Here is a 216182-nt window from a genome sequence, read left to right on the forward strand (position 1 = left end):
AGTGATGACAGCGCGGTGCGGGCCACATTGCAAGGCCTGGCGGGACGGCCCGCGGGCCTTGTGTTTGACACATGTGCTTTAAACCACTTACTTATTCTCCCCAGGGTATTTTTTTCACTTCAGTGTGAAAGATTTTACAATTTGCAGGCCTTTTTGAAACAATTATGGGAGCTCTGGGGTAACTCTTCCAGCCAGACTGGTCTCAGAACATGAGGTTTTGGTTGGACTACTGTATGTCCCCAGGCAACTCACTGACTGTCCTGGCCTCCCTCCCCTTATTTGTGAAGCAAGGACAGCAATACCTAGCTCATGAGGTTGTTGAGAGGTGGCATGAGAGAATCAGAGTACCTGGCATAATGCTAGATTCACGTTTTACCTATTAATGTGAACTTCTGAGCTGCCACAAGGGAGAAGAAAAGTTTATAAAAACCTTCGGGCATTGGAGACACCAGAAAACCTTCAGGCTTTGGTTGAGCAGGGTGTCCGACCCCAGTGGACTTCTATGCAGATTCCTTACCTGCCCCAGGAACAGTGAGTGGATTACGGGTATAATTCTGGCCCCAGCACTTTGGGCCAGGCTGCCGAGCCTCCCCATCCAGGAAATAAAAGGGTGTGGGTTTGTTTTCCTCAGAATGCCTCTTTTCTTCTGAAGAGTTCATCTTCTAGGCTGAAAAACAAAAACAAAAACAGATGTTCGCATTTAGGAAAGGACAATGCTATGAAAGTAGAGAAGTCATCCTAGCCCTAACCCGTTTGGCTCAGTGGCTAGAGCTTCGGCCTGTGGACTCAAAGGTCCCAGGTTCGATTGCAGTCAAGGGCATGTACCGTGGTTGCAGGCACATACTGACTAGGGGATGTGCAGGAGGCAGCTGATCAGTGTTTCTCTCTCGTTGATGTTTCTCACTCTATCCCTCTCCCTTCCTCTCTGTAAAAAGTCAATTAAAAAAAAAAAAAAGTCATCCTAGTTCTCCTTCTTAATTCAGGGTTGCACTGCACTTGGGACCCCAGGTTGCGTCCAGAAAGCCTAGGTTCCCTGGGGGAGGAGGAGGCAGAGAACCCAGGGCCGGCCCAGAATGCAGAGGCTCAGGCCTGGCTTGCACTCTCCTTGTCTTCAGGCCCTTCCCACGTGCGCAGCCTCCCCGGGCCAGCCCTTCTTCAGTTTAGGGGTAAACCCCAGGGCTCAGCGTCTTCTTAGCCAGGGCTCCACTAACGCCAAAGACACAGACACCCCTTCCCTGCAAGCCAGTGCTTCCCCGCCCGCCTCACACCCTCCGCAAGGCCCCTGCTCAGGCCTCTGCACGCCTGTCCCACCGATCTGCTCTATTCTGAAGCCTGGGCGCCCGCCTCCCTCTGGCCTACCTTCCACTACCAGGAATGTGTGCTGTGTGTGTGGCGCCCTCCCCCGTCCTTATAAGCGCCACACGGAGGCACGTGCTGCGTGGTGCGCAGGCGCTGCCCTTCCCGGCGCATGCGCCCTGGGCAAGGACACCCCTCCCCCTGGTCCAGTGGCTCTGCCGGAAAAAAGGAACAGAGCAGCTCTGCACCAGCCCCAGGGGCCAGCTCAGCCCTTTCCTCTGGGCCCACCTTTTGGGTGTAGAGCCCTGGTGTTGGCTCCTTCCCAGAACCAGACAGTTCCTTGTCCCCCTCACAGTTCTTCTTCTTCTTTTTTTTTTTATAATATATTTTATTGATTTTTTACAGAGAGGAAGGGAGAGGGACAGAAAGCTAGAAACATCGATCAGCAGCCTCCTGCACACCCCCTACCAGGGATGTGCCCACAACCAATGTACATGCCCTTGACCGGAATTGAACCTGGGACCCTTCAGTCTGCAGACCGATGCTCTATCCACTGAGCCAAACCGGTTTCGGCCCCCTCACAGTTCTTAACTCTCCCTTCCATTTGTGCTTTGTGTTGTGTGTGTGGTTTTTTCCCATATATATATATATATAATTTATTTCAGAGAGGGAGAGGGAGGAGTCAGAAACAGCAATGGTGAGAGCGAATCATTGATCGGCTGCCTCCTACAGGCCCCCTATTGGGGATGAGCTCACAACCTAGATTCCCAGGGGGAAGACCTTGAACGTGGCTGATAAGTCAGACTAATGCAAGTAGCCCCAAGGAGCTACAAATGGGTCTTGACCCAGTTTCCATAGAACACTCAGTGGTTTCCAGGGGAGATTAGGTGTGAGGGTAAGGCAGGACAGAAAGAAGCTAAGGAGATGCCTTGACAAGTGGAATAAGGAAAACTGAGGCAATATGATTAGACAAGGCCAAACAATCTGAGCAATTTACAGCCAGCTAATGAATGACAAGGTTTTATCTTTCCTAACCATGGACACTAACCAGAGGGAGGTGTGCAGGAGGCAGCTGACAGATGTTTCTCTCTGATCGATGTTTCTAACTCTCTATCCCTCTCCCTTTCTCTCTGTAAAAAAAAATCAATCTATATATATATATATATATATATATATATATAGCTATCCCTCTCCCTTCCTCTCTGTAGGAATATATATATATATTTTAATTAGTATTTATTTATTTATTTATTTATTTATTTATTTTACAGAGAGGAAGGGAGAGGGATAGAGAGCTAGAAACGTTGATGAGAGAGAAACATCGACCAGCTGCCTCCTGCACATTTCCTACCGGGGATGTGCCCACAACCGATGTACATGCCCTTGACTGGAATTGAACCTGGGACCTTTCAGTCCGCAGACTGACACTCTATCCACTGAGCCAACCCAGTTTCGGCAATAAAATATATTTTTAAAAAATACAAAAAGGGCATTCGTGCATCAGTTAATGCCAGACTTGCTTTCTTACAGAAACATGGTCAGGTGGGCCTGTCCCACCTATCTAAGCACCCCCTTTCCATAAATTTTCCTCTCACTCACAGCGTTGGAGGGGTCGCCCCAAGGAACGTCCTGCATCCCCTCTGTCACCCCCAAAGATAAGAGAACTTCACATCAACCCCATGGGAGGGAGAAAACAGGTGAGAGGGAGTCCTGCGCTCACAGAGAGGACATGATGAAAAGGTGGCCATTGGGAGGCAGTAGCCACAGGAAGTGTCGGCAGCAGGGACACCTCCTCACTCCAGCCACCTGTGCCTTGTTGCCATAGCACTTTCGTAAACATTGTGATATAAAACACAGAAGGACAAAATTCACCACGCTAACCGTTTTTTTTTTTTAAATGTACTGTACAGCCAAATCCAGTTTAGCTTAGTGTATAGAGCAAAGGGTCCCGGGTTCAATTCCGGTCAAGGGCACGTGCCTTGGTTGTGGGCACATCCCCAGTGGGAGGTGTCCGGAGGTGGCTGATCAATGTTTCTCTCTCATCATTGTTTTTAACTCTCTATCTCCCTTCCTCTCTGTAAAAAATCAATAAAATATATTTTTAAAAAATAAAATAAAATAAATGTACTGTACAGTTAACCATACGCCCGTGGTTATGCAGCTGCCCTCTGGAACTTTTCACCTTGTGAAACTCAAACTCAGTATGTGGAGTTGAACAGCTCCGCCCTTCCCTCTCCCCAGGCCCTCAGCCACCAGGCTACTTTCTGTCTAGAGTAGTGTGACTGCCTCATGTAGGTGTAATAATGCGGGACATACTTGTCTTTTTGTGACTGGCTTATTATTCTTAGTAATGTCCTCAAGGTAGAACCTTGCAGAATATCCTCCTTTTTAAAGGCAGATGGTCTTCCTTTTGAATTGGGTGTCACGTATTCCTTATTCATCCACCTGAGCAGGGGCATCTGCTGTCCTGAATGGGCCGCAGTGGGCACAGGAGTGCTGGTAGCTGAGCACCCGGAGCTGGAATCGCTGGACCCATGGCAGCTCTACTTTTAATAATCGGAGGACCATCCAGTTTCCCACAGCGGCTGCACCAATTCACATTTTTACGAACGTGCATGAGGTCTCCCCACCAGCACATTAGCGCTTTCTTTTCTGTTATTGTTGCTTTTTCATAAAGGTCATCCTAACTGTGTGAAGTGACGTCTCCATGTGGTTTTGATTTGCATTTCCTGATGATGTTGAGCATGTTTCCAGAAGCTTGTTGGCCAATTGTTTAGCTGAGCCTTTGGCCTATTTTTTAATTGGGTTTGCTTAAACAGAAATGAAATTTGGAGATGAGATTTCATCGTTTTAATTTGTACTCCTGCCGTAAAGGTAAGGAACTGTGAAGAAAAAGAGCCACATGCTAACCTGACAAGCTCAGGGGAGGCCTATGTGGCAGTTTTGCACACTCAGAGACTTAAAATAACCACAAAAGGTGGTTTGAAAATTAAATATCTAACTACAGACAGGTCATAGTGGGTAGTCATGTCCAAGGCCGATATTTCACCTGACAAAGGTCAACTTAGATCTTCTTTACCGAGCCCATTTGTCTTCTGTGAGATGTCTGGGTAACTTGTAACTTCCCTTTTTCTGGAGCCCCTGAGACACAACCAAATGTGGTGGGCGCTAGGATAGATGCCTCAAATTCCTTCCTTACCATGTTAATTATTCCTGCACTCACCTAAGTACGAGTCCATCATTTTACTTTTTATCCAATCCCAGGGGTTTCCCAAAGCTTTGCTTTCTCCCTCCTCTCTACTCCATCACCAATGAATTTCATGTAACCCTATGTCCCTCCCTTGATTGCACACAAAAATTCTTTACAGGTTTCAATGGTTTTGTTTTTTTCGTTAACAGAACCCTTATCAGATGCGTGATTTGAAAATACTTCCTCACATACCCTTGGTCCCCTTTTTGCACTCAGCCGAACTGCGCGGTAGCGTTGGCGGTAACCGCGCGGCCTTCTGGGGATTGTAGTCCAGACCCAGGAGGCTGGACGTCGTGGAACTATTTTTTTTTTTAATTAATGGACCAAGGTTGGAATCGGATTCCTATTGGGTGGGGCTAGAATGAACCCCAGCCCAGCATGGCCCTCATTAGCAGAGACAGATAATTAATACAATTCTCTTTTCAGTGCTCGGAAACCACCCGGACCTTGGCTGGGATAGGCCCACCTTCCGCCTCGGCCTCCGACGCAGGCCACGCCCTCCCGCCTTTAGCCTGTCCCCTCCACTAGGCGTTAGCCCCGCCCCCGCCACAAAGCCACGCCCCCTCGGAGCTCGGGGGCGGGGCTTGCTGCGGGGGCGGGGCGTCCTGGCCTTTCCAGCCCGCGCCTCTAAGGCCGCCGGCGGCCCTGAGCCCGGTTCTTTTCCGTTCGGGAGGCGCGCAGGGACCTGTCATGGACCGGGCGGCCGTGGCGAGGATGGGCGCGGTGGCGAGCGCCAGCGTGTGCGCCCTGGTGGCGGGAGTGGTGCTGGCCCAGTACATATTCACCTTGAAGAGGAAGACGGGGCGGAAGACCAAGATCATCGAGATGGTGAGTGCGGGTGCCCGGCGCGCGGGAGAGCCGGGGAGGGGACCCGCGGGGCCCGCGGGCTGGAATGCCAGGGGCGCCCCGGGGACCCGTTCGGGACCCCCGATGGCGGCACTCGGGGGGCCTTGGTTGTCTCCCTTTGAAACAGAAAGGCAGCGAATAGGTGATAAGGAAACGAGCTCTACCTCCTGCTGCAAAGTCCGTTTCTATAGAGACAAACCGAACCTCTGCCCGGGTTTCTCCCTCCTTCCCGCACCCCCTGCAAACCCTGGCCGCCAACCCAGGTCTAGCAGAGGGGCTGTTTCTGCACCCTGGCTGGGATGGGTTCGATCCGGGATAGGTGTACCTGCTCCGTGGTTAAAAGAATGCCACTCATCCAGTTGGGAGTTCCGAGCTGTTTATTTTGTATTCGAATGTTATTTATTTCTTCTTGTCTCAAACCGCCAAGAAGTATCTTTGTGTTCATTGTAACCCCAAACCTTTTGCATAACATTTTAGAAGTTTATTTACAGTTTTATTGTAGTAGAATGTTTTGGGAATTCTATCTGAGGAACATTATAAGGAGTGTTTGCAACAAAGTCAGAGGGTTTTTTGTGTTGTTGTTTTTTAATTAGAGTTCATTAATCAAGACAGGTAACCCACTGAGTTGCATTCCAATGTACTTTCTGGAGTATATACTCCGGGTATATTCCAGGTGAACATCTGGAGTCAAATATTTGTGACAAATCAGTTGACAGCCTACGATTCGACTAAATACTAATCATTTTAGGTTCATGTGCTACTTAGAATATTTCAGCCTCAGTGATACAATCTGATGGGTCAGGTAAACTGTTTGGTTGCTTTTGGCCGCAGGTTGAGTACAGAAATACTTTCCATTACTAAGAGTAAAAAAAAAAATGTTTTTTAAATTAACTCCTTCATGTCTCATATGTCAATTATATTTCTAAGTTTTGTTTATTGTTAGCATTCAGTTATTCTTGGGTTATTCTCTTCTCCACGTGTATACCCACAGCAGAAAGTTTTTATCTTAGACATTTCATTTTGTTGACAGTGCTGTCCAGTGGAGAGAACTTTGGTGGTTTCCTTTTGTCCCAGGCCAAGAATGTATTCACGAGTATCTTTATGTGACCCATCAAACTAAATTTTATGTTAGGAAAATTTATAATACACATGTGCAAACTGATTGTCATACCTTCTGGTGTGAGGTTCTGTGTGTAGAACTGTGGGTTCATCTGTTACATCACTTCTCTGAACCAAAAGAGCTAACAATGAACGCCCTTGCACAATCCCACAGCGAAACCATCGTGAACAGTTTGCCACCGTTGTGAAGGGAGAGCCCAGACAATCTTCCCATATGCATCTGTAGACACACTATTACATTCACATTGTGATGTATGGGCTGACTGCTCATAGCTATTAAAAGGCCAGAAGTCAAAAGAACTTGGTGTGTTTAACTTGTAATTTTACTTCTTCCAATGGGATGAGCATTTGTTTGGGAATCGGAAGACCTAGATTCAAATCCTGGTTTTATCTCTTGGTAATAGATGTGTTTTAGGGGGCACGCTCGGCCCACCTCACCCTCAACAACGCCCACCTTAGAGAATCTGAACAGACCCACGGATGTCCAGGGGATGTAGTCGGAACTGGTCCCAGGTAATGGACCCAGCAGTAACTACCTGCCCACAGTGGGCCTGTCCACCGCTGACGAGGTGAACAAGTGACGTCTGGCACTGGGTTTGGCAGGATGTGCTGCTTGGAGGATTTTTACTAAGAGACACAGGGGGTTGCTAGTGGGCTGCACACTCACCCTGCTGCTGAAATGCTGTGTGAGGCACCACACAGAAGGGAAGTCAGCCACATGCCAGAGAGCTTCAGAGATAAGAGGGGCCCTTTCCTGATGTTGCTGTTTCTTTTCCTTCAAGCCTGTTTGTTTGTTTATAATATTTTATCATTTAAAGTGTTACAAATAGTCGTACATATGTCTCCTTTATCCCCCCATTGACTCCTCCCACTCCCCTACCCCCCATCACCGGCCTTTCCTACATGCCCCTGCACAATTACTCATCATTCTGTGTGTCCCTAAGGCCGTGTAGCAGCCAGCCTCACCTATGAATGGAGCTAGTTTGGGTAGATTTCTCTTCCTTGCAGCCCAAATCTATTTAAGATGACTAATTCACTTGCCGTGGTCAATACACTTTATTTATTTATTTTTAAAAAAATATATTTCATTAATTTTTTTACAGAGAGAAAGGGAGAAGGATAGAGTTAGAAACATTGATGAGAGAGAAACATCGATCAGCTGCCTCCTCCCCACTGGGGATGTGCCCATAACCAAGGTACATGCCCTTGACCGGAATTGAACGTGGGACCCTTGAGTCCTCAGGCCAATGCTCTATCCACTGAGCCAAACCAGTTAGGGCACACTTTATTTTTAAATAAACATTTTATTTTGGAAAAATTTTAAATTTATGGAATAATTGAGCAGGTAAGTAGAGTCTTCTTATACTGCACAGCCAGTGTCCCCTGTTACTAACATTAGTATGGGGCATTTGTTAAAATTAATTATTATTCTTTTTTTTTTTTAGGAATCCCCTCCCCCCTTATTTATACATTTTAAATATCCATGCTTTGTTCAGATTTTCTTTGATTTTTGCCTAATGTCCTCTGCCCCAAGATTCCATTCAGAATACCCCATTACATTCTGTCATCATTCTCCCTATCCCTTCCTGGCTGGGACAGCTTCTCAGATTTTCCTTGTGTGGTTTTCTGTTTGTTTGGTTTTTTATATATCCATGACACTATGAGAAATATGTATATATATTTGGAGTTTGTCCCACGTCCACGTTGCTGGCACACAGCCCATAAAACAGTCGGACTCTGGGCAAGTGTTAGGACTATCTCTTGTATGCTAATGAGATGGACTCTGCCATCTGGTGGCCCCAAGATGTGCGATGTGGGCTGGTGGTACCCAGAAAGATCGAGGCGTGATTCCAGGATGGAATTTGCAGTCCCCCCTCACCCCTGTGTAGAGGGGAAGGGACTGGGGTTTAATCTCTGGCCAGCGAATTAATCCATCTTGCCTGCACAACAGAGCCGCCATACAAACCCCTCAGGGAGAGCTGTCAGGTTGGCGGGTGCCTCCCGGTGCTGGGGGGCGGCGTGCTTGGAGGGCATGGAGCTCTCCACCCCTTCTCCCACAGCTGGCCCCGTGCTTCCCTCCCATGTGGCTCTGACTTGTATCCTTAGTAAACCCGTCACCATCAGTAAAGCACTCCCCCGAGTTCGGTGCCAATTGTGGGAGCCCTCGAATTTTTACCCAGTTAATCAGACCTACGGGTGGGCAACCTGGGGCTTGCCCCCGGGCATCTAAAGCCGGGGTCAGATTTGTGGGACTGAGCCCCTCACTCACTATAAATAGTGTTGGAATTGAATTGGTTGGTGTGAAGAAAACCCCCCCACATTTGGTGCCAGTGTTGTGTGTGAAAACAGCAATAACAGAATAAAATAAAATAAATAAAATAAAATAAAATAAATAAAATAAAATAAAATAAAATAAATAAAATAAAAAAATAATAAAATAAAATACAGCTCAGTGCCAAGCATGGTAACTTGACTAAATAGTAGCTGTAACTATTAGCACTGAGCATCAGCCCCTCCAAAATCATTTTTCCTTACGGACACTAGTGGGGCATAATTTTATCCACTGGTCTTATTTACTTTTACTTTTCTCTCTCCTACGCTTTCATTGTCAAAATTACTCTTTCCAGCCCAGCCAGTATGGCTCAATGGTTGAGCATCTATTATACTTAAGAACCCAGGAGGTCACGGTTCGATTCCCGGTCAGGGCACATGTCCGGGTTGTCGGCCTGATGCCTAGTAGGTGGCGTGCAGGAGGCATCCAATAGGTGATTCTTTCTCATCACTGATATTTCTATTTCTCCCTCTTCCTTCCTCTCTGAATTCAATAAAAATACTAGTGTAATTTAAAAACAAAATTAAATTAAAAAAACTACTCTTTATTGTAATTATCCCCAGTAAGGATGACTGCAGAGTTTGTAAACTGGACTAAAAAGGTTCAGGTTGCCAAACATGTGTACAGAAGTTTATACATATAGAGGTGAATTTTGCACAAACGTGACTGGTTTCGGGGATGAATTAGGATATAATGGTGAGCCTGGATTCCTTTCTCCCTCCGGTCTCTCTGGGAGTCGTGCAGCATTGAGGCCTCCCTCGTATCTGTTGACCATCACACCTCAGTTGTAACTCACCATTCCAGTCAAGCTTGCCTACTCAGATCCGACCAGTTCTCTCCCGGTCCCTCCCCCCCTCCCATCAGACCGGGCAGCCAGGTATGGCTAGTCTCCCCATAAAAACAAAGGTTCTGGAACAGCCGAAACCGGTTTGGCTCAGTGGATAGAGCGTTGGCCTGCGGACTGAAAGGTCCCAGGTTCGATTCCGGTCAAGGGCATGTACGTTGGTTGAGGCATATCCCCGGTAGGGGGTGTGCAAGAGGCAGCTGGTCGATGTTTCTCTCTCATCGACGTTTCTAGTTCTCTATCCCTCTCTCCTCCTCTCTGTAAAAAATCAATAAAATATATTTTTTAAAAAACAAAACACAAAGGTTCTGGAACAAAGGCAGAGTGCTGTCTGGAATTTCCTCCCGTCGGGCAGAGAAACCCACTTCCACACAGATCTTAGTCTGTGAAGGATGAGGCTCTGAGGCCGGGAACTGTAATCAACATTTCCATATTGAATGATGTGTGACAACTTTAGTGTTTATACTTGGTTGATTTTTTTTTATTGAAAGTAAAGCAATGGAAGCAATGTGGACAATGCTTCCATGTTTTATAGTCTACAGATAGCATTTATCTACTTTCGAATTAATTTAGCCCAAATATAAGAGCATTAACAATAATAACACTTTCAGGAAATAGTAATAACTGCAAGTTTTCTTCATGAAAGAAAGACCCTGTACTTGAAACGGAGTAAAAATAAGTGTTAGTGATTAAAGAGACTGGTGTACAAAATTAAGTACTAAGTGAGGCTTCTAGAGAAGACAGTTATGGGAGGATCTTTACACCATTAAAAATGTGTTTGGGTCCTGGCTGGTGTGGCTCAGTGGTAGTGTACCAGCCCTGGAAGTGAAGGGCCATGGGTTTGATTCTTGGTCAAGGGCACCAGCCTGGATTGCAGGTTCATTCCACAACTCCACAATCAATGTGTCTTTCTCTCTCACATAGATGTTTCTCTCTCTCTACCCTTCCCTCTATTTTCTAAGGATCAAAGGAGAAAATTACTCAGGTGAGGATTAAAAAAATAATAATAATAAAATAATGTTGAAGAAATTATTTTAAGATGGAAAACATTTATTTTTTAAATGTATGTGTATAAATATGTTTATGTACACATACGATGTTTGTATGAACTCTTTAGTCTTTTTGGATTATGGCAGTAGAAGTCTTGAAAGGGTTTTTACTAGTTATTTGTGATGAACAAATGATATCTTTCCTGTCCTACATTTATCATTTATCTCCACAGAGCTGGACTTTTGTACAGTTTCAAGAATCTCAGTTTCGGCCCTGGCTGGTTTAGTTCAGTGGATAGAGCACTGGCCTGTGGACCAAAGGGTCCCGGGTTCGATTCCTGTGAAGGGCATGTACCTAGGTTGCAGGCTCCTCCCTTGCCTGGGCCCTGGATATTCCTCTCTGTCTTTCCTTCTCTCTTCCACTCTCTCTAAAAATCAATGGGAAAATGTCCTCGGGTGAGGATTAAAGAAATTTAAAAAACAAAAAACTATACCTGTTTAAAAAAATAATAATTTTAGTTTTTACCACTTTCTTTAGTCATTATTCTTGTTAGATAGGTTATACAAAAGTGGATTTTATTAAATTTTGCACTAGACTATCCAAATGTACTTTGACCTCTCAGTAAAATAACTTAAAATTTGGTGTTCCATTGTATTTATTCCAGAGACTAATCTGGAAAATTTAGTGTCATATAGGACAGAAAATGTAATGCCCTTCAGATAGCAACAGCAAATTTACCAAGTTTCCTGTCATTTAAAATTCCATATACTTAATTTGTGCTTTTGAAGTTGTTTTAGAAAGCTGAGAATTTTTTCTATAATCCAAGATGTTAAAAGGATGCTCTAAAAGAAACTTTTAAATTTAAGGCCTATCTCTTACTTCTTGGCCTTTGACTAAGATCAAGCGTAAATATCTGTTCTTATCAGTTTAAAAATACATCCATATATATATATATATATATATATATATATATATATACACACACACACACAGTATTTACTGATTTGAGAGAGAGACATCAATTAGTTGTCCCACTTACTTATGCATTCATTGGTTGATTCTTGTATGTGCCCTGACCAGGCATCAAACCCACAACTTTACGTAACGAGGTAATGTTCTAATCATCTGAACTACCAGGCAGGACTGTTCTTATCAGTTTAATATCTGATATGTCCTCTGTCTAAGGACAACATATTAAATGGACTTCCAAAGCAGGGAGATGGAATAGGAGCTTGCTGTGTCTATTGCAAACATCCACCTGGTATTGCAGTACTCCGGGAATGGTGTACCACAAGAAAAAAGAAGAGAAAAATTAAGGTCCATCTCCATATGTCATTCTTCTGTTTGCTGTTAAAGTCAGCTGGATACAGACCTATAGGAGTTTAAAAGCTAAAGTAAATAAGGGATCACAAACCAAGTTACATTCATGGGAAATAATGGTTCCTTTGATAGACTATTCAGTAATCAGAAAGCTGGCTGATGAGAACAAATATTTCCAGCCTCTCATATTTACTAAGAGAAATGGGATTATAATCTTTTTTTTTTTTTTAATCCTCACCCAAGGATATTTTTCCATTGATTTTCAGTGAGAGTGGAAGAGTGAAGAAAAGACAGAGAGAAACACTGATGTAAGAGAAACACATTGATTGGTTATTGGTTATCTGCTGCTTGCCCCCGCCCCTCTCCCCCATGAGGACCAAAGCCAGGGAGGAGCCTGCAACATAGGTACATGCCCTTATCCAGAATCAAACCCAGTACCCTTTGGTCTGCAGGCTCTATCCACTGAGCAAACACAGCTGGGGCTGGAATTATAATCTTTAAAGTAGAGAGATTAAAGGTTTTCTTATTTTAAAAAAGTGGCATTAAATTAGATGATCTCTAAGATCTCTAAAGATGTGATTTGCATGTTGAATAGACATGATGCAAGGGATGTAATTAAATACAACTTGATTTTCTCTCTAGTGGTCTCTTTAAAATCTATTCAGTGTTTCTCCCTCTTGGTGGAAACGGATAGGTCATAACTTTTTGCTCACTCTCAGGTAAAAAAAAAAAATTATATATATTTAAAACATTTTTATTGATATTTATATATTTTATAGAGTGGAAGAGAGAGATATATAGAAACATCAATGATGAGAGAGAATCATCCGTTGGCTGCCTTCTGCATGTTTCTTCCGGGGGACCAAGCCTACAACCCAGGCATATATGCCCTGACTGGGAATTGAACCCATCCATGTTCGTGGATCGATGCTCAACCACTGAGTCACACCTGGCTGGGCATGACTATATTCTAAGATCACAAGAAATCAGTCTCATTTCTGCCAACAGATGTGTCCAGTCTTATCTATTGTTCACGACTTCAGTATTAATTTTCATGTGAGACTTCTAGGTGGGCATTATGAGTGTTCACCAATATTTTCAGTCCATCTGTCCTCCTTGCAGTTGGGCAAGTTTTCACTGTTTTGGCCAATGAATTGTGTCCAGAGATAATATGATCAGTTCTGAGCCACTGGTGATGAACCGGGTGCTCAGTTACCCATATTCTCTCCTTCTGCTGGGGCTAATCCTGAAGCAGCATGTTGAGATGGAGGTGACAGTTTCAAAGCAACCTGGAGTATCATGTCATTACATGGAGGACAGCTGCCCCGGAGAGCCATCTGGACCCGTGTGGGCCTGTGTGTGAATGAAAAATAAACTTTTTTGTTGTCAAGGAACTGAGATTTTTGTGTCGTTACTGCACCATAACCTATCCTAATACAGACTTTTCCATCAGCCCCAAGCAATGGCTTCTTGCAGGTGACTTCTCTCCTTCCTAGTTAATGGTGGCCCTTGATCTGGGATGGGAAAGGGGGTTGTAATCAGCATCTCTCTTTCCCTGCTGCTCCTGCTTCCTCCGCTAGTCTTTGCTTCAGACTTGTGAGCCAGTGGTTAGGAGGAATGGGGCAGCATTGAAGAAAGAAAGAAATACAGTGGACTGAGTAGGTTTTTGTTCCCTGGGCCTGCAGGATATTTGCAGTTTGACTTATCCTTTGCTTGTTGGTTTGTCCTTATTTTTTTAAATCCTCACTGGAGCATGTGTTTATTGGTTTCCAGTGGTCGCCAACCGGTGGTCCAAGGATCACCGGTGGTCCGAAAGGTTGGCAACTACTGGTTTAAGGAAACCTAAAATTTAGACAGAAGAAGGGAGAGAGGAACACTGATTGGTTGCCTCTCGTAGGTGCCCCAACCCAGGACTGACCGGAAACCTAGGCACATCCCTGGACTTGGAGGTGAACCTGTGACCTTTCGGTGCACAGGGCGATTCTCCAGCCAAGGGAGCCACACCCGCCCGGGCTTTCTCTTGTCCTTTGGCTGCAGCCTCTGCCATGTGGCAGGGAGTACTTTTTTGCACCTCACTCAGCCAGAGCTTTTCGAAGTGATCCACGTTTGCTTTTAAAGTCCCTACCTGGCCGAAACCGGTTTGGCTCAATGGATAGAGCGTCGGCTTGGGGACTGAGAGGACCCGGGTTCGATTCCTGTCAAGGGCATGTACCTTGGTTGCGGGCATATCCCCGGTAGGGGGTGTGCAAGAGGCAGCTGATCGATGACTCTCTCATCGATGTTTCTAGCTCTCTGTCTCTCTCCCTTCCTCTCTCTACAAAATCAATAAAAAAATATTTTTAAAAAAATAAATAAATAAAATAAAGTCCCTACCTGTCAGGTGCCTCTTTGGGGCTGGGCAGAAGTAGGCTCCTGGCTGGTTCTGTCCTGTGTGATCCCTGCCCGACCTGTGGGCAAACATTCACTCGCCCCTCGCTCTGACAGACCAGGGATGCAGGCCTGTTATGACAGAGCCCCTTTTTGTTTGTCTTTTTCAAATGTTAGCTTTATTGAAGTATGACACAAAGTTGTAAGGTTCTGGAATGCCCACCGTGGTGACTAGATAGATACACATTGAAAAAGGATTTCCTCCATCTATAATTGACACACCCATTACCTTACAGATTTATCTTGTGTGTGGTGTGTGTGTGTGTGTGAGAGAGAGAGAGAGAGAGAGAGATAACATTTAAATTCATAAAAGCATTTGCTCAATTCTCTTAGCAAATATCGGTTATGCAATATGGTGTTATCAACTATAGGAAATACAGAACTCTTCGCAGTGGTGTGCAGCAGAGCCCTTTCTGTCCCCACCCGTCTCTGTAGCATGGCTCAGGCAAACACAGTTTAAGGTCTCCAAGTGACCCCACAAAAGGCCCCAGCCTGGTGAAGGTCACCTGAATGGACCGCCCCCTGGAACAGCTCTTTATGAATGCCATCTTCCTTCACGTTTTTCACCCTTTTTTGTTCGTTAAGTGGGTGAGGGCCCTAGGGCAGTGGTCGGCAAACTCATTGGTTACAGAGCCAAATATCAACAGTACAGCGACTGAAATTTCTTTTGAGAGCCAAGCTTTTTAAACTTCTTCTGACGTCACTTCTTCAAATAGACTTTCCCAGGCCATGGTATTTTGTGGAAGAGCCACACTCAAGGGGCCAAAGAGCCGCATGTGGCTCGCAAGCCGCAGTTTGCCGACCACAGGCCTAGGGTCATGAACCCAGTTCTGTTTCCTTGTTAAATAGACTGCACTTGTCCAGCTCCCGTGGCTCAGGGGTTGAGTGGTGACCCAAAAATCAGGAGGTCAGTTTGATTCCTGGTCAGGGCATGTGCCTGGGTTGCAGGTACAATCCCCAGTGTGGGGCATGCAGGAGGCAGCTGGTCAATGATTTTCTCTCATCATTTAAAAAACATTTTTTTTACATTTTTATTGATGAGAGAGAATCATGACTTGGCTGCCTTCTACACACCCCATATTAGGATTGAGCCCAAAACCTAGGCACAAGCCCTTGACCAGAATCGAACCCAGGTCCACAGGTCGATGCTTTATCAACTGAGCCACATGGACTAGGGCTCGCTCATCATTGTTGTTCCTATCTCCTCTCCCTCTTTGAAATAAAAAAAAAAAAAATTAAAATTAATAGTCTTCACCTTAAGTATGATACCCATCATATTGGTTCCAGAATTGAGCCTAAACAGGAAGTTCCAGAATTTAACATCCTCCTAAGTCTAAGAAATTTTTTCTCCGGTGTCACTCTTTGTAAGGGTTCAAATTGTGTTCCACCTAAATTCAAAAATTATCGTGCCAATTCTCCCTGCCTCAGATAAAATCCCATTTGGAAATAAGGTGTTTAAAGAGATTATGAACTTTAATGAAGTTGGTAGGGAGGGGCCCTCACCCTATGGGCTCTTATAAGAAGAGGAGGAAAAACCTGGGGCGTTTGTGAACAGAAAGAGGCAGCAAGAAGGTGGCCATCTGCAAGCCCAGGAGAGAGTCCTCCAAGGAGACCATTCCCGCTCACATCTCATCTTGGACCTCCAGCTTCCAGCTTCCAAAGCCGCCCAATCTAGTATTTTGCTATGGCAGTTTTATTTTTATTGTTATTTTTTACCCAAACTGTAAGAGAACACTTATCGGGTGAATTAACAGAGATAGAAAAAGAAATTCCCAGAAGAAATGGGCTCTGCAGACACGTTCTAGAGGTAAAGAAAGGGGCCTTGGAGTTTGGGAGCCGGGAAGCTCATGGTAAAATGCCTGGGGAGGGATGAAATGGTTTGATTTTATTCAGTCATTCTTATATTCTTAAGTTCTTCCAAAGTACAAGTATGTACCAAAGGAAATAAAATGCAGGCACAAACCCAAAACAAACCAGTGTCACCCCAATAAATTTAATAAAAATTTTTTTTATATTAGAACGAATGTGTAGTCTTAACATTACCCCCTAAAGAGCAAAAATGAGGGTGGGCATTTTTAGACAGCAGGCTAGGGGACATGGAATTAACTGTCTCTAGAAGTTCCCCAGCCAGTTAAATTTGTCATTTCTAATTTAAACACATCTCAGCTATTTATGGCTTCCTTGTGAACTTGGAGTGTTACTCCTTAAATAGCTGGTGCTGTTTTTGAAATCTAGTATAGCGTGTTTCCTTCCAGGTGGTGAACTTCTAACAAACACTTCCTCCTTTCTTCTGTCTTAAGATAGTACTGTATCAGATGTCCTCTGGGCACTACAACTAAGAAAGTGGGAAGTATTGAGTCTGTACTTAGAAAGGGAAGGGAGGGTGGAGGGTGGGCCGAGACTTAACTGTTTTAGTGGATTAAGCTAGCACGATCACTTGGGCTTTTAAAATATCTCTGAGGCTCAATTTATGTAATTCATACCAGTACTCAGATTTATGACCTTGTAGGACCTGTGTTGAATCCCTGATTATTTTTACAATGCCTGTTTCCTCAACTCCTGTGGCATTTCCTGATGATTCCTCAAAATTTAGCAATCTATGCACTGTCTTGTATTGTTTGCTGTTGTGTGTGCTCTTTAAGAGTCCGAGTCGGTACATATTTCGTGGTCTTTCTGTTTTATTAATTGCAGCTAAGAGAAACAGAGGCCCCCAAACAGTGGCTCCAATACACAACTCATTGTATTTTTGTATCATAAGTTAATGAGAAGTTCAAAAAGTAGGCAGTTGTTGGTGTTAATTAGACAGTAGGAGGATATCAAGGCAGAAGTCTTTGGTGTTTTCTTAGCTTTTCTTAGGGTCATGCGATGGCTGTCACAGCCAACATATCTGTTTTCAGGCAGCAGGAAGGAAGGAGACCTATTTCAAGTAAAGCAGAACTTTCTCCCTACACGTCATTGGAGAGACGTCACATGGCCACCCCAGCTGAAAAGGAAGCTGAGATTTTGTTGTTGAGCAAATTGCCATCCTCTGACAAAACTGAGATCCTATCAGTAAGATAGCAGGCCAGAGTGTATGCTAATCCATATTCAGCAGTCTGCCACTCTACACTATAGTATCTGTTCTTTTTTATTTTATTTTATTTTTTATTTTGCTAGGGTTAGGGTTAGGGCTAGGGCTAGGGCTAGGGTTAGGGTTAGGGTTAAAGCTAGGGTTAGGGTTAGGGTTAGGGCTCTTGTTTGTTCTTATTGATTTAATATTTGATCAAGAGAAAACACATGTATATAATCTAATATTACTGGTGGTCAGTTGGCTGGCCAAAAATAGAGCATCCCAGCTCGTCCAAATACTTGGTACTACAGCAGAAAAGAGTGCAAATTCAGAATAGTTCTGCTCTTCTGGCCACCCCAGAAGAGGAAAGATTTATTCATTCCCACCTAAATTGTCTGGATCTTCCATAGTTCTTGAGACCTGGCCACTGCCTTCATACATGTGCATCAGATGTAGAGGCTGGTCTCCCAAGTAAATGTGACAACTAGCTTAGCAGATAGAGTCCTATCAGTACTTTAAAGGTATCAATAAAAGGCTGACATGAATTTCAAAGGAATAGTTAATGGCGTTGGGTAATATTTGATGGATATGGCGGTATTTGAAGGGTACCCTTTCTGATTGGCTCAGTTTTAATAAAAGGTTTTGTAAAATAAGGGAAATACATTAAAATCTTAACATTGGCAAAGACTATATCCAGGATCATCTTGAATCTCCAGATCTGCAAGTAAGGAAATGTTTAATCCAGTCATGTGACTTTGTCCTTTGAAGTCAAATCTGTCATGTTTCCTGTGTATTCCCCTCATACAGCAAGTTAACACCATGAAAAGTTTGGCTTCTTTTCCAGTAAGCCATTTTCAGGTTAGCTGGGACAGTTTTGGGAAGTTAACCTGAAATTAAAATGCCAAAACCAGAGTCAAGGAGCATTTAGTTGAGATTTAAAATAATACCTAATCGGGAAAGCAGAGCCCAGGATTGTTGGGGTCAGGAGGCAACGGCAAAGGTGTTTCTGAGAAAGGGAGCAGGATGGGTTATACCAATGGAAGAAAGGCATTTCCGTTTGTAGGTAAGAAAACATAGTGACACTGATTCTAAATAATGTTTTTAATTTTCAGTTCTGTAGTCATCAGGTAAGTCATAATAGCGGCTTTCTTGCCTTCGTTAACAGTTCTTTGGGGAATAATGGTGCTTTAGGCCCAGTCCAAAGGTTATTTCACTCATTTTCAATATTCCAGACGTTTGAGGAATAAGAACCCAAGGCAGTTCCTCTGAGATGGCAGCTCCAGTTCCATTTAAAGGGCCCTGTTTGCATACTTTCCCTACTGTTTTATGACTTGTTTTCTTTTGGTTGTGAATTCATTTACATAACAGATGGAGACATGCTTGAACCGGACACTATAATTTTTCTTCCTTTCTTTCTTTTTGGACACCAGGATATTTAAGTTGTCTAAAAATTCCCCTTTCTGGCTAAAAGCCTGCATAGCCTTAAATGCTTTTACATTTTTAATTTGCGTCGTTACCAATGGAAGCCATTGGTGCAAGGGGATAAACAGTATTTACACACACACACAGTAGGGCGATTTTTTACAATCTCGTAAGTGCTGACTTTATAAACCATGAAAAGATGGGCTACCCTTACATTTTGAAGCGTAAGATCCCACGTGCTAGTACTGAACTACACCAGTGATTCTCAATGCTCCTAGCCAGCATCAGCATTTTGTGGGGATTTGTAAGATACACAAATTCCCTAGCTCTACTCCAGATTTACCGAATCCAAAGCTGACCTGGGCCCCTAAAAGTGGGGCCCAGCTCTCTGCTTTAACCTGCCTCTGGGTGATTCTGATGCTCGCTAAAGCTGGAGAGCTATTGGAGTAAACAATTCAAATCCTTACCTCCAGCAAAATGACAAATTTTACAAGTTACACAACGTCAGGAAAATGGCTGACAAATAGTCAAAAATGGGTCAGCCAAACAATTACTGTGTAAAGAGAGAAAGCTGATACTGGCTTAGAAAAATGGGCACTTCCGTGTCCTCAGTTGGAGGTAGTATATGTTAGCTAAGTAAATTATAGTGATGCCTAAATGATGGAGCTTTTGAATAATAAGATACTGTACAGCCCAGCCAATGTGGTTCAGTAGTTGAGTGTCAACCTATGACAAGAGGTCACTAGTTTGACCAGTAGGGGGCATGCAGGAGGCAGCCAATCAATGATTCTGATCATTGATGTTTCCCAAACATCTCTCTCCCCACAAAAGTAAATCTTCATGAACTACCATTTTTAAAGGCTCAAAAGATAGTAACTAGAGGGAAAAAAACAAAGTGTAGAACAGTTATGGTCCCAAAAGAGACAACACCCAAAGAATGACATAGGGTTGTTATGTCATTGGAAATTTTTGGGAAACCACGTAAGAAGCTCTTTATAGTTTTTTCCTTTAACAACACAAGTTTATAAACTGTATATGTTGACATAAGAAGTGTCGAGGCCTATAAAGAATTTCCCTAAGACTTTTTTTGCAGCCGAAACTGAATTAAGGGAGGATTGTAAAGAAAATTACATGAGGGTGGGAGAAAGTGAGGCAAGGATGAGATTACAGGAGAGTAAACAAAATTATGTGCTCTCTCAGGGTGACTATGCTTCTTCCGAAGGTGCTTTAACTTAGATGCTTCAGGCAAATAGAAACCTCTTACTAGGGAAGCTATAGGCCTGGGGTGTGACTTCCCACCATGGCCTGCCCAGTTATTTTCCATAGAGCCCCCCTATTTTGTCTACATATGCATGGGGAGATACCTGTGGGGAAATGGCTAACTCTCCTAGGTGGCTTAGACGTAGACCATCTACAGTTAAGACAAAGGAGAGAAGGGTATGGGGGAGGCCTGTTATGGGGGAGGAGGGATAGAAAGTACGGTGAAGTGAGTACAGTCCATATGCAGATTCAAGTCAGCGCGTCCCCACTGATAATGTGGAATCATTTCCATATAGCCCTCGTTGGTTTGCTTTTAAAATAATTCAGGCATCACAATATGTAGAGTGATTGAGTTAAGAGGCATATAAATAACCTGGAATCCTGTCTTAAACCCTTATTTTCCTTTAAAGTAGAGGCTATACTTTATATCTTTGGTATAATAATTAATTTGAAATCTGATTGCCATGGTAGGCTTTCCCCCCCTGAAAGGGCAATCTGGGAAAGCTATGCAATGCGGTGTTTCTGTCAGCAGGTGGCAGAGTTCTCTCTCTGCTGTGAATGGCACAGCGAGGCATTTCTAAGTTAACTTTCTTGTTGACACACTCTTGTTTACTCTCTCGGTGTTGCTTCCACCCATCTAGCTGTACAATATGAACCACCTGGCAAGGAGACAGTTCTGAGATGTCCTAAATTAAACTGCCGCAGGCCAGAGCTAGCGAGAAAGAGACCAGGAAGGCCTTCTCCGTTCACACCTGCAGGGCCACACCAACAAGAGCCTGCCCGCACTCCTGAGTCTGGAAGGAATTTTGGATTGATTTCCAGGTGGCTCTTTCAGGAATGTCTAAAAGAGAAAAGAGCAGCCAGGTGCTGTCAAACACCAGGCGGCTCTGCTTCTTGAATTTTCCAATCTCCTGCCCACAGCTAATCCAGTGAAGCAACACTCCTTCCTTACGGATGTATGTGCCTATCTCAGAACTAGCCCGCACTATGCTTTATCTTCGTCCACCCCGTCTTGTCCATAGCTAATGCGGGTTGTTTCAGAACAGCTTACCTGTTGTATACAAACTCTTGCCAGCGCCAGGATGGAGGGCAGGTTTGCTTTCCTTGCCATGCTGCTGGCGGTTCCGAGCCATGCCCAGGGCCTGCCTTCTTTTTCTTGCTTCCAGTGGCCTAATACACCCTTTCTTTGAAAAAGACGTTCAGCCGCGGAAATTAAAATGTTTGGTTGAATGTCCTCCTTGCGAAGTCAGAGCTGTTTATTATTTCCTTACATGTTGTTTGCCTTCCTCATTTTCAAGGTCCTAGTCATGACAAGATTGCTTGGAGGATTGCTCAAATTGTTTGGCAAGTTCCTGCTGATGAGCACGGTAGATGGAAGTAGACATAGCCACCTGTGGGTTCCCGTCCTTCCTGCCCTGTTTTATCTGCCCTGCAGGCTTCTCCTCTCACACCGAGTGCCCCAGTTAGGGTCTGAGTTCAGAGTATTGTCATTAAAAAAAATCATCCTATTTTTATACAGTTTCCCCCCAGATTTCTCTGTCAAACCCTCAGAGCTCTAAGGGAACGAGAGCCTGGATTGATTCGGGTGGAGGGGGACAGGAAAGTTAGAGAACCTCAGCATTACAGAGTAACGAAGCGTTGGAAACTAGAAACCCACTGAGTTATCTTAAGACAAAACTGGGCCACACTGGGATTGGGACCAGAAAACCAGGAGAAGTGGGTTCCCATTGTAACTTGGCCATGCCCTGTCATCCAGTAACCAGGAAGCAGGAGCTGAAATTCTGGGCCAACTACACCCCAGGTGTGTACCTTAGTTAATCCATAAGACGCAGCCCAGCTGGCAGGTGTAACCTATGCATGTGCCCATTCTAGCTCTCCCAAGCCCCGGGCTCCCTGTTTTCCTGGGAACAGGCATCACTTGGTTCTCATCTTCCCTATTGAAAGTTACTTCTAAGAATTTCAGTTACTTTTGAGGTTGAACTTTTAAAAAGAATTGTCCATTTCTTTTCTTCTTTCCTGAACCATAGGCGTTCTTGTTGTTGATTTGCAAAGACTCTTTGTAAGGTGATTGTATCCACGGGTGTGGGTCGGGGACGTGTTTTTCCAGGTGTTTTCCATTGCCCTCCTGTTTTTGAGCAGTCTGACTGGGACCCTCCTTTTCAAGCCGTGACCGTGTGTGTGTGTGTGTGTGTGTGTGTGCGTGGTGTGTGTGGTGTGTGTGTGTGTGTGTGTGTGTGTGTGTGTGGTGTGTGTGTGTGTGTGTGTGTGTGTGTGGTGTGTGTGTGTGTGTGTGTGTCTGTGTGTGGTGTGTCGTGTGTCTTGGGAAGGTTGCGCAGAGCTTCATTGGCACGTGGCCCCTCGTTGACGCATCGTGACTTCAGTCTGTAGCCAGGCGGGAGGGGAGCTAGCACGTTGTTTGAATGGTTTGTGTAAGTTACTCATTGGTTTACCCTCCCAGATACAGAATGAGGAAGGCAACTACAGGGAGGGGAAAAAAAGAAGAAGAAAAAAGGGCAGGTATGATTTTGTAGATAATTTTGTTTTATGGTCATAAGCATGACTTAACATATGCCATGTTCATTTCTTCCCAAGTTGCAGTAGTGAAGTATGCGTTCACTTTCTTATATTTTGAGCCACGTAAGTTTCTTTTAAATTTTCCTTTTCTTTTCTTATTTTTTTTTAATATGTTTTTTGTTGATTTCAGAGAGGAAAGGAAAGGGAGAGAGAAAGATCAATGATGAGAGGGAATCATTGATTGGCTGCCTTCTGCACGCCCCCTACTGGGATTAAGCCTACAACTGGGGCATGTGCCCTTGGCCGGAATCGAACCTGGGACCCTTCAGACCGCAGGCTGACGCTCTATCCACTGAACCAAACCAGCTAGGGATAAAATTTGATTTTGGAGAGGGAGAGAGATGGAGAAACATCTATGTGTGAGAGAAACATTACAGTTGCCACCCATATATGCGGCCCATCCGGGACCGAACCAGCAGCCTGGGTATGTGCCATGACCAGGAATTGAACTGGGACCCTTCCATGCATGGAGAACGCACAACCAACTGAGCCACACCAGCCACAGTTTTAATTTAACAAATAATCTTTCTTTTCTTCTGGGTGTGTGATATAATCATTACAGAAAACACCAAGGAATAAGGAGAAAATGCAATCACCTGTGATCCTGTCCTACCTCTGTGATGTTTGTTGATCCTTAGAATATATTTGATATTAAAAAGTATATGCTTTAGGTTCTTATAAAACCTATGAGCATTTTCAAAACCCACTCCTCTTCCATATAATTCTTTGCTATATTTTCTTACATCATCATCAGCAGCAGCATTACTAGTTCATACTCACCCAAGGATATTTTTTCCATTTTCCATTGATTTTTAGAGAGGGGAGAAGGGAAGGGGGAGAGACACACACACACACACACACACACACACACACACATCTGATTGCCTTCGCATGTGCACAGAATGGAGCCCAGGGTAGAACCTGCAACCCAGTTACATGCCCTTGACAGCGAATTGAACTCAGGACCCTTTGGTGTGCAAGCCTGCGCTCTATCCATGAGCAACACTGGCCATGGCTTACCTTATTGGTTTTAAAATGAGTTCATCTAGCAAAAAGGGGGTAGTAAGTCTTATACTCTACATTTAAATGTATTGGATATACCATACCAATACTAAAAAAAAAAAAAAAAAAAAAAAGAAAGAACTTAAATAGAATAATCTTTTGGCATTTTTAACCCATATCAAAATAGCAATCTCAAACAATACTATTTTCAACAGAAGACCAACTGTGTGAAAGAGTCCAAAATGAAACAAAGTTTTTCTTCTTGTCCCATCCCAGGCACAAAGATTCAGATATAAAATGGAAACAATTTCAGTGCTAAGAACACAGGGCATTTGAGAAAGGGAGAGCTAAGAGAGACTCCCTGCATTTATGATACTGTCTTACACCCAGTGTTCTTGACCTTGGCCTACCTATTGCCACAGTGTCATTTACTTCTGGAGTTTAGGTTCCAGAATTTATTGCTTTTAAATAAGAAAATAAAAATTACATAGACTACCTTCAAGAACTTCATTTGCAAAAAAGTAATTTTACTTGAGTTTCTGAAAATTAAGTTAGTCTATCTTAGATTTCTGCATAGCGTTTTTAGGAAATGTATCGAGATTAGAACCGTAGGTTTCTCGCAGTTTGTCCATGTGCGTCAATTCACAAATGCAGCAACCAAGGTCACCAGTAGGCACCCAGACAGAAGACGTTTTGGGAATGATTTTCCATGAGAAAATCTTGCTTTGTTGTCTGTTTTCCAAAAATGTAATACTTTATTGTTTCATCTTTGTTTTTTGTTCCTTAAACATTTTAAACTACATTCAAATACGCATCTATAGCAGCTTGTTTTAATTTTGTTTTGAAGAGTCACAGTGTTGAAGGTAGTTGACTAGTCTCAGAAGAGTTCTAAGAAAGTCTAATACCTAGACTAGTGTTTTGCTTATTTAAAAAGAACCAAACATCTTCCTATTTACATCCTGCAGCAATTAGCAGGAGCAACTTTAGCCAGAGTCCATATAGCATCCATCTCACCTCCTACTGAATTGTCTTCCTTATGTGGCTCTATTGTTTTGTTTGAAATAACTTCCCAGGGTGTCAGTCAAGTTCACATTGAAGTTTAAAAGTACGTTGGATGTGATGGACATCATAAACTGATGAACAGAAATAGATACAGAGACAAAGAAGCATCCGACAGACTGTCAAACTACAGCGAGGAGGAAGGGAGGTTGGGGAAGAGTAAGAGATCAACCAAAGGACTTGTATACATGCATATAAGGATAACCAGCGAACACAGACCCTGGTGGGGCCGGGAGAGGGCATGTGCCGGGAGGTAGGGGAGGCTGTGGGGAGGTCAGTGGGGGAGAAAGGAGACTTATGTACTACTATTTGCAATACTTAAAACCATAAAAACAAACAAACAAACAAACAAACACAACACATTGGATGGTTGAATGATAACTGGATTATGGTAAACTGAATTATTAGTTAAACCTTAGATTGAATTATTGAGAAATAATACAGGTTTTACTCGGGATCAGGAAGTGATTTCTTTCACATATAACTTAATTAATGTAATAACTTTATTTCATTTACTTCGCTATCCCAAGATTAAAGGCAAAATGAATCAAGCAGCGAATAAGTAATGAAGGCTTAACTTGATAGATTTGGTTTTCTCTGGGCACTTTTGTTTTTTCCATATTTTCAAAAAACTGGAGAAAGGTTTTGCTGGCAGAATACGAAGTGATTGCTTACAGGTTTCTGAGTCGATGGGGTAGTTGTCGGTATCTAAAAGGTAACTAGTTTCTCAGCAGTGCAGATGTTTTCTCCATTGAAAACAGTGTCAGGGTCACGTGGGGAGAAACACCTCCCCAATCTTTGCGTCATGCAGAAGGTCCTTTGGCGGCTCAAGTTCAGGTGTAGAGTTTGCGTTAGGAGGGGCGCGTGAGTGGTGTCTGCTTTTATGACGGTGAGTAAAGAGACTCCACGGCAACAGGCCCAGGGATGAAAGTCCACTCTGCTTCCTCCTGGATCCTTTCTTTATATCCCTACTAAAAAATAAAAAAAGTAAAGGGACCTCCAGCTGTTTGAAGCCAGTGTCTTATCTGTGGCCCCGTTTCCAGACATTCTTGCTTGTAAGCATGTCTTGCCCTCCCGTGGAATTGTTATGTGTCTATTATTGCCTAGAAACTCATATCATGTAGGGGGACATGCCCCAGCTCTTGTACCTAAGCTACCTGAGTAATAAGTGACTTAACACCTCTCCAAGCCTTAGACTCCTCGTCTCTCACAAAGGGGGAATCATTACCTTTCTCTTCAGGCTACGCTCATTAAAATAAATGAGTTTGCATATAAAGGGCCAGGGCTGCTCCTGGGACCCTGGCCCCCAGGGAGAGAAAGTGCTAGAAGAATGTTAGTCCCCGCGGGGGACAGTCCAGCAGACGTGCACACTGACGGGTGGAATAGAAGGCAGCAGCCCCCCCCCCCCCCCCCCGTGGGCAGGCCCCTGTCCTCGCTCTCCTCGGACCCCAGGAAAGCCAGGGCCATGGCTACCCTCAGGGGCAGAATGGCCTCCTGATAAGAGAGCAGCCCTCTTCCCTGCCTGTCCTCGTCTCGTTTCAGAGTAAGCTGGCTGAATTCCTTGTTTCTGTCCCAGTTTTAGAAACATTGTGTTAAATCTGTAGATTTGATTTTCTCTGGGCTTTTTTGTTTTTCATATTTTCAAAAATTGGAGAATGCATAGGACGCTGGCTGTTTCTGCAGTGTGTGTGTATGTGTGTGTGTGTGTGTGTGTGTGTGTGTGTGTGTTTAACTTTCTTTTTTTATTATTATTATGGTTGGTGCTACTGCTGCAGCATTTTTAAGAAGCCATTTTGCATTTCCCAAGGAGCTCGTTTATTTCATAAAGTTCAGAACATAGAAATGGCCTCTTGGTCCCATCATGGTCTTACGTGTTCTGTTTTAGACTCCCTAAGCTCATATAAAGATTTATCCCCCAAATTGGACTCTTGCTGTAGGTACCTGTGGCGTTTTCAGTTGGTAGTAGATCAGGCACACCTCCGCACCTCTGACACGGCTGCCCTCACAGAGCAGCACTGCCCAGTGGTTACGGCACAGGGACTGCAGTCAGGGCGACCCAGTTTGAATCCAGTCCTGCCACCTGCCAGCTACAAGCCGTCATTAGTCACCTGTAAAATGGGGTAATAATAGCTCATACCTTCTAGGGTTCTCAGTGTTAGGAGAGATGAGGAATGCCAGGTGCTTAGGAAGTATCTGGCACATCATAAGTGTACAGTACATTTTATCTGTTTATAACAGTTGTTTTTAAGGATTGTATCACTTTACATTTTATGTGTATACCACAATTTATTCGGCTCTCCTGTATTAGTGGACATTTAGATATTGATCATTTAGGTATGTGGTTTTTAAATATGTTTTTGTTGATATTAGGGGGAGGAGAGAGAGAGAGAGAGGGAGAGAGAGAGAGAGAGACAACAATGATGTGAGAAAGTAACATCGATTGGTTGCCTTCAATAAGCCTGCAATTTAGGAATGGGCCCAGATAGGGAATCAAACCCTAGACCTTTCGGTGCCCGTACGACACTCCACCAGTGCGCCACACCGGCCAGGGCAGCCATTTAGGCTGGCTACGTTCCCCGGTATTATAAAACAACTCTGCAGTGTACACCTTCGCAAGTGGGTATTTGTGTATTCTGCCTTATTTCCACAGGACACAAAATTGGGGTGTCGGGGAATGCATATTTTGAAAGCTTTTCATGGTGTTTCTAAATGCTGGTGGAACTCACTCCAGCCCTCTTTGTTGTTGGACATGATTTATCTTGTCATCTTTCCAAGTGATAGCTTCAAAATTCTTATCATTGATAATTATGTTAGTGTAGGGGAGAGTTCAGTAACCATATTTACCCATTAATTCAGAAGTGTTTTCAAAACGAATCACCTCATTGCCCTTGCACCCCCGTTACTAGAGTGTAAGAGACTTCCTCTCACCTTAGTAAAATAAGACAGCAGTGCCAACTTTTTAACATTTGGCAGAGACCAAGTTTGGATAGTTTGTTAGTGGCCTTTTTTTTTTTTTTTAAAGCAGTAGTTAACTTTTTAGGGTTTTTAAAAAATTTACTTTTATCAGAGAGGAAGGGCGAGAGAGAGAAACATCAGTGATGAGAGAGAATCCTTGATCCGCTGCCTCCTGCAGGCCCCACACCGGGGACTGAGCCGGCAGCCCTGGCCTGTACCCTGACCAGGAATCAAACCATGATGTCCTGGCTCAGAGGTGGATGGACGCTCAGCCACTGAGCCACGCGGGTGATGGGGGAGGAGGTGTTTTTAACAGAGAATGCTAACTAACTTCACAGAGTTTGATTGCTGAACTGTTGCATGGTTTGATTTCTCTTGGGCCTGAGGAGGAGGCTGATATGAAAATGTATTTACAGCTGGCAGCTCAGCCCTGTCCCCGCTGATAAAGCCGAGTGGAGTCCGGGCATCGTAATCAGGCCCCGGCACATGGCGTTCCCACAGTGAGTCCACTGCTCGGGCCAAAAGCAAGCCCCGTTCTCTCTAAAAGCTAAAAATTTACTGGGGGAAACATTAATAAAACTTAACAAATGTTCCCTTCACAACAGTTTGCTTTTTTTTTTTTTTAATATATTTTTATTGATTTCAGAGAGGAAGGGAGAGGGAGAGAGAGAGATACAGACATCAACGATGAGAGAAAATCATTGATCAGCTGCCTCCTGCACACACCCCTACTGGGGATCAAGCCTGCAACCCAGGCCTGTGCCCTTGACCAGAATCGAACCTGGGACCCTTCAGTCCGCAGGCCGATGCTCTATCCACTGAGCCAAACCAGCCAGGGTGACAGTTTGCTTTTATTTCTTACAGGAAAGGAACTTTGTAAAATAGTTTTTAACCGTAATAATTAGTTTTCACTATTTGTATTCAGATATATATATATATATATATATATATATATATATATATATATATATATTTAGCAAATCCATGCATGGTCTTGTTCACATTTTCAAACAAGGTAGGAAAACGTAAAGAAAAACATAAGCGATCCCTTTGAACCCCCCTGCCCTGCAGTAAAGACTATTCATGTTCTATACATGCACCATAGCCTTTTTCCTGTGTGTCTTTAACGAGCTCATCTTTTAACGATGGTGAAGCACACGTAGCAGAAGCCTGCCGTCTCACCGGCTCTCATGCGGCCGCTGTAAGGAGTTTGCATTGTTGTGCAACCACAGCTCCATCCACCTCTGGAGGCCTCTCCCTCTCCAGGGGGGACTGTGCCCACTGAGCTACCCCCACCACCCCTTCCCTCCCTGTCCCCGCCCCTGCCCACCACGGCCTGATCTTTTTTAACATGTAATGAAACATAATATTCACTCCGAAAACCTCTCAGGCCACAGGCACACTGACAACCCCCAGAGAAAAACCACCAGGAGGAAGGAAGTATTTGTGCTCATAATCGAAGTTCCTTTTTTCTCTGCACACACAGCCAGCGGTGCCCGGATAGCCCACTTGCCGGCTCTGGACGGACACAGTATTCCAGGCCCGTGTCCTGGGCCGGTGACCAGCTCAGGGCCGCGGGCGGGCGGGCGGGCGGGCGGGCGGGCGGGCGGGCGGGCTGTCACCGGAGCGGTGGTGAGTCACAGGCCTGTTTTTGCATAGAGCCTGGCCGCCGGCGTGGGGCCCGCCCCTCCGCTGCACCTTGTGCTATATTAGGGCTGCTCACACAGGAAGACTTTTCTTTCGCCCGTGGATCTGGCCCGGTTCCCTTCGGGGTAAGTGTGTATGGTGTTTGTAGATACTGTGGTTGAACTTGATCCTAACTCTTAGTTGGTTTAGTGTCTGATTGAAACGTTAGGCATTTAAAAAGCATGAGTTAAAGAAACTGAAAATAGAAGGACCCAGTAGAGTGCACAGCTGTAACTTGCAAAGATCTGGATTTGTAAAACTTTGCATAGGTCTCAGAAGTGGATGGGGTCTCATTTTAAGAGCTTCCTGTATGACGTGCAGGTTGTTAAGAAAAAGCAAAGTGCCCTCAGAAATCTCTCTTTTTAAGGGAGTGGGGGACATTATAAGGTCCAATTTTGCTGTTCACACACACACACAAAAAATGACTGGATTTTGCTGATAGTTACATGCTTTGTGTGTCTGGAAGTGGGAACTGTTGATTACAGCTAGTAATGAAGATAATTAATTTTTATTTTGTGCTGCTGAGCTTTATCCAGGATATCATGGGACAGTATTATCCTGGTTTGTTTTATGAGTTGACAAAATCTGGATTGCTCCCTCTAAGGCTTATAACAAATTGTATGTTGTCAATTAAGATTCAAACATACATATTACCATAAAAGGGAGAGTATTATGTAAACAAGTTGGGTTTTTGTTGTAAAAAAAAAAGTGCAATGTAAACATTTTAATTTACCTCCTTTTTCGTAGTTTTATTTTTTCAACGAGGAAAATTAGACAAGGCAGCAGACCTGTTCTCACAGCAGATTACTTGGTTTTTATTGGCAGCTTATAGCCAAGCATCTCCGGTATTGCCTCCCACCTGTGCTGTGGGTCTAGGACAAATTCAAGGACAGAAGAACCCAGAGTGACAAATTACTTAATTTCTATGTGCCTTGGTTTCATTCTCTTGGGGGGGGAAAAATGCTATTAGATATCAGGGCAGAGTTGGTGGGGGGGATAGATGAGTCAATTCTAAACTCTGAAATCATGTGTTTTCCTAAGGATCCACTGAATTCTGACTGGGAAGACAAGCTTTACTGTTTAAGAAGACCGGTATCAATCGCCAATTTTTAAACAACTGGCCTTTGACAATGATTTTTCCTCTTTCCTTCTCTCTCCTTCTCTCCTCCCACCTGTGGCTCTTTAGTTTCATTTCTGTTTTATGTCTTTATCAAGAAAGTTTCACTTTCCAATTTATATATATTTTTTATTTTTTATTTTACTGCTGCCTTGAACATTTCATTAGGGAGAATTATTTAAATGCCTTAAGAAACTGATGTATAATGCTATGGAAATCATGACCTCACAGTTTTATGTTTTCCCATGTGCCAATTACCTAAGAAAGAGCTGTTATTAAAAGCTCAAGCTGAGAACAAGTAGTGCAGGCTGTTGGGAAGGGCAGTCACACATATTTACCAGGGATATGCAGTCCTACCAGGGGTGTGCACTTCGTGCCTTTCCTATGTAAGTAGTACAGTTTGCCACTCAGGATTTCATTACCTTACTGCCGTGTAGCGTAAATGACCCTTCAAGTATCAAAATTAAAGCAGAATCATAGCTTTTTCTGCTCATTATATGCAGGAGTCTCATCTTTTTCCCATCAGACTGAATCTCATGGGCCTTGAGAAGTATTCATTCCACTTTCATGCAGATACTGGTGTAAAGGCCGGTAGCTATGTTTCATGTAGACACAGAACTTCTCGGTCACTGATTTGTCCGTGTATGTTCCAGGTGGAGTTGATCCTCTCAGCAGTAAAGGCCAGGATACTCCTGGTTACCGAGTCTGTGCCCCTCACTTGCAGGTGGCCCTTCTGGCTACAGCCGTTGGCCTTGGCCTCCATGTTCCCGGTAACGCGCCCTGTGATAGCGGAGACCCGGCCTCCCTCACAGAGCACCCGGGCAGTTAGCAGCTCCCACATCGGCCGGCCCACGTTGAGAGATTCCAGAGGCTGAAAACTTCGGGAACTTCCTTTGAAGGGAGTTCAGAGTTCAAGGCTGGTGTTTTCTATTTTTGAAAGTGTCTTCCCCACCCGAGGTGTTTTTTCCAACGCCTCTCCTCCTGCAGCATCTGCGGCAGATGACTGCTGGCAGAGGGAGCCAGGACTTTATATACCAAGTATAGGTTTACAAGCCTATTGGTTTAAAAATACCCTGCCCTCCTTCTCTATGTCTTCTGCCGGATTGTGCCAGAACGCTGACATTTATGCCCCAGTCTTTACGGGTTTAGAATGATCGTGACCTGGGGCCGATGTTTGTGTTCAGACCGCAGGAGCACTCACTTCATGTGAGATTATTTTTGAGCAAAAGATAAACTTTGGTCCCATTGCCGGTGAGGGTTAGGAAAAAATGAAAGCTCTGCAGTGGAAATTTGCATATCAGATTATCAAAAGTAATGTCCTCGTTATCAACAATAGTGTCCTACTACAGTGGGAAATTTAGCAGTTGCCACTTTGTGATTACTCTTCGGTTTTGTGTGTTTTGTTAAATAAAATTTGAAGGACTAGGAGAAAGACAACTATTCTTTCACCTATTAACACTGCCTTTTTTTTTTTTTTTTTTTTTTTTTTTAATGAAGACTGAATGCTCTAGAAAGAGCCATACATGGGGGCGAGGGGAGGAGAGAAATTGGGCTGCTTGGCTATGTGTAACAAAGGGGCTTAGATTCCCAGATATTAAAATGTATCCTGCACTGCTTGAATTGTTTTCCTTGGGCTTTTCCAATGTTTCGCAGGGTGCGTGGTATTTTTGTAAACTCTATTGTACTTTTCCACATCCTCCTTCCTCTTTTTCAAGCTAATAAAATGGCTTTATTTAAATAGTGCCTTCTAGAAACTTAAACCCCTTTTCAGATATTAAACATCAAAGAATAACCATGGGCACTTATTAGTGTGTGCGTTTGTTTTTATAGATAAAAACAGACTTGTAGGCAGCTTCTAAGACATCTTTGTTTAAGCCAGGTCACTGACAGAAAGCAGATAGACCAAAGGTTACTTAAGTTTGACTCCATGTTTAACTATGCCTACAATCATTTTGACAACTGACCCCCCCCTCAAAAAATAAAAAAAAACTACTAACCCCAAACTACCATTGTAATTAAATTTTGGGGTGGTGATCAAATGTTTTATGAGTTATATAGAGTGCATGTCTATGCAGATGGATACTACCTTATTTTTCCACATGTGAAAAATTAGAGGTATCTTACTATTTGAATATACTTTTTACTCAACCCCAAAATGCCATCGATTATACGATCAATTTATTAATAGCCTTTCTGAGAAGGGAGGGAAAATACTTTTTTATAGGACATTTCCCAGTTATATGCAGTTAAAATGGAAGAGGGGAGGGGATAGGTTTCAGAATTTAAAGAATTTTTATAGATCTGCTACCACATATTCTAATTATCAAGAACACAGATCTAATGTCCAACTTCTATTACTAGAGTTTAAGGAAAAGTCTGACTTTTTACCTGACTGTGTATAATGGTTCTCCTTACATTTTTTTCTATATTCCTTCATTGGGTTAGTAATAGGAAAGCATCATTTTCCCACAAACTTCAACCTCATATGTAGAGAAAATGTTGATAACATGTTCTTGTAGTAAAGCATTTTCTTGCAAATATCTACTTCACTTTAACTCTGTTCAAATCTTCTTAACACCATAGTTCTTGTAAGAGGGTTGCGAATTCTCCATATAAAACTTTTAACCCTGGCCCTAGATGATTTGGCTCATTGGATAGAGCATCAGCCTGGAGACGCGAGGATCCTGGGTTTGATTCCAGTCAAAGGCACATGCCCAGGTTTCAGACTCCATCCCCAGGCAGGGCGTGCAGGAGTCAGTTGATCAATGATTCTCATCATTGATGTTTCTCTCTCTCTCTCCCTCTCCCTTCCTCTCCGAAATTAAAAAAGAAAAGAGCCGAAGCCAGTTTGGCTCAGTGGTGGACCATCGGTCTGCGGACTGAGGGGTCCCGGGTTCGATTCCAGTCAGGGGCATATACGTTGGTTGCGAGCACATCCCCGGTAGGGGATGTGCAAGAGGCAGCTGGTCGATATTTCTCTCTCATCAATGTTTCTAGCTCTCTGTCCCTCTCCCTTCCTCTCTGTGAAAAATCAATAAAGTATATAAAATAAAATAAAAAGAAAAGAAAAAAAAGAGTATCTATAAATCTTTTAACCCCGAATTTTAAGAGAAAGAGTGAAATCTTTACTGAGGTCCATAGGAAAGAAAAAGGACGCTTCAACAACTTGGTGTTTAAACCCAAAAGTACCATGTTAGTGTGTCGTTAACATATGGGAGGAACCTGAAATGTACGTGTGTCACGTGTGCCTTTTTTCTCTCTCTTTCACTGTGACCTCACCTGGGAAAATCCAGAAGATTGGATAACCAAGATATGACTAATCAAGATTCTGCTGTGCATGTGAAAATGGTGGGTATTTAAGTATTTCCAGCTCCATTTACTAATGGTGACTCTTCACCACCTTGACCTCTGCCTCTAACCCGGTCATTCTTTATGGGACCGTAACTGGATACAGATCTTTCTTCGCAATGTTTGACTTACAGTATTACCTCAAATATTTGTTGAATTGAATTCCAACTTACCTTTGACATATTTTTGGTTGAAATACAATGTGCGTTTGAGTGTTTCTAGGCATATGAGATGGCTCCTCCATTCCTTTTTGGGCTAGATTTTCCTTGTTCAACAACACATGTAAATCATACAGAGTGAGACATTTTATATTAGGCCTCTGAATTTAAAATGGCAAGCTTTTACATTAAAAATAAATTTCTTGCCCAGCCAGTGTGGCTCAGTGATTGAGCGTTGTCGACCTATGAAAGGTCACAGTTTGATTCCTGGTCAGGGTACAGGCCCAGGTTGCAGGCTCAATCCCCTGTGTAGGATGTGCAGGAGGTGGCTGATCAATGATTCTCTCTCATCATTGATGTTTATCTCTCTGTCTCCCTCTCCCTTCCTCTCTGAAATTAATAAAAATAAATAATGAAAAATAATCTTCTTGGCCCTAGCTGATTTGGCTTAGTGGATAGAACACTAGCCTGTGGACTGAGAGGTCCCGGGTTCAATTCTAGTCAAGAATGCCATACTTAGGTTGCAGGCTCAATCCCCAGCTTTCCTTGGGGCACTTGTGTCTCTCACATCAATGTTTCTCTCTCTCTCTCTCTCTGTCTCTGTCCCCCACTCACACTAAAAATCACTGGAAAAAATGTTGTTGGTGAGGATTAACAAAAAATAATAATAACAAACTCCTTGGACAATAATAGAGTTCATTGCATTATGGACATTAGGTTGAGGTAGGAAAAAGAGTCTTTGGGATCAGAACTGGCTTCAAATCTTACCTCTATCTTAAGAGCCGTGATACCCCCAAATGAGAGAAACAATCTCAGCTTTGAGAAACAGGAGTGAAACCACCCAACTCTTGTTCTTATTCACATTTCCCCCCATCTTTATTGAGGTATAATTGACAAATAAAAGTGTAAGATATTTTAAGTATACAATGTGTGATTTGACATATGTATGCATTGTGAAAGGATTCCTCTAATTAACACATCCATACTTTTCACATATTCACTGTTTTCTTTGTGTGTGTGTGTGTGTGTGTGTGTGTGTGTGTGAAAGAGAGAGAGAGAGAGAGAGAGAGAGAGAACATTGAAGTTCTACTCTTTCAGCAAATTTCACTTATACAGAAATATAATTTTCAACTATGAAATAGTTATAGTAATAAACTGTAGTCACCAGGTTTTACATTAGATCCTCAGACCAAGAAATACGTTTACAGATACATCTCTAGGGCAAAGGCAACTAAGAAAAAAAGTAAACAAATGGGACTACATCAAAATAAAAAGCTTCTGCACAGCAAAATAAAATATCAACAAAATGAAAAGGGAGCCCATTGTGTGGGAGAACATATTTGGCAATTATACATCTGATAAAGGGTTAATATTTCTTTGTTTCTTGAGTCTGACTAAAGGTACATCAATTTTGTTTTCTTTTCAAAGAACCAGCTCTTGGTTTTATTGATGTTTTGTTTTTTGTTTTTGTTTTTTTAGTCTCTATGTCATTTATTTCCACTCTTATCTTTATGATTTCCTTCCTTGTACTTACTCTGGGCTTTTCTTGTTGTTATCTTTCTAAATCTTTAAGTTTATGGTAGATTCTTAGTTTTTCTTGTTTTTTGATGTAGGCCTATAGTGCTATGAACTTCCCTCTCAGGACTTCTACAGTACCCCAAAGATTTTGGGTTGTTATGTGTTCATTTTCATGTTTCCAGGAAGTTTTTTTCATTTCTTTATCTCTTTGGTAACCCAGACATTGTTTAATAATATACTATTTAGCCTCCACGTGTTTGAATGTTTCTGAGTGTTTTTATTGAAGTTGATTTCTAATTTCATGCCATTATAATGAGAGAAGATGCTTGATATGATCTTGTAGAGACTTAGTTTGTATCCTAACATGTGGTCTAGCTTTGAAAATTTCCCATGTGCACTTGAAAAAGAATGTATATTCTGTAGTTTTGGGAATGAAATGTTCTGTAAATGCTAGTTAATTCCATCTGATCTAATGTATTGTTTAGGATCAGTGTTTCCTTGTTGATTTTTTTTTTTTGTCTAGGAGATTTTCCAATGATGTCAGTGTTTAAGTTCCCTACTATGAATGTATTGCTATCCATCTCTCCTTTAAAATCCTCTAGTATATTTGGATGTTTCTGTACTTGGTACATATATGTTTACCAGAGTTATATCCTCTTGTTGTATTGATCCCTTTAGTATAATAATGTGGCCTTCATTGTCTCTTATTATGGCCTTCATTTTTTTTTTAATACATTCTTTTTATTGATTTCAGAGAGTCAGGGAGAGGGAGAGAGAGAAACATCAATGATGAGAGAGAATAATTGATTGGCTGCCTCCTGCACACCCCCTGGGGAATCAAGCCCTCAACCTGGGCAGGTGCCCTGACCCAAAATGAAACTTTTGACTTCCTGGTTTATAGGTCGATGCTCAACCACTGAGCCACTCTGGCCAGGCATTATGGCCTTCACTTTGAAGTCTCTTTTTTCAGATATGAGTATTACTACCCCATTTCCCCCACCCCCCTACTCCATTTCCATTTGCCTGGAAATTTTTTTCCCTTTCCTTCACCTTCATTCTGTGTGAGTTTTTTGTTCTGAGATGAGTTTCTTGTAGACAACATGTAGTTGAGTCACATTTTCTTATCTATTCAGCTACTCTATGCCTTTTGATTGGCACATTAGGTTATTATTGATAGGTGCTTATTTGTTGCCATTCTTACTCTTTATGCCTGTGTTCTTCTCTTTCTATTTCTTCTTCTTATGCCAGTCCCTTTAGTATTTCTTACAGTATTGATTTGGTGGTAACAAGTTCTTTTAGACTTTTTTGTCTGCAAAGCTCTTTTCTTCTAAAACAAATATTTATTGATTTCATGGAGGGAGAGAGATTAGAAACATCAATGATGAGAGAGAATTATTGATCAGCTTCAAATCCCACTGGAGATTGAGCCCACAACACAGGCATGTGCCCTGACCAGGAATCAAACTGTGACCTCCTGGTTCTTAGGTTGACAATCAACCACTGAGCCATGCTGGTTGGGCAAACATGTGTCTCTTTTTGAAGCAAGTAACTTGTATGTAGCCAGCCCACAAAAAGACTATGGAAGGAAAAGAAGCCAAAGATTATGTATATTTATATATTTTTTCTATCAAGGTGATGTATACTTCTATGTCTTTTTGTTATCATTACATTAATTTATACACTTTTTGCCTTGGGTTTGTGTTTCTTAAAAATTGATTCAGCTTATAGGTTGAAAGCCCCTTAGGATGTCAGCCTGAACTTTCCTTGGCCTGCCTCTACATCTCTCCCTCCAGACTTCACACACAATTTCCATGTCCACTTAGGTTTTAGACAAACAGAGCTGTTTATCTTTCTCCCCCATTAGACCCAGTACTTTGATTCCTCCCCAATCTCAGCATATCCAAACCTTGCTTCTCTTTGAAAGCCTAGCTCAGCATAAATAATGTCTGTTCCATTTGTATTTTATCTGGATGTCTTGACAAGGCAGTAGCTATTATAATCCATATTATAGAATATGTATCTTAAGTGTAAGAAGTATATCTTATTAAAACTTTGTATCACTTACAGACCTATTTAACATAGTGCCTTAAGAAAATAAAAAGGAGCCGAAACCAGTTTGGCTCAGTGGATAGAGCATCAGCCTGCAGACTGAAAGGTCCTGGGTTTAATTCTGGTCAAGGGCATGTACCTTGGTTTTGGGCATATCCCCAGTTGGGGGTGTGCAAGAGGCAGCTGCTCGATGACTCTCTCATCGATGTTTCTAACTCTCTATCTCTCTCCCTTCGTCTTTGTACAAAATCAATAAAATATATATATTCAAAAAATAAATAAATAAAATTAAAAAAAAAAGTATTTTGAGTAAAATGCCGTGTCAGAAGTATGTTAGTGCCGTTGTATGTAGACCTCGGGGAGGTTGGAATAGTGTTACCGTCTAACCCAAGACATGTCATTATGATTCTTATGTTTCTCACACCTGTCACCTCCACCCGTTGTGTCCTCCTGAGAAAGCAGCTGCAGTCTCACCTGTTTTCATCGCAGTCGTTTCTCTGCAGTGGCCCTCAGCCATCCGCTGCGCCTGGGTCTGTCAGGGAATGGCTGTGTGTCGGGCAGAAGCAGGGACACCAGTGCCTCCGGCCACTGGTCCCTTCAGGCCCGGTGATTTTGCAAAGCCAGGCTACAAGCTGTTAGCCTTGCAGAGCCTGGGCTCCTCTGAGGCAGCCTGGGCCCTGTGCTCCCGTCCGTTCTCGGAATCCTGGGAATGTGATTGCTGGAGGCAGGATGTCTTCCTCAGCTCAGACACACTGAAGCAGATGTCTCATCTACTTGGAGAAAATACAGTCGGTGGCATATATCCTCTGTTGCTTTTCAAAGCAACGAGTTATTGAATCGAGCACATGCCACTTACGATGCACCTGTCACCAAAGGCCGCGGGAGGAGCAGAATGTCGTCGTTGGGAGATGAATTTACTAGCAGGGATGTTTGCGAGGACGCTTTGGAAGTGAGATTCCAAAACAGCAACAGTTCCTGAAACTCCGCAGGGAATCGGTGTGAGCAGTGCTCCCCGTCCTGTTCCTGGAGTCCAGTACGACTGTCTGGCACTGTGTGGGCACGTGGTCAGCCTTTGTTAAGCAAAGAATGGATTGATGAATTAAAAACAAAACAAAAAAAAGGAACCTAGCCTGCTCATTTCTCTCATCTATTAAAAGAATCACTATAAGTAGTGAGAGGACCTTCTTCAGTGGGTTGGATCCTGTGGAGTCCAGTTAATGAGAAGGCTCACTGTGTGAAGGCTGGTACATTGCAGGTGATATGTCCTACTCAGCACATATGGAAGTGTATTGTGAGGCCAGGGGTTTCGTTCATGGAGAAAATTTTAACGTCAGCATGTCTCTTTCCTGTTCACTTCTGCATCCATCTCACAGCCTTTGGAAAACAGTTTAGCTGTTTCCCGATTTTTCTAATCTTGTCCTTTATATAGAGATAGCATAGGACCTGATAGAGGTCAGGCTCTCTTGTCGCAAAGATTCTAAGACCTAGGGGATTTTTTCATAACCGTGTAATATGCAAATTGTCCCTTCAACCAGGAGTTCAACCAGGGTGTGGGGCCTGCCGGCCAACCACCATGGCCCCACCTTGGCCACCCCCACCACCGGATCAGGGGCAGGGCCTGCGTCCCCTCCCCCTATGGCTCTTATCAGGGCAGGCCTGTCAGACCCCACCTGTGCACAAATTTGTGCATCGATCCTCTAGTGTAATAATATTTTAAGAAAATCTAATACAAAAGTAAATTATGAGAATGAGATAAACTGCATATACATGCATGTTTGCAATCAGAGATATGAAAATAATGAAAAATAAAGTGGTGGTTTTATCTTTGGGTAGTAGAATTCCAAACAACTTCTTTTTCTGTAACTTCTGTAATAAGCATGCATGACTTTTATAATTAGAAAAATTCACACTTATAATGTGTTCATTACCAATGTCATTTTGTCTTAATCTTCTAGATGAAAACTACTGATGTGCTTTGAAAAATTTTGTGTATAAATGACAATTTGATACCATGGTTTGCTGTTTCTATGTAATGCCTTAGTATCTTAAAACCTTTAAATAATATAAACTGCTGCTTGGTATCAAAGGACCCTGAGGAAAGAGAAATTAAAAAGTCAGTTACTTGCCTTTTATTTTAGATGCCAGAATTCCAGAAGAGTTCGGTTCGCATCAAGAACCCCACAAGAGTAGAAGAAATCATTTGTGGTCTCATCAAGGGGGGAGCTGTCAAACTTCAGGTGAGGAGCCATCACGAGGCCTGTCTTTCTTATGGTCACGCAGACAGTCATCTCCTGCTTTGCTGAAATCTCAGCAAAGAAAGTTTAGATAGATGAGCTTTGCCCATCCTTTCCGAATGTAAAATCTAGCCCTTGTCAACAACGCATAGAATGTCTGTTGTAAATGAACAAAACCTAATAGTCTTGAAGTAAATTTAGCTTTTCTTTAATATTAAGTACTAATTTAACTACTACTGAGCCTAAGTACTCAACTATTTTAAGAATAATGTTCAATATGCACAGTTTCCAGTTGCCATCCCATCTTTTAATTAAATAAATCATAATACTTCAAATTAAGTTGTCACTACATGGGATAACTGATTTTTTAAAAGTTTTTTAAAGGGATGTTTTAAGTGTGAGCTAAATCAGCCGTCCTGGATAGTCAGTGAAATAAATCTTTTCCTTTTTTTTTTTTTTTTTTTAATATTTAACCCAATCTCCTAAATTGCAAGAACTGGCAAACTGTACCAGGTATGATTCATTGATTGGTATAGTTTATTTACCTATATAGACCAGTTACATCTAGAATGGAACAGTGTCAGTGACTAAGCTTCATATAGTTTAAACGCTTTTATTGCATTTTTGTACATTGACCCTGGGGGGTTGAAATTGTGCAGTGTCTTATCTCTGTGGCAATTGCAGATTCCTATACTGATTCATCCGATTTCATGTGGTAACGCTTGGGCATGTAAGGTATTGCCTTTGGTTAAGGTAATTCTCAGGGCTGTGTGTCTGAGCTGCATCAGGAAACTCAGTGCAGGGGGAATAGCTTGTAATGGGGGCGGGATGCGCTGGCCTTGCAGCTGTGTCTTCATAATGGTTTTCCCCCTTTTCTTACAGATAATAACAGACTTTGATATGACACTGAGTAGGTTTTCTTACAAAGGAAAAAGATGTCCAACATGTCATAGTAAGTGTGGCCCTATTAACAAATTCAGAAATACAATCATTATTTTAAGATCCTTTTCTACCGATCATATTATCTATGAGATTGGGGTTTTTTATCTTCCTTTTGGGCATTAAAAGCGAGAGGACCTGCTTTTTCTCTCCCCCCCACCCCCCACCCCGAGATCAGATGAGATTGGACAAGTTCAAGGTGATATGGCCGTAGACCAGCTTTTTCTTATTTAGGATTTATCCCACCCCCCGTGTTATATAAATGGCTATTTTCTGTATGGTTTAGGTTGCAAGAGGAATAAAGAAGTCTGAAATTTTTCTCTGCAAATGTGGTCTGTTCATTACTCAAGAAAAATTTAAATGAATTTTCAATTTTGGGTTAGAAACAGCATTTATTAATTAGTAACATGTTACTAAATGTTTGTGTTATTTATATGTAAATTAGTTAAAGAATACATTATGAAATAAATACTAAGTTAAAATGTGTTGCTAAGATAAGATGCCTATTTTGTATTCTAAATGAGACAATTCAGTTTTTAAAATAATAATTCTCTACTGGCCAGCGTGGCTCAGTGGTTGAGGTCAACCTATGAACCAGGAGGTCACCATTTGATTCCTGGTCAGGGCATATGCCCAGGTTGTAAGCTTGATTTCAGTAGGGAGTGTGCAGGAGACAGCCAATCAATAATTCACTCTCATTATTGATGTTTCTCTCTCTCTTTCCCTCTTCCTTCCTCTCTAAAATCAATAAAAATATATTTTTAAAAATAAATAGATAAATTAAATAAAAATACTTGCCCGGATGGTATGGTTCAGTGTTTGAGCATCAACCTATGAACCAGGAAGTCACAGTTTGATTCCCAGTCAGGCCACATGTCCAGGTTGTGGTCTTGATCTCCAGTTGGCAGCATGCAGGAGGCAGCCAATGAATGATTTTCTCTCATCATTGATGTTTCTCTCTCTCTCTCCTGCTCCCTTTCTCTCTGAAATCAATAAAAACATTAAAAAACAAAACAGAAAAACAAAACAAAAAAAACTGCACTGTGAAGTGAAAAAGCAAGCCAAATTCAAAAGTATACATCTGGTTTAATTGCTATATAATTGATAACGTATAGAACTTTAAGACTGAAAGGAAATATAATAAAATGTTAATTTATTATTAAGTGGTAAAATTGTAATTTTTGTTCTCGTTACAATCTGTATTTTTCAGATTTTCACATTAATTTTTTATTAAGTTACAATTGTATTTCCCAGATTTTCGCATTACAGTATTAATATTTTATGATGAAAGAAAGAATAGCCGAAACCGGTTTGGCTCAGTGGATAGATAGAGTGTCGGTCTGCGGACTGAAAGGTCCCTCCCAGGTTCGATTCCGGTCAAGAGCATGTACATTGGTTGCACATCCCCAGTAGGGTTGTGCAGGAGGCAGCTGGTCGATGATTCTCTGTCATCGATGTTTCTAGCTATCTATCCCTCTCCCTTCCTCTCTGTGAAAAATCAATAAAATATATTTTTAAAGAAAGAAAGAAAGAAGGAAGGAAGGAAGGAAGGAAGGAAGGAAGGAAGGAAGGAAGGAAGGAAGGAAGGAAGGAAGGAAGGAAGGAAGAAAGAAAGGTGTTCTCTTTAATGGTGTTAAAGGGACCAGTCACTATACAATTCACAGTGTTAGAAGACTTTGAATTATCTAGCTCAGTGGTGTAAATAGGCAATCACAAAAGCATGGGTTTTAAAATCATTAGCTTCTCTAGCAATGCCATGTGGAAAGCATTACTCTGACAGTTGTACGGAGTGTGCTAATTGACTTGTCATGTAAACTTACAAGAAAAGTAGTCAGTTATTGATTCACCTATGAGGGCACTTCTTTTCAGCCTCGTTTGCTTTTTCTTTAGATGTCATTGACAACTGTAAGCTGGTTTCCGATGAATGCCGGAAAAAGGTAAAAGCACCAACAATAACCCAGTTATGAAAGCCTTCATTACCATTTCTGCCTGAGAATTTCTTCAGGCTCATTCACACAAACGAGAATGAAGCCAGACCTGGCTCTTAGTAAACACTCAACAAATGTGAGGTTTATTCTTCAGATTATAGCACTCAGCTTATTTTAAAGAAAAATTTACCAGGAACATTTTGATAACAACAAAACTTACCCGAAAAAAAAACTTTTAAATGGTTACCCAAATATCCTGGTATCTTTACATTAACTGGAAAGTTAAACAAAACTACTTCGGTTTTAATGTAGGTTTTGCTCCTTTAAATTGGTCAGGAAATTGCCTCAGTTCTCTGCTTTTTTGAGTAGGTGTCTGTCTGCATCTCTTTTTAACAAAATAAGATTCCAAAGATGAATCAAATGTAATACTTTCGTATGAGAATGAAAGTGTTTTTGTGGTGATAGTTTAATTATTAGTTGGTTTCATTGAATTGCTGAACTGAAAATATTTTTAAAAAATAAAATAAAATAAAAAGGAAGGAAGAAAGAAAGAAAATCGGCCTTTCACAGGTCTGTTCAGTTACATGTAAACCAAAACCAACCAAGGTCTTTTCAGTTGCTATATGTAATAGGTACTCATGCTCCAGTCTTTACCATTTTAAGCAGTTCATGGAAAACACTTGTCTACGTCGTTTTGCTTCCTATAAAATTAAGCACTTAACAGCTCTGCAGCCTTCCTGATTTAGGTATTTGTTTCTTTCTAGTTACTGGAACTAAAGGAAAAATTTTATGCTATTGAAACTGACCCTCTTCTTACGGTAGAAGAGAAGTTCCCTTATATGGTAGAATGGTAAGTGTGTATTCCCAATGGGAGGGTTCAAATGTAATAACATGACCTAACAGTTACAACTACTGGTGTCTCTCCCCTCCTACCCTCCCCCAACATGTGCACATAGATTAATACGTTGTCCAATGAGTTAGAGTAAGTGATTAAATGTAACAAAACCAACCAATTCTCTAATCACTCTCATAGTCTAGAATCAGTTTTGTTTGGCTTTGTTTGCTTTTGAAGATGAAGATCAGTAGGAATGGATTTAAAATTCTGCACCTTAACCTGAAACTCAAAACAAGAATTTGTTTTCTCTGAAGTCTGTGGGCGAGATGTGGCTCAGTGTGTGAGGAAAATGACTTAGGATTTAGGTGGACTCTGTGTGAGCTGGAGCCAGTGGGGGGCAGTGCTGAGAACTAACCGGCCTCTGCTGCTGGTGGCATTCATGGAAGCGCCCTTTGCTCTGAGCAGGGCACGCTGCCAGCACGGTGCTGCCTCCTGGGAGGACACCGGAGAAATGCTGACACTCAGAGGGTCACTAAGATACTCCCAGACACTGGAGGAGCCACTCCATTTGAGGAACATCTCAAAGAATGGAACATTGAGTGGTTTCAGAATCTTAGGAGCCCAGAAATGGTGTTGTTTATATCCATTATCCCATCACCTAACCGCGGGCCTTGCACACTTAATCAGTGTATATGGTAGGAAGTGTTGGAAAGGGGTTCGACTCACTCAACATGCGGAACTGGAACCAGACGTGGAAGGCCTAGACCATGGATTTCAGCACGATGACAGGACGGTCTAGGAATTACTAGTAGAATGTTCTAGCAATGGTATAGCTTCCTGGGAGAATGAGCTCACTGGCAGGATGGGAGCCACCCAGAGAGTAGTTTCACTGAAGACTGATACAGGGGGGATTTGTGGGTGTCAGGTGGAGAGGGTCTAAAGGCCGGCTATACTCAGATAGTGTGATTACAGGTGCTTTTATGTGATTGCAAAGCACCTATATGTGGATAAAACTTCCCAGAGCAAGGATCTTCTCTTTGCTCACTAGGCAGCATCTTCAGTGCTTAGGCATTCCATGAAAATTCAGACTCCAGGCCGATGAAACATGGCTTTGCTCCAATTCTTCCTGGAATTGAAGAAATTATTAGCTTCCTAAGGTTGGAGCTCTTTTTTTTTTTTTTTTTAATATATTTTATTGATTTTTTTTTTTTACAGAGAGGGATAGAGAGTTAGAAACATCAATGAGAGAGAAACATCGATCAGCTGACTCTTGCACACCCCCTACTGGGGATGTGCCCCCAACTAAGGTACATGCCCTTGACCGGAATCGAACCTGGGACCTTTCAGTCCACAGGTGACGCTCTATCTACTGAGCCAAACTGGTTTTGGCAAGGTTGGAGCTCTTATCCATAGATCGAGGAAAGGTTTATAACTAGAATCCTTTCACTGTCTTGATAACACACTTAAAGTAAGCCAGCGTTTGGGGAGAACTGGGAAATGCAGTGAGAACATGTGTATCATTTTTGAGACATGCGAGGTATACGTTCATTAAGATCTAAAATTTAAATCCAAAATAGCATGAATGAAATACTGCATGTTCACATGCCGAAGAATGCTCTGTCACAAAGAGAATAGTATTAATTCGCTTTCATTGATTTTCTTTTTTCTTTGGGCATAAACTCCAGGTACACCAAGTCACATCGCCTGCTTGTTGAACAGGGTATACCAAGAGCTAAACTTAAAGAAATTGTGGCAGAATCGGACGTCATGCTCAAGTAAGTTTCTTGGTGGTTAATTGTCTACAGTTCGGACCTGTTACATGCCATATTCAAAGTGTGTATTTGTATTAAAATAATCTAAAAGAATATCCCATATAAAAACATATCCAGAACATGCCGCCTATCACATACTAAAAGTGTCGCGATAAGGAGTTGAGAATGACACGTCAGGTCATGGTGCAGGGAATGAAAGCCTGTGAGCTTGAAGCACTAATTTACATTTTCTTTCTCCAAATTTTAAATCTCAAGACTTACGTACGCCGAAACCAGTTTGGCTCAATGGATAGAGCATCGGCTTGGGGACTGAAAGGTCCCAGGTTCGATTCCGAACAAGGGCATGTATCTTGGTTGTGGGCATATCCCCGGTAGGGGGTATGCAAGAGGTAGCTGATTGATGACTCTCTCATCGATGTTTCTATCTCTCTCCCTTCTTCTCTGTACAAAATCAATAAAAAAATATATTAAAAAAAAAAAGAACAGAAACCATGCAGGCCAGAAGGGAATGGCAAGAAATATTCAAGGTGATGAATAGTAAGAACCTACAGCCAAAGATAATCTATCCAGCAAAGCTATCACTCAGAATCGAAGGTCAGATAAAGAGCTTCACTAATAAAAAAAAGCTAAAGGAGTTCATCACCACCAAACCAGAATTATATGAATTGCTGAAGGGGGTTCTTTCAGAAGAGAAAGTAAACAAAGATAAAAATTATGAACAAGAAATACGTAACTATCAACAAGTGAGTCTAAAAACCAAGGAAATTAAAAAAAAAATCTGATGAACAATAGTAACTGTTGAATATAATAGAATCAGAGGTATGGAAGGGGAGTGAACTGACGATTCTTGGGGAAAAGGGAAGAGGGGGGCGTGGGAAGAGACTGAACATAAACTGTGCACCTATGGATGAGGACAATGGGGAGTGGGGAAAGGGCAGAGGGTGGGTTGGGAACCTGGTGGAGGAGAGCATGGTGTGGGGGGGGGGGGGGGGGGGAAGGAACATTTGTAATAATATGAACAATAAAAACTTATTTTAAAAAAAAAGACTTACAAAGTTATGAAAACAAGACCATTTTGAAGTTGTTGCTTTTTTTTAAGCAAAAATACTTTTCAAAGATATGAAATATAAAAAAGAAAGTTTACATAGTCATATTGAAAAGTGTTTTTGCTAAGTACCGTTTTTATGATGTACCCTCTTTTAAAATTGACATAAGTCTACTTTCTGAATTCTCCAAGTCCCTTGAAAACAATCTCTAAGAAAGGTGCATATGTTTTAGCAAATAATACAAATATTTCTAATAGGTGAATTATTGGATATTAACATGTTAAAGCTTATTTTCAGTTGTTTACTACCTCTTAATTCTTCAACTCACTAGGCAAATATGATGCTTTTTCTTTTTCCCTTTCCTTTTTTTAAATTTTTTTAATGATGCTACATTAAAGGTGATTTATTTCTGAAGAAAGCATTCAATTGACAGAGTGTGAGGACTGCTGGTATTTTATTCCTTTGCTGGGCAGCTTATCTTAGAGCCAGGAGTGTGGAAAGGGAAGAGGAGATTTTAAGACGAAAACATTACCTGTAGCTGCCACAGCTGAGGCAGGAGAGAGGCCAGGGGTACCGGGAATCCGGCCCGGGCCCTGCCACTCCGAGTTCCCAGCAGAGAGCAGGAGATGAGCAGAATGACAGCAGCAGGTCTTGCAGCCTCAGCCCAAATGGGGCTTTCAAGCTAAGCTTTCATGATGTGCTGTCCACTAGTATCAATTCCCAGCTGTAGGCTTCTCCATAGCCGGTGCAAGTCTAACATCATCTCATTTTTACTACGAGAATTTACCAGAAGGCGGGTTAAAAGTTAACTGTTGTCTGGAAAACCTGTGCTGGTCTCAGACATCAGGAACAGTCCCCCTTGGCTTTGTTTTGAAGTGAGAACTCAGTGCATCATAGAAACACATGGCTTTTTAAACATCTCGGTGAAAAAGAGCTATGCCTTCGCTCCTAACGGTCATACTATACCTCGCCCTGCAGGGAAGGCTATGAGAATTTCTTCGATAAGCTCCAACAACACAGCATCCCCGTGTTCATCTTCTCGGCCGGCATCGGAGACGTCCTGGAGGAGGTGATCCGTCAGGCTGGGGTTTACTATTCCAACGTCACAGTGGTGTCCAACTTCATGGATTTTGATGACAATGTAAGAATATCAGGTCATTCATTCCCTGTCATTACTTTGAAAATGTGAAAATATTCTAATCATGTAGAAGCATTTGTTATTTATTATTTCATGTGTGCTCATTAAATTAGGCCAAGTTCATAGGCCCAGGACGGGCCTCATCATCTCTCGCAGTGTTGTATCCATACCCATGTTTCAAACATAATAACTCTGCTTAAACTTCTGTTTCCTGAGCTGTAGACTAACCTTACATTAGATATGTTACTAATTTTTAAAATATATATATATTTTTTATTGATTTCTTTACAGAGAGGAAGGGAGAGGGATAGAGAGTTAGAAACACTGATGAAAGAGAAACATCAATCAGCTGCCTCCTGCACACTCCCTACTGGGGATGTACCTGCAACCAAGATATATGCCCTTGACCAGAATCGAACCTGGGACCCTTCAGTCTGCAGGCCGATGCTCTATCCACTGAGCCAAATCGGTTAGGGCAGTGGTCCGCAAACTACGGCTCGAGAGCCACATGCAGCTCTTTGGTCCCTTGAGTGTGGCTCTTCCACAAAATACCACTGCCCAGGCAAGTCTATTTTGAAGAAGTGGCATTAGAAGTAGTTTAAGTTTTAAAACTGTGGCTCTCAAAAGAAATTTCAGCCGAAACCGGTTTGGCTCCGTGGATACAGCGTCAGCCTGAGGACTGAAAGATCTCAGGTTCAATTCCGGTCAAGGGCATGTACCTTGATTGTGGGTACATCCCCAGTAGGGGGTGTGCAAGAGGCAGCTAATCAATGATTCTCTCTCATCAATGTTTCTAACTCTATCCCTCTCTCTTCTGCTCTGTGAAAAATCAATAAATATATATATATATTTTTTAAATTTTCAATCGTTGTACTGTTGATATTTGGCTCTGTTGACTGAGTTTGCCGACCACTGAGTTAGGGCAATTTTACTAATTTTAATTCAACAACTCTAAAGAATTAACATTCATGGATGGGAAAAAAGAAGTGGCTTAAAACTAATGTAACTGGAACTAGTTCTTCTAGTCAAGACAATATAACATACATAAAATGGCACCCTTTGGTTAGGAACCAAATGCAAAGTAAAAATTAGGCTTTCAACTCATGTTTAACATTTAAAGCATCTCTAGAGAGTCACTTCTCAGTGTCCTTCTTATCTATCTGAATGTGAAACTACGACAAGTAAAATTTGTAAAGCCTGTTATTTCAAAGGATTTATGCCTTTTGAACAGGGAGTGCTCAAAGGATTTAAAGGAGATCTGATTCATGTATTTAACAAACACGATGGTGCCTTGAAGAACACAGAGTATTTCAGTCAACTGAAAGACAACAGCAACATCATTCTGCTGGGAGACTCCCAAGGAGACTTAAGAATGGCAGATGGAGTAGCTAATGTGGAATACATTCTGAAAATTGGATATCTAAATGATAAGGTAAGGATATAAATCTAATTTCCTTTTAAGAAAACACTAGGATTGTTGGGGCCAGTTTGGCTCAGTGGATGGTGCTTTGGCCTGCGGACTGAAAGGTCCCAAGTTCAATTCCGGTCAAGGGCATGTGCCTTGGTTGCGGGCACATCCCCAAGGAGGGTGTGCAAGAGGCAGCTGATCGATGATTCTCTCTCATTGATGTTTCTCTCTATCCCTCTATTTTCCTCTCTTTAAAAAAAATCAATAAAGTATATTTAAAAAAGAAAACACTAGGGTTGTCCTGGCTAGTGTGGCTCAGCTGGTTGGGTGTCATCCCTTGCACTGGAAGGCTGCTGGTTCGATTCCCAGTCAAGGGCACATGCCCAGGTTGTGGACTCAATCCTCAATAGGGAGAGTGCAGGAGGCAGCTGACCAATGTTTTGGTCTCACATCGATGTTTCTCGCTCCCTCCCTTTCTAAATATAAATCAATAAAAATGTTTTAAGAAGGAAAAACTAGGGTGAAACTTGGTAGGTAATTGCTATCCCAGGTTCCTGAGAAAGCCGTTCTTTTGGAGCCGACCTGGTTGTTCTTTACCCCTTTCCTTTGGTGCTGAGTAAAGGAGTTGGTGTCCACTGTAGTGCTGGGAAAGAAGGGTGTACATTATAAAAGGCCTCTCTGGCCTCTCTTCCTTTGATGTCAATAGCACTCCCCGTCCAGGAGCATCAAAACTTTAGCCATGGCCAAATGTTTCTTGGGCACCTTATCCCCATTTGAGAACCACTGGAATAGAGAGGATTCATTCGGGGAGTGGAACAAGTTCTGTCAATGAGCCTTAAGAATTGTTTTTAATTGATTCTAAAGAGAGAGGAAGGGAGAGAGAGAAACATCTACAGCATTCTGCTGCCTCCTGCACGTGCCTTCGCCCCCCCCCCCCCCAGCCCTGAATTGAACCTGTGACCTCTTGGTGCACGGACTGACACTCAACCACTGAGCCACAACAAACAGGCAAACCTTTAGAAATTGAATATTTCCTAAAAATAAATAAATAAAGTGAAAAATTAAGAAGTTAAGTAAAAAAAAACATTTTAAAAAGAACTTGAATATTTGAAAAGTACTGCTTCATTTCCAATGTTTTATGAAAGTTAATTTAGTTTTTTATTAAATTCACTTTCATGAAACATTTTTTTTTTCTTCTTAACAGATTTAACATAACAATGTGGTTCATACTGAAATTCTTGGCTTCTCCCTGAACATTAATCTTTATGGTTTTCTTGTTGTTGATCAGGTGGATGAGCTTTTAGACAAGTACATGGACTCTTATGATATTGTTCTAGTCAAAGAGGAATCCTTGGAGGTAGCCAACTCAATCTTACAGAAGATCCTGTATAAATGAGCCTTCTTCAAGGAGACGCCTGTCCTGTGGTGCAGCGGATGCAAGAACCACTCATGTGTTCGGCGTGTGAAAGACTTTTATTTATAACATATCCTTGCTCAGACATGCTGAATCCAAAGGCCAGAAGCTCCTTGTTTTCTGTCTCTCTCAACACACTCCTCACCATATTTTTTTTTTAATTAAAAAAAAATCTTAAAGTCAAAATTTGAAAACACTGCCTACATTTCCAGAGTGAATTTTGTAGTTTACTGTTAAGACGTTTTTGAGGAGTCTTTTTACATGTGTGTGATTTTAAGTATTGACATTTTTGTAATTTGAATGAATTATGCTGATGGTATCACCATCTCCTAAAATTGTGTTCCTTGTTTTTTTGGGGAAATTGAAACTTCCAAGAACATATCAGCACACGGTGTTGGAAAAACTTGGTATCCATATGTCACTAATCATTATAAAATGTTCTATATTGATGCACTGATAATAAACATGAAATGAAAAGTCTTTTTAATTCTGTTGGCAAGACTATCATTCATTCATTCAACAAGTACTTATTAAGCACCTGCCGGGTTTATCTTGTATGTGTTTGATAGCCTTGCAGTCAGGCCACTTCCTTGCCAAAATGAATTTTTTTTTTTTCTTTCTTCTGTCTTAAATGATCATTTTGAAAAGCTGGATAGCCCTGGCCAGTGTGGTTCAGCTGGTTGCCACACTCAGGTCGCTGGTTCAATTCCTGGGCAGGGCACATGTCCCGATGATGGGCTTGATCCCCAGTCAGGGGAGTGCAGGAGACAGCCGATGGATGGTTCTCTCTCATCAATGTTTCTCTCCCTTCCCCTTTCGCTCTCTCTAAAATCAATAAAAACACATTTTTTTAAAAAGAGAAAAGAAAAGCTATCTAAATTGCTATAAGTAATCAGAGATCAAATGCACTAGGTCTTAACAAAATAGTGCAGACTGCTTATGCTTGCCAAGTAGCCTCATGGTTGGTTGGTTCGTTTGGAGAAAAGGGGGAGAGAGAAACATCGATTTGTTGTTCCACTTCTTGATGCATTCACTGGTTGATTCTTGTGCCCTGGCCGGGGACAGCACCAACCAGCTGGGCTCCCCAACCAGGGTGCCTCGTGACGTTTCGAGCACACAGGTCACGTGCATGCTTAGATGTCAGATTCTCTAAGGCACTCTGACCCCCTCTAGCATCGATGACCTAGCTCATCTTTCAGGCACAAAGTTCAACGCCTGTGTCACAAGCCAGGTGGTCCGAAGGCGGAGACTGGCCATCTGTCCTCTCAGGAAGAGGTCCAGGCTGCCTCAAGAGGCCACACAGAAGCCGACTGTAAAATGTGATGAAGGAAAATGCTGCATGTGGCGCCTCCACCCTGTTTGGGCCTTACTTAGTACTCACGGCCTCGGCGGGCAGAGCCGTCCCCCACAATCTAACGTGAGCAAGTGTTGCTACAGCTTCACAGAGTGAGGCCAGCCAGGCACACGGAGCCCCTGAGGTTGCTTCTGCAAAAAGGAAGCCACGTTTGATTTTTAAAAACATGCATGTATTTCCCCCTATACATGTGCCCATTATTCTCCATTTGCTCCTTTCTCTGCATCCAGAGGCTGATTGCTAAGACCCCTACCACACCCCCACCCTCAGATCCCTTTCCTCTGTTTCGGACTGGGTTCAGCGACAGAGCCAGCGGCAGGGTAGACATGCCCTCTCCTGCCTCAGCACCAGCCCCAGCTCCAGCGTGGCTCAGGCCCAGGGAGGAGCAGCCGCCTGCTGTTGCTGGCCACCAGCCGTCCTGGGTACCTGACATTCTTGGTGGGTCCCAGAGTCCTGTCCACACCTCTACAAACAGCCCTGTCATTATCCTCCCTGCACGAGTCCCTAGGAGGGCGATTCCTGGCAGGACCCCGAGCCCACACCCTCCAAACTCTCCCAAGTCGCACAGCGCGGCCCCGTGAGTTCTTATCCAGGGGGTTCTGACTACATGGTGCATTCCCACGGGATCCTCTCTGCCTTTCAAGAAAAGACCACAAAGCTTGGTGAGAATTCAACGTTTTATATACGAAAAGATGGGTTTTCCAACATTCAATTGGATGAGTGCACGGCATTCTCATGGCCTGCCTCAGAGCCACATCAGTACAAAACAGTTTAAATTAGTAACCGCCGTTTCAGAAGGAAAAGCGTGGGTCACGGGGCAGGGGGTGCCATCACCGGTGGGGAACAGGATGTAAGGCAGCAAGGTGTTCACTGGGCCGCCAGGGGCAGCGGCCTGGTTACGCAGAGTGAGGCCCCGGGAGGCCGAGGAGCAGCCTGTCCCCTGTTTGTGCTCATCGGCTGGGAAGACACAGCCACCTGGGCCCCAGGGAGATGCCCTGCAGCTCGGCCTGGCCGCGGGCCCCGCACGCATCTCTGATCAAAGGACTTGAGGCCGAGGGGCCACGGGGCAGAGTGACGGGCTGACAGGGAAGCAGGTGGCCTCGAGTGGCAGACAGTCAGGTTCTCTCCCCGTGGGCCTCCGTGCCTTTTGTTTGGTCCCCGTTTTCCACCTCCAAGCTACCCAGCCGATCGGAGGACCACGGGGCATGGGGCGACTACCTAGAAAAGCGTGTGTGCGTGCGTGCGTGTGTGTGTGTGTGTGTGTGTGTGTGGAGGAGGAGGTGGAGGCTGGAGCTGTGTGTGTGTGTGTGTGTATGTGTAGACGGAGGTGGAGGCTGTGTGTGTGTGTGTGTGTGTGTGTAGGAGGAGGTGGAAGCTGGATGTGGGGGTGTGTGTGTGTGTGTGTGTGTAGGAGGAGGTGGAAGCTGGAGGTGGGTGTGTGTGTGTGTGTGTGTGTGGAGACAGAGGTGGAGGCTGTGTGTGTGTGTGTGTGTGTGTGTGTGTGTAGGAGGAGGTGGAAGCTGGGTGTGTGTGTGGAGGCGGAGGTGGAGTTGGAGGCTGGGCCGACCAGAAGGTGCTGTACAGGCCGCTGGGAAGTCTCTGCCATGCCCTTTGTTTTTCCTGCCTGTCTGGACAACGCTTATAAAACACCAGCAAGTTAAAAAAAAAAAAAAATTGTCTTAATCCTCCTTACCAGATATCCTGGATTTTCTCCCATTCCCTGCAGGATGGCCACAGCTTCTCTACGACACTATTTCCCTCGATAACACACCAGCCGGAAGGCCCAGAACAATGGCTGGCAGCCTCCCACCCCGTGCGGAGGCCCCTGGCCGATCTAGTCTAATCCCCGGCGCTGGGCCCCGGTCCTGTGTGTGCCCGCCCAGCCTGTGTGGCCGCGGCCCTTGCTGACAGTTCACCTTCCGCCAGGGCCTGGCGCCCTCCGCGCTCGGCCGCCACGGCACACCGGGGCGGGTCAGGCTCACAGCTCGTCGTGCTTGGCCTCCTGGTCTTTGAGCTTGAACTCCTCGGCCGTGACCTTGCCGTCCGCGTTGCGGTCCTGGTTGGTGAACATGTTCTTCACAATCATCTCGGCATCGAAGCCGGGGGCGAGCTTCCCTCTGCCGGACGCCACCTGGGCGTGGATGTACTCCGAGAACTGGACAGGAAGAGAGGGGCAGGTCAGACACACGCCCAGGCCCACACGGATGGGCCCTGCATCTGAGCTCGCACACGGGAAATCCTCTGAGCCACTCAATCTGGTTTCCCCTCCGGATGCAGGTGAGAAACTGCCCACGAAGTGATCCCAGCAGCCCCTTGGTTCCAGGCGGCCAACCCCAGCGGCTGCTGGAGCTCCCCGTCCCCCCAACCAGCCCTTCTTTCCGCACAAAGACGGGCCCCGGACCACCCAGCCCCTGAGGATGCCCCCACCCTCATCATTCATTCACACAAGAACAATGTCTCGTCCGCTTCGTCCTAGAGCCGCATCAATGCCCAAACTAGGCTTCCTGCACCTGTAACTAGCATGTCCTGGTAGGAAAGACGCACAATTAAACATGAACATACAAAATAAGCTCCATAGTAAGGAAGACAGGGGAATGCTCTAGAACAGTGTTTCCAAAACTTTTGACATATGTGTGCCCCTTCTATAATTTTCGTAACACTGAGTACCCCTCGTACTCATGAGAACGTAGAATTAGGTGCAGCCAAGCACGGTGCAGTGCATACCCCCACCAAACTCCGGTGCAACGCGTACCCCCACCAAACTCTTCCCGTACCCCTGGGGGTACGCGTACCGCACTTTGGGAAACACTGCTCTAGAAAAACAAACAAGTAGAGCCAAGTGAGGAAGATGCCAAGGGGGTGAAGTATGGATTCGGGATCAGGGTCCGACCCGGGGACACAGGGAGGCTTGAGCAGAGGCTGGAAGGGCACGAGGGAAGGTGCCCGCTGTCCCTGGCAAGAGCCTTCTGGGGCAGAGGGGAGAGCGGGTGCGAAGGCGGGTGGGTGCCTGCCCGGGGTTCACAGACCCGCCAGGGGAGAGGAGGAGAGGCTCCTGAGGAGCCACCGGGGAGGGTTCTGGAGGCCGGGGAGAGCAGGTGGCGTGAGCAGGTGCCAGCTGTGTCGCGGTAAGAGAGTGAGGACTGACCACTGGACTCAGCAATACGAAAGGCACCGGTCCCCTGACAAGACCAGGGTCAGGGCTACTGTGAGCAGGCCAGCAGCCGGGGAGATGCTGATGGCGTGAGAGAGAGGGGAGAGGGCGGGGAGGGCGGGCGTGGAGCTGGGGGGAGTGGACTTCAGCGGGGCTGTGACAGAGGACTCTACTGCCCAGCTCCACCAGGGTGTCTGGTTCCGGAGGCACAACAGGGATATGGATCCCGGCTCCACCGCTGGGAGCTGGGTGACCTTGGGCAGGTCAGCGACCTTCTCGGTGCACGGCTGCTCCCTCTGAAAGCCAGGGACGATTGCATGGCTGTCGTGAGGACCAAGCAAGCTGACAGATGGGCAAACAGCACGCCAGGCATGCAGGGAGCGCCCAGGAACTGGACCCCGCCCCAGAGCCGAGACCCTGCCATCCGTCCCTGCAGAGCGTGGATGAGAGAGCATGTGGGGAAGCGCTTGGTGCCCGGGTGTGCAGGTGCTCCCAGCACAGGACGTGAGCACAGGTGTCCTCCCCGCGCCAGGAAGGCCCCGGGCCCAGGACGGCTCCCTGAGCTCCCAGGTCCCGCCCGCCCGCCCGCCCGCCCGCCAAGGGCAGGTACCTCTTCCAGGAGGACTTCTCCGTTGCCGTCCTTGTCGATTTCTTCGAAGAGGTTGGAGGACACCTCGTCGTTCCATATGAACATGTACCCCTCGGGCAGGCCGGCCACCAGCTCCAGCAGCTCAATGTCAAACACCAGCACGGCACTGCCTGGCACTTCTCCATCTGCTCGCCCACAGGGATGGGGGGGGGAGTTGTTAGCACTGCAGGGCAGTGGACAGGCCCCTCAGCCGCCCTCCTGCCCCACCCTGGGCTCCACCTCATGGGGACAGGCAGTTCTTGGGACAGCAAACAAGTTCAGCATCAGCACGTGGCTTTCCCAACGGGAGGCAGTGACTGCTGGTGAGTCACCAAGTCAGCTTAGAGGGTGTGACCAGCATTTTATTTATATTTATGTTTATATTTATACATATATATATATATAGATAGATAGATATACACATACATATATATGATGTATTGATTTCAGCGAGGAAGGGAGAGAGAGAGAGAGAAACATCAATGAGAGAGAATCATGGATCAGCTGCCTCCTGCACGCCCCACACAGGATGCAACCACTGAGCCACACTGCCAGGCCAGCATTTATTTATTTATTTATTTATTTATTTTAAATAAAGGAACCGAATAAAACAATCAGGGTACCTTGCACATAAAAAGGATAAGTATTCCATGAAACTTGAGTTTCCTTGTTACAGATAAACCTAAATGTACGTGTCCATATGGATAAGCACAAACTGTCTATTTACTTGTAACCCAGGTTAGGAGCCAAAACACACTGCTTCCTGTGTGTCTGGGGGTTCACAGGCTCCAGCGGAGACCACAGGGAGAGCTGGGCACCCCCCGGTACTCAGAGCTGGGAGGACAGGAAGGGATGCCTCAGATCGTGGTCTGAGATGCCGGCCACCACAAACCCGGGAACTGCTCCCGCAGCCCGGCCGGCGTCCTCCAAGGACCTGGGGCGTTCGCCTGCGTCAACTCCGAATCCACGGGGTCGTCGCCCAAATAGGCCAAATGCTTTTTTGAAAAAAATCCAATCCTTGGCCGGGACTGATTTGGCTCAGTGGATAGAGCGTCGGCCTGCGGACTGAAGGGTCCTGGGTTCGATTCTGGTCAAGGGCATATATCTTGGTTGCAAGCACATCCCCAGTGGGGGGGGTGCAAGAGGCAGCTGGTCGATGTTTCTCTCTCATCGACGTTTCTAACTCTCTGTCCCTCTCAATTCCTCTGTGTAAAATCAATAAAATTAATATATATATATTTTTTAAATCCAATCTTTGGGTTCAACATGGAAGCAGCAGGGTTGGGGGGCAGGGTGACAAAGGGGAGGGGAGCCCCGGCCGGTGGGCCTCCGTTGGTTGAGTGTCACCCCATGCCCTGAAAGGCCCCAGTTCGACCCCCTGTCAGGGCACATATGCAGGTTGTGGGTTCAGTCCTTGGCTGGGGTGGGTACAGGAGGCAATCAATAGATATTTCTCTCTCTGAAACCAATAAAATTCTATTTTTTTAAAAAATTTAACCTGAAAAAAACAACAGCAAGGCACGGCCACTCACCCACGCCGGCCTCCCCGTAGCCCAGGTGCGGCGGGATGATCACCGTCCGCTTCTCGCCAACGCACATCTCGCGGAGCCCCATGTCCATGCCCAGCACCACCTGGCCGGACCCCAGCACGATGTTGTACGTTTTGCCCAGGTTCCACCTGGAAACGAGACAGAGGCATCCCTGGTGAGGTCGTCCCCCCACGGCGCCTGAGTGTCCTCGTGGGACGCTCCCTGGCACAGCTCGTCGCCCCAGCGGCACAGGCCCCGTGGAAACGGGCAACCCCGCAGGGAGGGGCACTTTGCAGACAGAAACAGACGGAAGTGAAAACACCTAAATCATCTCCAAAAGCGTCCGGATGGAAATCAGAGGAAGGCTGGGGATGTGTTCAGGGTGAGAACATCTTGGAACCGACTTTTATTTTATTTTTATTTTTATTGATTTCAGAGAGGAAGGGAGAGGGGGAGAGAGAGAGAGAGAAACGTTAATGGTGAGAGAGAATCATTTAGGGGAAGGACCTTAGGGGAACACTTAGGGAAACTTCAGTGGGGTCTGAGAGTGAAAAGGCGGTAATCTAGCAAGGCCACCTCCTGGCCTGGGTGTCTGTACTGAGCTCTGCAGGGGAAGGCGCGCGGTTTGTGGAAAAGCCTCCCCTGCAGGCTCCTTCCGCCTCCAGCTGGTTCCCAGGGCCCGGCTGGTTCTCTGGGGCCAGGAAACCAAAGCAGGGTTTGCATCCGCCCTACCTGGGGCGGAGCAGAAGCCCGCCAACTGGCACAGGCAGCCCTGGCCCAGGGCCCGGGGCCCGAGGGAGGGCGTCTGTCCGCCCCCACACAATCCCCCTTTGTGTGCAGCACAGAGGCGCCTTCTTACTGCTGTTCCTGGACCGGGGCCTCCCAGGGGCCCACGGGGCTGCGAGGCCTCAGGGATCACTCACACAGCGATCCCCAGTCCTCCTCCGGGGCCAGTGTGCACTCCAGAGAGGACCTCGGAGCAAGCACCGTGCTTTCCTGCACCTGCCTGAGAACACACCCACACACAGACACACACAAGTTCTGTCTCCTGGGTCATCCTCTTACTTATTTCCTTGTTTCCCTCCAGTGTCTCTGACATTCTCCTCATTCCTCTGGTGTATTCCCAGCTTCTGAAAGCTTCCTGCCTTCCTGTCGTCCGCTCCCCCTCCCCTCGCCACATTCCCCTCTGCCCCCCCCACAGCCTACTCCCTGCCTCCTGATTGCAGTGCTCCCAGGGCGAGGCGGGACCAGGCTCCGCCTTCCAGAAGCCTCCCACCCACCCCTCCATTCCACACACAGGTGGGCAGATGCCGCCCACTCCCCTTCATCTCTTTATTGTGAAACGTGCCCCCTGAGAGCCCAGCGAGGGCACCACCCTTTGTGTGGATTACACACGGCACAGAGGCCTGGCGGAGAGCGGGGCCTCTGCGCACAGGAGGGAGGCCGCATGGCTTCCGGATGCTCTGGGAGAAGCGTGAGCCCCCAAACACCCTCGGGCGGGTGGGGGGGCAGGGGGGGGCGGCTGACTCTCCCTCCCCACCGGAGAAGTTCGCCCTGAACCCACCAGGACCAATCCCTTTGCTCATTCCCTGTCCTCAGGTCCCCCTCCCAGGCCAGAGGAGCACCAGCAAAGTGTGAGCATTAGCAAGAGTGTGACAGTGACAGCCGCCACTGGCCCTGGATCGGGTCCTAACCTCACAGGCCTAAATGCACTCACCCCCAAACCACAAGCCACGCTCCCTCCCTCCCTCCCACCCTTCCCTCCCCTCCCCTGCCCTCCTCTCCCCTCCTCTCCGCAGGCTTCTAACTCTAGTGCAAGGAGGTGTGCTTATGTTGGTCCATCTCAGCCTCCGCCCTCGAGGCTAGTGCCTCTTTCATTGACTCCATAGCGCCCATTCCCCCACGTTTCAGCATCTCTGTGACCGGGACACATGCCACCACCGGCAGCAATCGGCACACGTGCCACCACGGGCAGCATCGGCACACATGCCACCACCGGCAGCAATCGGCACACGTGCCACCACCGGCAGCATCGGCACACGTCCCACCACCGGCAGCATCGGCACACGTGCCACCACGGGCAGCATCGGCACACGTGCCACCACCGGCAGCAATCGGTACACGTGCCACCACCGGCAGCATCGGCACACGTGCCTCCACGGGCAGCAATCGGCACACGTGCCACCACCGGCAGCATCGGCACACGTGCCACCACCGGCAGCATCGGCACACGTGCCACCACCGGCAGCATCGGCACACGTGCCACCACCGGCAGCAATCGGCACACGTGCCACCACGGGCAGCATCGGCACACGTGCCTCCACCGGCAGCATGTCGCTCTTTCGGGGAAGCGTTTTTACTTCCTCAGTGTTTACGTTTCCTCAAATGATGCTTCTCATCCACACATTCCGATGCAAACGAGCTCGCTGACTGCACCGGGACGCGGGCTCTCACGGCCGCAGAGAGAACGGTCTGGAGGTCTGCCCCTCGCGCTCCCCTCCTGGCCTGGCTCCCCCTCCACACCGCCCTCAGAAGCCAGAAGCAGAGGAGCGGGGGAAGTGCGGCACAAAGATTTATTCAAAGCCCTTCCTTCTCCCCAAGACCAAACGGGCCGCCAAGCCAGGCCCAGCGCCAACACGATGCGCTGAGGTACGTACGAAGCAGGGCTGCCCTGGCCGTGCGGCTCAGCGGGCTGAACATCGTCCTGTGCTGAGAGGTTTCGGGTTCGATTCCCAGTCAGGGCACATGCCCAGTTTCCGGCTGGAGCCCCAGTAGGGGGTGTAGGAGCCAGCAGATCTCTCTCTCTTTCTCTGTCTCTCTCTCTCCTTCCCTCCCTTCCTTCCTCTCCCTTGTTCTCTCTCTTAAGTCAATAAAAACATATTTTTTTTAAAAGGCTGAAAATGTCTTTCCCCAAAGAAGAGAATATTGTGTTAACTCACAGACGCATCTGAAGATTCAGTGCATCAGAAACACAGCTCCTCTAGGCTCCCTGACACCGGTTCATACGGCCGATTCCCTGGATGTGCTTCCAGAGTCACCTCAGCCCTGAACCTTTTCACAACGCCCCCTGCGCTCCGCTCCGGGCTCCGTGAGGAGCGCAAACACGGTAAACGCCTTGGTGTCCCTGGGTCCTCAGACCAGCCGCGGAGACAGAAAGGAAAATGAAAGGCAGGGAACGCATAACACCGGGAGGAGACTCCAGGGGGGAGCCGCTGATCCTTCCTAAGGAGAGAGGACGGTCTGAGAAAGGGCAGAAGCTGACAGAGGAAAGGGCATCAGGCGCCTCCGGCCCCACTGCCCAGGGCGCCCGGGAGGCGGGACCGGGCCCCAGCAGAAGACAAGACGGGTGAGGCCGACAGACGGACGGACAGAGACGGCCTGGCGTGCCAGGCTCTGGAGCCTGGCTCCCATCTGCGGGCTAATGTGTAAAGGCAGCGGTTAAGAGACTAAAAGAGGAGATGTGTTTTTCAGAAAGATGATGTCTCAGGGGTAGGGGAGGCCACGCAGAGGGAACTCTGAGAAGGACACATCCGGGCAGTGATGAGGGCTTGAGCTGTGCAGGGGGGGAGGGGACAGTCCTCGGCCAGGACCTGATGAGAAGGAAAGGAGGATCCTCTGCCCCCCACACACACCCCCCGCGTCCCCCAGGGCCCTCACGTGGAGTCCAGCAGGGTCCCGTCCAGCAGCGAGGCGTTGTAGTGATACTTGAGGTAATCCCCCTTCTTACTCAGCACCGAGCAGTCGGGGGGCCTGTAGTGGGAGGTGACGCTGATGGAGTCCGAAGGGTTGTGGAAGTCGATCACGTGGATGTCGAACACCAGCACGGCTGAGCCGGGGATCTTCCCTAAAGGACAGGCACGGGAATGAATGAGGGAGCCCCCCAACCGCCACTCCCCCCGCCCCACCACCTAGGATGTCCTCACCCCTCACCGTCCCATGAGGGGCACGGGGACTCAGCTATGAAGCCCTAGAGCAGTGTTTTTCAACCTTTTTTGGGCAAAGGCACACTTGTTTCATGAAAAAAATCACGAGGCACACCACCATTAGAAAATGTTAAAAAATTTAACTCTGCGCCTATATTGACTATATATAAAGTAATTCTCTTGAATAGGAATCAAATAAACACAAAGAAAGTATTTTATAATTACTTTATTATGAAATATTAAGTAAACAAAATAGTGAAAAATTATAAAATTCTTGTCTTGTCTGCACCTACGGCACACCAGGCAACATCTCGCGGCACACTGAAAAACGCTGCCCTAGAGAACCCTGGAAGAAGGAAGCTGGAAGGGCCTCACGTTATGGATGGGGAAACAGGCAGTTTCCCCATCCTCCTCCGGGTCGGGCAGCCAGTAGAGAGCACAGTTCGGACTCTCAGTTCCAGATGATGAGCTCCCGCCCCAGGGCATCCCTGCGCCTGGAAGATTCCTGGCTGAGCTCAGCACAGACCTCGGGGCTAAAGCTCGGCCCCTCCACCCAGAGGCCAGACGGGAGATGGGAAAATCAGCTGTGGGTGAGAGCCACTGCGCAGAGAAAGAAGACCAACGGCAAGCTCCTGGGGAAGCCGGGGCCCACCGGGGCCCACCCCGCCCGCACCCCGCTCCTGCTGCAGCACGGCCCCCGCCCCTGTTGGGAGCCAGCAGAGTTGAGGCAAGCAACTCAGTCTTAAGGAAATAGAATTAAGTTCCTTCTAGCAGAAGTTATGCAGTGCCCTGAGGGCTTGGCCAGAAGATAAGATTAACCTGGGGCTTAGCATCTCCTGTCTTCCTGCCTCTTCCCCTTCCTGATCCTCCCCCCTAGATAGCCCAGCCTTGGAATGTTGCACCTTGGAATGTTAACATCTTTGCAACTCCCCCTTCCTGATCCTCCCCCATGGACACTGCCAGGGACCCCTCTGCATGGGCGGCCCTGCCCCCCTTTGTCTCTGCTGTATAAATACAGCCATTTCAGAGAATAAAACTGAGGCTTGATCAGAACCTGGTCTTGCCTCCATTCTTTCGCGTTCCTTGTTTGTTTCATTCTCTTAGGTGGTTCCTGCGTGCCCCCGTTGTTGTCCCGCGGGTCGGGACACGCTCCCAGTGCCTTCACTGCGCCTCCTATTTGCTTCTTCTGCACAAAATCATCCCTACAGTTTTATCTCCCGTTATCTCCGCTTTGAAAACATTGCCTCTGAACAATGTTTTCGCTCACATTCTGCGCGTATGTGACCGCGTGCAGCCTGTGCAGCAGCCTGTGGGGAAATGGCTGCGAGGAACCGCGCTGCCAGGGGTGAGCCTGCGAACCCCACGGAGAGCCCAGCGTTCGTCCACAAGCAATGGCTGCGGCTGCTGCGTGCCCGCCCTGGGCACACGCTTCCTCTGTGTCCTCACACCCTCCGGGGTCAGTCCCTCAGGGATGAGCATCGGGTGCCAATCGAGAGAGAACAGAGGTGGACTCCGCACAGATGCACCTCGGGTGTCACAGGTCAGAGCGTCCCGCCCCCACAGCAACATGGGGTGCAGCAGCCTCAGGCCCAGAGAATTGACAAGCCTCCTTCCCTGCGTCCCAGAACCTCACATAATTCTCTGACAGAAAGCCAAGGGGAGAAAGATCATGTAAGCGAATGTCTTCCCATCAATACATTCTTTTTAGAGAGAGACAATACAATGGGCATCGAGACACTCGGCAAACAAGCGAGGCCTGTTCGATGTGGCTTGAGCTGTGACCTGTGGCGGCTGCGTTCATGGGGGATTTACGTCAGGAAGGAAGAAAATGCTTCTCCAGCCTAAGGAATACAACCGGCCTAAGGAAATTCCAAAGACATGTAGGCTCAGGGGTAGTCAGAAAAGGTAATATCATACATATAGACAGCCTGCCAAGCCAGCCATAATCCTATCAGACGAGGGGCAATGGCAGAGCACCCCCAGAAAGGACAGCTGCTTGGGCCTTCCAGTCTGGCTGCACTCGAGTCTCCACGCTGGCTGTGAAGGCCAGGGGCCTGGCTACTGCCTGCAGGCAGCCGGCACTCACCTCTCCCGTCCTCCCCGTACCCCAGGTGAGGGGGGACCACAATCCTCCGCTTCTCTCCGATGCACACGCCCAGCAGGCCTTCATCCATCCCAGGAATCACGTAGCCCTGCCCGATGTACGTGTCGAAGGTGCGGTTCCGAGAGTAGCTGGAAAAGAACAGAGAGTTCCTCGCGAGGGGACACCACAGCTGTGACGCACGTCAGCACGGGGAGGCCGCAGGAGGCAGAGGCCGCCAGTCCCCCAATACGGTGACCTTATCTTTTTTTTTTTTTTTTTTTTTTTTTTTTTTAATATATTTTATTGATTTTGTACAGAGAGGAAGGGAGAGAGATAGAGAGTTAGAAACATCGATGAGGGAGAGTCATCGATCAGCTGCCTCTTGCACACCCCCTACTGGGGATATGCCCGCAACCAGGGTACATGCCCTTGACCGGAATCGAACCCGGGACCCTTCAGTCCCCAAGCCGACGCTCTATCCACTGAGCCAAACCGGTTTCGGCACGGTGACCTTATCTTTAAAAATACGTACGGTTTTACTGATTTCAGAAAATGAAAGGGAGACAGAGATAGAAACATTGATGAGAGAGAAGCAGGGATGGCTGCCTTGTACATGCCTCCTTACTGGAGATCGAGCCCCCAAACCAGGCCTGTGCTGGACCGGGAATTGAACCAGCCACTTCCTGGTGCATGGGAGGGTGAGCTAACTTAGCTGGGAAGTACAGGGAACCTTCAAATCCGAGGACACAGCCAGGAAAGGCTCCTCTGTCCACATCCAGCGCCCAGGCTGCCCTGTGACAGGGGCGCCTCGGAACAAGCCCTCCAGCCTCTGGTCACCTTATGAATGGGACACGGCACCGAGGAGTAGCCACAGCAATGCAGCTAAAGTAACAGACAGCCGCCTGGCAGCCCGTCCGGCTGATGAAAAAAGCATCACGGGGAGCCCTTATCAGGAGCTCAGTGCATCCAAGGACAATGTCCAGTTTTGAACGAGGACACCTGCACAGATGGGACAGGAACCTGGGACGGCCAGAAAAGCAGCGTGTGCACCGAGAGCAACCGAACTCAGCAGTCCCCACCAACGCCCGTGCATCCTCCCTCTGTCCCCACCAACGCCCGGCGCATCCTCCCTGCTGTGTCTCCGTGCATCACGCTGTGTCTGGTGAAGACTTGGGTTTCCCAATGCCACTGGCAGGCAGCCCAAGCATTCCGCTCAGCGGTGAGCTGCCAACTGAGGTCAAGAATCATGAGTCTGATGAGAACAAGAAGTAATTTCTTAAAGCCTGACGATTCCAGAATAAAATCATAAAATTTCATCTGCCACGTCTACTACCCAGCTCTGAGCCACAGGGATCGGCAGCCGCCCTCCACCCTGCCTGGGGCAGAAAGCCTGTCCTGGAGGAGCCAGTCACTCCCCCGTCCCCTCACTGAGCACAGCCCCGGGTGACTGGCTCAGAGAAGGTGGGGAGAGCTGGGAGGGTCCTCCTTCTCAGCACCCTCAGAGACCACAAAGCCAAGGGGCGTGAAGAAATGGTAGTAACAGTCCTGGCTGGTGTGGCTCAGTGATTGAGCATTGTCCCATGCACCAAGAGTTCACTGGCTCAGTTCCTGGTCAGGGCATATGCCTGGGTTGTGAGCTCGATCCCCCTGGTCGAGGTGCGTGCATATGGGAGGCAGCTGATTGATGTTTCTCTCACACATCATGTTTCTCTCTCTCTGCCCCCCCCCCTCTTCTTTCTAAAAATCAATAAAAACATAGCCTGGAGTGAGGATTTAAAAAAAAAAAAAGAATGCTGTTTTGAAGGTGTAGGATATAGCAAGCTCTCATTCCTGTAAAAAATTAAAATAGGGGAATATGTATTTCAATGTACATGTATGGATGATCACTGAAATTCATAATACTGCTTCCCTTTGAAGAGGGGCACTGGGTGTCAAGGACAAGGACAGGAGGGCAATTCCGCATTGTACACACTTTTATACTTTGAAGATTTGGAACTATGTCAATGTATCACTTAGTAGAAAATAATATTGTTGAAAAAAAAAAGAAAAAGAATACCACCTATCATACAAATTAGAAAGCTGTAACAGTTTAAGGTGTGACACTGGCCCAGGAAGAATTAGACCAATGGAAAAGGATAAAAATTCTAGACAAAGACCCAAAAGCATATTTTGAGAATTTGGTACGTAATAAAAGCCAGATATTTGATGAGTGAGGAGAAAAACAGCTATTCAATAACGAGCATTGGAAGCACTAGCTCACCATCTGGAAAAACTAGTTCGATGCTTACTGTCACACTGAATACAACTGATTCCAGATGGATTGAATATTTAAGCATGAATGCATTCATAGGAGTGGAGAGGGACTGTGGAAGGTTATTAATATTTACCCTGGAAGTGAGAAAAGAAGGGGCTGATGGGAAATTATTATATTCTACTAATGGCCCGGTGCACGAAATTCATGAAAGGAGAGTGGGGAAGGTGTCCCTCAACCTGGCCTGCATCCTCTCCAATCTGGGACCCCTGTGGGATGGGGCCTAAACTGGCAGTCGGACAACACCCTCACAATGCAGCACTACTGGCTCCTAACCTCTCACCTGCCTGCCTGCTTGAGCTCCCCTAACCACTCTACCTGCTGGCCTGCTTGCCCCCAACTGCACTTCCCCACCAGCCTGATCACCCCAACTGCCCTCCCCTTCTGGCCTGATCACCCCAACTGCCCTCCCCTTCTGGCCTGATCACCCCGAACCACTTCTGCCTCAGCCCGCCACCATGGCTTCGTTCGGAAGGTCTCATTAGCATATTACCCTTTTATTAATATAGATTACATACCTTTGAATTGTTTCCCTTATATAATAAAGTAGAGACTGGGAGTACAACATTTCATAATGCATATGTGGTTTTCATTTTGAACCATGACTGTTACTTTTTCCCCAAAAAAAGAAAACCAAATGAAAAATTTAGAAGGGACCCAAGATGCAGAAAGAAAGGATTATGCAAATAAAATAATACCATATAACAATTCTGCTGAGTATTTCTGGTTGACTAGATAAGCTCAAAATCTCCTGCCTGGGACGGACTAGGAGTCTGCTGTCAGCATTGTTTGCTCTGCAGGAGTGGCTTCCAAACAGCACAGGCCATGGAGGGAGCAAGACACGCCTCACACAGGCATGCCCAGCCATCGCACACCTGGGCAGAGCCTTCAAAACCAAACAGGACTCTGCATCACAACAGAGGCTGGGCCATTAGGGTGGCAGCTGACACACCCAGCCAGTCCCTGCAGTGCAAGGAAAGCCTGTCACGTTTGGCCAGCTCTTTTATCTCCCTTGTGTATTTTTTTAAAAATATATTTTATTGATTTTTTACAGAGAGAAAGGAGAGGCATAGAGAGTTAGAAACAACGATGGAGAGAAACATCGACCACCTGCCTCCTGCACGCCCCCCACTGGGGATGTGCCCGAAACCAAGGTACATGCCCTTGACAGGAATCGAACCCGGGGACCCTCAGTCCGCAGGCCGACACTCTATCCACTGAGCCAAACTGGTTTTGGCTCCCTTGTGTCTCTAACCCTCTCCGTGAGAAAGGTGCTCATTGCAGGTAAAAACCTGAAGCTGAGGGAGGTCAGATGCTGTCCGCAGCTAGTGCACGGGAACTGGAACCCAGGCCTGTTCTCTTCCCAGCCGACTGCCTGGCCCTCCCTCTGGCCCCTCCCCGTCTTGGCCCCACCGCTGAGGGTGTAGTTGGAGAGCTAAGCACAGGAGAGGGGGTTAGTGGGCGTCGAAGGGGAGCCTCTCCTCTTTCTCTGCAGATTCTGGTCCCACAGGCCCCCGGGGGATAGATCCACCAGCCTCTACAGGACTTCGGTTCAGCAAACAGCATCCTGTGTCAGAGCTGAACTCACTGACTCCAAGTCAGCACGGACAGGGCGGCACTCGGACCCGGGTCCTCACCTGGAGTCAAAGAGGGTGCCGTCCAGGAGCGTGCCGTTGTAGTGGTAGCGGAGGAAGTCCCCGCTCTGGCTGCGGCGCTCACAGTGTTCGGGGACCACCTTATTCTCCACGGAAATGCCATCCTTGGGGTTGTGCAGGTCCAGCAAGGCAACGTCGAACACCAGCGATGCCTGCCCAGGGATGTCCTTCCCTGGAGCGGGAGGCAGGAAGGTCAGGAAATCAGGACGCAAGAACTACCCCCTCAACACCCCGTCTTCAAGCAGAGCAAACCAATGTTCTTCCTCGTCTTGGTTCCCCCTGGGTGGGGTCTCACAGTGGGCCGGCAGGCACAACCTGAAGCCAGACTCCCTCAGAAAAAGGAGCAAAGGGATATTAATGACATAAAAGACTGCTCCGACCATGCTGTCTCTCTGCTTGTGCTGGCAAATCAAGGCGCCACGTGGGTCCCCCCCCCCCCCATGCAAACTCCAGCACAAGCCTCTGTGGGTGTGTGTGTGTCGAAATCCAAGTGTCAGACATATAAAGGCACACATTCCAAAGCTGGGGTCTGCTTCTACCTAGACTTGTTCTCTGGAATTCACAGCCAGTTCGTTTGTTTTTTAAGAGACAATATGCATAATTAAATCCTCTAGGTCAGTGGTCGGCAAACCTCAGCTCGCGAGCCACATGCGGCTCTTTGGCCCCTTGAGTGAGGCTCTTCCACAAAATACCACGACCTGGGCGAGTCTATTTTGAAGAAGTGGTGTTAGAAGAAGTCTAAGTTTAAAAAAACGTGGCTCTCCAAAGAAATTTCAAGTGTTGTACTGTTGATATGAATGAGTTTCCCGACCACGGCTCGAGGTGACTCCAAAACAAGATCTAAATAAAAACTAAAGTTAGCTGAGGTCAGAGAAAAAGAGACACCCACAACCTAAAATATAAAGAGTCCTTCAGTCGTTTCTATGTCGCTTCTGGATGGCACTGCCTCCCTTGGTTCTTCCTGACAGTGAGGAGTCACTGAATATCACCCACATGGTGAGCTTCCTGAGCACCAGCTGGTCCCGCAAAGATCAGCAGCCACCGATCATGACCTCTACACCCAGCACTCTGGGATGAAAGCAGGTTCCCTGAGGAACCACCGACCTCAGCCCTCTCGCTTGCCACGGTTCCACCACACGAAGGAGGAGGCCTGGGCAAGTGAGCTGCCGGTTACACAAGCCAAGGCTGTGCTCCCTTCAGGGGCTCTGGGTCCATCCCTCAGGGGGGTGATGAAATCCGGCTGAAACAGGCTGCTGAGTCAGCCTCCGGAATGCAAGGTGTGGCCCAGCCTGAGGGTGTGTGTGTGTGTGTGTGTGTGTGTGTGTGTGTGTGTGTATGCAGGAGGATATGCATCTTTCTTCTTTTTTTATTGATTTCAGAGAGGAAGGGAAAGGGAGAGACAGAACATCATCAAGCTTGCAACCTGGGCATGTGCCCTTGTGACCAAAATTGAACCCGGGGCCCTTCAGTCCACAGGCTGATGCTCTATCCATTGAGCCAAGCTAGCCAGGGCAGGATATGCATCTCTTGTACTTTTTCAGAATCTTTTAATTTAAGAGAAAAAGAAGAAAACCTTAAAAGTCACCCCAGCATTTAAATTTTCCTAGCGTTATCACCTACTATTTGTTGTCTTTTTTTTAAACAACTTCATTGAGATATAATTCCCATACAATTCACCTATTCAAAGTAATACCTAGACAGCCGAGTACAGTATTAAAGTATAAAGTTTTTAAAGAGTTATTATTTTTCAAACCTTTTATCTTGAATATTTAAATTATTAATTCTTTAAAATAAATAAGTAATATTCCTCATATTTAGCTAGACATTTAATTTTATTATGTATGTCGGGTGCATGTGGATGATGTCAAAAGAATTTGGGAGCCAAGGCAAATGAATGTCCACGGGCAAGGATGAGACAACAGGCGCATTGATAAGATTAGACTGTCCAGCCCTGACCAGTTTGGCTCAGTGTATAGAGCACTGTCCTGCGGACTGAAGGGTCCCAGGTTTGATTCCGGTCAAGGGCATGTACCTTGGTTGTGGACACATCCCCAGTAGGGGGTGTGCAGGAGGCAGCTGATGGATGTTTCTCTCTCATCGATGTTTCTGACTCTCTATCCCTCTCCCTTCCTCTCTGTGAAAAAAATCAATAAAATATATTATTAAAAAAAAGATTAGACTGTTTAGTTTGAATCTCATTTCACTAGTGGGAAAAGCATAGGCTAGGGCAGTGGTCGACAAACTCATTAATCAACAGAGCCAAATATCAACAGTACAACGACTGAAATTTGAGAGCCAAATTTTTTAAACTTAAACTATATAAGTAGGTACATTGTTATTAACTTAATTAGGGTGCTCCTAAGCTGGCCTTTGCTAAAAACTCAAGGGGCCAAAGAGCTGCATGTGGCTCATGAGCTGCGGTTTGCCGACCACTGGGCGAGGGAGTGGTTGGCGCCCAAGGTCATAGCTTACAAGGCAGTGGCAGATGGCTTCCTTGTGAACGCTCATGACCGTGAACACACGAGGCTCCGGACTCTCAGTCATCAGAGAGCGGATGAGCTAGACCCGCACTGCCCCACATGACTCTGCGGGGGCAGAAATGCTGCGTCTGCACCATCCAGGACAGAAGCCCTCGGCCATGTACCAGCACAGAGTCACACGTAGCGAATGGCTACCTCCGTGGACAGTGCAAGTCCAGACCAACAGGTCTGGGGATTTCATGTAGCAAGTCGCATTAACCACTGCAGTGAAAATAAGGACAGCCCTGGCCAGTGCGCGCCTCAGTTGGCTGAGTGTTGTCTGTGCGCCAAAAGGCTGCCGGTTCAATCCCCAGTCAGGGCACACGCTCAGGTTTTGGGCTCCATCTCTGGTCGGGGAGCGTGCAGAAAGCAGCTGATGGATGTTTCTCTCCGCATCATTGTTTCTCTCTCTCCCTCCCTCCCTCCCTCCCTCCCTCTCTCTCTCTCTAAAAGAACAGGTGAGAGTGGCGTGAGAGAAGGGCTTACCGTCCCCGTCTTCTCCGTAGGCCAGGAAAGGGGGAATGGTGATGAGGCGCTTCTCCCCCACACACATCCCCAGCAGCCCTTTATCCATCCCAGGAATCAGCCAGCCGATGCCCACGTAGGTGTCATACGTTTTCATGCGATTATGGCTGCAAACCAACGAGAAAGGGGAGGAGTTCCACACCATAAGGACGTTTCTAGTTCACCCTCAGCAGGGTTTTGTTACCCACATCTCAGCGGAACAGCGAACCCATCCCCATCCCGGGAGACAAGCGGATCTGGATCTTTTCCCCTAGTCACAGAGCACACGTCCTAGAATTTATAAAAAGCATGTGACTGAGCCACCTCGATTCACAAAATTAGGCTTGTTCTTCTGTCCAGCCAAACACACCTACAAGGAGGGGACAGGCTCACTACTCCCAGCTAAGCTCTTTCTGCCTACACTTCTCCAAGTGTCACATCCATGCAGGCTTCCCTATGAAAATAGGCCAAAACATGCATGAACTCCTTGGTCATAGGGCCCTTCACTTAATGAGACCTGAAAACACTGTTAATTTAGGTAAACCCTGTTCGTTGGTTTTCCTAAGATATTTTACAGCATGGACTCTGGCACTAAGCAGTTAATGCTGGTGCATGCTGGGAAGAGTCCGTTGTCTGGTTCCTCCGTGGGTATGAAAAGCAGGTGAGATGGAGGAGCGCGGGGCAGCGCACGGATTCGAGCAGGAATGTGGGGCTTACCTGGAGTCGAACAGCGTCCCGTCCAGGAACGTGCCGTTGTAGTGATACCGAACGAAATCGGACACCTGGATGGTCCGAGGGCAGCTCGGGGGCTTGAAGTACGTGTGAACCTGAACCTGATCTTCCGAATTCCAAATATCCATGAGAAGCACGTCAAAATGCAGCACTGAGTCCGGGGGTATCACACCAGCTGGAAATCAAAGAGAATTCACACTAAGGAGCTGCAGTCCAGGGCTCAAGGGGCCTCCAATTCCAAACTGAGCCCCCATGTCCTCCAAATGAAATAGAAAGAAAACAGAAAAATAAAATGTTCCTCCCAGCAAGTGTAACATTCACGACACCTGTGTTAATAACACCTTCCTTCATAGCTAGAAGAAATTACCTTAAGAGAAAATTTAGCTCTGTGTGCGTGTGCGTGTGTGTGTGTGTGTGTGTGTGTGTTCGCTGCTTCCTAATTTCCTCCCCAATCTAAAGCTTCCGAGGATCCTTCCATCTGCCTGACTGAACAGCCTGCAAACGTCCGATTGTTTCTGCAGATGTGTGGACAGACACGAGACGAACACTTACAAACGCCTTCGCTCCCGTAAGCAAGCTTCGGGGGGATCTTCACAAAGCGCCTCTCGTTCACGCACATCCCGACCAGAGCTTGGTCCATCCCCGCGATCAGCTGTCCCTTCCCCACAAACACGTTGAAAGTGGAGTCTCTGTCATAGCTGGCGGCCCAAAGGTGGGGAGAGAAAGGACAGCATAAATAACGTTTCCCGCAGTGAAACCCACCTTAGTGAACGAGTACCCGCGGATGGAGTGAGGTCACTGCAAAGCAAAAAGCCTGCAGAGGAGTTACTGACATGGAAACTGTTCTTATGGCACTGGGATTTTTTTCAATTCCTGGGGATATTGCCGGCAAATCTAGTTAGATAGCATCAGTATAACTATATATATATATATATATAACTTCCAATTCTACTAAAATTAGTTTGCTCCATTCCTTTTTCTTTTCCTTCCTTCCTTCCTTTTTTTATTTTTCTGCAGTAAAAACACACTTAGGGCAGTGAAACTAGGGCAGGCATCAAAGGAGCAGCAGGAGAGCCTAGGCTGGGCTGCTTTGGCTCGCTGGGAAGTCAGAGACAAGGAGGCTTGGAGACAGGTTCAGGGGGTGGGTCCAGGATGAGCTGCCGCTGCTCACTGCTCCCCTGGTTGCTAGACTCATGGGGTCCCTTAGAGCTTGGGGAATACATGCCTGTGGGGGATAGAAAGGGAGGAGAGAATGGCATGGACATGCTCCCAGGAGGGAGAGCACCCAGTTTACTCCATTTCTGTGTGATTGGTACCCAAAAATATCATCCTAGCCCATCAGGTGTGGCTCAGTGGTTGAGCATCAACCTATAAACTAGGAAGGAAGTCACAGTTATATTCCCAGTCAGGGCACATGCCTGGGTTGCAGGTTCAATCTCCAGTAGGGGTGTGTAGGAGGCAGCCAACTGATGATGTTTCTATCTCTCTATCCATCTCCCTTCCTCTGTCTCTAAAAGTCAATAAAAACATTAAAAAAAGGTTGTATGGCCATTTTAAAATACCAGATTAAAAAAGAAATAAAGCCGAAACTGGCTTGGCTCAGTGGATGGAGTGTCAGCCTGGAGACTGAAGGGTTCCGGGTTCAATTCCGGTCAAGGGCATGTGCCTTGGTTGCGGGTACATCCACAGTGGGAGGTGTGCAAGATGCGGCTGATTGATGATTCTCTCTCTTTGTTGTTTTGAACTCTCTATCCCTCTCTCTTCCTCTCTGTAAAAAATCAATAAAATATATTTTAAAAATAAAATAAAAAGCAGATTTCTGTTATGGAAATGTAATGTACAGCATGGGTCTATAGTTAATAATTTGCATATTATATTTCATATTTGTAAGCTGCTAAGAGCATAAATCTTAAAATTTCCCATCAAAAGAAAAAAAGTCTTTGGAACTACATAGTATGGTGACAGATGTTAACTACACTGTGGTGATCATTTTGCAATACATACAAATATCTAATCATCATGCCGTACACCAGAAACTAATATGTCATATGTCAATTATACCTCAATTAAATTTTTGGAAAACAACAACAACAACAAACAGATTCCTATTCACTGGAAAAGAGGATACACTCATTAAGAGAAAAGTCCAGGTTACAGAGCCACAGTATAAAACAATCCATTATGGATTTACATAAATGCACACGAAAAAATCCACAAGGCGATACATGAAGATAATATCAATGATAATCTTTGGGTAGGAGATTACAAGTGATTTGTCATCCCTTTAATTCTCTCTGAATTCTCAAAATGATCATGTAACATTTGTGTGTAAAGCATTAAGAGCGGCTGGAATGTACCTCATAGGGTACACTGCCCTTCGTTTGGTAAGTCACTGCCACCTCTTCTTCCTTTTCTCTAAGAAAAGGCTGGGGCCACAGCACAGCCTCCTCCCACTGGCAGGGCAGCTTCCTCCCACCCCACCCCCACCTCCCTTTGTGCTCAGTTTGATGGCTCATTTAATAGCCTTCCGTTCTCCAAGGTCAGTGAATGGAACACAAAATTCCAAGTTCAGGCCAACAAGCCAGAGGACAAAAGAACAGGTCAGCTTTGGGCGCTGGGCGGCTTTACACCTAACCCTCAGCCTCCGGAGGGCCAACAGCCACTCCCTGGAATGCCAGCTCTGAACTCCACGTGGCCGTGGCCGTGGCCAGGCCAGAACCACCCTGCCCTGAACCACCATCTAACTGGTGGGTTTATGTTACTACTGACCAGAACTCGAGGCTTCAAAGACTCCTCAGGCTCAGAACATGCAAAAACAGCAACAATGCACAAGCTGAAAACTACTTTATAACTATGTGTTCCATCCACAGCACTTTAATATAGTTCCCACATTTTTTTTAAAGAATGCATTTATATATATATATATATATATATATATATACACACACACACACACATATACACACACACATATATACACACACATATGTGTGTGTGTGTGTATATATGTATGTGTATATATATATATATATATATATATATATATATATATAACATACACACACACATATATTTACACACACACATATACATACACTAGAGGCCCAGCGCATGAAATTCGTGCATGGGAGGGTCCCTTCAGCCCAGCCTGCGCCCTCTCCAATCTGGGACCCCTCACGGGATGTCTGACTATCGATTTAGGCCTGATCCTGAATTCTCACAATCTGGGACCGCTGGCTCCTAACTGCTCACTTGCCTGCCTACCTGATCGCCCATAACTGCCAGCCTGATTGCTCCTAACTGCTCCCCCCGCCCCCCACTGGCCTGGTCACCCCTTACTCTCCTCCTCTGCACCCCACGCAGTCTGCTGTTCGGGTCATTTGGTCATCCCTCACTAACCCCCCTGCTGGCCTGATCACCCCATACAGCCTGCTATTAAGTCGTTACTGTGAGGGTGTCCTGACCAATTTGCATATTACCCTTTTATTAGTATAGATATCTTTTTAAAGTTGATTTCAGAGAGGAAGGGAGAGGGAGAGATAGAAACATCAATGATGAGAGAGAGTCATTGATCAGTTGACTCCTGCATGCTCTCTACTAGGAATTGAGCCTGCAATAGTGGTACGTGCCCTGACCAGGAATCGAACCAGTGACCTCCTGGTTCATAGGTTGACACTCAACCACCAAGCCACACTGGCAGGACTATAATTCCCAAATTTAATGAAAATGTTTAATAATTACTTTTAAGAGAGTGTTTCCGATGTGAGGCACAGAGGGAAACTCAATTTTGCCTTAAACTCCTCATTGGGTCCTCATACAACCCTCGGAGCATTAATTTCTTCATTGAGGACCCCGTAAACGAAGTGCTTAAAACAGAAAACACCCTTCCAAAAGAAAACTGACATACTCAAGAAACGAACGGTGCAAGGCAGGCCAGCCTTATTTACTGCCGAAAACCCTGGCCATCTGGAAAAATAAAGTTGTGTCCTGAGCACATTTGTGCTGATCAGTACAACTGGCACACGCTCCGGTGCAGCACCCAGCCCAGCGCCGGGCATGGAAATGGAGCTCAGGAATGAGCTGTTACTCAACCGGGCCCAGCATCTGGCTGATGGACACCTTTTGCAGTCATCCCAGGCAAAGAGGTTGTGTGCAAAAGTGTGTGTGTGTGCAGGGTGCAGAGAAATGACAGGGAGATGCAGTACCCGAGGGGACCAGTAGGGAGCACTGTCGACAGAAGCTAAGCTGGGACCTTAGGTCTGGGGACACCGTCCACAGTGACTCTACAGACAGGGAGCCTGGGAAATAAATATTTCATCTTTATTCACCTCCTGCCCTCTGTCCTTTTGCTGATGCCCCATTGGCTGAACCCAACCAAAAGCCAAATGACAAGGAGGTCACTGATAACACCCCCTGTATCACTGGAACGGGGAAAGGGGACCTAGAAAGGCAAGTGGAAACCACCCAGCACCTCCAACACCCCCCTTTCCTCTCCACCAGCTTCTTTTCATCCCCTGCTCCTTCCCTGCTGAAGCCCCTTTCATTGCTGCCCCTGACACTTGTACCCGAGCAGGGGTTGGGGGATGGGGGTATGGGGAATGTGGAAGGGGTGGGGGGTGGGATGGGAGGTGCTTGCTGTACTCTCCCATGATGCTCTTCACAATTATCAGCCCCTACCCCACTGAGACTGGAGACATCATGTAAAACCATCATGTGCACCCCACTCAGCTGTACACCCACAAGCACACACCACCTCGCAGCATGTCCCTCAGGAGAAATGACCATCCCTGGCTGTACTCTTAAAGCACAAACACCGTGGCTCTACTGGTTAGTGTACAGGTTTCAATCTGCAATGAGGATGAATCTTGAGAAGAACACAAGGCAAACTGAACATATTCCCTCTCTCGGGTCCGCAAAGCCCATTTTTTCCCCAAGCTCCCAAACTCCTCTCTCTCTTTTTTAATCTTTGCATATATATTAAAATTTCAGAGAGAAAATGAGAGGGAGAGAGAGAGAAACATCAATGATGAGAGAATCATTGCTGGGCTGCCTCCTGCATGCCCCCTACTGGGGACTGAGCCTGAAACCTGGACATGTGCCCTTGACCTGATGGACATGTGCCCTTGACTGGAATCGAAGCTGGGACCCTTCAGTCCGCAGGCAGACACTCTAGCCACTGAGCCAAACTGGCTGGGGCTCAAGCTCCTCTTTTTAAACAAGGACTTAGAAAACCAGGAAGAAGTTCCCTAATGTCAAGAGATGCCATCAACCATCTCTTGGAAGGTGGAAAGGGACTGGGTGAGCAGGAACCGACCTAGAAATGAAGAAACAGAATCTCGATGCACAGGAAGGGGATGAGGCCAAGGGTGGAAGGCAGAGCCTGCAGGTGGAAGGCAGCAGGGCAGAAGGAAGCCAGGAGCTGGGTCAGAGCTCCCCACCCAACAGGGCACGTAGTAGGCGCACAATAATATTTACTGAACATCTGGACTCTAAGGCCTGCAGGCTGCGAGTGACATGACCGGACACTTGGTTTGCCTGCTAACGGGAACGGGAACTGGTAACCTTCAGTCCCCCCAGGAAATCCGAGCAAACAAAAGAAATCGTGCCGAAGCCGGTTTGGCTCAGTGGTGGACTGAAGGGTCCCAGGTTCGATTCCGGTAAAGGGCATGTACCTTGGCTGTGGGCACATCTCCGGTAGAGGGTGTGCAAGAGGCAGCTGGTCAATGTTTCTCTCTCATCGGCGTTTCTAGCTCTCTATCTCTCTCCCTTTCTCTCTGTTAAAAATCAATAAAATATATTTTTTTAAAAAAGGAATCGTGCCCCTCTAGGGGGACAAGAGTGCTCGGAATACTACAAAAGCCCTAAAAGCTGAGTCAGGACAGGCTGACCAGGTGCTCCAAGACCCGGAGAGTGAGAGCAGGAGTCCCAGGGACACCTGCAGGCGGGAAGCTGGTGTCCTCCCTGTGGGTCTGGAGCAGCAGCCACTGGGGCGTTAACAAGCCCACGGAGGCTCCGAACAAAACCAAACCAGGTCCAAGCCAGTGGCGAAGGGCCGAAGGGCTGGACCGCTTGGCAACTGCAAGTGCCCATAAGCTGAACCATCACCAACTGCTCCCAAGCGCCAGGCAGAGGTGCGGGAAGAGAGCTCTGTGGAAAGAAAGGCCCTTTCAGGTTTATGACTCTGGTTGGGGTGACAGCCATCATTTCCCTCTGGGCACCATCTCCAAACCAGCAGCCAAAGCCCGAAACACCTTAGATGTCTCCTCCCTCACCATCTCTGAGCAGGAACGCCAAACTCATCCCTAATACTTCATAAAATCCCAAAGGGAAGGGGGCCCTAGAGGAAATCCTCACATTAGTAAAGCCCCTACTGTGTGCCCTGCCCCTTCCACCCCTCTGTCCACACTGCAGCTACAGGGGCCTTTGTATAACACAAATTCGGTCCCTCGTTCCCCTGATTAAAACTCTCCAATAGGCCAAAACCGGTTTGGCTACGTGGATGGAGCTTCGGTCTGTGGACTGAGGGGTCTCAGGTTCGATTCCAGTCAAGGGCATGTACATTGGTTGCGGGCACATCCCTGGTGGGGAGTGTACAGGAGGCAGCTGGTTGATGTTTCTCTCTCATCGATGTTTCTAGCTCTCTGTCCCTCTCCCTTCCTCTCTGTGAAAAATCAATAAAATACATTTTAAGAAATAATAAATAAAACTCTCCAATAAAAAAAAGAAAGCAGACTCTCCAATGGCTTTCCATGGTCCTTAGTCCAAGTGTCCATACTCCATATCCCAGCAGGCAACATCCCTCTACAGCTGGCCCAGCCTACCCTCTGGCCTCCTCTCTCCTTTCTTTTTTTCTCCTCTCGGCCACTCCCACTGCCAGCTCAGGCCACAGTGAACAGACTGAATGTCCCCCAACACCCTGCTCCCACTCCCGACCTCAGCTATGCTCTTCCCTTTTCCAGCCACAGCCTCTCCTCCCTATCACCCTCACCCCTCAGCACCTCCCAGTAAATTGTCACCCTCCTCAGGTCTCAGCCCTGAAGTCCCAGGGCTCTGTCCTGACCCCACCCCAACATGGCATTCGGTTAAAGCCTTCCCCAGCTCCCGGCTTTTCTGTCAGCCTATATATGGTGGCCCCTAGGCTCTGGCACTAAGATGCCTTGGTTCAAAGCCCCACTCCACCACTTAGTAGCTAGCGACCTTCGGCAGTTTACTTGAACTTCCTGAGCTTCGGTTTCTTCATTCGTAATGAGGTATCTATCTCACTGTTTTGTAAGTTAAATGAATTCATCCGAGATTAAATGAATTAATGAATGTAAACACATGTGATAGCCCTAGCTGGTTTGGCTCAGGATGGAGTATCAGCCTGCAGACTGAGGGGTCCTGGGTTCAATTCTTTTTTTTTTTCTTCTTCTTTTTTTAAAAATATATCTTATTGATTTTTTACAGAGAGGAAGGGGAAGAATAGAAAGCTATTAGAAACATTGATGAGAGAGAAACATCAACCAGTTGCCTCCTACACTCCTCCCCCAATCACCAGGGTTGTGCATGCAACCAAGGTACATGCCCTTGACCGGAATCGAACCTGGGACCCCCCAGTCCGCAGGCTGACGCTCTATCCACTGAGCAAAACCGGTTTGGGCCTGGGTTCAATTCTGGTCAGGGCACATGCCCAGGTTTTGGGCTTGATCCCATTGTGGGGCATGCACAAGGCAGTTGATGGATGCTATTATTCTTTCTTTAAATAAATAAATATATATATATATCATTGAATTTTTACAGAGAGGAAGGGAGAGGGATAGAGAGGTAGAAACATAGATCAGCTGCCTCCTGCACATCCCGTATTGGGGATGTGCCCGCAACCAAGGTACATGCTCTTGACCGGAATCAAGCCTGGGACCCTGTCCCACACCGCCTTAGTCCACCGCCTCAGAGTGGTTGCCATGCCTACAGGGTAGAAAGTATCAGACAACTTGTCCTAGTGGGAATTATTAAATAACACCAGTGTAAGCAGGAAAGTTTTCCTATTCCTAACCGAAGACGCACACAAAAGAGGGCACACAAATGGTCAACAAACACGTGAGAAGATGCTCAGAATCGTTAGCCTGAGGGAACTACCACTTAAAACCACAATGAGATACTGCTTCACACCCACCAGCAATTAAGTGGCTACAATTAAAAACACAATTATAGGTGCTGGGAGAATGTGGAGCAGTTAGAACCCTCACGCACTGCTGGTGGGAATGTAAAACAGTGCAGTCAACTGCTGGAAAATGCAGTTCCTCAAAAGTTAGTTACCTTAGGGTCCAGCAATTACACTCCTGATGCTGTGTCCTTATTCCATATTTTGTCTTCCCATTATCAATAGATGGGCATATGAGTAGATAGTACTTTTTGGCTACTATGAATAATGATGTGTGAACATGCATGAACAAAGTTCTGTGCAGCTATGTTTCCATTTCCTTTTGTGGAGTGACAAAAATGTCCTGGAATGGGACAGTGGTGATGTTTGCACCGCTGCGACTATACTAGAAGCCACCGTTCTGTCCATTTTGAGTTAAGTGTTTGGTATGTGGATTCTAGCTCCAAAACAAAGGAAGGATTGAAACAATAGTAAGCCGAGCAATGTAAGCACTGGCTGTGGGCCTCACAGCATGCTCAACAGCTTTTGTAGAGTCACTCAATGTCTGCAATTTCAGAAGAAAGAAAAAAAAGCAAGAGAAGGTAAGAGTGTGCTTACAAAGACCAGTTCAGTGAGCAGCCTGCCCAGCCTGGGCCCGGAGCGGATGCTCAGCAAACAGTTCTCCCTGCCTCGTCCGGTGATTCACTCAGATGTGCCCAGACAGACAGACAGACCTGTTAGTAACAAAGCCTTGGAGGGAAGGCCTGGAGCCGGAGAGGCCTGTGACCTCTGGACTTGGATTGTCCGAGCCTTCAGCCTGACTCCACTTAGACAAGTGTCTTAGCCTCGATGGCCTCACGACTTCACCGCCCCGGGGAGGGTAGTAACAGCTCCACCCCCAGGGAATGGCTGTGGGAACTAAGTGAGCATTCTATGGAGAGCACTCAGCACTGCCCTGCACGCTGTGCCATCTCCACGCCCTCAGGCCCGCTATCCCGGCGAGGGGCCTGCGGGAAGGCTCAGGAAGGGGGGAGGGGGGGAAAGACGCACAGCCACAGGGACCCCGGGGGCGGGTCCACCCGCGGAGCGCCGCTCTCACAAGGGTTTCGCGCGTGTCAATGAGCTGGGCGAGGGCGGGGGGAATGGGGGAGGAGGCGTGACTAGTCCCCGCTCTGCAGCGCAAGGTCACGTCGAAGATTCCGGCCCGGACGAGAAGACCTGGGGAACCCGAGGGCCGGGGGAGCCAGGCGGGCCGAGGGTCGGGGAGCTTCGGGGCAGGAGGAGGGAGAGGGAGGAGCGCAGGGTGAGCGGGGCGGGGCTGGGGGAGGTCCGCCGGGAGCGAAAGGCCTGTCCGGAGAGAGGGAAGCGGGACCGCCCGCGGGGCGCGGGGCGCGGGCGCGGTACCTGGAGTCGAACTTGTGGCCGTCGGGGAAGGTGCCCACGTAGTGGTAGCGCACGAAGTCGCCGCTGCGCACGGTGCGCGGGCACTCGTCGGGCACGGAGCGCCGCTCGATCTGCAGCTCCGGGTCGGAGCCCAGGCCCAGGCCGGCCACGGGCGCCGCCTGCCCGGTCACCCAGAGCAGCAGCAGGAGCAGCGGCGGCGGCGGCGGGCGCCGGCCCCTGGCCCCGAGCGCCATCGGGGGCCGTGCGGGCAGGAGCGGGGGTCGGGCGCGGAGACGGCGGCGGGGGCGCGCGGAGCTCGGGCGGCGCGCGTGGCGGGCCTGGGAGCAGCGGCGTTTGCAAACGTGGAAATGAATGCCGGCCCTCCCTCCCGGGCCCGGCCCCCGCCCCCTGGCCCGGGTCCTCCCTCCCCGGCCCCGGCCCCCGCCCCCGGCCACATCCGAGCGCGGGGCGGAGCTGCGGCCACATGGGGCGGGCCCGCTGCTCCCTGTGCCGCCGCCCAGGCGGCCCGGCCCTGCCCTGCCCCGCCCCGCCCTGCAGCCAGCGGGCCGGGGAGAGGACCGTCCTGGGAAGAGGACCGTCCGGGGAAAGGACAGTCCCCGGGGAGAGGACCGTCCCGGGGGGAGGACCGTCCCGGGGGAAAGGACCGTCCTGGGAAGAGGACCGTCCGGGGAGAGGACAGTCCCCGGGGAGAGGACCGTCCCGGGGGGAGGACCGTCCCGGGGGGAGGAACGTCCCGGGGGGAGGACCGTCCCGGGGGGAAGGACCGTCCCGGGGGGAGGAACGTCCCGGGGGAAGGAACGTCCGGGGGGAGGACCGTCCCCGGGGGGAGGAATGTCCCGGGGGGAGGACCGTCCCGGGAAGAGGACCGTCCCCGGGGGGAGGACCGTCCCGGGGGGGAGGACCGTCCCGGGAGGAGGACCGTCCCCGGGGAGAGGACCGTCCCGGGGGGAGGAACGTCCCGGGGGGAGGACCGTCCCGAGGGGAGGACCGCCCCGGAGGGAGGACCGTCCCCGGGGGAGGACCGTCCCGGGGGGAGGACGGCGTGCTCCTCGGGACTGGGCTGCGGGCCAGAGCCAGAGAGAAGAGCATTTCATGCCCCAGCAGACCCGCTAGTCTCCGCCTGTCCCCGGAGACTCCGGATTTAGAACCACTGAGGCTCCTACGTGGCCGCGGGTCCAATTACTCCGTTCTGCCTTGGAGAAGGAAACAGATTAAATACACACACACATACACACACACACACACACACACACACACACACACACAAACAAACAAAAACAAAAACAAAAAAAACACCCTAGTTACAAGGATGGAGTCTCCCCTGAAAAAGACTGGACATCCCCCGTCTGCAGGATTAGAGAGAGGGGAGGCGTGCGTTGGCAGACCCCCCTGGACAGTTGCACAGGTGAAAGTGTTAAGGTGCCAATGGTGACTGTCCCGCAGGCCATCAAGGTGTGTGGCGAGCTGTCATAGCAATACCCAGACGTGGCGAGAAACTCATCGGCCCTAATCGGTTTGGCTCAGTGGATAGAGCGTCAGCCTGCGGACTGAAGGGTCCCAGGTTCAATTCCAGTCAAGGGCATGTACCGTACTTGGTTGCGGGCACATCCCCAGTAGGGGGTGTGCAGGAGGCAGCTGAGCGATGTTTCTCTCTCGTGGGTATTTCAAACGTTCTATCCCTCTCCCTTCCTCTCTGTAAAAAAATCCACAAACTATATTGGGGGGCGGAGGGGAGATTCATCGCAGTCGTTAAATGCATTGAACTTAGAGTCGATTGTCCTCATTAGAACCTGGCGCCAATGAGAGCAAATCACCAGTTTCCGATTCATCTTGGAAGTGTAAACCAGTGGTTGTGAGCACCAATTCAAAGCGAATAGCCATAGCCATTCCCAATGTGAAGCAAGTGCCGTGAAAAAGAAGAGACTTTACTCAGTGCAAACAGCTCAATTGGGTACAGAGTGGCCCTGGGCACAGCCCTCGGGTGTCACAGCTCAGTTATGAAGCAGCACAGCCGTGAGCCACGTCCCCTGGCCGGGTAGTCCTCCGGTAGGCCCCTCTCCATAGCCAGCCTGCCCTGCTCCGCCGGGTGGCCTGACTCAGATGGCAGGAACACAGAGCAGGCAAGCGGTTCCTTCCAGCTTCTCCCTCAAGTTCACTTTGCATGAGAGGCCTCTGGGGAAAAAAGGCCCCGTTTTTAAAAATGTGAGCTCAGTTAGCCAGTGGGAACCCTACTAGGAAGCTATTTTCTTTCTCAGGGTTCACAGAAGCAAGCGATTCTGATATCAAAATTTGGCAGAGAGAGAAAGAGAGAGAGAGAGAGAGAGAGAGAGAGAGAGAGAGAGAGAGAGAGAGAGAGAGAGAACGAGAGAGAGAAACTGGGCACCAATCTAATTTATACACACATATGCAAAAATACTAAATAAAATGTGAGCAAATGGAAATCAACACGTTATCAAAAGAATAATGCATGTAACATGTGGACTATCTAAGCGACCTTTAGCAAGTTCATAGTATCCTTTGCAAAATGAAGATAAAACATGATGATTACAAGATTATTAAGATTATTATCGATCTTATGAGATCCCAGGGTCTAAAGAGAAACTTCATGTGGCACAGTGAAATGTTCACTGTTCCACTTAGAGCTTAGTCAATGGAAATCGAAAACCTATTCCTATAATTCACCCTATGAGTACTGTTAGTGTGTGTGGCCTGGGTAAAGCTGATTTCACCCCTGGGAATTACGGTGGGCATGTGACACAGGCTAGGCCAGTCAGAGTACTGCTTCTCTCTGACCACAGAGATTGTTTCCATAGCAGCTACATGACCCTTGCTAAGCCCAGGCGCATACTACATGGAAGTCCTACTGGAACTGAGAACGGCTTCTCCCAGGGGCTGCTAAGCTGCTGGCCACCTTTGCCCCGACAGTGGGAGGACCTGTGTGAAAATCTAGCTGAGAGAAAGAGAAATGGCTGGCTCGTAACATTTCAGCACCTGGATCAGGCCATTCCTGAAGTTCTGCCCCATGACATCACATATATGTGAGAAAATAAATTCCTTAAAAACAAGCAGGTTTTTTTGGGTTTTGGTATGTTGTTTTCAAAAGAGTCGATTAATGCTTGCTAAAATGGAACTATCAATCCCTGAGTCTTCCTGAGAGATCAAATCATTGAGTTAAGCAAATATTTGCATCAATCAAGACTTTTTTTTTTAAAGTGTGATACTAGATTATTTTATTGATCAAAATTCTTTCAATTGCAAGTGTGAGAAGAACAGCTTCACGGGGTTTGCATAGAAGTATACGCTAAAGTTGACTGCTTGTTTGCTTGCTATAATGTTTGGTATCGCCTTTTTGTTTCCTGTACTTTAGGGGCACATCTTGACGGGCACCAAAGTCTTCCCAGGAGAGGAGGAACTATTGGCCCAGGATTGGTCCGTACACTGATTCTTCTCTCTCAAAGGGAAACCTGATTTCCAGGTTCTGGGACGCATCCGTGTAACACTGTATGTCTGTTCACAGTCTTTTGTGTGTTTACTTGGACTTCCTGTGATAACTGTGAAAGAGCTCCCTAGGTATTGATTATGTTAAATGCCATGTTTGAGGGAAATATCCTCTATACTATTTTTTTAAATATGGAATTCTTCACGAATTTGCCTGTCATCCTTTGTAGTTGATCTCATTACATGAAAGTCACTATAACTTCCTGTATCAGATAACACTTTTAAAAAATATATTTTATTGATTTTTTACAGAGAGGAAGGGAGAGGGATAGAGTCAGAAACATCGATGGGAGAGGAATATCAATCAGTTGCCTCCTGCACATACCCCACCGGGGATGTGCCTGCAACCAATGTACATGCCCTTGACCAGAATTAAACCTGGGACCTTTCAGTCCACAGGCTGATGCTCTATTCACTGAGCCAAACCGGTTTCAGCCAGATAACACCTTTAAAGTACAATCTAGGTAAGCACCTAACACTTTTGCGTTCTGGCTCCACCATTTACTAGTTCTGCATCCTTGCGCATGTCACTTGACTTCCTGGATCCCCTCCAGTCTACAAAATTAGTGTAATACACGAAGGTAATAACAGAAGTTAAGTTTGTAAAGATTAAATCATATCTTCTTAAGGGCTTGGCTCAATGACCAGTGCATAAAAGCACTTAATATGTACTAGGTTTTCATTTTCAGCTCCCAAAGCTTTGTCTAAAGTCAATATACACCCTTTTAACCAGGGATCGCACATTCTAAGAGGTGGGGGGAGGGTAAGGGGGGGAGAGGCAGGGAAGGGCTCCCAACCGCCGCCACCCTCAGCCTTCAGACGCCGCCAGGGGGCGCGCTCCGGCCTCCGGCACCCACCGGCCGGCTGCTGCGCTCCGAGTCGCAGGGAGGCGGGACGGGCGGCCTCGGCGGGGACACCGGGCTCAGCCGCGGCCTCGGGGCGGCGGCGGGAGGGGGCGCTGCGGGCCGGGCGGGCGGCGGGCGGCGGGCGGGCGCGGAGGAAGTGCCGCCTTCGCCGCCGCCGGAGCCGCGCGGGCTGCGATGTCGGGGTCCCGGATGTCGGGGTCCCGGCCGGGGCGCGGCGAGCCGGGGGCCGGGGGCGCGCGGCGGGCGCGGGAGCCGCCGGAGCAGGAGCTGCGGCGCCGCCGGGAGCAGAGGCGGCGGCGCCACGACGCGCAGCAGAGGCAGCAGCTCCAGCACCTGGAGTCCTTGTGAGTCCGCCGCCGCCGGGCGCGGGAGGGCGCCGGGGCCGGGGCGGGCGCTCGGAGGCCCGGCTGCCGCCCGTTCCCGTCCCGGGCGGGGGCGGGGGGGGTCGGTGCCGGCGCCCGGGCCGCTGGGCCGGAGGGAGCGCGCCCCGCCCGGCTCCGGGGGTGCGGGAAGGGAGGGCGGGGGCGGGGTGCCGCCGTGGGAGCTGGGCTGGGGCTCTGCGTGCGCGCACTCCGCACCTGGGGCTGAATGAATGAATGAATAATGAATGAATGAATGAATGAATGAATGAATGAATGAATGAATTTATACGCGGGCAGTGCGCTTGAGTTTCTTTTCTTTTGCGAGGTTCGGGTCAGAGGGCCACTAGGAACCTGGTCCCATCTTTCCGTGCGTCCGTCCGTCCGTTCGTTTGTTGTTTTTTTTTTACAGTTAAAGAGCTGTGTTTTTTTTGTAACAAGATTTCCAATACCTGCACTTATTTTAGGCTAATTTTCCCAGCCCCCAACTTTTGTGATACTGTCCTATTACCACATAATGCCAAAAATCAAATAACATTAGTACAATGTTTAGAGTCATTATTAGCAGTAATTGGCAGTTACACTGTGCTAGGATAGAATGAACCACCTCAGTAGCTTCTGAGGCTAATACATTCTATCACCACAGTTACTTCAGCAAACCTGTCCGCTGCTAACGGAAGGAAAGACACATCCTGGAGCCGGTGGGAGGAGAGTAACCATGGGCGGGGGCTTGTCCCCGATGAGAAGGGGCTGTCAGTGGGGGACAGTGCAGACCCGCTCTCCAGGCCTGAGGACTTTTACTGGGATTGGGGGTTGGGGTGGAGGTCAGAGAGGCCGCTTCCAGCTGCACAGAGGGAATTGGGACGAGACTCACATCCCTGCAGGTGAGGCTGGCCGCACGGAGGAGTGTTCCTGGGAGCCCAGGGAACCACCGGGAGGAGGGAGAGAGGGAAAGGAGAAACATCCGGTAGGAGGTTGGATGAATGATCTTCCAGCTCTTTCCTGCCATCCTGCCATTCTGTAATTAGTTTTCATTTAAAAAAAAAATTATTTATTTATTTATTTATTTATTTATTTTACAGAGAGGAAGGGAGAGGGACAGGGTGTCAGAAACATCAATGAGAGAGAAACATCGATCAGCTGCCTTCTGCACACCTCCCACTGGAGATGTGCCTGTAACCAAGGTACATGCCCTTGACCGGAATCGAACCTGGGACCCTTCAATCCATAGGCTGACACTCTCTCCACTGAGCCAAACCAGTTAGGGCTGCATAATATGTGTAACATGTCCTCAGAGTGGCCCTTGAGCTGAATGTCACCTCAGTAGGACGCTGGTTGCAGGATGGGGGCCTTGCTTTGCGGGCACCCACAGTCCTGGCCCCTCGGGGTGCTCTGTGTGGCACTCCATGTCTGTCAAATTAACGATTCCTCACCCCATGCACCATGGGGAAGATTCGTCTTCTGACTGCACAGAGCAAGTTGTTCCAGTCTGAATGAGTTCTCAGCTGGCTTCTCAGATGGCACAAAAGGTTGGGCCTCCACCAACTTCTTTTAATATTAAGAATTAACGGCAAAGACACATAGATTCTTGACTGTCTGAGGGCAGAAGCCAGCCATACGTTAACATGGTCCCATTTCCAAATCTGGTCTGTTTCGTAGTTAAATGTGACTTTAAAAACTTTTATTTTTTAGTGTTAAAATCACCGATTGTTTAGCCGTAAGGAAACACCATCCACGACCGTCCTTGAAACTGAGAAAACAGCCGGGAAGGGGACTTTTGAGGCCACGCCCTTGCTGGGGGCAGATTTCACCGTGTGCTTCCCTCACACTTCCTTTCCGTTTGGCAGCAACGGTTACAGACTTTTCCCGGGAGTTTGGATTTCAGTTTGATGGGCCATATGTTGTTGTTTGTGCAACTCCTGTGGCTCAAAGGACGTGCTGTCGGGTCTATAGTCTGCTACAGGCTCCCTCGGTGTCTATGCCCACGGCGAACCGTTCCTGGTTCTCGTGAATGGCTGCGGGTGAACTGTATCATCGCCCCAATGCAGGCATCTTCAAACTACGGCCCGCGGGCCACATGCGGCCCGCAGAGGAGTCTGATCCGGCCCGCCAGGTTTTTTGGGCAGTGAGCGCAGCCGAGGTGTTACAGTAGGAATTAGTAGTTCATACAGTCCGGCCCTCCAGCTCTCTGAGGGACCGTGATCTGGCCCCCACTTTAAAAAGTTTGAGGACCCCTGCCCCAATGTGTGCAGGTCCCAGTGCTGTTGCCGAGTAAGTTCCGGCTGGGACACGCCACCCCTTTGTGCTAGAAAAGAGTGTAAGCATTTGCTCTGGAAAGCACTGGACCACACCTCAGCCGCTCGGCCTAGTCACGCCCAGCGGCTGGCTGGGTAGTATCTTGGGGCAGGTCCTCTGTGCACCGGGAGAGCTCTGGCTTTGGGTGTGTGCCATCCAGCGGGCTGTTTGCTGTTTGGTGCGGATCGTGGCCTTGGCGATGCTAGTGATAAGTCTTGAGCTGCCTGTCGAGGCCGCTGAGAACATCCTCTTGTCTTCCACAGAAGCGGCGGACGCCAGCTTGGCGGCGTGGCTTTCACTGTGTGCTGTGACGGTTTACACAGGAGGAAACTGAGGCTCGGGGGATTAAGTAATTTGCCCAAAGTACAGAGCAGTGAGAAAGAATCGGAATTCAAAGCGGAAGTTTTTATGGCCAGCAGATCACTCGGCCCCCTCCTGGAGCCTCCTCGGCGTTGGGTTGTTGGGTAGGGGCAGTGATGCTGGGTGAGCAGCTGACGACGACAATGACAGTTTGGCACCCTAATTAACTCAGGAGCTTTCTTACCACACGTTTTCCCTGTAGTCTCTCGCGTTCCCTTCTTCCAAAAAGAAAGTCATTGTGCTAAGACGGCAGGTGAGTTAGTTTCGGTGAATTTGGTTCTGCCTCTCCGCAGGATGTGGGAGAACATCAGTGTGTGTATATGTGATCTCGAGCGCTGGGCATGTTCTATTAACTGCTTTAGACGTAACGTACTTCTAGTTTTTATTAAAAACGCCCTTTTAGTTTGGCCCACAGCTGCTTTTGGCTCGCTGTGTTCCGGTTAACGTGGTTGGTGACGGTCTTTTCTTTCTCTTTCCAGTTATGAGAAACCTCCTCCGGGGCTCATCAAGGTCAGTGTCCTCTCGGCTCTTCTCTCAGACAGGAGTCCCTCAGGGCTCAGCCTCCTCTGGGGTCACCTTCCTTCCCGCAGGTGCCAGGCAGACACCGGGCTGTGTCACAGCTGTGCTTCCTGGCCGTTTACTCAGCGGTGTCTGTGCCCCTGCCTGTCCCCCAGCCATCACGCCCCTTCTCTCTCTCCAAGCCCTGCTGCCTGGTGCTGACACTGGTTCCTCGAATGTCATCAGCTCAGAGAATGTGAGACTCCGGGGAGACCTGGAGCTCCCCCAGCCCCAGTCCCCTGCAGGAGCCCTCCTCCCGCCCCTGGCCAGTGTCTGTTTCTCTGGGGGAGTGAGGCTTAGAGGAGTGGTTAAAAGCCAAAGCAACCATTTCTGTTCAAAGACTTAAACTTCGAATTAAAAAAAAAAGATGTAAACCTGGCAGCATGGCTCAGCCTCTGAACCAGGAGGTCATGGGTTCGATTCCCAATCAGGGCACAGGCCCAGCTTGCGGGCTTGATCCCCAGTAGGGGTGTGCAGGAGGCAGCCAATCCATGATTCTCTCTCATCATTGGTGTTTCTATCTCTCTCTCCTTCTTCCTTCCTCTCTGAAATCAGAAAAAAATATATATATTTTAAAAATGGAGAGAAACAGGGGGTATCTGTACAATAAAAACAATAAAAATAAGTTTTAAAAATAGAAATAAAAAAGGATTTTGAGAAAATTTTACTATAAATTTAATATTCTTGGAAACAGGGTTGGAGGAAGCTTCTTAAGTATGACTGCAGTTATTCAGCAGTGAAATGCATATCAGAGATAGAACATGTGTGTGACTAGAGAACAAGGCAAGGTTAACAAGCAACATGCCATTTTATTATTCCAGGTAGCCCTGTTTAATTCTTATGCTGTGCTCATTCCACACAGTGTTTTCCCTTTAAAAAAAAATTGTTGATTTTAGAGGTGGGGAAAAGATACATCAATTTGTTGTTTCACCTATTCAGTGGTTGATTCTTGTATGTGCCTTGACTGGGGATTGAACCTGTAACTTTGGCATATCAGGACGACTCTCTAACAACTGAGCTACCCAGCCAGGGCGAGGTGAAACCTTTTTTTTTTTTTTTTAATCTTGGAATCTAACATACATTAGAATTTCGAGTTTGCAGATCACTGCTGTGGGAAGGACAGATTTCCATCCAAGAACAGCCACTTGGTTTCTGCGATGTGGTTCTTCGGCACATTCATCTCCACCTTTCCTGTCAGGTCGTTGTGTCTCTGACCTTGGGAGGTGACTCCTGATGACCTCGGAGCTCCCCGCTGAGAAAGCCAGGCCGTGCTGCGTTCTGAGGCAGGTGGGGCGGGCTCGGTGCTCTCTGGCCATATTGTTTACCCGCTGTTTCCCTTTTCAGGAAGATGAGACGAAGCCGGAGGACTGTATACCAGATGTGCCAGGCAACGAGCACGCCAGGGAATTCCTGGCTCATGCGCCAACCAGAGGGCTCTGGATGCCCCTGGGCAAGGAGGTCAAAGTGATGCAGTGTGAGTGCAAGCGCGTCCGGTGCTCCGAGTGCACCAGGGTGCACACCGCGGCTCACAGGCGTTCTCCTTCCATCTAACGTGCCCTCCTCAGCGCTGGCAGAGTCCCGGCGTGATCTCTGCCCTGTAGATGGGCTCACACGGTCAGTAAGTGGTCCTGGTACGAGGCGGAGCAGAGAGGTGCTCCAGGCTCTGACTCCACGTGCGGTGGCCTCCCACGGGAAGTGTGCCTCAGGAGGACACGCGCAGGTGTATTCCTGCAACAGGAAGCACCTTCCGTGGTGGAAACGCCGGGGGCAGGTCCCTCTGGGTCTTGGATCTGTTAGGCCCCTCCGTCCGTCGGTGGTAAGGCTGCTCCAGGTGGCCTGAGGAGCTACAGGCACAGAGGGTGGGGTGCACACCCCCCTCCCCACCAGGGCAGCAGCACCTTCATCCAGCGCAAGGCGGCATTTGAAGAAATGGTGGCACTGCCTTCTTATTTATTTTTAATATTCTGAAGTTTATTCATTCAGTATTATTGTTTTGCCATTTTGGATTATGTCCAGCAATTTGCTGTTTGGTTTTTTATATATATATTATTATTTTTTATTTTTTTTTAATTTAAAAATATATATATTTTTATTGATTTTAGAGAGAAAGGGAGAGGGCGAGAGATAGATAGAAACATCAATGATGAGAAAAAATCATTGATTGGCTGCCTCTTGTACGCCCCCTATTGGGGCGGGGGGGTTTTGAGCCCACAACAGGAGCATGTGCCCTTGACCAGAATTGAACCTGGGACTCTTCAGCCAAAGGTTTTTATATATATATATTAATTGATTTTAGAGAGAGAAGAAGGGAGAAGAAACATCAGTGGGCTGCCTCCCACACACTCCCTCCTGGGGGTCAATCCCACAACCCAGGTATGTGCCCGCATCAGGAATCGAACCAGTGACCTCTTGGTTCATGGGTCAGTAGTCAACGCCAGAGCTGGCCTTAGTTGCTTTTAAAAGAAGCAAAACCAGAGAGCTTGTTCTCCCTCCCCACTGCGTGAGGACACAGCTGCCTGCAGCCAGGAGAGCACACTCATCTAAAAATCAATGGAAAAATATCCTCAGGTGAGGATTAACAAAGTAAAACAAAACAGTTTAGAACAGTTCAGAGTAGTAAGTGGAACCCCATTATAGTCTGAACTACATAGGTCCACTTACAGATTTTTCCCCCCCATAAGTATTATAAATGTATTTTCTCTTATGATTTTCTTAACGTGTTTTTTTCTCTAGCTTACTTTATTGTAAGAATTCTGTACATAATACATATAGCATACAAAATTTGTATTATCAGTAAGGCTCCCAGTGAACAGTAGGTTTTTTTGTTTTTAATATATTTTTATTGGTTTCAGAGAGGAAGGGAGAGGAAGAGAGAGATAGAAACATCAATGATGAGAGGGAATCATTAATTGGCTGCCTTCTGCATGCCCCCTACTGGGGATTGAGCTGGCAACCCTGGGCATGTGCCCTTGGCTGGAATCAAACCTGAGACCCTTCAGTCTACCAGCTGATGCTCTATCCACTGAGCCAAACCAGCTAGGGCAACAGTAGGCAATTTTAAGTTTTGGGGGAATCAGAAGATACATGTGGATTTTCAACTGAGGTTAGGGCTTTATAAGAGTTTCAAAATCCCAGGCTTCCCACTTCAGTGTGTGCAAGGCTGCTGCTTGCTTCCAAGACTTACAGAAGTGGGGAGACAGTCCGGTTAAAATGCCAGAAATCCTGCTGTTCTTTGCCAAGGCCCATGCTCTTTGTTGAATTAGTGCTCCTCAGGTCTTGGCCGGCCTCTGGTTAATTCCCAGGGTTGCACAGGAATTGATTTGGGCAAATTTGCAACTCCTGTCAGTGCTTTTATGGAAGAACAAATGTATAGAGATTGTCAACTGGCCATTCCTGACATACTTCCTGGGTTCTCACTTCTGAAAAGAATTTCCTTCATTGTCATTTGGATGACTTTTTAGGAAGGGAATGAAAGCGGATGAATGTGTTCAGTCTGTCAGCTGTGCCCAGAAGTGTACGGTTTTTTGTGTTTTTTTTTTTTAATTGATTTGAGAGAGAGAAACATTGATTTTATTGTTCCACTTATTTACGCATTCATTGGTTGCTTCTTGTATGTGCTCTGACCAGATATTGAATCTGCAACCTGAGCGTCTTAGGACGGTTCTCTAACCGACTGAGCTATCCTGCCAGGGCCCAGAGTCTTTTCTTTTTTTGAATTTTAAAAAAAATATATTTTATTGATTTTTTACAGAGAGGAGGAGAGAGGGACAGAGAGCTAGAAACGTCGATGAGAGAGAAACATCAACCAGCTGCCTCTTGCACACCCCCTACCAGGGATGTGCCCGCAACCAATGTACATGCCCCTGACCGGAATCAAACCTGGGACCTTTCAGTTCGCAGACCGACGCTCTACCACTGAGCCAAACCGGTTTCGGCTTTTTTTGAATTTTTTTAAGTTTGAAAATTACTACTCTGTTTGATGAGGTTGTTAGTTGCATTTCACTTACCACTTTATAGTTATTTGCATTAAGTGTGTTTGGGTTGGGACCAGAGCCAGTTCTGCCAAGAAGTAATTGAAGTTTAAGCTTCAGGGAACCTCAGTTGTGCCTTTCAGGGGCCTGCAGGGATCCCATTGATATGCTGATATGGTCATAGGCTTTTGTAAAATTTGCCAAAGCATGATTTTTTTTTTCCTGAAGCACCCACTCCATCCAGACCCCACAGAACTTGAACTTGTTCCAGACATATACACTATACATACTTTCATTCTTTTCTTATTGGTTGTAGTGTTACCTAAAACAGTGGATTTTAAACTTTCATATGTCTACAAATCACCAATAAGTCCTTTGAAATTCAAGTATGTGTATTTTTGGAGTTGGCCGACTACTGTGCATTTCCAGCAATCTCACGTGTCGCCAATTTTCTAGACTCCTCATGATTCACCCACTGATTGCATATGCTTTTAGATTGGAGTCTAATGAAGAAAAACCTTAATGCGATCCACTGATCATCTTCATTAAGTGAAACTGTTATCTTACAGAAATATTTCCTTTTTTCTTTGCTTTCAGGTTGGCGCTGTAAACGGTACGGTCACCGAACGGGCGACAAGGAATGTCCTTTCTTTATCAAAGGCAACCAAAAGTTAGAGCAGTTCAGAGTAGTAAGTAGAACCCCAACATGTGAATTTACGTTTATTAGAAACTAGAGGCTCGGTGCATGAAAATATATCATCTCTTATAATTCACTTTAAAAAAAAAACACCCTATCTCTTAGTCGTCTATACACATAGACCAAAGAGAATTACCTCAATATTTCTACCTCATATAGTAGTTTGTGATTCTGCCAGAGTTTATTTATCAAATACTTATAAAAGATATTTAAATTATATCCTATATATATTTTTTCAATCCTATATTTTTTATTTTTCTTTTAAAAAAATTATTTTATTTTCAATCCTGTTTTTCTAAGTGGAAAATCCTTTTCACAGCATCAGTGAGTTAGCAGTCAGTGATGGTGACCCTCAGGAAGAATTAGAACATCTTAAAAAACTACCAAACTGGAAAAAAGTAACTGGTTTTAGTAGCATAGAGATTTAATATTTATTTAATGTTTTACGAAGTCTTACAACAACGTTAACCTTCTCTGACCCTCAAGGCACATGAAGATCCCATGTATGACATCATCCGAGAGAATAAAAGACATGAGAAGGATATAAGGTGAGGTTGTCCTGATGATAACAAGACCCTCTTTTTTTTTTTTTTTTTTTAATATATTTTATTGATTTTGTACAGAGAGGAAGGGAGAGAGATAGAGAGCTAGAAACATCGATGAAGGAGAGTCATCGATCAGCTGCCTCCTGCACATCCCCCATTGGGGATATGCCCGCAACCGGAATCGAACCCGGGACCCTTCAGTCCCCAAGCCGACGCTCTATCCATTGAGCCAAACCGGTCCCGGCGACAAGACCCTCTTAAAGTTTTACATTGTGTTGAGTTGGAAACAACTATTCCTGTTAGAGGAGTAGTGTAACAAAGGTGGTGCTTTAATTGCGCAGTGCTTGGAGGTCAGGAGCAGTCACTGAAAAGGCCCGGTTCCAGCAACGAGCAGGTAGCCTGCTCCGTTGGGTTAGCGTAATGCAGTGGGCGTGGCCCAGTCTGCTGAAACCATGAATGGTTGATGTAGTCCTCCTCGTGGTGTGTGGTTCTACTGTCTGATGGGTTCTCTTTCATAAGATTTAGTTTATCTTCTCCAGTGTCTTCAGGGATCTGAGCTATTGTTAAACGTGAATAATGACAGTGAATAAACAGGAGATTTTTATTTTTTTCAAATCTGTGGTCTTGAGTTCTAATTGCTGAGAGGGTAGATTAGCCAGTATGAACTTGAGCATTGGGGGGATGATTTAGGAAAGGCGGTATGTGTTAGGGTTGTAATAGGAGGAACTATAGAAATACGCAGGCACACCTCCTTGGGGGATGTGCACTCAAATCTCCTTTTTAAGTGAATTTTATTTCTCCTGAACTCTAAGGGACCCCTCAAGACTTGCGACCAGGGGAGCGGTGGGGAGTGACGGCGCATCCCTGGCTAACCCGATGAAGGGGTCCCCAAAGCCCCCTTTTCTGACTTCTTAGTGAGTGAAAGCAGCCCTGCTTAGGCTCTCCTGTTACTTCTATCCTAGGCCCTTCCTGTTTCACTGTCCCCAGCTTTAATAAACGTACTACCAAAAAATAATAATAAAAATTTAAAAGGAAAAATGGGGAAATGTTTAGGACAATGAAAAGGATACAGAGCGACTGTACACTGGCCAATAGGCGTGGATGTAAACAGCCCTGTAGAATAGGCGTGGATGTGGACAGGAATGGGAAACATGCAAAAATAAAAGTAAGTACTGTGCAGAAGGAGGTGATTATTGGTCACTTTTTTATCCTCACATCTAATCTTATATTTAAAACAATTCTTGGATGTTGTTATGGTTTCTGGTTCTTTGACTGGTCTTCTCTGGTTAGGATACAGCAGTTAAAGCAGCTGCTGGAGGATTCCACCTCAGATGACGATGGGAGCAGCTCCAGCTCCTCGGAATGTAGGGAGAGGCACAGGAAGAGGAAGAAGAAAGAAAAGCATAAGAAGAAGAAGAAAGAGAAGAAAAGAAAGAAGAAACGGAAGCATAAGTCTTCCAAGTCAAGTGAGAGCTCGGACTCAGACTGACAGCCGCCCGGCCTGTCCGTGTTCTCGGCTCAGAATCACACGCTGTGGCCGAGAACAGAGGGCTGGAGGCGGAGAGGGGACGCCCAGGACCACATCTGGTGTCACACACACGAGTGACCTCTCACCCACCTTCCCGGGAAGCTGTGACCCCCGAGAGAGACTCTTCCAGGTGCCCAGGCTGGACGGTGCTGACTTTGCAGGACAGGCCCTGCCAGTCCCCCTCCTGCCGGGCACTGTGGCCCGCGATGCCCAGAAAGCCGGGGTGTCCAGACGACAGCCTCTGAGGACACGCCTCCGGGGGCTGCACCTCCACACGAGGCTGCTGAGTTCCCACTTCAGGCTCCACTCTGGTCTGTTGTTGAAGATAATAAAAGCTCATTATTTATTTTTCAAATGTATTTATTAATATTTTATTTCTGAACAATTCTTGCATGTTTTTCAAATTTAAAAGGTACATAAGGTTAAATTATGAATCTTAAGTAAATTTTGTTGTTGTTGTTTGTTTTTTAACATAAATGCTAGTATACATCCACATTTTTTTTCCATTTTTTATTTTTTCATCCAACCGTGCAAAGTATGCTCACAGAAGCCTGTGCTCATAAACCCTGGCAGGATGGGTTGAGTTTTTTGGGGGGTGGTGAGGGGTAATCTGGGGTTCTGTAATAGTGAAAAAGCATGTACTTACTTAGGAAGAGTCAGGCATAGGTTTGGAAATCGAGTCCAACATGTAAGGTAACTCCTGACAACTGTTCATGGAGATGCCCTCATCTGTTTCTTCCATCCTCAACTCCACCATCATGTTCTCCTTATCTAAAGGTCCCTAGAGATTCTAAGACAGGATACATGGTAGAAGTATATGCCAGGGACCCAACCCTATTGGTGGTGTTATTAATGATGTGGCCACTTGGGGAAAGGGAGAAAAGTGTGTCAGGTTCACACAATCATATGCAATTCAGTTTATTGACTGTTTTACAACCTATTCCAAAGGCTTTATAATGTGACACTTCCTTAATGTGGTTGATGGTATCACAGCTTTATTAGTTCAAATCAAGAGAGATATCAATGGTCTAAGCTGAATATCATGCCCTTGCAATATTTAGCTGTTCTTTGTAGCTGGAACTCAGAAATTGGTTTCCTATGACATAACAACAGAATAGTACATTCCCTTAAACCAGTTGTATAACAGACTCAAGATACCTTACCCAGAGAATCATTATCAATATCTTTCTCATCTCTGGGCTAAAGCTGGAGGTGTTGACTTTGCTTCAGTTCCCATGGGGCTGCGCCATGTCTTCTGGCATGGCTTTACCATAAACCAGGTCACATGAACACAGTTATTTTTGCTTTGAAAGCTTCCCAGAACTGTATTACATGGGGTCCTTTGCCCTCTTCCGCTCGCATTTTCTCTTTCCCAAATGCATAGTTTCTTTGAGGTGCATTTCCACACACAACCTCCTTTCAAGAGCTCTTATCATGTAGCTCCCTCTTCTGGGCAACAGAAGATAAAGCTCTTGTTTCTGCAGGAATGTAGTCAGTTTCCATGTCAATATTAGCAGCAGAGATACTGGTCACTTATGTCATGGCTGTTGCCTTCTAAGTGTAAGTCTTGTTTTTTTTTCACTCAAGTTCTCAGCCTGTTTAGGTTCAGTTTGAGTCTCGTTTTCATTTTCCCCACAACCATTATAGTGCTGGAACTGTGCCTGATGATCACACAGAGGGAATATGGCTTTGTGGATTAGTGTAGTGGGCAATGGGGACTGAGATACGAAGAAGCCGGATATTCACTGAGCACCACGGAACACGGAAAATACCAACTTCCATTTCTGAAACCCAGAAAGAAAATGTGGTAGTCATCTTGTCCCCTCCAGCTAGTCACAACATTCAGGCAATATGCACCAGTATGGCACACCATGGAGTTGCTAAAGAATGGCCCCCAGTTCCTCCCTGGATATCCCAGGGTTCAGCAAATGAAGGGGCATGAGTGGAACAGTGGGGCTCCAAACCCTCAGCACTAGTTCTGACTGGCAGGACCCCACTCACATCAGCTGCAGCACATTATGAATGCCACCCCACTTCCTCATTAGCCCTAGGCGTTGTCAGACTTATCGCACCCCCCATGTGATAGTTATAAGTGGCATCTCATTGCAAAATATAGGCTCCCTAGGAATTATAATTTTGGTTTTCTTCCCTGACCCCTCAGAGCTACAGTTGTACTGGTCCCATTGTAGGGATTCAAATATCTGTGGAGTGAATGAATGAATGAATGAAGGACCGCCAGTGAGGCTGAGCATTCTTGGTGTGTTTATTACTTGACTGGCATGGTAAAGATGAGGCTCAAGGTGTGAAAACAGAGACTGTCTACACTTGGGTCTAACATTTCAATGTGACATAAGTGCGTGAACTGAGGGAAGTCAAAATCGGTCTTTAACGAGAGACACAGACCGTCAAATTGTCAAAACAAGGGTGAACTGATCACCGGAGCACTAGATAAGGCCCTGGGCCTGAGAATTTAAAGATCTCAGCCCACTCCCCTTCCAACCAGTAGGACTGGAACTTCATGTAGATGGGCAGATGGCTTAACCTCCCTGAACCTCAGGTCCTCATCTTAAAATAGAAATGATGGTGATAATACCCGTTTGGAATTCTGAGCAGAGAACACACAGTTCACTGACTGGGCCTTACCACCAAAATAGCAGCCTCCATCTAACCTCAGATACCCCCACACACTAACACAGCACAAAACCTCCTTACCTAAGAGGTCAGTTGGAGTCCTAGCCAGTTTGGCTCAGTAGATAGCGCGTGGGCCTGTGGATTGAAGGGTCCCGGATTCGATTTCTATCAAGGGCACATGCTTGGGTTTCTGGCTCACTTCCTAGTGTGTGTGTGTGTGTGTGTGTGTGTGTGCAGGAGGCAGCCAATCAATGGTTCTCTTTCACCACTGGTGTTTCTCTCTCTCTCTTCCTTCCTCTCTGAAATCAATTAAAAAATATTAAAAGAAAAAAAGAGGACAGTTGGAATCTACAGGGCAGACCATTCTGTTTTGCCCTTGACAGCTTTCAGCACTCCTGTTCCTGGTGATCTACTTACCAACCCTTTCAACCGTACCGCCTAGCAGCCCGGTTCGGCTACACGGGAGCCACTAGGTCCCTCACCCTATTCACTGAATAGTCCTTGAACCGGGCTCCCTCCTGAGGACTCTCCCAGGAGGGTCTTCATTCTCCCCCTCTCCATGCACTTCAGGGCTGGGGCATGGCCACTAGCTTGTGGCAGATTATATCTAACACTAGTTAAAATTAATTTTAAAAATATTTTTATTTTCCTGAAAAAACAAAAACAAAAACAGGTGCTGAAGCCATTCCTTTTTCCATCTTCCAGTGTGAACGCTAAAACTGCTACAACCATCTTGCAGCCATGAGGGAAATGTCAAGAGAATCATAGACATTGTGGCTCTGTTGTTCTTAAGCTGTTGAATCAAAAAGAGTAACTGCTTGCCTACGACTGGTTATATGACCAAATAGACCCTTATTTGTTTAAGCCTTTGCAATAGAGTTTTGTGAGTTTGTTTTTTCTTTTTACTTGCAGCCAAATGCATTTCTAACTGTAGTTATTAAGCCACCTTTGTAGTCCTCTCTTTCTCTTTAATCTTCACATTTAGCTTTACTGACCTTACTATGTAATCGCTCTATTTTCCCTCATCTTGTGTATTAGTTTCTGATCCTTCCTTCACAATCATCACTAAATGAGTTTAGGCTCTCTCATCCCCTGTCTGGACTATTTTTTTTTTAAATATGTTTTATTGATTTTTTTACAGAGAGGAAGAGAGAGGGATAGAGAGTTAGAAACATTGATGAGAGAGAATCATCGATCAGCTGCCTTTTGCACACCCCCTACTGGGGATGTGCCCGCAACCAAGGTACATGCCCTTGACCAGAATCAAACCTGGGACCTTTCAGTCTGCAGACCGACGCTCTATCCACTGACCCAAACTGGTTTCCGCTGTCTGGGCTATTTTAACAGTCGTCTAACTAGTATCCCAGCTTCCAGTCAGAAACCCACCATGCTTCAGAATTTCTAAAATCTTTTTTTAAAAAATATATTTTATTGATTTTGTACAGAGAGGGAGAGAGATACAGAGTTAGAAACATCAATGAGAGAGAGTCATTGATCAGTTGCCTCTTGCACACCCCTACTGGGGATGTTCCCACAACCAAGGTACATGCCCTTGACAGGAATCGAACCCGGGACCCTTCAGTCCCCAAGCCGACGCTCTATCCATTGAGCCAAACCGGTTTCAGCTAGAATTTCTAAAATCTTATCAACATATTCTTAAAAATCTTAAATGGCTCTTCTACAGGATGAAACACACTCTTACCATAGGCATTGTGGTTCCCCCCGCCCCCCTCCCCACCTTCCTTTATTTTAAAATATATTTGTATTGATTTCAGAAAGGAAGAGAGGAGGAGAGACTGAAACATCAATGATGTAAGAGAATCACTGATGGGAGCCTCTTGCACATCCCACACTGGGGATTGAGCCCGCAACCCTGGCATGTGCCTGGACCTGGAATCAAACCCTGACCTCCTGGTTCACAGGTCGAGGCTCAGCCACTGAAGGATGCTGGCCAGGCCCACCTTCCTACTTAGACTTTGCATCTCCAAGGTCCAGTCTGGCACAAAGCAGGTTCTCAAATATTTGTTAAATGGCTGAATATTTTGCATGGTTTCTTTGTTGTTTAATATTAAAAACACTGAAACATTTAATCAGACTAAGCAGAGTGACAGCATATTGGGCACTCAATGAAGATGTGTTGAAGGAATCTAGTTTCTAAATCCTATTGGAAAATCCTTCATCAGTAGTAGTCCCAAATGCTCACATCTTGGTGTGCACTCAGTTGTAAGGCATTACCCTTACCCAGAAGTTCTGACTTCAGGTTGAAGACATTAGTACATTATTAAAATTTTTTAAAGTGTTTTTCCCTAAGGCAGTAGTCGGCAAACTCATTCGTCAACAGAGCGGCAAACCGCAGCTCAGGAGCCCAAGTTTGCCCACCACTGATCTAGCCTAACCTGCAGGAAGAGGCTCTCCAAAAACATACCTGCATGCTTTCAGGGGATAATTAGTCGTGTAGGTTCTGCAGAGAGTGCTTGTGCCAGGAGGGAAGTTATGAAAGTAGGTGGCTGCTGTGTGGGCATTTCTGACAATTTCAGGTCCACAAATAACCCTCATCCAACGCGAGAACAAACTGTGCCAAGTTCATCACACCAGTGTGGGCCCCTGCCTTCGGCTGCTACCCTGTTTCCCCGAAAATAAGACAGTGTCTTATATTAATTATTGCTTCCAAAGATGCGCTAGGTCTTATTTTCAGGGGATGTCTTATTTTCCCATGAAGAAAACTACGGTATGCATTTATTAAGTGAAAATAAAGGAAATTTATTACCTGTATATGGTACGGTAGTACGGTAGTTGTCAACACAAGCCAGACAAACTGTGAATCCTACAGTATCAAGAATTTACTCATTTATTCAATGACAATCATGCCATCTTCTGGAACATTATCATAACAATCCAATTCCTGAATTTCCTGGTGACTTTGTGACTCCATTTCTTTCAGAATCAGTAGTCCAAATCTCTCATGTTTAGCCTGGGGGGGGGGGGGCTTAGTTTTTTGGGGGGATGCCTTATATTTCACTCAGAAGGAAACCTGTAAGTAGGTCTTATTTTCGGGGAAACACAGAAGGCTTGGCTTTGCAAAGCTGAAGGCGCTGCTTTGAACTTGCTGGGGTGGCAGTCCGCATTGCGGCACCAAACCATCTGGAAGCTTCTCACGCAGACAGCCTCCCCTCCGCACCCCGAGGGCTCCCTCCCAAACTGCTCAGCCTCGGGCCTGGGTCTGAGACCAGGACACGAAACCGTTGGGGATGGGATCGGGAAGACGAACGCGCTCCGGGGAGCGGAGGGCGTGTTTTGGAGGGAAGGGGCTGCGGACACAAAACCCACGGAGCAGCCGCCCAGCCGCCCCGCAGTCTCCCGGCCTGGTGGTGTCGGGTCCTCATGCCCCGACCCCATCCTGCAAATTTCTGTATTTCAAGGGGGTTGAAAACGGCCCCCAGCGTAAGCTCTGCGGCCTCGCTTCCCGGATTTCCCAGCAGCAAAGTCCCCAGGCCTCTCCTTCCCCCGGGTAACCTCGGGGCGCCCGCCGCCGGAACCCCAGGCGGACCCAGCCCCGCGCGCCCGGGGGGGCGGGAGCCGCGAGCCCCCGCCGCGCACGCGCCCTCTGCTGACCTTTCCCGGGAAACCCCTCCGCGGCGCTTCCCGCCGCCGCGCGCCGCCCCCGCCCTTCCTGCCATTTCCGCTTCCCCCTTCGCGCCTGCGCGGCCGGCTTGTTTTGGCTTTCCGGTAGGATCCGGCCCAGGAGCGGGAGGGGGAGCTGGGCCTGGCGGGGGCGGGGGGCTCGGAACCCGGGAAACTGCGAAACGGCCGCCCGAGCCGCCGGCGCGCGCGCTGCGAGGAGGAGAGCCTGGCGGGGCTGGCCCGCGGCGCGGCCCGCGCGTTCCCGGCGGCGAATGGGCCGCGGAGGGTGAGAGCCGCAGGGGCGGGGCGGGCCGGGCTGACGGGGCGGTGCGGCTCCCGGGGGAGGAGCCTGGCGGCGGTCGGGCCCCAAGAGCGCGCGGCGGCGGCGTCCGCAGAGGACGCGGGTTTCCGCGCAGCACGGGCCGGCCGGGCGGAGGAGGGCTCGGGAGGGAGCCGGAAGGCAGAGGCGGCGGCGGCCCCAGCCTTCCTGAGCGGGAGGCGAAGGCCAGACCCCGGCCCGCGCTCCGGCCGCCGGGGGACCACGCCCCCGCCCCGCCGCGCCCCAGGGGCCCGGGGACTTCGGAGCCGCCGGCCGCACCGGGACCCGCCGTCAGGACCGAGGAAGGCGGGTGAGCAGGCGGCGCCGGCGCCGGGGGCGGCCGCCGCGGCCTCCGGAGGAGCGGGGGGAGGAGGGCTGTGGCGGGACGGGGTCGGCCCTTTGTGGCTGGGCGGGCGGGGGGCGGCGGCGGCATCTTTCAAACCCGAGCCGTTTCCGCCGGGAGGGGGAGGGGCAGGGCGAGGGGCGGCGCCCGCCCTCCCGCCGCGGCGGCCCCTCAGCGGCGGCTCTGGCGGGGCGGGCGCGGGGCCGGGGGCGGGCGCGGCTGCGGGGGCGTTTCCGGCCGGGCCTCGCCAAAGTGAAGCCGTTTTTTCCCTGAACGGCGGGCGGCGGGCTCCCGGGGCCGGGGCCGGAGCAGGGCCAGCCTTCGGTGCGGGCTTCCCCGCTCGGTGCCTCCGCGGCCACCCGAAGAAGCCGTCTGGGCGAACAGAGGTCCCATTGTGACCCGCTCGTGATTTTTGAGGCAGAAAGCAGGAGCTGCTGCCCTTTGAAACGGAAAATTGTGGACGTTGTTTACTTTAGGCCGAAATCGGTCACTTATCTGAAACTCGACCACCGCCCTCTCCCTCTGGGTTGGGAAACCGCGGAGAGTGGTAGAAGACGACCCGCTGTTAGCGGACGAGTCGTTACGTTGGGTTTGTTTCTCTCTTATTTTCTGGGTTGGCTGGCCAAGAGAGCTTTTACAGCCAGCTCCAGCGGGGAGGAACCCACGCCCCGTGGACTGCGGATCTCGAGCGGTCCGCTGCCGCGATGGGCCCTCCAAGTGCAGGGAGGAAAAAACAATCCCAAAGGGAAAAGTTACTGTTACGAGGGAGGGTCTGTCTGGGTGAGACGTCTGCATCCCTTCGCCGCGTGAGGACGCAGGCTGCAGGGCTGGTCACGTGCTGCTGCTGTGTGAATCCGTGGGTCTGGCTCGCCGTGCCTTCTGCATTCGGAAACAAAACCCTATGGGCAGCGTGGTCTGGCCAAAATCGCATTTTCTTCTCATTAGCAGGGTGCTGGTTTGCTGTTGTTGTTTTTTTTTCTTTCCTCTGAGTTGTGATCTTATTTGAGTAATCTTTCGTAAAGGGCTTCTTCTATGACCTAAAAAGTAAATTGAGAAGTAAAACCGGGCCGTCGTTTTCCAGCCTCGATGATGTGGAATTCTGTTTTTCTTTCCACCTGGCTGCTCCCTGAGGTGAAGCTGGCTTCTTCGCTTTGACCTCTTGGCGGGTGGGGCTTGTTGAAGGCCTTTTCGGGGGGCCCCTGGGATCCCCCGGAGGCTGTCTCTGGTCGGTAAAGTCGCCAGCACCGGGCGGTGCTGTGGAGCAGGCGGCAGCGGCCACGCTGCCACACGCGGTGCTTTTTCTCCGCACGGTTTTGCAGGAAGAGTTTTGCGTGCTGTAACCCTTCTACCCTTTTTGCTCTCAAAAGAAGCAATACCATAAAATGTTAGCTTCCGTTATTTACGGGGGCTGTAAGGAGACGGTGGGAATAGAGGTGCCATCGTACTTAAGTCTACACTCTTCCATAGATTTTCTTTCTCTTGGTTAATGGGAATAATGAGGCATTTCATACCACCCAAACATTGTGGAACAACGAAATGTGTTTAAGGTGGGTGGTCAGCTCCTGGAAACTGGAATGCAACTTTATTTCACACCTTTAAACAAGAGTTTTCTCCTTGCCCACATTTCTAAGACTAGGAAAGAAAGATTGATCCTGCTGTCATAAAGTATAGGAGTGAAAATGCCAAAGTCTTCATTATATATCAGTCTTATCATTTTCAGTTTTGTGGCATTTGAATAGAGCAACTAATATTTGAATAAGACAATATTTGAAATGACAGATTGGTTTCAAATAACTTTTTAAAGTATATGAAGGTTACTCCTGGTTCCCTTGCCAGGTATTTGCAGTACCTAGATTCCTTTGGTGTTGGAAGAAGGGATTATTATAAGAGATTTGGAGAAAATATAATCATTTTATGAGAGGTGCCGAAATTTTTTCCCCCTTTCTCTATTCCCACACCTCTGACATGGTTGCATGCAGTAGCTTACATGATAGGCAGAACGTTCTAAGTATCCCTCAGTTTGCCCTTTATTTTTAAAAGAAATTGAGTAATATCAGTAGTTGTAATCATTAAGTGGCTTTGCCTATAATGACCTCATGAGTATGTTTGAATATCTGGGAAATAATTTCCTTTGCTGTTGTGACTGAAAAGATCATTGGTTTGAAATCCCAGTGAAAAAGTTAAGGGTTAGTTTCTCTTCAGGGAAATTTAGCTAAAGTTTTCTTAAGTCACAATGCAGAGCTGAGAGGAAAAAAGTAACATAAAAAAAAAGACACACATGATTATCCTGTCATAGATGGCAGTCTCCTTATGTTCTTGTTTAATTGTTTAAAAGTGCGGTAATTTAAAAAAAATAAATAAAAGTGCGGTAATTTATTCAATGTGACCTGAAATTACTTAAGGGTACTGAGCATAGTTTACTTGATGGAGCCATGTTCTTTTTCAGCGTGGTTAGAAAGGAGGAACATGGGACTAGACCTAAGCTCTGAATTTTATTAGAGTAGGGGACACTGCTGAAATTTATCAAACTTGATGAGTATTTGTTTTTTAATTGGTGTTTGTCACAATTCCAAAAAACTCTGTGAAGTGGTTGACAATTCAAAGACTAAGTCTTCCGAGCATTCTCAACTGTCAGAGTTGTTTTGATAACTTGAAAGCAAACTATTTCTGGCACCAGTCTTTTGTTCTCCCTAAAGAGAGGCCTGTCTCCCCATTGAAGTGAAGAAAGGCTGTTTTATGACTGGTGCCTTCCTGGCCCCCATTTCCTTTCTCTTTACTGGCACCAGCTTTCTTAGGATTAGTCTTTGTTGAATTAGGTTGTATCATGATTTGTACCATCAGAAAGACTCCCTAAACACTTTGAACGAACTTCTCTTATCTAAGATACTGTTCACCCAGGGTGAAATGAGAACTGTGTTTAAGTGCTGAGACCTTGTAATTGGGACCCCTAGACGTGGTACTGGTGTGGAGATTCAGGACTACAAAAAGCTTCATCAATGATGCATCAATAAAAACAATTGCATATATTTTATAGTAGTGCTGTGTGTCAGTCACTCCTCCAGCCTCTTTATAAAACTCATTTAATCCTTAATTGAGTAGAGTTTATTTTTATTCCTCATTTTACATCACAGAAAGTAAATATATTTTAAAAGGTCATACAACTAATTGCCAATTGGGCTTTCAATCCAAGTAATTTGGCTTCACAGTTCTTGTTCTTAATTTTTTGGCAATATTTAACATCCAGAAAGCCTTGGATTCTTTCCAATATAAGTTTTCAGTCTTCTGGATTGCCATTGGTAGCCATTGCAGCACCACCTAGGTTAGTAATACACAACTTGAAGGTGCTCGGTACAGGTGAGGACCTATAGCCCATTGCCCTTCTATCACTATTTGATCCCTGCCCTGTCATTCTGTGCAGTCCTTGTTTGTACCCTTCCAATTTTTTTTATCCTGCCTTTCTTTTAACATACACAGCTCAGTTAACTGCTGATCAGTCTCATTATTAAAGTTGCAATAATTTTCCGGAAGAGGTGCTTCAGGTTTTTAAGTAGAATTATATATATTACTATGGATTGCTGACTGATTTAATCCTAATGATCATTTAATAACAATGTTTGGTTTGAAATTATTTTGTGTAGTGGAACTCATTAGAACCTTGGAAGCTTGGGTAGTCTAGACAAAGTATATTAGAACCTAAATTTTATGTCAAAGTACATTATACTTTATTAGATCCTGAATTTCATTGTATTATGTTTGTATGACTTGTATTTCTTATTCTAGTTGACATTTTTCACTATGAAGTATGTTCTAATGAGACCTGCTCTGAAATGTTAGACTTTGCTAATCAGGAATTGTAGCCTGCAACAGTGATTTCCCAATCTCTGCCCCTTTCATTTAATTAATCCTAGTATCCACTGTCTTAATGCAAGCATTGTCTTATATACATCTTCTCTTTCAAATGTATGTAGACATTACATACATTTGCAGATATTGTAGTTGATAAAAATGGAAAGTTGGTCTGCTTACTGAAAGGTCCCAGGTTCAATTCCGGTCAAGGGCATGTACATTGGTTGTGGGCACATCCCCGCTAGGGGGTATGCAGGAGGCAGTTGGTCAATGTTTCTCTCTCATCGACGTTTCTAGCTCCCTATCCTTCTCCCTTCCTCTCTGTGGAAAATCAATAAAATATATATATTTTTTAAATGTTGAATTTTGTGCCAAAGAGCATTTGCAGGAAGTTATAATTCATTAGTTTATTTTGAAGAAAAGTAATGCTAAATACTTTGGGAAGCTTATGGTGAACATGATCCATCTGAAGATACTTGTGAATGCTGATTTAAGCACTTTAAAAGTGATGATTTCGATGTGAAAGACAAAGAACGTCCAGGTCAATCAAAAAATTTTGAAGATGAACAATTACAAGCATTATTGGATGAATATGCGTGTCAAACTCAAAAGCAACTTGCAGAAAGATTAAACGTTGCTCAACAAACAATTTTCTATCTTTTACAAGTAATGGGAAAGATTTTAAAGGAAGGAAAATGGTTGCCACATCAATTGAACAAAAGACAAATGGAAAACCGAAAAGTCGTCATAAAATGTTGCTTCAAAGGCATAAAAGAAAGTCATTTTTGCATCGAATTATGACTGGCGATGAAAAGTGGAATTATTTTGAGAATCCGAAACGCACAAAATCATGGATTAATCCAGGTCAATCATCAACATCGACTGCAAGACCAAATCGCTTCAGAAAGAAGACAATGCTCTGCGTTTGGTGGGATCAGGAAGGTGTGGTATATTATGAGCTTCTAAAACCAGGTGAAACCATTAATATTTATTGCTACCAACAACAAATAATCAATTTGAACCACACTTTGATCATGAAATGACCAGAATTCTGTTCCAGAAGACAGCAGAGTAATTTTGCTTCATGATGACGCACTATCACACACTTCAAAACCAGTTAGACACGTTAAAAAGTCTTGCCTGGGAAGTTTTAACCCACCTGCTGTATTCACCAAACCTTGCTCCTTCAGATTACCACTTGTTCTGATTGATGGCATATGCACTTTCTGAGCAGCACTTCAAAACATACAAACAAGTGGAAAATTGGGGCTCTGAATGGTTTGCCTAAGAAAAGTTCTATTGGGCCAGTTTCCACAAACTACCTGAAAGATGGGGGAAATGTGTAGCTAGCGATGGACATTACTTTGAATAAAGCACTTTTGATGTTTCTCTTGAAATTATTGTTTTCTTTGATTACAAAATCTGCATTATTAACCAATACATCTGGTATGTTTGATTATGGGGTGCTGCCCCATACTCTTTGAGAGAGCATTGTAATACATGATATGTGCACCACATTATAAAATCTGAAAATTCAAAATTCCAGAACATACCTAGTCCCAAGAGTTTTGAATAAGGTCTTGTAGGTAGTTATGTGCCAACTTAGTCCTCTGTAAGAAAGCTCATTTTCCACATTCTCACTAACACTAGGCTTTGCTGCATTATTAATATGGGGAAATAGCTAGTGATTTTAGGTATTAATTAGCCTTAGAGGTTGTGTAGTAAGTAGTAGAACTTAGATTTATAGTGCAGCTACCAGGTCTGGAATAGCAAAGTAATTTCTTAATTGACCCAAAGTCACATTCTACCTTTGCATCTGTTTCAGTTACTTCCATAGTTAACTTGGCTAGGAATTTGACAGTTTACACCAAGTTAATAGTTTCTGTAATAGTATAGTTGGACAAGGAAGTACAGTGTGATCTCTCTGATATATGAATGGTATTTCATGATTGTTAGTGGGCCCAATCATGCTCATATTTTAGGTGTTGTGTCAGCCACTTGACTTTCTGATTATGGAAACTAAGAGTCATCTAATTAGTTTTAAATTAGCTATTACTAGCTTTCTGTACGAGTTTCCTCTCTTCCTTATTTGTAATTTCTTTGTAATACTGCAATAATCAGTGTTATTTCAAAATAGAGGCCCGGTGCACGGATTTGTACATGTTGAAAGGAAATTAGAAGAAGTTTAGAAACGGGGGGAATGCAGGAGGTTGACTCCAGGGCATGTCCGGCCCATCTAGCCCAGTCCCAATCAGCCAGACCCCAGCAGCAAGCTAACCTACCTGTTGGAGCATCTTCCCCCTGGTGGTCAGTGCGTGTTATAGGGACTGGTCTAACAGTTGAACAAGCAGTCGGACACTTAGCATATTAGGCTTTTATTATATAGGATATACTGATTTACAAATAAAGTTAAACTTTAATTCAGTGGGAGTTTAATTTTTATGAATGGTGTACAATGTGGTTAAAATTGGGTTTTTGTGCATAGCCATTTGATTCCAACATTGTTGAAATAAGCCACTCTTCCTAATTTGAAATAAGTTAGGACAAAATTGCCCTCCTTTCTTGTGCATTCTTCTAGATGAATCCTCAAAAAATAGGATTTAGATAGGATTTGTATTAAATTTACACATAAGGGAGTCTTCCATGTAAGAAAACATCTATTTTATCTTGTTTTGTGTTTTTGGTTTTCCCCCCAGTAAAATTGTATGCTCTTATAAAAAAATTAAAGGAAGGAATAAAATTAATTTTAAAAAATAGGATTGAAACACTGTATGAAGATTAATATTACATAAACTTCCCTTGTAGAATTGAACTCCAGGCCTAAAAAATATGTAGTTTATGTCTTGCAAATAAGTTGAGTCTATCATATAGTTTAATAATGTAAATTAAATACAAAGCTTTTATGAATGCATTTAAAATATATCCCCAAAATGAGCCGAAACTGGTTTGGCTCAGTGGTAGAGCGTCGGTCTGCGGACTGAAAGGTTCCGGGTTCAATTCTGGTCAAGGCCATGTACCTTGATTGTGGGTACATGCCCAGTAGGGGGTGTGCAAGAGGCAGCTGATTGATGATTCTCATCGATGTTTCTATCTCTCTCCCTTCCTCTCTGTGAAAAATCAATAAAATATATTTAATAAATAAATAAATTGATCGTATAATTATGGCATTTTGGGGTTGAGTAAAAAGTATATTCCAATAGTAAGATACCTCTAATTTTTCACATGTGGAAAAATAAGGTAGTATCCATCTGCATAGACATGCACTCTATATATAATTTTAAATGTAATAGACTTTTAAAAAACATTCCTCAAGTTTCATTTTTATGGTAATATCTAGTGTACTGGCCTAGATACTCTAACTGAACTTTTTTTTCTTTTTAGTTACTCCAGAAGATCCGCAGACCATAGGATGTTTCCACGAAGCCTACCTCTGTCTTCTCACACAGCCTGTACAACCATTGCAAAGTTGAGCAAAATGTCTGCAGACTGTGTTGAAAACCTCTGAAGAACCAATTAACACAGGATGACCTAGGAGTGATTTTAAGTCTCAAACAAGAAACTATTCAATTAGTGAACGTGTCAGTCTTGGTTCTGAATGCTGCCGATAACAGCAAGCGGAATTTCTCCTTTCATTATTTCTGAAACATTCACTTGACCTTCCATCAGTAAGACTGATTTTTTAAATTTGCTCCGGGAGATATTAATGGAATACAGTCATGTCCACTCAAGACGAGAGGCAGATCAATACTGAGTATGCAGTGTCCTTGTTGGAACAGTTAAAACTGTTTTATGAACAGCAGTTGTTTACTGACATAGTGTTAATTGTTGAGGGCACCGAGTTCCCTTGTCATAAGATGGTCCTTGCCACATGTAGCTCTTATTTTAGGTAAGTACTTTAATCTTGATTCACATGCAGAATGATAGCTTTTATTAATAGGAATTCTTTAAGCATTATTTAAATTTTAAAATAATAGATTCTTAATGTTTTGTTTACTAGTCTCCTTTTTGTCCCTGTATATATTTGGACATTTCATGTACAGGGACTCATATACCATGTGGCCCTTCTTTTGATATCTGGCTCCTTTTGCTGAGTATAATGTTTTTGAGGTTCATCTGTGTTATGACATATATCGTTAATTTAGTTCCTTTTTATTGCCCATTAGTGTCCCATGACAGACTTCAGAGATATTGTGAATTCAGGTCCAGACCACCACAACAAAGCAAATATCATAATAAAGCGATATTTGATTTTTTTGTTTCCTAGTGCATATAAAAGTTTGTACTATAGTAGTGTGCCAATAGCATTATGTCTAAAAACAAAACAAAACATTTTAATTAAAAAATAGTCTTTCTGAAAAATACTGTTAGGTGAGCCTTCAGTGAACTGTAATCTTTTTGCTGAGTCTTACCTTCAATTTGTAAACAAACCCTCCACAATATCTACAAAGAGTGGTAGGGCAAAGTGAAAATAAACCAAGTTTTGCATGTAAAGGAATATTGGCGTTGTCACTCAGAATGCTGTGGTAGAATAGAAGTTTGGTATGACTTTGGCACTGGATTGTACTTTAGTGTTGTCTTACTCAAAAGTTTTCCCAAGAAGTTGTTCATCAGCAAATGCCCTAAATAAACATCTGATGTTATCTAGCTTCTCTTTTTAGCTCTACATTTGTTTTACACTGAAAACAAAGGTTTGTTTTTCTCTCTGCTGTAGGGCCATGTTCATGAGTGGGCTAAGTGAAAGCAAACAGACACACGTACACCTGAGGAATGTGGATGCAGCCACCTTACAGATCATAATTACGTACGCGTACACGGGTAATTTGGCAATAAATGACAACACTGTAGAACAGCTGTATGAAACAGCTTGCTTCCTGCAGGTAAGCAGTTTCTTCTGTTTACATTAACTGGTTTCTTTTTACTTTTTAAAAAATATTTTTATTGTTTTGAGAAACATTGATTTTGTTGTTCCATTTATTTGTGTATTCATTGGTTGGTTCTTTTATGTGCCATAATATGAGTTCGAACCCACAACCTTGGCATATCGGAATGATGCTCACCAATTGAATTGCCAAGCCAGGGCTTTGTGATTAATGTTTTTTTGTGCCAGGTACTGTACTATATGCTCTATTTTAGGTTCTAAACCTTAAAATAACCATTTTATACACTTGAGACTTAGAGAAGTAGCTACTTGTCTAATAGGGTAAAATGACTGATGGGCCAACCCGTTTTGAATCCAAGCAATCCAACTTCCCTCCATAAATTGCTTTTAGTTAACCACTTGATTTTTTTTTCTTTACTTTTTGACTTCTGTGATGTTGAAGTATAGTGGCTTAACACTTCTGATTCATCTGAGATCTACTTTTTCTTCTTAAAAAAAAACAAACCTAGAAAATTTAGAGTGGCCAGGTTAGGTAATCTAAATGTAGATAATTTACCTCTGCAAGTTTGGTTTGGTGGTGAGAGGGTAGGCCCCTGCACTGAAGGGTCTCGGATTTAATTCCCGGTCGAGAGCATGGACTTCAGTTGTCTGATTGGTCCTGAGGCAACAAATCGATGTGTCTCTGTCACATTAATGTTTCTCTCCTCATCTTTTCCTCTCTCCTTCCCTTCTTCCACCCTCCCTCCCCCTCCACTCTTCTCTTCCTTCCTCCCATGCTCTGTAAAAATAAGAAAATAAGTAAATAAAGATAATTTATAACTATACAGAAATGTATTTGTTATTCCTTTGATTGGTTGTCTTAGCTCTCTAGATAAGAAAGGCATATTTTAGTCATTATGTATGGTTTTCTGGTTTTATTTTGCTATCTTGTCCATATTGATAAAACCAGATTCCAGCTACTCAACAATGTTCATTTTCTGCACTATGATTTATTTACATCGTTTTCATTTGGTTCTATCAATGACATATTTTTAACTTATACATGAACTTCTAACCTTTCCCTTTTGTTTTTTAAGAGCCTGTTTAATGTCATTACTGGCTCCTAAATAGGGCAGTTAAGTAGGCCACTGGACAGGTGGAAAAAATGCAGAGCTATATGTATAGTCTTCTAATTTTATTATTACAGAAAACATCTCTTAGCCCCAAATAAGTATCTAAAAATAAAAACTACAGTACAGAAATTAATATACTGTTATCCACACAAAATAAAATATCTGTTCTGCCTTTATTAAACTTTTTTTTTCTTTTAGGTAGAAGATGTGTTGCATCGTTGTCGGGAATATTTAATTAAAAAAATAAATGCAGAGAATTGTGTGCGGTTGTTGAGCTTCGCTGATCTGTTCAGTTGTGAGGAATTGAAACAAAGTGCTAAAAGAATGGTGGAGCACAAGTTCACTGCTGTGTGTCACCAGGAAGCGTTCATGCAGCTGTCCCATGACCTCCTGATAGACATTCTCAGTAGTGACAACTTAAATGTGGAAAAGGAGGAGACGGTTCGCGAAGCTGCTATGCTGTGGCTAGAGTACAACACAGAATCACGATCCCAGTATTTGTCTTCAGTTCTTAGCCAAATCAGAATCGATGCACTTTCAGAAGTAACACAGAGAGCTTGGTTTCAAGGTCTGCCACCCAATGATAAGTCTGTAGTGGTTCAAGGTCTGTATAAATCCATGCCCAAGTTTTTCAAACCAAGACTTGGGATGACTAAAGAGGAGATGATGATTTTCATTGAAGCCTCTTCAGAAAATTCTTGTGGTCTTTACTCTTCTGTCTGTTACAGCCCCCAAGCAGAAAAAGTTTACAAGCTCTGCAGCCCACCAGCTGATTTGCATAAAGTTGGGACCGTTGTAACTCCTGATAATGACATCTACATAGCAGGTGGTCAGATTCCTTTGAAAAACACAAAAACAAATCACAGTAAGACAAGCAAACTTCAGACTGCCTTCAGAACTGTGAATTGCTTTTATTGGTTTGATGCACAGCAAAACACCTGGTTTCCAAAGACACCGATGCTTTTTGTCCGAGTGAAGCCATCCTTGGTTTGCTGTGAAGGCTACATCTATGCAATCGGAGGAGATAGTGTAGGTGGAGAGCTTAACCGGAGGACCGTAGAAAGATACGACACCGAAAAGGATGAGTGGACAATGGTGAGCCCTTTGCCTTGTGCTTGGCAGTGGAGCGCAGCAGTTGTGGTTCATGACTGTATCTACGTGATGACGCTGAACCTCATGTATTGTTATTTTCCAAGGTCTGACTCATGGGTAGAAATGGCCATGAGACAGACTAGCAGGTCTTTTGCTTCAGCTGCAGCTTTTGGTGATAAAATTTTCTATATTGGAGGGTTACACATTGCCACCAATTCTGGTTTAAGATTCCCTTCAGGCACTGTAGATGGGTCTTCAGTAACTGTGGAAATTTATGATGTGAATAAAAATGAGTGGAAAATGGCAGCTAACATTCCTGCTAAGAGGTACTCGGACCCTTGCGTTCGAGCTGTTGTGATCTCAAATTCTCTGTGTGTGTTTATGCGAGAAACTCACTTAAATGAAAGAGCTAAATATGTCATTTACCAGTATGATCTGGAACTTGACCGGTGGTCTCTGCGGCAGCATATATCTGAACGTGTGCTGTGGGACCTAGGGAGAGACTTTCGATGCACTGTGGGGAAACTTTATCCATCCTGCCTTGAAGAATCTCCATGGAAACCACCAACCTATCTTTTTTCACCAGATGGGATGGAGGAGTTTGAACTGGATTGAGAAATGGCTGCACTACCACCTGTACAGTTGGGGAGTTCAGGAGGTGCACGCCTGATTTACATGCTTTGTCATTTTCTTTGCTAAATAAGAAAGGCTATGAAAGGACTAATATGAATATATAAAAATCTATCTTTGATAAATTTTATTTTTATGCCCTACTTAATATTTGCATCAGTATAATATATATCAGTGAGTCTTGCAGAAAGATATGCTTCCATAATATGAAATAGATTATCCAATAATTGTAAAATTTTATGTGTATCATGAGAGCATAGAATCTAGATTATCTAACATTGTTAGCCCTGTGTATGTACAGTTCAAAAAGTTCACGTATTAAACTAGTTTCCTGTTCCTAGTGTGGTATATCACAAATTGTGCTGAGGTTATTTTAGCATATGTATTTTGTTCCTGTGCTTCTGTTCTGAAGTCCTGGAATACAGTTTTTCGGTGTAATTAGTTCAGCTGCACTTAACACTAACATCCATGTTGGAATCGCAATGTCTCAATCCTGTACTATAGTTGAGGAAGATCTTCCATTTTATGGTATTACACAGGGAGAGCTATGACTGCAGGACCAGTCTAACTATACTATTAGGTGCATGTACTCTCTTTTCACTAACTTATACTTGTCTCTAGAATACAGGTCTTCCAATCAGCTGGTCATTTACCAGGTAAAGACTTAAGTTGCTGGGCTTGCAATAAAATTTGCTAGTCCCTCATTGTGCGGGTTCGGGTGGAGCATTCATCACTAAATGCCTCCACTTTATGTATTACGTTAACATTGGCTCATGCGTATAACTACCTGCTGCTGTTGTATTTCTCCATCTTAAAAGATTTAGAGTGGGTCAACCAGGTCATTACATCTTAATTTAATAACAAGCATTACTGTAGAGTGATTGTGTATAGATACCCGTTAGCCGTCAGGGTGTGTTTTTTAACCTGTTGTGTGTGTGGGTAGGATTAGAGGGTGAACCGGTCAGGAATCCTCTGCACTGCCGGTGCGGACGAGCAGGTAACGAGTGCTGCTCTGGCATTCATCCCGGAACCACTAGCAGGAGCGGCGCCGCCCATCTAACATGAGCACAGGTGCTTCACGACAAACATTACTAGCATGTTCAACTGCATAATGTTCTGGCACTGTATTTTGAATGACATTAATTTATTAAATAAGTTGTATATATTCAATATTTGTTTTTCTTTTGTGGTGGGAATGGTTCAGTGGTGTGCTCTTGGTTTTAATTTTACTGGGTCATTTTACCTTGATGTGTTTTCTTCAGAATTTTGAGTATATATAAGAAATTGTGATATGAGCCTTACTGTATCAACATAAACTACAGATAAAAGCAATGACTTTCAACCCTCGTTGCATATTAGAGTCATCTGAGGTGGTGGTGGTGCCTGAGCCTCATCCCAAACAAAATGAACTCTAGTCTGGGGGTGGACCTAACACAGTGTCTAAGAGCACTGTCACATGGTGTTTCTTTTGTGGCATCCTTGAGAGGCATTGGTTTAGGCTTTAAATGCAGGCATGCCTTGGAGGTGCCACAGGCTCAGTTCCAGACCACCGCAATAAAGCCTTTTGCTGGTGGAGGGCTTACCTTCAATTTGTAAATTGCAACCCGTGAAAGGCAATACAACAAGGTGTGCCTGTATAAGGATTTGATTCTAGATTATCGGTCTTCCTAGAACACGTCCTTGGTCATGTTTCCAGACCTGAACTGCCTCCCTCTGCTGAATGAAGTCCAATTTCTTTTGCTTTTTTTCATTTTCCAAGACATTGTATTTTAAGAAATTTCAACCCATGATAACACAAAGCAACAATTCTTTGTTTTTTTAGATATTAGTGTGTAAAAGTGATTTTGATGTTGAAAGTTCCATTTAATAAGTAAACACATTATTTGAGGCAAATTATTTAGCAGAATTTCATCATAGATTATCAGAAATTGAGGTAGCTTCAGTCTAGACTAGCACCATAACCCACTGATTTATAAAAGAACTAGAGGCCCAGTGCATGGAAATTGTGCACCGGTAGGGTCCCTAGTGGCTGCCAGCCGGGGCACCTCCCTTCTAGCCACCTGCTGCTGCTGCCATAGCCGCCGCCTACCCCACTCCCTGGTTGAACTCCAGGTCGAGGGAACAATTTGCATATTACACTTATATAGGATGATCAAAGATAAGAGATGTACCTCTTTGATCCTAATGACTTTTCACATATCCTTCTATGGTTAACACCATGGAAGGAAGCAGGGAAATTGATAGAGAAATGGGATCTTTGCCCTAAAAAATTATAAAGGAAACTGGAGAGAAATATTGGGAATAAGTTTCCAGCAAACTCATTCAACAGAAGAATCCTTGGATCATAACAGCATCCTTCCATGGACAGATGCCATTTGTGTTCTTACATGTGAGAGTATTACAAGCAGCTCTGGAGGCTAGAAGTTGGAAATCGAGGTGCTGGCAGGATTGGTGTTCTCTGAGAGCTGTGAGAGAAAGCTGTTCCAGGCCGCTTTCCGGGCTTGTAGAAGGCCATCTGCAAGTTCACATGGTGTTCTTTGGATGCTTCATCTGGCCACGAAGCAAAGCTGCCAGCATCTTGATCTTGGACTTCCCAGCCTCTAGAAACTTCTTGAAGCTACAAGTTCCAAACCAAAGTCCAAAAGGATTGGTTTCTGGCGAACACCTGCCGGCTTGCAGATGGCCACCTTCTCGTGTCAAGTTCAAATTCTTTCACACATTTAAAGCTCAAGATTTGGCTTTCAGTTACCTTTACAGCAAAATCTTACATTGTTTATCCATAAACCTTAGCTTGAATTAGGTTTTTGCTATAGTTTCCTGCCTTTGCTTCTTGCTCTGCTCACAGTGGTTTTTCCACATTCTAAACATGCCTGTGACTTATCTGTACTACCCAAGATCTGTTTAAGGTAGTTTTAATTTCCCCCATTAAGTAGTTTTTAAACGAATGCTTCCCTGTGCTGAAGAGCCCCTAGTACCTTGTGCCTTGGTTGATTAATTTACCAATCATTTATTGAGTATTCTGACTGGTCTGAATGCTTTTCTACAAAGTGATCGTTGTGTTTGAGAGTAAGGACTTATATAGGGCTGCTTCCCCCTATAGCAATGGTCGGCAAACTGCAGGCTCTCAAGCCGAGGTTTGGGGCTCTGTTGACTAATGAGTTTGCCAACCACTGGGATAGGGGCTTAATCACAAGGAACAACAACAGCCTGTAATTATTGGACTCGAGAGTCTAGGTCAGTGGTCGGCAAACTCAGTCAACACAGTGGCAAACTGTGGCTCGTGAGCCTCAATGTGGCTTGCTGGCCTCAGTTTGCTGCTGACCACTACCCTATACTGTAGCGTACTTGGTGGTAAAAAGTCAAACCCAATCTAACAAATTCTTTATTCTCATTAGAAGTTTCATTAGTCACCTCCCACCACCATTTAACCCTCCATCTTAGATCTGTTATCTTAATATTTCGGCCACTCTTGGCAATATTCTAACTTCCTTTGCCTTATTTTATATTCAGTCAGAACCTGAGTCTTAGGTGAATATGGATGGTCTTGACCTGCTCATAACAGCTAACTAAGCTATTTTCCGGCGTATAAGACGACTTTTGAAATGAAAAAAAGTCAACCGAAAAATCGGGGGTCGTCTTATACACCGAGTATATCCCGAAAAACGTCTGGATATGCCGCTAAACGAATTTTCCAACTCGATCCCGCACCAATCACTGCAAGGCTGCTCGGACCGCCTCTCTAACTCAGCCAATCCAAGCAGGCTTTTTATGCACGCAAATTATACATGTTCTGTACCCGAAGCTACACTGTGTTCTAGTAAAAAGCCTGCTCAGATTGGCCAGAGTCAGAGAAGCGGTCTGTTAAAAAAAAGAACTGGTGTTGCCTCGGAAGTGGGGGGTAGTCTTATACAGCGAATATAGGCCTAAACCTATGTTTTAACTGTAAAATTAGGGGGTCGTCTTATACGCCCGGTCGTCTTATACGCTGGGAAATACGGTAGTTTCATTTCAAACGAATTCCTTCAAGTGCATTGCTCCTCACACAACTATTTGAAAGTTATTTCTATTGGAGGGATTTGATAATAGAAATCCTGTTGCAGGGCTTGGATGCTGGGGCTGCAGGGAGAACTGATTGAGGCTGGCTAAGATCATGGGAAAGGGCACATGAGCCTGGTTTCTCCCCGGGATCAGCGTCCTCTTGGAGGCCTGAGAACTGCTGTTTCCTCACATTTGCTTTCCCCTCGTCCCGGTGCGATGGCGCTCCCCTCTCTCCTAGCGGTTACATAATGATGCGGGTCAGCCTCACGGGCCATTCTGCCCTTGGACAGCGCTTTCTGAAACTGCCCGATTTCCACACGAGAACTGTTTATTCTGGATCGGACTTAATTTGGTCAGCTGAACTCTCCTGGGTATGGAGAGTTGTTCTTACCCTTGGCCTACTTTTTCTGGTACCAAACATCCCTTTACAGCGTCACCTCGCACTTTGTAAAACAAATAGCGGAAAGCACTGCTTTCTTTCGCTGTTGGACTACGTCATTCTCGCCGTGCTCCTTGGAAAGCCACAGGCACAGAGCCTTGTGTTGGAAAGGAAGGTTTTGTTCATGTCACAGGGTTAGTCAGTTACCTGCCAGGTGCCAGCCTCCCTGACCTCAGCTCAAAGCCAGACTGTTACCCCAGAACACAGGGTGGTGATGGAAATACATTCCAGGCCCACAGGGAGAAAAAAGCACTGGCCCAGCTCCGGGCCCAAGAGGCTCTTCCTCACATCAATGCCTGCTCTGCCTCTCTTTGGCTTTGATTTCGTCCCTTCCCCATCACAGCAATAGAAGCAGAAGGAAATCACCATAGTGCCCTTGGCCTCATAAACCAACTCCTTTTTCCATGTCCTCAAGCAACAGAGAGACTAAAAGAGGAAAAAGGAAGAAATGCAGGGGAAGCAAGCTGGACTCCTACACTACCTTTGTAGATGTTCTTCACTTCCCTCTTCCAACATGGCCCCCGTTCTCCCAATGATTGTTACAGTATCTGCCTAACATTGCAGCGAGCATCATACTTACGAGGATTGTGCCTGAGTCTCCAGACTAGCCCTTGTCTGTTGGTTGGCCCCACTTTCTCAGTATTTAGTATCATAAAAAATGCCTTGAGCTGAAACCGGTTTGGCTCAGTGGTAGAGCGTCGGTCTGCGGACTGAAAGGTCCCAGGTTCGATTCCGGTCAAGGGCATGTACATTGGTTGCGGGCACATCCCCAGTAGGGGGTGTGCAAGAGGCAGCTGGTCGATGTTTCTCTCTCATGGACATTTCTAGCTCTCTATCTCTTTCCCTTCCTCTCTGTAAAAAAATCAATAATATATATATATATATAAATGCCTTGACAGAGAACTCCATGCACAGAGTTTTCTCCTCCTTTTGGATGGAATCAGGATGCTCTCCTGGTTAAAGGTTAAGGGCCATAAAAATGTCCACTCCTGCTTTATTGACCATGCTTCTTAGAAATGCATCTCTCTCTTGAAGCAGTGAAACAGGTCTTAGTTAGCTCAACATTCAAACATTCAAAAAAGAACTCCCATCAGAATGTGGGAGTTGATACAGAACAGGTGAGCCCGTCCCAGAGGGTTAAACAAGGAAGTAGCCAACCAGTGGTCAGGTGTAGGACTTACTCATCAGGGAGAGGATGTGATTGAGCAGTTTCCCATCAAAGAGGGCCTTTGGGAACCTCTAATCTGCCTTCCTTATTTAATTCAGAACACGGGCTCAGAGTGTTCTGAATTAAATAAAACTCTGTGCATGGAGTTCTCTGTCAAGGCATTTATATATATATATATATTGTGTATGTGTGTGTGTGTATATATATAACTGATTTTTTTACAGAGAGGAAAGGAGAGAGAGAGCTAGAAACGTCAATGAGAGAGAAACATCGACCAGCTGCCTCTTGCACACCCCCTACTGGGGATGTGCCCACAACCAATGCACATGCCCTGTGTTCTGAATTAAATAAGGAAGGCAGATTAGAGGTTCCCAAAGGCCCTCTTTGATGGGAAACTTTTTTTATTTGATCTGCCCAAGGTCACACGGCAATCTAGGACTGACTATATTCTGCCCTCGCCTTTTGGGGTTCTCCGTACTGTAGAAATGTCCTAGTGACATTCCAAGGGGAACTGAGGTAGTGAGTGGACTAAGAGCCTGAGGAGGTGACTGAGGTGTGCTCTCTGCGTGTCTTGTCTCCTCTTCCTGTCCCTTGCATAACTCAGAGAATGAGAGGACCATCCTGAGTGGGTGGAAAGCGTTCATTGTATTGTGATCCTCCAAAGCTTGCACATCTGCTAGAAATTCATTTGATTTCGTGGTTAATATAAAGAATGAAAAATAGCCCTAGCTGGTTTTGCTCAGTGGATAGAACGTTGGCCTGCGGACTCAGTGGTTCCAGGTTTGATTCTGGTCAAGGGCATGTATCTTGGTTGCGGGCACATCCCCAGTAGCGGGTGTGCAAGAGGCAGCTGATCGATGTCTCTCTCTCATTGATATTTCTAACTCCCTATCCCTCTCTTCCTCTCTGTAAAAATCAACTAAAAAAAAAAAATAATAATTCCTGGTGATACCAAAGCTTTGGAGACCACGTGGAGCAATGGCTTTCTGAGGCCATGCTGGTGGGAGGGTGTTCATAGTCCCATGTGTATACCTGAGAAATGTGCACAGGGCACTGGGATCAGCCTCGGGTCCTCTGGGCCATTCCGTATGCTGCCTCCTCCGGAAGCTGGCGCTGCTGTCCAATGGGGAAGCAGGCCAGAGCCCCCCTCACCCACCACGGGAAGGGGACTTCTCGAAAGACAGGTCAGCACGACTGTATGCAAGACAAACTGGATCATTTTATTCTCATTTTTCTTTAAAATAAAGATACAGTAGGGAGTTTACAATTCCTTATGATTAGATATGATTTATAATTTTTAACATTTTTAAATAAATGACAATAGAAACAAAGAAGTGCTACAAATGATAAATCTCACTGGAGTGAAGAGAATAAGCTACCTTTTGGATCAAACACGTGCCACAGCTAAACCTCCTTGGAAAACTTTCTAAGATTTCTAAGCTAAACTTCCCTAGAAAGGGTTTGTGGGAAGCCTGGACTCTCAAATCTTGAAACTATTTTTGTGAGCATTTGACTCTTTACCAACTTGTTCATCAAAAGCTTCCTACATGTAGGAGCCCATGACTGAGTGCCCTGAAACAGGTAAGTCTTAATCCTATTTTTCCAGCTACAAGTCATTCATGTTTCAAGCAAACACAGTATGTTCTAAGCACAGAAGCTTTCTAAAAACTTCAATTACCTTCTCTGGCTCAGTACCTGACTGAAATGTTCAAATGTTCCTATTACACACACACACACACACACACACACACACACACACACACAAAGTTTGAGCAGCATACTGTGTGTGTGAGAAGCGGATGAAAAATAAGATTGGAAAACCCCCTAAATTGTGTCCCATTTATGTGATTTAAATATATAGTCTCTATATCTTTAATTAATAGAAGTAAAAAGGTAAACTGTAGAACAGCACAGAAATACAAATGCATTAGTTTTACAAAATATATTCAACCCCTTATACGTGCAAACCTTTTAAGTTTGGAGTTACAATACAAGGGACCTCGTTTTGTCTCCGTATGAAAGCGGGAAGTCACATGTACAGAGCTATTTACATGGAAAGAACAAAAATCTACATCCCTTTCCCTTGTCCTTGACAGCTATGCATGGAATGCTGGAAATGATGAAAAGACAGTTCAGGAAGTTCAGAGACTTGCGGTGAGAAACCTGCCAGCGGCACCTTGCACTCCAAGGCACGGCCACCGCCTTCCAGAAACCAGGCTGTGGTCTCTGTCCCACGGAAAGGGAAAGGCGGCCACAGAACTGGGGGAAAGGCCACGCACGCAGAGCCGCCTCCGGCCAAAGCAGCGGGGTATGGAAACATTCACATGTGGATGCCATTCCAAGTCCCGACCAAGCCCCCGATAAAATAGCAGGCACCATGTAGCAGCTATCGTCTGCACAGGCCGCTTTCCCACACTGCTGAAGTGATGCATGAGGTTGGGGATCATCCGCTGGCCTCGTACAGAGCTGAGGTTCCGCGCCCCCCCCCCCCCCCCCCCCCCATGCATCACCCCGCCAGGACGGAGCAGGACCACTGGCTGTAACTTCCACAAAACACAAAACCAACACACAACCTGCCTGCCAGGAAGATAACCTTACAGCTTCCTTTTAAACTCGTCACCAGCAGGTTAAGGTGTTAACTTCTCTATAAAAGAATTCTTATAACCTTTAAGGTAGGAAACATTGCTCTCAAAATACTTCCATTCAGATATTTTAGTTCCTTGCTCCTCAGCCTAGCAAAGACTTCTCACTTCTCCTTTCTCTTCCCAATTTGCTTTCCTCCTAGCCTTTCCACAAACTCAATTATTCTCCAAAAAAAAAAAAGTTCAATGCTTAATAGAGAACTCAGAAAGCAAGGGAAGGTGGTAGAAATCACGCCATACAGTCTGGTTTGCTGCCCAAAGATGTTGCTGCCATGTTTCTTTTTTAAAATATATTTTAATTGACTTCAGAGAGGGAGAGAAACATCAATGATGAGAGATTCACTGATTGGCTGCCTCCCGCACGCTCCCTATTGGGGATCTAGCTGGCAACCTGGGCATGTGCCCTGACTGGAATGCAACCGTGACCTCCTGGTTTACAGGTCTCCGCTCAACCACTGAGCCACACCAGCTTGACAGCTGCCATGCTTCTTAAAGCAAAAAAGGAGATGGGGATTGGTTTAAGGCATGTGGGCTGACAGATCACTAATGGATTTGGAAACAGACTATTCATACTCGTTATTAAGAACCGAATGCAAATGCCAAGTAATTCTAAGCCTTCCATGCAACGTTCCCTGCTCACCTAGTCCGAGACACAGTCGCTTTAACCTATTTTCCCTGCCTATGTCACTGCCATCACAGTGCCTCGCAGGAATCAAAGCATGCCAGGGACTTGCCCCGAACACCACTACGCAGTCACCTAGACGGACAGTGAGGCCACCACCAAGCTACAGATGTGGCCTGTGTGCTGGCACAGCTGGCAGCGGCCTGGCTGGCCGAGTTCCCTCGGGCCTCCTCACACACCCTCGGTTCTTAAGACACAAAAGGACCAGAGCAAGCGCGGCCAACCCAAACAAACCCAAACACACACCCTTCCCGGCGACAGGTCCGGAAGACGGCCTGGGGTCGGCCCCTATGGCTCACAGAGCCAGTGGCCGAAGGGAGGTCACTGCTTCTGGCCGGAGCCTGCAGCCCGAGCCCTAAGCACGGACGAGTGGCCAGGCTCCCTGCCGTCAGCTGTGCTGCCTGCCCCAGGCCCTGCCCACAGCGTACGGCCTCCCTGAAAACCCCCGTACCCCGAGAACCCGAAGAAAAGAGGACCGTCTTTTGACCGTTTCTACGACAACAGTTCTATCCTCTGCAAAACTCATTTTATGTCGGAAGCTCGTGAAATGGCCACTCTGAACTCTTAACTGGAAACACGAACAGAAAGTTCACTGAAGGTGGATGTTAAATGGGGAGCACGTGGTACTGGAGCAAAGGTAGACTCCATGTGGCTCTCTTTATTCCAGTGGGATCCCCAAGGTGGCTGGCCGCTTTTGAAGAGCAAGAGGTGGGAATTGAGCCCAGTCACACAAACCATACAGAGTGAGGATGAGTCTGCAGCTACGAGGCTCCTCCCGGTGAGTTTCCGGCCGTTGGGAGGGAAAAAGCCTCACTAATACCCTGTCTCTCCAACCAATGGTGCAGCCTTGTGAAACAAGATGTGACGTGAGGAGGGATTCTTCATAGCTGATTAAAGTACCTGTTAAGGGTTGGTTGGTTTTACTTCTCTTCAAGTGCTATTTCCTGAGAAGGTAAACTTTCCTAGCAGAAGTGGAATTAATGGAGTGTTCACAATAAGCCCTTTAAATTATCATCACTGAATTTTTTTTTTTTAATGAAACACTTTATTTTTAAAATTTGTATTGCATCTACTGGGGTGACATTGGTTAATAAAATCCTATAGGTTTCAAGTGTACAACTCTACAATACATCACCTGTATATTGCATTGTGTGTTCATCAGCCCACGTCAAATGGAAGAATGCTTTTAGACTTGCTGAACTTGTGTTGAAACACAAACTGGAAAGTTTAGGGACATTCGGATTATGTCCTTTGACCATTTCACATGCCCTAGGAGGACTTCCACGGCATAAACCTTTCCTAAGGGTTAAGTGCCATCCTTCATTAGGCCCCCTCCTTTTCCCACTACTCTTTATATTTGTATCATATGTAGGTTATGCTCACTACGTATTTTCCAAGTATCCTTTGTTATTGAAAAAGCAGTCTGTCCCCAGTACGTACTCCCTGAGAACACCCATCCCATGTCCCCACGGAAAGCAAACGAGAGCTGAGCATGGCAGACATGAAGTCCAGGTGTGTAAAACTCTGCAGCACGCGGCACACACGTGCACATATCTGAAATGAAACCAGGTGTCCTTGTATGAAGCAGGACTGATGTCACGGCCATGGTTTTCTTGTCCTGCTTCTTGCTTTCCTCAATGTGAGCTAAGTTGAGATTTCTATTTACTATTTACAGATCATCTTGCTTTCCCTTTAAAAATTCTCTTTCGATGGGCTCGATTCCAGGATTTTCCACCAGGGAAGTAGGAAAGCCAAGTAGGAAAGCTTCGAAAAGCTTACGAAGAATAAGACTAAGGAAAAAGCGTCAGGTCTGTAAACACTCAATGGAGAACTGTTCAAAAGACGAAATAGAAGGCACACACCTCAGGGTAAAAAATGCGTGAACGAGGTTACAACATGACTAGAGTCGGCAGAACAAACACCTAGGTTTTCCAAAGTCTTGCCCTAAATACGGATTTGTGTTCAGCTGCTCCAACCCCACGGGGCCCGTCCCGCGGCTGCTCCTCCTCCGCACAGCTGCCCGGACGATCGGGAGAGAAGGAAAGCACCCGGCACGCCTTGGGCCTCGGCGCCAGGGTTCGGGCTGGGCAAGAACACAGCACACAGGGAGCCAACAAGCATCCTCGGAACCCACTCCCATATTTTCACCTTTCCGGGAGGAAGAGGATTGATAGTTTGTTGGTAGAAAACTATCGTCATAGAACTCAGCAAAAAATAATAGGAACCAAGGACTGGGCAGTACAGGCCCTTAACTTTATAAGCATATTTTAGGGCCAACGTTAAGAGAAATTAAAATATTATTACAACAATTTTAACACTAATAAATTACAATGATCATCCAACTATTCAAATAGCCAAACAGAACAAAATGTACATACGTAAAAGCTTTCCTAAAGTAAACAAGTGTACGCGGTCAGAACGGGAGATGCCGTTAGCAGGGGCCCGGCGTGTTTGCATCAGGCTCAGACTGAAATGGAAGCAGCCGATTCAAACTCCAGCCTGGAGGGCCATCCCTGCTGTGGCTGTGGTTGCATCTTTCCGGCATCCTGTGACATTCACTCAGACAGAGGGCGACCGCGACCATCCATGTAAACAGTGTGACGTGTGGTCCCCGCCGTGGGCCTGTGGCTGATGGAGAACAGCCTGGGAGCAGCTCAGACAGGGGACCCTTCCAACTGGGGGAGCGCCAGCCGCCGCTGGGCCTGCTCAGGGCTTCCCGGGCGGCTCCGGGAGGCTCTGCGGGGTGGAGCCGGTGAAGGTGGAAAGCCAAGAGGACATGGCTGTCTTTGCGCTGGAAAGAGCTCCTCCCACCGACTGGCCTGGATGGGAAGGAGGGAGAAACAAAAGGAAAAGCGTCTTCACTTCTGTTAAGAGGCCCTAAAAGAAGGACCGATGCTGATGGATAAATGTCAATTCACAGTAAGGCATCAATATGGTAACGATGACTAGCATGCCATTTAGATTTCTAGTTTCAAAACAATCCCTTGCTGCCCTCGCTGGTTTGGCTCAGTGGATAGTGTGTTGGCCTGTGGACCAAAGGGTATTGCCTCATCCACCACTTTTCGAAAGGGTTTGTAGAAAGTCAATATAATTCCTCAAATGTTTGAGGAGACTTGTAGGTAAAGCCATGTGGGCCTGAATTAAATTAAAAACCTTGCAGCAAGTTTTTTAATATTAATTCCATTTATTTAAAAGGCAATAGGACTAGTCAGATTTTCTTTTTAAAATATATTTTTATTAATTTCAGAGAAGAAAGGAGAAGAAGAGACGGAAATATCAATGATGAGAGAGAATCATGGATGGAGCCCACAACCAGGACATGTGACCTTGATTGGAATCGAACCTGGGACTGTTCAGTCCCCAGGCCGATGCTCTATCCACTGAGCCAAACTGGTGAGGGCCAGATTTTCTATTTCTTATTTCACTGATCGATAAGACTATTTCAATTGAGTCTTCCAAAAGAATTTGTATATTTTATCTAAGTTGTCAAAAAATTGGCATAAAGTTATTCACAAAAGTCCTTTAATTTTTGTAATGTCTGTAGTGATGTCCCTCTCTACTCTTTATAAAGGACTATGGGCAGAGCTGGGGGGAAACTCCACTGACGCTTGCATCCTGGTAGCAGAAGAGTGAACTCATCAGAAAACCTGTCACTCCCCATCAGATGTGGCAAAATTTGCTTAACTCTGATATTATCTGGTGCCATGACATTTTTTTAAACAAATAAGACCAAAATTAAAAAACAAAAAACCCAACAACAAACAAACCCCTGTATTTGACTATGGGAATTATTTGTATTATTATGTGATACTCAGACCTCTACAACTTTATATTTTTATCAACAACATACTGAGAGCACAGCGGTGAGTTATCATCGCAGCCTATTCCTGGCCAAAGGGTGCCTTACCAACGGCTTTTCCTGTCTGGACCACATTCCGGCTGGTGGAGACCATGACGTTTCCAATTTTCTTGCCACGTTCACTGTTTTGAACAGAACTGAGAGAAGAAAAGACGTGTTACACACAACTTAAATCAACCTCCTCGCTCACACACACACATCACTCTATCACCATCCCCCAAATGAGTATTATTGAGAAAAGAAACTAAATCGTTGTTATCCATCAATTAATTTAATGAAGCATGTGCGTTTTCAGTAAAATACTAAAAAGAAACAGCATGCAGATGAATGACTAACTCTCCCGACAGGACTTGCCAGAGTTACTTCCGGATAAAAATGGCAAACCCGGCGCTTTGCTCACACCAGTCTCCGGGAGACAGCAGTGTTTTCGCTCTGAGACGCACCCGCTGCTGAGCTGCGGGCTGCCAGGCGTGTGTTTGGTTACTATTTGGAGCCCAAGTCTACCGAGTGCAGAAAACAACTCCCAATTAGCCACGGCACACATGGCACAGGCTCAGACGGCAGAGCCGTCCTGGTGTTCTGCTCGAAATACTCACTGTGAGAACCGAAGCCTCATGTCGGATACCGAGTACTGGCCCTGGAAAGGGTGGCTGTAAAACAAAGTTCCGGTTTGAACCTGAGGGGCCCGGCGGGAAAGACACAGAGCAGTCACCCCAGGAAGCATCAGGGAGCCTCACAGGGGAGACACTTTCAGTGTAACACCCGGGGGCTTGGACCCCAGCTCCCTGCCTGCAGTGAGGGGAGCCTCTGAGCCCATTCCCTCCACAGGAAATAGGTGTTTTTTCTAGGCTGGGAGTGGGAGGGTTGTGTTAGTGATGTTGATTTATTTGGTTGGTGTGGGGCCCAAGCATTAACATTTTTTAGAAAGCTCCCAGAACCCTAGCCGGTATGGCTCAGTGGATAGAGCATTGGCCTGAGGATTGAAGGGTCCTGTTTGATTCCAGTCAAGGGCATATGCCCGGGGTTACGGGCTCAATCCCCAAAGAGAATGTATAGGAAGCAGCCGTTCAATGATTCTCATCACTGATGTTTCTATCTCTTTCCCCCTCTCCCTTCCTCTCTGAAATCAATAAATATATATACACTAGAGGCCTAGTGCATGGATTTGTGCACCGGTGGAGTCCCTCGGCCTGCCCTGCACCCTCTTGCAATCCAAGACCCTTCGGGGGGATGTCGGATAGCTGGTTTTGGCCCAATCCCTGCAGGCCTGATCCAGACAGGAGGGAGCCCGATCCTGTATGCTGAGCATCTGTCCCCCATGGTCAGTGAGCTCATAGCAACTGACTGACTGACTGACTGTGAGAGAGAGACACATCGGTTGGTTGCCTCCTGCATGTGCACAGACTGGGGCCAGGGATGGAGCCTGCAACCAAGATACATACTTTGACCAAAACTGAACCCTTCAGAGCTTGGGCCAATGCTGTAACCAATGAGCAAACTGGCCAGGTGGGATAGGGTTTCCTTTGTACTGGGCAATGAAGGAACCGCTCTGTGCTCTACCTCTGAGTCTTGGAGGAGGTGCTTACTTCGGATTGATTTCCGCGAGTGCCGGGTGCCGGTTGCTGTTCCAGACCCTGTAGTTGTGAGTGTTCTTCCATGCCATCACGAAGGCTGTCCCGTAGTCCGCGAGCACCTTTTCGTTATCTGTCAAGTAAACGTGCAAAAGCTGAGCTGCCTGTAGCCAGCTGGTCAGGGGTGAGAAGATGAACAACCAAAAAGGGTAAAGGAATAGTTCCACCCCCTAACACCCCTCCCCCCCCCTGGCTCCCTGGGGATCTACTAGATGCCAGGAAGTTAGGTCTAGCTCCAAACATCCTGTGCAGGGGCTATGTGGTCTTTGGCAAGTCACTTAGTCCTGGAGGGAGAATGTCATTTCCCTAACTGGAAAAGGGGGCGGGCCCAGAGCTTGTCTGAGGCTCCTTACAATGCCAAGATGGTCCTGTTCTTCTACCCAAGGTCAGGAGGCACAGTGTTTATTAAACAAACGACAGGCCGGCCGGTGAGCCAATGTTCTGATGCTTACATAGGGAGGAGGCAAGCAGGGCATCTTTTATCTGGGCACAATGTCATGTCACTGTTCCTAAGAACACGAATTGGTTCTTTTAGGCATGATTTTCTCTTCTTTGGGTTCTGTCTCGCTATCTGGTGAAACTCACTCCAGAGTGTCCATGCATTTTGCACTCAGGATACTTAACACAACAAGGGCATTTGTGTATGTAATGTTTAAAACGATTAGGCTTTATCAGGATCGTGGGGGAGTTTCAGTGCAGGCATTTCTGCTGCCTGGAGGAATGGAAAAGGGCTGAAGAACGAACTCCAGCGGCCATTGCTTCATATTTAATTGCAAGCTGCCTGCTCTGAGGGTGAAAGGTGATGTTTGCTGCTGGGGAAGGAAGGGAAAGGTGCACACAGTTCCACGTGCGGCACGGGGAGTTCTTTTCAGAACATAGTCCCCAAACGGCACAGGGCTGCAGGCCCCTTACAGCGGGAGCTGAGCCGGGCGATGGGGCTGTAATACCAGCTCAGCCTCTTGCCAGGGGTGAGCGAGCTGCTGAAATCACCTTCCTGTGCCTCACCTGCTCCTCTGTAGAGTTGAGGATGACAAGGTATGTGCCCAGGACTGCTGTGAGGGTGATGTGGGGGTAGGTAGGTGTAAAGAGCTCAACACAGTTCCCTGCACATTATAATGTGCCCCCCCCCCCCCTTAAAAAAAGAAAGCTCGCTCCTACCAGTCCGTTCTTGCAGCTACCTGGGCAAATGTTATTTAAAGGTGAATGAATCACTCACGAAGCTACATGATTGGTGGGGACTGGGGTTTTCTTACTAGATTCCTGCATGATCCTGGGTTACAGGCCTGGATTTGGGAGTCTCAGGTGCTGAGTACTTGGGAATTCAATTAAGAAGAGGCAGACGTTTAAAAACATCCCACTAACAAATACAAACTTGCTGCGAAGCTTCCTTTCCAGTGAAGAGCACGCAGGAACCTGGGGGGAAACTCCACACACACACTCTGAGAGGAGGGAACTTAGGCGGCAGTGGTGGTGGTGGCCGGTGGCTGATTTAAACAGCCTGCTGACATGACGGTATGAATGTATGTCATGCCACGGAAGAACACCCTTAGACATGGCTGGGCTAGGACATTTTAGATTATGTGTATTTCACAATTAAGAACAAAAGCAGTGGATAGAGCGTTGGCCCGTGGACTCAAGGGTCCCAGGTTCGATTCTGGTCAAGGGCATGTACCTTGGTTGCAGGCACATCCCCAGGAGGGGGTGTGCAGGAAGCAGCGGACTGATGTTTCTCTCTCATCGATGTTTCTAACTCTCTATCCTTTTCCCTTCCTCTCTGTAAAAAAAAATCAATAAAATATATATATTTTAAAAGCAGAGGCAGAAATAAAGGTGGCGAGGGGAACAAAACAAAAGCTCAACGCTTTGAACAACAATGACAGCAAAATCTGTCGACCATGGCCTGGGTGTCCATGGTGCGAGAGCTCGTTCCCGGGCTCCACGAGGTCTTTCTGTACCTTTTTGTTCCTGTGGGGAATGAGGCAGGTTTCACAGAGGAGTGACTGTTTCCCTGCTCCCCTGGCTACAGTGAGATTGCACGGCGTACACCATTCAGGCCGTGACAGAATGGGGAAGTGGCTGCACGCCCCTCACCTGGCTGCAGCGTGGCGGCCAGCAGCGCGTGGATGTAGACCGCGAACTGCGCTCGGATCCACTCGTCGCCCCCCTCCCAGCCCGTGCCGTCCAGGAAGATGTCATCGCGGTTTTCGGTCACGTGCTTCACCAGGTAGTCGGCGAACCTGAGGTCGGCCGTGGTGGGGCTGAGCAGCTTCCTCAGCTCGGGGTCCTGGACCTGGATCAGCGCCTCTTCCACCTGCGGGGCACACAGGCACGAGTCAGTGCGGCTCTCACGTGGTCCCAAGGCAACCGCTGGCCTGGATGGGGTGGCTCAGTGGTTGAGCATCCATCTGTGCACCAGGAGGGCCCGGATGGATTCTGGTCCGGGCACATGCTGGGGCTGCAGGCTCCATCCCCACAGGTATCAAATAGGGACGGTAACAGTATGTACCACATAGGTTGTCATGCAAATTACATCAGTTAATATACCTGTGGCGCTCAGAATGCCTGGCTGGCGCAGGGAGCAGTTAGCACCGTTATTAGTTACTAGAGGCCCGATGCATGAAGATTCGTGCAAGAATGGGCCTGCCTTCCCCTGGCTGCTGGCAGCGCCTTTGCTCCGGCCATAGCTGCCTTTCCACCTTCCCAGGCTGCCCAGAGTGGCTGGGGTGGTGTGGACCGACTGCATCATCATCATGGCAATAACGTAAGTGTCCTGCCCCCACTGCTAGAGCCTGTGTATGCAAAGTAACCTTCCATCTTTGCTGGGTTAATTTGCATACCCACTCCTGATTGGCCGGTGGGCATCACGAAGGTACGGGCCAATTTGCATCTTTCTCTTTTATTAGTGTAGGTGACTCTGCCTTCCTCATTCCAAATCAGAAAGGATCCCAGGGCCCAGCAGCACCAAGGACACTCAGACATAAACCTACTTCCACGATGGCATCACTGAGGTGCTTCTGTTGCCGAAAAAGGATGTTAGTAGCTCCAGCAACAAATCCCCGAACGGTGACATCCGAGAGAAGGTGATGCTGCTGCAATGCCATGTAAGGCAAACACAGATATCCCTAGGAATCGCAAGAGTAACACAGAATATTAGAAAAGCAATGGAATAATCACCTCCCTCTTCATGCCCAGAGAGCTAAGGGTAAGGTCGACCTTGGCAAGGTCATCTAACATGAAGGCTGTCTTCCTCCACTTATTCTCGGTTCAACTTAAAAGCCTCCACAGTAACTATCAAGCTGGACTTTTTCACTTAGGAACTGAAATATGAAGCCCATTCACAAGCATGTTGTTTACCAGAAAGCTGTTAGCTCGTCTAGTAAGATTTTACACCTGCCTCTGCACAAAATCTCTGATGCATTAGTATGAGAAGCACACAGCACTCAATTTCCTGTTTTACTGTCTTTTTGTTAAAAATTATGCAAAAATATTTCAAGATATTTGCTCCTACATGCTGGAAGCAAAAATGATAGTTGGCAGTACTTGAGTATTTAGTTAACTTCCATTTGAATTGTATTTGAAAATTTCACTGCCCTAAAAATTACAACTGAACTGCCAAACCACAGCAGGCAGAAAGTGTACAAAAAGCAGCGTATCTCCTGACAATGAAGGGGTTGACACTGGACTGAAGCTGAGGAGGACAGGGAATCTCTGCCGAAAGATTCCACATGAGATGGACTGTCAACAGGTGACACGATTTGTGAATGAAGGCAGGAAGGCGGGCTTGCGGAAACCCTGGAGCTGTTTGCAATCTCAAGTTCTGTGACAGTTTTATTTGATTATTTTAAAACTTCTCATCCCTTTTCTAAAAACACCGAACCGTTCCCGGGAAGCTGTGTTGTTTACGTCACCAGACGAGACTGGGAGGGCAGGAGCTTCCTGTGCCTTTTGCTGCTGCGGGTTCTCCTCTGCAGCTAGGATGCGCCTTGGGCCTCCCAGGTGGATGCTGAATTGCCTGCTGTGGGAGAGGCTTCCAGAAGTCGGAATACGGGCCTAGTAACTTGGTTTTTCTTAGACTTGACAATCTCATCTTCTGCTTGATAAAATGCTAACTAACAGCAGCAAAAGGAAACCCACGTCTATGCATCAGAGATACTTAGCACAGTGTTTCTCAACCCAAGCACTCTCGTGACTGAAGGCGGAAAAGACCCCTGCTCCTCCTGCAGAAACAGACCAGAGAGCTGGCCAGTTTTGGCCTGATCCCCGCAGGCCAGGCTTTTATATATATACTTGAGGCCCAGTGCAGGAAATTCATGCACAGATAGGGCCCTAGGTCTGGGCAGCTATCAGGGCTGATCTGTGGGGCAACCAGCAGGGCAATCGGGGTGGGGGGTTGGGGGGGCTCCTGTTGGCACCCACCTTGACTGGCCTGGTGCTGCCCGCTTGCTAGCCCTATTTCCTGCCACTGGTCGCCTCCCTCAGTGGGGTGACTGGCAGGGTGATTGGCGGGGGGTGGGGTGGGATGGGGGGGTTGGGGGGGAGGCCCTGCTCGAACCTGCCTTGGCTGGTCTGGGGCCTGCAGGCTGGGGGCAGCTCCTGCATTGAGCATCTGCCCCCTGGTTATTTAAAAAATTGCAAAAAGAAATAATAAATAAAAATTTCAAATACATTTTGAATGGTTTTTCATACAAAGATTAAAACATAATTTTATGGGCAAGTTAACCAAAACACTAAATCTGTGAGGTGTACTGTTTAAGTTAGCCACTATGCAGTTTTTCCTTATAGGATTATAGCTTTTGGAATTGTAGTATTTGATATATATTCATTAAGTGTAATCAAGACTGTCTAGCCCTAGCTGGTTTAGTTTAATGGCTAGAGCACTGGCCTATAGACTGAAGGGTTCTGGTCAAGGGCACTTGCCTGGGTTATGGGCTGAATCCCTAGTAGGGGACATGCAGGAGGCAGCCGATCAATGATTCTCTCTCATCATTGATGTTTCTTTCTCTCTTACTCTCTCTCTCTCTCTCTCCTTCTCTAAAATCATTAAAAATATTTTAAAAGAACTCTGTCTAGAGTTTCTCAATTCATCTTTTTTTCGAAGATAAACCTGAATGATTACAAGCAGACCCCACTCAGTGATGGCTGACCTCATATTTACTAAGATTCCAAATTCTTCCCAATTGAAACCGCCTGAATGAATTCCTTATAGTCTTTCAAGTATAGTCACAGATGCCACCACAGTACACATTTGGTACGTGTTTTAGTTTTCAAGGAAAATTTTCCGATCTGAAAACGCGTGCAGCACAAAAAGCTAAGTTCCAAAAGGATGCGGTCAGCCTTTAAGGACTAAGGACGTTACACTTTACCTTTGTGAAGATGGCCAGGGGCATGCCATACTGGTCCTCTTCCAAACCGGAAATCAGCCCCGGGAGCAGGACCACCTGGCCCATGTTGGCTTGAGGTTGGACAGTAATCGGAGCGCTGTCTGAGGGCACCGACTCCCTGGGAAACGAGTTTGTCTGTTCTGACCCCACCTGGTCCCTTTCCTCTAAGATACTGGGATCCAAGGTCTCCCAGTCACTTTCTGAAGACTCTGGAGATGGACGAGAAGGAGGTTTCAAATACGGGCTGGTCTCGCTGGGTCCCAGCCCTTTGCTGCTGTTCTCTGCTGGGAACAAAGGTTCTTCCGTTGCGATGGCAGCATCTCCATCGTGGTTTCCCGTCAGGGTTTTCTTGGCAGTTTCTGAGTTGGTACAAGTGATGTTAGGAGCAGACACAGAAACAAAATCATCTGCAGGGGGGTTGTTTTCCTGAAGCCCAGCATCTTCAGACATACTCTTCCGAGGTTTGTACTGAGAACAGTCCCTGAGACCATGTTCGATCATGCCTGGAACAGGAAAGATGGGAGGACAACTTAGTTTATAATGAGGAGGAAGTGAGGAAGAGTTGTGTATGCTATTCTAAGCAGCAGGACTCTCCTATAAAAATGTTAAAAGCTATGCTTGCATACATTCCAATGAAAAATAATGAAAATGTCAGACAACACACATACACACACACACACACACACACACAAAAACTATTGCCAAAACAAAATGTCATATTAAACTAGGAATGTTAACCCTGATGAGTTTATCCTTGAACACCTTTACCACTGAAAGTTCCAGCACAAGCTAACCAACAGGAAGAGTAGATACTGTTACCTTCTTACCTGGAAAAAGGGATAACACGGTCATCAGGGCACCCACCAGTTTATTCACTGGAGAAATATAAAAGAGAACCTGAAATGGATTCAATGATAATCCAATTAGAAAATCAGAGTCCACAATGATATTAAAAAAAAAAAAAAAAAAAGAAAAGAAAAAAAAGAGGGGGAAAGAGAGAAGAAAGCTCTTCTTTACAAAAGAATAATAGTTAATTAATGACAGAATTAGAAAAACCACCAGATAAAAATTACCAGCGGACGTTAAAACTATTGTGAAGGGCCGAAGCTGGTTTGGCTCAGTGGTAGAGCATCGGTCTGCGGACTGAAGGGTCCCAGGTTCAATTCCGGTCAAGGGCATGTACATTGGTTGCGGGTACATCCCCGGTAGAGGGTGTGCATGAGGCAGCTGGTCGATGTTTCTCTCTCATCGACGTTTCTAGCTTTCTATCTCTCTCCCTTCCTCTCTGTAAAAAATCAATAAAATATACTTAAAAAAAAAAAAAAACTATTGTGAAGGGTTGCTGGGCAACAGGATATTCACATAGATTCAAACTTACCATCCCATAGATAACCTATTAATTGTAAAGGGAAAACCAAGTGCCTTACTATGAAGAAATCTGGCAACCACCATCTTAGTCAAACAATTCACATCATCAATAATCGTACAGGAGGTGGGTGGGAAGAGATCAACCAAAGGCCTGGTATGCACACATATGCATAACCCATGGACACAGACAATAGTGTGTGAAGGCCTGGGGAGGGAGTGAGGGTGGGCTAGAAGGGGTCAATGGGGGAAAAAGGGAACATATGTAATACTTTCAACAATCAAGATTTAAATAATAATAGTACAGCTATGGGCCCCTTGAAGTGGTACCCTGAAGACACACCACCACTTTGGTCCTCAGATTTTAAAAAACAACAACCAGCCCTGACTGGTTAGGCTCAGTGGATAGAGCGTCAGCCTGCAGACTGAAGGGTCCCAGGTTCGATTCCAGTCCAGGGCATGTACCTCAGTTTCGGGCACATCCGTAGTGGGGGCTGTGCAAGAGGCAGCTAATCAATGTTTCTCTCTCATAGATATTTCTAACTCTCTATCCCTCTCCCTTCCTCTCTGTGAAAAATCAATACAATATATTAAAAAAAAACAGTTTATAGGATATTATTATGACATGTGGAAATTTAAAAATGGACTTCAATATTAGGTATCATTGATTGTATTAATGTTACATTTCTTGAATCTGAAAATGGTATTTTGGTTATATATATATAACTGTCTCCTCAAAAAAGAGCACATAAACTTATGCTTCTATGGCAGTGGACAGGAATATGGGCTTCAAAAGAAAAAAGAAAGAAAGAGAGAAAGAGAAAAGAAAAGAATAAATAAATTAAAATGTGGGCTTTAGCTCATCATAATTTGATATGCAAAAAAATTATACTTTATCATTAGTTTTAATTGTATATAATATTTAAGAAATGTCAATAAATGTTAAATATTCCATCCCACCCAATCTCACCTTTTTTTCAAGAAGAATTAATTTAAACAGAATTAAGACCTAAACAAAAAAAGAAACACTGTATTAAAATAAGAAATGCAAGCCTATTATTTATTTGCCTCTTCCTGTCTGCAAAGATACCATATATCATCTCATCAATATTAAAATAATTACAGTGCTTTAAAAATTACATTGAAAATCATGAATTTATACTAAAAAATTAAATATTATCTGTGTCCTCTAAAAAGTGTGAAAAGCACTTAAATCTCTAACAAATTGTGTTTTTGGAAGGAGTTGTGCCATTTTTGCTTGAAATATTGCAAACTCCTTAAAGGCTGGGAACTACTCATTTATTTCGGAACTAGAAGCCTGATGCAAGAAAATCCATGCAAGAGTAGGCCTTCCTTCACCCAGTTACAGGCACCAGCTTCCCTCTGACACCCAAGGACCCAAAACCCAGGACCTGGGCATCCCTCCCCCAGCTGCCGGCAGGTACCTAGGACCCTGGTTGGCTTCCCTGGGGTCACCCACAGGCACCCAGGACCCCGGCTTTGTCAGGAAGGACATCCAGAATGATGTCCAGAAGACATCCAGGCTAATTAGCATATTACCCTTTTATTATTATAGGTTATTATAGATATGTCCAGAGCATTCACCCAACAGATACTCAGTAAATGCTTGTTAAGTGAATGATCAACGCCCCCTAGCCAACACATGCTTCTGTACTAAGATCAGAAGTAATACACATAGAAATTCTACTGGAAAATGTTTCACTCTTAAGGCAACAAATAAAATATTCTGCAAGATTGAAACATGTGTCTTCCCACTCTAACTTCATGGTAGCAGAAATTACAAAGACAATGGAAAAAAGTACTCTCTCCTATATCACAGACAGTATCTGTACATGTTCAGAAATTTCTCTCATACAAGCATTACCAGAACTTCCGGCTCATGTCATCACGAGAGATGTCTTAGATTAAGAACCGAAACGTGGCTGTGCCACAGTCTGCATTTGACCGCGCAGCACATGGAATCTGCCCAGTTAAATGAACACCTTTTAGGACAGCAGAGGTAAGTGCATACCTTGTGTCGAAAATGAAGCACAAGATCCCGAGGCGACAGACCTACACAGATAACAGAAAAGCGGATCTGTGACTACAGCCTGCTGTTTTTATCGGAAAAGTTTTTTCTCCTCAAAGGAAAGTCAGGTAAAAACAAAACTAGGAATATGCTATTATTGAAATATTATACAGTATTTGATCACATATACATGGACTCAGAATTCATCAGATTACTAACAGTCAAACACAGCACTGCAACGATGAAAAGGAAGAACTATCTGCAGTGATGGAAGTATCCTAAATCGGGGTTGCCCAATCCAGTGGCCACGGAGCCCTCGAAATGTGCCAAGTGGAATTGGCAAACTAACCTTTAAATTTTATTTAATTTGTATTAAGTCTAATATAATGTAAATAGTCATGCCCTGGCCGGATGCTCAGGTATGATCCTCAGGCAGAGCAAATACAAAAAAACCAACCAATGAATACATAAATAATTAGAACAACTAATTATTTATGCTCCTCTCTCCCAAAACAATTAAAAAATAAAAAAAGAAGTTAAATGTAAATAGTCACATCACTAGTGAACACTGCTATGGACAGCGTAGCTCTAACACTTTCCCCCATTCTACAAACAAACATCTTGGAAGTGACACAAGCTTAGAGATTATAAAGCTGGTACTAAGGTGGCAATCAATCATTTAAACATGCTTTTTAGGTCACTCCACTCCACAGGCTATTATTTCTGAGTCACAGTTTTCTCTGATTATTTGTCAGAGGAAAAGAAAATAATTTAGAAAGAAATATGTTTTCGGAATAGAAATTTTGTAACCAGCTTTTGTAGCACACAGGATTACAAAAGTGAAGACTTCATGCTGAAATAGGAATTGAGTGGGCATAAATCACTTTTGTTTTAATCATGAAAAGGATACTTACTGAGTGCCCACTGAGTACCATGGACACCAATGCAGATTCTGGGTTGTCAAATAGAGCAAATTAAAAAAACAACAACCCAACTTGGAAAACCTTAAAACAGAAAAGCACTAAGCAGATCTCTCTCTTGCCCTCCCTCTCTGTTATACCATGGAATTGACCAGTATTTGTAGTAATGTAAGAAAAAGAAAAAAACTTCCATTATTATTCTGAAAACCAGAAATGTCCTTAAACAGTAATAGTTGTGAATATTGGTATAGGTATGTTATACTAATGAGCAAAATAAACTGATGAATAAAACAGAAACAGAGGCACGGATCCATGGATCAGACTGACAGCTGTCAGAGGGGAGGGGGCGTGAGGGACTAGATGAAAGAGGGTGAAGGGATTAGCCAAAGAGCATGTATGCACAGCCCCTGGACACAGACAACAATGGTGATGACTGGAGGGAAGGGGAATAGGGGCTGGGTGGAGTGGGCAAAGGTGGGGAAAATAGGGACACCTGAAAGAGTGCCAAAAAAAAAGGTCTATTATACCTTTGCCAATATAAATACCGGCTAAGAAGATATGTAAGGAAGCAGCAGCATCAAACGTTGAAGAGTTTAGGTCCATATAGAAATGTAATTCTGATCATGAAGTTTCACATGCACCTAATTCTGTGCCCCAAACAAAGAGAAGTGAGGGCGTTTCTCCCCACCTGTCAGAAAGCCACTCACCGAGATACACTTGGGACCCCTCCAGTGGCGCTCCTCCCAAGGAACTGTTCATGTGTTCGTAGAGTTCCTACGAAGTACACATTCCGTTAGACACTCTGGGCACTGAATTGGAACCATGATGATCGGGAAGAAACTGCTTCGTTAGTTGGGGAAGTTTGTTTTGCCAGGCCCTAAACTTATTTTTATTTTTAAATATATTTTTATTGATTTCAGAGAGGAAGGGAGAGGGAGAGAGAGAGAGAAACATCAATGATGACAGAGAATCATTGATCAGCTGCCTCTGGCATGTCCCCTACTGAGGATTGAGCCTGCAACCCGGGTATGTGCCCTTGACCACAACTGAACCTGGACCCTTCAGTCCACAGGCGGATGCTCTACCCACAGAGATAAACTGGCTAGGACCAGGCCCTAAATTTACAATAGAAACAATCAGGGTCTCTCTGAAGACTTGCCTTGCCAGCACTTTTTCCATCTTTGCCTCTACACTTTAGACCTTGATTCATTCACATGGTGCGAAGGACTCCTGGATAAATTCCCCCTACTTCCTTGCTAAATACCTAACTGTCCTACTCTCACCAGAATCTCTGAGAGACCCATGTTCTACCTATTCACGGCAGCCTTGAGAAAAACATGCTCTTCATTTCAATAAAATAGTCACGTAGTTTTCCAGGGGTTTGCAATGGGGGTTAGGAGCCAGAAGCCTGATATATAGCATACTGAGCAGGATATTAATAAGACAAGCAGATTTGGAGAAACAATGCCATAGCAAAAGGGCTCTTACCCTTTTATTAATAGAAACATTTATGTTAGTTGCAGTCATTTGCATTATTTCCTAATAAAAGGCATTTTGGTTACATACAATAAGTATGAACTGTACGTTTTGGGCAGTTCCCTATCTTTTCAATGTTATTTTCAAAGAACGATAATGTCTTTCTTAAGGTAGTAAGTGATCATCTTTCACAATATTACTGACAGGATTTACTCGATTCATCAATGTGTCCGCGGCCAAACACATCTGTAGAGGGGTACAAATTTACCTTTAGAATGGAAATTTGGGAAAAATCCTTCTCTTCAAAATATGCATGTGTAATGAGCTGAAGTTTTGCTTGAAGCAAGCCATAGAGAGGCTTCAAGGAAAAAACAAAGAAAACTGCCATTAGTATGGTGAGAGTAAAAATACAAACACCCCACAGCCTCTCAACTGGAAGAGAACAGGAAGGAGGAAGTTAGTAACTCTCAGCGTCAGGGTCCTATTCACTGAGAGCCCTGACCTCCCTCCTCTAGCTCCCTGGCTGCAGCTGACGGTGCGGTGCCCACTCAGCGGGCAGTGGTTGAGTGTGGGCACCGACCTCCTGGTCCCCCATCACTCAGCTGTGTAACCGGGCACTTCCCCCTGCATCCCTGCTTGCTGCTGTGAGCCTGGGTGCCTGAAAAGACAGCATCTTCAGGAGTTGCTTTCAGAATTGAACAACCAGGGGGAAGCACTTAGTAGAGAATTGGGCACCCAGGAAGGACCGAGATGTTGGCTATTATTATCATAATTCAAACCATCGCCTAATACTGCACATGGTTCTGCTGGCTTGTGGAGACGTTTAACTGTCCTTGAAGCAGCCAGTGCTTATAGCTAGTTGAACATGCGTAATTCAATTTCCGTTTTCTGTCTTCTGTCGAGGCTTACAACTAGTCTGTGTCCTCTATCATAACATTTTTCTATATACTTGAACAAAGTTATTCCTTAGTTCTTAATTTTCCTATTTAAGACCCTCTCTTACCACTTCCATTCTTTTATTCGTAATGTTCTTTTCTAGATGTTTTCTGATATCTATTTTCTTTTTAGGATGCAGAGACCAATACTGCATATTTTTTTAATTAATTAAGGCAGGTAACACTAGAATAGTTCCCCCACTACTCCCAGTATTCCTGTTACTGTATCATTATTACCATCAGAGCATAAAGCCAGCATATTTGAATCCTTAGACTACAATGCACTGTGAACCACCGACCCCTTAGTGTGCGCTAGCTCTCCCCACGCCCCAAGCCTGGTTAGAGACGGGACGGATTTTCAGGCCCAGTTTTACCACTTAGTAGCTCTATGTCCACGAGGGACACCTTTTTCTCTGAAACATATCTTTACTTGTAAAATGAGAACAGTAAATACTTATAGCTCACAATTGTTATGAGGATTAAAATGACAATTATATCCAAAAAGTGTGTGGTATAGAATTAATACCTGACACATAGGTAATAGATAAATGACATTTATTTTCATTATATCTGTTCTCTGAAGAATGATTACTGAGTAAGCTTTTCAACACCTTGCATTTGCTTTAGTATCTAGTGCTCCTATGCTTTCTTTTCTTGGGTCATGTGACCCAATATAAAAAAAGTATTTCACAGATGTATATTTTTCAGGCCACCCTTCTAATATCTGTACACGGATCAGATTTGCAATCTACCAATTTCCTGATATGTACAATCATTCTTTTGACTATTCTTGCTCTATTCATAAAATTACTGTCTTGTGAGAAATATTCTGATCCTCAAAACCTTAATGTTAAGGCCAGTAAGTATTAAATTATTATTATTCAGATATTTTCTGAACTTAGTTTTTGAACTTAGTAATAAAAACCAAAATAAATTATCTCTTGCAAAACTCAACTTATCTTAAACAAACTACATTTAAATTGTCTGTGGGTATAAGAAATTGGATAATCGCAGACAAAATAATTAAACAAAATCTACATACATTTAATGACTAGACTAATAAAATATTCTCATCTTTGGTTTAGGTTAATGGCAGAAACATCCGTATTTAGTAATCATATAGAGCTAAGGTAATTAACACGATAGAGATCTGGATTTCCCCACAAAGGAGGTTTGGGTATTATATATTACATGTAGGCTTAGGTATCTGGTGTTATTGGTAAAGGTGTTATTATTAGTAATAAAAGTTGAACATTACACATGATTTAATGTAGAGAGATACAGAAAAATAAATGTTACATATTCCTTTTAAAAAATGTAGTTAAAATGATGATACACTTGCAACTGATCAACTTGTACACAGAAGAAGCAATTTAAAGCGCTGTCATAGTGCATTTCATTATGCACTTCCCTTCCTCAAACATTTTCAGTTTGTAAAGAGCAAGTTAAGGCTACGACTTCATCATAAAAGGGTCATGCACTTCTAGTATCATCAATAAAATCTGAATATGATTATAGTACTTTGAATTTTAGTAAAATGTTATTTATTCAAAGTCTTGGGAACAAAACAAAAATGTATAAATGAAATGCACATTTCGATCATGTGTCCCCACCTTCCCCACAACCTATCTGTTAGATCTCCTTCTCTGACCTCGCTTTGGGTGGAGGGCAAATGAGCATGAAGCTGCTGAAGGGCAAAGAGAACGAGGGGCTGCGAGAGCCTAGATACTGAGTCACTGGAGAATGTGAATATGTCTTCTGGATCTGTCCTTAGACTAATAATGCAGATCCCCGAGTGGGAATCTGTCAGGAGAGTTTAACAACCACGTTCACAGGGCGAGATCTGGTTTCTTACCAGCTTGCTTAGAACACAGACGCTTTTCTGCACGGTCTCTCTGGTGACATCTGCATGCCGGACTTTCAAAGCCTGTCACAAATAGTCACTGTTAGAAATACTTAAAAATAATTCCTCTTCAACATAAACATAGCAAGGAGATAGAAAACATTCCTTGCATTTGCTTAATTGCATGCAAGAAGTATTTATTGAGAATCTCAGAAAATATTCCTTGGACCCGTCGGCCGGGCACTGCGTGCTGGAATATGGGAGGCGAAGGGAACAGTGAGAGACAGTCTCTATTATCAGGAATTTAGTCTGACGGAGAATGCTTTATGTGCAAGTTGCCACGCTCAATGCCAATCAGCCATCCTTGTTCTGGTGGTAAAATGGGTTGCTCTTTCGGAGGCACCGTTTCTGGTGAGAAGGAGATAGTTTAAGAGACGACAAAACAGCTTGGTGAAGGTGGCTGTCCTAGGCTGGTATTGCAGCCAGCTCTGAGCAGTGTCACATGCCTCCATGATTCCGAGGGTTACGTGAGGGCTTTCTCCTGCTGTCCCCTAGCAGAAAACAGCCTGATCAGGTCAGCTGCAGGGGGGGCTAGGTGGGCAGTAAGAGTGACTCTCCCTCCCTAGTACGCCGCCTGACAGCCCCTGGCATCTGTCCTGAGGACCAAGGAGCTTCCTGCCCCCAGCGGGCTGCAGACTAGTGGCTGCATGAAGTCGGGTGGGGAGCCCTTCCTCCATGTTTCTCCCTCTCCACCTTGCTTGGATTCATTCATCAGGTCCCCCCTCATTCAGAGGGGATTCAAGTCCTTCTCTCAGGCTCTGGGCCCCTCTGCTATCTGGCTTATCTGTCTGGTTACCCGAAGAGGCTAGAAAAACGTGGAGAAAAGGGCAGCCCCAATATACTCTGGCGTGGGTCACACCGGGGGCGGGGGGAGTGAGGAGGGAGACAGGCAGTATGAAATGCCACCTAAAGGTTACGCAGAGCATGGGAACTGTTGATAAAACTGTAGGGGATAAGAGGGAGTAAAGGAACAGACTTCCCAGAAAGGACAGTAGCTCAATTCATCTCACAGGAAAGAGTGTAAGGGTAACAGTATATGAAGAAATCAAATGCACAAAGCTACCATACAGAATAGCCCTCCTGCAAAAAAAGCCAGTGCTGTTTCAGAAGCAAACCATAAAAGGGGAAGCTGCCCACCTTAGTGTATGTGAATTTATTAATTAGAGCTATTAAGCTGGCAAGTAGTTTAAGAATTATCAAAATCATAGTCATCGATAACTAAGATCTGGCAAGTAGTTTGGAGCTACTGTAAGAGCTTTCTACTACTTCTAAAATGCTGCTTCAAAAAACAAAAAACAAAAGACACTCATTACCACTCCATTTCTCTAAGCTATACACCAAACACTAGAATTGGAAAAAGTTCAAGGACACTGAAATTTAAACACAGTATTTTGCAGACAAAGGACTAAGTTTGGTATCACTATCTGAAAACAATGTGCAAAATATGACACAATACAATTATAATTATAATCACCGTATCAACTCACAAAGACATGTATGTGAATAAATTGTTACTGTTGGGCAAACAGTTACACACCGTTTATAAAAATGTAAAACAATATCACAGGTCCCACAGATGCACGTCCCCAAATATCAATATTACATTCTGGGTGGGCAATATTTAAGAAAGAATTTTCAAGGTTTTTTTTTGTTGTTGTTGTTGTTCACTGTAAGTGTCTCACCTTGGCTTCAATCTGCCGATAGCAAGAGATGCCATACACGGTGGCTCCGTTTCCATTTCGGGGTGGCAGGTGAAAAAACACAGTATCTAAGAGACACACAGAAAAAGGCAGATACTGAAGTGACTGCCCTTATGAGTGAATGATGACACTGAAGTTACTGTAATGCAGTCATTACAAACAAGACTGTACCAGGAACCCGCACGCACTAGCTTTCAGCATCATCACCACTGGCTGTGAGAACCCCTCTCTCGGCCTGCAGGCACACACCCATCACCAAAGCACGGGAAGCTGAATCAGAGCAGGTCTCACCGGGACTACGGTCACTTAGCTCAGAAAATACCTGATCTGTACAGGCTTCTTCCAGATCAAAACAAAACAGAGAACTGAAAAACTAAAAGCAATGCATGATTTTTTACCAGAAACGCCTGCACGCCTGGGGAAGCCTGAACACAGCCTGGGTATTAAGTGGCGTTATGGACTTACTGACAAATCTCTTGGCTGTGATACTGATATTGATTATCCTGGGAAGGACCTTATTCTTGGAGACGCATGCTAAAGTAACAAAGGCTAAGGTGTCATGATATTTACAACTGACTTTCAAGTGGTACAGGCAAAACTGGGCACCAACACAAATACAAAGGACACTGTGGGATATTCGCTACACTCGTCTTTCAACTTTTCTGCATGTTTAAAAGTATTTATAATACAAAAAATTGGGATAAAAACATCTGTAAGGCCCTAACCAGTTTGGCTCAGTGGATAGAGCGTCGCCCTGCAGACTGAAGGAACCCAGGTTTGATTCCTTGGTTGTGGAATGTACCTTGGTTGTGGGCACATCCCCAGTGGAGGGTGTGCAGGAGGCAGCTGATCCATGTTTCTCTCTCATTAATGTTTCTAACTCTCTATCCCTCTCCCTTCCTCTCTGTAAAAAATCAATAAAATATATTTTTTAAAAACATCTGCAAGGTTAAAATGTGATATTTGAAGTTTATGTACCTGCATAAGTAACATTTGCTCCATTTCATCAAAAATTAAGCAGTTAATCCAACTAAGTTCAACCTGGTCTTTTGGCAGAGCCTCTACCACATGAAAACATGTAGTTCTTCGTTAAGCCTGTCAGAGCACGCCTTATGGCGGTAGGAGGCAGCGCTGACCTCACAGCGGTGCTCTCCGGGGTGGTGCCTGGTCTGCACCCTGCAGGCAAGCTTTCAGGTGGAGCGCTGTGATGCCAGTGGCCGCGAGGATGGAGACTCAGTGCCGGCCGTTTCCAGGTGGGCACCAGGCACTGACAGTGTACGTCTGCAGGCAGAGCCCCAGGCGGTCTGCTGGTGCAGCTGAGGCCGTAGTCTGCTCAAGAGGAGTCTGAGGTTCAAAGGCAGGAAGTGCTACTAGCAGTGAACGTCCTCGTCTGGCTAATCACTCACTTTGGCCAGGTTCCTGGCGGGCGAAGCCAAGGTTCACCAACCGTTATAATGCAAGCCTGGCCCTCAGCTGGAGATCCTTAGATCCTAGAGCATGAGCAGTCAGCTCCAACCAGCTCTGAAACATTTTATAAATAAGCACCATCAACCGTCCTTTCTTTTTCCTCTTTTTCTTTTTACCAAACGACTGAACAGCAGGCTGAATGAGCGACTGGTCCTTTCATTCATTCATTTATTTGTTTGTTTGTTAATCCTCACATGAGGATATTTTTCATTGCTTTTTAGAGAGAGTGGAAGGGAGGAGAGAGACAGAGAGAGAGAAATATCAATGGGAGAGAGACACACAGACACATTGATTGGTTGCCTCCAAAATGTGACCTGACAAGTGTGACTGGGGCAGGCCAGGGATCAAGCCTGCAATGGTAGGTACGTGCTCTTGACTGGAATGGAACCCGAGATCCTTCCCTCCGGGGGTTGACACTCTATCCACTGAGTCCAACCGGCTAGGGCCAAAGGCATTTCATTTACAAAGAACTTGGCGTCTAAGATGTCTTGTCAAATTAAAAAAATGTCACCAACCGCCCCCCCGCCAGTGTGCGTACCTTCCTGGTAGTTGTGTGCGCCATCGGGCAGGGCCAGGAAGGGCAGGTACTTCCATTCCTCAGGGATGGTGGGGCTGTCGTGTCCATCTCCTGGAATCAGGGGCGGGTAAGAGAATTCCACCTGAAACGGAAAGGAATGTTCTTAGCCAAAGGCTGTTGATCAAAGGGAGAATTTTATCTTGGAAGGCAGAAATGCTTTTAGATGCTGGAGAACTGTAGTAAGGGTAAGCCACGCTTGTTGACGTATTTGACATTACCAGCAGACCTACGAGATAGTAAAAGAAGGACTTGTACCCCTCTCCCTCTTGCTGACTTAACAGGCTGCTGCATTCTCATGTGCACAGGAGGCGGTGGTGGCAGTGAGCGGGCTGAGATTCACATTTGGAACGTCATAGATAGATGGTAATTGATGCCACGGAGCCCCGACGAAACCCAACATCCCATTGAACAGAGTGGAGGGGGACGCCCAACAAAGGGGCCTGAGAAGTGAGCCAAGATCTAGGTTTGCTCCCCATCAATGGCTTCAATGCTCACATCTTCCAGTTCATGGTTTTGATGGGGGGTTGGTGGGGCGTGAGAAGGTGTTAAGCAACATTCTGGATTTATTATTATTTTTCAAGATGAAGAATTTATCAATGAAAGTTCAATGAAGTCTCTCCAACACTGTGTCTTATAGAAAGAACCAACACTGTGTCTTATAGAAAAAACCAAAGGTTTTTTAAAAATATATATTTTTATTGATTTCAGGGAGGGGGAGAGAGAGAGATAAAAACATCAATGATGAAAGAGAATCATTGATCAGCTGCCTCCTGCATGCCCCCCACTGGAAACCAAGCCAGCAACCCAGGCATGTACTCTTGACCGGAATCGAACCTGGGACCCTTCAGTCCACAGGTTGACACTCCATCCCCTGAGCCAAACCAGCTAGAGCAAGAACAACATTTTTAATATGTGCCCCCAGGTGCTGGCATCCCAGGCTTACTAGCATTTTCTCTGAGCTTCTAATTCTTTTTATTTCAATGAGACTTTTGGAGAGGAGGGCAGAATAAAGTGCTAGTTAGCGATTGTAAAATGTTATAATTCAGCCTGCCATTGTGGCTCAGTTGGGGTCACTGGTTCAATTCCCGGTCTTAAGTGCTAGTTTTATTTTTTTCTTCTCTATAGTTTCTCACTTTTCTACTACAGTGACTACATATTACTTATAATAAGAAATATTACTTTTTAAAAACAGCTGGAATGTGACTTAAAAATTGCCTAAAAATACCAATTTTAATAACAGCGGGAGCTGTATCGGTGTGTTGGGGTCAGTGGGTGTTTAGATTCTTTGGTAGAATGGGAGGAAGGAATGGAAGATCCTCCCCAATCTCTTGCCTGTCCATCTGTCTCCCTCCTGTGGTGTTCATCCCTAGTGGGCCAGGGCCTCCTGCAGGCCTCCCTTCTCTAGCAACGGCCAAGCAAGTGTGGGCACTTTCTAGCTACCGGGGAGGATTACAAGAGGACAAAAGCACCCTCCTGAAATTTCTAAACTTCCCTCATTCAGATTGACACGTACCCTGCTTAGCTGCGATGCCAAGGCCTAAATGACTATTCCACTCTCTGCATGTTAATATCGCAGCCCTCCAAAGCCAGGGTGTTCATCACATGACAAGCATGTGAGCATCAGGAAAAAACCTCCACCAAAATATTACAGTTCAAGAAATAAAAGTGCTGGGTAAGAGGGGAGAGAGGCAGTATTGTTTCACAAGTTTCTCTGAGAAGCTAAAACATCTCTGGACTTATACTTCCCTAACCTCTGACTCTCCAGAGTTTGTTCTTTCTGTTCCAAAGGCCTACTTATTCCAACAAGAACCACAAAGGACACCTCCTTAGTGTTTCATCATCGTCACCACAGGATTTCATCCACAGCGGGCGCCAAAACTCCCTGCGTCAGCCAGCCATCTGTCACCAAAACCAATGGGTCGGAGCTTGCCAATATCACCCTAACACAACCTCCCCCACCCATCTCCACAACCCATCCCGAGTTTGTAGCACAACATCCTGTTATCCAGGATGTTCCCGGGATGGGACCACTCAGACCACCAGGAAAATATGTTGTTCTCTCCCTCATTCTACTTGCTTTACTCACCGTTGGAAATGGTGTCAACAGGAGTTCCAGGACTTTCATAATTCTACTTTTTTAAGACATACCATCTGGTAAGACCAGCTTATTCAAGCATTAAAGTGTCTAGCCATGTACACAAAACCACGAACGGAACAAAATCAGAACAGTGGTCAAAAAATCAAGTAGTGCCGGGACCGGTTTGGCTCAGTGGATACAGCGTCGGCCTGCGGACTGAAAGGTTCCGGGTTCGATTCCGGTCAAGGGCATGTACCTTGGTTGCAGGCACATCCCCAGTGGGGGGTGTGCAAGAGGCAGCTGGTCGATGTTTCTCTCTCATCGACATTTCTAACACTCTGTCCCTCTCAATTCCTCTCTGTGTAAAATCAATAAATATATTAAAAAAAAAAATCAAGTAGTACTTCCAACTTTTTAGACATCATCACTTTGGAAAATAACTATTCCCTATTAATTTGAGTGTTTTTAAAAAAGGTCCAATCTATGAAAGAACCGAAAGGTTTAATTGATAAACATTTGATTATATTATTTTGCCAAAAAATAATCTGACACATACAGTTTATATTATTTAGTACCACAAAGCACACAAGGAACAAATGAAACTCTGAAACACACAATCTATAACAAGCAAGCTACTATAGAGGAAAAGCCCATCAATTATATCATGTCAAAGACTAATTTCAGATGAGTTTTTAAGGAAGAAGGGTCCGTAGCTAAATACTCAGTTTTTAAAAATTTCAGGGAAAGAATGGGAATAGATAAATACCTCAAAACTATTTTACATGTCTTGGTAGTACTTTCACTCACTTAAAAAAAAAAGTGTTCTAAATGTTAAGTCTAGCCATCAACTAGAATTATCACCACTAGAAATGAATATTATCTACGAAAGGATTCACTCCCACAAATTATCCCAATAAGCGTGAAAAAAAAAAAAATGGCCAAGTGATAAAATTAGTAGATGTTCACTTTCATTTAAATGGAGGAATTTTTCATTAAAATGTTTTTCACTTAAAAATATTTAAAGGCCTCAAAGATGAAAAAAAGTTGGGAGACAAGATAATGGCACATCTGTCCACATGCCTATTTTGGGGGTCTTTAGCACGGCTGGACTGGAAGAGAGCTTTAACCTTGTGGTCCATGTGAGTGGACCTCCCTCCTGTATCAGGGCAGAAGCTCTAGAGCAGCTTTTTAACAGGACAGCCTACGCAAAAGCATCATGCTTAATTAGCCCTGCAGACTGCTGCCAGCCACTTATTTACACAAAGGCTTCACTTTGGTTCCCCTTGATCTAAAAATGGCAAATGACACCCAAGTATGGGAATTTTCGCGATGAATAATCTCGGCGCACGGAAAGAACTGGTGATCAGCATGACCTGCAGCATCTGCACAGGGGAAGGCCAGCCTAACAGGGCATCCTCCCGCTGTCTGGAGTCAGAGTCACAGGCCAGTGACCACGCACGCTGGGCCCCGCACCTGAAAGGACAGTCGTCTTCAAACGAAGGAGGAGGTAGTGGAGGAGTACATCCCGAGGGAAGTCTTACACAACTGGCCGCTCTGAAACACCGGACAGGCTGATTCTTGTCTCTGCACTGTCTGATTTTAGCAAGAAGCCCGTTTGGTTCAGCCAGAAACCCGCCTCCACCGCTGATATAGTCAATTCCCATTCACCGACCCCCCATCTGCTCCTGGCCTATCAACTCCCAATGTTCCCTACTGCATTCAGGATGGAGCCTCGTTCTATAGTGAGATCTCTTTTTCCCCTCCTTCAACAGCTTTTCTGAATAAAATCTGGTTCTACTGCTTTTCACTAGGGTCCGGCTCTGGTTCTCCTGATAGCACCAAATTAGCTGTAAGTATGTGAGTCACTTAACCTTTCTGGGTTCCAGCTGACTCACCTGTAAGTGTAAGAGGGATGGAGTAGGTGATCTCTGAGGATCCCTGCCAGGTCTGAACTCCTCCAAAGGAAACAAGGTTCAGAAAAAAACCCAGCAGTTTGGACTCGCTGGAGGTCTGGGAGCTATGAGGCCAGCACATCCTGGCTCCCATGGTAAACCTCAGCGCTGACACCCCAAACCAGACACATCACAGAAATGCCAGGGCGAGACTTCGGCCCGAAGTGCCTCTCGCACCTCACAATCTGTCGTACGGTTGTCTTTAATCTCCCGGCAGCGAGCAGCACTGCGTTTGCTTTTCTAAAGTAAGGCAGTCCTGGCGGGTGGGGGTCAGTGCTTGAGCGGCGGCCTATGAACCAGGATGACCCCAGGTCAGGGCAATTGCCGGGGATGCGGGCTTAAGCCCTGTGTGGGTTATACAAGAGGTAGCCGATCAACGATTTCTCTCTCTTCCTCTCCCTTCCTCTCTGAAAACAACAAAAACACATTGAAAATGAAGTCATTTTTTTCTCTCTGAAAATAAAAATTATGTTACTTTTGCCCGTAAAACAGATCTACGACCTAATAATGAATCTCGACTTTAGAAGACAGCAAAAATGAAAAGATTTTATTGTATCTCCTACCAATAGTTCCTTCTTTTTTGTCTTGAAAACAAATCGGTTCTGAAGCGGGGCTGCCACTTCTTACTGTACCCCGAGAGACTCCCAAGTGCCACCTGGCTCCCCAGAACGCACTCAGGAGGTGCCAGAGCGATGGTACGTCCGCCTCCGGGGCTGTCCTGCAGTGTGACCTCAGCCAGGTCATCTCACTGCCTCCAAGCTTCAGTTTCCGCACCCACAGCCAAAGGAAGTCATAAAGTGATGAGATCAAAGCTGCGAAGTTTACAGACCTGATGATGATGAACACTTTTGCACGCCATGGTGCAGACTCAACTATCCATTCTCTCCACCTGTAAATATTGGGTCACATTTTACAACCTTATAATGTACGGCCGCTTGGAATGTTCCAGATACAGCACCGAATAACGCCCCTTCCTCCGGGGTCTCTCTCTAAGCCATTCCCACCGAGGGACAAGGAATGGCAAGCAATCTTTAAAACACAAACACAACCATCTCCTCCAACATTCCCCCCACCCCCATTATCATCCTTCTAACGAACTTCAATTGTGCCCACTGACGTCTTCTGAAATGACAATACAAGAAAGAAAATGCCACACTGCCCGGTGGCAGCTGCAATGAGCATGTTTGATAGTTTACACACATTTCCATTTCCTATTCGCCAGGACATTGTGACATCACTGCCTTCCAGGGTCTGCGCTCCTTCTCTAGCCCGGCTTCTATCTTGTTCCCTGGCCTTCAACGCAGCGACTGCAGACGTGCCATCGTCCCCTTTACCATTCCGCGAAGGAGCTTAAGAAAATGGCTTTGCAGAAATAATGAACAACATAAACCGATGAACAAAAACAGATCCAGAGAAAGAGAAGCACCTATCAGACTCTCAAACCTCAGAGGGAAAGTAGGGGAGGGTGGGGGTAAAAGGAAGAGATCAACCAAAGGACCTGTGTGCATGCATATGGGCCTAGCCAGTGGCCATGGACAAAAGGGGTGGGGACATATGTAGGGAGGGGTTTGGGATGGGAATGGGGGGATGAGGACAATTATGTGATACAATAAACAATAAAAAATAAAAATAAAAATAAATAAATAAAAAAGGCTTTGCATTGGCCCGTTTCCTGGCTCGGTGCGTACGCTCCTTTCATTGCACTTGAGCCGGGGAGGTCCGGCGCTCACCTGCCGGGAGGAGCTGGCCGCGATCACACAGCCGGACCGCGGCCCAATGGGGAGGCGGGGCGGGGCCGGGCACCTCCGGGCGCCGAGCCCAGGGCTTCCCAGATCAACAAAGGAAGTGGCTTTGTCCCCGCGGCAGGTGCCTCCAGCGACCCGAGGCGACACCTTCCCGACGCGGCCCAGGCGCTGGCTCCTCCGGCGGTTCCCGCCCTGGGCGGCACCCCGAAAGCCAACGGCGGCCGAGAGGGACGGGGGAGGAGAATGGGGGGGTGGGGAGCGGGGCGGACCTTCCCTTCCTTCCTCCCGCTCCACCAAAGAACCCAGACACCTCCCGACCCCAACACACCACCACACCGCTCCCCGCCGCCCAGTGCATGGCCCGGGGCAGGAGGAGGAAGCGGGGAGCGCGGGGCCGGCTCCAGGAGGGGACGAGCTCGGCGGCGAAGAAGGACCGAGGGCGCCGCAGGGAGGACGGGGCGGAGGGGATGGGCGCTGCCGGCGACCGGACGCCCGGCCGGCCGGGAAGGGGGTAAGGGTAGGGGTTAGGGGGGCGATCGGGCCCCTTCCTCACCTGGCAGCCCTTCTTGTGGTGGAAGCCGACCACCACGATGTGCAGAACGGGCCCCCGCGGGGCGCCATCGCAGCCCCGCGCGGCCTTCTCCATGGGCAGCCGCCGCGGGCCCGCTCCCCCAGGACTTCGACCGCCGCGGGCGGCGGTGCCCCGGGGCCGGGGATCGGGGGACTGCAGGTGTCAGCCCTGGCGCCGCATGAGGCCGCGCCGGGGGCCGGACAGGCTGAGGCTCCGCGGTCCGCCCCGCCCCCGGCCGCCGCCGCCGCGCTCGTCAGCCCCGCTGCTTCCGGGCGCTCGGCCGACGCAGCCGCCGCCGCCGGCGGGGGGCGGGGCCTGAGGGCGGGGCGGGGCAGGGGCGGGGCCTGCAGTGACCTCCCCGCACACCTGTGTGCGCCCCGGTCTCCAGTCCACCTGCTTCCTCCTCCTCCTCCTCCCTCCTTCACATCTCCGCCCCGCCCCACATCTTTTCTTCCTTTTTAACGTGTTTTCTGTGCATTCCTTCACTTCCTATCCTTGGGATCTGCCCTGGGGTCTCTACCCTTTATTCTTTTATTTTCTTTCTTTTTTTAAAAAAATATATTTTATTGATTTTTTACAGAGAGGAAGGGAGAAGGATAGAGAGTTAGAAACATCGATGAGAGAGTCATCGATCAGCTGCCTCTTGCACACCCCCTACCGGGGATGTGCCCGAAACCAAGGTACATACCCTTGACCAGAATCGAACCTGGGACCTTTCAGTCCGCAGGCTGATGCTCTATCCACTGAGCCACACCAGTTTCGGTTCTACCCTTTATTCTTAAATATTGGATGACATATCGGTGCTGTTCCGTCTGTGTATTCAATTTTTTAAATGCTTTCCCAGTATTTCTCTTTCGCTTCGTTCTATGTTTTTTTTTTTCTTCTTCCTATTTAAATATTGTCTATAGGAATTTGGAAGCGACTCAAGGCCTGAAGCAGAATATCCTTGACAAAAAGGAAGTTTACGGAGAGACCTATAAAACGATTATTTTAATCCTGCTATTAAAACAACAACATTAAAAAGAAAGAAAACAACATTATTTTCAGTCTAACTTGTTTCTGGGTTTAGTGCTCAGCACAAAATATATGGGAGCTGCTGTTACTAGAGTTTTTAATTTCCTTGTTGTTATACTACTTCAAGTTTTTTCAAAACAAGCATTGAATCTTATCCTATGCCATTAAAGTGCATAATGGAAATACTAACCGATTGAACAAGTTTTATCCAGGGCAGTTCGGGAGTAAACTAAAGATAGGTGCCTGCTTTGAATAGAATTTGAGATCACTACAATAATTGGCTGTAAAGCTTATCATTACAGTTGTACCTCCCTTAGTTTAAACAACCTTAGCAGTTAATGTTTTTCATGGTTGGCCTTGACATTTAAGGACCTGCATTCTAATCTAAGTATAGCTGAGAAAAAGAGTAAGCTTCTTGTGACCAAGTTTAGTTTCTATGATTCAGTAGGACTGTTTTGATGCTAATAAAAATACTGTAGAAAAATTTTAAGATATTGCTATTATTTCTATATTATACAAAATTCTTGGTGTTGGCTCAGAACTGTGTGAAACTATGTTATTCCCTGTATGTAGAATATGCTATCATTTTCTTCCATCTGACTTGATATTTTTCACAATTGGAATAGCTAAAATTAAAATGTAATTGAACATTTTTTTAAAAAGTAAGGGTAGGGTATTTTAGAACTCTGTATCTATGGTGAACCTCAATTATTTTATTCATTGTGCAGAGCTTTAAAAAACTCTGTATCACTTTGCATTCTAGGATTCCCAACTAAGATTAAATAATTTGTTCATAACTATTGTATTGTGTAAACGTTTAAAGAGTATATCATTTAAAATATGCTGTAAGAAAAGAAGCTACATTGAGGGAGATATCCGAAGTGAAAGTAAGCAAGGGAATTTCCAGAAATTTTTCATCTCTAAACATGCAGACTGGCCCACTTAACAGTGTAGAACAACTTTTATATTAACTTCTTGCATTGCATTAATATAATAAATTCATTAATAAGATGTCTATAGGGACAAATATGTATTGAGGGGAAAAAAACAGAAATTTATCCTCTATTAGAAAAAGTGTTGGAAGGAGATTATCAAGATTGGAAATAACAATTTGGGATAATGGAATGCTTTCTGAACGTTATTATGACAGGAAACTTGCTTGTATTTTGATGATATTTTTCTCCAGGGAGAAAGTTAGAAATGCTTTTCTGAACACATAATACATTGAAGAGCCTCTTCTAGTAATATATGTTTATGTTGGATATAAATTCTATTTTGTGGCTGCTCTGTGAGAGCTACAGGGAGAATAATCCTGGAGACATCGAGCTAGGACATATTTTCAAGTTCTTTCAAATCGGATGTTGGTTCTTTTTTATCTTGCCTCAGGAAACAACACGATAAAATAAAACCACTCCCCTCCTGCAACTTCCATGAACTCTACAATCTCTGTGAACTCTACAGTGTCAATGAACTCTACCTCCTTTCTCAGTTACAGCAGTCCCCCTTTTCCTTCTTGAAATCATTCACCTTTTCACTTAAAAGAAGCACTTGGCAACTTCTCTTTGGCATGTCTGAATTGCCAGCATGGACACTCCTGCACTCTTGGGCCATTATTAAGTAAAACCAGGATATGTGAGCACTGAGATTCCACAACAGCCAATCTGATCACCAGGGCGGCTACTAAGGGACAGTGGGTGGGAGTGTGCACAGCCTGGGGACGCTGGGCTGAATCACTTCCAGATCGGAGGAGAGGGATGAATCACTTCCAGATCGGAGGAGAGGGATGATGGGAGATTTCTCCACTGCTCCGGCGTGCAATTTCAAAGTTATGTATTGTTTATTTCTGAAATTTTCCATTTTATATTTTCAGACCATGCTTGACCAAGTGTAACTGAAACCATGGAAAGCAAAGCCACAGAAAAGCAAAGACTGTATAAAGATACTCTCCTCATTCTTAATCAATAGTATTGAAAATTGCTAATGGTCATTTTATTACTGTAAAGGAACACAAAGTATTAACTTTTCTTAAAGCATATTTTTCTGAATTTTAAACTCTGTCAAGTAATGACTTGAATTTGGTCTCTGCGCTCATTCCAATATGGAGGAAATAAAACAAGACTAGAGACAGGAAAGAGAAACCAGGAAAGAAAAGGGCTTCGCAAACAAATTTGGCATTATTTTGGCTTTGGAATCTTTTTTTTTTTAAGTATATTTTTATTGATTTCAGAGAGAGAAAAGGAGAGATAGAAACATCAATGATGAGAAAGAATCATTGATTGGCTGCCTCCTGCACGCATCACACCAGGAATGGAGCACACCTGACTAGGAATCCACTGTGACCTCCTGGTTCACAGGTCCAAGCTCAACCACTGAGCCACACCAACGGCTAGCTTGTCTTTAGAAGCTTATGAAGATCTAGGAGGATGCTGATGGGTGTGAATGAAATAGCGAGAATCAATTTAAAGAATATTCAGTAGACTGTAAAATATACCTGGAACTGTATGTAGTAAGTTTTGTGTATTTCCGAAAGAGAGAGAGAGAGAGAGAGAGAGTGAGGGAGAAATTGCTGCTCTAGATGGTTTGGCTCAGCTCAGTGAATAGAGCATTGGTCTGTGGACTGAAGGGTCCCAGGTTTGATTCCAGCCAAAGGCACATGCCCGGGTTGTGGGCTCAATCCCCAGAGGGGGGGCATGCAGGAGGCAGCTGATCAATGATTCTTATCATTGATGTTTTTATCTCTCTATCTCCCTTCCTCTCTGAAATCAATAAAGACATATATTAAAAAAAAAATTGCTGCCTTAAAGTGGCTTATCTCTAGCTATCAGATGAAAATGAAACCAGCTAGCAACACTAGCTATTATAGCACCCACTCTAAAGCCAAGCATCGTGTAAGTATTAGGAAACCCAGATAAGTAAGCAGTCATAGCTCAAATTTAATTAATAAGCACTAATATGCCAGTCCTTTGCTAACCACTTTTGATGGATCATCTCATTTAGTCTTCACAACAATTGTACAAGTAGGTTTTTCCAACGGGTAAATTAAGAGTTACAAAGGTTAAACTGGCCCAGGGTCAAATAACTTGAAGGAATTGTAGTGGAGACAAGATTTGAACCAAAGTAATTTAACTTTGAACCAACTGATGTAACCATTATACTGCTTCCGAAAATTCTTGACTCCAGAAGAACTCACGGTTTTTGTGGAGGTGGTAACCCATTGGATAGATAATTAGAAGAGAATAAATACACTGAGAGCACCCCAAGAACTATTAACATCGCTGCAGGATAGTGAGAGCCCACCAAGTCTGCAAGTCAGAGAAGCTTCCCAGAGAAAGTCACATTGGCCTTGAAGGATGAACAGAACTTCTCAGAATTGGGGGCAGATCATCCCAAGAGTAATAAAGTAAAATCACTAAGGACTGGAGTTATTAAGGTAAACATTTGGGAAAGAAAGGGTTTTATGCCAAACTTAGAGAAAATATGTAAGAGTAAAAGTAGAGTGCAATAGGAGATGTTTGGAGGTGGGCATATGCCAACTGCACATGGTATTCTCTCTGCTTGGAATGCTGTTCCTGCCCACTTCTGCCTATCCAGTTCTTATTCATCTTCCATGCCTAGACTCCTGTAAATTCCTCTGAAGCTTCCCAAGCTTCTCTGTATGGTCAGTGGGCAAATTATTCAATCTTTCTGAGTATGAGGAACTTCATCCTAACACCTGCTTCAAAGGCTAGTCATAAAGATTAGGAGTTAAGTGTATTTGTTAAGTTTCCTGGCCCACAGTAGATGCTTAATATTTATGGATGCAAAAAGCCAGGACTAGCTTGGGGTTTTGAAGGAGGTTGAATCCTATAGGGTTTTTAACTCAAGGGATCATCTGTGAGGGCTTCTGAACCTCCTCAGTGACATTTGCCTTAAATCATACCTACTTCTCTAGAAATCTTGAAGCGAAAAAAGGTCTTTTTGTTTAATATATTAACATTTCATGTGCCTTGCACATGTATGTTAGTTGTCTCTCTCTCCCATACATCCTCAAGCTCCTACAAGGGCAGACAACCCTGTAACTCTATTCTGTACACCGTTTTTACACTCAGCAACATGCTGGGCAAATTGTGTGCAGCTACTTACTTGTCCAATGAGTAAACGATGGTCGCTTTATTTGTTATATCGATAAATAATGTTCTCCTGGCCTCTCTTGGTTAGACTCTAGCTTTAAGTTTCTAGGATATAAATGTAAAATAGAGTAAGGCAGAGAATTTGTTTTCTATTAAAAAAAAAAAAAAGTGCAAAAGCTGTAAGGTGTCCTGAGAGTGATGACATTAGCAGGGAGCGCTATCAGGTGGTTGCCCGTTAGACAATGCCTTTTCGAATTAGTGAACACAAAAAGCCTAAAAAAAAATTAGACTCCTCGATATAACAAGGTTAAGAAAAGTGAACTAACTACAGCAGAACAATAAAAAGAAACAATTTACCCCCACCTTACAAAAAAAAAAAAAAAAAAAGTCAATTGTGGGATTCCTCAGTCTTCAGATGAATTTATTCACAAGGCGGGGTAGTTTTAACGTCCCTCAGAAACTTGGAGGGGAGCGAGGGTACCTGTCGAGACCGCAGAATGGCCAGTGGACGGAAATACGTCCCGGGATCTCACCGCCGGAGAAAGAAGGGCCCGGGTGGGATCCACGTGGACGGGCCCGATCGCACGCTCGGCCTTCGATTGGCCGAGCCTGCCCGGGCTGCGTGGGGGCGGGGGCGGGAGGCGGAAGCGCGCTCTTTCAAACAGGCAGTCCTGACGTCGATGCACTTCCGGCGTCGCGATGGCGGCTAACGCTACCACGAACCCGTCGCAGCTGCTGCCTCTAGGTAATGGTGGTCCTGCGGGGAACGGGGGCGAGGAGCTGAAGCTTAGGGTTGGGGGCCGCGGGGCCGCGGGCCGAGGGTTAGGAGAACGCGTTCCCCTCGCGGCTCGTCTCCAGGCTGCACGTCTCCGCGGTCCCAGGCCGCCCGCCCGCCTCCGCGGCGTGCAGGGTCTTCTAGGCCCGAACCACTGGGCCCCCGGGAAGGCCCGCACCGGGCAAAGGCGGCGCCGCCGGCCTTCTTCGTCGTGAGCAGCCCCACTCCTCAGCCTGGCGTTTAAAAGCTCCCCGGATAGACCCCGCCGCCTATGGAGCGAAGCACTGGGCTCTGCAAGGAGCCTAGACCAGGAGACTGGAAACTCGCCCTATTTGTCATTCATTCATTCATTCATTCATTCATTCATTCATTCATTCAGCAGTTCTGGAGCATCTGCGCACCACCCCGTGGCTGGGCACGACTCGAAACGTTTAAGTCACGGCCGTTGCTGCCTTTAGCACACAAACCAGTGGAGGGGAGATAATACGGGACAAATAAACATCCCAGACAGCGCCCGGCCGGCCGGAGAGATGTGCGAACTCCTGCTCAGAGGACAGGGCAGAGATAGGGTGAGAGGCAGTGGCCAGGCGTCTCTGGTGAAGGCAGTTGTGCCCTGCTCCCTAATGTTTACCAGCCGAGAGGGATTGAGTTAGTGGGTGTGGCTGGGACAAGTTTTTTCCTCCATTTGACAGGTTTTTAAAGAAATTACTTTTCAATAACTATTTTAAAAATTTGTCTTTGTTATTGAAAATATTACAGTTGTCCCTCTTCTCTCCTCCCATTGACTCCCCTCCACTCTTCGGCCCCCCCCCCCCCCCCCCAGCCTTCACCACACTATTGTCTGTGCCCAGGGGTTATGCATATATGCATATAAGTTCATTGGTTAATCACTCCCTCCACCCCAATCTTCTTTCTGAGATTCCCAGTCTCTTCCATTTTATGTCTCTGGATCTATTTTGTTCATCAGTGTATTTTGCTCATTAGATTCCACCTATGAATGAGATCATGTGGTACTTGTCTTTCTCTGACTGACTTTCTTGACTTAGCCTACTACTCCCCAGGTCCCTCCATGCATGGGAAATTGAATACTTAGCATATGCTAGGCATTGTCCCTTGAGGACCCAGTGATAAGGCAACGTGTTTCTGCTCTCATGGGCTGAGAGTCTAGAGAGGAGTTCCTATAATTGCTTTATCTAAAAGCCTCAGTGACCAGCAGACCATTGGGCCATCTGACCAGTAGCTGTGATAGGCACTGATCACCAGGGGGCAAATGCTGAACACAGGAGCTGCTAAGCTGCGGTGACTTGGCCGCTGGGGTTCAGTTCTCAGGTGATGCACCTGGAACCAGAGAGGAGGGAGCCCGATTACCGGGGGCATCACCTGAGAACCACCTTCTCGTAGTCCGGAACCCTCGGGGGATGTTGGAGAGCCAGTTTTGGCCCGATGCAGGCCAGGCCGAGGGACCCCACCAGTGTACGAATCCGTGCATCAGGCCTTTAGTCTAATATAAAACCACAACCACGATAAATGGCTACAAAATTGTGGTGAGCGGAGAGCAGGGGAAACTTTAATGTAATGTAGAATGAACAGAGATATATGGTATAAAATCTGAAGATTTAGAATGAATACTTTCCCTGGTTTATCTTTCACCATATGCAAGTAATAAGTGCCAATAGGCACCCAAATAATTATTGTTGTAATGAGTTGGTAAATAATCTTTTTCTTCTCCCTTAAAAAATACAGAGCTTGTGGACAAGTGTATAGGATCAAGAATTCACATCGTGATGAAGAGTGACAAGGAAATTGTTGGCACGCTTCTAGGATTTGATGACTTTGTCAGTATCCTTTTAAAAGACAGTGATGGTATGAGTTTCCCTTCAGTATTTTAAGAACAGAAGAACTATAGACAATTTACTTACTGACAATTATAAAAAAAAAAATCAATGCATTCTCAGGGAAGCTGAAATAATATTTTAAGTGGATGTGTAACTGAAAGAAGATAAAGTTCCTACCCATCACAAGCCTTTTGAATTCAGGCAGAAAGCCAGAGTAAATTTCACCTCGTATAGTATTTCCTTAACACAAATTTCAGATATGGTACTGGAAGATGTCACTGAGTTGTAAGTAGTGTTAAAAATTAAAGAATTGTTGGGGGTGGGGGAAATCCCTCTTTAAGGCACTTTTAGTACTGTGGAGTCAGAAAAATGATGTATGAGAAAACATTGCCTGTTGGAATTACTATTAGAAATTTTAGCCGGGACTGGTTTGGCTCAGTGGATAGAGTGTCGGCCTGTGGACTGAAAGGTTTCAGGTTCGATTCCGGGCAAGGGCATGTACCTTGGTTGTGGGCACATTCCCGGTAGGGGGTGTGCAAGAGGCAGCTGATCGATGATTCTCTCTCATCGATGTTTCCAATTCTCTATCCCTCTCTCTTCCTCTCTGTAAAAAATCAATAAGATATATTTTTAAAAAAGAAAAATTTTATCTACTGACACAATGCTACTAAATTTGGATCTGAGGGTTTTGCCTAATGAAATGTTACTAAATTGCTAGAAAGTTAATGGAGACTAATTTAGTGGAAATTATATTTAAGATAAAAGATACTAAAATAGAGCTCAAGTCAAATCAAGGAGTTGATAGAGCATTTAATGTAATGTATGTATAATATAAAATGTAATGATGACTCAATTAACATAAAGATCGTAACCAATATCTGTTTTCAAAATTGAAATGACTGTGGATTGGTTAAATGATAGGAATCAATACTAAGTAATAGTAAAAGAGTGAAGATAGTAAACCTTTTATTTCATATTTGATCATCTTTTTTTTTAAAAATATATTTTATTGATTTTATACAGAGAGGAAGAGAGAGAGAGATAGAGAGTTAGAAACATCGATGAGAGAGAATCATCGATCAGCTGCCTCTTGCACACCCCCTACTGGGATGTGACCGCAACCAAGGTACATGCCCTTGACCGGAATCGAACCCGGGACCTTTCAGTCCCCAAGCCGATGCTCTATCCACTGAGCCAAACCGGTTTCGGCATATTTGATCATCTTGGCAAGTTTCAGCCGCTTTTATGAAGATCAGCCCTAGTCGGTGTAGGCCTTGGGCCAGTCAGTCCCCGGTGTTGCCTTTGGGAAAGATAGCACACCCTCCGGGAGATAGCCTGTGTCTCTGAAAACAGTGGATACAGTTGTCTGACCTCTTGTTCATTTATATGCAATGGGGGTCAAACTGTTGGTTTTGATGATCTGATTTTCTTGACTTTTTTTTTTTTTTTTAATCCATTTGTTTAGTGAAATCACACCAGAAGGAAGAAGGATCACTAAATTAGACCAGATTTTGCTAAATGGAAATAATATAACAATGGTAAGACAGCTAAGCGGTTTTATTTCGATGTTAGACCATTTCTTGTGGGGAAGGGAGTACAGAGCTACTTTGCTTGACCAAGTGTTCACAGCCCAGCGGTGCTTTAGATGGGAGAGGGATGCTCTGGCGTCAGGGCTTGAAAGCTGAGCTATTGATGGTGACATTAGGCATGAAGATGAGTTTGCTTGTACTTTTTAATAATGTATGTTACTAAGGGTTGTTGTTGAGGCACTAAGTATTAATTGCTGATGGTGGAATTGTGCTGGGGCCATGGAGAAAATGGGGATGTGAGGGAGGGGCAGAGGCAAAGTGGCTTTGGTCAAGGAGAGCTCTCAGTAGGTGTTTTTAAATGATGGTAGTGGTGGCGTTATTCAACTTTTTCCTCCTTTGCAGCTGGTTCCTGGAGGAGAAGGACCTGAAGTATGAATGGATTTCCTTGACTTACATTAGATTCTGTTTTGTCTTATAATGACAACAAATTATAATTTTTTTTTTAACCTTTCACTGTTTGGATTCTGTGAAGCCAAGTTTCCCGTTAAAGGGGAAAGCTTTGAAGAGGCATTGTAAATGCCATTTTTTTAAGTTAATCTGCTTATCTTGGGGGGAAAGAACACTGAAGACTAAAATAAAGGTGGTTTTGGTTAATTGTCATTTATTTATTATACTGCAATAGCCATTGGAACAAAGTTTGTGGTTATTTTGTCAGTTGTCTCTTGTCATTTTACGTCTGTTTTCTTATTTACATGACCACTTGGTTCTCAAAAATTGTCCCAACAAAATGGTGAATTTTGAATTTTGAACAGATACATTTAACCTGAAATAATTCAATTTAGTTCAAACTGTGATGCTTTGAAATTAGGATTTTTCTACTGCACTCAAGTTTCAGTAACTTTTCTTAAAAACAAACAAGCAAAATAGATAGGTAATCTGTGCACATTTTAGAAATGCAGACAAATGAAAAGGAAAACATACTTTGCTATCCTCCTAGATTTTCTCAGTACACATTTTATATTTACAAAAACTGTTTGCCCTGATTACGCTGTTTTGTGGCCTCCATTGAAGAGTTTTTAAAAATTTAAGTGGTGAATGTCTTTCTGTGTCATATTTCAGCAACATTAATGTGTGCATAGTATTTCATTAAATGGGTTTACCATAGTTTATTTAGCCTATTCTTATTATTGGCCACAGTAATCTAACTAAATCTTTATACATTTTTATTTTTCTTAGAAGAAATTCCGAAGTGTGTACTGTCAAAAGGTATATGTTGTCATGTTGCTAACAGAATGTTTTTAGTTTATATTACATTGTATACCACCATTGTCTATATTCTCTTTGTCATTATGATAGGCAAAACTTGGTATGTTTAAAATTTTCTTTACTGATTTTGTATTTTGTGGATTATGTCTATGAGGCTTTTGCTATTGAGATGCTTATCTTGTTTCTTACTAATTTGTAAGAATTCTATGTCATGTATTTTGCAGGTAAATTCTCCAGTTTGTAGTTTGCCTGTTAGGGGTACATTTTTTGACAAATAAAAAAATATTTTATGTAGTCATATGTTGGTCTTGTTCTTTATAGTTTTTGTCTATGGTATACATCACATGTGTCAAACACAAGGCCCGCGGGCCAAATCCGTCCCGCCAGGCCTTGCAATGTGGCCCGCACCACGCTGTCATCACTGCACTCCGCTGCGTTTCCATCACAATGACAGTTTTTGACTGTTCAGTAAACCATTCAGCCCGCGATTTAGGCTGGATTTTAGATTTTGGCCACTTCTCTGATTGAGTTCGACACCCCTAGTATACATGATTAGAAAGACCTCCTTTGCTGAAATGTTTTCTTGGTACTTTATATTTTCTTTGTTTAAGTCTTGAGTCCATCTCCAGTTTTAATGCTTCCACATGAGAAAAGGACCAACTTTATTTTCTAAAAGCAAAGCACTGATTTGTAATATTTTAAAAAAATATATTTTACTGATTTTTTCACAGAGAGGAACAAAGAGGGATAGAGAGTTAGAAACATTGATGAGAGAGAAACATCGATCAGCTGCCTCCTGCACACCCCCTACTGGAGATGTGCCCACATGCCCTTGACCGAAATCGAACCTGAGACCTTTCAGTCCAAAGGCTGACACTCTATCCACTGAACCAAACCGGTTTCGGCTGATTTGTGGTATTTTTATTTTATTTTCATGGTGTAAATATTCCTGCCGTGGCTGATTTTATGCTGCCCAGGATTTAACAGCTGGCTTGCAAACTTTCCCAAAGTTTAACGGTTGTTCTCAGGAGCCACTGCTTCTGACCCTCGTTGGAGGAATCCTACACCCCCCCCCCCCCCCCCCCCCCCCCCCCCCGTTGCTTCTTTCCTTTTGGAGGGAGGTTAAGTGATGTAACGACATCCTCTCACCACCCTTTTACTCTGTCTGCGGTCATCATGCTCAGCTCTTTCTTCTTTCCTTCCGGGGGTTTGTTGCTTGCAGGCAGCACATGCTCTTGGTTCCAGCGTGCTCTGAGTGTTGGAGCAGCCTAACCTCACTTAGGGAGGCCTGCAGTTATCTTGTCTGTGGCAAGGTGGCCCAGTTGACTTCTGGGTTCAGTAATAGGAAGTTCACTTGCCTACAGATAAAACTGACTCTTAATCTAGTCTTTAAAAGTGATAAAGATGAGGGTATGGTTCTCCCATCTGCTTATACTTTTCCAAAATTCAAGTAGACACTGTGACTTATAGGGGTCTCCATGAAGATGTGAAGGCGGGGGGGTGGGGGGGGGGAGGTCCAGCAGGCCTGTGGTTTTGTGGTACATTTGAATAATTTGGGAGTTCCAGACAAGTTAACTCCAGCCCACAGATATAAGATATATCCTCTATCATCTGTCAATAAAAATGATATTTTGACCCCTGTCTTTACCATTTTGCCTTTTTTCTCAGTTGGTTTAGACCTCAATCTTGGAAGAGGGATGCTGATTATTGATCCACTCAAGTCTCTGCTGTACTAATACAACTTCCTTTGTCTTCCCCATGGCTTCCTGTCACCCCCGGGCATCTGTCCTCCATGCCGTTAGAGTATTTGAGTGATTTATTTAAAATGTAGAATAGTCAGGTGACACTGTCTTTCAAGCCTTTCAGTAACTTACCCTCTGTACAACAAAAGCCCAAGTTCCTTGAGACCATGAGGGAGGGATACCTGTTGACCTTGACAGCCACATCTAGATCTTGCCTTAGTAATAGAATTTGTAATGCTGACTGTTTGGACTTTTGGCTTTACTCATGTTGGGCCCTTTGGGAATGCCCTTGACTTTAAACATTATTTGATTTCTCTTCAAGTGTAACTTCTTCCAGGAAGTCCTACAAGACCCCCCCACCCTTCCACCACTTCTCAGTGCTTATACGTGGTAGTTGGTTGTGGAGACTTCAAAAGTGATGTTGCATTATACTGTCTTGAACAGTATCCTTAAACAGTTCATGCCATGCAAAGTCCTGTTTTCAGGGGAGACAGGTCCTGTTGCACCCTTGGAACAGAAACTGTAGAGTTTGGCTGCCACTTACACAACCAGAGCTGCTATCATCTGAGTATCTTTAATTTTTTTTCTTCTAATTTCATAAGGTGACAGGGATATTCAAGGATCTTGTTGAATTTTTGTGAACCATGTATTTTTAATTACAACCAATGAATTAATGATTTAATTGATACAAATGTAGAAATAAGCAAAGAAAGAGACCCAGATATGGACCAATGGTAAAGACTGGTGGTGAATGAGTCATAGATGAAAATACATATCTAAAACTGAGGTCCAGTGTGGAACTTCCTTAGTCTATTTCTTCTATTGAAGCTGTCTCTACAGGGAGATGCTAGGAATAAGCAGATCATTATCTTACTGACTTTATAAATGTAGATTTGTTATTAATGGGATAATGATAGAACTATTAAATAAATGTATAAAGGACAGAAGCATTGTTCAACTATGAGAATGTATGTGGTGAGGTAAACATATTGAAAACCCTATGCACATTAAGTAGTAAATGGATACAGGCTTCATCTCTAAGGTCGTAAAGATTCTGATTAGGAATTTTATTCTGATTCAGCCTCAAGATTGAGTTGTGTGTTTTTTTGTAAAGATGATAATTATGTATACTAAGGAAAAGACACTCCTAAATCCTGAATCAGTGACATGTGGAAAGGAAGGATTAATGGTGACTAGGTTAAGAGTTTGGCTGGCATGGCTGATTGACGGAATGGGAGGATCAGAGGCAGGACCTCAGAGCTCCAGCGGAGACCCACCTACTGACACTTGAGGAGTGTAGCTAGCACTTAATCTCAGCCCAGCCACCTCCCCTGGTCTGTGCTCTGTCTCCTTCAGTCGTGAGGAGTGTGAGGTCAGCAGGCATGAGGCTGGAGCAGAGAATGGTCGGAAAACACAGTCTACTTTATCCGAGGTGATGCTGGCTGAATCTTTGATTACTAGACATTCTATTCCTGAGTTTAATAAGAAAAATCTTGTATGACATTAGCTGGTCGCCAGAGGGCGCTGTGGAACAGGCAGCTAGTTGCTAAGCCAAGGCTTTTAGTATTCCTCAGAACTTGGTTGGAATTCCCTACGATGGTGACCTCTGGCTGACCAGAGAGCTGGACCCCAGCACTCAGGCTCCTCCCCTGTCCTTTATGTGTACGTCCCGCCCACCATAGGAACACAGTAGCAGCTGTTTCCAGGATGCAGCTTGAGAGTAAGGTGTTGAGACCATCCGGACAGAAGTTTCTGGACTCAGGTAAGGCCTCTCTATACGCATTTGAGTTTCAGGCAGTGGGTGTGGATCTGTTTGTTTTGAGGTTGCCCAAGACAAGCCTCGTAAGTTACTTCTCTGGTTTATTAAGCCTGCCACCTACTAATCTGGAGTGCTCTGCCTCTTTCTTCAGTCTCTCTGGCCCCCATATATGGGGCCAGTTTCAAATTTCACCCGGCAGGCCCCGAGGTTTAATTTTGAACCAACAATCCTGCATTTGAACTCAGATTTCTGATCCTTCCACTGTTATACTCACTATTGGATCACACCACAGAGCAAGTAAAGGGTTCAAAATTATTTTACACTGCTTATTTTTTGAAAAAAAAAAAATTAAAGTTATTGTTGAAAGTATTACATATTCCTGTTTTGTTTTTTTTCCCTCCATTGACCCCCTCCAGCCCATCCTGCTCCCACCCCGAGCCCTCACTGCCCATTGCCTGTGGCCATGGGCCATACATATATTCGCACAAGGTTCTTGGTTGATTACTTCCCACCTATACACTCTCCCCTGTCTTCCCTCCAAGATTCCCCACTCTGTCCCATGCTTCTGTCTCCGGATCTGCTCGGTTCATCGATTTATTTTGTTCATTAGATTCTACATGTGATACTTGTCCTTCATTTATTTCACTTAGCATGATACTCTCCAGGTCCCTCCATGCTGTCTCAAATGGTAAAGGATTCTTCTTTTTTACTGCTGCATAGTACTCCATGGTATAAATGTACCACAGCTTTTTTGTATTTTAGTTGTAATTCCAGTTTGTTCCTGGGAGCATGTCCATGCAGCATGTACTTACTCTGCCACCATTTTTAATCTCCTATGCTGCTTTTTGAAAAAGGAGCCCTTTCCATATTTTCAGTACAAGGTGCCTTTTCATTGTCTAAGTGTAATGTAAATGGAAACATGGGCTCTAGAATCATACTTACGTGGAGTCTAATCCCAATCAGTTATTTATTAGTTTTTGAGTGTAGGTGGCTACTTACTTAATATTTCCAGCCTTAATTCTCTCATATGTAAATTGGGAAAAATAACTACCTCCTGGATTGTAAAATTAACAGATAACACATATAGAGCATCCAGTATACTTTCAGTCATAGCAAGTGCTCAATAAATAAATGGTGATTATTACTATTATTTAAAGAGCCTCCAGATCAGCTTATTTTTATGTTTTTTCTAGGACAGCAATTCCATTTCAATAATTCAAGCTATCTGTCACTTAGTCCATAATATCCCCCCCCCCAAAAAAAAAAAAAAGAACTGAGCCCTTAGTCATCTTGGAATCTTTTGTCACAAAGCACATGCTAGGACACTGGGGCTCAAATGATATTTCTTGGATTAAGTGGAAGTTATCTCTTGTCCCATAATTGCCACCATTGAGACAAGGGCTGTATTAACACTTCCTCCTGGCAGCCCTGTTATTTGTCATTGGTTTTAGCCAGCTTCAAGGCCAATGTCTCATGAGGGTAGTAAGAACTGGGAAGCACCTTATTTTTCCCTCTACTGAGTCACCTGGAGAGCATATCTTGGTGATTGCAGCTGGAAGTGTGACATTTAATTAGCAGAGAGAGTCGAGTCAGGCTAGAGGCAGCATGTGCCAACAAGAGGGTGAGGAAAGGCTGGGGGAGAAGTGACAGGCTCGGTGGGCAATTTGGTCCCGGTTTTCACATCACCCCAGGAGGCGATTGCAGAAGCTTGAATGAGAACCACAGATGAATCCCACGGGCACTTAGTTTCTTCTGCCTGACATTTATTTAGGAAAATAGATCATGAGCTCCCAAGAGGTGAGGCCCTCATCCAACGAAGCCTGGCCTCCTGCTGGCTTGGTGGCAGGTGCTTGAGGATGACACAGGCTTGACTGAGATCTCTGGCCTCTCACATCACAGGACCAGGGGATGCTGAGTTGGAACAGAGCTTTATAGATGAGTGGTCTTGACTGAGGGACTCGGGAGCTGGGCAGAACCAGTGCTTAGATCACTGGGACCTGGTTCACAGCTCTGGATTTGTGTTTCATTAAATAACTGGGTACTATAGCCTAGCCAAGTTGACACATAAAACTAACCATTACACCCCTCTTATACAGACGAGGAAACTGAGGCAGAGGGTTAAGAATGCCCAAAGTGTGGGCTGGGATGTGACAGACTCAGATTCCAACCCACAGTGTCCTTCGCTACTGCCCTGCTCTACAGCCTGACCGGCTGCACTTCCCTCAGTACTGATGAGGCTAACGAGGCCTGCCTCTTTCTCCTTGGGATTGCTGTACTCAGCCACGTGCTTTCGTTATGTCCCACTGCACATTGAATCTGAGGAGGCTCTGGGAAATCAACCAGACAATTCCCACAGGAGCATTTGGAAGAATATGAAGGGAAAGAAGAGGAGACCCAGGGTGGCTGTATCCCTTTATGTGCCAGACACAGTGCTAGCCTCTGCACATCTGTGGTCTCACTGAACACTCAAAACAGCAAACCTTCCGTAACTTGAAGTTTGTTGCTCATATTAGTTTCCTTCATACTTTTTTTGTTCTTTTTATTGTCTAAAGTTTTACTTATGTCTCCTTTTTCTCCGATTGACCGCTCTCCTCCCCCCACCTTGATACTTTTCACAGAGCCCGGAGTAGTGTAGACATCCATTAAATGGCTGTGAATCAATGGAATTATTGCCCAGTGATGTAACAGGAAACCATGGTGATCACTGGTAAGAGCTTTCTGGGCAGGGCAAAGGATTTTATGTGGGACCCAGTACCTTTCAGGGAATGAAAGAATAATCCCAGCTCCTGTTTGTTGCCCTGGTGAGGGAGGAGGAGTCTTCCCCAGAGACTCATTGGGAAATCACCTGCAGGTGAGCTTGCTAAAATTACCCCGTCCTTTTGTGCAGCACTCTCCCCAGGCTGGAAAACAGCCTTTTACGTCATCTGGACTCTGAAACCTGCTCCTTCCGAAGGCAACATCTCTCTACTTCCTAGGCTGGGAGTTCCTGCCATCCCCGCCCTGGAAAGCATCCCCTAGAGGGAGGTACGCGCGTAGGTTTCTGCCCTGTGGCTCGTTCCACATCAATCCCTCTTACAAACTCCAAGCAGTAAACACAGCCACCGGCCTGCAAAGGGTTTCGGGATAAGTGTAGGCAGGGTTCAGAATCCAGTTAGTAAAAGATACCCTGGAAGACAATCCTCAGTCCATTTCTCCTTCCATGCTGGGAGGACTGGTGCTTTCGGAAGTTCCCTGGAATTCTTTAAAACTGGGTTTAAGGGACATGCTCTTCCTGAGAGGTGAAGAGGCACTGCTCTGTGTTAGGAGCAAAGGGCAGGAGGGTTTGGAGTTGGCTTCACCTGGTCTGAGTCCGGAAGGTGTCACTTCCTGGCTATTTGAGATGGAGCGAGCCTCCCTCTCCAGGTCGCAGTTCCCACGGGTCTGTGCATGTGACGTGCATACATGGAATTGTGAGGCTGTCACGCGCCTCATAGGGCTATGGTGAGCATTACCGGGAGACGGTATTTGTACAGAACCTGGCCTGAGTAAGGTGCTCAGCCCTTCCTTCCTTGAACCTGAAACCTTGATATATAGGAACAGTTTTCTAACCAACTGAGCCAACCGGCCAGGGCTGAATTGTATACTTTAAAATGGTCCATTGTATGCTACGTGAATTTTACTTCAATTAACTCCTCCCCCTCCTCAAACAGCTGGGAAGTTAAAATATCTGAGGCCCTACCTTTCTAGGCCCCACATTCTGCTTTGCCTCTTAAGCACATTCATGTGTCACAAGAGATGCGAGGTGACTACCTGTCTTCGGGTGACTCATCATCATTTATTAAGCTACCTGGAGGCTTGAGAGCAGTGCATTTCGGGCAATTTGCTGATTCCCTTAGGCAGTCTTAATGCCAAGCCTCGTGGGTAGCAGAAATAGCATATGATTAGAGCAGAGGCAATTACTCTTAGAAAAGCACCGTTTCAAAAGCTCTTGTTCTGAGCCATGTGGCTAAGTGGAGACACATTAGGATGCTGCCTAGAGAAGAGAAGTGAAGTTGTTTTCCCCTCTTGAGGGCGGAGAGGAAACCTAAACTCTGTTCCAGGCAGTTAATTCTTCGTCTGGGGGTGGGAGTGGTGGGTTTGGGAGAGGGCTGTTGGCAATGGGGTAGTCTTAGGAGGCCTAGTGTTTGTATTCCCCCGAAACCTGCTTCAATTCTTTGTTGCTGTCTCCCTGGTGATAAGAAGGAGCTGTTCACACTTCCCATTTGTCTCCATCATAGTCTTCTGGGCTCTAATTAGTGAGCGGGACAGGGCAGTGGCCCATTCTCAGGGGACCTGGTTTCTTTTTCTGTTCTAGGATCCCTTTCTGGGGCCTTGCTCTTCAGTAACATACATCAGAGCAGAGCAAAGCAAAGGGGGATCACCTCCCAGGTCCTTATTTGGAAGCAGATCCTGAAATGCACATTCTTACTAAGAAGGAATTCAGAGCATGTGGGTAGTGGGAACTTCTACTCTTCACTTTGAAACCCTCTCAGACAGGATGTCAAAACAACCCCCATCGTCTTCCACTTCCTACCCACCACCGTAAGCTCTAGTACAAGTCCTGGCTGCAGCATTGACTTAAAGGACAAGTCACTTCACATTTCTGTCACACTCTCCACATTGCTGGATAACTGTACCTAAATCCCATTGTTGTTGTGGAGACCAGAGGAATTGGAGACGCCCTGGTCTCAGCTGGCATTGCCGCTTCTGCTTCGACCTCCCGTTCCTGTTAGGTTGCCATTGGGCTCCCCGTTGATTGCTGGGATTCGGCCTTCTCTTCCTCACTCAGGGCTGTGACTCGTCCTTTGGTTTCCAGGCCATAGCTGAATAATCTGTTGTGACCCCAGCTCCATTCTGAATGAATGGCCTTTAGACAAACGGGCAGAAAGTTCTTCAGAAGTTAACAAGTAGAATAAATGCACAGGATCCAAAATAAGCCTGTCATTTTCAGAATGCTGCAGATGTGATAAAGGGTGGGAGTTTGGCATGACACAGTGGTTGAGAACATGCGTGGGGCTGCTGAGTCAGAAAGACCTAGATTTGAGTTTGTATAAACTTGGACAGGTAGCTTAAGCTCCCTGAACCTGCTTCCTTGTCTGTAAAGGGATTAATACCGTACTGACCTTGCTGTGTCATAGTGAGGATATGAGATAAGGTGGCTAATGTATTAATATTATGGTAGGCCAGCATTTTATACAGACTTCAATGGCGAATTTACTATGTTCCCCATTTCACAGAAGGATAGAGAGGTGAGATAAGCCTCAATGTCACACAGCTAGTAACCTGTGGAGCTGGGCTTTGCATGTGGGATATGTCACCTGAAACCATGCTCTGAACAATAGGCTGAGTGCTACATTTAATCCCCCAGCACACAGGAAGCGCTTCGGAAAGACCAAGTCAGAATGTTACTGTTCATAAGTAAACGTTAAGCGGGAAGTGTCACTGGGTGAATTTGTTTAACATTACTAAAACGTGGATGAAACAGAACAATCAGCCCAGCACATGCAGGGGTCCTTCAAAGTCTCAGGGAATTACAGACACGAGGCTTCCTTTTCTGGCTTTATTCCTACCACAGGGTAAGGGCAGGTAAGAACCATTGGAACACTCCTGCTTTAGATTTCTATCACGGCCTTTGGCAAAAACTGAGCCGCAGTAAACCCATTGGGCCTTGCAGGCAACGCGGTGGCATGCTTGCCCCTCTCCTCACCTCTGTCTTTGACAGATATCTTTAATCTATCACTGAGCTCTTTCCTGCTCTGCCTGGATGTGGCTGCAGGTTCCTATTGAACCCAGTGTTGCAGGCAGACGCTACCAATCAAATGCAGGCACACTGAATGGCACCGATTTGCCACGTCTGCTGTATTTTGTCAATCTTGATCTGTCAGAAGCTGAGATGTTAAAATTCATCATGTGAAGAGGAGTTGAGGAAGCTGGGAAAGGGGACTCCCGTGCCTTTCAGATTTGGTCTTTTTATTTAGACCACGAAATCTAGTGTTTTATTTTTTCTTCTTTGATTCTTGGAAGTGATTCAGTTTCATTTCATTTAACACAGCTAAGGCAAAACATGAAATTAAGCAGAGTAGGAATAGTAAAAATTCTGCATTTAGGTTCAAAAGCCCATGGATCAAGTGGGGGAAGCATCTCCCACAAAATGGGCTGGAGGTTTCAGTTGATGAAATTCTCAGAACACTCTGCTGGGAGTCCTCAGTCAGCTAGATAAGAAGGAACAGTTCCCAAGTATTCTATCCCAACGAGGCCATCTGCATCATGGTCTCCGGTTGAGGGATTCAATTTACATTAAACAACAACAACAGTTAGAGGGTATTATAAGGAGCACGTGGCCTGGCTGGCATGGCTCAGTGCTTGAGCATTGACTTATGAACCAGGAAGTCATGAATTGATTTTTGGTCAGGGCACATGTCCAGGGATCCTCGATTTATCAGGGGGGCAGCTGATTAATGATTCTCCCATCATTGATGTTTCTATCTAGCTTTCTCTCTTCTTTGAAATCAGTAAAAATACATTAAAAAAAAAAGTTGTGCATGGAGGAGAACAAAGGGGCTGAACAACCTGTCACATGGGGAAAAGCTGATGGTGCTTGATATAGAGGCGGATGGGAGCACTGTGGCTATCCTCATCTATTTGCGATTTTATTCCTAAAACAGTGGTCACCAACCTTTCGGACCTCTCGGACTACTGGTTGGTGACTGCTGCCCTAGAAGGAGACAGAGTTGATTTGGTGTTGCTCTGTCAAGACTGTTTATTTCTTTTCAGTAATTGGATTAAAAATTGTGGTAAGATATACTTGGTATAAGATTTACTACCCCAATCATTTATAAGAGTACAATTCAGTGATGTTGTGTAACCAATATCCAGACCTTTACATTTTCCAAAACTGAAAGTCTACCTGTGAAACAGTTCCCCTTGTCTCCTTCCCCCAGCTCCTGGCAACTACCCTGTACTTTTTGTTCCTATGAGTTTGACTGTTTTAGGCACCTCACATAAGTGGAATCACATGGTGTTTGTCTTTTTGTGACTGACTTGTTTCACCTACCCTGTTTCCCCGAAAATAAGACAGTGTCTTATATTAATTTTTCCCCCCAAAGTTGTGCTAGGTCTTATTTTCAGGGGATGTCTTATCTTTCCAAGCGCTAGGTCTTATTTTCGGAGGATGTCTTATTTTCGGGGAAACACGGTAGCATCTGGTCCTCAAGGTTCTTCCACATTGTAGCACGTCAGACTTTCCTTTCTTTTTAAGGCTGAATATTATTCCATTGTATATATAGACCATTCTTTCTTTACTCATCTTTTGATAGACGTCTGGGTTGCTTATACCTTTTGGCTACTAGAAATATTGCTTCTATGAACATGAGTGTAATAAAATCTATTTGAGACCCTGTTTTCAATTTGGGGGGTATATATTCAGAAGTAGTGTTGCTGAGTAATATTTGTTTAATTTTTTGAGGAACTGCTATACTTTTTCTATAGTAGTTGCACCATTTTACATTCCTACCAAGGTTTCCAATTTCTTCACATCCTCTCTAATACTTGTTCTTTTCTGTTTTATTGAGAGCAGCCATCCTAATGGGTGTACGGTGACATGTCATTGTGATGGGGAATGCTTCTTAACCTAAGGGAACCCATGTGCCTTTTGAAAGAAGATAAAAATCTTAAGCCCCTTTATTTTATTTATTTTATTTTATTTTATTTTATTTTATTTTATTTTATTTTATTTTATTTTATTTTATTCTTTTTGCTTGTCAAATGATCTTTAATTGAATCCTTTTCTTTTGTAGTTCTTACCTAGCCGGACATTTCACTGTACCACTGTTGATATCATCTATGATGTCATGAGGGTGGCGGCCATCAACATTGCACCCCACAGGATCTCTTTAATGGTTCCAGAGAGTTCTCTAGCTAAAGATCGGTGCCTCATCTGCCGGGCAATGCTGACAATCTCATCGAATGTGATATTCCCACTGTGCTTAATATTTTTTGCTTCTTTCTGTCTTTTGGTGGTTCTTTGAGGGCTTTGATGATCATGGTAGAGGCAGAAGGCACTACTTCATTCTGGGCCTGTCTGTTCTGAATGGTCAGTTTCACTGTAATCCTCAGACCCTTCCAATCACCAGTTGCTTTGGTGATGTCATCACCACCAACCTTTTTTGGAGACAGGCCCAAGGGGCCGATCTTCTGGGCCAGGGCAGACGTGGCACCCACTTCCCTACCGGTGCACCTCAGGTATAGGACTGATTTCATTGGGGTCGAACTTCATCGCCATGGTGGAGGCAGCTGGTGTTGGACGAATCTAGATTTGGGACGATCAAAGAAAGTTGCACCTGAGCCGCCTCCGAGCCGAAAGCCGAAAGCTCAAGCCACTTTAAAATTTTAAAAATCATCATATACTTTGTCTGTATTTTAACATGAAGGAGAAAATAAAAGATATGTCACTGTGATGGAATTGAGTGATTCAAAATTTATTCTATTATTTTGACATGTAATTTTTTGCAGTAATGTAATTACCACATGAATCTTCTAATTAATTTTCTTTCAATGAGTATGAATTCGTGCACTAGGTCACTAGTATATTTCAAAAAGTAATGACCTCTCCATTGCTAAGACATTTATTAGGGGCTGTAATTCTTACTTTTACTTTTTTATTTTGTCAACATCCAATAGAAGGAAGTCCTTTATTTGATGGAAAATTGGAATAGATAGATGGCCCAAAGGTCTGCCTTCACTTTTCTGTTTGGTTTTTGTTGGAGCCAGAAGACCTGAGAGTTTGAACTGGATTTGTATCTCCTCACCCACTGCTTGCTTTTGGGCAATCCGTTTTAGTTTTTAAACTTTGTTTTGCTTGCATATCGAAGGAGGGTGACAATACCTTTAACTTTTCAAATTTACCAGGATACTGCAAAGACAATGAAACAATGGAATATTTAGCAGGAAAACGTCCTGGGTGTCATTGTTATTAAGAATAGTTTATTCCTGAACTGTACCCAGGGGTTTAGCAATAACGCCATGATGCCAGGGCTCCATGTAGCAACCCTTTCTGGCTCTCAGATTTCCCTGGAGCAGGTCATCCTTGACCTTTCAAAGTTGAGTTACATGCATTTTCCCCTTTAATTTCCATGCCTAGCGCCCAGCATATTCCCACTGTCCCCATTGGACAGGGATTATGTCTATAGACAGTTCTCGGGTTATGTTGGACTTGATGTATGTCATTTCGAGGTTACGTCACCATCTCCCATTTATTAAAAAAAAAAAAAAGTTCCGTTATTTCGACGTATGTACATATGTGCTTTATGGTTTTTTTGTTTTGTTTTTTTAACTATTTCACTTCATTACTGCTGTGTATTTGCTCTATGTGAGTGACGTAGGTGCTTATGTAGGTGGGTTCTGACAGCGAAAATCATGTTACATTGCCCCGTAGGAACAGATCTCTGACATAACCTGAGGACTTACTGGAATTCTGTGTTTGTGTGACTTTAAAAGGATGTTGATAAGCAATTGATGTTAAAGGTGCCCAGCTGAGTTATTTCTTCTCCTGTGTGTGTGCCTGGACTGGAAATCATTTGATTACTTGAGTTCTGGGCCTTCTAGAGCCCTCTGAACTTTCTCGGAAATTGTGGCGACCTCTTCAGCAGGGAGCAGCTAGAATAGGCCGGCAACAAGGCTGCGCTGTGAAGCTGGTGGAAAGTGTCACTGTGCCCGTGCTGGAACAAGGTGGCGGCTGGGCTGTAAAAGCTGGGTCCTCTTGGCTCTGCTGCCACAAACATGCTGGTGGACTCATTTCTCTAACCTGACCAGGAGGAGGCTGGACTCTGGGATCTTCCAGATTCCTTTGGGGGCAATTGTTGTATAGAACCAGATTCCAAGTGAGTGACCCAGGCTCCAGTCTGGCCTCTGCAGGGTCTTAAGGAAATCATTTCATGCCTTCGAGCCTCCATGTTCTTATCTGTAAAATGAGGATAATATCTATAGCATACGATTGTTTTTTTTGTGTGTGTGTTTTTTTTTTCCAGCTTTCTCATCTTTTATTTAGAAAACACACCAAACAATCAATGTGGTTGTCCTTAACTTTCTATATAGCATACGATTGTTATAAGGATTACAGGAGACAAAGTATATATAATATCCAGGCCTGTGTCTAGTGCCCAGTAAGCTCTCAAAGTACTCTTGTCTGCCCCCTTCCCTTTACTCAAACAGGCCCTGTCAGGGATGCTTATATTCTACAAGGGGACTCTTAAAAACAGTGTCGAATAAAACAAATCCAGACTTCGTAAGGAACGACTTTATTCAAAAGGATTATTGTAAGGGGAGGGGCTATTGCATTTTTGGGAATGCAAGCTTGATGGCTCAAGCTGAGGGTGGGCCAAGTTCAGAGGCCTGAAGGAAGGAAATAAGCTTAACCAAAGTTCGGTTAACAAACGTTTTGCCTAAGTGATCAATGGGAATGAAGTGATTCAGCTAGTTATCTATGAGGCAAAGCTCGGGAATTTAAAGGGTCAGTGTCTAGGTCATAGATCATAGGTTAGCACAGAGGCATCCTTGAGTCTTACCTAAATCCTTTGGGGAAGGTTTATTTATTTAATCAGTGCACAAATTAGTGTACACTGGAAGGAAATTAATTAGAAGAAATATTTTAATATCACCTTTCTCTGTAATAGAAGTGTCAACCAAATTCACTATCGACAATGACAGATGGAAACACGCCTACGATTGACACCAGCAAGAGTTTTATGTGTCTTGCATGCACAAGTCAACTTAGCCTTTTCTAGATATAGAACAAACTTGCTTCATTAGACCTCTTTCTGATGTAAACTTTTTCCAGCCCAGTGAAGCATCCCAACTTCTCTTTCAGATAATTGTTAGTAGCACAGCAGTAAATATCAGCACGAAGCACATTATTATTGTAGATCACGCAGGGAGAACAAAGGGTAAAATATTTAACTACAGCAGTGTTTGACTATATTCTGTTCAGTGAGAAAACCTGAAGTTATTTTCAAGGTCCACCATTTCTTCTTTTCAGTTGGGTCAAGTTTCTAAGCTTTCTAAATCTACATTTTCCATCTAATGAAAAGAAAATAGAATTCCACCGAGTTTCCTACCTACCGGTACCTACCTACTCCAGGACTTCTGTGAGGATCAAATGATTTGAGGCACGGAAAATGCTTTACAGACATTTGGTTACAGTGTAAAGTGTTTGCACCTGGGTATAAAGCAAGGCGTGTTCCTGGGCTGAAGAAACTTCAAGGAGGCTAGTTACTAGGGAAAGGAAGCCAGGTATTGCTACTTGACGTCATTCCCCAGATGGAGGGAAGGACACAGCCTTTTATATAGATAGATTTTAGTAAGCTGTTTTCTGGGACAGGAAAGGGCAGGGATTTTCTTCACCTTCACGGCTTTCCAGTAGCACAGGACTCGGAAAATTCAACATTGCCTGGTAAAACCTTTAGGATCCAAAGTCACTCAATTGCTGACATTGTCATTGGATGTTGTTGGGTGAGTCACATCTTCCCTGTGGCCCTCAATGCACACTCTACCGAGCACCCACTGATGGAAACTGGGAGGGAGCTCGCTCACCCTGGATGGATGCGACCCGAGGCCTGGAAGAGGACAGGCAAGATGCTGAGATCACCCCAGCCGGCATGTCTCTGACAGCTCCTCTCACCACCTGGGAACTGAGCACACAGTCCCACTTAAAAAATATGAGTGGGCAAGGTGACAGGGAAGACTGTCTCAGTTTCCCGGGCTTGCCCCTTCCCACGCAGGGGGACAGGAGAGTGGTTCTTAGCAGTGATGTCTACAGCCTGACTCTTAGTTGAGCAGATCATCCGTCCTGGGGTAGGGTGCCAGGTAGAGGCCAGGGTTAGCCTGTGTGCTGGAGGGACCGGGGGTGGGAGGGAGGCCTTAGTGAACTCTTTACCAGTAACAAATACGTTCATGTATTTTCCCAGTAGGTACAGCCAAGTGTCACTTAGAGTAGGTCCAGGACATCTTACCTCCATCCACGCCCACCTTTGTATCATTGCTAATGACGCCAATGTCAGGTTTGCAGGAAAACCAAGTCAAGGTTCAAGAACAGGAAATGTTTGGTGAGGGAGCTCCCTTTGCAAAAGGCCATTTGCCCAGGGTGAGATTTTTTTTTTTCTTCTACATGTCCATCAGATGAGCAAGGAAAGAATAAAAAAGGATTTAAATTATTAAAAAAATTAATATAGCCGTCCTTCCTTTTGCCTGCCCTGAAAAGATGGGTTGCATGGAGACACTGCCCCTGGGAACACCCGCATGGTGTGGGGATTATAGGGTGTGTTCTCCTACATGATGGTGGGTCTTTTGTAAAATGTTAGCTCAGCTTCTGCCCATCTCACAGGAAACAATGTCAAGGTCAGTGAGCTGTGTTAGGCCCACAATTACCCTGTCCCAGTTAATCCTCTGGTTTGTCTCCACTTTATTTTTCTAAAATATTTTAGTGATTTTTTACAGAGAGAAAGGGAGAGGGATAGAGAGCTAGAAACATCGATCAGCTGCCTCCTGCACACTCCCCACTGGGGATGTGCCTGCAACCAATGTACATGCCCTTGACTGGAATCGAACCTGGGACCTTTCAGTCTGCAGATTGACACTCTATCCACTGAGCTAAACCGGTTTCGGCATTGTCACCACTTTAAATAACAGCGTGCTGGGCACTGAGTAGCACCTGGGCAGGTTGGGTTCCAGGCCAGCTGAGAGAAGTCCCTGCCACTTAGTCCAACCTTAGGTTTGCTGTGTATTGCACATAATCCAGTGTCTGAAAACCTTTGGAATGCGGAGCAGTGTGGGTAGGACATTGGATCTAGAAATAGTAGCTCCAGGCACAAGACCCAGCTCCACCCTCACTAACCGGCTGGCTGTGGCTGGAACTTGTCCCAGGCTGCCTTTCTGCTTCTGGCCCCACCTTAGGCGTCACCACCTTTCCACTACAGCCAGAGGAGGGATGGAGCCAAGGGCAGGCCTATGAACAGGTCCAGCTGCTTTGGCTGCTGGTCAGGAGAGCTCCCAGGACCGGCTGGCGCCTGCCTCCCTGCCTTCCTGCAGAGAACCAGACACCCTGGCTCCTCTGGCACCTCCACCGCCCTCTGGCCTCCACCCTGCGCAGAAAGGGTGGGCAGTCTCGGTGCCCACAAGGGGGAGATGCCCAGGGTGAGGGGCTTGGAAGAGGCCCTTTGGGGGGTAGGGTACCAAACCTTCCTTGGGCAGGGGTGAACAGGCTCCTCGGGAACACACAGCCTGGAAAGTAGTGATATTGGCTCCAAAGAGAGCAATTGAGAAGAAAACAGGTAGGCTCCTCCTCCCGGCTTGCTAAACTCTCCCGTCTCCGGGGACTGAGGCGGCCAGCCGCGGGGGGAGGAGCAGGAAGGACTTGCTGGGCTTGGGCCCCAGGTGAATCAAGTGGGGAAAGAAGAGAAAAATGTATCCCTCACTTAATGTCACACCCCTTCCTCTCCCTCCCCTCCTCCTCAGGCCCCTCCTAAAATCTCGGGACAACCTGTGCACATGATCCCTTCAAGGGCCCCCTCCCACCCCATTCCTGACTGCCACAGGTGTGGTCACGGCCTGGGCTATCCTTTGTTCGCCTGGGATGGGCGCGCAGCCCCCCTGCAGCCTCCTCCTCCTCCGCCAAGGAGGGACCAAGGAGTGACTGCAGCCCGAGAGGGTCAGAGGCGGAGCTGAGACTTGGGGGCGCTTTGGTGCAAGGAGGGAGTCAGCCTCTGGCAGGCTCCGGTGTGGGTTCCGTGGGGAGGGAGCCCTGGCGGCGCACCTGGGCCCGCCCGGCCCGCTGAGATGGGCTCCGTCTCCTCCGCGCTGGCGCGGTCCCGAAGCGCCGTGGTGCAGCTGGGCTCGTCGCCGCCGCAGCCCGAGGCGCCTCCGGCTGCTCCCGCAGCTCGCAGAGACCCCTCGGCGCCCCCGAAGACCCGGAGGCTTGGGTCCCGGCGGAGCGAGCCGCCCGCCCCTCCGGCAGCCTGGGAGGCTCAGCCGGCAGCGCAGAGTCCAGGCTGGCGTGCGAAGTTAGCGAGTCCGGAGCTGTCCCCGGTGCTGAAACCTGCGAGTTTGGAGCTGTCCCCGGTGCTGAAACCTGCGAGCTTGGAGCTGTCCCCGGTGCTGAAACCTGCGGCGAGCACGTCCCAGCCCGACTTCCAGGGAAGCCGCGGTGCTGCTGGTGAGTCCCCTCGCCCAGCGTAAGGATCGTGGGGGCTGCTACCTGGCGACCTGGGGGTCGGGAGTTTAGGGCGGGGGCCGCTTCTTACCTTAGGGAGAGAAATGATGGTTCTGTCTCCCAACGGGATTTTGCCTATGATTTCTTTTACAAGAGAAAACTCATTTCTGGTCCCACTAGTGTAGCTCAGCGATTGAGCATCGAGCCATGAACCAAGTGGCCACCGGTTGTATTCCGATGCCTGGGTTGCGGGCTTACTCTGGGGGTGGGGGGCGTTCAGGGGGCAGCCCACCGATGATATTGCTCTTATGGATGTTTCTACCCTCTCTCTCTAAAAAAGTCAATAAAAAATATTTTTTAAAAACCTCATTTCTGGTTCAACAACAGGTATTTCAGAAGGACCATCTTTCACAGGGGCTTAGACAGCAGCAGGCAAGGCACCCTAGAGATTCCTCTCCCCAGCTTTCTTCCGGCCCCAGCACCCCGGGGAGAAGCCTTCCTTGTCTGGGGAGACAGGGGTAAAGGAGGTGCCCTTCCCTGCCTCCTCTCAGGGGACTGGGAAAGGGGCTGGAGTTTCCTGCTTGTCCAAGACTCAGTGCCACATGCGAAGAAGGAAGTGGGTATTTGGACTAGTCTTTTCTGAGGGAACGTGGTGTGTATGGTGGATGGGGAGACATTTTTAGGACAGGTAACGGGAGAAGTGGAGACACAGCTGGGTCATCAGAGGGTCTGGGACTCCATCTGCTGAGCTCACTGTCATCTTGGGCAGGAGACCCTCCTAGCGCTTCAGTGTTATCTCCTGTGAGGCAGGGCTGACAGTGCTACCTGCCAGGCAGCTGGGAAATCTGACCACATGCAGTGCATGTACAAGTGCTTTGACACTATAAAGTGCTGTGCGAATATTCAAGATGATACCAGAACCAGGTCTCTGACCCTCTTCAGCTGAAACTTAAGGGAACAGTGAAACTTGTTCACTTTTCATTGAATATATGCAAAGGCTCCATTTCGTAGGGCAGGTCCTGCTTTGTGTAAATGGGAGAAAACATCCTTCTTTGTTACATATAATAATAATAATAATAATAATAATAATAATAATAAAAACCCACACACCTCACACTAGCCTTTTGGTCTCATACATGAATCCCTGCTTCATCCCACCCAAGGCTGCGATGCTCAGTGCTGTTATCTCTTACTGACTGTCCAAGGATTCAGTAGCCTTAGTAGGCAGAGTTGGTTCCCCTAAAGAGAAAAAGACTTGGTTAGTGGGTTGGCTTGCTTACACTTTGACTCATGAGAGGTAAGGATACATGGGTCTTTATACCCCTAGAATTTTTTTTTAAAAAATATTGTTTATTCATTAGCTTTTATTTGTTCTTATTTCATTCAAACAATCTCTTTAAACAAAAGTTAAAAGATACCTGCACATTGTCCTTGCAGTGGGGGATTTATCATGATAAAATGTTAGTTTTTTTCCATTCATAGGTCATGTCTTTTGGTTATCAATGGGAAGAGAACAAGCTTTGAGGTCAGGATACCTGGGTTCTGCATCCTTGGGCAGGAGACCTGTATTTTCAAAGCCTGTACTGTCTGCTCTTTCAAAATGAGTACAAAAAGAGTTGCACCATCTTTTATGCCATAATTTTCAAAGGACATTGTGGGGATGCAAGCAGTTTGTAAACTAAGTACTGTACGACTGTAAGGCATTATTAAAGTACTATTTGAGGTTTAATATCTTCTCATGTGTAGGATACAAATTTAGATTTGATACAATCTTATGGTCTAAGTTACATTGGATGAAACGCGGAATTCCTTTGTGAAACTTCAATATTAATTTGTGTGTATGTGAGAGACAAAGAGAGAGAGAGATCAAATGCATTATAAATCTGTGTATCTCTGGAAAACTATTACCATATTTTATTCTCACACTTTTTTATTTTTTATAATTAATGATACATTGAATGTGGATACTATATATATATATATATATATATATATATATATATATATATATATGATATTTTTTAAAGAAAGGAAGAGAGAGGGATAGAGAGTTAGAAACATCGATGTTTGCATACCCCCTACTGGGGATGTGCCCGCAACCAAGGTACATGCTCTTGACCAGAATCGAACCTGGGACCTTTCAGTCTGCAGGCTGACGCTCTATCCACTGAGCCAAACCGGTTTCGGCTTTCTCACACTTTTGATAATGTGGATGGAAGACTCAGATATTGCAGTTTGTACATTTATAATGCCAGAAGAGCAATGTCTATGAATTTGCATTCAAACTAATTTCTGTTCTGGATTTGATGACTACCTCTTGGAAATACTGTTAACTTTAACATTTTGATTTTACAAGAATTAATTTTTTTTCTACTCTTGCTCCATCTCTCATTAGGAGAACCAAGGAAAAGTGCACTTGTCCTGAGAAGGAGGTGTCAGAGTTTTAAGGTAGAAACAGTTTTTGCTGGCAATAAAGCCAAGAGCTTTAAGAAGAAAGTAAAACTCAGGGTCAGAGTGGGGGCAGCAAGGCCAGCTGTCTCTCCTCAGGTAAATCTAAATGCTTCCAGCCTCTGAGATTTGTTTTATTCAGGAAGGTGATGGTGCCCTCCTCCTCTCTCATCCTGTTGTTATGAAGATTAAATGAGATATGGTGTCAAAATCCAAGTGGGACCTGGCATATACTAAACATGGGTGTTCTGTATGTTTGTTTCTTTTCAGAGCTTTGAGGCCACACTTACTGGTAGAAAGAAAGGAACAAGTTGAACCATTTTCAGTAAAAGGGTATCTCAGAATAAACAGATAACCAAACAAAACAAAAAACCTTCCATTGGCATTTGTCCATCTATATTATAAAAAGCCTGTTGTCACGCCATCATGCTGTAATGACCAATCAGCAGGAGGCTGCATGTGTGGGGTGGGCAGGGACTTGACTCTGGAGGATTTGACTGGAGGTGCAGGTGGATTTCTGGGTCCCACCACGGTGGCTGTGGCGTGGCTGCAGGACTCTGGGCCCTGGGTCTCGCACGATTTTGCACAATGGGCCCCTAGTTATGTAATAATCTGCAATAGTTTGTCAGAGGCTCCCAAAATTTCTTAGGAATTCCTTTGGCGAGGGAGAAATTTTGACATTATTGATTAAAGTGACTTTTGATTACTAATATGTACATTAAAAATTACTGGGGCTCGTTGAGCTGGTATTGCTCAGTGGTTGAGTGTCAGCCTGTGAACCAGGAAAACAAGGTTCAATTCCTGGTCAGGGCACATGCCTGAGTTTTGGAGTCAATCCCCAGGAGGGGGTGTGCAGGAGGCAGCTGATCAATAATTATCTCTCATCATTGGTGTTTCTATCTCTCCCTCTCCCTTCCTCTTTGAAATCAATAAAAAATATTTAAACAAATTATTGGGGCTTTTTAAATTTTCAGTTGTTATCCCTTTAATTTTTTTGTTTGTTTTTGGTTTGCTGTATTAACATTTGGAAAAGATGTCTCCTCCATGATCTAGCTTCCAAGTGCCATTGATATTTGTCAAAAGGTGGCCTTGAAACATTGTCTTGTTGAATTTCATTGTCTACTTTTTGATTCCCATCTAAGTCTTTTTGACTCTGATAAGGTTACCATTGTTGGGAGAAAAACTTTTCCTTTACTCACTTAGGTTCATGGTTAGTTCTGCAAGTGAATTAATAATAGACATTTCAATAGGAGAACAGACAATGTTTATTTAAGCCCTCACTCAATTGAGTACTTAGTACTGAGTAACTTGAATAGCAAGTTTATAGAAAAAAATAAAAGAGGGCCACTGAAGTGCTTCAATGAGAAAGTAGGTCCTCTCCCACTTAAAAAAAAATTTATATATATATATATATATATATATATATATATATATATATATATATATATATTATTGATTTCAGAGAGAAAAGGAGAGGGAGAGAGAGATAAAAACATTAATGATGAGGAAGAATCATCAATTGGCCACCTCCTGCACACCCCATACTGGAGATCGAGCCCATAACCTGGACTAGGGAATCGAACCATGACCCTCTGGTTCATAGGTTGACACTCAACCACTGAGCCATACCAGCCAGGCCAAGGGCTGGGTCAAGCTTAGAAACCCAATGGCCATCCCATAGAGCCCACCTGAAAGGAACATTATTCTTAGATGAACTGTTTTTAGCAATGATCTAGTTCTTGATTCAAGGTCTTGACAGATGCTGTGGGGGAGAGAGACTTGGGGTTCAACCAGCTTTCACTTACCCCTCTCCGTCCTCCGCCTGCCTGGCCCCTGAGGACCACTCTTTCGACAATTTCTAAACTGTCAGGGTAGTTATGATTCTTTACCAGCGATGCTTTTCACTTGAGATTACCGTATTTTTCGGACCATAAGACGCACTTTTTCCCCCCCAGAAGTGGGGGGGAAAAGTCCCTGCATCTTATGGTCCAAATATAGCCTACACATATACTTTAAAAAAAAAAGTTTTTTTACTTGCCCGGCTCTGTGTGGTCTCTGTGTGCTTGCCCAGCTCTAAAATGGTTCTAAATGCTGCTGTTTACTTTACAGGGTTGATTACATGTGTTTATGACTGTGATGTTGGGTTTTAATGCACATAAAATATTTTAGGACACTATTTGTTTCAGAATCTTTTTTTCTTCATTTCCCTTCTCTAAAAACTGGTGCGTCTTATGGTCCGGAGCGTCTTATGGTCCGAAAAATACGGTAAAATTCTTTGGAAAATTTTGGCTGAATTGAAAGGACTGATCAACATGAAAATAAAACTCACTATTTTAAAGATCATCAGGGTGGATGGGTAAAGTGGTGACGCCTTCAAGGTCTTAATCCTCAGCACCCACAGCAGCTCCATCTCCGAGTTAATTTAAACAGACAGGAGCAGCCTTCTGCAAGCTTAGTCAGTGACAGGCCTGCTGATGAGAACACAGATGTGACAGGCAAGGGCAGGACCCTTCTGGGTTTAGCGTTCCCTCCAGGGACTGAGTCCTCACCTCACTGCCCCTCCACTTCCCCCCAGGGAGGCAAGCTAGCTCTCAGTGTCCTCTGAAGGCTGAGAATTCTGAAGCCCTTCCCTGGGGTTCTCTTCCCTGGCAGTTACCGGAGTCCTTTCTTCCAAAGGCAGCCTCCACCCAACCGAAGGCGGGGACGTGAAGGCCCTGCGGAGGGTCAGGCTGGAGGACTCTGCTCCTGCTGGTGCTTGTAGTTGACTAGAGGCCCAGAGTCGTGGTCCTTTGGGGTTTTCAGGTCAGTCTGTCCTCTGGGAGGCAGCAGCATTTAAACGTACTGTCCTGTTCGCCTCCTGAGCCAGGGCAGGAGAGCAGGGCCCGGGGTGGGTGTTTAAGGCGAGCGCTGGCTGTGGCTGCTCTTGGGCCTCTGGAGACTCACACAGGGGAGCAGTGGCCCCTCAGCCCCTCCCGGGTCACTCCCAACATAACTCACATAACTCACACCGGGCACATCATGTTCCTCCCCAAGAACCCGCCCCTGCCCATCGCAGGGGAAGACAGCTCTGCAGGGATTCCCACCCACCAGCGGCCTTGCTTCTGCTTTTCCATCCTGTCACTTTTTCCAGGCCTTCCGACTTGGGCTCCCCGGAGAGAAGGGAAGGCCGCCTGTGCTCCCAGCAGGCCCCTCTCCAGCCTCCAGCCTTTTGCTTTGTTGTCTTCAGTCCTGGGAATCTGCTCCTCCCGTAGGGGAACAGGGCGGGTAAGCGTGCCCATGAGGAGGGCCCCAGACCTCTGCCTGCGCCCCACACCGATTCTCAAGCTGCCCCGTAAGGGAATGACCGATCTAAGGCACGTCCTATTTTCCCCTTTAAGCAGATTCCTAAAAAATAATTGCTTTTTAATCGCCTCCTTGAACTTACAGCCTTGCAAGGGACTAGAAAAAAACCCACATGCGTGCTTTTAATCCCTGTTTTGTTATTTTTGTTACAGCTATTTAAAAATCTCAAGTTGCATAAAATACGTTTATTTATTTATTTTGCATGCAATAAACATTAATATTTCAAGAGAAAAGGATTTTAAATATAATATTAACAAAATTGTATCAACATAGAATGATATCACAAAAGTTGTAGGCAATATTAAAAAATCTGCAAATAACAGGATCACTTCTATTATATTCTACAATATTTTTTCCCCCCTCTGGCTCTATTTTTGTTAATCAGTTTATGCTGTTTATTATATTCCACAAATGAGTGAGACCATGTGATATTTATCTTTCTCTGACTGGCTTACTATTATTTCGCTTAGCTTGATGCTCTCCAGTTCCATGCATGCTGTTGCAAAGGGTTAGAACTCCTTTTTTACTGCAGCGTAGTATTCCATTGTGTAAATGTACCACAGTTTTCTAATCCACTCATCTGCTGATGGGCACTTAGGCTGTTTTCAAATCTTAGCTATGGTGAATTGTGCTGCTATGAACATAGAGATGCATATTTTCTTTCTGATTTCTTAGGATAAATACATTCATTTTGAATGTTACTTTTTTCCACTCTTATTTATTTTTTTAAATTCTCACCTGAGGGTATTTTTTCCATTGAGAGAGAGAGAGAGAGAGAGAGAGAGAGAGAGAGAGAGAGAGAGAGAGAGAGAGAGAGACTCACACAGACAGAGACAGACATGGATTGGTTGCCTCCTGTACACACCCCCATGGGGGAGTGCCCTTAACTGGGGAATCAAACCCGAGACCCTTTGGTCTTCGGGCTGACACTCTAACCACTGAACCAAACAGTCATGGCTCCACTCCTACGTTTCGTAAAATAATTTTATTTCATCTTTTTGGCGTGCAGTTTAGCACTAGTACCATTGCCTTCACTAACACCATAGTGGGGTCATCTGGCAGTTTTCCAAGCACACGCCTTACACCTGTGTAGAAGTTGTTTGTATTGTAGCACTTTTGGAATCTGAGTAACGCTGTCCCTGGAAATTTTGCACGGCGAGCACTGCCTGAGGCTTCGGTTTCAGCCGCTCCGATTCCTTCCTCTCCCCTGTGTGAGGTCCGAGGCTAATCCCCTGGCGAGGAGGACAGTCCAGTGCACGAGCTGAAGCAGGACCGGCTTACGAGTTCGCGGGCTGTGCACCCTCCTCCGGGCTGGCCCGCATCTCCCACTCCCAGGCTGTGCCCTTCTTCCCGCCTACTGCCGCCCGTCACCCGCTGCAGCCGCTCTGGATCCGGCTGGGATTCCACCACTCCCCAAAGCACCACTGGCCCAAGCTGTGTCTGTAGTCTTCATGGAAGCTTTAGGGACAGAGGAGACGGGAACATGGAGCTCGGCACAGCACACAGCACACAATCGTCTGCAGCTGCCTCCTGCTGCCTTACCGTCTCCCCCTCTCTGAACACCTCTTGGTATGAGTTATCTAGTTTGGTTGGTTCTCCAGTCAATATGCTGGAGCTTATCTTGCCACGTGAAATCCAGCAACAGTGGTGCCCTGGGCTGATGGCATTTGGACACAACACAACTGGCAAAGCCTCCCTCCCTCTGCCCAGCTGGACTTTACACCCAGGCATTCGTGGGGGGCGGGGGGAGTGTGGGGGTGAGGAAGGGACTCCTCTGAGACCCTGTGGACCGGCCTGCCTTCCATCTGGACACTGCTCCGGGGGCGGAGGCCACAGCCCTGGCTGCAGTAGCTGGTCGGGTGCAGAGTGAGCCCCGTGCCATTATGCCTTTCGCCTCCCTCTCCCCACCCAGGCTACACCCACCGCGTGCAGGTGCCTCCCTGTCCCAGGCGCACCCCAGTCTCACATGCACACACATTGTACAGGAGCTCACCCCCCCCAGGAGAACACTGCTTTCCACTGACCTGGCAGGAATGGATGTCAGCTTTTCTTGCGGTTGGGTTTTCTGGATCTCACTTTGTGCACAAGGGAGGGGTGTGATTGTGAGCATCTGTACGTTCTGCTGAGCGAGAGGAGGAGAGACTCAGGGAAAGCTGGGGGGTGAGACCCAGGGGAGGCCAGGGGGGAGAGGGTGAGACCCAGGGAGGCCGGGGGTGAGACTGGTACTGCTCCCGGTCCCGCCTCTAGTTTGCATGTTGGTCCCTATTGGCCTCTGGGCATCGTTCCTTTTTGGTGAAATGAAGGTGGTGCCTGTTCTGTCTACCTCCTGGGGCTGGCGAGTTTACCACAGGATGTAACAGACACTTTGAAAAGTACATGGAACCTCGCAGCGTGATGATGCTGATTGGTGCCTGGGACCGGGTGTGCATCTACATCTGGGTGGGAACATGCTGACTCCTGGCCCTGCTGAGGCGTTAGGGCTGAGCTAACGTACTCTTTTAGCCCCCAGAATGACCCTACGAGGCAGGGACCACCGTGTAATGCCCATTTCACCCACAGGCAAAGCGAGGCACAGAGTCCGGAGAACCTGAGCGAGGTCTCGGGTCCGCCTCCTGGACGGGAGCCAGGGTCAGCCCCGCAGTCTGCTCCAGCCCAGGCGCCGGCTCGGTCACTGGGCCGATGTGGATGCAGCAATGGAGGGCTTGATGCAAAGGGGACCCGTTTTGTGGTGAGGAGGTGACTCAGGCAAGTGTGGAATTGTTGTTATAATTTTGTCTTTCCTTAACCTCGCTATCCTTACCATTAAAACAACAAGAAGTGGACAAAAGGGCTGCTGTCCCCTTTGTGTCCTCTCCCTGCGACCTGACACTGGTACTCGGGAAGAGTAGTGACGCCGTGCGTTGAGTCGTCAGCATCAAGTGTGGTTCAGGCAGCTCCCTGCCAAGGTGTCCGGGTGTAAGAAGTGTTTATCGAACAGAAGAGACTGAATCCGGGAGCAGTTTCTTGTTGATTCAAGTAAATCAACAGCAAGTGGAGGGGGCGGACCGAGCCAATATCTCCGCAGATTTAGGGAGGACAAGCGCCTGGCTGACGGCCATAACCTTCCTGTCTCTGGCCTCTCAGGGTCGAGGGATGCGTGCCCTTAGTGCTTGCTTACACTTAGGATCTGGCTGCTTCATGCGGGGTGTCCCCAGGCCGTACCCACCCTGCGGCTCCCACTGCCAGAGCGCACCGGTTATTTCAGGAGCAGCGGAGGGGGAGATGAGCTGCAGACGCAGAACAGGGAGAGGGCACCGGGAGGTGAGGAGTGTGGGGGGCGGAGTCAGTGCTGGGGAGAGGTGGAGGAGTACTGATGTCAGGAGGCTGTCTGTCTGGGAGCATGGGCCTGGCCTCAGGCGTGGGATCTCTCTCCTCCATCTCGAGCTAAAAATGGCAACGATTAGCTCAGTTGTCCCGCTATAGAACATTAATGACCCGTGAAGGCTTTCGTCCAGAGAGCTCGGAAAGGCTTTCAGAGATTTGCCTGGAGAGCACAGAGGCAGAGTGGAAGTATAGCTGCCGACACTAAAGCTGGGGGGCAGAGAGTTGGGGTGACCACAGGATTCGGACAGACATGGCTTTTGCTTCAAGCTAATTACGTTGCCTTTTAGTGACTTGCTTTTCCCGAGTTATTGAATGGGATGATGCAACCTTCACTGCATAGCAGACAGAACAATAAATAGATAATGTGTATCAGACTGCCCACACCGAGAAAACCCCTATACAATGGGAGACGCTATTGGTGCAAAAAATCTGTGCTCCAAGTCACCTGGCGGCAAGTGGAGATCAGCATTGGAGCCCAGGCCCACCCAGGCCAAGTTGAAGCCGTGTTCTCTCTTCCGCTGTCTGCGGGCACGCAGGCTCTCCTGGAGAGGCTGTGCCTGCCCGCTCAGCTCCTCTGCTCAGCACAGGGGAGCCATGCAGCCCCCAGGGGGGCGCCTGCCTGAGCAGCTGGCCATCCCTATCGCACCTCCCGCTCCTTCTCTCAGCTCTTTCCGCCGGTTCCTTCTGTTGGGAGAAACATCTAACCAGAGAGGCTTTGCCTAGTTTTCTACAATCTCTGCGCATGCACCTCAATGACCAGCCCCGGGAGCCCTGTGGAGGGTCAGACAGCTCCGAAGCTGTAGTCGAACATACATTTCTGCAGTGAATGTTTCGTACAATGACAGCTCTCTCCGACGTCACTTCTGAGTCATTTAGTCACCTGCGTGTTTGTGCTCAGATCCTTCTCAAGTGCAGCCTGACGGTGTCCATCTCCCATAGACGGTGAGCGGGGTGTGGCACACCGATGTGGTAAAGGGGTGGTGTAAAGTGTGGGTGGGCATTCATGACTCGTCCAACAATAAGACCATGTGTATGACCTGAGTGTGGGCAGAAATGCAGGCAAAGCACTTGGCATGACATCTGAGGGCCCGTGGCCCCCGTTGTGGCTTTAGCTGACCCGAAGGCCGGTGCTGCGCTTCCTGAAGGTGCTGGGTGCCCACTGCCGGCGGCGGGAGCAAGCTTGCTTCTTGGAATCGTTCAGGCAACAGCCACTGAACAGGACGCTGATCCCTCCCAGGGACACGGCCAGAGAAATTTACAGAGAAGTTTACAGAGAAATCAGGTTCATGTCTTTTTGGGTTACAGCCTTGGAGGTTAACTTTCCCCTGAAGCCAAGGGGAAATAGGCCCAAAGGGAACCATGCGGCAGGACTTCTCGCTGGGGGTCAGGAGCCAGGGCCCAGGTCCAGGGAGCGGGTGGGGTCTTCACGGAAAGCCCCCCTGAGAGTCCGCAGGTGGCTGTGGGTCCTCCTCGGTTGGTGCCGAGAGGAAGGAGAGAAAGAAGGACTTCCCCATCCCTTTCTCCCTCCTACCTCACATCTTGGCCCTCTGGTGAGACAACTGCATTTTTTCCGGGTTGTTTCAACTTAGCGCATTGTGTTCTTTGCTCATTGCAGCTGCCCTCAGTTGCTGTGATTTTTAAAAACAGCCCTGCCTGGGGCTTTGCTTTTCCGGGTGAGTCCTTCTCCAGAGTGACCACCGAGGGCCCACCCTGCGCTGCCCTGACAGCTCGCCTCCTGGATGACTCCAAGGGACCGTGTTTTACTTTCTGTCATGAACACAGAGCCTTTTGCACTGTTACAGGACACGGTGTCTTGGAGATTCAAGAGGAGCAAGCAGACTCAGCAGGGTCTGCCTGGTGGCAGTGGCGTGGGGGAGGGAGAGGGGAAGGTAGAGAAGGAGGAAGAAGAGAAAGAGGAGGGAGAGGAGGGAGAGGAGATGGAAGAGGGGGAGCACCCATCTTGGGAGCTAGTGTCACCTCCGGGTGAGAGAGCGGGCTGTGCCAGGTGGGTGGGAAGGAGCCGTCATGCTCTGCGTGGGGTTTGAAGGTCGCTGGTTGTGGAGTAGGGAAGAGGGTGCGGCGACAAGGATGACTCCAGCATCTTTGGTCTGAATCACTAGAAGGTGAAGTTGCCTTGTCCCCTGGATCTGAAGAAGACAGGGTGGCAGGGAGGAGAGGGTATTGAGTGGAAAACACTTCAGCCTGAGGTGCCTCAAGAAGTCTGTCTAGATGGGGTTACCAGGAAGCTGTTCAGGGGAGGGATTGGAACCGGAGGCATTTCTGGGGCATCCGTGGGGTTTGAGGGCAAGGCCACCTGGAGAGGGAGGGTAAATGGAGTCAGGGAAGGCAGTGCCCTTGTCCACCCTTCCCCGCCCCAGGCCTGCCAAAAAGGAAACTCCACTTTATTTAAAACAATTAAGGCCAAACCATGTCTCTTGGGAACTTGGGAGAATTTGAAGGAGGGAGAGATGTGTGTGGACTGGGGGGTTGGAGGATGGATTTGATGGTTGCTGGGGAGGAAGGAAGGAATTCCAGGGGGAGGGGACGGCAAGAGCCAAGGCCACAATGGGAATGATGCAGTGACACTGGGGGCAGTGAGGAAAGAGCTGAATGGAGCAGTGCAGGACACAGTGATTTGGACAAAAATAAAACAGTTCCTAAGATTTATACAGTTTACATTAAATATAATAGCCATTCATCTCTATTATATTACATTTAAATATAATGGCCGTTCACAGGGAGGTTGTACAACACAATGAGTGCAAGCTTTGGAGGGAGATAATTCATTCATTCATTCATTCACTGCATGTTAACTGAGCACTTACTATGTGCTAGGCATTGAAGCTAGAAAGGCAAAAACATTTCCTGCCCGCATGGAATTTCAGGTCTCGTGGAAAGGGCTGACAAGAGAACATTTCTGTATTATTATAAAGAGTGTCCTGGGCCATGGTCTGCCCCCCTGGCCTGAGTCTTTTAAGAGCAGGACCTGCCTCGGCCTGCTCACTGTCCCCAAGCCACGGCCCTGGGCCTGGAGCACTGCGGCTCAGTAGAATGAAGGGAACGAAATTGCACAGGTCTGCATAGCTAGTCTCTCCTGTTGTTCTCAGCTTCCATAACCCGGGGCTTTCAAAGCTAACAAGTGAACGCTAGTGTCCTGCCTGAACTGGACTATAGACTTGTGTTTCCCTAGTCTTTAACTCATAGCCCTTTTCTGTTGGAGGATCTAACCCAGAACCCCACACTGTGTTAAGCCCCCTCTGTTCAGTGTCTCTCAGTGGTCCTTGTTTTGAATGAACTCGACTAGCTTGGAGGGTGCTGTGTGGAGAGGGGCTACACGCAGGGGTCTTCAAACTACGGCCCGCGGGCCACATGCGGCCCGCAGAGGAGTCTGATCCGGCCCGCCAGGTTTTTTGGGCAGTGAACGCAGCCGAGGTGTTACAGTAGGAATTAGTAGTTCATATAGTCCGGCCCTCCAGCTCTCTGAGGGACCGTGATCTGGCCCCCACTTTAAAAAGTTTGAGGACCCCTGGACAGCATTTGGACAGGTTCAAACTGGGACTAACGAGAGGACACCTGCAAGTCCCAGCTTGGAGGGCAGAGCCTCCCAGCACAATTATATCCAACAGCTGGAGTTGTAAGCTTGAACCTATGGTCAGAACACGTGGCCCCACGTGCCTGAGTGATATAGGCTGCAAGTAAACAAAATGTGATCAGGTGCTTGTAATTGAGTAGGATTGAAACCTTGAAAGGCTGTCAACATCTTGACCAAGCCCTTACTTTACCTCCCTGCATCTGCTATAAAATAGAGACTCGGCTTGTGTGCTTCGGTGCTGTCTCTTAGGAAGCAGCATTCTCCTGAGACCCAGCTTTCATTCTCTTGTGTGCCTTTTCCAAGCCTTTCAGCACTCCCCCACCCCCTCGCAGGGCCACCTTCGGCCGAGTCCGGTGGTACAGTGCTGGTCCTGTGTTTTGAAGGATGCCTTTTGGATTCTCTGATGTTTTCCTCATAATAGACTGGAGTTTAAGGAAGAGCACCACTGGTGTGGAGCATGCTCATTGCACAGAGTCAGGGCACGTGATACCAACATGATTTATCCATGGATCCTGGGAGATGCTGGCCTTGGTCACCAGCATCCTGGGGAGTCTGTGAGGTTCTCCACTGTACACAGGCTGCGATTTCCTTCCCACAGTCTGGGCACTGGGATGGAGACACATAATACCTCCTGGGAGAAGGAGGAAGGCGGGGCTGGGGGTGGAGAAGTGCTTTAGGATGTCATAATTGCCCCTTGTCCTTGAGGGTAGATTGGGCATGAGCAGTGAGGAGGATGCGGAGACCAGTCAAAGGAGCTGGGCCTAAAGGTAGGGCTTGTTCAGAGATATCTGTATTTCTGTAATTTATTTGTGCACTGCCCTAACCTAAAGTAAGGTTGGAGTGGTCAGTCTTCCCCTTAGAATGTACAGTTCTTTCTTTTCATTGATGTGTTTAGCAAGGATTATGGTACCTGACAGGCACTGTTCTTAGAACTCCACCTTCGAGTTGGTTATCTAATGCTGCAAAGCAAGCTACCCAAAATGTAGCTGCTCAGTGTGCGCTCCTATTTCCATGGAGTGGGAATGTGGATTTGGTTTAGCAGTAAGGGTAGTGCCTGCCTGGGTGGGGTGGTCATTTGAAGATGCAGGAGGGGTGGGACCTAATTTCAAACTCACCCAATGTTTGTTGATAGGTGGGACCCACCTCCAACCTCACCCAATGGTTGTTGAAGGGTGGGACCCACTTCCAACCTCATCCAATGGTAGTTGATAGGGGCGACCCACTGCGAATCTCACCCAATTGTAGTTGTGGGGCTGGACCCACTTCCAATCTCAACCAATTGGGTTCGCACATGGGGACCACTTCCACCCTCACCCAATGGTTGTTGGTAGGTGGGATCCACATCCAACCACTATAATGATTGTTGAGGGGTGAGACCAACTTCCAACCTCACCCAATGGTTGTGGAGAGGTGTGACCCAATTTAAACCTCACCCAATGGTTGTTGAGGGGCCCGTCCCACTTGAAACCTCACCCAATGGTAATTCGAAAGACGAGTCCCACTCCTCACCTAACCCAATGGGAGTTGAGGGGCGTGACACACTTACCACCTCATCCAATCGTTGTCAAGGGGTGGGACTTACTTTGAACCTCACCAATAGTTGTTGAGGTGTGGGTCCAGCTACCCACATCAACCAATGATTGTTGAGGGGTGGGACCCATTGCCAATCTCACCTAATGGTGGTTGAAGGGCGGGGCCCACTCCAAACCTCACCCAATGGTAGCTGAGGGGGGGGCGACCCAATACCAATCACACCAAATGATTGATGAGGGGCAGGACCCACTTCCAACCTCAACCAATTGGGTTCAAAAGTGGGACCCACTACCACACTAACACAATAGTTATTGAGAGGCGGGACCCACAACCAAACAAAAACCAATGCTTGTGGAGGGGCGGGACCAACTTCCAACCTCACCCAATGGTTGTGGAGAGGTGTGACCCATTTGGAACCTCACCCAATGGTACTTGAGGAGCCAGTCCCACTGCTAACCACACCCAATGGTAGTTGATGGGCGGAACCAACTTCCAAACTCACCCAATGGTTGTTGAGGGGTTGGACCCACAAACCAGTGCTTGGGCTTATGCTCCTACCACTGAACATAATTGGCCAGAGCTGTTCATTACATTTTTTAAATAAATTTTTTTATTTTGCAACAATTCTAGATTTATAACACAATGGCATAGTGAGTACGGGCTTTCTGCCCACAGCTATGCATAGTTAGTCTCTCTTGTGGTTCACAGCTTCCATAACCCCGGCGCCGAAGAGCTAACAACTGGACACTGGTGCCCTGCTTGAACTGGACTAGAGACTTGTGTGCATTGTCTCCCAGGAATCTTGTGTTTAATGGCCTTGACGAGCTTGGAGGGTGCAGAGGGCCTACAGCATTTGGACAGGTTCAAGACCAGGATTAATGAGAGGACCGGGTGTTCTCTTGGCCAGGTGCATGTCCCAGCTTCGAAGGCAGAGCCTCCCAGCACAATTATATCCAACAGCTGGAGTTGTTAGCTTGAACCTATGGTCTAAACAGATGGCCCCACGTGCCTCAGATATATAGGCTGCAAGTAACCCAGGTCTGCTCAGGTGCATGTAATGGTGTAGGATGGGAACCCTTGGGAATGCTGTAAACACCTTGACCAAGATTCTCTGATGTTTTCCTCATAATAGACTGGGGTTTAGGGAACAGCACCACATGGGTGGAGCATGCTCATTGCACAGAGTCAGGGCAAGTGATACCAACACGATTTAGGCGTGGGTCCCTGATGACGATGGTCTTGGTCACCATGATCCAGGAGTGTCTGCCAGGGTCTTCAGTGTACAACTGTTATGATTTCCATCCCACTGTCTGAGCACTGGGAGAGAGACAAATAGTGCCAATTGGTAATGGGAGGCAGGCGGGGGAGACGAGGAAAGTGCTTAGGGATGGCACAACTGCCTCGGGTCCTTGAGGGTAGATTTGACATGAGCAGTGAGTAGGAGGCTGGACCAGTAAGAAAGGACTGGGCCTAAAGGTGGGGGTTGTTCAGAGAGATCTTTATTGGTGTAACTAATTTGTGTCCTGCCTGGTGGTCCTACATGGAACCGCACCCAATCGTTGTTTAGGGTTGGGACACACTTTGAACCTCAGCCAATGGTAGTTGAGGGGCGGGTCCCCATGCCAACATCAGCCAATGGTATCTTAGAGGTGGGTCCCAGAGCCAAGCTCACCCAATGGCAGCTGGGGGGTTGGTTCAACTGCCAAGCTCAGCCAATGGGAGTTGAGGGGCGGGTCCCAGTGCCAACCTCAGCCAATGGTAGCTGAGGGGCAGGTCCCAAAGCCAACCTCAGCTAATGGTAGCTGAGGGTTTGGTCACACTGGCAATGGTAGTTGAGGGGCGGTTCCAGTGCCAACATCAGCCAATGGTACCTGAGAGGTTAGTCCAACTGCCAAGCTCAGCCAATGAGAGTTGAGGGGAGGGGCCAAAAGCCAACCTCAGCCAATGGGGGCTGAGGGATTGGTCCCAATGCTAATGGTAGTTGAGGGGCGGGTCCCAGTGCCAACATCAGCCAATGGTAGCTGAGGGGTTGGTCCGACTGCCAATGGTAGTTGAGGGGCGGGTCCCAGTGCCAACATCAGCCAATGGTAGCTCAGAGGTGGGTCCCAGGGCCAAGCTCACCCAATGGCAGCTGAGGGGTTGGTTCCACTGCCAAGCTCAGCCAATGGGAGTTGAGGGGCGGGTCCCAGTGCCAACCTCAGCCAATGGTAGCTGAGGGGCTGGTTCCAAAGCCAACCTCAGCCAATGGTAGCTGAGGGGTTGGCCACACTGCCAATGGTAGTTGAGGGGCGGTCCCAGTGCCAACATCAGCCAATGGTAGCCGAGGGGTTGGTCCAACTGCCAAGCTCAGCCAATGGGAGTTGAGGGGAGGGGCCGAAAGCCAAGCTCAGCCAATGGGGGCTGAGGGCGGGTCCCAGGGCCAACCACAGCCAATGGTAGCTGAGGGGTTGGTCCCACTGCCTATGGTAGTTGAGGGGCGGGTCCCAGTGCCAACATCAGCCAATGGTAGCTCAGAGGTGGGTCCCAGGGCTAAGCTCACCCAATGGCAGCTGAGGGGTTGGTTCCACTGCCAAGCTCAGCCAATGGGAGTTGAGGGGCGGGTCCCAGTGCCAACCTCAGCCAATGGAAGCTGAGGGGCTGGTCCCACTGTCACGCTCATCCAATGGGAGTTGAGGGGTGGGTCTCACTGTCAACCTCAGCCAATGGTAGCTGAGGGGCGGGTCCCTAAGCCAACCTCAGCCAATGGTAGCTCTCGGGCGGAACCCAGAGCCAACCTCAGCCAATGGTAGCTGAGGGGTTGGTCACACTGCCAATGGTAGTTGAGGGGCGGTTCCAGTGCCAACATCAGCCAATGGTAGGTGAGGGGTTGGTCCAACTGCCAAGCTCAGCCAATGGAAGCTGAGGGTCGGGTTCCAAAGCCAACCTCAGCCAATGGTAGCTGAGGGGTTGGTCACACTGCCAATGGTAGTTGAGGGGCGGTTCCAGTGCCAACATCAGCCAATGGTAGATGAGGGGTTGGTCCAACTGCCAAGCTCAGCCAATGGAAGTTGAGGGGAGGGGTCAAAAGCCAACCTCAGCCAATGGAGGCTGAGAGGTGGGGGTCAGGGCCAAACTCAGCCAATGGTAGCTGAGGGGTTGGTCCCACTGCTAATAGTAGTTGAGGGGAGGGTCCCAGTGCCAACATCAGCCAATGGTAGCTTAGGGGTTGGTCCCACTGCCAATGGTAGTTGAGGGGCGGGTCCCAGTGCCAACATCAGCCAATGGTAGCTCAGAGGTGGGTCCCAGGGCCAAGCTCACCCAATGGCAGCTGAGGGGTTGGTTCCACTGCCAAGCTCATCCAATGGGAGTTGAGGGGCGGGACCCAGTGCCAACCTCAGCCAATGGTAGCTGAGGGGCTGGTTCCAAAGCCAACCTCAGCCAATGGTAGCTGAGGGGTTGGTCCCACTGCCTATGGTAATTGAGGTGCGGGTCCCAGTGCCAACATCAGCCAATGGTAGCTCAGAGGTGGGTCCCAGGGCCAAGCTCACCCAATGGCAGCTGAGGGGTTGGTCCCACTGCCAAGCTCAGCCAATGGGAGTTGAGGGGCGGGTCCCAGTGCCAACCTCAGCCAATGGTAGCTCTGGGGCGGGACGCAGAGCCAACCTCAGCCAATGGAAGCTGAGGGGCTGGTCCCACTGTCACGCTCATCCAATGGGAGTTGAGGGGTGGGTCTCACTGTCAACCTCAGCCAACGGTAGCTGAGGGGCAGGTCCCTAAGCCAACCTCAGCCAATGGTAGCTCTCGGGCGGAACCCAGAGCCAACCTCAGCCAATGGAAGCTGAGGGTCGGGTTCCAAAGCCAACCTCAGCCAATGGTAGCTGAGGGGTTGGTCACACTGCCAATGGTAGTTTAGGGGCGGTTCCAGTGCCAACATCAGCCAATGGTAGCTGAGGGGTTGGTCCAACTGCCAAGCTCAGCCAATGGGAGTTGAGGGGAGGGGCCAAAAGCCAACCTCAGCCAATGGTAGCTCTGGGGCGGGACCCAGAGCCAACCTCAGCCAATGGAAGCTGAGGGGCTGGTCCACTGTCACGCTCATCCAATGGGAGTTGAGGGGTGGGTCTCACTGTCAACCTCAGCCAATGGTAGTTGAGGGGCGAGTCGCTCAGCCAAAATCAGCCAATGGTAATGGAGGGGCTGGTGCCACTGCCCATCTCAGCCAGTGGTAGTTGAGGGGCGGGTCCCTCTGCCAATCTCAGCCAATGGCAGTACAGGGTCGGGTCCCACTGCCAAACTCACCCGATGGGAGTTGAGGGGTGGGAACTACTCTCCACCTCAACCAATGGTTGTTGAGGGTTTGGACCCACAAAGCGGTCCTTGGGTTTAGGCTCTTACCACTGAACATAATTGGCCAGAGCTGTTCATTCCATTTTAAAAAATCATTTTTTTTTTTTTTTTTTTTTTTTTACTTTGGAGTAATTCTAGATTCTACCCCCACCCACCCCACCCCCAAATTGCATAGTTTGTACAGGGTTCATTTCAAACTGGTCTAGAAAGCTGTTTTCTTTGGTTGTTGACAGCGCCCATAACCTCAGTGCCCACACAGCTAAGAAATGAGTGCTGTTGCCGTGCTTGTACCGGACTGTAGACTTGTGTTTTCCTAGTCTTTCACTAACAGCCTTCTTCTGTTGCAGGTTCTATGCAGAACCCCGCACTGCTTTTAGCCCCATCTGTGTATTGTGTCCCAGGCGTCCTTGTGTTTAATGGCCTTGACGGGCTTGGAGGGTGCAGAGGGCCTACAGCATTTGGACTGGTTCGAGACCGGGACTAACGAGAGGACCCGGTGTTCTCTTGGCCAGGTGCATGTCCCAGCTTGGAAGGCAGAGCTTCCCAGCACAATTATATCCAACAGCTAGAGTTGTTAGCTTGAACCTGTGGTCTGAACAGGTGGCCCCATCTGCCTCAGGTATATAGGCTGCAATTAACCCAGGTCTGTTTGGGTGCATGTAATGGTGTAGGATGGGAACCCTTGGGAATGCTGTAAACATCTTGACCAAGTCCTTACTTTGCCTCGAGGCATCTGCTACAAAATAAAGCCTCGACTTGTGGGCTCGGGTGCCGTCTCTTGGGAATCAGCATCCCACCGAGACCCAGCTTTCAATCACTTGTCTGTCTTTTCCAAGCTTTTCAGCCCCCCCCTCTCGGGGCCACCCTGGCCGTATGTGGCTGCCCCGTGATGGTCCTGTGTTTGGAAGGATTCTCTGATGTATTCCTCATAATAGACTGGGGTTTAGGGAAGAACACCACATGGGTGGAGCATGCTCATTGCACAGAGTCAGGGCAAGTGATACCAACACGATTTAGGCGTGGGTCCCTGATGACGATGGCCTTGGTCACCATGATCCTGGGGTGTCCGCCAGGGTCTTCAGTGTACAACAGCTATGATTTCCATCCCACTGTCTGAGCACTGGGAGAGAGACAAATAGTGCCAATTGGTAATGGGAGGCAGGCGGGGGAGGCGAGGAAAGTGCTTAGGGATGACACAACTGCCTCGGGTCCTTGAGGGTAGATTTGACATGAGCAGTGAGTAGGAGGCTGGACCAGTAAGAAAGGACTGGGCCTAAAGGTGGGGGTTGTTCAGAGAGATCTTTATTGGTGAAACTAATTTGTGTCCTGCCTGGTGGTCCTACATGCAACCGCACCCAATCGTTGTTTAGGGTTGGGACACACTTTGAACGTCAGCCAATGGTAGTTGAGGGGCGGGTCCAATGCCAACATCAGCCAATGGTAGCTCAGAGGTGGGTCCCAGGGCCAAGCTCACCCAATGGCAGCTGAGGGGTTGGTTCCACTGCCAAGCTCAGCCAATGGGAGTTGAGGGGCGGGTCCCAGTGCCAACCTCAACCAATGGTAGCTGAGGGGCTGGTTCCAAAGCCAACATCAGCCAATGGTAGCTGAGGGGTTGGCCACACTGCCAATGGTAGTTGAGGGGCGGTTCCAGTGCCAACATCAGCCAATGGTAGCTGAGGGGTTGGTCCAACTGCCAGCTCAGCCAATGGGAGTTGAGGGGAGGGGCCAAAAGCCAACCTCAGCCAATGGGGGCTAAGAGGTGGGGGTCAGGGCCAAACTCAGCCAATGGTAGCTGAGGGATTGGTCCCACAGCCAATGGTAGTTGAGGGGCGGGTCCCAGTGCCAACATCAGCCAATGGTAGCTTAGGGGTTGGTCCCACTGCCAATGGTAGTTGAGGGGCGGGTCCCAGTGCCAATATCAGCCAATGGTAGCTCAGAGGTGGGTCCCAGGGCCAAGCTCACCCAATGGCAGCTGAGGGGTTGGTTCCACTGCCAAGCTCAGCCAATGGGAGTTGAGGGGCGGGTCCCAGTGCCAACCTCAGCCAATGGTAGCTCTGGGGCGGGACCCAGAGCCAACCTCAGCCAATGGAAGCTGAGGGGCTGGTCCCACTGTCACGCTCATCCAATGGGAGTTGAGGGGTGGGTCTCACTGTCAACCTCAGCCAATGGTAGTTGAGGGGCGAGTCGCTCAGCCAAAATCAGCCAATGGTAATGGAGGGGCGGGTGCTACTGCCTATCTCAGCCAGTGGTAGTTGAGGGGCGGGCCCCTCTGCCAATCTCAGCCAATGGCAGTACAGGGTCGGGTCGCACTGCCAAACTCACCCGATGGGAGTTGAGGGGTGGGACCCACTCTCCACCTCAACCAATGCTTGTTGAGGGTTTGGACCCACAAACCGGTCCTTGGGTTTAGGCTCTTACCACTGAACAAAATTGGCCAGAGCTGTTCATTGCATTTTAAAAAATCATTTATTTTTTTTTATTTTTTTTTACATTGGAGTAATTCTAGATTCTCCCCCCCCCCCTCCACCCCCAAATTGCCTAGTTTGTACAGGGTTCCTTTCGCACTGGTCTAGAGAGCTGTTTTCTTCGGTTGTTGACAGCGCCCATAACCTCAGTGCCCACACAGCTAAGAAATGAGTGCTGTTGCCGTGCTTGTACCGGATTGTAGACTTGTGTTATCCCTAGTCTTTCACTAACAGCCTTCTTCTGTTGCAGGTTCTATGCAGAACCCCGCACTGCTTTTAGCCCCATCTGTGTATTGTGTCCCAGGCGTCCTTGTGTTTAATGGCCTTGACGGGCTTGGAGGGTGCAGAGGGCCTACAGCATTTGGACAGGTTCGAGACCGGGACTAACGAGAGGACCCGGTGTTCTCTTGGCCAGGTGCATGTCCCAGCTTGGAAGGCAGAGCCTCCCAGCACAATTATATCCAACAGCTAGAGTTGTTAACTTGAACCTGTGGTCTGAACAGGTGGCCCCATTTGCCTCAGATATATAGGCTGCAAGTAACCCAGGTCTGTTCTGGTGCATGTAATGGTGTAGGATGGGAACCCTTGGGAATGCTGTAAACATCTTGACCAAGTCCTTACTTTGCCTCGAGGCATCTGCTACAAAATAAAGCCTCGACTTGTGGGCTCGGGTGCCGTCTCTTGGGAAGCAGCATCCCACCGAGACCCAGCTTTCAATCTCTTGTCTGTCTTTTCCAAGCTTTTTAGCCGCCCCCTCTCGGGGCCACCCTGGCCGTATGTGGCTGCCCCGTGATGGTCCTGTGTTTGGAAGGATTCTCTGATGTATTCCTCATAATAGACTGGGGTTTAGGGAAGAGCACCACATGGGTGGAGCATGCTCATTGCACAGAGTCAGGGCAAGTGATACCAACACGATTTAGGCGTGGGTCCCTGATGACGATGGCCTTGGTCACCATGATCCTGGGGTGTCCGCCAGGGTCTTCAGTGTACAACAGCTATGAATTCCATCCCACTGTCTGAGCACTGGGAGAGAGACAAATAGTGCCAATTGGTAATGGGAGGCAGGTGGGGGAGGCGAGGAAAGTGCTTAGGGATGACACAACTGCCTCGGGTCCTTGAGGGTAGATTTGACATGAGCAGTGAGTAGGAGGCTGGACCAGTAAGAAAGGACTGGGCCTAAAGGAGGGGGTTGTTCAGAGAGATCTTTATTGGTGTAACTAATTTGTGTCCTGCCTGGTGGTCCTACATGCAACCGCACCCAATCGTTGTTTAGGGTTGGGACACACTTTGAACGTCAGCCAATGGTAGTTGAGGGGCGGGTCCCAGTGCCAACATCAGCCAATGGTAGCTCAGAGGTGGGTCCCAGGGCCAAGCTCACCCAATGGCAGCTGAGGGGTTGGTTCCACTGCCAAGCTCAGCCAATGGGAGTTGAGGGGCGGGTCCCAGTGCCAACCTCAGCCAATGGTACCTGAGGGGCTGGTTCCAAAGCCAACCTCAGCCAATGGTAGCTGAGGGGTTGGCCACACTGCCAATGGTAGTTGAGGGGCGGTTCCAGTGCCAACATCAGCCAATGGTAGCTGAGGGGTTGGTCCAACTGCCAAGCTCAGCCAATGGGAGTTGAGGGGCGGGTCCCAGTGCCAACCTCAGCCAATGGTAGCTCTGGGGCGGGACCCAGAGCCAACCTCAGCCAATGGAAGCTGAGGGGCTGGTCCCACTGTCACGCTCATCCAATGGGAGTTGAGGGGTGGGTCTCACTGTCAACCTCAGCCAATGGTAGTTGAGGGGCGAGTTGCTCAGCCAAAATCAGCCAATGGTAATGGAGGGGCGGGTGCTACTGCCTATCTCAGCCAGTGGTAGTTGAGGGGCGGGCCCCTCTGCCAATCTCAGCCAATGGCAGTACAGGGTCGGGTCCCACTGCCAAACTCACCCGATGGGAGTTGAGGGGTGGGACCCACTCTCCACCTCAACCAATGCTTGTTGAGGGTTTGGACCCACAAACCGGTCCTTGGGTTTAGGCTCTTACCACTGAACATAATTGGCCAGAGCTGTTCATTGCATTTTAAAAAATCATTTATTTTTTTTTATTTTTTTTTACATTGGAGTAATTCTAGATTCTACCCCCCCCCCCCCCCCCCCCAAATTGCATAGTTTGTACAGGGTTCCTTTCGCACTGGTCTAGAGAGCTGTTTTCTTTGGTTGTTGACAGCGCCCATAACCTCAGTGCCCACACAGCTAAGAAATGAGTGCTGTTGCCGTGCTTGTACCGGACTGTAGACTTGTGTTTTCCTAGTCTTTCACTAACAGCCTTCTTCTGTTGCAGGTTCTATGCAGAACCCCGCACTGCTTTTAGCCCCATCTGTGTATTGTGTCCCAGGCGTCCTTGTGTTTAATGGCCTTGACGGGCTTGGAGGGTGCAGAGGGCCTACAGCATTTGGACAGGTTCGAGACCGGGACTAACGAGAGGACCCGGTGTTCTCTTGGCCAGGTGCATGTCCCAGCTTGGAAGGCAGAGCCTCCCAGCACAATTATATCCAACAGCTAGAGTTGTTAGCTTGAACCTGTGGTCTGAACAGGTGGCCCCATTTGCCTCAGATATATAGGCTGCAAGTAACCCAGGTCTGTTCTGGTGCATGTAATGGTGTAGGATGGGAACCCTTGGGAATGCTGTAAACATCTTGACCAAGTCCTTACTTTGCCTCGAGGCATCTGCTACAAAATAAAGCCTCGACTTGTGGGCTCGGGTGCCGTCTCTTGGGAAGCAGCATCCCACCGAGACCCAGCTTTCAATCTCTTGTCTGTCTTTTCCAAGCTTTTTAGCCGCCCCCTCTCGGGGCCACCCTGGCCGTATGTGGCTGCCCCGTGATGGTCCTGTGTTTGGAAGGATTCTCTGATGTATTCCTCATAATAGACTGGGGTTTAGGGAAGAGCACCACATGGGTGGAGCATGCTCATTGCACAGAGTCAGGGCAAGTGATACCAACACGATTTAGGCGTGGGTCCCTGATGACGATGGCCTTGGTCACCATGATCCTGGCGTGTCCGCCAGGGTCTTCAGTGTACAACAGCTATGAATTCCATCCCACTGTCTGAGCACTGGGAGAGAGACAAATAGTGCCAATTGGTAATGGGAGGCAGGTGGGGGAGGCGAGGAAAGTGCTTAGGGATGACACAACTGCCTCGGGTCCTTGAGGGTAGATTTGACATGAGCAGTGAGTAGGAGGCTGGACCAGTAAGAAAGGACTGGGCCTAAAGGAGGGGGTTGTTCAGAGAGATCTTTATTGGTGTAACTAATTTGTGTCCTGCCTGGTGGTCCTACATGCAACCGCACCCAATCGTTGTTTAGGGTTGGGACACACTTTGAACGTCAGCCAATGGTAGTTGAGGGGCGGGTCCCAGTGCCAACATCAGCCAATGGTAGCTCAGAGGTGGGTCCCAGGGCCAAGCTCACCCAATGGCAGCTGAGGGGTTGGTTCCACTGCCAAGCTCAGCCAATGGGAGTTGAGGGGCGGGTCCCAGTGCCAACCTCAGCCAATGGTAGCTGAGGGGCTGGTTCCAAAGCCAACCTCAGCCAATGCTAGCTGAGGGGTTGGCCACACTGCCAATGGTAGTTGAGGGGCGGTTCCAGTGCCAACATCAGCCAATGGTAGCTGAGGGGTTGGTCCAACTGCCAAGCTCAGCCAATGGGAGTTGAGGGGCGGGTCCCAGTGCCAACCTCAGCCAATGGTAGCTCTCGGGCGGAACCCAGAGCCAACCTCAGCCAATGGAAGCTGAGGGTCGGGTTCCAAAGCCAACCTCAGCCAATGGTAGCTGAGGGGTTGGTCACACTGCCAATGGTAGTTGAGGGGCGGTTCCAGTGCCAACATCAGCCAATGGTAGCTGAGGGGTTGGTCCAACTGCCAAGCTCAGCCAATGGGAGTTGAGGGGAGGGGCCAAAAGCCAACCTCAGCCAATGGGGGCTGAGAGGTGGGGGTCAGGGCCAAACTCAGCCAATGGTAGCTGAGGGATTGGTCCCACAGCCAATGGTAGTTGAGGGGCGGGTCCCAGTGCCAACATCAGCCAATGGTAGCTTAGGGGTTGGTCCCACTGCCAATGGTAGTTGAGGGGCGGGTCCCAGTGCCAATATCAGCCAATGGTAGCTCAGAGGTGGGTCCCAGGGCCAAGCTCACCCAATGGCAGCTGAGGGGTTGGTTCCACTGCCAAGCTCAGCCAATGGGAGTTGAGGGGCGGGTCCCAGTGCCAACCTCAGCCAATGGTAGCTCTGGGGCGGGACCCAGAGCCAACCTCAGCCAATGGAAGCTGAGGGGCTGGTCCCACTGTCACGCTCATCCAATGGGAGTTGAGGGGTGGGTCTCACTGTCAACCTCAGCCAATGGTAGTTGAGGGGCGAGTCGCTCAGCCAAAATCAGCCAATGGTAATGGAGGGGCGGGTGCTACTGCCTATCTCAGCCAGTGGTAGTTGAGGGGCGGGCCCCTCTGCCAATCTCAGCCAATGGCAGTACAGGGTCGGGTCCCACTGCCAAACTCACCCGATGGGAGTTGAGGGGTGGGACCCACTCTCCACCTCAACCAATGCTTGTTGAGGGTTTGGACCCACAAACCGGTCCTTGGGTTTAGGCTCTTACCACTGAACATAATTGGCCAGAGCTGTTCATTGCATTTTAAAAAATCATTTATTTTTTTTTATTTTTTTTTACATTGGAGTAATTGTAGATTCTACCCCCACCCCCCCTCCAGCCCCAAATTGCATAGTTTGTACAGGGTTCCTTTCGCACTGGTCTAGAGAGCTGTTTTCTTTGGTTGTTGACAGCGCCCATAACCTCAGTGCCCACACAGCTAAGAAATGAGTGCTGTTGCCGTGCTTGTACCGGACTGTAGACTTGTGTTTTCCTAGTCTTTCACTAACAGCCTTCTTCTGTTGCAGGTTCTATGCAGAACCCCGCACTGCTTTTAGCCCCATCTGTGTATTGTGTCCCAGGCGTCCTTGTGTTTAATGGCCTTGACGGGCTTGGAGGGTGCAGAGGGCCTACAGCATTTGGACAGGTTCGAGACCGGGACTAACGAGAGGACCCGGTGTTCTCTTGGCCAGGTGCATGTCCCAGCTTGGAAGGCAGAGCCTCCCAGCACAATTATATCCAACAGCTAGAGTTGTTAGCTTGAACCTGTGGTCTGAACAGGTGGCCCCATTTGCCTCAGATATATAGGCTGCAAGTAACCCAGGTCTGTTCTGGTGCATGTAATGGTGTAGGATGGGAACCCTTGGGAATGCTGTAAACATCTTGACCAAGTCCTTACTTTGCCTCGAGGCATCTGCTACAAAATAAAGCCTCGACTTGTGGGCTCGGGTGCCGTCTCTTGGGAAGCAGCATCCCACCGAGACCCAGCTTTCAATCTCTTGTCTGTCTTTTCCAAGCTTTTTAGCCGCCCCCTCTCGGGGCCACCCTGGCCGTATGTGGCTGCCCCGTGATGGTCCTGTGTTTGGAAGGATTCTCTGATGTATTCCTCATAATAGACTGGGGTTTAGGGAAGAGCACCACATGGGTGGAGCATGCTCATTGCACAGAGTCAGGGCAAGTGATACCAACACGATTTAGGCGTGGGTCCCTGATGACGATGGCCTTGGTCACCATGATCCTGGGGTGTCCGCCAGGGTCTTCAGTGTACAACAGCTATGATTTCCATCCCACTGTCTGAGCACTGGGAGAGAGACAAATAGTGCCAATTGGTAATGGGAGGCAGGCGGGGGAGGCGAGGAAAGTGCTTAGGGATGACACAACTGCCTCGGGTCCTTGAGGGTAGATTTGACATGAGCAGTGAGTAGGAGGCTGGACCAGTAAGAAAGGACTGGGCCTAAAGGTGGGGGTTGTTCAGAGAGATCTTTATTGGTGTAACTAATTTGTGTCCTGCCTGGTGGTCCTACATGCAACCGCACCCAATCGTTGTTTAGGGTTGGGACACACTTTGAACGTCAGCCAATGGTAGTTGAGGGGCGGGTCCCAGTGCCAACATCAGCCAATGGTAGCTCAGAGGTGGGTCCCAGGGCCAAGCTCACCCAATGGCAGCTGAGGGGTTGGTTCCACTGCCAAGCTCAGCCAATGGGAGTTGAGGGGCGGGTCCCAGTGCCAACCTCAGCCAATGGTAGCTGAGGGGCTGGTTCCAAAGCCAACCTCAGCCAATGGTAGCTGAGGGGTTGGCCACACTGCCAATGGTAGTTGAGGGGCGGTTCCAGTGCCAACATCAGCCAATGGTAGCTGAGGGGTTGGTCCAACAGCCAACCTCAGCCAATGGGAGTTGAGGGGCGGGTCCCTAAGCCAACCTCAGCCAATGGTAGCTCTCGGGCGGAAACCAGAGCCAACCTCAGCCAATGGAAGCTGAGGGTCGGGTTCCAAAGCCAACCTCAGCCAATGGTAGCTGAGGGGTTGGTCACACTGCCAATGGTAGTTGAGGGGCGGTTCCAGTGCCAACATCAGCCAATGGTAGCTGAGGGGTTGGTCCAACTGCCAAGCTCAGCCAATGGGAGTTGAGGGGAGGGGCCAAAAGCCAACCTCAGCCAATGGGGGCTGAGAGGTGGGGGTCAGGGCCAAACTCAGCCAATGGTAGCTGAGGGATTGGTCCCACAGCCAATGGTAGTTGAGGGGCGGGTCCCAGTGCCAACATCAGCCAATGGTAGCTTAGGGGTTGGTCCCACTGCCAATGGTAGTTGAGGGGCGGGTCCCAGTGCCAATATCAGCCAATGGTAGCTCAGAGGTGGGTCCCAGGGCCAAGCTCACCCAATGGCAGCTGAGGGGTTGGTTCCACTGCCAAGCTCAGCCAATGGGAGTTGAGGGGCGGGTCCCAGTGCCAACCTCAGCCAATGGTAGCTCTGGGGCGGGACCCAGAGCCAACCTCAGCCAATGGAAGCTGAGGGGCTGGTCCCACTGTCACGCTCATCCAATGGGAGTTGAGGGGTGGGTCTCACTGTCAACCTCAGCCAATGGTAGTTGAGGGGCGAGTCGCTCAGCCAAAATCAGCCAATGGTAATGGAGGGGCGGGTGCTACTGCCTATCTCAGCCAGTGGTAGTTGAGGGGCGGGCCCCTCTGCCAATCTCAGCCAATGGCAGTACAGGGTCGGGTCCCACTGCCAAACTCACCCGATGGGAGTTGAGGGGTGGGACCCACTCTCCACCTCAACCAATGCTTGTTGAGGGTTTGGACCCACAAACCGGTCCTTGGGTTTAGGCTCTTACCACTGAACATAATTGGCCAGAGCTGTTCATTGCATTTTAAAAAATCATTTATTTTTTTTAATTTTTTTTTTACATTGGAGTAATTGTAGATTCTACCCCCCACCCTCCACCCCCAAATTGCATAGTTTGTACAGGGTTCCTTTCGCACTGGTCTAGAGAGCTGTTTTCTTCGGTTGTTGACAGCGCCCATAACCTCAGTGCCCACACAGCTAAGAAATGAGTGCTGTTGCCGTGCTTGTACCGGACTGTAGACTTGTGTTTTCCTAGTCTTTCACTAACAGCCTTCTTCTGTTGCAGGTTCTATGCAGAACCCCGCACTGCTTTTAGCCCCATCTGTGTATTGTGTCCCAGGCGTCCTTGTGTTTAATGGCCTTGACGGGCTTGGAGGGTGCAGAGGGCCTACAGCATTTGGACAGGTTCGAGACCGGGACTAACGAGAGGACCCGGTGTTCTCTTGGCCAGGTGCATGTCCCAGCTTGGAAGGCAGAGCCTCCCAGCACAATTATATCCAACAGCTAGAGTTGTTAGCTTGAACCTGTGGTCTTAACAGGTGGCCCCATTTGCCTCAGATATATAGGCTGCAAGTAACCCAGGTCTGTTCTGGTGCATGTAATGGTGTAGGATGGGAACCCTTGGGAATGCTGTAAACATCTTGACCAAGTCCTTACTTTGCCTCGAGGCATCTGCTACAAAATAAAGCCTCGACTTGTGGGCTCGGGTGCCGTCTCTTGGGAAGCAGCATCCCACCGAGACCCAGCTTTCAATCTCTTGTCTGTCTTTTCCAAGCTTTTTAGCCGCCCCCTCTCGGGGCCACCCTGGCCGTATATGGCTGCCCCGTGATGGTCCTGTGTTTGGAAGGATTCTCTGATGTATTCCTCATAATAGACTGGGGTTTAGGGAAGAGCACCACATGGGTGGAGCATGCTCATTGCACAGAGTCAGGGCAAGTGATACCAACACGATTTAGGCGTGGGTCCCTGATGACGATGGCCTTGGTCACCATGATCCTGGGGTGTCCGCCAGGGTCTTCAGTGTACAACAGCTATGATTTCCATCCCACTGTCTGAGCACTGGGAGAGAGACAAATAGTGCCAATTGGTAATGGGAGGCAGGCGGGGGAGGCGAGGAAAGTGCTTAGGGATGACACAACTGCCTCGGGTCCTTGAGGGTAGATTTGACATGAGCAGTGAGTAGGAGGCTGGACCAGTAAGAAAGGACTGGGCCTAAAGGAGGGGGTTGTTCAGAGAGATCTTTATTGGTGTAAGTAATTTGTGTCCTGCCTGGTGGTCCTACATGCAACCGCACCCAATCGTTGTTTAGGGTTGGGACACACTTTGAACGTCAGCCAATGGTAGTTGAGGGGCGGGTCCCAGTGCCAACATCAGCCAATGGTAGCTCAGAGGTGGGTCCCAGGGCCAAGCTCACCCAATGGCAGCTGAGGGGTTGGTTCCACTGCCAAGCTCAGCCAATGGGAGTTGAGGGGCGGGTCCCAGTGCCAACCTCAGCCAATGGTAGCTGAGGGGCTGGTTCCAAAGCCAACCTCAGCCAATGGTAGCTAAGGGGTTGGCCACACTGCCAATGGTAGTTGAGGGGCGGTTCCAGTGCCAACATCAGCCAATGGTAGCTGAGGGGTTGGTCCAACTGCCAAGCTCAGCCAATGGGAGTTGAGGGGCGGGTCCCAGTGCCAACCTCAGCCAATGGTAGCTCTCGGGCGGAAACCAGAGCCAACCTCAGCCAATGGAAGCTGAGGGTCGGGTTCCAAAGCCAACCTCAGCCAATGGTAGCTGAGGGGTTGGTCCGACTGCCTATGGTAGTTGAGGGGCGGGTCCCAGTGCCAACATCAGCCAATGGTAGCTCAGAGGTGGGTCCCAGGGCCAAGCTCACCCAATGGCAGCTGAGGGGTTGGTTCCACTGCCAAGCTCAGCCAATGGGAGTTGAGGGGCGGGTCACAGTGCCAACCTCAGCCAATGGTAGCTCTGGGGCGGGACCCAGAGCCAACCTCAGCCAATGGAAGCTGAGGGGCTGGTCCCACTGTCACGCTCATCCAATGGGAGTTGAGGGGTGGGTCTCACTGTCAACCTCAGCCAATGGTAGCTGAGGGGCGGGTCCCTAAGCCAACCTCAGCCAATGGTAGCTCTCGGGCGGAACCCAGAGCCAACCTCAGCCAATGGTAGCTGAGGGGCTGGTTCCAAAGCCAACCTCAGCCAATGGTAGCTGAGGGGTTGGCCACACTGCCAATGGTAGTTGAGGGGCGGTTCCAGTGCCAACATCAGCCAATGGTAGCTGAGGGGTTGGTCCAACTGCCAAGCTCAGCCAATGGGAGTTGAGGGGCGGGTCCCAGTGCCAACCTCAGCCAATGGTAGCTCTCGGGCGGAACCCAGAGCCAACCTCAGCCAATGGAAGCTGAGGGTCGGGTTCCAAAGCCAACCTCAGCCAATGGTAGCTGAGGGGTTGGTCACACTGCCAATGGTAGTTGAGGGGCGGTTACAGTGCCAACATCAGCCAATGGTAGCTGAGGGGTTGGTCCAACTGCCAAGCTCAGCCAATGGGAGTTGAGGGGAGGGGCCAAAAGCCAACCTCAGCCAATGGGGGCTGAGAGGTGGGGGTCAGGGCCAAACTCAGCCAATGGTAGCTGAGGGATTGGTCCCACAGCCAATGGTAGTTGAGGGGCGGGTCCCAGTGCCAACATCAGCCAATGGTAGCTTAGGGGTTGGTCCCACTGCCAATGGTAGTTGAGGGGCGGGTCCCAGTGCCAATATCAGCCAATGGTAGCTCAGAGGTGGGTCCCAGGGCCAAGCTCACCCAATGGCAGCTGAGTGGTTGGTTCCACTGCCAAGCTCAGCCAATGGGAGTTGAGGGGCGGGTCCCAGTGCCAACCTCAGCCAAAGGTAGCTCTCGGGCGGGACCCAGAGCCAACCTCAGCCAATGGAAGCTGAGGGGCTGGTCCCACTGTCACGCTCATCCAATGGGAGTTGAGGGGTGGGTCTCACTGTCAACCTCAGCCAATGGTAGTTGAGGGGCGAGTCGCTCAGCCAAAATCAGCCAATGGTAATGGAGGGGCGGGTGCTACTGCCTATCTTAGCCAGTGGTAGTTGAGGGGCGGGCCCCTCTGCCAATCTCAGCCAATGGCAGTACAGGGTCGGGTCCCAATGCCAAACTCACCCGATGGGAGTTGAGGGGTGGGACCCACTCTCCACCTCAACCAATGCTTGTTGAGGGTTTGGACCCACAAACCGGTCCTTGGGTTTAGGCTCTTACCACTGAACATAATTGGCCAGAGCTGTTCATTGCATTTTAAAAAATCATTTTTTTTTTTTTTTTTACATTGGAGTAATTCTAGATTCTACCCCCGCCCCCATCCACCCCCAAATTGCATAGTTTGTACAGGGTTCCTTTCGCACTGGTCTAGAGAGCTGTTTTCTTCGGTTGTTGACAGCGCCCATAACCTCAGTGCCCACACAGCTAAGAAATGAGTGCTGTTGCCGTGCTTGTACCGGACTGTAGACTTGTGTTTTCCTAGTCTTTCACTAACAGCCTTCTTCTGTTGCAGGTTCTATGCAGAACCCCGCACTGCTTTTAGCCCCATCTGTGTATTGTGTCCCAGGCGTCCTTGTGTTTAATGGCCTTGACGGGCTTGGAGGGTGCAGAGGGCCTACAGCATTTGGACAGGTTCGAGACCGGGACTAACGAGAGGACCCGGTGTTCTCTTGGCCAGGTGCATGTCCCAGCTTGGAAGGCAGAGCCTCCCAGCACAATTATATCCAACAGCTAGAGTTGTTAGCTTGAACCTGTGGTCTGAACATGTGGCCCCATTTGCCTCAGATATATAGGCTGCAAGTAACCCAGGTCTGTTCTGGTGCATGTAATGGTGTAGGATGGGAACCCTTGGGAATGCTGTAAACATCTTGACCAAGTCCTTACTTTGCCTCGAGGCATCTGCTACAAAATAAAGCCTCGACTTGTGGGCTCGGGTGCCGTCTCTTGGGAAGCAGCATCCCACCGAGACCCAGCTTTCAATCTCTTGTCTGTCTTTTCCAAGCTTTTTAGCCGCCCCCTCTCGGGGCCACCCTGGCCGTATATGGCTGCCCCGTGATGGTCTTGTGTTTGGAAGGATTCTCTGATGTATTCCTCATAATAGACTGGGGTTTAGGGAAGAGCACCACATGGGTGGAGCATGCTCATTGCACAGAGTCAGGGCAAGTGATACCAACACGATTTAGGCGTGGGTCCCTGATGACGATGGCCTTGGTCACCATGATCCTGGGGTGTCCGCCAGGGTCTTCAGTGTACAACAGCTATGATTTCCATCCCACTGTCTGAGCACTGGGAGAGAGACAAATAGTGCCAATTGGTAATGGGAGGCAGGCGGGGGAGGCGAGGAAAGTGCTTAGGGATGACACAACTGCCTCGGGTCCTTCAGGGTAGATTTGACATGAGCAGTGAGTAGGAGGCTGGACCAGTAAGAAAGGACTGGGCCTAAAGGTGGGGGTTGTTCAGAGAGATCTTTATTGGTGTAACTAATTTGTGTCCTGCCTGGTGGTCCTACATGCAACCGCACCCAATCGTTGTTTAGGGTTGGGACACACTTTGAACGTCAGCCAATGGTAGTTGAGGGGCGGGTCCCAGTGCCAACATCAGCCCATGGTAGCTCAGAGGTGGGTCCCAGGGCCAAGCTCACCCAATGGCAGCTGAGGGGTTGGTTCCACTGCCAAGCTCAGCCAATGGGAGTTGAGGGGCGGGTCCCAGTGCCAACCTCAGCCAATGGTAGTTGAGGGGCTGGTTCCAAAGCCAACCTCAGCCAATGGTAGCTGAGGGGTTTGCCACACTGCCAATGGTAGTTGAGGGGCGGTTCCAGTGCCAACATCAGCCAGTGGTAGCTGAGTGGTTGGTCCAACTGCCAAGCTCAGCCAATGGGAGTTGAGGGGAGGGTCCGAAAGCCAAGCTCAGCCAATGGGGGCTGAGGGCGGGTCCCAGGGCCAACCACAGCCAATGGTAGCTGAGGGGTTGGTCCGACTGCCTATGGTAGTTGAGGGGCGGGTCTCAGTGCCAACATCAGCCAATGGTAGCTCAGAGGAGGGTCCCAGGGCCAAGCTCACCCAATGGCAGCTGAGGGGTTGGTTCCACTGCCAAGCTCAGCCAATGGGAGTTGAGGGGCGGGTCACAGTGCCAACCTCAGCCAATGGTAGCTCTGGGGCGGGACCCGGAGCCAACCTCAGCCAATGGAAGCTGAGGGGCTGGTCCCACTGTCACGCTCATCCAATGGGAGTTGAGGGGTGGGTCTCACTGTCAACCTCAGCCAATGGTAGCTGAGGGGCGGGTCCCTAAGCCAACCTCAGCCAATGGTAGCTCTCGGGCAGAACCCAGAGCCAACCTCAGCCAATGGAAGCTGAGGGTCGGGTTCCAAAGCCAACCTCAGCCAATGGTAGCTGAGGGGTTGGTCACACTGCCAATGGTAGTTGAGGGGCGGTTTCAGTGCCAACATCAGCCAATGGTAGCTGAGGGGTTGGTCCAACTGCCAAGCTCAGCCAATGGGAGTTGAGGGGAGGGGCCAAAAGCCAACCTCAGCCAATGGGGGCTGAGAGGTGGGGGTCAGGGCCAAACTCAGCCAATGGTAGCTGAGGGATTGGTCCCACAGCCAATGGTAGTTGAGGGGCGGGTCCCAGTGCCAACATCAGCCAATGGTAGCTTAGGGGTTGGTCCCACTGCCAATGGTAGTTGAGGGGCGGGTCCCAGTGCCAATATCAGCCAATGGTAGCTCAGAGGTGGGTCCCAGGGCCAAGCTCACCCAATGGCAGCTGAGGGGTTGGTTCCACTGCCAAGCTCAGCCAATGGGAGTTGAGGGGCGGGTCCCAGTGCCAACCTCAGCCAATGGTAGCTCTGGGGTGGGACCCAGAGCCAACCTCAGCCAATGGAAGCTGAGGGGCTGGTCCCACTGTCACGCTCATCCAATGGGAGTTGAGGGGTGGGTCTCACTGTCAACCTCAGCCAATGGTAGTTGAGGGGCGAGTCGCTCAGCCAAAATCAGCCAATGGTAATGGAGGGGCGGGTGCTACTGCCTATCTCAGCCAGTGGTAGTTGAGGGGCGGGCCCCTCTGCCAATCTCAGCCAATGGCAGTACAGGGTCGGGTCCCACTGCCAAACTCACCCGATGGGAGTTGAGGGGTGGGACCCACTCTCCACCTCAACCAATGCTTGTTGAGGGTTTGGACCCACAAACCGGTCCTTGGGTTTAGGCTCTTACCACTGAACATAATTGGCCAGAGCTGTTCATTGCATTTTAAAAAATCATTTATTTTTTTTTTATTTTTTTTTACATTGGAGTAATTCTAGATTCTACCCCCCCCCCATCCACCCCCAAATTGCATAGTTTGTACAGGGTTCCTTTCGCACTGGTCTAGAGAGCTGTTTTCTTCGGTTGTTGACAGCGCCCATAACCTCAGTGCCCACACAGCTAAGAAATGAGTGCTGTTGCCGTGCTTGTACCGGATTGTAGACTTGTGTTTTCCTAGTCTTTCACTAACAGCCTTCTTCTGTTGCAGGTTCTATGCAGAACCCCGCACTGCTTTTAGCCCCATCTGTGTATTGTGTCCCAGGCGTCCTTGTGTTTAATGGCCTTGACGGGCTTGGAGGGTGCAGAGGGCCTACAGCATTTGGACAGGTTCGAGACCGGGACTAACGAGAGGACCCGGTGTTCTCTTGGCCAGGTGCATGTCCCAGCTTGGAAGGCAGAGCCTCCCAGCACAATTATATCCAACAGCTAGAGTTGTTAGCTTGAACCTGTGGTCTGAACAGGTGGCCCCATTTGCCTCAGATATATAGGCTGCAAGTAACCCAGGTCTGTTCTGGTGCATGTAATGGTGTAGGATGGGAACCCTTGGGAATGCTGTAAACATCTTGACCAAGTCCTTACTTTGCCTCGAGGCATCTGCTACAAAATAAAGCCTCGACTTGTGGGCTCGGGTGCCGTCTCTTGGGAAGCAGCATCCCACCGAGACCCAGCTTTCAATCTCTTGTCTGTCTTTTCCAAGCTTTTTAGCCGCCCCCTCTCGGGGCCACCCTGGCCGTATGTGGCTGCCCGTGATGGTCCTGTGTTTGGAAGGATTCTCTGATGTATTCCTCATAATAGACTGGGGTTTAGGGAAGAGCACCACATGGGTGGAGCATGCTCATTGCACAGAGTCAGGGCAAGTGATACCAACACGATTTAGGCGTGGGTCCCTGATGACGATGGCCTTGGTCACCATGATCCTGGGGTGTCCGCCAGGGTCTTCAGTGTACAACAGCTATGATTTCCATCCCACTGTCTGAGCACTGGGAGAGAGACCAATAGTGCCAATTGGTAATGGGAGGCAGGCGGGGGAGGCGAGGAAAGTGCTTAGGGATGACACAACTGCCTCGGGTCCTTGAGGGTAGATTTGACATGAGCAGTGAGTAGGAGGCTGGACCAGTAAGAAAGGACTGGGCCTAAAGGTGGGGGTTGTTCAGAGAGATCTTTATTGGTGTAACTAATTTGTGTCCTGCCTGGTGGTCCTACATGCAACCGCACCCAATCGTTGTTTAGGGTTGGGACACACTTGAACGTCAGCAATGGTAGTGAGGGGCGGGGGGTCCCAGTGCCAACATCAGCCAAATGGTAGCTCAGAGGTGGGTCCAGGGCAAGCTCACCCAATGGCAGCTGAGGGGTTGGTTGCC

General features: G+C 46.8%; 6 protein-coding genes, 1 long non-coding RNA gene and 4 pseudogenes across 24 annotated transcripts; 6 read left to right on the plus strand and 5 right to left on the minus strand.

Annotated features, from left to right (window-relative positions):
* Positions 1–5169: 5169 nt before the first annotated feature.
* On the plus strand, positions 5170–50822 carry NT5C3A (5'-nucleotidase, cytosolic IIIA). 7 transcript variants are annotated; one of them, XM_036429896.2, is made up of 11 exons: positions 5188–5374; positions 11863–12032; positions 33842–33896; positions 39760–39858; positions 40738–40807; positions 42685–42731; positions 43487–43572; positions 45243–45332; positions 47354–47516; positions 48745–48945; positions 50210–50822. In XM_036429896.2, the coding sequence occupies exons 1-11, from the start codon at positions 5237–5239 to the stop codon at positions 50315–50317; spliced, it is 1227 nt and encodes a 408-aa protein (XP_036285789.1). In that variant the 5' UTR covers positions 5188–5236; the 3' UTR covers positions 50318–50822. The 7 variants fall into 7 exon arrangements, with proteins under 7 accessions (XP_036285790.1, XP_036285789.1, XP_036285792.1 ...); XM_036429899.2 differs by lacking the exon at positions 11863–12032 and having other exon boundaries at positions 5286–5374; XM_036429898.2 differs by lacking the exons at positions 5188–5374; positions 11863–12032 and adding an exon at positions 29409–29517.
* Positions 11769–11971, plus strand: LOC118714645 (annotated as a pseudogene).
* Positions 48745–49295, minus strand: LOC123651979. Its single transcript, XR_006741012.1, has 2 exons — positions 49211–49295; positions 48745–48981 (listed from the first exon to the last, which is right to left on the minus strand). It is a non-coding gene; the product is annotated as an uncharacterized LOC123651979 (long non-coding RNA).
* A 2529-nt stretch (positions 50823–53351) lies between the features above and the next one.
* Positions 53352–80609, minus strand: FKBP9 (FKBP prolyl isomerase 9). Its single transcript, XM_036429894.2, has 10 exons — positions 80248–80609; positions 71277–71422; positions 70710–70899; positions 69975–70120; positions 66952–67141; positions 63007–63152; positions 60655–60841; positions 57001–57146; positions 55451–55614; positions 53352–53844 (listed from the first exon to the last, which is right to left on the minus strand). Exons 1-10 carry the CDS (start codon positions 80478–80480, stop codon positions 53668–53670), a joined length of 1725 nt encoding a protein of 574 aa, XP_036285787.1. The 5' UTR covers positions 80481–80609; the 3' UTR covers positions 53352–53667.
* A 4161-nt stretch (positions 80610–84770) lies between these two features.
* Positions 84771–95279, plus strand: LOC118711439 (retinitis pigmentosa 9 protein). Of its 2 annotated transcripts, XM_045578659.1 has the most exons (7): positions 84771–84955; positions 88105–88135; positions 89528–89685; positions 89893–89903; positions 92752–92843; positions 93338–93399; positions 94687–95279. In XM_045578659.1, the coding sequence occupies exons 1-7, from the start codon at positions 84786–84788 to the stop codon at positions 94883–94885; spliced, it is 723 nt and encodes a 240-aa protein (XP_045434615.1). In that variant the 5' UTR covers positions 84771–84785; the 3' UTR covers positions 94886–95279. The 2 variants fall into 2 exon arrangements, with proteins under 2 accessions (XP_045434615.1, XP_036280422.1); XM_036424529.2 differs by lacking the exon at positions 89893–89903 and having other exon boundaries at positions 89528–89657.
* On the minus strand, positions 85552–85640 carry LOC118714616 (annotated as a pseudogene).
* Positions 95280–101328: 6049 nt separating the features above from the next.
* On the plus strand, positions 101329–114567 carry KBTBD2 (kelch repeat and BTB domain containing 2). Of its 3 annotated transcripts, none has more exons than XM_036429892.2 (4): positions 101329–101462; positions 109066–109570; positions 110396–110561; positions 111874–114567. In XM_036429892.2, exons 2-4 carry the CDS (start codon positions 109401–109403, stop codon positions 113380–113382), a joined length of 1845 nt encoding a protein of 614 aa, XP_036285785.1. In that variant the 5' UTR covers positions 101329–101462; positions 109066–109400; the 3' UTR covers positions 113383–114567. The 3 variants fall into 3 exon arrangements, with proteins under 3 accessions (XP_036285785.1, XP_045434616.1, XP_036285786.1); XM_045578660.1 differs by lacking the exon at positions 101329–101462 and adding an exon at positions 101525–101805; XM_036429893.1 differs by lacking the exon at positions 101329–101462 and adding an exon at positions 109848–109921 and having other exon boundaries at positions 109428–109570.
* Positions 114568–124576: 10009 nt separating this feature from the next.
* On the minus strand, positions 124577–152203 carry AVL9 (AVL9 cell migration associated). 9 transcript variants are annotated; one of them, XM_036429906.2, is made up of 16 exons: positions 151937–152203; positions 145571–145691; positions 143548–143633; positions 141818–141889; positions 139296–139385; positions 138259–138325; positions 136635–136675; positions 135573–135611; positions 134065–134134; positions 133220–133740; positions 130844–130978; positions 129948–130167; positions 127812–127929; positions 126822–126875; positions 126274–126362; positions 124577–125185 (listed from the first exon to the last, which is right to left on the minus strand). In XM_036429906.2, exons 1-16 carry the CDS (start codon positions 152027–152029, stop codon positions 125073–125075), a joined length of 1929 nt encoding a protein of 642 aa, XP_036285799.1. In that variant the 5' UTR covers positions 152030–152203; the 3' UTR covers positions 124577–125072. The 9 variants fall into 9 exon arrangements, 8 of the variants coding, with proteins under 8 accessions (XP_036285799.1, XP_036285803.1, XP_036285801.1 ...); XM_036429910.2 differs by lacking the exon at positions 139296–139385; XM_036429908.2 differs by lacking the exon at positions 135573–135611.
* Positions 152204–157710: 5507 nt separating this feature from the next.
* Positions 157711–162780, plus strand: LSM5 (LSM5 homolog, U6 small nuclear RNA and mRNA degradation associated). Its single transcript, XM_036429915.2, has 5 exons — positions 157711–157822; positions 159596–159691; positions 159945–159972; positions 161153–161225; positions 161619–162780. Exons 1-5 carry the CDS (start codon positions 157777–157779, stop codon positions 161649–161651), a joined length of 276 nt encoding a protein of 91 aa, XP_036285808.1. The 5' UTR covers positions 157711–157776; the 3' UTR covers positions 161652–162780.
* A 2168-nt stretch (positions 162781–164948) lies between these two features.
* LOC118714617 lies at positions 164949–165017 on the plus strand (annotated as a pseudogene).
* An 8734-nt stretch (positions 165018–173751) lies between these two features.
* On the minus strand, positions 173752–174282 carry LOC118714503 (annotated as a pseudogene).
* Between the last annotated feature and the right edge of the window lie 41900 nt (positions 174283–216182).

Source organism: Pipistrellus kuhlii, unplaced genomic scaffold, assembly GCF_014108245.1.
Source record: "Pipistrellus kuhlii isolate mPipKuh1 unplaced genomic scaffold, mPipKuh1.p scaffold_m20_p_10, whole genome shotgun sequence".
Classification (NCBI taxonomy): domain Eukaryota; kingdom Metazoa; phylum Chordata; class Mammalia; order Chiroptera; family Vespertilionidae; genus Pipistrellus; species Pipistrellus kuhlii.

Bases quoted from the DNA above. Each gene is read 5' to 3' on its own strand.
- KBTBD2 (XM_036429892.2), top strand. From the start codon at position 109,401: ATGTCCACTCAAGACGAGAGGCAGATCAATACTGAGTATGCAGTGTCC. The intron at 109,571-110,395 runs GTAAGTACTTTA...TCTCTGCTGTAG, and splicing joins ACATGTAGCTCTTATTTTAG to GGCCATGTTCATGAGTGGGC. The intron at 110,562-111,873 runs GTAAGCAGTTTC...TTTTTCTTTTAG, and splicing joins AAACAGCTTGCTTCCTGCAG to GTAGAAGATGTGTTGCATCG.
- FKBP9 (XM_036429894.2), bottom strand. From the start codon at position 80,480: ATGGCGCTCGGGGCCAGGGGCCGGCGCCCGCCGCCGCCGCCGCTGCTC. The intron at 55,615-57,000 runs GTGAGTGGCCGT...GTGGGCGAGCAG, and splicing joins CTACGGGGAGGCCGGCGTGG to ATGGAGAAGTGCCAGGCAGT. The intron at 53,845-55,450 runs GTACCTGCCCTT...CTTCCTGTCCAG, and splicing joins GAGAAGTCCTCCTGGAAGAG to TTCTCGGAGTACATCCACGC.
- AVL9 (XM_036429906.2), bottom strand. From the start codon at position 152,029: ATGGAGAAGGCCGCGCGGGGCTGCGATGGCGCCCCGCGGGGGCCCGTT. The intron at 126,876-127,811 runs GTAAGCACCTCC...TTTGTTTTACAG, and splicing joins CTCGCGGAAATCAATCCGAA to CCACCCTTTCCAGGGCCAGT. The intron at 126,363-126,821 runs GTGAGTATTTCG...TTCTTCTCTCAG, and splicing joins ATGAGGCTTCGGTTCTCACA to TTCTGTTCAAAACAGTGAAC.
- LSM5 (XM_036429915.2), top strand. From the start codon at position 157,777: ATGGCGGCTAACGCTACCACGAACCCGTCGCAGCTGCTGCCTCTAG. The intron at 159,692-159,944 runs GTATCCTTTTAA...CACAAATTTCAG, and splicing joins AGGATTTGATGACTTTGTCA to ATATGGTACTGGAAGATGTC. The intron at 159,973-161,152 runs GTAAGTAGTGTT...CCATTTGTTTAG, and splicing joins CTGGAAGATGTCACTGAGTT to TGAAATCACACCAGAAGGAA.
- NT5C3A (XM_036429896.2), top strand. From the start codon at position 5,237: ATGGACCGGGCGGCCGTGGCGAGGATGGGCGCGGTGGCGAGCGCCAGC. The intron at 12,033-33,841 runs GTCAGCTGGATA...GGGAAAATCCAG, and splicing joins TTCTTCTGTTTGCTGTTAAA to AAGATTGGATAACCAAGATA. The intron at 40,808-42,684 runs GTAAGTGTGGCC...CTTTTTCTTTAG, and splicing joins AAGATGTCCAACATGTCATA to ATGTCATTGACAACTGTAAG.
- LOC118711439 (XM_045578659.1), top strand. From the start codon at position 84,786: ATGTCGGGGTCCCGGATGTCGGGGTCCCGGCCGGGGCGCGGCGAGCCG. The intron at 92,844-93,337 runs GTAAGTAGAACC...CTGACCCTCAAG, and splicing joins AGTTAGAGCAGTTCAGAGTA to GCACATGAAGATCCCATGTA. The intron at 93,400-94,686 runs GTGAGGTTGTCC...TTCTCTGGTTAG, and splicing joins AGACATGAGAAGGATATAAG to GATACAGCAGTTAAAGCAGC.